Source organism: Macaca mulatta, chromosome 1 (assembly GCF_049350105.2).
Source record: "Macaca mulatta isolate MMU2019108-1 chromosome 1, T2T-MMU8v2.0, whole genome shotgun sequence".
Lineage (NCBI taxonomy): Eukaryota > Metazoa > Chordata > Mammalia > Primates > Cercopithecidae > Macaca > Macaca mulatta.
In genome coordinates this window covers 65,765,929-66,054,286 of record NC_133406.1, presented here as the reverse complement: position 1 = coordinate 66,054,286, position 288,358 = coordinate 65,765,929, and the positions used below count along the sequence as shown (strand labels likewise).

Genomic DNA, 288,358 nt, shown 5'->3' with positions numbered 1-288,358 from the left:
AACAATTTTATTAGCTCTTATTAAAGCTTTGATACATGCACTTCAAAGGAGTGGTGGTTCTCCTTTTCATTTGAAGTTCAGAAATCTTTTCTGGCATTTGGGCTGTCTGGAGGGGCAGTTGCTTTCTGGAGGTCTCAGAGTTGAGACCCTGGAACACATAGAACTTTCAGACAAACCCAATCCTCCCTAGAGTAGTTTCCTTTCCCCATCTGCTTCTACAGAGTTACAGGAGTGAGGAAGTGGGGAGACAATGTGAACAGTGGCTATGGGAGACAAGGCCAAGACCACCATTTGGTGGTCAGGAAAGTCAGCTTAACCCAGGGAATGGGATCAGAATCTCTGAGTTGGAAGCAAGTATGGAGATCTACTGGTCTATCCACTCATTCTGTGCTACAATCTTCTCACCAGCATCTTGATTCTCAGGTGGTCACCTAACCACTGCTTTGAAGCCCACCCAGTGATCAGGAGCTGGCTAACCCAAAAGTTGTCTTATCCACATATAGATACCTCTAACTACTGAAAAAAGAATATTCTTTACGTTGAGTCAGTATCTGCTTCCCTGTCACACCATTCATAGGTTCTGCCCTCTAGAACACAATGGAATTATCCCATTCATCTTCTCCTTGAGATGCTTTCAGATGTCTAGGACAGTTGTTATTACTTCCCCAACTGTTCTTTTTCTAAATGCACTGTTGGCTTTCTCAATCAATCTTCAGTTGACAAGATGTCCAAACACTTTTCAGAGTGGTCTTTGTTGTCTTATTTGTCAATATTTCTCCTAAACATGGAGCCCAGAACTGACTACAGTGCTCTGAGGATCTCCTCTCCAGCAGAGGACAGATTGCTCGGAAGATAAGATCCTCTTAATAGAGATGGATGGATGGATAGATAGAAAAATAGAGTATATAACATTTTTATCTATTAAATTAAAATGTTTATGTATTAAAATTAATATTTTTATCCATTAAAAGTAATGGCAAAAACCACAATTACTTTTGCACCAACCTAATACCATGTTGGCCTGGTAGAGTCTATGGTCAGCTAAATCCACTCAGATATTTATGAAGTGAACTACCCTCAGACCAATTCTTTCTCATCCTCTTTTTGTGAAATCAAGCTTTCTTTCAAACCTAAAACCAAGACTCTGCTTTTATCCTTGTTAAATTTATCTTGTTAGTTTCAATCCATCTTTCCAGATAGCAAGATCTTTTAAAACTTGTTTATATCATTTGTCATATTAGCTGACCTCTGCTTTGTGTCATCACAAATTCAATAAGCATATGGTCAATGTTTCATTCAAGTCATTGATAAATACTTGGAACACAACAGGGATAGGAAAAACAAAATCTGTAAGTTGATACTAAAACAACTTCCTCTTTGTTGATAGCATTCCAGAGATCGACTGTCTTTGAATGGCATTGTCCTAACAACTGCAAATACATACACACAGTCTGTATTTTCTAGGTCATTCTGGAGGATATTAGGAGAAACATTTCATAGGACTTACACTATTGCCATTCTTTATGTCTACACTACCTGCCCTACCATCTCCACCCTCCTTCTGCCAGTCTAGTAAAGATGCCAAAAAGGGAACTGAGATACCTGGGCGCGGGGGCTCACACCTGTAATCCCAGCACTTTGGTAGGCCAAGGAGGGTGGATCATGAGGTCAGGAGTTTGAGACCAACCTGGCCAACATGGTGAAACCCCGTCTCTACTAAAAACACAAAAAATTAGCCAGGCGTTGTGGCATGCGTGGTAACGTGTGCTTGTAATCCCAGTTACTCAGGAGGCTGAGGCAGGAGAATTGTTTGAACCTGGGAGGCAGAGGTTGCAGTGAGCTGAGATCACACCACTGCACTCCAGACCGGGTGACAGAGCAAGACTCTGTCCCCAGTCCCCCCAAAAAAAGACTCTGTATCCCTCTCAAAAAAAAAGAACTGAGGTTAATTGGCATGTCTTGCTTTTAGGAAATCATGGACGCTTCTAGTGATCACCTCTTTCTTTTCTTATGTGTTCATCGACCATCTTCTTAATAACATACTCTAGCATTTTTCCAAGAGTGTACATCAAGATCACGAATCTATACTTTTTACAATTCCCCCTTTGTGAAACTGAGGACAGCATTTGGCTATTAGTCTTCCTTAAGAATTCCAAGGATAGTATAAAGATTACCCAAGAACATAAAATAATGCATTGAATTCAGAGCCCAAATAATTAATAAATACTCATTTTTAAAACATATTCCTTAGCCAAAGAGAGAAGCAGAGCCTAAGCCTCCAAGCATTCTTCTGAACACCTTAAAGATTTATGATCTGGGCCCAACTGGCTATTGGAAGACCTAGGATAAAGGTAGAATCCTGGCTCTATCTCCAACTAGCAATTCGTTTCCCTTGCCTCACTGTTCTCATCTATAAAATTATGGAATCTATTCTAGTTCTAAGTTTTAATGACATAAGAGGTTAGTTGCTAAGTGTGACTAGACAGGTAGCTGGATTAACATACTAGGTCTGATTCCACCACCCCCACCATCACCCCTTTTTGGAGGGTCTATACAGCTGTAAGATTTTCATTTATCTTCTGGGCACAAGCGTGCGCGCGCGCGCACACACACACACACACTAGCATAAGTTGTTTCATAAGTTATTTCTCTTTCTGCTGCATCCATTTGATGAGAATAAAGTCCATTGTTTTAATATTAAATCTATGTTATAATGAATCTTCTCTAGGAACAGCTTGTTTCAGCATCATCTGTCAAGAATGTATTACTAATGCCTTTTAAGACATTCTTTGTAACATGTTACTAGAGTACAGCACTGGACCTAGATAATATTTATTAAATATTAGGAACATTGTCAAATAACTTCACAAGAAAGTAAGGTTTGAGGGGTTTGTGTATATTAACATATATGTATATTTTTAAGAAGAATAATAAAACCCAATGTGAACAGAAATAGCTTGTAATATTCTGTCAAATCCAACATACCCTATTTATGTTTCCTGAGACATTCCAGGGCATATCTGTTTATCCAACCAGGACTGCAATAAGCAAAACACAAGAAAGCTAGAGAGACTTGAAAAAGAAGACAAAGCAGACTGTTCCTCATTTTCTGACATAGAGAAAGTGAAAATAAACATATAGCACCAAAAATGCAATGTAATTGTCTAGTTTTTGGCAATTTTTACTTTAACATAATCCCAGGCTCATACTTAATGAACCTGTGGCTGAAAGATCCTTCAGATTTAACAAGGGATGCCTCAGGACTTCCCTCACCTCATGTCTAGGACCTTCTGCAGCGTATTTTGGGGTGCTCTGAGAGACTGATTATTAAGTTAATTAAACCTCAGATCTGACCCAGACTGACAAGGTCTCTTCTGATCTAACGTACTCATACGTGACATCTGGTTTCTAGTGACAGGCCCACCGACTTTTCCTGCTATAACTTCAGACCTAGCACAATGTGCAACTGACTTTTGTGGGTTGAAGAACCTCACACATTTATAGTCCTATCACACATGTATTTATGTATGTGTGTGATACACATACACACACATAAACAGCACTACCAAAAGGCTGCTGTCAAAGAGAAGATTGACAGAGAGGCTAGAATTTAATCCAAAGGATCAGGAAGACCTGCCTCTATCCCATTACAAAGAAAACAGGAATATGTATCCTACACTCACTATCCTCTCCTAGATCTAGGCAGACAGAACTAAACGGTGGTTCTCAATGCTTAGATCTGTTAAGAATCAACTGTAGGGCATTTTCAGATATCTAACGAAAACTTAGACCTACCCTCTTGGTGGGACTTAATTCCTAAGCATCTTAATTTGAAAAAACACTGACGTAAATGCACAGTAGATTTTATAGGGGTCCTGCATCCCCTCACCATGGCTCCAGACACCTTTGATAAATACCTGAGGAATATTTAATATGCAAAACATTTCATTATACTGAAAGCCAATATGATGGAGGGATGGGGTATGTATGCTCTAAAGCAAAGCCCCTTGGATTTAAATACTATCACAGTCACTTTCAAGCATCTCTATACATCTGTTTTCTCTGCCGTGAAATGGGGTTACTAATAGTACTATTGTAGAGACCAAATGAGTCAGTCTCCATAAAGGATAGGGAATGAGGCTTGCTTAATGGTGAGTGTTCAAAAAATGTAAAATTCTTTTTATTCTTATTTTTGAGATGGAGTCTTGCTTGCTCTGTCACCCAGGCTGGAATGCAATGGCACAATCTTGGCTCACTGCAACCTCTGCCTCCCGAGTTTAAGCAATTCTCCTGCCTCAGCCTCCCAGGTAGCTGAGATTACAGGTGTGCAACACGACCCTTGGCTAATTTTTGTATTTTCAGTAGAGACAGTGTTTCACCATATTGGCGAGGCTGGTCTTGAACTCCTGACCTCGTGATCTGCCCACCTTGGCCTCCCAAAGTGCTAGGATTACAGTTGTGAGCCACTGCCCCCAGCCCTTTTTATTCTTTTAACATGTATGTTAATACATACAACCCCTTAGTTTGTAGGATCTGGGCTGGTTGATTCTGCCCAACCTGTGTTTTCTGTTGAGACCGTAGCTAGCTTGACAATGCACTACCTTGTATTTGATTTTCTTCCTACCCTGTCTCAGTTCCTTTTTACTTCAATCATACTTTGCTGGGATTGCCCCTTCCATATACACACAGGAAAGCACTTGCAGTAAGTTTTACCACAAGATCTATTTTCCACAGAAGCGATAAAGACTCTAGGATCACCAAGGCAGTAACCAGATAAACCGGCCAACCATTATTATGCATTTGAATAGGAAACATTAATATCTGTGTTTGAAATCTAACCAATTATCAGAGGCGATGAGCAGCAATTTGCCTTCGACTTGAAGGTTAAACTGGAGACCAGTCTAGAGGACAGGCTCCACCTCCCGCCTCCTTGCCCCACAGCCCCAGTGAAAATTGCCAGCAGAAAAGTGTAGTTCAAGATTAAGAATGCCTTCTCTCTGATGCAACCCTGGAAGTGCCACGTAAGGGTGAGGCTGCTTTCAGGGAAGCCCCTGGGACCGGAGGCAGAAGCCTGCCCTGTGAACCGAGTCTGTACTGCAAGAAATAAGAAGCTCCATGAATTGGCGGCTTACTGGAGTCCCCAAGGATTACTCCTAGGTCATGGGATTCGAGGTCCACCAAGGAGAAAAAAATAATACACGGAAAATGGGAGTCTTTGCGTAGCTGAACTTCTTGATCCAAGGTTAACATGAAGCGGATTGTTTCTACTCTCCACTCAGTGCAGGACAAAAGCTATTGGTGTAGGTCCTACCTACCTGTCCTGAAATTGGCTCAGGAACTGGAGTAGGCCCTTCACTAGACGAATCTATCTGAGGAAGGGAGAAGTAGCAAAAGGGACAGAGACCCCTAGATCAAGTTTGCACCATGAAATTCCCTGATGCTCTAGAATATGTTTCTGCAACCCAAACGGTTGCCTAAAGCCCTCTTCATGGTAAAACACTAAATATGTGGGATTTCTGAATAAAAATACAGGTAAGGGCTGTGGTTTCCAGAGTTTTGTCTAATGTTCAACCCCACCGTCCTCTGGGTAGAAGCAGCAGAATGCGGATGGGAGCAAACACCAGCAGCGAGGATTATTTTTCTTTCCACCTCCTCAGTTTGCCTTGGGCGATTTATTCTCATTGCATCTTCCTGCTTGTCCTAGACCAGCCTTACCCTGGCTCACGCCCACACAGGAAGAAAATAAAGAGCCCAGGTATTAAGGCCAAGGACTGCCTCGGCAACTGGAGTCCTTATTACTAGTGCCACGCATCTGTGTCTCTGCTTCTCCTTCCTGGTTCTTTTATCTCTGAACTTTAGTACATTCACTGGTTTCTGGGATTTGAAATTGTCTTCTTCTTTGTATTTTTTGTGTCTTAGTTCTTTTCTACGTGACTGGCTGTGGCCCTCGGCTTTCCCCCTGCTGTCTTTTGTCAGGAATCACCTGACTGTGTCTGATTCATCTGATTTAACAACTTTCTCCTACCAGGTATCAGCACCTGAATTGCCACTCTGACCCTGGGCTCCTCAAAGCACACATGTGTGCATACACACACACACTCCAGAATGATAAATGACCCATTTTGTGAAAGAGTTTTTCTTTTATTTCTTTTATTTTCTTGTATGTATGTATGTATGTATGTATGTATGTATGTATGTATTTATTTATTTATTTATTTTGAAACGGAGTCTCGCTCTGTCGCCAGGCTGGAGTACAGTGGCGCGATCTCGGCTCACTGCAATCTCCACCTCCTGGGTTCAAGCAATTCTCTGCCTCAGCCTCCCAAATAGCTGGGATTACAGGCACCTGCCACCTCACCCAGCTAATTTTTTTGTATTTTTAGTAGAGAAGGGATTTCACCATCTTGGCCAGGCTGGTCTTGAACTCCTGACCTCATGATCCACCCACCTCTGCCTCCCAAAGTGCTGGGTTGACAGGCATGAGCCACCGCCCCAGCTGTGACAGAGTTTTTAAAAAGACAAAAATCATCTAATTCTGTTCATGAGTTTTCAAGCTAGATCTATGATCCCCATCACAGCATGAGTTGCAGAGATGGCCGCGCTATACCCAGGGCTCTTCAGCACATAGGTTCTTTGGTGAGAGAAGTCCTAAGCAGCGCTCCCTGTCCCTGCTGATGTCCAGCGGATTTATCCCCAGCTCCCTCGACTCTGTTACCCAAACATCAGGAGCCCAGAAGCCTCACTTTGCCATCCACAGTAAAGGAAATGAGAAATGACACTGGGAGGTGGGTGAAATCAGAGAGGGGAAAGTAAATTCAAGCTGTCTCAAGTCTCCATTTGCACTAGACCCCCATCCCTTCCCCTGCATCTAAGCCCAACCACTGCTGCAGGTGGATTCTCACTGATGAGGCAAAAAGTTGTTTCTAGAGCCACCAAATTCACATTACTTAAGCAAGATCGAGCTGTTTAAAATTTCAGTGTTGTCCACCAAAAAAATAATAATAGGAAGTTGTATAGAGTGGAATATGCTGACAGCAATAATGTTTCTGTAATAATTCATGTATAGTAGATGATGTTCTGGAAGTCAGCCCAGCAGGCTAATGCAGATTGGGTATGCTGTCCTACTGATGGCCAAATGATGGATTGGCATTTCTGCTCCACCATGAAATCGGCTGGCAAATGAACTGGAGGTGGTTCCAAAGGAGGGAAATGAAAGAGGAAAGCGGGAATAAAGGGTAGTATGTGGTACTGCACAGGGAAGTTGAAGTAGAAAGATCAAAGAAAGCATGTTCAAGCTCAGTTTCTAATCTAAGCCAGCTCCCATCTTGATATTATGCTATAATTTTAAAAAGCTGACCATGCAATAAAGGGGGTGATATTTACCTATTCCCTGTATCTTCCACTTTGGAAACAGATCTCCCTCCCAAAGAAATCATCTGCTTCTTTCCAATTGTTCTGCCAATAAGATCCATACAACCAAGTAGCTCTCCCCCTGGTGCACACAGAACTGAGTGTTTATCTGCACCTGTCCCCATTGGTAGATGGGCCATTGGCTCCCCATGTCAATGATTAAGCCTATCTATTTCCTCAGGTTGAATTCACCCTGCCATCCAGGTTGCTTTAGGGCCTTCTTTGCTCATAAGTCAGAAAAGGAAAATTTACTTCAGAATTACAATCTACAGAGCATAATTAGATAAGAAAATATGCCGCCCCATAACTATGTAATGCATAACAAAGCAAAATGGAAATAAGTTTATAAATGCTACATGGTAACTCTCCTGAATTTAATGTGGATCATTGAAAGACCAGATTTTCCAAGTAGATATCTTCAGTATTTTGTGATTTAAGGGAAGGAATCAAAAAGAGAGAGAATTACAAAGGGCCTACCAGGCGCCAAACACAGGACTATGTACTTATTACATATATTTTCTCACTCGATTTTCATAACTTGTTAAACTCGGTAGTGTTACTTTAAATAGGTTACTAGTTAAATGCATTGCTCAATGTGGTCTCCATTAGCCACACGTGACTGTTCTGCACCTGAAACGTGACTAGGCCAAATCGAAATGTGTTGGAAGTGACCAAATACACCACAGATCTTGAAGAGCATTCATGAAAAAAGAATGTAGAATGTAAAATATGTTACTGATAACTTTTGTAAGGGTGGCACACAAAAAGATATTTTGGAAGTAAGGGTCAAGTAAAATAAATATATGATTAAAATCATTTTCACCTTTTGTTGTTGTGGTGGTGGTGGTGGTGTTTGTTTTAATGTGGCCTGGGTTCAAGTCCCCACTTACTCTAAGCATGTTAATTTCACGATCTCTTCTTCATTTGAGAGAAAGTGGGAGAAGCAGAGAAACAGCTTAACTGCTTATGAGCTATTTCTCTTTGGGTAAGTTATTTAACTGCTCCAGTCTTTAGTTTTCTCATCTGTAAAAGGGGCTTAAAAATAAATAACTTATAAGATTTCGGTGATAATTAAATAAAGTGATGTATATGAAGCAATTATTACCTTGCCTGGGATATGGTATGCATTCAATAAACTTGCATTGTTATTTTTGCCTGTCAAAAGAAGTGGTTTAATCAGATGTTGGTTAGTCGCTCTTCAAATCTGCTATTAAATAATTTCATGCCTATTATCACAGAGGTGGTCATTGAAAAACAAATTATGGATACAGAGGAAGATTTGCAATAATTATTAATACTGGCTGCTCTGGTGATATATTTATCTGCATATATCCAAAACATTCTCTGGGGTTGTTTAAGACCTTTTGGAATGGAAGTATGAGGACATCCCAACTCAGATCCAGTTCCAGCTGCTCTCTACTCCATACCCGGACCATACCACCTGCCACCGGCACCATTCACATCCAATCCTGAAGCTAAGAATCTTCCCCAGAAACTTAACTGACCACATCTTCTGGGTGCCCAGGGCCCAGAGATAAGTGTGCTGGGGAATCAGTGGTGAGGACCTCGACATTCATGGTACCTTAGCTGGTGGAAACTTCTGGGGCAACACTCAAACGTTTGGCTGAAGAAAATCTGGCCATGTAAATAAAGCTAAACAGAGGGCATCTTCTTTTCCTGTTAAAAGGTGTTATTAGCTTTCCTTTCATTACCCTCTTATGATTCTTAGGAATAAATATTAAATCTTTAACATTGTCTGCATGACCTGATGTGATCTGCCTGGGCCCGCATCACCAGCTGTATTCTCATCTCCCTCTCTCCCTCACTCTGCTCCAGGCAAGTTGGTCTTAATTCAGTCCCTCCAATGATCCCAAGGTCTTTCCTGCCCCAGAGCTCTTGCATGTGCTGTTTCCACTTGCTCCAAACTTTGCCTGGCTTTCTCCTACTTATTCTTCAGGTCTCTGCTTACCTGTCATTTCTGCAGAAAGATTTTCTTCATCTTTTACTTTCATATCACCCTGATTTTTCCCTCATGCCATTTATGGCCCTGATCAAAATTTCACTGTTTCTTTTTCTCTCAAAATCACAACTCTCTTATTCTTTGCTGCATCTCCAGCACCTTGCACATAATATATATGCAATCATATTTGTTGAATCAATGCATGCATAGATAAATAGACAGACATTGGCTGTCCAAAATAGAATTCACTATGTATCTCCCTTTCCATCATTGTGTTTTCTGATTCCCTTTCTTTTTCACCCCAGACCCTCATGTCTGGAATTCCTTCTCTTTGATGATTCTTTAGCAGGCCCTGCACTCACCCAGCAGGTTGAAATGGATGGATTATTCTCAGACCTGACGATGCAGCTGAGGGAAGAGATGCACAGGGCTCACCATGCCCAAGCATACACTGCAAATTATAACACTGTCAAATATTTCTAGAATTTGAAATATGCCAAGCAGTGAATTAGGAAAATGGTATATATTATATTCTTATCCTTGACACCAGTCCTATGAGATAAGAACTTTAGCTGTCCCCCATTTTGCAGATGAGCAAATTAATATCTATATTAGGCACTGTGTCTGAAGCTATACAGCAGCTAAGGACTGACAGCATTAAAACAAACTTGGCCTGATTCCAACACTCATGCACCTCATCTGGAGTATTCCACCTTTCTCAGCCTCAGGCACCAGCTTTCCCAGTTGAGTGTTTTCTGATCCTAGCCCTACCCTATTCCTAAGCTCTGTTCCTAAGGTGCATTACCTTAATGGTGATTTCCAAAACAACTCCAAATTTCAGACAGAAGTTATTTTATTCTCGACACAATGATATTATGGATTGACCAGCTTTTTCTGTTTAGTTTTCACATCTAGCATTTCTTTAACTAGATTTCTATAACCCTCTTTCTCTCTTTGGTTTAACCAACATCAACTTTACCAAAGTTATTGTGCCTCTTGAACTTAATGGGGGAGAAAGGGAGGAAAGAAATAGTATTACTGTATTTAGTCTCTTATGTGTCAGTCACTGCTATAAGCATTTCACATATGTCATTTCATTCAATTGCCTAACCCATTAAGTGGTTATTAGAATCCCCTTAATATATAAGATAGGCTCGTACCTGTAATCTTAGCACTTTGGGAGGCAGAGGCAGGCGGATCGCTTGAGCCCAGGAGTTTGAGGCCTGCCTGGGCAACATGACAAAACCTTGTCTTACAAAAAATACAAAAATTAGCCGGGCATAGTGGCATGTCCCTGTAGTTCCAGCTACTTGGGAGGCTGAGGCAGGAGGATCGCTTGAGACTGGAAGGTCAAGGCTGCAGTAAGCTAAGACTGCGCCACTGCACTCCAGCCTTGTTGACAGAGTCTCAAAAAAACATTGCCTCAAAAAAGAAAAAGAAAAGGAAAGGAAACGAAAGAAAAAGTACCACATAACATAGAGCCTTAGAGAAGTTAAATAATGTGCCCAAGATCACACAGTTACTATGTGGTAGACTGAAAATTTCACACATATTTTTCTTTGATTCCAAAGTCATGCTTTTATCCTTTATACACATTGTATCCATAACCCCCAATCTTTCTGCTTTGTCTAGTGAGCCTCGCATTCCATTTCTCAGTCTTCTGTTTATTTTCCTTTTCCTGTTCTTATGTAGGTTCTCCCATCAGGCATCTCCATCTGGACAGTGGGTTCTATTTCTATCTCCCACTCTTTACCAAAAAAAAAGACTTGTTTCCCCCTTTTCTTTCTTGAGCAGTGGTTTGCCCCTTGTAAATTTATGTGTATATGTATGTTTATTCTATTTACATTTACAGAGCAACTACATTTGCATATCTTTTCCACAGTCACATTTCACAGAATGTTAACCAAGGCAAAAGTCCTAAGCATGGGGCTAAAGGGGCATTTTATTTAGGAGCTGGTCTTGTTCGAATGCAAATACATTGTCACATATCATCCCATTAACAAAAAGTAGGGCCCTAAGGAGGTGGGACATGAGACAGACCAGGTTTGATAGGATAAGTAGCAACGATGTACAAGGCATGGTTTGTGATAGGAAGCCCATGGATGGGCGGGAAGCACAGCTACGGGAGGTGGAGGTAGACTGCAAACAACAAAAGAGCTTTGGGAGCCCCGGGACACTGAAAGAAAAGGGTGCCAAATGAGGTAATGAGCATACTGCTTGAAAAAATGAATAGTGAACTGCAACTTCTTGTTCAAATACCATTACCATTACTTATCTTTCTTAAAAAAAAAATGTACAAGGGAATTGGAAGAAGATACAACTGGAATGGGATCCTCATGGGAGATGTCATTGATCACAGAGGACCTGGGTCACTCACTGAATCTAATCAAGTTGCCAATCAAGAGGACGTCTAAGGAGTGTCATGGATCTACCACAAGCAGACATAACTGCTTGGTTTTCTCATGCCACTTAGGCCTGCATCTACCCTGATTAGGTGAACATACAAGAGGGGTCTGTTCATATTAGGGAGGATGCCAGGGAAGATCTACTTCATGGAGTCTGTATCCTCCAAGTGAATGCTAGCTTTCAAGATGTTTCTCCTGGGAGTCACCAGATCCTTTCTGTCTTAGGTAAAGCCTGTGGGCTTCAAGTTATAAACAAGACAACCAAATTTACTTGTAACTATCATGATTTGAGTTTAGGATCAAGTTCTGTGTTTGACATATGTGAGAGAAGTTTTTAGAGGCAAATTTGGAGGCATTGATGGGTTATATGTGCATATATGGTCCAGGCATGAATACCTGGCAGCTCTTGATAAGAGTCATGACTATATCCAGTTTACAGCCCCACAAAAGGACCCTTTCGGCCCTCTTCCTGGAACTGCCTGATGTAAAAAGACACACTCTGGTCTGAGCCATTCCTGTGAATACTGTTGCAGTCCCCATTGAGTGGATGCTATTTGTGCCTGACTAGATTCCTTTGAGTGTAGATGCAGCCACCCCTACTGCAGAGGATTTGCCTGACATCATTAACCCACAGCTCCTTTCTTTGCAGAACTGCCTGTGATGAAGCAGGAGCCTCCTTGATTCTGAGGCCACCCTCTCCCACCCGCTCCAGAGGTACAAAAGGCCAGCACCTTGTCTCCAGGTATGTCACGGGAAACACCCACTACCTCTCCAGCCCCACTGACCCCTCCCAACTCCACCCAGCTCCACCTCTGTGAGCTGAGTAGTGTGACCTGTACTATGCGCTAAGCAGAGACACTCACAGAGGACCCCAGAGGAGACTTGCTTTTCTCCTTTGGAAAGGAGGAAAATAAGGGTGCAGCCTTTGGAAAGGAGGAAAGCAAGATAGCTTTGATCCCATCAAGACTGTGTTCTCTGTTGGATGAAATGAGCCTACTCATGAGTTCATCTTCACAGTTCAGAAATGAATCTTTAACTGACAAAACCACTGCTATTCTTCATGCTCCTGGACAATCTGCAGAGAAGAGCAGAGTGCCCATGTCTGTGTGTCTGTGTGGTAGAGAAGTCAAGCCCAGCCTGAATCTCTTGTGCCCATCACTAAACTGTCCTGACATCTCCTTTAAGGATTCCCTCCTCCGTAGCAGCTGGGACAAGGGCAGTGAATTGTTCCTTTCCATTAACTGGTATTCCCCTGGACATTCTTCTATGAGACAGATGATAAAAACAGACTAAGGCAGAAAATCTGGAAAGGACATCCTGGCCACCATCAGAAGTACAGTCACTGAGGGGCCAGGTGCTCAGTAAGTAACACCTCTTGCTTCTCCTCTCAAGTCCAGGAAAAAGAAGACTCAGAACACAGAGAGACAGAGATCAAAATATTAGCTTCATCTGTGATATGCTCCACAGCATATTGGGCCTTCCCCCCAAATGGTTTGATAACACTTCGTCCATGAACTATACATCTTATGGACCTAGTAAGAGGCTATGCAGGTCAACCTCTGGCTTCTTGTGAAGCTTCCCACTCAGTGGAGAGCAGAAAGGAATGTGTTGTCTCTAGAAGCAGGCAGGTCCAAAAGTGAGAGAGAAAAGGCTGAGTTCAGCATTCACCCAAATTCACTCATGAAAGAAATTACTGCTTCTCCCCTGGGGAGGAAAGATGGACAGATGGAGACAGTGTTACTCTCTCAGTGCTTTTGAATTTGTTTTATTATTACTAAGTTTCCCCAGGGTGGGCATTTGAAAATGCAGTGGAGCAGGGTGCAGCCAGCATTTAGTGGGCAAGACCGAGGAAGGCTAACCATCCTGCAGTATGAAGGACTGTGCCACATGACAAAGAATGGTTCCACCCCAAATGTCAATAACAACCCCTTGAGAAACAGAAGTGCCTCTACATGGAAACACAAGACAAAGAGCAGGGAAGCTCCCCGCACCTTCACACACAAACACACACACACTTGATTACCTATAGATTACAAAGCACAAGACACTCAGCAGAGTTAACCACAGAGAAGCAACACCAGTTTCACAACCTTCAAAAACCCAGGGAACACAGACTCCTGTAGAGCAAGCCATTGTTCCATGCACTTCATTGAGCTCCTAACTCTGGAATTAGATCAGAGGACAGGTGGCCTGTAGACTTTCCTGAGAGGAACACAAAATAGAAGAGCCAGCTTGGTGAGCTAAGGGTCATATGGGCTGAAAGCTGCAGTTAGCAACCTGGGAGTTTCCGCCTCCCTTTCTTTCTTCCCCTTTCTCTTTTCCTTTTCTTGAGGACTGTGGCTCTTCTCTGCAAGGGTAATTACTCTTTTACCTGTCATTGTGCCCAGGACTTCCTCTGTCAGGACCAATGGTGTCAAAGGAGAATTTCTACTAATGGTAGACTCGCATCTTCACCCCCTTGTTTTTGTTTTCTGCCTTCACAAAAGGCCAGTATTCCCTTGGTGTTGTCCTTTAGAGGATGAGAGGCCTTAGGCAATATCCCCAGAATCTTTACTCACTCATCTGATTCTGCACATATTACTATGTCTGGCCATATTAACCAGGTTATAAAAATGTCAAGTAGGAGTCTGAAGCTGAGAATTAATGAGTGTGATCGGGAAACTACTCAAATAAACATGCTTATTATTGCAACTTGGAGAGGGATGCAACCACATGCAGAGAGAGCTCCCGCACATCATTTTCGCCTTCATTTCCTAATCTTACCTACTTTTATTTCATGCCACGTGAAAAATGAACGGGGAACTACTTGCTATTTTTGATGCCTTTTCTGTTTAAGTATTCTTCCGCTACCTGCTGCTTCAATGAGAAGTGGCATTGTGTACTTAGAACACCAGTTCCATCCATTCACACCGGCCAGGTCAGCCAGGAAGACAAAATCAACAACTGTGGCCTGGGAGAAATGGAGGTGCCAGCTCCTCATGGAAATGGGGAATGGATCTCATGAAGTCAGCCAGCAGACCTAGCACAGCCTTTCCCAATTTCTTAGCGACTGAATGAGACGCTGGCAAATGAAAATGTGTAGCTAAAAAGAATTATGGGGACCAATTGGTTTTAGATATTTATTTGCATAACTAGTGTAGAGAGCCTTTCTCAAATGGTCCTCTAAGCCTGGCCCTTGTGTTTTATAATGAGCACATTTCATAATATCTGGCCCTTAAACATCTTAAGATCATTTGCTACTCAAGACAAGATTGTGTAAATATTCCATTGCAATCTCTAATAATAGTCACGGTGACAGCTAACTATACTGTCCATTTAAGATGTGCCTGGCAGTGTTCTGAGCTCTTTAGAGACATTGTTTCATTTAATCCTCCCAGGAGTGCATCCATTATGCAGATGAGGAGATGGAGGCACAGAGCAGATTGGTAATGTGGTAGTAAGTGGCAGAGCAAGGATTCAAACTTGGACAGACCAACTTTGGAGCCCTGATACTTAATTAAAATGTCACGCTCCCCCTTGCACATACATTCATCAAGATTCTGTTAAAAACAAGCTTAGGCTTGTTTATAACATTAGGGCACTTCTAGAGAAACTAGTACAGCTGTCCCTATCTCCAATGCCTTTACAGTCATCCCTGCTTATCTGAAGGGGATAGATTCTAAGACCCCCCAGTGGATGCCCAAAACCATAGATAGTACCAAACACTATATATATATATATATATATATATATATATATATATATATAGTGTGCATAGTGTATATATATGTGTGTGTATATATACTATATATAGTACATTATATCAAATATAATATAATGTACTATATATATACACTATGCACACTATATATATATATGCACAAATTTATTTTTCCTTCTTCAGAATTTCATGGATAGATTTGTTCTTACCATAGACCTTAGCAACCTCAGCACACAATTTTTTTTTCTTTCCTCATCAAAAACTTTCACCTTTTCACTTAAAAGAAGCACATTAAGGCTTTTCATTGGCATATCCAAATTGCCAGCATCACTACTCTTGCACTTTGAGACCATTATTAAATAAAATAAAAGCTACCTGAACACAAGCACTGTGATACCATGACAATCAATCTGATAACCCAGAGGGCACTAAGTGACTAACAGGCGAGAAGTGTGTACAGGGTGGATATGCTGGACAGAGGAATGATCCCCAGCCTTGAAGCAGGACAGCGAGAGAGTTCATCACACTGCTCAGTATGGTGCCAATTTAAAACTCTTGAATTGTTTATTTCTGGAATTTTGCATGTAATACTTTTGGACTATAGTTGATCTCGAGTAACAGAAACTGTGGAAAACAAAACCTCAAATCAAATAAGGGGACACTATTGTATAAGTTGGCAGGTAACATCTATGTAAAAATTCAGCAAAGTGAAGTGAGGCCTGTGGATTGTAGAGTGTGACAGCAGCCTAAAGTTGTTTTTTTAAAAACACTTCGCTAAAAAAAAAAAAAAAAAAAAAAAAAAAAAAAAAAAAAAAAAAGTCCTTAGGTCGAATTCTACCAGCTGGGCTGTCAATATGGGATTCCTGTTTCCAGTCCAAAATTTTACAGACAGTGAAACTATAGCTCATAGAGGGAAAGGGGTTTGCACAAGGTCACACATACGCAGTGACAGAAGCGGACCTCAGGGCTCATGGGCCAGCACCTTTCTGCCTGTAACACACTAAAACCCATCTCTACCTCTACTTTTCCAGACCCTTTCCCTCCCCCTAGTCCCATCTCTCTTATGCACAAGTGGTGAGACTTTTATTCTATTTGCAAAGTAAACAGAGCTGAGGTACAGATTACTCTCAAGCATCGAAGCTTTTATCCAATATAAACAGAATCAGGGGCCAGGCGCGGTGGCTCAAGCCTGTAATCCCAGCACTTTGGGAGGCCGAGACGGGCGGATCACGAGGTCAGGAGATCGAGACCATCCTGGCTAACACGGTGAAACCCCGTCTCTACTAAAAATTACAAAAAAAAAACTAGCCGGGCGAGGTGGCGGGTGCCTGTAGTCCCAGCTACTCGGGAGGCTGAGGCAGGAGAATGGCGTGAACCCGGGAGGCGGAGCTTGCAGTGAGCCGAGATCTGGCCACTGCACTCCAGCCTGGGTGACAGAGCAAGACTCCGTCTCAAAAAAAAAAAAAAAACACAGAATCAGGATAACTTGTTCCCTCTCACTCCTCTGTCACACATACACACAGGCTCTGTGCCAGCACGCACATTATTAGCAGAAGGCAAATAGAACTCAGGCATCCTGGCCAAACTGAGAAGCACCATATAACTCCAACACATGCAAAGAGTGGTACTGGAGATTTCCTCCTTCCTTTTCTCTCTCTGCTGACGCTCCAGCAGAAATAAAGACTGGATTGTTATGTTTGAGGTATCTCACAGAGCAAAGAACAGTGGGCCAGGAGACAAGATATCTGGGTTATTTCCTAACCTCTCTGGGTCTTCGTTGACTAATTTGCAGTGATGTGAGGATTAAATGGGTTAAGAAAAAATAAAGATCTCAAATATGTTACATTTATGTCCCCATTCTTGGCCTTCTGACAGTTTTTCAACTAATCAAAGAGAATACACACACAGGTGTGTGTGTGCACACAGCCTATTGTACATTCATATGTATGAAAAATAATACACATGGTTGGGAAGTTACTTTTTACAACAATAGAGCTACCATTATTCTTCTTAGAATTAACTCATCCTTGAGATGATATTCGGGACTCTAACAAATTTATTGTAACGGCAAGGATAGCAAATCTTCATTTTATGAGTGTAGATTGAGTTGATCTTTAATAACAGCCACAAGTTTTTCAGAACCATGGGAAACAGAGATGGGAAACAAGCCTGGGACATTGGTTTTGAGTATGGGGAGGCAGAAGGCAGTGTATTAAAAAGGGCTCAAGATTCTCAGTCAGAAGATCTTGATTGATTCTCTGCTCAACCAATTACTGGTACTGAGATTTTAGGTAAGTCTATAACCTCTCTCAGTCTCTATTTCCTCATCTGTAAAATGGGAATGATAATTTGTTTGCAGGATTTTTATGATAAAAAGATAATGTCTGTAAAAGAGTTCTCTGGGCCATACATTTTAAATTGCAACTGTAAAAAATTTTTTTGCAAAAGATGTGGAGAGACTAGTAATTTAAATCTGAAGGCAGTTTCTATACAGGAACTTAAAAATCTTTAATCAATAGGGGCAAGAATAATAACATGTCTCCTTATTGTAGAGTTTAGAAGGAGATAACTTTAAATGACCATACTCATATCTATACATTTCATTCATTCATTCATTCACTCATTCAACAAATGTCCTCTGAGTACCTAGAGGTACCTGGTAGCCAAAGGCTACCAGACTCAGGGAATACTGAGTCAAATGCAGTATAGCCCCTTTCCTTTAAAAGCTTACAATGGATCATGACTGCACATTTCACATTGACTTTTCCCATGTCTCATTACTTGATAGTTAGATCTGTTATAACCAAATGACAACTGCAGAGCAACTGCAGAGGTCGCTGAGGCTAGGTGCCTCCCATGTGTCCACAAAATGCTTTTAAAAAACATTAAGTGCTCTAATAATGAATGCCAAAAAAAAGAATGAACAAGTGAGAGGGTGAATGAAGACCACAGAGATGGCAGAATGAAGAGCACAAAGAGAAAGTTTAAGAAAGGAAGTGAAGGTGGAACCAGGTTAAAGTGCAGCCCACAGTTCGTGAGGATCCCCCTCCCTCACTGACTCACTGACCCACTCACTGACTCTCCTCCCTTCCCTGGTGCTGTAATCCATACGGAAGCAGGCAATAGCAGTTTTCAAGAGCGGTGTCGTCCCGTATAGAGGAGCCACCATTTAAAAATTTTCCTTTAGACCCAATCTGACTTTATTTCAGATGTTCCTGCATCAGCAACTGTGACTTGCTATAGCCTAGAGGTCATGCAGAAGGCCTGCATGGCCACAGTCCTGTCAGTAGCTTTCTTTGAGCCAGTTTCCTCATCTATGAAATAAAGGACTTGAGCCAAATGACCACCCAGGTCCATTTTAGCTCTGAGATTCTGTGATACTCTGCCATATAGGAGAGCCCTATGGTGACCTGAAGGAGTTAATTCATCTTGCAGATGTTTCAAACTTTGCATCAGCATAGGCGAGACACAGAATATAGGAAGCCTCACTCCCCACCCCCTTCTCCAGAAGACAAAGTCGCCCATCATTTGCTTTAATCTGTTTTCTTAATTTTCTTCCTAAGGAAAGTCACAGCTCCAATCAGCCCTCTAATCAATGGCTGCAGTACTCCTGCACAAATGAGCTAGATTTATTAAAGGAGTCCTCTCTTCAATGGAAATGGGCTCCCTGCTGGGGCTGCAAATACAGCTAAGATTGACTGCTCCCAGAATAGGTAAAAATGTAAAGAAAATGAGAGCAGACAACTGATAGGGAATATGGCACCCAAGGCCTCTGAATGACCACCCCACCTCCATGACCGTGAATTGATGGCCACCAGTGGCAGCTGGCATATATGCATCCCATATACACTGACCCTGGGCAGAGTAACCAGTAGCATTTCACCAGCAAGCATCCTCTGTTACTTTTCTACATACCCTAGAAAAAGAAGCTCACCTCAAAAGAGAGTAAAGGAGAGACTCTTCCGAGTGGACAGCCTCACAGAAGCCAAGAGTTTGTAGGCTGTCAGAGCCTGAAAGAACCCTTGGGCCGGGTGCAGTGGCTCATGCCTGTAATCGCAGCACTTTCGGAGGCCAAGACGGGTGGATCACCTGAGATCAGGAGTTCAAGACAAGCCTGGCCAAGATGGTGAAACCTCGTCTTTAGTAAAAATACAAAAATTAGCCGGGTGTGGTGGTGGGCACCAGTAATCTCAGCTACTAGAGAGGCTGAGGCAGAGATAAACCCAGGAAGTGGATGGAGGTTGCAGTGAGCTGAGATCGTGCCACTGCACTCCAGCCTAGGCAACAGAGTGAGACTCCCTCTCAAAAAAAAAAAAAAAAAAAAAAAAAAAAAAAGAACCCTTGAAGATGGTACACAGCTATGAAATGAAGGGGTGCTCTGTGAAAGGACCCTGATATTTTGACTGACTGATGGTCAGAAGCAGAGGAAATTAATATTTCAAAGCTGTAAGGAATTATTCATATTAGATAAAATTAGATATTTACATATTCATATTTGGGGCTGAGAGATCCTTGTTGATAGGGAGTAGATACTGTATTAAACATTTAGTTCTACTGCACAGGGAAAAAGTCAATGGGGAGATGCTTGGCACAAAGAAATTTTAACATGTTTTACAAAATAATGTCAAACTCTGCCTTTACTGTGTTTCTGGAAACTACTACTGTGTTTCCTTGGGGGTCATGGGGTGGTCAATTTGTTTCCCCTTTGAAACCTCAGCGTAGAATATGAATGAAGGGACTCCTGTGGCAGGGAGGTGCATGGCCCCATTAACATAAGGGCAATGGGGGAGAGAGAGAGAGGAGAAGAAAGGGACAGAGCAAGCCACAAGAGTCTTGTTTTAGAAATAATAGAAGCTAAGTGATCTAGTATCCTGTTTTAAATATTCTATTCCCAGTTATAATTTTCTTCTGTTACCCTTAAACCTTAGTTTCATTCAATGTGTCAGCATGAGAGATACCAGTCTGGGAAAAAAACAAAACAAAACAGAACAGTTACAGGAAGGTAGGATGATCAGCTATCCAGAGCAAGGTGGAGGTGGAGATGATGAAGATCAACCAAGATGGATTTGTGGAAAATGTAAACATTCCTAGAGACAAACCGCCCACGTGCGCGCACACACACACACACACACACACACACAGAGAGCCTTGGAGAGGAGAACTTGGTAGACGGCTTGACTTTCTGCAGTTTGGTGGAAAAGAGGGCTGATGTTGATTCTGAGTAATAAAGGGAAGGCTGGAGAATGCAGGGTCACCTCATTCCTATAAGGGACCTTGATGGAGGATCCAGATGGGGGCATTAAGTCACTTGTCCAAGGTAATGTAGCTAGTTACTGACAGAGCTGACCAAATTCAGACAGAGGCCTTGTGATCCTTAATGCTGAGCTCTTTGTAACCCTAGACTCAGCCACACCTTTCTCCACCTTACAAAGCCCAGCCAAGTTTGAAGTCACTGGTACTCACCCCCTGGAGAGGAAGAGGAGGGAGAAAGATGGGAGAAAGGAGAAGGAAGAGGAAATGGAAAGGACTAATTCAGTGTTGAGATGTATATTTTCTAGAGTTATTCCAGTCACTCATCTTCTTCTTGATCCATTCTGTTTTTGAGACTTGAAGCCTGTTGGAGTTGGAAGGCCCCTTAGAGATCAGTTAATTCCCTGGCTTTACAGATGAGAAAAACTTCTTGGAGGAAGTAACTTGCCTGAAATTTCTGGCAACTAACCATCAAAGTGTGTTTGAAAGCTGGTCTGGTACACAGCTATGAAATGAAGACAGCAAAGACAAAATGCAAAAGGTGAATAAGGAAGAGGAATTACCCCCACAAGAAGCTTGTAGCTCCAGAGGAGGCTGGGGTGTGAGTTTGGAATTAACTGTTGTATGTCTTCCCATCCTCCACTCTCCACAAGTCTTCTCTAACAACGTTAGCATTCTTACTCTTTCCTTCCTTAAGCCTCTAAAATAAAATGAGAAAATGGGACTCTCCATCCCATTGTCTTGTACTGTCCTAATTTACCTTATGTAAGGCTTATTCCCCAAAACTACCAGCTCCTTCAGGGTAGGAACAAATTCCAGGGATTGTACCATACCATACGCTTCTCTTTAATGAAACGCCCAGCCCAATTTGGAATAAGCAATTCATACTCAATAAATACCTGTTGGGAGGTTAATCTTTGAGAAAACTGCAAAACTTTTCATAGTGCAAATTCTTACAGGGAAATAATTAAGGTGAGAAAGTGAGACTCAGTTTTCTAATCTGAACAACGGGGCAAAATAGATTCAATGATATCTTGCCATCATTCCTTCTTATCTGAGACCTGTCATTTGTGGCCAAAATTTAGCTACATAACGAGATACATTCTCATACCTTTCTCCCTTTCCCTGCCATCCCCTGTTCTTTCATCCCACACACAACCTTACAAAAGCCTTGCCATACAGCAGAGCTCAGGACACCCTGAAGCCTTGCAGGCCTCCAGCAGTGACACAGGCAGAAATTTGCCCAGAGCTTGTGAAGGGTGGCTGCTTTTTACTGCCTTCATATTGGTTCTATTGAAAATTTGTGACGGAAAGTGAGGATGGGGGTTCTGAGTGCATTTGCAGTGGTGGGAGCTGTCAGAGAACTGAGCTTGCTTTGCCTCCTGGGATGGAGGACAGGCAGAGGCTGGGCTACAAGTCAGTGATAGTCACAACCAGAAAACATTTCTCAGGCAGGCAGGAGAGAAGATGAATGTGTCAGTTGCTCACTCTCCCCAATATCTCCTTCCCGCAATCTACCAGTTAATTTCCCTCTTTATGTCCATGTAGTAATAAAATTTTACTCATAATATAAAATACCACCCTGAAGTCCTAAGGTAACTATGAGACCTATAAAACTATTTTTGGAAAGCTTGGATTTTAAACTGTCTCTTCTCCTTATCTCAAAACCCTCCGGGTTGAAGAGGGAGGAAGGAAGGACCCACTCAGACAGCCTTCTTCATCAGCTTGGGAGATGGTGACAAAAGACAGGAAAGGTACAAGTATGCTCCTGCCTAGCATACCCATTACAAAGCCTTTTGCTTGGCATTATTCAGCCACTTAACCTTTTCCACTTGAAAAGCAGATTCGGAATTTATTCTTTGTCAAGCCAGGCTATAGCTCCACAGCCCTACCAGGGAGAAAATTCATCCATTGCCCATCCTTTCATTCGGGAAAATCTAGGTGCAGCTAAAAACAGGCTCCTCTCTGGTCCCCATCTGACCTTCACTCGTAAAAGCCACTTGCTTTCAAGGTGAGCAAGTTCTTGTCTTGGAACCAATTAAATATACATACCACCATGACTGGAGAGTTCTTAAAAAGATGTGCACAGGGAGTACCAAGAAAGAAGATTCACTTCAGGATGAATTATTGATCCAGATTCCTCTCAAACACTTACATGGGTACAAAGGTCTGGTGCTCCCAGCCAGGGGAGATTGCATCTTGTGTGGTCTTCACAGGGTTAAGAAAGATAACCTCTTTGCTCTAAATCCTATTTATTTGGTGGATAGGAAATGTGTTTACATCTCTGTGTGTCTCCTTTTGTTTGGTTTTCCAAGAAAGCCTGAATCAGCAGATTTCAGAAGAAAGCCAAAAGATCTGACAGGCTTAGAGAAGTGATGTGTGCCACGCAAAAAAATATTAATTGAAAAAAAAAGACCCACTTTTCACTTATATAGCAGTTTTTACCCCAGTCTCTAAATAGGTCATAGATATTAATTAAATGTTGTCATGCATCACTTGTCACCTTCATTTTATTAACCCAAGTGGAAAAATCAAGTTTGATTACTGTTGAAGTGGGGAAACTGAGGCAATGTGGAAGGACTGATAAAATAGTCAATGAAGAAGTAAAGGGAGCTGTCACCTTTATCTGAACCACTCCAATCTCATTCATCTCCTGAGAACTGCCATGGAAATGCCAAACAGAATACAGTTCACTCTAATCCAGGCACCCTCACTCTCATCAGTCGCTATTTCCTGCTTACGCAGAGCTGATTGAGCTGTCTCCTTACAGGTCAGCTTAGTGGCTATTACTGGAGTATTAGTTTTCTATGGCAGTGTAACAAATGACCACAAACCTATAAGCTTACAACAACACACATTTATTGTTTCACAGTTTCTGTGGGTCAAGAGTTCAAGCGTGACCTAACTGGGTCTTCTGCTCACGGTCTTATGAGGCTGCAGTCAAGGTGTTGATCAGGCTGTGTCCTCATCTGGAGCCTCAGCCGAGAAAGAGTCTGCTCCCTGTTCAAGTAGTTTTGAAAGCATTCTGTTCCTTGCAGCTGCTTTGTGCTGGCATTCAGCCATAGTTCTTAAAGGCGGCTCACAATTCCTTGCCACATGGGCTTCACCAACATGGGCACTTACCTCAGCACGTCAGCAAAGAGAATATCTGAGAGTCTGACATCAAGACAGAGTCTTATGTAACATAATGCAATCGCACAATGTGATCTGAGATTCCAAAGAAAATAGCCCGTCCATTTCGCTGTATTCTATTGGTTAGAAGCAAGTTGTGGGTCCTGCCCATGCTGGAGGTTAGGGGAATGACAAACAAGTGTGAGTACCAGGAGGCAGGAACACAGGGGCTACTCAACAGTCTGTCTGCCACATGCAGGAATTTGGAAATAGAAACTCTTTAATACTCTTAAGCTTTGCGGTAAGCTTTGGAGAAAAAAATGTAAGGATTTGGTCAGATTAGTTGATATTATCTATCTTGCAGAAAACACAAAGACTCAACAGAACACTGAACCCATACAAAATAGGTGTTTAATAAAGATATCGGGGAGCCGCAGTAGTTTAGTTCATTAATTGAGATCTACAGGATTAATACACTCAACTAGTAGCCAGAAAATATACTAAAATAGCCACCTTCACATCCCATTTTTTAGTTTCAGGAAAAAGGATGTATAAACAAGAGAAATTCAGTTCAATTCGATGAAGATTTATTGAATGCCTACTTTTTGCTCTCATCATCCAAAAGGTGGATAGACACAGGACACTTACAGACTGGAGGAGTGTTTTTCAAAGTGTGGTCCTCAGCTGGATCAGTGTTACCTACAGACTGTGTGACAAAAGGCAAGCGTCTGGGGGCTATCGATCTCAGACCTATTGAATCAAACTCTCTGAGTGCATAATCCAGTAATCTGCATTGTAACAAGAACCAGGGGGATCTCATTCACACTGAAGTTTGAGAAACAGGGGTGGAGCGTCACTTGCAACACTTTAATAATATGACCCACCTGAAGCCCTGTTAGGTTACAGATCCTGATTCAGCAGATCTGGAGTAGGGCCTGAGATTCTGCTTCTCTCACAAGCTACTGGATGATGTCATTGGTGCTGGTCCTCAGAGCCCATCTCGCATAGCAAGAGTAAAAAATAAGAAAGACTGGAAGGACCCAACAGCAAAAGGATCTCCTTACCCAAAGTGACTGTGAATTATGGAATGGAAAGTAATTTAAATATTTTAAGTGAAAATCCCTGAAAACTTTCCAAAGCCAGATGGGGATTGCTCTTTTTTGTTGTTTGTTTGTTTTTTCACATGGCATCTTGTGTTGGGAAGAAAGGAAAGTGATGTTTAGGCCTGTGGAGAGAAAAGGCTTGGGTCAGAACATTGAGTGATGCCTCGGGGTTAGATATGAAGTTAGTAGGTACATGGTTAGAGAAATAAAGACACACAGAGGAAGAAGTAAGGGTCCAGGAGAGTGTCTGGGGAGGCTAGAGCTTGGTCAGAGCTAGCTAAAATATCCTGGATAGGGAGAAACGCTCCTTTTAGCAGGACCTCTGGGAGAGATGGGGCACAGAGCATGCTGGTACAGGATCAGCCAGAGGGAGGGAGAAAAAAGAAAACATGAGATGGGAATATTAACAATTGTAGAGCAGAATCAACCAAGAGCTTCTGACCAAATGCACAGAGCTTAGAGAACAAATGGCACTTCCTAGGAGAAGCCTGAGGATAGCAGTCAAGTTAATAAGGGAGATGGCCACCAATTTAGTTTCTCACCAGAAAGAAACCAACAGCAATACATCTTGAAGGCAAGGGTTTGGTTCTGAGCTAGAGAGTGAGAGCAGGGAAAATGTCTGGGAGGTCCAGGGTGGCTAGTTAATATTTTAAACTCGAGTCAAACTATTTGACTATGGGAAAAACATCATTTTAGAAGGCCTGAGGCAGTGTGATCTGGAGGAGAAACTGTGGAACTAGGAATCAGGAGATCTGGCTTCTCCTTCCAATTCATTTATTCATTCATTACAAATTTATTGAGTATCTACCTGATTATACACCCTGTGCTAAGTTCTGGAGAATTTAAAATAACAATAAGATAACAAAAATGATATAACAATAATGTTAATGATAATAACCTATCAAGCAGTTAATTTGTAATAAGTACAGCCCACATTTACTCTTATATTTATTGGATACATTAAATATCAGAAGGGTCTACTGAGGTGAGTAGTGCTTTTATACCCATTTTTTAGATGTGGGAGCTAAGGTGGAGAAATAAAAAGACACTTTATTTTCTGCTGTAATGGAACTTACACTCTAACAGTCATGCCCCTGATCGATAGAATGACTAATGGTGACTTTTCAGACTGTTTCCTCTCCTACAGCCATGGCAGTAATAACTAAAAATGTTAAGAGCTGACTCTAAGTCATAATCCTCATGACAAGCTTATGAGATAATTACTACTATCATTCCCATTTTACAGATGAGGAAACTAAGATTCAAAGAGACTAAAGGGATTTAGACCCAGGGAGTATGCCTTCAGACTGAGATATAAACAACTGAAAATCAGGAGACTGAACTGGTTAATCTCTGAGCTCACATCTCTCTGGAATGTCCTCTGACATTCCTGTGCATTCTCTAAATCTCATATAATTTATAGCTTAGTTTTATATCTGAACCAGCTATGTATGCTAACAGACTACAAGGGACAGGTTGAAGAAAAGGCCACAACCCAAGCTCCAGTTGTGGTACAGAAAAAATCCATTTGGCCTCGGTGTGCAGTGGCAGTGAAAAGCAGATTCTAGCTCTCTCATCTGTGGCTGATGGTGCAGGATGGGCTGTGCCCCCATGTGGGCCCAGACCGAGCACTGTATGAAGATTTTCTATGCAACTCAGAGACCTCAAGGTGCAGGGAATAACTGACACTTTGTGAGCACAGGGATTTTTTTCACTACAGATCCAGAAACCTTTCCTGATCAAGATGAACAGGAAAGAATTTAAATTGAGGTCCTGAACTAAAAGGAGAATAACATTAATCATGCTCATTACCGGAGTCAGAAGCAAATTCATTTTTTCCACAAGGAGTATTATCAAGCAGGAAATCAGGTCCCCAGGTGAGGTAAATGGCAAGATGCCAGAGAGGAATGGCAGAGGTGCCGGGTTAGACACCAGGGTGGGGCATCTCCAGATCCTGTAGAACTTCCTAAGATAAAAAGTCTTCCTAGACCATGAGCGACCTTTTGGCTTATAGAATTGGATGATCCAAAATTTGAGAGCTTCAACTTATCCAGAGTCAAAGTGGCTCAATCATTCATCCAACAAAAATTTAGTGAATGCCTACTAAGCTCCAAGCCCAAAGAATTTAGTCAAGAACCAACAAAAATTGGCCCTGCCTTTAGCAAGCTTATTTCTAGTTACAGAAAATAATTAAAGACCCTGTTAACTATAGATAAAATAATAATTAGGCACAACAGTTTTTGATGGTGATACATGTTATGAAGGGCACATGTAGGATGCTTTGATAGAGAGTGGCAGGGAGGGCACAATCTTAAATACGGTGGTGAGGAACAAGCTCTATTATGAGACAACTTTGGATCTGAGACCTGAAGGATGAAAAGGAATCCATGTACCAAGCAGGGGGAAGACAGTGCTAGAAAGAGCGAGAAGTATAAAGGCCTCTGAAATGGGAGCAAGTGTGGCCTGTCTGAAGACCCAACAGGAGGCCGTGATGGTTGATGTGTGATTGGGGAGCCTGTGGGATAAGATGTGTCAGAGAAGAGGCCAGGGCAGGACCAGATCACACAGGGCTTTTTGAGCCATGCTGAAGAGGTAGGCTCTATTCTAAGAGCATGCAAAGCATTTTAAGCAGAGGAGTGACCTGATTTGCTTTATGAAAAAGATCCCTCTGCTGCAGTGTAGAGAATGAATTGTAGGGATCCAGAACAGTGGCAAGGAGACCAATTAGAAGATGATTGAAGTTGTCCAAGTGGGAGATGATGATGACTTGCATTAAGGTGGAGGCAGGGGGCATGAAAAAAGTGGAGGGATTGAAGAGCTATTCTGGAAGTGGAACTTATAGGTCTTGCTGATGGATTAGGCATGGGGATGAGTACAATGGCGTATATGTGCCTTTATACCATAATTTTTCTGTACTTGAAGCTCTCCTCTGTAAATCCAGTTCAGCTGCATAGAATAGAGATGTCCCCATGTATGAAGCACAAGTGACCAGTCTGAGCTTCTCCCACTCCTCTCTCTGCAGATGACCATGCCCAAAGGTAAACCTCAGGAGGGAGGAGAGGGAGCCAAGAGCCTCAACGATCTACCACCTGGACCTGCGGCCTCCTAGCATAATCAACTTTTTGGCTTGCTTCAACAAGACAGTAAAACCTACAGGAATCCAATGACGCAAAGTGTTGAAGACGGAACACTGGAAGATGGCCATGCCAGTCATTTTAGATTGAGCTCATCCCATCAGTGAAGAATGGGCAAGAAGATCGGGAGAAGCAAGCCAGGTGCAGGGGCTCACGCCTGTAATCCCAGTGTTTTGGGAGGCCAAGGCAGGTGTATCACCTGAGCTCAGGAGTTCGAGACCAGCCTGGGTAACATGGTGAAATCCTGTCTCTACTGAAAACACAAAAAATTATCTGGGCTTGGTGGCACACACCTGTAGTCCTAGCTACTTGGGAGGCTGAGGTGGGAGGATTGCTTAAGCCTAGGAGGCAGAGATTACAGTGAGCCAAGATTGTACCACTGCACTCCAGCCTGGGCGACAGAGTCAGATCCTGTCTCAAAAAAAAAAAAAAAAAAAAAAATCTGGATGAGCATGCTGTGTGTGTGTGTGCACGTGTGTGCACAGTGAAGCTGAGGTTACAGTTGGGAAAGACAGATAGCAGAGGTAGGCTTGCTATTGTCGTTAGTTAGAAAGAGTACTCCTTGGCAACACTGGCTGAAGAGTAAAAAAAATAAATGCATCCAAATCCTAGAGAGTTGAACTTGTGTTGATCTGAAGTACAAATTTGCAAGTGTGGAAGTGGTTAAAAAAAAAAATTGACCAAAACATTATTCTATAACCGCAGCTCACCTCGCCCCCAGTACCACAAGCCGCCTCTCCACGCAGCCCCCTCTGGCTAGACCCTGGCATGTAGAAGCCGGGTTACTGCTTCACAGAGGTCAGGTCCTGGGCCAGAGGAAATCTGTGGAAATGCTGCCCCTCTATGCCCTAGTCAAAGCCAATTAGCCTAGGTAGGGGAGTGTAGGTCTTTTAAAACCTTTCTTTTAAAAAAATATATAAACCCAGAGCAAGGCTTTAGTGATCTGCAGTGGGAAACCAGGGAAAATGGAGTAGAATCTTAGATGGGAGAAAAAAACAACAGCATCACTGAGAAGAGAATGGAAGTGTGCATTTGGTTTGGCCTGTGATAAAAGGGAGAAAGCCAGGAAGAAGGAGTGGTGCCCCTCTGACCCTTCAGACAGGGGCTCCTTCCCTCCAAGCCTTTAAAATCTCCGTGTTTTGACAATTACTTAACCCCTTGGGACTCCATTGCTTTGTAAGGAAAGATGGAAAGGGAAAACATATAATAAAATCTTACTTAACCTGGAGACTAGGGCTGGCCCAAATGACCAAGAGGTCCTTTCAAGCTCTGGGGCCTATGATTCTATACAGGAGGCAGTACCACACCTGATGGAGAATGCAGGATGGACCCTGAGTTTATACAGCTCTGCTGTGTCCCAGGTGAGTGGCCCTGGACGAGTTACTTACCTTCTCTGTATCTTAATTTCCTAATTTGTAAAGTGCAGATTATGATAGGGTTATTATGAGGAATGAATAGGTTAATATAGGTAAGTTACTTAGAACAGTGCCTGGTGCTTGGTTATTGCTCCATAAGTATTAGATATGTTTTCTCTGAAAACCAATCTTCTGTGCCAATCGCCCTATTATTTTGGCTCCAAGGAATTCATTTCAAGGATCCTAAGGCTATCAGGATGTCTATTCTCCTGACTTTATGGAAACTTTGTCTAAACTACCCCAAAGAGATAGAAATTGGTGCCACATACTATAGTTTGGGGAAGCACCCTGAAGTGTCTGGTTTCCATGGCTACCCTCACAGCTGGTGGGCTTGAATGATGTGACGAGGAGGTCCCCTTTGACTAAGAAAACTTGTGGATGCCACAGCCACCTTAAATGAAGCCAACATCAAAAACCGTTTGGGCAAAAGATTACCAATGATGGGTTTTGTTCAAGCATCAAAAGCTACTTAAAGGGCTTACTCTAGCCCTGGTCCCCCAGTCAATATTCCAGAGACTCGGGAAGCAGAATAATCTCTTCCCAAGTTTGTTTTACTTCATAAAGCCAAAGATTCATTAATTAACCATTAGCCTCATTAAAAAGACGAGACACTACTTCACAAAGCACTAGGGATCCACAGTTCTCAGAGCCAGGAGTGGAGGCTGTCGGGGGAGGCAGGAAGAGAACAGATACTTCATGACCTGGCTTGGGAAGCTGAAGACTGCCTAAAAGTCTGCCCTTCCTTAGTGCAGTTGTGAATGTTTCTCAAAAATGTGAATAATAAATGACATGTAGGCGAGTCCATTATTTAGCAAACTCAGAGGTCTTCAGGAGCAACCTCCATCTTAACTCATTCCAGAAGAGACAAACAGCTTTGCAAATGCCTGTCCCTATTAATAGAAAACTGAGGTCCAAAGACATAGAACTTGTCCGAGGTTGTATGCACTAGAAAGGCTTGAAACAGAACTCCACTGTGCGACTCCCAGCTGCTCGGGCAGGCTCTTAAAATTAGTTTTTAAACAAGGAGGGGCAAAGGTGACTTCCCACAGAATCTTCTGGTTAACTCCCTTGCTTGACCCAAAGCAGCAACAATGTTTTGGAAGGAGTAGGGAAACCAGCCCCTAGCTGGTCTTCCTGCCTCTGATCCCTTCTTCTCAAATTCAGTACTGATCCCAGAGTGCTTTTTCTAAAAGTCAAGTCTGCTCATGTCACTCCCCTGGTCAAATCCTTAAGTGACTCCTCATTGACTTCAGGATGAAATCCAAAGGCCTAACAATAAGGCCATTCATCTGCAGGCTCCTGCCTCCCTCCCCAGCTTCGATCCCTGCCCCCCCCAACACACTCCATACTCCACCTGTAAGAAGTTGCCCACTTGTCCCCAGTAGCCATACTCTCTCTTTCTCTTTTCTCTGAAGTGCTAAAAATGCTACACACTGCCCATCCATCCCTTTCAGCCTTCAACTTCAATTCCTCCCTAGCTCAGATATCACCTCCTCCAGGGTGCCTTCCCTCACCTTCACTCTGAATGAGGGTCTCCTATCAGTGCTCTCCAAGGACACCTTCTAATCAGGATGTTTCACCACCTTTCACGCTATCGATCTGTCAGGCTGCTCGTGAGCACCCCTTGGGCAGAGGCTGGAAATGGTCATGTCTATATCCCCAGCCCCTAGTACACAGCCTGCTGAATATATAGAGCTATCAAATGCCTCTCCCTTACCTAATGTAGGTCCCATTTATCTTTAATAATTTTATATACATAACTACTTGCATGTCTATTTTATTAAACCCTAAGAAAAAACAGAGGATCAGAACTAGTTGTATAATTACTCTGAATGTGATTATCACCTGATTTATCAAAGAAAAAGAGTGGCATTAATAACACAAATTAACAGATGATCCGAAAGTCATTTCTAGCTGGCCTTGGATGTGGCATAGGTATGAATATGTGTATGAGGAGGCAAGGGGCATGTACAGTTATGTGTGAGGTTTACTCCTATAATTTAACCTTTATTTTTGCTGATATTTTATACGTGCCTGTTCTAAGAAAGCACTCTCACTAATGAAAAGAGTGAAGGGGAGAAAATGACAAGAAGTTGAAAGAAATGGGTCTAGTCTATGTCTGACCATAAACACACAATCCACCAAACAGATGGCTCACAAGCCTGCACCCCAGGAATTTAACAACAATCTATCAGTGTCCGTAATCCTTTCATAACAATAACTCTAACATTTAATTTGCATGTTAGAGTTTACAAAGCACTTTAACATTGCTTATTTGTTTCTCACAAAATGCAGAAAAGTATGAAGAATATTTTATCTTGCTTTTTTAATATTTAAAATATGTAATAAGCAATAATATTTCCACAAACAATATAAAAATGGAAAGTTTGACAAAAACTTGTGCCTATGTATGTTGTGATCTTCTCGGATTCCATCTACTTCATCTCACATCCCATAATACCGTGCTGAAGGAACTTATTTTATTTCCTTTGTATGTTTCTTAAAAGCATTTTTTTATTTTAGTTTTTAAACTTTATGAAATGAGCATCATGCAACCAACATGAGATAATTGGGCCTTACTTTTTGAAAAAAGTAGTTTATTGCTAAGTTCCATCCATAATGTTGTTTGATTTACATGCTAGGTAATATCATAATATTACCAACTGACAGTTTACTCACCTACTTCTCCCTCACTGGGTACTTGAGTTGTTGCATTTTTTTGCTATTGAACAGTGCTGCTATGAACATTCTTGTATATGCATCCTGGTAGACATGAGAAGGAGTATCCCTTGCATTTTAACCTAACAGTGCAGTTGCTAAGGGACAGGAAGAATGAATCCTTAACTTTTAAAATAATATCAACCTGTTTCCTAGAATGGTTGTACCAAATTGCATGTCTGCCAGCAGAGTATGGAAGTACCCATCACTCTGTATTCTGTCCACCGATAGTGTTGACACAAATGACTAAGAGTAAGAAACATAGGTCTCAAACTCGCATCATTTGAGCCAAATTAGCTCATCTGTCTTACAGAGTATTTTATTAGCTTTTTAAAATTTTGCATTTGAAAGCCTTTAAATGGACAGACACTCTTCAGTCTACCATAGGCCCCACTATTCCCTAATGTCTTGTGCTTGGGCCAATCCACACATTTATGTTATCTGCCTGGCCCTTGTAGGCATTAGAGTTGGAGGTTTCTGTGATTCATAAAGTCTATGAATTTAGACTTAGAGAAGAATACTGGTTCTAAACAAAAGTGCTTTCTAAAAGAATGCAGGCGGAACCCAGTTGAATGCCCTGCAGATTTTTGACAATCAATCCTAAACAATGAAAGTGTGGATATTCTTCACACAATAAAGTGAATTATAATCTAAAGAGTTAGTGGAATTTGAGTTCAAATGATGGGTACAATTGGTATCGTACTTGAAAATAAATACTTGTTGAAGGTATCTACTGCCACAGGTAATCCTCTCACCAATCCTTAGATATATGTATTATTATCCCCATTTTATAGGCAAGGAAAATAATGAACTGAATTAAAAACCCATGCACAGTACACTACAGCACAGTACACTATGGCTCCTCTCTGTTAGAGCACTGACCAGTTTTATGGGAAGCACCTGATTTAATCCCCAAAGCTCTGCAAGTGGTGATAGCAAGTGGTGACAGCAAATGGTTTTAGCACTTACTCTTGCTATTTTGTAGATAAAGAAACTGAGCCGGGCATGGTGGCTCACACCTATAATCCAAGCACTTTGGGAGGCTGAGGCAGGTGGATCACCTGAGGTCAGGAGTTCAAGACCAGACTGGCAAACATGGTCCCTGTCTCTACTAAAAATACAAAAAAGTAGCCGGGCATGGTGGTGGGTGCCTGTAGTCCCAGTCACTTGGGAGGCTGAGGCAGGAGAATCACTTGAACCTGGGAGGTGGAGGTTGCAGTGAGCCGAGATTGTGCCATTGCACTCCAGCCTGGGTGACAGAGGATAACTCCAAAAAAAAAAAAGAGGAAGAAAGAAAAAGAAAGAAAGAAAGAAAGAAAGAAAGAAAGAAAGAAAGAAAGAAAGAAAGAAAGAAAGAAAGAAAGAAAGAAAGAAAGAAAAGAAAGAAAGAAAGAAAGAAAGAAAGAAAGAAAAGAAAGAAAGAAAGAAAGAAAGAAGAAAGAGAGAGGTAGAGAAAGAAAGAAAGAAAGAAAGAAAGAAAGAGAGAGAGAGAGAGAAAGAGAAAGAAAGAAAGAAGAAAGAGAGAGGTAGAGAAAGAAAGAAAGAAAGAAAGAAAGAAAGAAAGAAAGAAAGAAAGAAAGAAAGAAAGAAAGAAAGAAAGAAAGAAAAGAGAAAGAAAGGAGGGAGGGAGGGAGGGAGGGAGGGAGGGAGGGAGGGAGGGAAGGAAGGAAGGAAGGAAGGAAGGAAGGAAGGAAGGAAGGAAGGAAGGAAGGAAGGAAGGAAGGAAGGAAACTGAGGTTCCGAGAAATTAAGGGACTTTACCCAAGGCCAGTTAGTGAAAGCACTAAGATATGAACATAACCTCCTCACACTAACACCTACTTCTTAGTCCATGCTGACCAAGGATCCAATAGAAGGGATAGTTTTGGAAATAGAAAGTCAGTGAGGTTCACACCAAAAGGCCCCAAGAGGACTCATTGCAGGCTGATAGAATTTATTCTTCCTGGACAGAATCCCAAGTTTCTTTACAAGCAGGCACAGAAGATGATGGTCCCAGAAGAGCATGTTTTGGAAAAGAGAAAAGAGTTTTACCTCTATTGATTTAGTAACTGAATACCTCCACAGATATCGGGGCTGCACTTTGAGTGTGATTGTCTCCTTTGGAAGCCTGTTAAAACAGGAGGCACACACCAGAGCTTAGAGTTTTGCTAATTTTTCTGGAAAGAAGAGCAATGTTAGAAAAGCAATCTTCCAGAGAAAAGTGACATCTTTCCTAGAAATAATGACAGAGAGTAGGAACCCCTTCCATGAAGTTTTAATGTGATGCCCTTCTCCTTCTCATAGTAGGTTTGGAAGGTTACAAGAATGAACTGATCACCTTGGAGAATAGATTAGACTTTGAAGTTTTTCAGTTTAGGTTGACTTCCTTCCAAGCTGAGTCTTACTGAGGGCTCCATTGTAGACACCAGGAGGACCCTCCAACTTCAGAAAAATCCCCCAGAGGAGCCACCACTGAATCATTTACCAATAACAATCCTGATTTCATATCTGTTGTGAGAAAGATCCAAAAGGATGGGGATGCCATCAGCACAAGCTGCTCCTAACTTTCACAGAAGCTGCCTCTGCCCTGGACTTAACTCTGTGAAGTCGTGGGTGAGGACCACTTGCCTTCCTTCAGTGACAGAACTGGACACAGAAGAGACAAAGATGAATAAGATAGACCATGTGCTCAAAAATCTCACAGTCTAGTAGAGAAGGCATATTTAGAAACAGGAAGAAACCAGAGTACTATGTGCAATGATAGAAGCGTGCAGTCAGTCCTATAGAAGAAGGAGAGAGTGATTAATACTCTCAGTGGTGGAGAAAAACACACAGAAAAGGAAGCATAGGAGCGGAGTTTTGAGGATGAGCGTAAAGCTCAGTTCTATCTATGCGATCTCAAACATGTTTCTGAAACTCTTTGTCTTGGGCTATCTATTTTCTTGGGCTATCCAAAGAAGCAGAGTAGTTATCTCCCGTGTGGCAGAGAATTAACACTTTCATTTGTCGCGCTGAGATTAGGTAGCCCTGAGACTAAAAAGCAAATCTATCACCTTGAAAGGCATCCCTACAGCACGCATCCTTTTCCTACAGTACATGAGGGAGAGAGATCTGCTCCCAAGCTTTCTCCACCTATCTGGATATGTTTCATACCTGTGGAGACAGAGGATGAACTGATAACCTCTAGCAATAGCATCCTTTTATCTTTCTCCCTATTGTTCAGCAATAATAGCAGCCTCTTCTATTGTCTCGGAATTCACAATTTCACACTAGCACCTCTATGTCTTGTGACCATCAGACAGCCAGATGTGACTGCCTCTCAGCTCTCCTCTCCAGATAAACCACAGGTTAATTTTGTTCCAAAACAGTGGAGGAGAAAAGTGGGGGGAAATAATTGGCATCACCCTCTCCCAGGCAATTTTAGCATTCCCACTACTTCGGTCCCCCTCCCTCCCATTGAAGTCAAACAAAGCAAACCATTCCATCGTGATCTGTCCCTTTTCCCTGCACTATATAAAGCTAGCTACAGATGGCATGGAAGGATTGATGCTCCAAAACTCCCCAGTGCCCACTCCCTTCCATCAAGCTGGTTCCTAAATCTGTGGATGCAGCAGACTTCAGAGGAGGAAGCGGCGTGATCGCGCAGCATGGGCCTTGGCACGCTGGAGTCTGGGCTGTGCCAGGGCCATGATGCCCGAGTCTCACCCGCTCTGATGCAGCACTCAGAATGGCATCTGGTTGCCCCACTGCCCACATGATGAGAGCCTGGTGCTGAAAGCCAAGTTTCTCTCTTTAGTGCACCCTGGATTGTAGGTAAAGAAGTTCATGATAAAGTGGGGAGAAAGGAAAAATGAAAATGATCAGGGGAAAAGTAGTTGAGAAGCTTGGAGGAAACAATCATGAATAGATCCTTCTCTGCTAGTTTATTTTCCTGTGTACAACTTCCAGCAGAGGAACACGGAAAGTGTAATAAAGATTATTTGAGGTCTCTTTCCCTTGGGAGTTTTTGTACTGCTGGCAGTACTTTTCAGTACTCCTTCCCCCAGACATCCTAGATTTCATTCCAGACCCCTTCACAACCAAAACCATACACATTTATCGATATTTATTATGTGCCAAGTCCTGGATGAAATGCATTATACTCATTTTCTTATTTAATCCTCAGGAAAAAACTGAAAACTGCATCATTTTCCCCATTATTCAAAAGAGAAAACAGAGACGTTAAAGAAGTTGCCAAGATAGCACAGCTCTTAAATGGTGGAGCCAAACCAGGTGTATATAATTTTAAATCCTTTATCCCTAAAGAATCTCTTCAACCTCAACTAGCTGTCATAACAGAGCCAAAAAGCATTACCTGAAGCTCTCTACCCCGAAGATATTTACATTTTAATAGCCTGTCTCTTAACGAGGCTTCAATGAGCAAAGAAATGAATTGCTTGTAATGCTATTTGGGGCACTGTAATAGGTCACAGAAGAAGCACATGGGGTCAGGGGCGTCTCAAATAACAGTGTCTATCTCAACTCCATAGAATGAAGCCAGGCTCTTCTGAAGGAATGTTGAAGCTACTGCTTTGCATTTATTTCAACAGAAACTGCTTATTCGGGGTTAGAACCAAGAAAAATGTTGTTTGGATGTAAGAAAGGCTTCTCAGTGAGGGAGCATGTGGAAGTTTGGTAGATGACTGTAATACCCATACACACACACACACACACACACACACACTTGTCACTCTCCAGCCTGGGAGGGGTTCAGTCCTGCCTGGTCACAGAGAAATGAAGAAGGTGATTTGCTAAGAAAACTCTTGGCTCAACTTGGAATCCTTAACCTTGACTTGGAGGATCTCATTTTATTTCCCAAGACTTTCTTAGAGACCCAGATGTAGTTGATGCTTTCTGTCCTTAAAACAACATTAGACGAGCAAAGCTGGAGACTTCCAACACATTGTTTGAAAAGAAAAACATTTTCCCAGACTTGGGAAAGAATGAATTGTCCAACCAACAATGTCTAGGGATTCATTTGCCACCCTCTTCTAGGCTTCCAGATCTCTCTGCAGGGAGTCTCCAATTACAACCCAAGTTGACTTTGTGTCTTCCTGGATCAACCGTTATAGGAAATCATTTCCCAACAAGCTACAAAACACAACTCCTTGAAAGCAAACAGCAGACCCAAATGTTTTTATTTGTCTTTGTCTCTCCTCTCCTGCTGTGTAGAGAGAGCTCATCTCCAGCAGAGGAAGAGACAAATGGTGCCGACCTGCTCCACTCCTGGGACTGGCAGAGGCTAGGACACCATTCTTTTCTCTGAGTGGTGCTCCTTCTCTCCTCTTCCTTTCCTCCCAGAAGGCATCTGAGACTGCCCTAGCTGAGAGGGAGAGGAGAGAAGACAACAGCTACAAGAGGACAGTTCAGGTAACATTCTATCATTCAGGATCCTGCCATAGCAGATAAGGCATGAACAAAGATTTAAACATAGCTTCAACTCAATCATCCCTGACACAGAATTGCAGAAGAGTTAGATGCATATAAGTCTGGCTGCCCCAGGGTTGCCTTTCTATGTCTTCTTCAGCATTTTAGCACAGGCAAGAAGCCCTGAATAGTCTACTTTTATCCCATCAACAACAGATGCTCTGTGATTAATGCTTTCACAATTAGCTATTATATTCGTGACACAAGGTGTGTTTTTGTCCAAGGGGAATTTGCATTTAAGAAAGGAAGCTTAACCATTAAAAACAAGGCTATGAAAATACTTTTTTTAAAGAAAGAAAGGATGCTCAAACCAGGCAATACATAGCCTCAGAGGAAAAGCCAAAGTCCCCATTACAATGTCCTACAGGACACTTTGCAATTTGCCACCCCCACCTCTCTGACCTCATTTCTGCCTGGTGGCCCCTTGTCTTCCACTCACCCCACTCTGACCAAAATGGCCCTCTTACTGCATCTTCCATCTTAGGGTATTTGGCCTGGCTATTCTTTTTGACTAGAATAATATTTCTCCAGAAATCTCAGCTCATTCCCTGATTATATCAGGTCTTGCTCCAATACTACCATTCACAGAGGTCTCCTTCCCCAAGCACCAAATGGAAATAGAACCTGCCCTCATGCTCTCCATAAAACCCCTTTGCCCTGTACTTGTTATTTCTTTCACAGCACTTTGCATTTTATAACATAATGTATAATTTGCTTGTTTATTAGGTTTACTGTTTGTTTTCCTTTATCTTCACACCCTGCTAGAAAGTAAAACCTATGAGAGCAAGGATTTTTGAGTTATTTCATCACTGATAAATCTCGAATGTCTAGGCTAATGTCTGTCACGTAATAGTCGTTCAAGAAATATTGGCTGAATGTATGTTGAAGGAAAGGAACACACACTTCTAGTGGAGAAATTTCAAATACTCTCTAGAACCTGCCTATCCACCCCTACCTGTGTCCTAGGTGGTCAGGTCCACCCCAACATGTACAGAGCAGACCCCTATGCCTCTTGTATTTGCCACAGTCTTGGTGCTTAATCCACTTGGATCTATTTTCCTTTGCATGTTTCACGCTCTGCACCACAATTTGAAGTAAGTCCCTCCAGTTTTTTACCACCTAGTTCATGTCCCATTCTAGATTTAAGATGCCCATAACCCCTCCATTTGCTTCTTTTTTTTTTTCCCCGTTTGCTTCTTTACTTGCTGATAATTCAGGCTCTCCTTCCCACTCTCTCTCTGGTCTCCTGGGGCTGCATGTCACCTAGTTCTACTTGGATACCAGGCTCCCCTGCCTGGCAACAGCCCCCACAGGCACCCTGCATGGCTCACAGAGGCCCTTCTAGGGGAACGTGGACCCTACGAGGAAGTCAAGCCCCTGAATAATTCCCTGTTATCGATAATACCTGAACACATTTATATCAATAGCAATAAGCTCTCAGTTCCATCAGGAAACAAGTCTAATAAAGAGTATGACACACAATTATGCCTTGCTTTCTTCTGAATGTCAGAACTAACCTTGAATTTGTACATCAATATGACAAGAGCAAAACATGTAAAAACCGGAAGCCACAATGATGACAAACTGTCCCCAAATTGCACATGTGTTTTACAGAAAATTTCTCCTGGTCTAACTCTTTCTGAAAATAAAAATCAAATGATACTTTACTTTTCAACAGCCATTCAATCTCCAAGCTGAGCAGCCATTTTTTAAACTGTCAACAGCCATACTGCCAACTTTATAGCATGGAAACTCTGAGCTCTCCAGCCCAGTTGGGGCTGATGTGTATGTGTGCCACTGAGCTCTCCACTGGCCCATTACATCTGTGAAATTTCAGCGTCCACATTAATCACAAACCCCTCCCACCCATCCCCACCATTCCCCACTGTGTAGGACCTACCTGTTTTTAACTTCCTAGCTTTCTTCTTTGCCCTCCCTTCCCACAGTATAAAAATAATACCTAACATGTGCATGTCACTTTCTAGATTCCAGAGTACATTTACATCCGTAACCTAATTTTGCCCCCGTATCAACACGGTATATAGGGTATTATTGTCCACAGTTTCTGAAAGTGGAGACTGAAGTTCTGAAAATATAAGAGACTTGTGCAAGGCTACACAGCTGGTATGCAGTAAGCTGGGTTCAAACCCGGGTGCGAACTCAGTCCCCAGCACTCTTCAGCTCTCCAGTTGACATTTCTGTGGTTAAACTATTTTTATGCTGCCAACATGCTTTTCCTCATTGTAACTCTGTATCAATGCCATTCCATTTGTGGATGTGCTGTGCATTTATCTGGGGTTCAGACACCAAGTGCACATTCTCTGCACAGTCTCTCCTTCCTCCTTTGTGCTATTGATTCGCACTTTGACTATTTCACTTAATAAATTGTTTCACAGTTACTTGCTTATGCATCTCTCTCCTCCTGAAGTTTCCTCCAGAACCAGAATCATGTCTTACTCAGCTCTGTTATTCCAGATTTTAGCACAGTGCTTGATATGGAAGTTTGCAATAAATATATGTGATTTTCAAGATGTTGAATGAATGACAGTTGTGCCCAAGAGAAGAGGGAACATCCCACAGAGACCGGGTCCTGGCTCACTTGCACTATCACAGCCACACAGGCTCCCCCAGAGCTCAGCAGAAAGAAGCGTATGGAGTGGTTACTGCTCAAGGGAGGCACCTCACTTCTGAATCTAAAGTCCTGAGGATCCCACAGTACTGCTACTGCAAGAGCCTTTGGGGAAACTCCACACAGAGAAGAGGATGGTGGATAGGGTTGATAGGGATTGTAGCACAGGAATGGAGGGAAGGAGGACTGTCGAGAGGGCCGGGGAGGGAGGAGAGATGGCAGGAGCAGCATCAGCTACATCTCCAGCCATGCCCTTAACGTGGTAGATTCCGAGAAGTTGCTATGCTAAGAGTGACTTACACTGAGGCCTCTAGAAGGAGGGCAACAGCTGTGCCAAGGAAAGGCGTATATTTCAATGGGGAATTGTTTTCTCTGTACACAAAAGCCCAGTTGCAGTTGGTTTTACTTCCATAAAGCCTCACTCCAAATCCATCTTCCAGTTGGGGCCTCTTTCCTACACATACACACAGACACAAGTTCAAACATCTATCACAGTGCTGTGACCTGGGTCTTTCTCAGTCATCTGTACAGATCAGTTAAATTGAAGTCACGTATTAAGGTCTCCTGTGCATCCAGCAATGCTCTAGGGATGCAAACCTGAATGAATATGACTTCTGCCTGCATGCAGCTCTGTCAGGTGGATCCCATAAATCCATATAGAAGTTAGGGAGGGACCGGGCATGGTGGCTCACGCCTGTAATCCCAGCACTTTGGGAGGCCGAGGCGGGCAGAGATCACTTGAGGTCAAGAGTCCAAGACCAGCCTGGCCAACGTGTTGAAACCCTGTCTCTACTGAAAATACAAAAAATAGCTGGGTGTGGTGGCAGGTGCCTGTAATCCCAGTGACACAAGAGGCTGAGGTAGGAGGATCACTTGAACACAGGAGGTGGAGGTTGCAGTGAGCCAAGATTACGCCATTGCACTCCAGCCTGGGTGACAGAGAAAGGCTCTGTCTCAAAAAAAAAAAAAAAAAAGTTAGGGAGGCAGTAAAAAGTGCTAACATAAAGATGTTTTGGGATGAAGGGAAGGGAGATTAATTCCACCTGGAGGTAATATATACGATTATATTACCTAGTTAATTACATTCGAATTCTCCTCCAGCCCGAAATCTCTGGGTTACTAGACTTGGGTGACGCTGGGGCAGAAACTGGAAGTCAGTAGAAATAAGATTTTGTTGTTCTTGATTCTGGGTTATTGGAGACTAGAGAGTGTTTCCATGACAAAATAAATAATCTGATAGTTACAGGAAACATATTCTTTAAAATGTAAAAATTGTGGTTTGATAAGTACTTTGGGAGATCTAAGAAAAAAGCATTTCAAATTGAGACATGCCCCTAAAAAACTCTTTGGCATGTGGTCACCTTCACAATGCCCCTTCTAAAGGAAAAGACAGTACCCATAATCCAGGATAAGTCAATTAACGCAAATCACCAACTGCAGCTATCACTAACCTACGGTCTACGTGTAAGAAGAATTCGTCAGCACTCCTCCGCTGAGCCTCCTGGTGACTGTCAGCTGCTAAGCCAGGCACTCTGAGGTCTCAGCATCTGAAGGCAAGAAGCAGACTCAGAAGCTGATCAAGTTAAAAAGAGAATTACACACTGATCTCCTAGAAAGCTGACCCTGATGGATTCATTCATCTTCTTTTGTACAATGTAGACCAAGATAAAATAACAACTTCTGTTGCTACCTCAGTACATGTATGTACACACACGGTCAATCTCTCTCTCTCTCTCTCTGTGTGTGTGTGTGTGTGTGTGTGTGTGTGTGTGTGTCACACACACGCACGCATGAGAGAGAGAGAGAGAGAGAGAGAGAGAGATGTAGAAGCAGGCTCCGTTTGGTTATAGCTCCTAGGAGGGATGCAAAATGCAGCCAAATTTGCATAGGATGCCAGACAAGCCCTCCGGCCCCTGAAACTTCACACCTGTCTCCTGCCAGTACCCAAAGTGCCATCTGCTTTCCCGGGAAAGCCAGACACAAGGCCCCATCTTTATGACTTTGGTAGAGGATGAGAAAACCTGGCATGGGGAGGCTTAATTGCTCAAAACTAACTCCATGGTACATAACATACAGTTACATGAAGTTCAGAAGAAAAAGCCTTGGCAGTATTTTTTGCAAACATTCGGAATAATGGTTGGGGCATGCAAAAGGGAAACTATTTAAGGACTCAACCTAGTCCCAAATTATTTCCACTGCCAACAACTCTACGAGTGAGTTTTGTGTGTGACAGAGAGTTCCACAAAAAAGAAGCATAAGGCGTCCAGGCAGGATTGTATGTTTTCATCTACTCCACCCTGAATTTGAGATGCTCTCCTAAAGATTTTTCTACCATCTCACATAAATAATTGTATCCATTTGTGCTATTTTTAAAATACAATTATATCCCCAGGTATTAGAGCAGGGCAAAAGGAAGTTTTCTCTCTCAAGTCCATTCAACAGTGGCCGAGCAGAGCCCAGCAGCATGAAACGGTGATTTGAGAGAAGCCAGATAGTTCTCAGGATGGGTTCAGCACAGGCCTGTCTGGAGGCAGAAGGATAGACTAAAGCAGAGTTTGTCCATAGTGGCACTACTGACATTTGGGCTGGATAATTCTTTGCTGAGAGAGGCTGTCCCATGCACTGTAGGACTGAAAGATACTTTGCAGCATTCTAGCCTCTACCCACAAGATCCCTGTAGGTAGAGATTCCATCCCCCTTCCCAAGTTGTGACAATTAAAAATGTCTCCAGACATTGCAAATGCCCCTGATGGGCAAAAATAACCCCGGGAACTGCTGTACCAGATGATCTCTGGAAGCCTTATCAAAGGTCATTATTGGGGTATGTGGGTCGCAGAGAGGTTCTGATAGCACAGCATTTATCACAGAGAATTCTGTTCACTGGTTTATGAGTCTTTATCTCCCATTTGATGGTAGTTTTGAGGACAGGAACAATTTCCATCCAAGCACAGCTGTCTCTCTAGCACAAGGCCGAGTGCCTGGCATGGGGCTGAATGAATGACAGGCTGGATCCAGGGATCCCAGTCTTGTCTCCCAGCCCCGTACTCCTTGTGCCAAGTGCTATGTCTTTGTGTTGGATGTGGGGGAGGAATAGGGGGGATCTTCAGAAAACTAATAAAATAAATGACTAAATAAATGGAACCTCTTGTCTAAAGAACACGGAGATAAGATAAATCATTTTGAGTCCTGGAAAAATTATCTCTACCATCCTGCCCCCATTTCTCCATTCAGCCAGAAAACACTTTATCTTGTGAAATTTTTCATCCACTAGACAAACATTAAGCATTTCTTTCTTCTTCTCCTCCTCCTTCTTTTTAATATTCCTCTCTCCACAAAGGTGGGTTGGCTCTCAACTCATTGGAATAAAAGCTCCATAGCCTCAGTGCACATAAGGTTGTGGGGTTGGCAGGGATTCAGGATCCACAGAAGGATAAAGAAACCTGATACTCATTCTTCAAGTAATTAGAGTTGGTAAAATAAACTGTGTGCATTTCATTAAGGGAATGGATCCATCAGGCTCAGGACAGGGCAGGAATCCCATGCTCACAGCACCAGCCTTTTGTCTCAAATTAACCCCTGGCTGATAAAAAAGGTTCCTGTGGAGTCACTGGGAGAACATTCTTGTATCCCATCCCCATTCCTTCCTGTCTGTCAGTCTCCGAATCCACATAGTTTTTCTCAGCTGTCTGAAGCCCTGCAGACACTACAGCTCTCTTCCTATACATGACATATGTTCTCCAACTCCCCCAACAAGTTCCTGCATGGAATGCTCCCTCCCTCAGCAACTTGCTGTAATTTGCAAACATATATCCAGGAACCTACTCTCAGTCAAAAGAACATGACTTTTCCAGGCTTGCCAGTAGCCAGGATGGTGTTGCACTGAGACAGCCACACTTTTGATCAGCCTTGTGACAAGTAGCAACATAGATTAGATGATTGATTAGACATCAACAGAATAATATGTGATTACGAAATAAATTCTCTTTGGAAAGTAAGAAGGTCTTTCCTAAATTCAAATGATCATTCTTCGCTATATTAGCACCTTCTTTTAAAAGCCTGAGACAACTGAACCAAACTCAGCTTTCAAAAAGCCAAGAATGTCTTTGAAATTTCATTCTACGTTCCTGGATTAACTGATGCTGCCTCTCTATCAGAGCTCTCTATCCTCCCTTCCCTTTTTGCAGACTTCAAATCAGCCTCAGTTTTCTCCAATTACCCTTTTGCTTCTCCTAGAAGATACTCTGAAAATTTTTTGCATATTTGATGGATAAGATGGAAAGGACGGTAGGTGAGGAAATACAGCAGCTAAGATGACAAGCCAGCTCTCCACTGACCACACAGGCACACCTCAAGCAAGGGACAGGAAGACAGAAGAATGAATGCAACAGGACTGCTAAGAAGTAAAGAGAGTCTTCAGCTATGCAAGAATAGCAGCTAGAAATGGATAAACTGAAGAAGAGTATATGGAAGGAGGAGCTGTTTTGTCCAGAGAGCAGCCTGGTAGTTTTCCCTTTTCAAATGCTTGGCTTGCAGGGCTCTGATGTTTCCTGGCATGGTTGTGTCCAATCATGACAGAGACAAGGGAAACAGCCAAGGCTACAGTATCAGGGAATGAGGGGACTTCCCTGACAACAAGGGCTGGGAAACATGGCTTTCACCACTTTTGAGGGTCTTCGGGATTAGGAGAGGCAGTCTTCTATCCAGGGAAAACAATACAGAGCTATCCTGGATGAATTCTGAGTAGCATTTCTAACTCTAGAAAACTTGCACATCTAGGGGCATATACCAGGGCAGAATGTAGCACTGGAGTAGGGCTGGGATGGGGACAGGGTAGTGCTAGCAGGAAACTGCTCAGCTCCTCAACCCAGCCTGGTTCTCCTCTGGCTTCAGATGAGTGGCTGGTATACTTCCCTATAGTCCTGGCAGATATATTCCATGGTGTTTTATTTCTCATTGTCTTATTGATGATAGTGTGTGTGTATGTGTGTGCACACGTGTGTTTCCTTGGCCATTTGCCCCACAGGAAGGTTTCCAGAGATATTTCCGTGAGCACAGATGCTTCAGTGGTGACAGGGAGCAGGCAGAGACAGCTTTGGAGGATTGGGACGAGGTCTGTTCGTGCCTGTGCCTTCTCTCCTCCATGAACTCAGCTACTTGGCATCCATGACGTCTCTCACTTTCAGCTCACTGGAGAGTCTGAGGGCGGCTCCTGTTCCCTGCTGTCCTTTGCACACTCCCCTCCCTTCTCCCTCCTCACCCCCTTCTATTCCCTGATCTCCATCCCCCCTCTGGTTTCTTCAATTTCAATGAGTTTATTGGCATGACGAATGTTGCCAAAGCCAATAACACTGAGTCTCAGTGTCTGGGGATGGATTTCACAGTGGGAAGGGGGCGACGGGGGCCTCGGACCGCATTCCCACTGTGGGTTTCTGCCTCAGTCTGAGGTGGTGGCAGGCTGCCAGAGACCTTGTTCACTTGGGTTTCCAGTCTCAGCTGAACCCACCAGCCTTGTCTCCAGACAGGGAGAATATTCTTACGATGGCAGAGGTCATGTCTGGAGCCTCGGGTCTAGGAGAGGAGGGGCTTTAAGCTTATATTTTCAAGGAACAGTCTATAAATAAATTCCACACTGCCCTATACTAACTATGTTGTTAAAACTCCAGCCTCCCACTGACACTGCACATTCCCAGACCAGGTCCAGGGTGATAAGACAGGTGGCTCTCAGCCCAGGAGTTCACACAGAATTTGAAAGTGTCTTTGAGGGGTCTTCTAAACAAGTAAGAGTCACCTTTTTCCATTTTTTCCATACAAACACACACGCACAGAATACAAGAACAATTTAGAGAATCTGAGCTAGGCAAGAAAAAATGGGTTTTATTACAGCTAGAGCCTCAAACATCCATTTCAAATGAGATCTAGCTAAGGAAGTCTTCTTTCTAATGAATGAATTTTCTCAAGCTCCCATTTTCCCTCCCTCTCTCCCTCTTTCTCCCTCACTCCCACCTCCTCATTTTCTCAGACAACACACACACACACACACACACACACACACACACACACCCCTTGTCAGCACAGCAGACTTTTCCCTCCAGGGTGCCTCAGCTGATGGAAATTTCTATTTGCAATGAAAATCAACTTTGGAAAACGTCACAGCAAGGGACTTTTTTTCCTGGCTGCCCCAAGATTGATCTGGTCCATAGGATGCCCCAGATCATTGCATTCGGTAATTTCATTCTGCTTATGATCTATTTCTTATACGATCAATATGATAAATGCACCGGAGAGCAAAGTGGGTTACGGCCCGACGCTGGTGAAGTGTAGAGGAGAAAGGAGCGCTGGGCTGCTGTGCTGTGTGTCTCATGAAGCAGAAAAGCAATTCAGTCAGACTAAAGGCTACAGACAAGGAGGCATATTCTCCTGATAAATGCAAATGATGTGACTACATTTCCCCCAGCACAAATGGGATGGGGAGGTACAAGAGGAGACCAGGCCTGCTGTCTGTATCAGAGCATTCTCCTAGGAACCCACAGGACATCTGCACACAGCACATTGGAGTGATGAGAGCAGGATATGGGAGGGAAGAACGAGAGTTTGCTTAAATAATCAGTACTAATGGCAAGCTCCCTCTTCCTGACTCCACTGCGATTCTGAACCTTGTTGTTTTTAAATCACAGTACGAGAGAACCAGGCATCCAGTGAGTGGAGAACCACAGGGAAATATCGGACTGTGCACTGACCCATGAGCACCCCATCATCTTCTCTGAGCATCAGAGCTCCCTTGGCTACAGGTCTTGTTAGGTAACAATCAGTTTCACTGTCTGTATTGTGATTTTGTGCCAGGGCCTTCTGTTTTCCCACATGAGCCCACATGTCTTGGTGTCCTTGGGCCAGCCATGGAATTCTCTGCCTTAAAGCTGAATCATCTGTAAATGGGGGTCAATTACATCTCTGCCACTGCTGCTGCTGCTGCTGCTAGAAAGTAATCTTACGAGGAAAAAAATGAAATAATGTAAATAACTTCTAAAAGTATATAATGTGCTGAAAGTATGAGGTATTAGCTGTGGTAGGCATCATGAAGCTCTAAAAGGAGAAGAAGAGGTCGCTGTCCTTAGTTTAGAAATTAACAGAAAACGTGGGTCAGATGCTTGAAAAGGAGAAGCAAGACAAGTCAACACAGAGGGAAGGGTTCCGGACTCGGAGAGGCCAGCCCTGAGTTGTAACCAGGGATCTACCACTCCCTCAATGCACAAGTTGTACAAGTTCCTTCCCCACTCTGGGCCTCAGTTTCCCCAAAGGAACATAAGGCAGTTGAGTAATCTATTAAGGCCACCTCTGGCTCTGGCTTTTTGTGAAACTATAATAAATTGAGCCCTAATGTGGATTCAGATGTTAACGAGTGATCTGGGCTCCAGAAGGAGATGAAATAGAGCAAGATTTTAGAAGAGGGGCAGGAAATATTGGTAGGACATCCCAAATGTAGAAATCAACCTTGCTAAGTCCCCAGTTTGGAGTGAGCAAGTCCCAATCAAACATGTTCAAAGAGGAACCTAGAGAAACGTAGTAAGGAGAAGGGTGAGGAGGCAGGGAAGGTGCCTTTGGCTCAGAGCCCTTGTCCAGGATGAGAGAAGATGGGAAAGAAGGAGTGGACATTGTCATCAGGCTGGGTGGGATCTTCATATCACATTCAGAGGAGCCTGACTGCTGGCCCCACATCCTTCCATCTGCCTCAAGCAGACTGCAGCCTTAGGGGCCCCTTCTCAGTGGTGGGGGTGGTTGGGGAGGTACTCTGTCACTGCACACTGCCATTGCTTGTGTCCTTTCGGGAAATTAAAATTGAAGTTGCTCAGTTCTGCCAATGCTTGATCCCTTCCAGACACTTTCCGCTCCTGCTGCAGAAAGCTTGAGGATGGCCGGGAAAGATGGGAGAGGAGGGAATGCCATGGGTGGAACTGTCATGGTGAGATGGATCCCAGCAACTCTGCATTGGTGATTCTCCGCATGGAAACCTAGCATGTGGACCTCTAGTCTGTGGAGAGGGGCAGACAGAAGGCCCCTTCTTCTATTTTCTCAGTGAGATGGCAGAGGCTGTGATGAGACTGTCATTGGGAATATTGATTACATGGCTACTGCTCCAAGGACAGGACTGGGAACTCTGATTCAGCTGAGAGCCAAGTCATTCATGGCTCAGGTGGAAGTGGTCAGGAGAACAGCTCACCTGGACATTTCTAATTTGCAAAGGGACCAAGGAAATTGTGTTCTGACTGGGTGCAGTGGCTCCTGCCTGTAATCCAGTACTTTGGGAGGCTTAGGTTGGTGGAACCCTTAAGGTCAGGAGTTGAAGACCAGCTTGGCCAGCATGGTGAAATTTTGTCTTTACTAAGAATACAAAAATTAGTCAGGCATCATGGTGCATGCTTATAATCCCAGCTACTCAGGAGAATCCCAGGAGAATTGCTGAACCTGGGAGGTGGAGGTTGCAGTGAGCCAAAATCAGGCCACTGCATTCCAGCCTGGACAACAGAGTGAGACTGTGAGAAGGAAGGAAGGAAGGAAGGAAGGAAGGAAGGAAGGAAGGAAGGAAGGAAGGAAGGAAGGAAGGAAGGAAGGAAGGAAGGAAGGAAGGAAGGAAGGAGAGAAAGAGAGAAAGAGAGAAAGAGAGAAAGAGAGAGAGAGAGAGAGAGGGAGGGAGGGAGGGAAGAGGAAGGAAAGGAAAGGAAAGGAAAGAAAAGAGAAGAAAAGAAAAGAAATTGTGTTTTTAGTATACACTGGGTTTACCAAAGGTGTATCTTAGGCTGTATTCAAAATCGCCATTCATTCATTCGTTCAGTATATTTTCAGTCACTGGGAAAAGGAATTCCAAAGCACTGATGTACTGCATGCCTTCTCTGCAGCTGAAATGACTGAGGCTTGCCCAGGATCAGACAGATGGTAATTAGGAGAGCCATGAGTCTAGACCAGCATGGAAGGTTGAAGGCTTTTTGAAGGAGATAGGGGCCTGGGTCGGTGGAGGGCCACATTCAGCTGCTGAGCCAAATGCAGCTGTTAGAAAATTATGACAAGAAATAAAACTTTTAAAAATGGGCACTGCTTATTTTAGTCAAAGTTTTCTCATTTCATCTCCACCCAAATTTCTCAGCAAGTGTAAAGTTCAAAAGAGACTGCAGAATAGTGTCAAGGATCAAAGGACAAGGCCTACCCTCTTTGACCTTCATGAAATGAGTTGTCTAGACAGAGCACATCAGCTTCCTTATTAGTGACTGAGGATCATCAGCAAAGTAAAACAAACAAAAAAAAAGTTATTGACTTGCAATCCAAACAGAGGAATATTCTTCCCCACCCTCTCCCACTGAGTTCGTTTTCTATTGACTTTACTTAAGCTTCTCTAGGTTCTTGGCCTTGAAGATGTTTCTGATTTGCTCTCTGCCAGCATCCTGGGATGCTCTTCTTTTGTTAGTAATGAGTTCAATTCACATGAAAAGCCAGAGCCTGCTTCTGAGGCATTTGGGTAAGTCCCAAGCTGCACTTCTGCCAGTGCCACTGCCTGAGAATTCTTATCAAGCCCCTGGACAATTTAGACTCTGCTCACTCCAGAATATTCTCAGTGCTCCAGAATAAGGCAAACACCAAAAATCAATAGGAATTTTCCAGTGGGAAGATTTCCAAAGTCACCAAAGATTTGAATTACCTTTCCATAATTGGAAAAGTCCACCAAATAGCAGAGAAATGATCTCTTTCTTTTTCCCCTGGCTTGCCAATCGAAACAGGGTCTGCTCCTAATCCAAAGAATATCATGAGACCTATTCCCAATGAGCTCAACCCCAGTAATTGAAAGCAGCCCTGTATAGCCTTTGGTCTTGGGTATTTTCATCATAGGACTGTTAGCGCCAAGACATACACTTTGCCAAGGAAAACTTTCCTTTGAAACCTCTATCTTATCCAAACAGAGAGTTGGAATTGACTCTTGGCAGCTCCATAGATAGTTTTGAGTTATGAAAAATAATACATATGTGTCTGCCAACCTATAAGATTGTCCCCAATCTGGAAAAAGTAGCCTTGTACATGGACCCATCTTTCCTTCCAATAAACTGATAAAAACCAATGCACCTGTTACAACTTCAGAGCCTGCTATGTTGGCCTTTAAAGCCACCTGTCCAGTTCCTCTGGATGTGACCCCAAGCTGTTTCTACCAAAGAGATGTGTGTAGCAAAAGAACAGGAGATGTTAGAATGAAAGGGAAGAGCTGGCATGTAGAGAACTTCAGTTGCATTCTTCAAGGAGAGGCATTCACGTTTCAGCTCTTGGCAAGATTGCAGTTTGGGGAAGGTTTGGTCCAGCGTGGAGGAGCTGTAGTGTTAGAAAACAAGGCATTTCCAGGCACTGTCTACCTCCTGGGGGAGTGGAGTGGGTCTTTGTAAAGACAATCATGTTTATATCGAGAAGCCGATGAAAACATTTTGCAAATGTCCAAACCAAGTATGTGACCTGGAAAATGGAGGTATCCAGTCTACGTGCAGCCTTTTGCAGGGCAGAGGCTTGGTAAGGAAGAAGACAGCCTTTCTTGAGGAATGGCAGGCCCTGTGACTTGTCTGCCAATCTACAGAGCCCAAGGCTCCCTGTGCTGCGTCATCCTGGGTTACTGATTTCTCTCCTAGTTGTCTTTGTAGCTCCTCAAGGTAAAGTTTTGCCGCACCACACTCTCAGGACACTCAGTTTCGTGGGGGAGAAAATCTACTTAGAATCATAGAATCGCATAATTAGACATGACCTTAAAGCCCATTTAGTCAGATCACCCATCTCATGCTAGAATGCCTACAAAACAGAGCATACCGCCAATGACAAGACCATCACTACCAAGTGCACCACATGAGAAGCAGGACTGCACAGGACCAGATGACCCCAAGTAGCAGCCACAAATATCAAAGCAGATAAACCAACTTTGCCAGTTCAGGGGATAAGTGTTGTGGTTAAGATCATGGGCTTACACTGTGTGGAGTTAGACTTCTTGGGTTCAAACTCTAGCTTCACCATTTACTCCTAGATGACCTTGGACAAGTTACTTGATTTGTGTGTGACTCAGTTCTTCATATGTGAAATAAGAGTAATGCTGTAATACCTACTTCATTTGGTATCTATGAGATTAAAATGAGATAATATAAATAAAGCACCTAGAATAGTGCTTGAAATGTCTATCCTACGTAATCAACTGAGATCCTCCTTAATTTTGTTTAAAAAATACTATACGTAATTTTAAATATGTACAAAAGCAAAAATAATATACTGATTTCTCACATATCAAAATAGTATAATGAATGCCTCCCTTAGCTTCAACAATGATTAGTGTGTGGTCATTCTTGCTTTGGCTACACCCCACCCACTTTACCCACACTCCTGATTGTTTTGAAGCAAATCATATTTAAACTTTCAGTATTTCAGCATGTATCTCAAGAAAGGGATTCTTTAAAAAATAGTAACCACAATAGCAATATCACATTCAACAAAAATATAAAAATAATTATATCATACTAAATATCAATGATTGTTTTATCTCTCTCTCTCTCATTTTATTTATAAAATTAGGTCATTTGTTGTACAGGGTTTCCGACAGCCTATATTTTCCTGATTGCACATCGTTTAACATGTCCCTCTCTCCCCCGTATTTCCCGTAAATTTGTCGTTAGATCTGCCAGCTTGATTGATTCAAGCTCAATAATTTGATAAGGCTACTTCATAGGTCATGGTATTTCTATCAGGAGGGTCATAGATCTGGTCATTTCTTTTGTATGTGCATGCATGTGATGTCACACAATATCAATGATCATTGCCTAGATTTATAAACTCATTGTTGGGTTGCCAAACAAAATATAGAATATCCAGTTGCATTTGAATTTCAGATAAACAATGAATGATCGTTTAGAATAAGTATAGGGGCCTTCAAAAATTAATGGAAAATGTGTATTATGAAAAACCAATGCAAGGATTTCAAAAACCTTTTGCATCAAAATACACTTACTCTAATCTATTATAACATGTCTGAACAGAAGCTAGTTTGATGAACCAAGAAAGATAAGACATCAGTTTAAAAAGAGCTCCCATCAGAGCAACATGAATTCTGCTAAAATTGAGGCAAGAACCATCAAATTTATGGGGAAGCTTGAAAAAACAGTGAAATCTTTGCTGTTTTATGGAATCTTTATGGTGACAATGCCCCAAAGAAACCAGCAGCTTACAAATGAATAACTTGTCTTGAGAAGGGATGGGACAATTTTGAATTTGAAGCCTACAGCAGCAGACTATCCACATAAAGTTTTGAGGATAAAATTAATCTTGTTCATGCCCTAATTGAAGAGGACCAATGATTAACAGCACAAACAATAGTCAACACGATACATACCTCAATTGGTTCAGCTTACGCAATTCTAACCAAAAAATTAAAGTTGAGAAAACTGACCATTGATGAGTGTCAAAATCATTGCACCCAGATTAGCTGCAAACAAATGCAGAGCTTTCAAAGGAAATTGAAAAGCTCAGTGGATCTTGATCCCCCTCATTGCTTCAAAGCATTTCTTTGAAGAGTCTTAACTAGAGATAAAACATGGCTTTACCAGTACAATCCTGAAGACAAAGGACACTCAAAACAATGGCTACCAAGAGGTGGAAGTGGTCCAGTCAAAGCAAAGGTGGACTGGTCAAGAGCAAAGGCCGTGGCAACAGTTTTTTGGGATGATGAAGACATTTTGTGTGTTGCTTTCCAGAAGGCCAAAGAACAATTGCATCAGATTATTATGAGAGTGTTTTGAGAAAGTTAGACAAAACTTTAGCAGAAAAACTCACTCTCACTTCACCAAGTCCTTCTCAATCACAATATTCCTGCTCCTTCCTCTCATCAAAGGCAGTTTTGTGAGAGTTTTGATGGAAAATCATTATGTATCCACCTTATAGTCCTGATTTGTCTCATTCTGACTTCCTTTTGTTTCTTAATGTTAAAAAGATCTTTAAATGGCACCCATTTTCTTTAGTTAATAATGTAAAAAGACTGCATTGACATGGTTAAATTTACAGGGCCCTCAGTTATTTAGGGATGGACTAAATGGCTGGTATCATCACTAACAAAAGTGTATTAAACTTGACGAGGCTTATGTTGAGAAATAAAGTTTCTATTTTTTATTTTTATGTTTAATTCCATTTTCCATGAACTTTGTTAAAGTCCTCTGGTATATTCCAAATATTTCATGAGACATATAATAAGCAATTATGTGTTGTTTATCTGAAATTCATATTTAAGCAAGGGGCCTAATGTTTTTATTTTTTATATCTGGCAAGCCTAATTAGGGGGGCTTGCAAAATTGTCACATTTTAATTCCATTATTCCTTATTTGTTTGTTATTGAAATATTTTTATAAAGAGCAACTTCCCTTCATCTACTTGATTGTCCCAAGATATAGATTGTATAAGAAAATCAAAATAAATGCTTGATTTTTTCTCCTTTTACTTAGTTTTTAAAATAATGGAAGTTTTTCAATGATTAGTAGAGATATAATTATTAACTCATAAAGTGAACATATTTGTTGTGAATTTCAATCCTTTACAGTTATTATCCTTTCTTATGCTCAAATTATTTCATGTTTGATCAATAAGAATCTATTCAAGTACATTCCTGAGTCCTTTTGACATGACAGTAGTGTTTGATACTTACTCTGTTTTCTGGTATAACAAGACTTTCCAGACTTGTATATTTCCTTCCATGAATCTGGACTCAGACATTTATTCAAGAAACTCTGGTTCCTTTTAAGAGAAAATGGTATTTAGAAAACATAGTCTGGGAGTCAGAGGTGTTCAGTACTACTAGGTTGCTCATTATTTTTGTTCTTTTTGGTAGACAGAACCCGTAAACATGTATTTTTTTTTAAATAATGTAGATCTCAAGTTCATAATGATACTTCCAGTGTAAATACAGAACCAGGTTTTCTTCACTTCATCAATCCCACATCTGTATCTTTCTCCCATAAGAAAAAAATCCCAGCCAGGCATGGTGGCTCACGCCTGTAATCCCAGAACTTTGGGAGGCCGAGACAGGCAGATCACCTGAGGTCAGGAGTTCGAGACCAGCCTGGCCAACATGGAGAAACCCTGTCTCTACTGAAAATACAAAATCAGGCAGGAGTGGTGATGCGTGACTGTAATCCCAGTTACTCGGGAGGCTGAGGCAGGAGAATCGCTTGAACCACAGAGATGGAGGTTGCAGTGAGCCAAGATCATGCCACTACACTCCAGCCTGGTGACTGAGCAAGGCTCCATCTCAAAAAAAAAGAAAAAGAAAAAGAAAAAAAAATCCCCGTTCTCTATGACAATCATATGATCACTCATATACAGCACATACACGTAAAACAATATGCATACCTAACATACTTTGCAGACACTATAACTTCAGAATAGCCATACCAACACTACCACCAACAATATGATTACTAAGACTAGCTTAAGATTTTGTTTTGTTTTGTTGTTATTGTTGTTGTTGTTCTTAAGGTATACCCCACTAAGGACATAAAAAATACACTTATTTTTTTACAGTACTTGAAATACTTCCCTGGGATGATTATGCTGTAACTGCAAATACATTTAAGTACTTTATTTTTGCTTTCATTTTACTTTCTAAATTTTTAGGAATTGCTTTTTTGTCTTTGTTACAGAATTATGTAAAAATATTTGCATAGCTTCAAAAGCAAATCTATAAAACATGGCATATTTAAAGTCTAATCTCTATCCTGGTCTCTATTCTTTCTCTCTTTCTGAGGGTAAACTTGTTATTTTTATGGTTTATCCTTCATTGTTGTGTTCTTCCACACATTAAACAAATTCAGAGATATGTTTGTATCCTTCTGACTCTTTGAGGTTCAGTTCCAATGTTGCTCCTCTGAGGCATCACCACCATGAATGGAGTACTCATCAAACAAATTACAGTCAGAGGTGTACCCTGCCTGACAATATACTGGAACAGACACACTAATTGTTCATAGTTACCCTCTGTTCTGGTTGTCCACTCCTCTGTTGTAGTTATTGGCGCCTGAGTTTTACCCGATTACAATTCATTGCATTCATACCTGCCTCCTCTGGTAGCAAAAATTGCCAGGATTTCCTAGAAAGCCAAGACCAGACTAACCCTTACACAGTTTTTACATTCCACATAGCCACAGCCTCGATGAAAATTTGCTAAATTAAATGCATAAATCAGTGTCTCTCAGCCCTGGATAAGCATCCAAATTACCTTTACAGCTTTTTCAGATTTGTTAAAAGTACAGGTTGCCAAATTATACCCAAAACTCAGTAAATCTTCCAAAGTGATCAACAAGAATCTGAATTAAATAATAAAGTATGCTTCTATTATGCAGCCAGTTTGAGCCATTGATCAAAAGCATAGCCACTCAGCATAAACGTACTGATAGAGCACAGGCGCTTGCAGTGGATGATTCTAAATAGATTCTCCCCTCTGCTGCTTGTGATGGTGCAATTCTGCTAGCACAGCCCAAAGGAAAATTTAGCTTGTCATTTTATTTATCCCAATGGTTTTCTTTGGAGAAAACTTAAGAACTGTGGAGGGTGTGGTTTCTGCTTTTGAAAGAGAGTTGGTGGCATATAAAGGTTAACTACATTTTCCAGGTTACACAGTTGGTCAAACTTGGGATGAACCCAGCTTTGTGACCCTCTGGCCCAGAGCTCTGTCCACCATTAGAGAAGCAGCTGCTTCCCTTTCCCAATCCTAAGATCACCCTGGAGCAGAGATGACACCAATCTTCTGATCTCCCTAAGGGCACTTTCTCCACCCACAGGCAGGACTTCAGAGCCAGAAGGAAACTTGGGGATTTTCCTGAATCCCTAAGGTAAGAAAAGTGTGGCCTGACTCAGAAAGACAGTTAAAGGCAGCAATAGGACTAAACTCAAAGTCATCTGCCTCCCTGACCAGTCAGGCTTTTCACTTCCTGTGCTGCAGCAGTGACAGTCTCACCTATTCTTGTGCCATCAGAACTGATAGTCAGTGCACTGAAGCCTTGTGGTAAGAATGAAGCCAAGTTAGAGTTGCTGGCATCTAATCGCAGCAAAACAGCCTAATATCACATTTCTGCAGCTATGCAGAAGGCAAGAATCAGACTCAACTCCACTTGCCTAAGCTTTAGTGACAATGGCCATTCCCAGACCTGGGTCCAGGACATTACACCCAGTGCAAGCTGAAAAGAGAGTGGGGAGTAGGCTAAGAAAGGCTTATCTCCTCCTACAATAACAACTTTAAATGAGCTCTCTCATTTGATTTTTCTTGATCATCCATCTAGCAGTGAAAAGAGGCAGTGGGTGGATGGGACGGCTGGGGGTAGGGGTCCCCAGGAGTAGCAGCACAGTCGGCTTCCTCCAAGTCTGCCTTTTCACTTTTATCCCCAGGACTCGATAGGCTAGAGATCCTTTAATTGGTGTCCTGGTGGAAAGAGATGGCAGTTGGGTTCTATAGAAATAAGGCTTAAGTTTTTCTTCCATTGTGCAGGTCCACATAATCCTCACCATTCCCTGTGCCCTTGTCCACAGTTTGAACCAAAGGCAAAAACTGGAGGTGGTCCTCTTGGTACATCTGGCTGTTTTGGAAAGCTCCAGGGAGGGAGTCATCATGGTAATCAAATGCATCAATTAAACCCAACAGACCCTTTTAATCATAGGCACTGTGCACACGTGTGCACGCACACACACGTGCGCACACATACACACACACACACACACACACACACACACAATTGCCTGTCTCAGTGCACTCTCTGGGGCTCACTCTGGTCTCCCTGGCTGCCACGGTATGAAGCAGGGCAAAAACACTATCCAGGTCACAAGGCCAAGGTTATGTGGGAGGAAGGAAACTCAAGAGGGTGGGCAACCATGCTGGTGAACTTGAATGTGTGCCAAAGAAGGGGACTGAAAGGCTTTGAAGGCAAAGAGTCCTCTAGGGATGCTAATCATGAGTATTTTATTGTGATAATGCTGGGTCTTTTTCTCTCACTGGGATGCACACAAAACTGTGATGGGGAACAGGAGCCTCCCAGCTGCTCACTGTATTGCCATCAGAAAAGAGGTCAGTGGTAGAGAAAAGCCAAAAGGCTTTTGGAGAAATCATTGCTTTCACTGGATGAAAGTTCACAAGAAAAACTTAGCCTAGAATTTAAGAATCTTCTTGCTAAGAGCACTGTAAAACTATGATAGTATTCAAGGTTATTGGTAATATATTCTAGACCCTTTAAAAGTTATAAGGTGGTGAATGTCCTATTATCGGATGGATCCAAGGAAATAAAGAATGACGACTTGCTGAGTTGATGTAGGAGATATTCTTACAGAGTGTGGAGTGGAGCTGAATCGTGTTTTCCGAAAAGTTACATGTGTTCAAATCTAACTCCTGGTACCCCAGCATGTGACTTTATTTGGAAATATGGTCTTTGCAGACATAACCAAGTTAAGATGAGGTTATACTGGATTTGAGTGAGCCCTAAATCCAACGACCGGTGTCTTTATGAGAAGACCATGTGAACACACACACACATGCACACACACATGGAAGATGGCCACGACCATGTGAGGACAAAGGCAACAATTGGAATGAGACAGCTCCAGGCAAGGAATGCCAAGGATTGTGGACAACCAGCAGAAGCTGGAAGAGGCAAGGCAGGATTTCTCCCTAGAAATTTCAAAAGAAGCCTGGACCTGCTGAAACCCTGATTTCTGACTTCTGGCCTCCAGCACTATGACAGCAAAAACTATTGTTTTAACTTACCCAGTTTGTGGTCATTTGTTATGCAACCTCGGAAACTAAAACTAAGGGTAAGACTAAATGGCCTGGAGGCTTTTTCCAACTATGAAAAGCCATAGTCCTAAATTGGTGGGGGTTTCTTTGCTGGGAGTTTACAGAGAAACATCTTTTTAGACTGCTCCCCACACTGTCCTATCATGACAGAGAGAAGTGTGACTATGAACGAGAGAAAGGGAGGAATGAAAGCCATTGTAGGCCCTTCAGGCAGAGCCCCAACCGGACCCTCCCTTCCTCAAGAAGGGTGCTGGTTCTCTCCACCTGTGCTGCCTTCTCCTACCCCCATGAAGAATAATTGCATACTTTATGCTGGCTCCTGAGGCAGAAACCAGACCCCAGTTCCCAGGGTTGTCAAGTGGCATTCCTGACTCAGGAGCTCCATCCAATTCCAAACAATTAGATAATTTAATCAACATTGCAGAAGGCACACACTAATGCCATTAGAGGCAAGATCTCCCAGGGCAGTCTGGGAGGAGCAGAAGGGGAGACAAAGCAGAGTGGGCTCAGCCTCAAGGTCACTGTGTCCTCCTCCACTGAGTTTCTGAGAGGGATGGTTCTCAGGCAATGCTGTTGTTCCCGGGGGTGGAGAGCAGTGACCCCTTCTCTAGAAACCAGGGGCCAAAACCAAGATGGAATCTGCACAAGGACAAGAAATCATCCAGAGACTTGTAGAAGAAGCCCTGCATCTTCATGAATGCTGCATGGGGCTAGGAATCAATAGATCTTGTTTCAACCCTTGATCCATCATATATCAGCTCCATCACCTTGCACAAGGCACTTACTCTCCTAAGCCCCAGTTTCCACATTTAAAAATAGAGACAATTGGCCTGGCACAGTGGCTCATGCTTGTAATCCCAGCACTTTGGAAGGTCGAGGTGGGAGGATCACGAGGTCAAGAGATTGAGACCATACTGGCCAACATGGTGAAACCCCATCTCTACTAAAAATGCAAAAAGTAGCTGTAGCTGGGCGTGGTGGTGTGCGCCTGTAATCCCAGCTACTCGGGAGGCTGAGGCAGGAGAATTGCTTGAACCACAGAGCTGGAGGTTACAGTGAGCCAAGATCATGCCACTGCATTCCAGCCTGGCAACAGAGTGAAGCTCCGTCTCAAAAAAAAAAAAAAAAAAAAAGAAAAGAAAAGAAAAAAAAGAAAATAGAAACAATTACACTGCTTTCTAAGATTTGCAGAGTAAGGGAAAGGAACACGTCATTTTTTGTTAGGATTGGGAGTCAGAGGTTGTGTTCTAGCAATCATTGTGCATTGTTTCAGGTCAGGGCCAAAACTGGAACCAAGGATTTAATAACTATTATGAGCAAATATATGGAAATTACAATAGTGCCTATGGCGGGAACCAAAACTGTGACTACCTACCTTAATGTGTTGGCCTGAAAACCAAAATGTATCAGGATGCCATGCTTCTTGCTTTCCAGAGGAGGAAAATAAGGCTGTCTGATTTCCCAAAGTCACACCACCAGTTAGTGACAGAACAATGACTGTCACAGAGAAATTGGCCTGTAAGTAGCAGTTTTTCTTGTGCCAGATACTGTGGTTTACAAGCCTCTCATTTAATTCTCATAACAACTCTATGATGTTCACATTCTTTTCCCATTTTACCATTGAGGAGATTGACATTAGATAGAGGTTAAGTAACTTTGCTGAAACCACAGTGGAATGAGCCCTGGAGCCAGGAATCAAACCCACTCTGAAATCTGTGCTCTTAGCAGCAGCAATGGAACCTGGCAGTCTTCTTAGTATATATCTACTTGCTTCTAACGTACAAGAAAACTTTGCCAATGACAACTTGCTATACACATGACTGCATTCATTATTAGTACAAACTGTGAAATGCAATGATGACATTAAGAGAACTTAGCATTCATTGGACTTTAAAGCTTATCAAAAGCACAGAGGTGATTCATAGGTCCTGGGATGAGCTAGATATAGAAACCACAGAGCAATTTGGCACATTCCTTTATCACAGGGTCTTTTCTGAGCTCATCAGTCAAAAGGAAAGAGAAGATAGTACCTTGTTTAAACAGGGCCAGAGGTGTTAGTGGCTTTCCCTGATGGTAGAAGTTGTAGTGGTGAAATTCAAGCCATATATAAAGTCCCAGAGGAGATTTTTGGCATCCTGACATTCCCTGTGGTCAGCTTCTGTATATGAAAGAGGGATCCAGATTAGTGGAGCAGAACTGGATGGGTCCCAGTGTCAGCCTTAGAGAGAAACAGAGATCGTGGGTGCTTTCCATCCCAGGCCCACAGGGGTCCCAGCATCAGGACAAAGATCTTCCAAAGTGTCACTCCATAATGCTGTGCCAGTCTTGACAGACAGGAGAAAAGTTGGGGTGGCAATGGGTATAGGGAATTAATACAAAAGTTGGCAATGGCTACAGGGAATTAATACAAAACTTTCACTTCAGATGGAAGGTGCAAGAGAAACATAAGTCATAGCCCCTGCCTTTAAGGAATTTGCAATCTAGTGGGGAAGATGAAGGTGAAGTGCCCAAGTGGGGCACGGGGGCTCACGCCTGTAATCCTAGTACTTTGGGAGGCTGAGGTGGGCGGATCATAAGGTCAGGAGTTCGTGACCAGCCTGGCCAATATGGTGAAACCCCATCTCTACTAAAAACACAAAAATTAGCCAAGCATAGTGGTGGGCACCTGTGGTCCCAGCTGCTAGGGAGGCTGAGACAGGAGAATCGCTTGAACCTGGGAGGCGGAGGTTGCAGTGAGCCTAGATGGTACCACTGCACTCCAGCATGGGTGACAGAGTGAGACTCTGTCTCAAAAAAAAAAAAGAAAGAAAGAAAGTTAGGTGCCCAAGTTAAGCACACTGATTAGCAAAAGGAGAGGTCAGAGGGAATTGCAGTGAGAATGCAGCATAGCAGAAGAGAAAGAATGCTGGACTTGAAATTAAAACACCTGGGTTCCAGTAACTTATCTGCCATTTCCTGGACATGTGATCTACAAGTCACTTATCCTCTCTGAGTATCCTTGCTTCTCTCATTTCTGAAATGAGTTTCTTTTAAAATAGCAGATACCACTAGTGAAAATATTTCAGCATATATTTATTAAATGACTTACCTGTTACAAGTTCACAATGAAAAGAAACTAGTGTACAAATCCTTAAAACTCTGTATGAACAGAAAGTGTCAAGGCATCTTAAAAGGCATGGATCTTGAGAAGGTCTTAAAGATTGTTCAGGCATCGGATGACCGTGGGAAGTGAGGTAGGGGAATGCCACATTCCACACTGCAGGATTAACATGGGCGTAGGTTCCGGGGAGCGAAATGAACTTAGTATCTTCAAGGAACCACTACCCCCCGGGTGGTAGGGAGGGGGCTGTCAGAAATAAGATTGAGCACAGAGGGTAGCGCAAGATTATGAAAAACTTTGAAAGATGGCCTTTAGCCCTCTGATATTATGGTTATGGGGTGTAATTTTTATTCAAGGGGAAGAAAAAAATGCATGCTTCTCACCCAAACATCAGGACATTCTGTTCTTCTGTGATTGTGCTTCGTGAAAATGTTCTCCTGCAAAAAAGAAAGAAAAAGAATGATTAAGGGAAAAACATATTAGAGCCACATTCATTTCAGCTCCACTGAAAGCACAGCAGGAGAAAGTAGCTGTGTTTGCCAAACTCCAGAAAGAGACACAATTGATGGGGGGTGGGGAGAGGGGAGGGTGAGGCAGGGAGTGGGAGATGAGGAGGAGCAGTTCTGCGTTGTTTTATTCCCCCAAGAAGATATTGTAAATAATGGAGAGGTATCGTACATGGAAGGGGAAATTACTCTGACAGGGCCCTTTTAGCGAGGAAAATGGAACTAAATACACGTTCCATTATTCCTGATCTTTCATTCAACTCTCCATTTACATGGGGGCTTCCCGGAGCTGATGTTTCGCTTTTGCCGTCATAAGTAGTCATTGACTGTAGCCGATCATTTCGAAATAACGGCCTGCAACTCTTCCACTGTCGTGATTAACACAGAGTAATAATTATTAACCACACTGTAACTGCAGAGGAGAGGGGGGACGGCTGCCAGGTTGCCCTGCTTTTCTGAAGCCAGGAAAGTTCCCTGTCATTCCACCAGGGGGGGGTGATGTCCTGGAGAGACCACAGAAGGCTTTCTGCTGGCTTCTCCAGGAGACCAGGAGCTGAGGCTCCCGCACCCTGGGCAATCGCCAAGGCTGGGATTGCTGTCATATCAGGACCTTGTGCAACAATGCAAAAGTAGGAATTCCACAAGAAAAAGCTTGAGGGATGGGGGAAGAAGAGAGAAGGTAAAGAGACACCACAGGATTGTCCTATGCCCTTGGCCTTCGAAACATCAGGAAATATTGTCAGCTGAATGGATTGAAGGGGCTATAGCCACCCGTGACTCAGAAAGATTCGTAACACCAGAGCCCTGAACGGGAGCGTTTATCAAAGGCAGGCAGAGAGAGAAATCATCCGACTTGAGACAATTCAAAGGCAAAATCCTATTTCTCAGCTCTGTCCCTGGATTGCACTCCCTCGTTGATTTTTTAGGCAGTGAGTTTCTCAGGCATTAAAAGAAGCCTTTTTTTTTTCTTTGGCATCAACATCCTTCCTCCATTCTCCAAGGAGAGAGTTGGAAGGGCGGCAGCATGACAGGCTGGCAGTTGTGCTGGGGAGTAGAGGGTGCATCAAAGCTAATTCCTGCTTTTTACAGGTGGGGAAACCAAGGCCAGAGGAGGGAAGGTGACCTATAGGACGTCACACTGCCAGGGAGTGCAGAGTCAGGAATCAAACCCAGGTCTCCCGAAACCCAAGGTGGAATTTTTTTAGTTCTGTTTTTTTTTTGTTATTGTTGTTATTAATGGAGACAGCAGCCTTCGTCCTATCAGCATTGATTCCGAGTCAAAAGAAACCATTCCAGAAAATCAGTGCTGTAGCCCCAGAGAGAAAGAGGAGGAAAGCCAGAAGGCAATGATGGAGAAAGAGAACTGCTTTTGCTGATCTTTCTTTTCCGTCCCATACAGCACTCATAATCCCCGGCAAGAGAGTATTTCACAAAAGAATCACAATGAACTTAATATTAAATTGACTAAGAGGGGAAACCGAAACATGGACCTTTCTTTCTAGGAATTCGAAACTCAGAATATGGAAAACATTGTTAATGTAGCTATTAATTGTTTCATGATGTCAGCGCTGATGCAGTTGATTCCTGCCTGCCCAGAGCTCGTGCCACTCCTGGATTTTTCTTTTCAGATGCTAGTAATTCACGCCCTGTCCTAAATTTATAGCATGGGGGCAGGCACTGTGGTTTGCACCTGGATGCCAGGATATTTGATTTGCTTAAGCAGGTGTTTGTTTATTTTTGCATGGAGTGATGGACTTCACTCTGCCAGCCTCCTTCCCAGAGTAAGGTCCCACCCACCCCTGCAAGGCCTAGACCAGCCTTCACCTGTCTGGCTTGAGGCCTCCCAGACCCCCCCAGCCTGCTGCTCGGCATTGCCTTACAGTAGACCAGAGACAGGCCCCCAGAGCAGGGACTGGCTTTTCAAACCAGCCCCTGTTCATCACTCTTGTCACACTCAGGGCTACAGTCCCAGGGAGAACCTGGCACCATGTTAGGTACTCCAGATACGAGTCAGGAAAGAGAAGTTGGAGGCTGGGGGCTTAATGGGCTGTCCCTGAAGAGCTTGCAGTCAGAAGCAGGAAGAAATTCTTCTGCTATCATTCTTGTCTTTCTTTCTCCCCTAATTAGGAGGAACTGTGAGTTCAATTCTGTTGGGGTTTGTAGGGCACAGATGCAATCAAGGCGAAGTCAGACACTGGCTTTTTGCTCACCCGGCTCCCCGTGGATTACCACAAAGACCGACTGGCATGTTCTCTCTAAGGGGTGGGGGTGACACGCGTTGCACCCAATTATCCCATTATTTTGAAAGGCAGGCGTGGCCACATATGTGGTGTTGTACAGGGCAGAGGTGACAGAAGCTAGTAGAGATTTGCATGTATTGGCAACTTCTTTCCTACAGGCCAATTCCCATTGTTAAACACACACCCAGTATAGAATAGAGGAGAATTGAGCTCATTAGTATGATTGTTTATAAAAATCATGAAAACAATTACAACAACATGCTCTCCTTTGTAAGAGAAAACGACACTCCTGACCCTCGGCAGAACTAAAGCTCTGCGATGCTTTGCCTGATTCATGATGAGTCTGGGGGCATTCTCCTATGGCAGGGGCTCCAGGTCCTTGGCCGGGGAAATGCTAAGAAGCAGGATGAGGCCTGTTGCTTCCCACTTACTGGCATTCGAACTCCCACATTGATGGGCCCCCACACTTTCATCACTTTCTCCTCTTCAGAAAAGGGCAAAATTAGAGAAAACGGGTGCCAGATCAGCCTGCATTCACATTCTGACCATACCACACACTACCTATGTGACCTTAGGACCATCAGTTGACTTCTTGATCATCAGTTTCAGCATCTGTAAAATGGGATGATAAACCAGGCATGCTGGCTCACACCTGTAATCCCAGGGCTTTTGGAGAACGAAGCAAGAGGATCATTGAGCCCAAGAGTTTGAGCCTGCAGTGAGCTATGACCACACCACTGCACTCCAGCCTGGGCAACAAAGCAAGACACTGACTCAAAAAAAAAGGAAGGTGGGTGATAATAGCTACTTAATTACCTTGTAAGATTAGAGTCGTGAGGATTAGGATTAGCACAGAGTAGGAATTCAATATATTTTAACTTTTACCATTTTATTTTGATAATTATGGGCAACTGAAGAAAAGGTATTGTTTTGTCTCAATGAAGAAGCTGGGACAAAATAATTACTTCCTATCAGTTCTGTGAATTTCTGATCTCAAAACAAATAAATGGCACTGATTTTATCCAGTCTTATCCCCACCCCAGAAAGCCCTGGCAGGCCTGCCCAGGAGATATTGAGCCCTCAGAAAGCCTTAGCAACCCAACTATAGTTCTGGCAGCAACTGTCCTCTGAACCAGGTTGGGCATCAAAGACAGGAGGTCAGTGACTCAGCACAGGCAAGGACTTCCTGGCCAGTGAGGGCTGCTGAGCAGGGGTGGACCCTAAAAGCACATTCGCATAATACATCTCAGCCCATGAGGAATGGGGCCATGCTAATTCTTATGCAATCACAGCGTGTTCTCCAAGGCACCTCAGCCACCCCTCTCTTCTCTTGCTGCCTGAGAGGGTGTGGGTGTGTACGTGGGCTGCTTAGTAATGAGGACCAACTCCAACATGGGTGTGCTTTGTGATTCCATAGTGGAAGGCTGGTGGACAGAATCTCTTTTTCTCTGCAGCATTTTTGAGTGGAAGAATAGGAGAGAAGGAAGGACCTCGTGGTGATGGACAACAGTGGCCCCATAAGCAAAGGGATATTTCTGGTGAGCCCAGCTGTTTTTCCTAGAAAACCAACCAAGAGAAGAACTGCAGTTGTACAGTTGGGAAATAGGTTTGCCTCCGGATGGAACTTTCAGGTTTTAAGAAAACATTCCCATGCATTTGTATAATGCTTTCTGGCTACTGAAGCTCTTTCCTAGTCAGCATCTTGTAAGACACGAAATGCAAGGGACATTATTCCACTTTATAAAGGAGGAAACCAAGGCACCAAGAGATTTAGTTTCTCCTTTGGGGGGATTCTTTTAGAAAAAAATAAGAGAGGAAGGCCCTTTTCCTGACCCTTAGTGCTAGGAATAGAGTAAGAGAAAAGTCCTGAGCCTCAGCCTTCACCTTCCATGCCTGGAGTCCAGTTGTCCACACTTCCCTCCCCCACCCCTCCCCTGAAGCCTTCTGACCTTGCAAATGCCAGAGCCTTGCAAACTGTTCCAGGGACCTATTTAAGTAGGTTTGGGACTGTAGTTGCCTGGGCTTCACAGAGAATATTCTTCTCCCAGAGCAACACACTAGATGGATGGAGGAGGGGAGGGAGGGTTAGGGAAAGAGGACGAGGTATACAGGGACATAAGCTCTGCTCGTGGGAGGTTTAGTGAGAAAGGAGTGAAATCCTGCCTTGTTTGATTTGGAGCCTTAACAGGCTTGCTACTGTTTAAAGTACACAGGAAAGTGGGATTTGTGAAGGGAGGAGAGGGGAGGGGAGGGGAGGGTGACGTCTTTATGAATGGTACTGAGAACCCCGGAGCAGGTGCCCTGTTCCTGTGTCCTGGGCTGCCGGCCCCGTTGCCTGGGCTGAGACCCACCACTCTGGCATCCCGCAGTCTCTCTATTCCATTCACAGGACTTGGCCCACACACTCCAGTCTGGCCTGTCAGACCAATCCCTTTGTTCCTAACAATGTAAGGGATAAGGGGAGGCTGCTCTGCTGCTGGGGTTGCCTGACAGCATCTGCTGGATGAAGGTGAGGTGCCTGGTAGGGAGACAGAAGGAACCACATTCCTGCCTGTCTATAGTGGCAAGCCCGGGCTCAGGGCAAGTGAAAGATGACATGCATCTTAGAGCAGAGACCAGTCAGCTTGGTGGTGGCATCAGTAGTCTCAACTTTGGGAGCCAGATACAAACTGGGCAACAGCCAGTGCACCATCCAAACATTGCCCTCTGACACTGGCAAGCAGGAGCTCCCTTGGCTCCCAAGCACAGGTCCAGGCACACATCCTCCTGAGACCACCTCCCAGCCAACTCAAGGCACCATAAATATATGCATGCACACACTTGCAGGCAGCATTCCCATGCTAAACACTGATAGCTTGCCACCCCCCACCTCTAAGGGGAACAGACTTGATGCTGAAAGCCTGCCAAAGTGTGGCTGGCTTCCAGTACCAAAAATACCTCCTGTGATCCGAGGGGCTACTGTACTGGCATCTATTTGTGGGGCTGGAGCTGCTGCTGTGACAGAAAGGACTTCCCCTGGGGATGGGCTAGCTGCCCATTTGGGCCTGTACTCCCCAAAGCCTAAGAGCTTGCTTTCCAGGGCCAAGGCCTGCTCCCAGCCTGGGAAATGCAGGTGGGAGCAGCTTAGCCAAACCTGTCTTCCACAGGAGAAATATTCATTCTTCACAGGAAACATTCTGTGGCATTCCAGAATGCTGGTGCCCTGGCCTCTCCTACTTCTCTCATTCTCTTGCTTAAGTAATCCATCGAGTTTCTTAGTTTTCTTCTTTGACAAGCAAAGAAGAGGCCTCAGGCCTGGAACAAGAATGCAGAAGTGACAAATGACTTTCAAGGTGAGGTTCCAGGAATGTCTTGACTAGGGAAGGTAGGTAGGTTGGGGTGAATGGAGAACCCTGTTGAGTGTGCTACAATTTTCCAAAGATGAGAATTTGGCATAAGATAAACATTTCCCCATTCATTATTTTGTTCATTCATTTGATAAATATTTGTTAAATATCTGCAGCCTGCTCACAAATGTGTTGCACTATGTCTATCCTTCCAGATGGAAATGAGGATAAACTACAAGGCCTTGACAGAGGACTGGTCAGTCCCCAGGGGCTGTGGATCTGACATCAGATGGACAGAATGAAGAGGAATATAGTGAAGGCCAGAAACATACAAGAAAACCAGAAACCTCAGAAAGAGAAGGATCTGAGGGTATAGAATCTGTAGGGTTATTGCCATGCTTTCTTTAAAAATATGTGCCAAAGTAGTAATTATGAACTATGTATAGTTCTATTAAAGGAAGAAATTTAGAAAATTTGCTCTTCATAAATATTTGCATAATAAATGAATGAATACCCAGATCAAAGGGAGAAGGTGAATGAGCAGATGTAAAGACTAGAGGTTCAGGTATACCACTGTTGTCTCAGACGATGTCAAATCTAAATACGAACCCAAGGTTTTGTTTTTTTTTTTTAATTTCTCAGAGCATGTTATTATAATTAGATGTTTAGCTAATAAGATCCATACTTATTCTAGCCTATTAGGACTAAATATAACAACAATCTTTCCATTTCGATGATACTATTAATTCTTCCAACACTCTTACATATATCTATTTTAACTCCCCCAGCTGTCTGGAGAGTGAAGACAGAAATTCCCATCTTACAGATGGACAAACCATGGCCTAGAGAAGTTAGAGGTGCTTCATCAAGGGTACCTCCCAGTAGATCAAGTTAGCGCTTTTTCCATTGCTATGCTGACCACAGGCTCTTCCATAGTCTCACAGGACTCAGATCTTAGACCCTGTTCAGTGGTAATGTGGAATCTGGATGGCATCGTGCCACCCTGTCAGCCGCAATGTGTTCTCCCCCCTGTGTTCCCTCTTTCTCTCCCTTTATTCAGGAAACAGAGCGGAGGCGTGGGGGTAAAAGATGGGGTGAGTGGAGGAGTCTGTTTCATTTTATGCTTCCTTGCTCTTCATTCTAGGATTTATTTCTGGACCACAGGAGTGGGGCTGGAGGGGTGTATGAGAAAATTATTTAAATTGTATCATAATCTTCCCAAGATGTGATTAAATTGAGGCATGGGGAAGAGAGGTGACCTCTTCCAGAGTTAGACAGCACTTGATTTAGAACCAGAGGGCCCTAATTTTCAGCTTGGAGCTTTATCAATTAGATGTCTCCAATCCTACCACTGCTGGTCTTAGGTGTAGCTGGCCAGACTCCATGAACAAATGGGGGAAGTGTTCCAAAATCTTCTAGCATCTTCTTCAAATCATCTTTCTTAAGAAATTGTGGTTTAGATTCTGTCTACCCAGAGATAAAGGGATCGACTAGACTGTCTGCATGGGGAGACAAGATCTACTTATAAAAATAAATAAATAATAATACAGGGTAAATATGATAATTTATTGGTGTGTTACCAACAATAAATGCTCTTAAAGAAGTTTGAAGGAAAGAACAAGTATGGATCAGGCAACACAGCTTAGACAGATTCTTTGTGGCTCCACAGGACAAAACTAGCAGGAACCAGTGAAAGTTACAGGATCGCAAATTTCAGCTAATTACAATGAAGGACTTTTGAAGAATTAGCTGATTTCTGCAGATACTGGAGGAAAGCCTGGATCCCCCAGTCCTGTATTGAATGAACGATTGTTCGAGATGACTGGTTAGTCTAGATTTCCTTTCCTTCTTCCTCTCTTTCTCTCTCTCTCTTTTTTCTGGCTCCCTTTCTTCATCCCTCCCTCCCTGCCTTTCTTCTGCCCCTACTGCTCTAAGAATTTCGTGCAATTGCTTTTAGGTTTTCTGTAGTGATTTATATTGTTTTTTCGATTTATACCACTGAGGACTGTGGCCACGAGAGGGCAGTAGAGGAAGCTTAACAGAGTACTTGGACAGGAGTAAACTCGTGTGAGCTCTAATCGCCAGCAGGGACTACGCAGACCCTGCGAACTCGCTGGGGTCCAGCTTGCAGGCCCCTTCCGAAAAGCAGTGTTTAGAAGCTGCAGAGTTACTGAGACTGTGTAGCAAGGCATCAGTGGCCTTGAGGGCACCGAGGCATTGTCGTCCAGAATCCTGAAACCTCTCACCTTAGGTTATTAAAATAAGTTATCTTATCGCCACCCCTCTGATTCCCCTGGCAAAAAGATTCTCTGAATTGGATATAGAAAGCTCTTCTCCGGTCCCCAATGCCCTCATCCAAGTCGGGACTTCTCAGATGCCCAGGATCCCTATCAGGGCTGGAAGCCTGAGATTCAATTCAGAGCAAGGTTCATCTTCTCGTTGCAATAATAATAACAACTTCAAGCCTTATTTGACAGCTTGCTGGCTTTTTTTTTTTTTTTTTTTTTAATTTACAAGAAGAGGAAATTTGCTCCCACAAATTCCAAGACTCTAGTCTCAACCCCATCAGACAAGCCCCGTTCCTCCCCGCTCACCCCTCACTCAAAGATCAAGAGGGAGGTGTGCAGGATGTGCGCGGTGACAGGTGATGCGAATGGCGGGGGAGTCCCTGTCCCTACTGCCCTCACCCACTCTTCCTGTGTCCTGAGCTCCCCGCTAACCCCAACGCTCGACCTTCTATCTCCACCGGGGGCTAAACCAGCTGGGTTCGCAAGGCCCTACTCGAATTCCCGGGCCCTGGTAGCATTTTCCTTGCCCCCTTGGCTACTTAAGGTGGCCAATGGGTCCGGGCTGAGCTGGGCGCAGGACAGGCAGCGGAGCGGCCTCCGGATGCCAAACCTGCTTCTCCTTTGTTGACAGCTTGCGGAGGAGGAAGTCCGCGCGGGCGGGGGAGGGGGCACGGGGCTGGCTGTGGCGGGCGGTGCCAGCAGCGGGCGCGGCCCCAGCTCGGGCGGCCGCGGCCGGCGGGGAGGGGGTTAACGCGCGCGGCCTCTATGATAATGAGCTGCATGGTAAAATAGGGAGGCCGGCGCTCAGGGCTCCGCCGCCGCCGCCGCCGCCGCCACCGCGGGAGCCAGAGCTGCCGGGCTGAGAGGCATCCGCGCCAGACTGGAGCGGGAGGGCAGCGGAGCGCAGTTGCTGAGAATTTTTCAGCCGAGAGGGCGAGCGATCCGGAGAGAGACCCCGCGAGCTTGGGAACGGTAGGCAGCGCGAGGGCCGCAGCCGGCGGAGCAAACCTCGAAATAGATCTGGAAAGCCAGGCTCCCGGAGGAAATGGGACTGTGAACGAACCGGAGAGCAAGAAGGGAAGGAAGCGCCGGGATTGCTGATGTCAGAGGAGCCCGGAAAGTCGCGCTGGAAAAATCTGAAGACAGCCGGGGCTCTGCTTCTTCCCCACGAGAGACACCGCCGGCCACCCCCACACGCCCCCTCGGCGCCTCCAGGTGCCCCCAGCGAGCCGGCGACAGCGCCCAGCCGGGCTGCTGCGGGGCGACGGAGGACTGAGGGGCGCGCGGAGCGGAGACCGCGGGGCGACTTCAGGAATACAGATAAGTGGCTGGTGGCTTGACGTGGATTTTAATGAATTTGGACTCCATGTGGATTTGGTCTTCTCCCTGATTCGGAGCTGCGGGCAGGGAGAGGGGCCTCGCGCCGCCCTCAGCAGCCGGCGGCCGAGGCAGACCGAGCAGGGACGGAAGGACAGACCGACGTCGCCGAGCTGGGTAAGCGGCGGCTGGGCCGGACGCTCGGAGTCGGCAGCGCCTTCAGCCTTCTCCCCACAGGCGCGCACACCCGTGGCGGCTTCTCCCGCACCCGCCTCTTTGGGGCCCCGGCCCCAGGCAACCGGGCTTGGCCGCGGCGGGCGAGTCCCCGTGTGGGCTCGGCCACTTTCGCGGGCCGGAGCGCGGCGTGCGCGCGATCTCAGGCTCACTGGAGCCGGTGCCTCCCGCCCAGGGCTTCCCGGCCGGCAGCCAGCAGGCTTCCCGGCCGCGGGCTGAAGGCGGCAGCAGCGCTCCGCGGCGCGCCTCCACCGCGCACCTGCCGGCGCTCTGCGGCTTTGGGGAGCTCGGGGCGGCAAGGCTGTCCCGAGAGCTGGAGCCCAAAGAGGGCCTCGGTGGCACCAGCGAGACAACCCAAAGCCACAGTGGCCAGCGATCGATTTGGGGGCGTTCACTCCAGTGCCAGAGTCCCTGGTGGCCGCCGGCTGTCCCTTCAGATCCGGGACTGGAGATCAGGGGAAGGGGAAAACATCATTTGCGCGGGTTCCATAAGGCTCAGGGAGAGATTCCCAGGCACTGAATGGGTCTGAGTGTTTCATCTCCCAGGACTCCCTTTGCAGTGTATCGCCCAGCAGGGGTCCAGCCCCATAGTTTGAGGACCACGCGAGTGCTGGGGGTTGAAATGGGAGTTTGCTTAGGGTCCCAGAGGCTCCTTATGAACCATTTGAGAATATTTCCTTCCATGTGCTCTTTCTTGCCCCACCCCACAAGTTAGGTAGGGATCCTGGAAAATTCTAGCCCTTTTTATCCATCCCACAGGTAGTCTCTATAATACCAATCATGGTCTAGATGCCCAGAGAGTCACCAGAAACTACCATTCTAGGTCCCCGAAAAAGTGTCCACCTGTTTGGAATGACCCTTGCCCTAGTGGGACCTACCTAATCAAACTCAGCTCTGCTCAGGAGGGATAGAAATAATGGGGGAGAGGAAGTTGGATAAGAGATTTGAGGTTCTAGGTCAGCAAGGGTCTAGAAATGAGAGCCCCAGGAGGTGGGCAATGGAAATATGAACAGGATTCCTGTAGGAATCTAAGATGTTAGAGTGACAGTGGCACATCATAGAAGGTACACAAGGGACATGAAGGCAGGATCAGTTTGAGGGGATTGGGACTGCCAATCACAGCTTGAGGCAGTCACTTGGGGGCCCATTGGCTTGGAGGAACCCACAGAAATTTGGGGTCACATTCATTTCCTTCCATTCACGTGCCCAGTGGACAAGGCTTATGAGCGGCAGGCCAAGATGAATATCTTGGCTGGCCTGGGCTGGACACTTTGAGAGCACGAGTCAGGTTTAGCTCTCCCCTCTCCCCACACAATAGCAGTCTCCCTCCTTTGCTGGGCTTCTTTCCTAGACATTGAAACCTCACTGTTCCCTCTGGGTTGACTTTGGATTCTGGGGCCTTCTACTGAGTGACAGAGCCCCAGGAAGAGATAACCTTGGCTGGAGGAATTCAGCTATTCCTAACTGAAATGCACAACTTTTATGCAATGACCCCAGAAAGCTCCCAGAGTTTCTTGCAGCCCTCTCCCCTCTGACCTCCAGGCAAGAAAAGAGAAGAATTCATTAATTTCCCTCTCTCTTCACAGAGAACCATTTGAACTAATTACCTGGGATCTCTCCTCGGTGGTGTCCTGGGGGCTGAAGGGGCAGTGAGGAGAAAGGGTAGGGAACCAAGGAAACAGAGTGGAATCTGTGGAAATACCCTAGCGAGGTTGTTTTTCATTCCCCTTCTTCCACCCAGCATCACCACCAACCCCTCCTCATCCCGGAACTTGCCCCTGCTGCCACCAGCCAGCATTACCTAAAGGAGTTATTTCCCTCCACTCTGCAGCTGATCCTCTTCAGGGACCCGCTGATAAAGGGAGGGCAATGCAGACTGCCCTCTCTGCTCCCTCACTGTCCTCAGCAAATTGCATTAGGATGGGGGCAAATTGGCTTGCAAAGCAGTTAAATGGAAATGACATTTGGAGTGATGTGCAGGGAAGATGCTGAAGAGCAGCAGTGGTAAAGTACCAGGAGATCTCCTCTACCCAGGGACCATGAGTCTGCCAAGGAAATCCCAGCTGGTCCTTCTTTTTGACAGGGCATAAGGACAGGGGTCCCTTGAAGCCTGGAGCAGGACGGGGGGCTGGCTAGCTTTTCAGCCCAAGTCTAAATGAAGAGTATGGCAGTGTCTTACGTCCATCACCCAAAACCATGCCATTACAAGGTTGGTGGCCCCCCTTTCAGAGCTGGTCTGAATACCTACCTCTGTCTTCAGAGCACCAGGGGAGCATTTACCCTGCAACTCTCTTGACCATCAAAAGCTGCAGATGCGGTGAATGTAAAAGTTCATTCACCATCTGTTTTACTGAAGTCTGCACTTAAAATGAGGTTAAAAAGAAAGCACTCAAAGAACAGCTACCTGTTTCCTATTTACAAATACTTCTGATTACTCAGCTAATCTTTATTTCATGGGCAGGTTATAAGAAAACACAGGAGCAGGAGGCGAAACCAGTGACATGGTTAAATATACAAGGCAGCAGCTGACAGCAGCCTAAACTCACCACTTTAGGTGCTATGAAATATTTATGGTGCTGGAGTTGTCACTGTTTGGGGGTTTAATAGTTTCTATCCTACCTCATCTTCTATGATTGCCTCCCTAAGATATAGGGTTTGGTGTGGGGGAGGCAATTCCTGTCTCCAACAGCACCTCCCCACCACCACCAGCTGTCTCCCTGCATTGCCACACAGCTGTCTCCGCACACACGAACTGAGGCACAATATACTTCTGTCCATCATGGCAAATGGAGAGGCAAGGAGCGCCTAGCCGGCCCCCCACCCCCCAACCCCATTCTGATCATAAAGAGACTGCAGCATTGTGTTACAGTCTGTTAACTAGAAATAATTCAGGACTGTCCATAGGGAAACTGGTAGAAACAGGCTCTGAGGTGCTGGGAGTTTTACAGCTCATGTGCATTCCCCCCTCAGCCCCAGTCACCACCGCCCCACCCAGGGACAGTCTGTTATCAATTCATTATATGTGAATATTCTATTTCTACCCTTCACATATGTTCAGTTCAAACAATGATGAATGGAACCGGTTCCCTTAACAGTTTTTTCACTTCGTTACAAAGATTTCATGCCTGATTAGAGTAAATGAGGGGTGGGTGTGCATCCACTTCTTTTTTGGTCATTTCTAAAGGTGAGCCCTGTGGAGACAGAGAGAAAGGCAGTTCTTCCCAGGGTCAAACAGCTGGTCCCAAGGCGCGAGGGAGGGATGGCTGGTAAGAAGAGCATACCCCCGTCCTCCTGGGCTTAGCCCTCAGGCTCTCCTGGGCCTCATTCCCTAGCATTTAGGCATATGGAACCTCTTTATCTAGCTCCACACTGCTCCATCTGGAATTGGAGGGCAGAAATAGAGGCGAGAAAGTTCTTTGTTGGGGAGCAGGGTCCCTGCTGGGTAAGAGTGTAAGGGGAGATGAGGAAGGAAGGGTGCAGAGCTGAAAGAAATGGCTGAGGCCTGAGCAGTGCAAAAGTTCTCTGCTCCTACAGTTGGTTAACCATTAACCGCCTTCCCTGCCCCAGTTCTGTCTCCCTCTTGGGTGAAAGAATATCTCTGGGAAACTCAGAGGACCAGCAGGTGTTCCCCCATCTCCCCCCTTCTCACCCCAGCTTAACATTCGCTCTGTCTCCACTGTCCTGCCACAGCCCCAGGCTCAGCCTCTGACTCCTACTCACCTCTTCCTCACCTTCTTCCCCTGCCCTAGCATACTCTTCCTACCCACTGCCAGTTGTCCTTTTACCCAGGCATTGCCAGTTGTTTGCAGGGCAGGGTGTGTGTCAGAGACTGGGAAGCAGGCAGGGAGGTGGGGAGAAGCTATTGAAGGGAGCGACTGGCTTCACACAGGATTTGGAGCAGGAGCTCTGAGCTCAGGTTATAGACAGCTCTATAACCACTAGGATTTTCCTAAAGCTTCTCACTGTGGATCTGGCTTGTGGGTGGCTGTTTTGGCCCTTTGAGGTGAGTCCATGTGGTCCAAGTCCTTCCCAAGGCATTCCTAGCAAGTCAGACCTGGAATCCTGAACGTCAGAGGAAACCAGCAGGTGGATGGAAGATGTAGATCAAGATACAGGAGCAAAGGCACATGTGGAAAGACAGAAGTCAAGATATGGGCACAGGCGCAGATAAATGGAGAGAGGGAGGGAGACAGCAAGGGAAGATAAAGACAGAGAGACTGACAGTGTGAATGGGGGCAGACAGAGCTCAGAGCGAACATAAAGAGAAAGTGGGAAAGAGAGCCTTGCAGGCAGAAGGGGGTTTTCTGAATCTTCCCGGGCCAGGGAGGCTCTTGGCTGAACTGGGAAGCCGAAGTAGCGGGTTATCTCCACTAGAGGGGACTCTTGAAAGCCAGGCTTGGCCCAAAACAGTGGCTTTTGTGTGTGTGTGTGTGGTTTTTTTTTTAGAAGAAAAAAAAATATTAATAGATGAGATATATTCGAAACTTCCAGCTGTCACTTCCCAGAGACCACAACTGGTAGGGTCCTATTGCCAGGGAGACCTTTGGGCCTCTGTCTGTTTGCAGAGGATGAGAAGGCGCCTGCAGCATTAAGCAGGGGTGCATGGGTTGTGAGCAGCTCCGGAGAGGCCTGCCCCAACAGGTCACGTCTAGGGGTGGGTGGCAGGGAGGGAGTGCATTCTCAACTTAATAGGCAGTCCAATCTGCTGGCTGGCCCCCCAAAAGGCCCTTGCCAGTTCTTATCAGCAACAGAAGTTTCTGGCCTATCCCCGAAGGGCCTTTACATGCCTTCCCATCTCTCAACTCCCTAAATGCAGATTTTTGAGACTCTCAGGTGGTAGCAAAACTGCTCCTGAGACTTTTTTTTTTTTTAAGACCTTTCAGGAACTGAATGCATGTCAACCTTGTATCGCTGATTTAATCTTTTTCTTCATATTCTCTGTGGGAGTCTTTCTCTGAATTAGAATTCCCCCTTTCATTTCAGCAGAGGACAATATTGAGAGACAGTGGAGTCCAGAGGCTTTTCTCATCTAAGGAGATAATAACTGCCTAAAAGGGGCATGGAAAAATATTGAAGTTTTGGGATGGGCAGGAGGCCAGAGCTTAGCAGCGTCTCTTCCGATCTGATAGCATCCCCTGATAGTTCATCTTGGTTTGCTTTAGCTCAGATGTACCTGGAGGTCAGGGCAGGGGGAAGGGAGGATAGAGAAAAGAAAGAAGAAAAACAAGATAAATGTATCGTGTTATGAAAGTTTAATTCTGCTTTTCTTTGGCTAAAATTACTCTGAGAGTGAGAGATAAAAGGCAGTGGAGTTGCCCTTGGAAAGTTCAAGTTGTCTTTCAGAGGGAAGAGGAGGAGGGATCCCAGGGCTCTGAGTGAAGAGCTGGTGAATGAGCTTGTCTCCTCTGTGCCTCCCAACACACACACATTCTCTCCGAGGCTTTGAGAAGACAGAAGCTTCTGACAGAGGAACCCTAGGCCCTCCCAGCCCTCTTGGAGGAGTTGTTCTCCCAGGCTTTCTCTTGTTCTATCTAAACAGCCTCCCTCTCAACTGCAGTATAGAGGGAGAGAAGAAGGAGAGATTCTTGCCCTTTGTACTAAACCAACAGGATGACACTGAAAGCGGGAATTGGAATTCATTTCAGTTTAAATAAATAGGGATCCATCATCTCTGTGGTGCCAAGAATGTGGTACCTCCCTCCTAATACAAGGATGAAAAAGTAATAGATCCTACCTTCAGGGCATTTACAGTACATTAAGGGAGTGAAGGAAGAAATTGCATAAGCCAAGTACCCCCCAAATACCTGTAGTAAAAGGCAGAATGGCATTAACAATGTGTACTAGGGGGTCAGAGGAAGTGAGAGCAGACAGCTCCTCAAAGCCTTTGCTTTAAGTCATGGGAGATGAAGATTTCCAGGAGAGACTCAGAGGTGCTGGAGAACGTCACAGTTTCCTGTGAAGAATGATGACTATTTAATGCCCTTGTGGGCTCCAGCCTCTCACAGCTACCCCTACTTACCCGATTTTTCCCTCATTCTTCTCTGAGGATTTTAAATGGACAGCATTGGAGTTGTTTTCTATTAGTCAACATCCTAGAGCAAGGACTCCAGGGTGCACACTCCCAAGGGTTTTCATGTTGTATTCTATGCAAATTGCATCCCTTTCTGGTACTTCTGGAGCTGGCGTGTAGAGGCCAGTGTGGTGCCTCAGGAAATAATATTACTCATCCACATTCACATTTAAGTGTCCAGAATCCTGCTATTATGCACCTACTCTTATCTGAATGAGGTTATTAAATGGAAGGACCTGAGAGGGAAAATTTGGATTTTATCCCTACACCCTGGCTGGGCAGGGGAGTCTGTCCACTCCTCGGGCTCCCTCTGCCATGTGCTTGCTATCTGGAGAAGGAGCCATTCTCTTTTAAGCTTTCTGTCCATTAAGAGGGTAGAGGGATACTAATGGAGAAAGGTTAGAAGGATGAAGATTTCAACTCAAAGAGAAGGTAGCCATTCTCTTTTAAGCTTTCTGTCCACAAAGAGGGCAGAGGGATACTAATGGAGAAAGGTTAGAAGGACGAAGATTTCAACTCAAGGATAGTCTCTAAACCTATAAAGGAAGGTCATGTTCTCCCTGCACCTTGTCTGAGGCTGGGGGAGCCACATCAGTGATGCTGTCAGGGAACAGACCCCTGCACTGGGAAGCGCAGAGCCAGGGCCATACTTAGGCTTCAAGAGGCCTGTGAAACCTTGGAGATTCTGTATCTTCAAGAATGATGTGGGTACATGTTGGTTTGTATTTCTGAAGAGAAGGAGTTCTTGCCCCCTCCACAATGTAAAGAACCACTAGATCCCAGTCTCTAGAACCTTTCCTAGCCGTCGTTTCCGCTTCTGCTCTGGTGGTGGAATGGGGCTTTGGATGAGGAGTTGTAACCCCAGTGCCTCTGAGTGGTAGAAAACTCAGTAAGTGAACAAGAGCATGCCAGGGACAGCTCAGAATGTCAGGGGAGCCTATGGATTGTGATTGCTCTGTGATTATGGGCAGGTCTTTTTACCTTTGAGCAGGGATTAGAGGGAGTGGCCGGCCAGGCAGCGTGCTCCACCCTTTAAGGGAGAGAGGGTGGAAGGTTCAGGAGCAGAGGAAAGGGTGAGTAGAAAAGCCCTGCCTTGCGGTGTAGAGGCAGGAGGACCAGCAGGCAGACAGAAGTGGCGAGAGGGGATGTTGCCGCTTTGAAGTGGTTTCCTGCTTCATAAAAGCGAAAGGCCTCGGCCGGGCTGGGTAAATATTACGTTGGCCTCTGACCTCCCACCTCCCCTGACTGCCCCCCTGGTTTCCCATTTTTTTCTCCTGAGGAACAAAAATACCTGAAGGAGAAGAGCCAATTTTTTGAATTTCACTGAGAATGGGGTTCTTAGCGGGAGCCCAGCCCAAGCCGGACAGGAAGACCCAGGCTCCTTCCCTGTCCACAGACAGGAGGCCCCGCGTGAGTCAGCAAAGCTCTCGTTCCAGGTCTCTGCTCCGTGTTTTTGGGCAGTGGTGTTTTCCAGGAGCAGGGCTGGCTGGGGATTGCACAGTGCCCTGACGACACTGACGCCCCACCCTCACTCCTGCTGCCTGAAACTTTCTAACAAGTCCCACCACTCTCTGTGAGATTAAAACCCAGGCTACCACGTTTTCTGTAAGACAAACACCCCACCCCTCTGAGGTTTATCTGTAAATGAACAAAATTCGAGTCTACCACCCCACTCGGAGTGACCCCCCAGGGGGTCAAGTTCTTCAGCTTTCTTGACCCACAGACTGAGAGAGAAAGATCTGAACTGCATGGGGAGCTGGAAGCCACTCCCAGCGCCCTCCTGCAGGAGGTTTAGGCCGCACTGAGATGGTTGAGAGCAGATGGTCAGGAAGAGCCCGGTGTCAAAGAGTCAAACAGGAACTAAGTGCCTGCCTTCACACTTGTAGCCCTTCCCGCTTCCTAAAGATTTCTCACCTGTTGACCAGTGCTTACCCTCCATTTGTTCCCTGGTCCCAGGAAGGAGATAAGAGGTTAGTTATGCTCTAGCGGAATTGGCTCCTGCCCCTTACCCAGCACCTTGGTTTCTCTGGCTGTATAATGGAGTGAATACTCAAGCACCCTCACTTGTCTTTGTTTCTGGAGTCAGGCCCAGGAAGAGGGTGTTAGGTAAGTTGGAAAAATGACAAGTACTGGAAACAGGGAAAATTATTCTAAATTTTGGAACAGGTATAAAAAGCAAAACCAGGGTTATTTTCCCCCTCTCTCTCCAAATTTGTTTGGAATTTTCTGAGAAAAATAAGATTTCATTTAAAGAAAATCTGTATGCTAAAGTATAAAGGGCTGACTACTTGGTGGAGATGGGAAATAGAGAAGAAAGTCAACAGTGACCCTGCAAGGAGACTACCTTCAGGGCTTGTGGTCAACACTTAACCAGTGGGATTGGAATTTGAATTCTGACTGTGCCGCCCTTGGATTTTTAGTGCCTTCAGAGCTCTAAGAGTGGACACGAGTGACACTGTCATAGGATTGGTAGGTTGGCATTGCTATGGGAGTCAACCCTTCATGAAAGAAGAAAAGGCAGAGCTCATGGGCGTCTGGCTGCTTGGCTGCAACAGGGCTTGCATCTCTCCTGCAGAGAGAGCTCCTGGGGCAGGGACATGGATGGAGCAGACGCATCACAAAGAGCGTTAGCAGGAGTGGAGTCCAGGAGCCCAAACTGGACCCTGGGGCTCAAGGATCATGTCCTTGGTAGTACTGATCATCGGTCAAAACATAGCAGGATGTCTGGGGAGAAGCATCAGCTGTCTTCTAGTAGGCCAAGAAGCTCCCCAAGCACCACAAGGAGACTTGTCCCTGTTGGAAGTGCAGAGTGCGGGATGGGGCCTGTGAGAGGAGAGTCCTAAACATCCCACAGCACTGTCCAAGAGCCTGCTTCAGAAAATGGGGGCAGCAAGATGCCTTGATTTCCTTTCTAAATATTATTTTTTAAGAAAGAGTTTGAATTGCAGAATAAATAGGTGTTTGGTGTAGAATACTTGGGAAATGTTTTTGAGCGTTTAATAGTAGCTTTTACCCAGGCCCTCATAGTGGATGTTAAACCCAAGTCCAAACTGGGTAAGTGCATTGCCCTGAGTCACACAGCAAGCTGCCATTCACTGCCCTCCAATTGCTAGGAGGTTTGTTTGCCCCAGCCTCACCCACCACACTCTCTTGATCTGCCCACTTAGCTACCTTTGCTCTCCAGTCTCTTGTCCCTGCACTGTGCCCAGTGACCTCCCCCATCTCTCTCTTCCTTGGTTTTGAGCAGACAGGCATCTCACGATGACGCAGTATTCCCTGTGAGAACTGACCTCTCCTCTTCTCTACCCATCTGCCGGCCCTCAGCACACACCACAGCCCTTCCATGGTGCTGGGCAGTGTGGTGTCAAAAAACTCCCCCTTTTGAATAGCTCCAACCAGCTTTCCTCCATCCACAGTAAGCCTTGATATTTGCACAGTCAATGGCTCTGGCAAGGCCAAGCTGCCCCTCCCTCCCCGAGAGGCACTGTGGGCACTGTTTGTGTTTCAGTCTCTATAGACTCAGCATTCACAACTTGAAGAGGCTGAGACAATGACCCAAGCAGCTGCCTGCAGACTGTGCTGGCTGGGAGGCGCAGAGAGCTCCAGTCTCACAAGGCTGCGAGGGAATGAGAGGCAGGGAGGGTCGGCCCAGACTGGATTTGCACATCATGCACCTGGGAGCATTCTCGGGCAGCTGTGGCTGACCTGAAGGGAATGAGGGGTGCTGGGATCCAGAGAACCTTGTCTAGGCCACCCAGTTGACGTCCACTGCATGCCCCCAGCTTCCTTGGCCAAGTTTTCCACCAACTGTGCAGTCCCTGGGGGCCTGGAAGAAAAAGCAGGGCCCTGGGGAAGCAGCCATGTCTGGCCTGGGGATGGGAAGAGGCAACATTTGTCTGCATAGAGAAAAACAGGAAGCTTCACCTGGGAGAAGAAAGGTACATTCCTTGCAAGAAATTTTAAAGTTGGTGCAGCATAATTTCATTTGACTGAACAAGTGTTTATAGAATATCCATATACTAAGTATGGTAGCAGGGAGATAAGTCACTGTCCAGGTTCTTGAGGAGGTTTCAACCTGGAAGAGAGGGTATGCACTCAAATCATTGTCCTACAAGTCACAAATAAGTATTGCAAAAAGACAGAAAGAGCAAGATTAGTCAGAGCTATCCCAGCCTGGAAAAGGCTATCTAGGGAGGGAATGGGCTTTACAACATTTAGGGAATTCAAGCAGAGGCTAGAAGATGGCCAGGTCTCAAGAAGAGATTCCTGCATAGAGCAGAGGTATCATAGCTGATAGCTGAGGGCCCCACCCATCCTAAATTGTCTAAGCTTGAGTTTCCCTGTTTGCTGCTCAGTAAATCCAAATTCGGTGGAGGAAAAGGCTCTGTTATGAAGTGGAGTGTCAGGTCCATACAGTTGAATTACAAAGTAAGTAAAGTTGGTTCTCACACCTTCAGGCCCATGGCAGTCTCCTCTGAGCAGGGTGCCAGGAAGGCTAGGCTGGGATTAGCCCTGGTCTCCTCTGGAGCCAGAATTCTCCTAATCGTGTTAAAATTAACACTCCCTCTACAAGCAGGAGCAGACCCCTCTGAACCGAGATTTGGTCAATTCTCTGCTTGCACAGCTCTAACTTCTAATCATTGTCATAAACAGGATGGAAGCAGCTGCTCACTCCAGTCTATTATCAGCTTGGTTGGAGACAGAGAAATTTAAATGACAGTAAGATGCTTAGCAAAGAAACGAAAGTCAGTGTTAGAAATAAAGAAAACAAGACAGCTTGTTTCATCGAAATAGAAGGGTTATTAAACAGCCCTGAATTAATCAGTGATCTGCCACTGTCGGGAATTGAAGAGCAGCAAGGCCAGGGCTGAGAGCTGGGAGGAGATGGGTAAGGAGAGGAGTCTAAGGCAGATAAGAGGCTCCTGCTTTCTTGGGCTGGCTGTAGGGACTGTAGAGGTGGTTGGTCTTCAGAGGGGTTGCTGGCAGTTAGCATTCTTTCCCACAATAAAGGGCCGGCTGGGGAGAGGGAGACTGGCACAGTGGTCTCTCCTTACAGATTTGTGCTTTTGGATCCTTTCCATCTGCCACCACCTGTGCAAGCCCCTGGCCATGTCCAGGCCTCAGCCCCTCCCCAGCCTTCCTTCCCTCCCGCCAGAACTGGGCAAGAGCCAAATGGCATTCAGTGGATGGCCAGCAGCTCCCAGCCCCAGAAATTTTCCTCTAATCATTCACAGGGGGTCCCCAAGAATTCAACTCTGAGTCACAGCTCCTTAGACCCCACCTCCATTCGCAAAGAGTAGTAACAGGATATCCTCAACTATGGGCAGAGTATTGCTTATGTGCAGGCAGAGAGTGTCCTCTTGAGTAAGTGATCTCTTCCAAGATATATCAGTTGGTGACATCTGCAACACCAGGCAGCAGAGAAGCCAAGTGACATGTTTAACTCCAAGACCCCCAAGTCCAAGTCCCATTTTCACATCTGGTGCCTTTGCCAAAATATTCAACCTCAAATACACCTAAGTCCTCTCACCTGTAAACTGGTGATGCAGATGCTGCTCTCAACCTCACCGGCTTGAGTAAGGGGTACTTTAGTGGGATGATGCATGTGAAATTTTTAGGAAATTGTAAAATCACTGCACAAATACATGTTCATATTACAGTGGGGTCCCTTGCAGACTCAGAACCAAACGTCAGAAGAAAGGTTTTCCAGAGGGCATGGAATGCATCTGGGAGGAGAGCAGACAGACGTGCTCACACCTTCGCAGGGGTGTGGAGGGGAGGGCGGGTGGCCAGGCACATCTGCGAGCACATGTGCCTTCATCCAATGTGGAACATGTTGGATCTTGAGTCAATCACTCCAGGAGCATTTTCTTTGCTCCTTGACCTCCACATTCTTTCCCCTCACCCCTCCCTCCCGCTTCCCTCCTGGGTCCCTCCTGGCTGTTTACCCTTTTCCCGGCTTCTCTCTCACACCCCATTCATCATCCAGGGCCAGATTCTCACTCAGGGAGCTCTTTTCATCTCCTGCCCTAGGTCCTCCCTCCCCGGCCTGCCATTCCCACCCTGCTCCCTGTCAGCACATTCCTCTCCTTGTCTCAGCCTCTCTGAAAACTGCACCCTTCGCTCTCCTTCACAGCGGGCTGAGGGATCCGAGAGGGGTCTGGGGCTGGGCTGATAGCGCCTCGAGGGTCTCAAATGTCTACTTCCTGTGCTCCTTCACCAAGGAGCTGATGCCACTCAAGGTGCTTAAGTGTCCTTCAGGCCAAGTGTCTGGACCTCTTGGCACAGAAAAGACCTTTAAGTGGTCAAACCTCTTCCCAGAGTTCCAGCCACCCCTCAGTTTCCGCATGCCCCTTTAATCCAGCTCCATGGCACTCCCCTTGCTTGGTGTGTATGAGTGTGAGAATGCCTGTTATTTAGGAGAGGCTGTCTGACAGCTAAGGATCTCTACTGCAAGAGCTGGGAGTCTCAGACAAAGAGAGAAAAATAATAGAAACTGCAGGTGGGAAGATACAGGGTAGGGACATACCCTGCTTAAGAAGCTTCCTCCTGAAAAGGAGTTAGAGCTTTTTTATTGGAAGGCTGGCTGTTGGTTCAGAAAAGCACTAGAGAGAAAGAGAGGCAGGGAAAGACAAGGAAGGAAGAGGAACTTCAGCCTGTGTACCAAGGCGGACCTGTATGGGAAGGGCCCAGAGAATGCGGGGCCCCAGCCAAAGGAGCTGGTATCTCAGCATCTTCTCCTCCTCCTCAGGACCAGTTTTCCTCTTTCCTCCTCTACGCCCTTCTGTGCTGCCACAGGTGGCTGGACAAACCAGCAAGAGCAACACACAAGTTGTCCTAAATCAGCTGAGGGCCATGAGAGGAGGGGTGGCCTGGAAGTCATGGGACCACTGATAGAACTGGTGGGAATGGCTACTCAAGACCTCAGGTTAGCATGGAGAGAAGGTGGGACTAGCAGCACCCTGTTTGTTTCTTCCAAGAGGACTGAGTCTCGGCAGGCAGGTGCTGGGTCACCACATTCTACTGCACAATGATCACTGCTCTCTTGAGCTAAAACAGAACCCTCAGAGTTTGTCACCATCATACAAGGCAGCCCAGGAGATGATGTCCTTGTACAGTGTTTCTCCAAAAACAGAAACAAGAGTAACTGGTGTTTACTTAAAGCACTAGAGTTTACAAAACAATTTCACATCCATTATCTCATTGATTCTCACCACAGCCCTGTGAGGTGTCATTTTACAGCTGAGGAAAGTGAGGCTCCAAAAGGTTAAATAACATGTTCAAGGTCACTGAATTCGGAAGTGACAGAATGAGGCTTGAGCCCAGGTCCCTCTCCAAAGGCCAAGGTCTTTTCTTTGCACCATCCAGCACTGTGAGCTTGACCTCCTTGTTGAAGACCCTGTTCTGGAACCTTCCAAAGGGACTTCCCCCACCCCACTCTGTTGATCACTTTATATTGTGAATTTTTCATTTTTTATTATTTTATGCTTCTTATGTGATCCATGATATTATATGGTTAGCGACTCTGGAGTGCTCTTGCAAAGACTCTTCCTGCACAGGTCTGGATTATACATTCTTCAAAGACAGAGCTGGTATTTTCCCATTCTTCTCCATCTTTCTTCCCACCTCACCCATCTAGCCTCACCCAGTGTGTTCAAGACAAATAATAGCCAGGATCCTTCCTAAATCATTCACCTCCTTCTTCACTACCTGCTGAAGATCAGTCATGACAGATCCCTGAGCCAAGTGTATTAGTCCAAATCATTTCTTGAGGCCGACTAGCAGGGACAGTGTCCATTGAGGGAAAGCAAATGAGCACCTGGGTCCCGCCTCTCGCTGCTCTCGACAATTCAGGCTGAGCACAATATGGAGTGAAAGTTATCATGCTAGCCCTGCACGGATACCAAGAAGCATGAGATACTGTTCTTGCCTTCAAAGGGCTTCTAATTCAATGGGGAGATAGGAAATAGTCACATAAAAAAGACAGCCAATGCTGCAATGTAGTGTGTGCTAGAATCAGTGTGTGCCCAAACCAGCAGTTTTTAATCGAGTTTAGAGGAGAGAAAAGAGATTGGAGGTGGAGAGGCCCTAGAGGGTTTATGAGGCTTTGAAGGATGGGCTGGGTATGGATAGGCAAAGAAGGGAGTGGAAACAAGCATTCCAGGGCAGGTTGTTTTGGGGACTCAACAGACCAGCCAGTTTGTTGGGAGAGGAGTCACTCTGGGAGAGGTGGGCAGTGAGGTTCGAGAAAGAAGAGCCAGCTGGGGAAGGACTTGAACTTGGGTGCTTAGCAGTGCTGAGTCTATCTGGGCAACAGCAAGGAGCCATAGAAGGTGTTTCCATAGGTGAATTTCACACTTTGGCCATGTGCGTGGCAAAGTTAGACAGTGGGTCTGAGGCGCAAGAAATGAGGCAGCACAAGGCACAAATTGCAGATATGTGGCTGGATCTTGGCTGCCAATGGGTTTCACCAGGGTCCGTCTCAGAGGAAGGCCTGGATGGTGACAATGTGACTGTCTTAGAAGCATTATTTTCAGGGAGGCAGCATGGGGATTCCTGGTGAAGAGCCCTGCCTTTTGAACTTTTGGGAACCCTAGCTTCTGGAAATGAGCAGTGCTAAAAAGTGCACATCATCTGGCACTAATGGTCACTGTGTCTGAGACAGAGATGAAGCATCACGGATTGGGAGTCATCCTTGTCCCTAGAGAGCTTCAGTGGCCAGCCATGTGAGGCCACTGGAAGTAGAAAGGAAAGTCTGCAAAAGAAAGCAGGAAGTTCTCTCACCTGGGTCTTCTGGGAGCCATTAACATTTTTCTTCAAGAAGAAAAAGATGTGGACAGCTTCAAAGGAGAGTATGTGGGATTTTAGGGTCAGTTGAGATGAATGCCTAGTGCTTTGTTCTGGTTTTTTCTTACTCCATCATTGTTCCTCCTTTTCCCTCCCAGTAGTGTAAATTAGATCAGTGTCATTATTTTTGAAAACGTTATGTTTAATGGCAGCATAATATGCCATTATATGGAGTAACTGTAATTTATTTAGCCTTTTAGTTGAGTACTTTTTAAGCTTGCTCTCCTGCCCCATCTCAGCCTCAAAGAGTCCCTGGCTCTCCCTTGTACAGTGAAGATTACATGAGAGACATTTCCAGGCTGTTTGAAAATATCATTTGGAATTGCTCTGAAAGGTGGCTGCCGAGCTAGCAAGCCTCTTGCCACCCCTGGATTCCACCTGGTGCGTGATAACCATGACTCCTGTGTGCCCTACCCCAGCACTGCCTGGTTACCAAAATAAAGGATCAGCTCAGCGTAGACATAAATGGAACTGTGGAGCCCCAAGTTTTGACCTTTAACATAAAGTACTTGCCAAATCTTACTAAACATTCTGGTGAGTTCTTCCAGACCAGTGATAAGAAGGTTTGGCTGAAAAATAAGCCTTAAGAATCTAGGCAGTGTAGAGTAGTAGGGAAAGCATGGGCCTCAGCAATCTTGGCTTCCTAGCTGATACTCGTCAAGTTAGGCTTCCTGAGATTCCATTTCTTCATCTGTGAAATGGGGATAGTCATGCCCATCTTGCAAGGTAATCACACAACTATGGATAGCATATACAGGGCATGTAGCATAGTGTGCCATGTAGCAGGTGGTTAATAAAGGATAATAATAGTAACTTCTCTTCATTGTTTTCTTCCAGAAAATAAATGAAAGTTGCTAGTAATTTGCTACTTGTGGTCATTAGAGTATGAGGTCTCCTAACGTGAATCTTGACTTGGCTTAGCAAAGCCATATGCCTACTTTTATTTCCTTTTCCTGCCTTTGGAAGGAGCCCGAGAATTCCTTTTTCTGTCCTTTAATCCCGTAATGTCTACCAGAACAGCAACTCAACTGATAAGGTGGTTTAAATAGGGTCCTGTTAGAATCAGGGAAGAGGTGGGATGACCTTCCTTGGACTCCCTTAGCACAGAAGGCAGGAGTGCTCCCACGGCCTGCTTCTCATAGCATCAGAACTCTGCTAATTTGGAGAAATTTTTTCTGACCCAGTGGGGAGGTGGCCATGGCAAAAGAGGGCTCCTTCCTGACCCTCCCCCAAAGGGGGTTGAAGAGGACAGAGCCTAAGGAAGGGGGAGCAGGGGATGGGGTGGCAGGGAGGGCAGCTGCTTGAAATTGATTGCCCTTGTAGTTTAGTTTATACCATGTGGCTCTCTCAGCTCTGCCCGGGTGGCGACCTTTAGATAATAAAGGGAATTCTGGGAGATTTCTGACAGGCCCATGACATATGGGGCAGGTCTGCAGGGTCAGGCGGTGTATCTCCCTGCTCCCGGCCCCAGGGTAATGAATCTTGTTTTGACTTTGCAAAGCCAGCTCAGCCAGTGTCCCAGAAAGAAACAGAGCCCCCGCCAGCCCCTCAGATGAGTGCACATCTTGGAACCCTTCATAATTCAGGGATACAACTCCAAACTTTTATAGCCTGTGAGTGGAGAGGACAAACACTGCCTGTTTTGCTAAGGCCCTGGGAGAGCTGGTGTGGTTTCCAGGGCTCGATCAGAGCCTACTGGGAGACCTGGGGAAAAATAAAACCACAGAAATCTCTCCCTGACGTTAAAAGCAGTGGTCCCAGGACAGGGCCTGTGCCTGGAGGAGGAGCCGGGGTGGGAGAAGGGGAGATCTCTCCTTGGGGTCTGGTAAGTGGTAGATTCACTCTTCTGGGTAGGAAAAGCAAAAAGAAAAAAGAAAAAAAAAAGGGTAGGGTCCACCCTGCAGGAAAAGCAGAAATCAGCACATCCTAATTCTCATCCCCAAGTTCTCAGGGGCAGAGCAAGTGAGTTCTCTGGGCTACTGTTTTCTGGGCTGGGTGAAGGCAGCAGGAGTCAGCAGCTCCTGACTGTTGATACCCCCCCCATCTCTGCAAATCTGCATGTGCATGCACACCCACACCCCTCTTCTTTAAAAGAACAATTCCTGAACCATGAAGTTTGATTGCCTTTCTCCTCCCTGCTGTATTAGTTTGCCAGGGTTGCTGTAACAAAGTATCACAGACCAGGTGGCTTAAGCAACAGAAATTCATTTTCTCCAGGTTCGGAAACTGGGAAGTCAGAGATGAGGATATGAGGATGTCGGCAGAGTTGATTCCTTCTGATGGCTGTGAGGGAAGGAGCTGTTCCAGCCCTCTCTTCTGAGCTCGTAGATGGTCAGATGAGGATGTGGATGTCTCTTTACATCAGCTGGCCTCTGTGGGTGTCTGTCTCAGGCTCCACATTTCCCCCTTTTTATAAGGACACCAGATCATACTGAATTAGAACCTACCCTAGTGACCTCATCTTAACCTGATTACCTCTATAGAGACCCTGTCTCAGGGACGGGTGCTGTGGCTCACGCCTGTAATCCCAGCACTTTGGGAGGCCAAGGCTAGAGGATCGCTTGAGCCCAGGAGTTCAAGACCAGCCTGGCCAGCATGGTGAAACCTCATCTCTACAAAAAAAAAAAAAAAAAAATTAAAAATTAACCAGGCATAGCCATGTGCCTGTGGCCCCACAGATCCCTGTGGTTCCTAACACTGATGTGGGAGGATGGTTTGAGTCTGGGAGGTGGAGGCTGCAGGGAGCTGAGATCGCGCCACTGCACTCCAGCCTGGGAGACAGAGCGAGACCCCGTCTAAAAAACCCAAACCAAAACAATAGTAACAAAATATGCTGTCTCAAATAAGAACACATTTTTAGGTACTTAGGGTTAGGCTTCAACACAGGAATTTTCAGGGGACACAATTCAGCCTTTAACTCAATCCCCTGCTTTCTTGCTAATACCCAGCCCCTGTACTTGTGCCTCGTTACCCTGCCTCTGTCCCCCATTGCAGAGATGGATGGTCCCTCACTGTCACGCACGTATGTAAGATCCAAGGGCCTTGTCCAAAGCTGAGAGCCACACACAGCTCCCTTCTCACAGTCCCTGCTGCCTCACCGCCTCAAGTATGGGTTCTTTCCTCTTTACTGATTGGGACTGTGAGAGCGTGCCCAAATTTCCATCTCTTACTCCTTGGTTATTGGAGTGTGGACGTAGTTTATCCCACCTGTGAAAGGAATCGCGTCTATGAAGACAAACAGGAGATCCACCTTCTTATAGTAAGAGAGGGTGACTGGATAGAAATTGTCACCCAAATTTGTCTTGACACCTCCTCGAGGGGCCATACTGCCATCTGTGTCACCTTCTCGGAGAAGGCTGCCAAGGGTGCATGCAGGCAGAGATCTGTTTTCCTCCACTCTCTCCTCTCACCTTCCTTCTCCACTCTGGGGCACGGTATAGCCACTTCGCTTCACATAACCGCACAGAGTCTAGGGAAAAAATGACATTCGATTAATGAAGCAAATGCAGCTGGTACAGAAGTGACATCTAAATTGTTCCTTTGGTCCCGTTATTTTCCGTAGGAAATTCTTTCTCTCCTCACCCCCCTCCCCCTTTTCCCTTTAAATCGCGTGCATAAAATACGCTAATAACAATCTTCAGTGTCTGTGCATGAGTGACAGCTGAAATAAGAAAAAGACTAATCGTACCTCCTGCAGCCCTGTCACATGGAGATTAAATGAGTCTCTCCCCACCCTCTCCCTGTTCCCCATCCCCTCGCCCCCACTCTCTCCTCTCTTGGTTCTCAATGAGAATCATGGGCATTTGAATAATAATATTATAGACGCCATCAGGGTGACAGTGGGGAAAAAATCAGCTCAAACCCATGATTATTCCTTCACTCTAATAATTATTTAAATACCAGATAACTCCTTTCACTCTAATTGAGGCCTTTCAGCCGTCGGCATTACCCAGGGCTTTCGCGTTCGCCCTCTCGCTCACCTTGTGCTACCCAACGTGCCTGGACTACCTCTAAGGTCGGTGTTAGGCAGAGCGACACTTAGAATGCTTGCACATACAGCTGCACAAGGATATGAAGACAAGTCCTTGAGTAGCATTCCACCCACAGGGACAAGATGGGGCCTCAGACTCTCACATTTAGACAATTTTATTCTCATAGAAATTTTGAACCAAAAGGAGCCTTCTGAGACCATTGGGACCAATTCCCTGCCTCTAGGTAAACTTATTCCTAGGCAGCTTCCAGGAAAATTCGACATCAGAAAATTTCACAATCTCCTTGGCAGGATGCTCTTGAGATCCTCTCTAGACAGAATGTCCCCCTTAATATCTAACTTTAGTCCCTTCTGCTGTAGCTCTAACTCTTTGGGAAGAAGGAGCTTTCTGTGCATAGACTAAATCTGACCTGTCCACGGGGTTGTGGCACAGGACACCATAGCTCCCAAGTTGCAGCCTAGGTGATGGTCCTCAGTGTGACATTTGCCTGGGCCTGCCTGGGCCTAGAGGAGGACAGAAGCAATCATTCTCCCCAAGGGGGAAAGGAGCCATTCAGTCATGTGTCTTTCATTCGTTCTGCCCCTTAATCTGCCCCTCTTTGAATCTGCCCTGAGCACCACCTCGTTGTCCAGGCCCAATGCCACACTCACTTCTGCATATCATGGGGCTACCATCAAAGGCATCTACTTTCCCCAAAACAGGACAGCCTGAAGGCAAAATGTAACTAACTCCCAGGACCCTTCCACCTGCAACAGAGGAAGCGCCTGTCTTTTTGTCACGAGGTCTGGGTTGTGACTGCAGCCTGTTTCTGACTCATTTTGAGTCAGCCTGGTCAATTTGTTTCCTTTCTGTGGGCTGTGGTGTCTTTCATATTAAAAAAAAAAAAAAAAAAACTAGTGAGTTGGAATAATCTTATAATCTCCCTCAGCATTCATCCAAAGTTCCTGCTTTAAAGGCACTACTCATTAGAAGGAAGAGCTGAAGGAGAAGACGGACTCCTCTCCACCATGGGAAAGGAAGGAGGCTAAGTGACTTCCATGAACAGCTGCTAACTTCCCTGAATTCACAGCCCTCATTTTCATGCTCATCTTTTCCCTACCACCATCTGGCTCCTCAGGGTGCGTGAGCCCCCTAGTAGGTGCAGCAGTAATAGTAGGCACCCTTTGCTGTTATTGTTATGAAAACTATCAGCTCCAGGATGGTGCTGGAGGTGATGATGATGTTGATGACAGGGTTGTTAGGAATGAAGTTAGTGGCAATGGTGGAGCTACAGATGGGCCCACAGGTATGAGACCTACTAACATGAACTTTGACTCAATTTAGCAAAATCGTATTTCGAATCTAAATTCTCTTTCCACCAGCTCCTTTTGCTATAAGGGGAAGCCAAGTGGAAACATAGAGGCATGTGCACCCAGATCTCCTGAAAGGAGCAACAGGAGAGGGTAGCAGGGAGGAGAGAATCCTCCGCTGAGCTGAACTGGAAACGCCTGGTTGTCATTTCTTCCCTGCTTTGCCACTGACGCCTGCAGCAGCTGATCAGGAAGGTATCAGATGCCTTCACTAGCTGTCACTAACACCTGCCTCCTGAATCCTGATCGGGGAGATGGTGTCATCAGGCCCTCCACATAAAATATTCAGTGGCACTTGCTTCCCAAAGAGGCAAGCGTGGCCTCTCCTTGGCATCAGGAACACTCCGAGTTACATGTCCTGGGAGACTCTGTTGTTTGGGCAAGAGTCCCAGAGCAGCATTCCCTGGCTTGAGACTTGGAGTAGGAGAGAGGGAAACTGGTAGAACAGAGACTAGGCAACTTTTGGCTCTTGAGAATGCATGTGACAAGTGACTTCATGCACTAGACAGAGAGGGATGTGACAGAAAGAAGAAAGCATCATTATTAAGAGAAAACTCCTGAGGTTGACACTAGCAGAAAATTGGGGATAGGAGGAAGTGCTACTGGGTATGCAAAGTCATAGGCATGTTTGTTTACCAGTGTCTACCAAACTGAGGATGGGAAATTCATTCTAAGACAGATGGGATGGATGGAGGTGAGGAGCTGGAAATAATGACAAATAAATTGCTAATAACAAAGGCTAATGTATCTTGAACACTTAAGATGGCCAGGAACTGTTCTAAGTGCTTGATATGTATTAACTGATTTCATTGTAATAATACTATGAGGTAGCTACTAGTACTAACCCAATTTTATATGGATAGTTAGATAACATCATAGAATGGCTAAGTACCTTGACCAAGTATACACAGCTATAGGCTCCATTTGTATCCAGGCACCTAAGTTCAGAGCTCATGCATTTAACTATTATATCACACTGCCTCTCACCAGAGGCACAAAGGTGGGCTCCCTCCCTCCTTACTCAGAATGTGGATAGGAAGCCTGATCTTTGCCCACTGGGCTCTGCTTGGAACAGCTACTTAGTCACATCAATTTGGCATAGAAAGATGAAGGCTCTCAACGTGCCCTTGAAGTCAGCTGTCTTTATGAAGGCCACACTCCCAAGGTGGGGTGCAAACCTCCTTTCACTGCAGGAGACTGTGCCTCCTCTTGACTCCAGTGTCCAATGACAGCTGTTCCCAGGTGGGCGGTCCCTGAGCCCTGTGAGATGAATTCACTTGACTGGTTACCAGGAGCGGCTTATCCCAAAGCAGATGCTGATTGAGGGTGAGAGGAAAATAGCCCAGCTGGAGTGGTCTGTTTAGAACTCCTGGGCTGAAAAATAAAAAATTAAAAATTAAAAAAGCTCCTGGCCTAATCAACATCTCCAGGTTGGAGTGAAATACCTCAGTTGCTATTGGAATCACAGACTCTGGGAACTGAAGGAACCAAGCTTCAAGGTAGCATTTTATCTGAAAAAAGAAATCTTATAGGTTGACTCATTCAAGTACCTTTTGTTTTAAGATCAAAAAATAGGCTCATGGAAATGCGAGACTGGTCTAAAGTGAGTGACACTATAATTCATGAGTCACACAGGCAGAATGTGAACCCAGGGTTCCTGAGACTCCCACCTTTCTTCCTGCCCTGTGACCTCATGCCTTATAGACATCAGGAAAGTTTTTTCATTCTCAGTCTAACTCTCAGGATCCTGTGTTTCCACCAGCCTTCCTGCAGTCTGCAGAGAGGCTACATTGGGACTTGTGCAGTAGTATGATGAGAAGATCACCTTGGATCTATTTCTTTCCGCTTGCCACATACTTCCAGACTTCCCAGCTCTGTCACTGGGTCGGGGAGGCCTAGAGATCAAAGGCCCACCCACAATGTTCATCTCATTGTGAATGGGACAGGAAGAATATAAGCAAAAAGAGAAGTCAAGAGCTATGGCGGGATTTCTGAAGTGCCATCTCCTGTGGAGTCTTCAAAGATAATAACAGGCCAGGTGCGGGGGCTCACACCTGTAATCTGAGCACTTTGGGAGGCCGAGGTGGGTGGATCATGAGGTCAGGAGATTGAGAGCAGTGTGACCAACATGGTGAAACCCTGTCTCTACTAAACACACACACACACACACACACACACACACAAAATTAGCCAGGCATGGTAGCGCATGCCTGTAGTCCCATCTACTCTGGAGGCTGAGGCAGGAGAATCTCTTGAACCAGGGAGGCGGAGGCCTCAATAAGCCGAGATCACGCCACTGCACTCCAGCCTGGGCGATAGAGCAAGACTCCGTCTCAATAGTAATAATAATAATAATAAAAACTAACACAAGTTAAGTGCTCACTGTCTGCCTGCAACCATGCTAAGAGGTTGGTCTCTATATTGTCTCATTTACTGTCATGACAACTTGAAAGGTACATACTGTAGTTATTCCCATTCTACCAGAAAGGGACATGAGACTTAACTTGCCCCGAATCCCAAATTTGTTGCCGAATTCTGTCTAACAACAACATAAGCCACTCACTATTCAAACTGTGTCTTGGGAGGGTACCAAGCAGGGAGGTGAGGTGGCTAATCTTAACTGTATACCATGTCCTTCCATGTTCTCTCTGCTACCAGGACCCCCTTCCCTCCCTCGCGGCTCCTCGAGGAGGAACCGCTCTCCACCTGGAACCCAAAGAGCTTTTCTTCCCAGAGACAAGGGTGTGCAGAGAATAGCCTCTTGCAATTCCCCGTCCAGCTGGAGAATTTAAGGATTCTGTTATTTCCTTTCCACAGCTCCTCTTCAGGAATTCACGTCCTGCTACCGGCCTCAGGACATAGCTAAAAATAACCTCTGGTTTCCAAACTGAAAGCTCTGTCTGTTGGGAGGCTTTGCCGGTGTGCGCCTGGGGCCGGAAGGGCTGTGTCAGAGTAACTGAGGTCAGCCTGAATCGCATGCTTCTGTTGCTTTCCCCTTTCCAAGGAAGCCCAGGGCCTCATGAGTCACCCCGAACACTCCAGGGGAGTCAGGTTGGAGGAGGGAGTCACGTGGGACCTACTGTGGCACCATGGTGGCTGCCAGGCCGAGGATGCAGAACTGAACAAGAGTAAGGGTCATTCCTAAAGAAACTCTAGGGGATTCTCTAAGTGGTGCCTGTTCTAATTATAACCCCATCCAGCCAGAATGGGGAGTTGAGGGAGAAAGGCCTCTCCTAAGCTGCCTTGGAGCAAATTCTCTATCCTTCGGGTGTTCCCATCCCTGCCTCCTTATGTGCCCAGAGTTCTGTCTGGACTTGCCTGAGAAGGTTGCTGGATGATCTGTCCAGATGAGAAAAGCTTTCTCTGCGTGACAGCTTGCTGCCTTCTCCTCCTGGTGCCACAGTCACTTCCCACTGTCCCTCTCCATAAGTCAGGACAGTACCGTGATAGTGATGGAACAGGCCCTGCTCTCTGACCTCCAGGTCCTGCTCACTGACCTCCAGGCTGTCCTCTCTGACTTCCTGCCCCTGGCCCAGCCTGCCCCTGGCTACAGGCTGTCTTCAGGAGCCCCACCTTGCCTCTCTGGGCAGCTTCCTTGGAACAGGGAAGAGTAAGCACCAAGGCTCTGGAAGTGGAGGAGCCTTAAAGCCTAGGAGTCAGGAGGCAGGGGGAAATGTAAAGGAGTCAGGGCTAGAGACTGGGCTTTGAGCATGGCCCACTACGGCCCACGGGTGATTTCATGGATGCTGAAACAGTCAGGAAGCCCCAGCAGTGCCTGAAATGAGACTGAACCTCACTTCACCCTTTGCTGCTCGTCACATTCTCCCAAACCTGGTACCCCTACCCCAGGTGGCTGAAGCTGAACTCAGCTAGCCAGTACTCTCTAGCAAGGAGACTGGTTCTCTATGTGTCCTGGCTCCCCATGTGCTCTGCCTGCAGAGAGGCAGAGGTTGAAGCAATTTCCCGAGGACCTGGCTGCCTGGCAGCAGCTGGGTGTCTACCTCGAGAAGGATGGGGGGATCTCAGGAGATCTGCCTATCACCCAAGGGCTTTTCAGGCTCCGGAATGGCACATGTGGGAATCCCAGTCTTGTTGGCTACAACATATTTCCCTTTCCTGACAAGTTCTAACAGCTAGTGATCCGGGTTCTTCTTGCTAGAGAAGAAAGGGCTGAGGTCAGAGAGGGGCACTCTCACTCAGGGTGACCAGCTCCTCGCCTCTCTGTGGACAACAGAGCATGAGAAAGTAAAGAGATGCAGTGGAGTGAGGTGATCAAAGTCTAAAATAGGAAGGAATTTTGTGTGCAATATCAGACTCTGGGAGCAGTTGACCTGGAGAGCCTGGGGGAGGGCCTGCCTAACAAGCTTTCAAAAAACAGGAGCGATTTCCACTGGACTGGGATAAGACGTGCCGGTTGAGTGGGGAAGACTGGCTTTAGTCCTGACATCGGATTGACTGTCTGGGTGAACTTCAACAGCCTTTTAACCTCTCTGAGAGATGAAAACGATGGCTTCAGAGGCCAGAAATAGAGATGCTTTGTAAAATAAAATTTTTTAAAAAAGCAAGTATTCTATAGCGTAAAGGCTAGGGACCAAAATAGATAACAGGATTCCCTGAACATCCCTAAGAGGGAGAAAGTATGTTAAAAATAGAAAAACCAAAATTCAGAAGAAAGAGACTCACAGAGCTAAACCAGGATGGGGACCCTGGGTCAGGCCAGCCACTTCGCTCCTCCTGGAACTTATTTTTGGTCTGACCACTCTGCCTTGTGTTTTGCAGAATCATGTGAGGGCCAACCAGGGAAGGTGGAGCAGATGAGCACACACAGGAGCCGTCTCCTCACCGCCGTCCCTCTCAGCATGGAACAGAGGCGGCCCTGGTCCCGGGCCCCGGAGGTGGACAGTCGCTCTGTGGTCCTGCTCTCAGTGGTCTGGGTGCTGCTGGCCCCCACAGCAGCTGGCATGCCTCAGTTCAGCACCTTCCACTCTGAGAATCGTGACTGGACCTTCAACCACTTGACCGTCCACCGAGGGACGGGGGCCGTCTATGTGGGGGCCATCAACCGGGTCTACAAGCTGACGGGCAACCTGACCATCCAGGTGGCTCATAAGACAGGGCCAGAAGAGGACAACAAGTCTTGTTACCCGCCCCTCATCGTGCAGCCCTGCAGCGAAGTGCTCACCCTCACCAACAATGTCAACAAGCTGCTCATCATTGACTACTCTGAGAACCGTCTGCTGGCCTGTGGGAGCCTCTACCAGGGGGTCTGCAAGCTGCTGCGGCTGGATGACCTCTTCATCCTGGTGGAGCCGTCCCACAAGAAGGAGCACTACCTGTCCAGCGTCAACAAGACGGGCACCATGTATGGGGTGATTGTGCGCTCCGAGGGTGAGGACGGCAAGCTCTTCATCGGCACGGCCGTTGATGGGAAGCAGGATTACTTCCCGACCCTGTCCAGCCGGAAGCTGCCCCGAGACCCTGAGTCCTCAGCCATGCTCGACTATGAGCTACACAGCGATTTTGTCTCCTCTCTCATCAAGATTCCTTCAGACACCCTGGCTCTGGTCTCCCACTTTGACATCTTCTACATCTATGGCTTTGCTAGTGGGGGCTTTGTCTACTTTCTCACTGTCCAGCCCGAGACCCCCGAGGGTGTGGCCATCAACTCTGCTGGAGACCTCTTCTACACCTCACGCATCGTGCGGCTCTGCAAGGATGACCCCAAGTTCCATTCATATGTGTCCCTGCCCTTCGGCTGCACCCGGGCCGGGGTGGAATACCGCCTCCTGCAGGCTGCTTACCTGGCCAAGCCTGGGGACTCGCTGGCCCAGGCCTTCAATATCACCAGCCAGGACGATGTACTCTTCGCCATCTTCTCCAAAGGGCAGAAGCAGTATCACCACCCGCCCGATGACTCTGCCCTGTGTGTCTTCCCCATCCGGGCCATCAACTTGCAGATCAAGGAGCGCCTGCAGTCCTGCTACCAGGGCGAGGGCAACCTGGAGCTCAACTGGCTGCTGGGGAAGGACGTCCAGTGCACCAAGGCGGTAAGGAGGCACGCACCTCGCTCTGCTCCTGCTCTGTGACACAGGTTCCAACCTTCCTGTCCATGCCCTGGGGCACACCTGCTCCCACACCACCACGGGCCTGAAATGAAAGAGGTTTTCAGACTCAGGTTATCAGGTGGTAACCAATAACGCAGGGTCTTACGTACACCAGATACTTGGGATATGTGTGTTGATTTGTTATCATTTCAAATACATGTATTGAGTGCCTACATCACACCAGCTGCTACTGTAAATGCTGCAGGCTTCGGCTATGAACCATACAGCCCTACAAAGCTCACTGCCCTCAGGGAGATAACGTGCCAGCTGGGTGAGACAAATGAACACATAATATATGTTAGTTTGCCAAATGGGGATAATGGCTGTAGAGAAAAATAAACAGGGAAGGGGAAGAGGCAGTAGCTGACAGGACTGACTCACTGAGAAAGTGGTGTCTAAGCAAAGACTGAGGATGAGAAGAAAGGGAGTCATGCAGGTGTCCAGAGAAAGCATTCCACAGAGAGAGAAAGGGTGAGGAGAATGTGCAAAGAATTCAGGGCATGCCTGGAGTGTCTGAGGAACAGTAAGGAGGCCACTGCAGCCAGATCAGAGTATGTGAGAGAAAGAGCAGCAGGTGATGGGGTCCATCAGAAGTAATGGGGGCCAGGTCATGTACACACAGAGCCATAGACCATTGTGGTTCCTAGTGAGGGAGTCAAGTGGAGATTGGAAATCTAAGTCAGAGGAGAGGGAAAGGAGTCTGGCTTGACCAATTGATGGAAAACTGGAGAAGAATCAAGAGTGTGGACAAAGGCAAAAGAGGAGGGGATGAAAAGCTGAGAATCCAGATCTGAGGAAAGCGGAGACAAGAAAATCAATGGCAAGCACTGCCCTGTCAGAGGCTCATGGTGCTGTCATCAAAGTATTCACGATCCACTCTTCCTTCCATCATTTATCCAGCCATCCAACCATCCATTCATTTATCCACCCATCCCTCCTCCATCCATCCCCTTTCCTTCCCTCCTTTTATTCTCCTATCCATCTATCCCTCCCTCCTCCTTAGCTCTCTCCCCCATGCATCTCTCTATCCATCTATCCATCCTTCCATCCATCCATCCATCCATCCATTCAGCCATTTACCCATCCCTCCATTCATCTGCCCCTGATCCTTCCCTTCATTCTTTCCTGCATCCCTTCATCCATCTATCTCTTTATCCACTCATCCTTCTTTTTTTCTCCCTTAATCTATGCCTCTATCTTTATCTATCCATCATCCATTTGTCTATCTAGCCCTCCATCTATCCATTCATCCCTCTCTTTATTCATCCACCATCATCCATCTACCCATCCCTCCATTCATTTACAAATAGTATTGAAGATCTTCTGAATGCCTGGCACTGTACTAGGCACTGGGGATGCAAACATAAAAAGACATGATTGGCTGGGCGCGGTGGCTCACACCTGTAATCCCAGCACTTTGGGAGGCTAAGGCGGGCAGATTGCTTGAGCTCAGGAGTTTGATACCAGCCTAGGAAACATGAAAAAACTCCATCTCTACAAAAAATCCAAAAATTAGCCCGGTGTGGTGATGTGCACCTGTAGTCCCAGCTACTCTGGAAGCCTGAGCATGGGAGGTGGAGGTTGCAGTGAGCCTAGATCGTGCTACTATACTCCAACCTGGGTGACAGAGTAAGACCCTGTCTCAGAAAAAAAAAAGAAAAAAAAAGAAAGACATGGTCACTACTCTCACAGATCTTATAATCTAGTAGGGGAGAGAGACACACACAGAGAGAGAGAGAGAGAGAGAGAGACAGCTGGCAACATAATGTAGCGGCTAAGAGTTTGAGCTTCTGAGACAAAAGCCAGACTTCAAATTCCATCTGCGTTTCTTCCTCCCTTCTTCAGAAGCACCTTATCATCTCTATGTTCTCATCTGTGAGATGGGAATGATAATGCCTAGCTCATGGGATGATCAGATGAGATAATACATGGAGAGATTTGCACCATGCCTGGAAATGTTAGGTTTATCATTACACAGGGAGTTAACAGGGAGTGTGAGAAGTGCAAAAGTAGGTTTCTTATACACAGTGCTGAGGGCTCTGGATCTGCAGCCTAGAAAAAAATATATGAGACCAAGGGGCCCATATGGCTACTGAGTACTCTAAATTGAAGGTGCCTGCCATTGGGACCAAACACTAGTACTTGAAGCAAGAAAACATCATTCCAAGGCTACACTTCTATTCCTGTCATCATTTGCTTGGTGTGGTAGAAGAGTCATGGTTAAGGCTTTGAAGTAAAACAGATGGGGATTAAAAATCAGTCCTACCACTTACTACTTGTGTGACTTTGGCAAGTTATGTACCTGATCTGAGTTGTAAGTTTTTCGTCTTTAAAATAGAGATAATATTATCTTCTTTTGATGGTTAGTATGAGGATCAAATGGAAAATTTATGTAAAGTGCTTAGCACAATACCTGGAACATAATAAGCATTCAATAAATGGGCAGCTATGATTATTAATATTAATCACAGTAGTAAAGAGCCAGATATTTTCTGAGTTATCTTACTGTTGTAAAATGAGGAAGCTGGACTAGATAGTGTCTAGTTTTTTGTTTGTTTGTTTGTTTTTACACCAAAATTATATGGCCACTGGCCTTAACTAATAGGGAGAAGTGGAGAGGAAATGTAACCCTCTGTAAGGGTTAAACGCTTGCAGAGTCCAGCCTAGTTCCCATAACCCAGTGGGGGCCTTGTCAGGAGGAAACTGCTGATTCCTGCCTGCTTCTGAGCAAGAGGAAAGAGGAAGATGACACTCTTCTCTGCTCCAGCGCAGAGAGACAAGCCTGGGCTAGTTACAAAAGGACAGGAAAGGCACTGGGAGAGAGGTGACAGTGAATGGGGCTGGGACCTTACAGTGGAGAGCCCCTTGCCTCCACCCCTTCAGCACCACACCCTTCTGGTGCAGGGGCTGCAAGAGGAATGGCCCCTTAAAGATCCCGACAGTCCAAAGGACCAAGACCCGGGGACCCAGAAATATTTTGGTGGCCTTAGAGGGGAATAAGGATAAATGAAAGAAGCTGTGGTCCCAGAGCTTGATTTTAACATGACTCTGGAATAACATGGAAATCTCAGATCAAAAATTTGAGCTCTGATCCCAGAAAAGGGAGAAAGAAGGGGGCTATCACTCATTGAATAGCAGCTATGTCCTAAAGGTTAAGCTTGGCAATTTAAGTGTTATCTCACTTGTTCCTCACAATGACCCCATAAAGCAAGAGTTATCACCCCCATTTTACAGATAAAAAAAACAAAGGCTCACAAAGACTAAGCAAGTTGCTCAGATCTCCACAGCTATAAGTGATAAAGTGGGGATTTGAATTTAGTTGGTCCATATTACTTCTTAGTCCAGGCTCTTTCTATGTAGCCCTTCTGTTTCCAAGGAAAGCCATACACCAAGCTCTCAACCATTGGAGCAAAAGTAAAGGCACATCAGGTGTTTGGAAATATCTGACAATATATTGAAAAAGAACTTGAAGAGAAAAGAAATTCTAGCCAATCCTAATGGCTTAGGCTGAGAATAAATTTTTTTTTTTAATAGTTCTGGAGATTCTAGAATCAATAAGATGGTAGCAAAATCCAGAATTACTAGGTTTTTGCTTCTGTGTCATTTCTCAAATGTTGACTTGGGCTATGCCTGTGCCCAGACTCTGTGGCCTTACCAGCCCTGCAGAAAGTGGGAAAGAAATGGAAGCCATGAAATTAAGGACTTCTAGAGCTCAAAGGAAGCTTGACAATTACCTGGTTCAATACTTTTACTTTACAGATGAGAAAACTGAGGCTGAGACAGGGTACATGACATATGAAGGTCACACAGCTGGTTTCAGTAGAGAAAGGACTAAAATCTGGATCACTTTCTTCTTAGCCAGAGCAGTAGCTGCCTGGAGTGTAGGGATGAGATGAGGAAGAGAAGTACAAAATGTAAAATGTGTAGCTGATAACCCTGACCAGCCTTTCTAGGGAGCTAGAATTCCCATGGTTGGCTCCAGTGATGTGCTGGTAAATATTAAATAACTGGCTCTATGCAGGCAGGGGAGGGAAAGGAAAGCTCTGGTTTGTAGCCCCTGCCAATTGCCATGGTATAAATACACCTATCCTGGCTGATTTCAAGGATCATGGGATGTCACTTAATGCACAGTTATCCCCTGTGAGCTGGCTTCAGCACACCACAGCTTCACTCCCTTCCAGAGAAACTCATTCCTTCTGCTCTGTGAGGCTCCATATTATCCCACGTTCAAAAGTCATCTTAACCTAAAAATTTGTTTTCTTTCCTGAAGAATATACACACACGAGTGCAGCACCATCATTCCTACCAGTAGCAGGAGCAGCAGCTCTCTACAAAACACTACGGAACCACAAAAAATGAGCCTCTGCTCCCTTTGGGTCTGAGAAGAGAAAGGAAGGGAAGTCCTTGGTTTAAAAAAAAAAAAAAAATCACATGCCATAACTTATAAACCAATTATTCCAAAGAAATGAGGCTGTCAACGAGTGATGATGTGTCAGCCTGCTCTTCCCTGGTGAGGGTGAGAGGAGGCTGAAGGGAGCAGGGGGGCAGGCTGCTCTGCTGCTTTCTATGATTCCTACGACAGCCATTTCCTTCCTCCTCTGGGATCCCTTCGCAGACCCAGAAGGAACAGCTGCCACAGGACGTGGGGCTCTTTCTGGCCCAGAGCCTGCAGCCTTTGCCACAGGATTCCACATTGTGCCATTAACTGGGGCATGTCAGAGCATCCATGCTGGCCCAGCCCCGTGCTGAGCACTGTGTACAGAATGCAAACCCCTCAGCAGCCCCTGCCTCAGGAAGCATTACAGTCTTTGTCTTTCATTCTTTTTTAGATGAGAGACCTAAGATCTTGAGATCTTAGAAATCATCAATTTAACGTTACCTTCAACAGCCCTACAGGAGGACCCTACTGGTCCAAGTTTTCACAACCCGTTAGTGGCAGAACAGGGAATAGAATCAAGATCTTCCTACTTTCTTTCCAGCAATTCTTTTTTTTTTTTTTTTTTTTTTTTGAGACGGAGTCTGTTGCCCAGGTTGGAGTGCAGTGGCACGATCTCAGCTCACTGCAACCTCCGCCTCCCGGGTTTCACGAAATTCTCCTGCCTCACCCTCCCGAATAGCTGGGATTATAGGCACACACCACCACGCCCGGCTAATTTTTTGTATTTTTGGTAGAGACAGGGTTTCACTATGTTGGCCAGACTGGTCTCAAACTCCTGACCTCATGATCTACCTGCCTCAGCCTCCTAAAGTGCTGGGATTACAGGCGTGAGCCACCGTGCCTGGCCACAGTTTTTTTTTTTCACTTGCTCAAGGTGATCTTTCAAATGTGCTCCGGTCACTCCTGACAGACACATTATGGAGCCACACCACCACTCTCCTTAAAGGCTGGAAATACAAAGGACACCACCTCCAGAATTCTCTCTTAATTATATTTACCCAAACATTGTTGAAGATCTATAATGCACAATAGTGGAAATAGCTGGACAACTTAACACAAATCTTTTGCATGCATTATTTCATTTGTTCCTTCACAGTTCTATCAGAAAGGTGGGCAGGTATTATTCCAAAGGAAGAAACTGAGGCATATGTAGATTAACTTTTCCAAAGTGTAAGGTACTGTCCAATATTGTTATGACACTTCTGATCTCTTTCCAGTATGGAAAGATAGTAGGGAGCTAGAATTCCCATGGTTGGCTCCAGTGAGGTGCTGGTAAATATTAAACAACTGGATAGTTGAATGGCCTAAAATTTCTTATGCCCAAAGGGAGACCCTACAGCCCAAGAAACAAACAAGAAACCCTCTCTGGGCTGGTAGAAGTCCTGTAATGTTGCCTTTAGACTGATTATCCACTGAAGGAACTCTTGTCTGAAATAGAAAGATCCCCACAGAATGCCATGGTCCTGAGGGACATTAAAATAAATAGAAAGTGAGTTCAGGCACTTAGCTTGACAAATTGATCCTGGTTCTCCTGGCAGAAAGGTAGATGCAGGTGACTCCAGGTGAGTGGAAGGTTGCTGCCTGTTCCTTCGTCTGGCTTCATGAGAACCAACATGGAATTTGTGGGTAAGCTGGTGAGAAGATTTTGTCTGCAGCATGTGTTAGGGCCCCTGAACTCCCACGTCTGCCTCTCTGAGGCCTGGCGTCCTAAGACTGGAAGTTGGGGATATGGGTTGTGTAGAGACTCCACCAGGCCTCCACTGTTACTCACCCCAATTCCTTCCCCTTTCCTCCAGCCTGTCCCCATCGACGATAACTTCTGTGGACTGGACATCAATCAGCCACTGGGAGGCTCGACTCCAGTGGAGGGCCTGACCCTGTACACCACCAGCCGGGACCGCATGACCTCTGTGGCCTCCTACGTTTACAACGGCTACAGCGTGGTTTTTGTGGGGACTAAGAGTGGCAAGCTGAAAAAGGTAAGAGTCTAGGAGCTTAGATGCCCCAATGCCATTCAGCTCCTCCGTAGAAAGTCCCTCTTGGAAGGTAGCTATTGGTGGAGATTTAACTACAGGCAACTTTATTTTCTTGGGGAACGAAGGTGAAATGGGGAGGTAAGAAGGGGTTAATTTTGTGACTTAGCTTCTAACTACTTCCTCCAGCCATCAGTCATTGGGTATGTAAGGAATGCAAGCATGTTTCAATATTTCCCAAACTTTAAGAAAAAACTTTAAGAAGGTACATACATCTGCAAAAGCAAAAAAAAAAAAAAAAAAAACAAATTGCTCTTCATTCCCAAATCAAGCAAAACTAAGTTTTTGGTTACGTACATTATAAATCTCCAACATCACAAACCCCTCCCTAGGAACTGTCAAGTTGATTATACTGGTCTTTGTTGAATTCAGAGAAGTTGGTTGAAGCAGATTACTGGTCCCAATTCTAAGACCTGGGGCAAACGGTGGGTGCTGCTCTCTGATGGTATATGATGCCTGAAGAAAACGCCATTCTCCAGTCTTTCCTTTTCCTGCAATCACAGTCTCTTCCCTTCCCAGCTCCCCACCCAGATGTGAGCTGCCAGGTGGAAGTAGACATTTTACCTTGTGCCTCCTTGGGCACTTCTGCCAGCTGGAGGGCACAGGCTGTCTGGGGCTGGCAGCATGGGAGGCCTCTTGTGCAGCAAGCTGAAGCCAACAGCTTGTGCCTGCTTGTCTAGTGCCTAGGGTGCAGAGAGGGTGCACAATCTGGTTCATTATATGGGATTAGAGCAGCCACATTCTTTCCGGTCTCAGCTAATCCCCTTTTCCCATGCTTACCCTCCTGCCACCTTTCCCTGGTCCCAGCACCTGTGGATCAAGGAACATGCAAGACCTCACTGCCTCTCACCCTTTGATGTTGACATCACCCTGGAGCTCTTTCCTTATAATCCATTTAGAGCCTTGGGAGGGATGCGGTTTGGAAATGTGGAAGGAGGGTAACCTGGAGTGAGCCCAAGGAAGAATTTCCATGTTCTGCTTGTTCTGAATTACTGCCAGGGGAGGTGAGAAGAACTGGTCTGGGTTCACCTAGCAGTGCTAAACCCTCCAGGCTTCTTCTGGTTCCCATGATACCAAAGACATTTAACCATTTCCTCACTTGCTGTAGAGGTTCCTACATGTTCCTCTTTTGTGCCCTCCACTCTGCCTGGGACTAGAGACCCTAGGTTGGCTTTTCGGCACATGGAAGAGAGAAAGAATGTGGTCCTTGTGTTTCCTTTTTCAAAGTGGGAAGGGAAGGAGTTGCTCTGTGAAATTCTGCTAAGATTTAAAAGTGGCTTCTACCAGGAAGCAGTTTGGCTTGGAACCCTGAGGCTAGTTACTTCCCTGCTCAGCCAGGGTCACCACATCCAGTTGGACAAATTGTGCCTGGCCTAGGGGGATTGTGTTAAGGAGCCTAGTGGGAGTTGAAATCCAGCCTGAGCTCTCCCTGTCACATGATGTACCCTGTGGTATAAACATCTGCCCAGTGGGCCTTCTCTTACTAAGTCATCTGCCCATAGGGACCACCTTTTCCTAAATGGCACACAGGCTCTCTAAGGGCCAGCAGAAGCCACACAGGCTGGTGTGAGCACCTTTCCCCCACCTTCAGTCACTGCTCCAGGTCATGTGTGTCATTCTGTCTCCTTGATTCTCTTCAAAGTTCCATGAAAGGCAGGGGTCATGCTTTTTGGACTGTTCCCTTCTTCCCCTTTAATCACCTCACCAAGTGTTCACTCATGGGATAGGCTTCAAAACTGCTTTGAAAAATAGAACCATTCTTTAAGGAACCTTAGAGAGTGCCTGGCCCAATACTCTCATTATTTGACAGGGAAACTGAGGTCCAGAGAAGAAAATTGACTTGCCCAAGCATAGAGATCTAAGACAAGTTGCTTCTTGCCTTGACACCCAATTTGGCACCATTTTTACTTAAAGAAGCAGCTCTAGAGCCCAGGGAGGGAGACTGAGAACGATCTTCAGGTCCAGGCTTGCTACAGAGGTCAGCTAGGGGCTAGTGCGTTCACTCTCTTCAGATCTAGATGTGAATTAAGGAATCAGTGTATAATGAATGGATGGATGAGAAGTGAATAAAGGAAAAGGGACCCAACCAGACACAAAGGGACCTTGAGTTGCCTTTCCCATATCTCCATGCATCGCGCACGGCACACACGAGGGGCTGCTTGGCATCTTTCCAAGTCACACACCTGAGTTGGCCAAGTTCTCCTGGCCTTATTGAAACCCTGACGGACAAGTTGCTGTGGAGACAAGTCAGCAGGTTCAAGGGCAAAGCTGGGGGCGTGGTTACCCACAGCTTGTTCTGACCTGTGAGTTGGCTGCTTCTTCTCACTCTTTGCTTGGCCTTTCTTTGGCAGTTTCTATGAGCTCATGACACCCCTCCTTCCTCCTCTGTGCAGCTCACCCTTCTCTCCCACCCACGCTGCTTTGAGGTACTTGACATTCATATCCAGGCCCCTGCTGGCCTCCCATCTACCAGCTTACTTGTTCCCACCCCTCTCCAGAGAAATAACCCATGAAGAATTTATGGAATGTCCCCAGGAAACCCTACTATGGTCCAGGCCCCATAGCTCTTTCAACACAGGAAGGAAAATAAAGAAAAAAATAGCTAAGAGTTTGGAAAGGGAAGGGAAGGCGGGTGCGTCAGAACTACTCACTTCTCCCGGCGTCTGTCAGGCTGTCCAGCCCTCATCTACTGTGGCCTGTAGAAACAGGACGTCCCTGTATATGGAAGTTTAGAGGAAGCAGAGACTTGCTAGAAGCGATAGGACCACAGGGCACTCTTATGTGCTGTGTCACATAGCTGCTTATACACTGCTGCCTGCAAGATGCATAGAGAGCACCCTAGACAAGACCACTGCCTTCTGAGCTACAAACAAGTGGAAGGCACAGACAGAATAAGGTTAAGTCCCCAAAACCTGTATGTGAGGATGGGTGCGGTGGCTCACGCCTGTAATCCCAGCACTTTGGGAGGCCAAGGCAGGTGGATCAGCTGTGGTCAGGAGCTCGAGACCAGCCTGGCCAACATGGTGAAACCTCGTCTCTACTAAAAATACAAAAATTAGCTGGGCATGGTGGCACCTGCCTGTAGTCCCACCCCCTCGGGAGGCTGAGAGGGGAGAATCACTTGAACCCAGGAGATGGAGGTTACAGTGAGCCAAGATCATGCTACTGCACTCCAGCCTGGGCAACAGAGTGAGACTCCATCTCAAAAACAAAACAAAACAAAACAACAACAACAAAAAAACAGGAGTTTGAGACCAGACTGACCAATGTGGTGAAATCCTGTCTCTACTAAAACTCTGAAAATTAGCTGGGCGTGGTGGCACACACCTGTAATCCCAGCTACTCAGGAGGCTGAGGCAGGAGAATTGCTTGAACCTGGGAGGTGGAGGTTGCAGTGAGCCTAGACCGTGCCACTGTACTCTAGCCTGGGTGACAGGGCAAGACTCTGTCCCCCCTCTCCCCCTAAAAAAACTATATGTGCAATGTTTGCATAAGCTAAGGGTCAGTGCATCACAGGTGATAAGAAGACATGCAAAGATTCACCATAAGGGTGGAATAATTCAAACAAAACAGCAACTGTAGTGTGATCAGTCTGCAAGGCTTTACTGAAAAGGAAGATTACCAGGGTCTGCTTATAGACTAGATGAGACAGATGAAGTGATGAGTTGAGGGAGAGAAGGGCATGCTAGACCTTGGGTGCCACACTGAGAAGGTACAAAGCACATGCAATGAAGGTCCAACATGCAGAGGAGTTTGGAAGACTTGGACAGATAAGAGGGGAGGAAGAGCCCCTGTGAGACTTTAAGCCCTAAGGAGATCAAGCGAAAAGGATCTTGGGATTTTAGTGAACCGTGAGGTTGACATGAGCCAACTGTGTGATATATTGCTTTAACAAAGTTAGTCTTCATCATGATAATAGAAGAACAGCTTCTGTGTCATGAGACATAGTGACTCCACTTTACCTTGAAGATAACATCACAAGAGGGTGTTAAGCAAACTCAAGTGCCAGATAAATAAGAGCTGAACGGATGTGGGAATCATGCTATGTGAAGGGGAAAAGAGTGAATAAAGCAGGACATAGAACAGCTGTCTTTAGATAACATAATTTACTGAGCACTTATTATATGTCACATGCTATTGAAGAGCTTTATATCTGTTAACTCATTTACTCTTTTACTCTATGAGGTAGGTGCTATCACCTCCATTTTAAAGATGAGGAAATGGAGGCCAAGAAAGATTAAAAAATAATAATAAAGCCACACAGTAAATAAAATGGCAGAGCTAGGACTAGAACTGTGATTATCTGGTTTTACAATCTGCCGGCTTATCCATTAAGCTATGGAAGATGAATTAGGCTTATTCAGTGTGACCCCAGAGGAAAGAATAGGGCCATTGGGTAGGCGTTACAGCACAGCAACTTTCCCCTTCATATAAGGAAAATGTTTTTTACGGCCAGACTGTCCCAGGATAGAAAGAGCTGACTCAGGAGGGAATGAGGTCCTAGTCAGTGGAAATATGCAAGCAGAGACTGGATGGTCACCAACCAGGGGTGCTGCCAAGGGGACCCCTGCATCAGATCTCACGGTCTTTTCAATGATGCTGCCACTATTTCTCTGGCTCTGTCAGCAAAGCATGTGATGAAGGAGTATGGGCTGAGGCAGAGAAGAGGAGCAGAAAAAGGAAGACCAAGGACCCCTGGGTGTGGACTTTGGAATGAGGCTGGTTTTGAGCCTGCCCTCAGAGTAGCAGAAAGCCCCTCAGGGTCAGGTGGGAGGGGCTCGGCACAGACATGGCAAAGCCTGGCCAGGATGATGAGGACAGGCAGTCCTGGGGCCAGATGTAGGGGAGGGAAAAGCAGGTTATCCTGGGGCCCGGGTCCAGTTCCTCATGACAGCATCCCTCCTGGTTAAGAATAGGCAGTGAGAGTCCAGATGATACAGACTGAGTGCGAACACCAAAGCAGATGGAGGAAGAGTGGCAACAGGAACTGGAAACTCATTTTACATGATTTTCCAGGTTTCAGGGCAGAGACAGGTGGCAAATCAAGCTCATGTCATGGGGCAAAAGAGGGAGGATGTCAAGCTGAGCAAGTGAAAGATGCCAGGACAATGGAAGGAAGGACTATCTTGGGTTCAGGGTGAAGTTCCTTTGGTTTCTTCCTTCCATTTGCAGCTGCTAAACTGCCACCTCAGCCCAGGTTTCACATCCCTGCAGGGCTCCTCACAGAAGCTGGAGGGTAGTGTTTTTCTGGGGCTCTCTAGCCTCTCAGTCCCAGGGACCTTAAACAACAGCAGATGCTGCTGGCTCTCTTCTTCATCCCCATCAGAAACCTCTTTTGCTGCTCAAGCATTGTTACATGTCCTTTACCCTGTCCCTTCAACCACTGTGCATGGCACCCTCCTAGACCCCACAGCATCTGGCAAGGGAGCAGCTGCTAAGGTGTCTGCCTCCCTTGAGATTCATAGATCCTTGAGGGCAGGGACCTTCCTTTTCACGTTCATCACCCCATCCCCACTGCCAGATACACATTAGGTGCTCATGAAAGTGATCTCAAATGTATTGGGTGCCTGTTCTATGCTAGACATCTATTTGTACTAATTGAAATAGAATCAGACACCAACAGTGACTCCTGTTGATGTGGCTGGTTGCAAAGAGGAAGGTATGATGTGTTGGGTAGGTCGGTGCCGGGAGGAGGAGGGTTGGCATGGCAGTGGCATGAGAAGTAAAGGAAACAGGACAACTTCTGGTGGGTAACAGGAAAGGAGTTTGTTTTCTGGTTAACAACATCTGGAAGAGGGTGGGGTGGTAATCTCAGAAATGTTGGCTAGAAGAAGGGGACAGCATTTACACTGTTGCCTGGAGGGCCCCAGAATATTACAGACAGCCATCTGCTTCACCTGGATCAGATGCAGGCTTGTGTATAGCAGGGAAGCAGGCAAGAATGCCCAGGGAGCCACTGCTTCCTCCACCAGTCTCTGTCTGTATGACTCCTGGGATGTTTTTGCAAATCCCCAGAGACTTTCCAAGCTCTGGGGAGGGCCCCAGCCTATTCTGGCACTACCTTCTTTCCCATTAGCTAATGGTGGCCGATGAAATGCCTGTGAAATTCTTAAAGGAAAATTCTTTCTGCCTCTCCCTAAGGGACATACCAACCCAAGGTCTCCAGTCCCTGGCCCACAGGAAGCCCTGACGTCCCAATTCTATTCTTCTCTTTGTAATCACACAAACGATTTACTAAGCAAAGCCAGGAAAACTGTGAGCTTCTTGCAGTAGCAGCTTAGGCGTTGGAAAGAATCCATCAGGAGCACCAAAGTATTAACTCTCCTCAGCCCTGGGGTTAGTACTCGGTTATTCGATAACACTGACTGTTTATAAGATACGTTTCCATGGTTCTTTTCATCTTCCTCAAATATTTCAACTGAGGGTACTGATCGCCACTGCATTTTTACCCCATTTTACAGATGTAGGAAACTGAGCTGCAGCAATACTAAATGTCTTGCCCAAGGTTATATGCTCACCCCCACCCTCCAATGCCAATATTGACATTGGCGTTTAGACTTTCTCCCCAAACACACTAACCTGTTACTTGGCTCCTCTCGTGGGGTGGAGTTGCCTTGGCGGACGGAAGGCCAAGTTGGATGAAAAGCTGAGAAACATGCCTTTCTCTCTGTGCCAGCCCCACCAAACAATAGCCACTCATTCCTCTGAGTGGAAATGATTCACTTGTCTCTCTGTATGAACCCTTGATTGAGTAAACAGCCGGAGCTGCAGGTCCACATCTAAGAGACTTAGTGGCTCTCCTGGGACCTGAGACCGCCCATCCGATACCCTAACTCTCCCAGGTGTCTCAGCAATGCTGGACCCTGGGGTGGTGGGGAGTAGAGACCCTCTCCCCTTCCTCAGAGCCTGCACGGAAGGGGTGGGGTGGTGGTTCAGGGAGCTCACCACCACATCCCTAGTAATGAGTTTGGCTCCCTGCCCGGGCTCCTGCCGCCAAGCTTGCTGTTTGTTTTGTTGTTTTATAGGCCTCTTGGGTCCCCAGAACTGGTCTTCTGAAAGCTGGGAAAGGCTGCATTTGGTTGGCACAAGAAAGGGGCATATTTACAGAATGCCCCACTCCCACCCCCCTCGACACACACACTCCGGCCAGCACATCTCCTTGCTTGACCATGGCAGGTGTAGACAGGCGATGTCGGCTCTACCCAGAGCCCCAGCAGACCCCAGGGAAGGAGGTCCTGATCTCCCAGAGTCATTCTGAAAGGGGAGAAACTAAAGACTCTTTATTTTTTGTACTTTTTTGTGTAGTTTCTAATATACTTCAATCTTGGACGATTCTTGTATGAGGCATCAGGCTGTGTATTCAGCTGGCTGTTTTGCAGTCTTAACAGTGAGCTCCTGCAGCTCAGGGCTTTATTGCAGAGCAGGTGAAACACAGAAAACTGTGTTTTGGGGACAGGGGGGATGGGCGTAATGATTCAAGCTTGCAGAATCCAGGTGACCTAAATAGGCTAGGCAAAATTTTCAAGAGGCCAAGGTGCTGGTGTTTACAGAGGTCCTGTCTTTAGGAAAATACAGACTCTTCTATGCCATTAATCCTTGCCTGTCTGTGGATTTGGAACATGGACATAGATCTCTGAGTTGGAAGGGACTTACAAAGACCACCTGGTCCACTCTCCTACCTTCAAGTAGGGACCAATTTGCATAACAAAGAGTATAGGGGCTTAGGAGAGATCCAGTCCTGACTCCATCCTACTAGCTGTGTGACCTCTGAGCTTTAATTTCCTCAATGTAAAATGAGGACAAGTCTGGTACCTGCATCATAAGATTACAGTAAGGATTAAATGACATAATTCATTATTGACCTGATATTTATTGAATATGTACTGTGTGCCAGGAGCTTGGTATAAAGCAGTAGAAAACAAAACTGTCAAAAATGCCTGCCCTGCTCAGGTATGGTGGCTCACACCTGTAATCCCAGCACTTTGGGAGGCTGAGGCGATCTCATCACCTGAGGTCAGGAGTTCGAGACCATCCTGGCCAACATGGTGAAACTCCATCTCTACTAAAAATACAAAAATTATCTCGACATGGTGGTGTGTGCCTGTAATCTCAGCTACTCAGGAGGCTGAGGTGGGGGAATCGCTTGAACTTAGGAGGCAGAGGTTGCAGTGAGCCCAGATTGCGTCACTGCACTCCAGGCTGGGGGACAGAGAGAGACTCCATCTCAAAAAGAAAAAAAAAAAAAATGCTTGCCCTGATGGAAATTATATCTTAATGTGGGAAGTCAGACAAACTAACATAAGTAAGCATAATATATAGTATGTTTAGTGGGTGATAAGTGCTAAGGAAAAAATAGATTACAAAGAAATAATTCATGGAAAGGATAGAGTGCAGAGCTTGGGCACATGGGCATATGTGCACTTAAATATTGCTACAATTGTGGCTTAACTTGTGAACCTCTACTTTTTTTTTTCCTGTGGAGTGGGGTAGTAATAAACACTTTGCATATTTGTTGTAAGGATTAAATAAAATCATGTGTAAAAAGTGCTTAATGTAGTGCTTGGCCTGAAAGTGCTTTCTATTATTACTGCTATCTTTGAGGCTTCCCCCAAACCCCACTTCTTCCCTGGCTCCTTGGGGTAGTGAAGCTGTCAGATCAGGCTCCTTTTCAGCGACATGTTTGCAAGGTCAGATGGAGGAAGAGAATCCTGTCCCCTACTCCTAGCCCTGAGTCATGGGAAAAAATACTTAGAAAACGGGACCAGCTGAGCCGAACTAATCTAATCCTGCTGGACTTTGGCATCCAGTTGCATTAGTCACCAGTGAGAGGTTTCACAGTCTCATATCACCAAACAATATGTACTGACCCCCTCCCCAGGGTGGGGCTGAAGGAAGTGTCAGTTGCCCAGTTGCAGTTTCGCAGAATTAACTAAAACAGGCCCATTCTCCCCCTTTGCATGTCTCCACACCAACCACAATATCCTGTGCTGCACAGCTCTGCCTTGGATGAACTGTGTGACCTGAGGGGACCTCAGTTTACTCATCTGGGTCACCCATGCCTGCCTGGCAAGATTGCTATGCCTATCAGACATGGAGGATAGATAACATCTAACACAGATCTTGACGTAGTAGATGCTTAATAAATGGCAGTCATTGCTGCTACCATCTCTGTTACTGCTAGAGTGACTCCTCCTGCTAGTATTACTACTACCACTCCTGTACTATTACCATGTTTTTCTGCCACAGTCCCAAATTCTCTTTGATTCTATTAGTTCATTAATCCCATCTAATTTTCAGATGATCAAGAAGGATTGGAGGCCAGGCGCCGTGGCTCACGCCTGTAATCCCAGCACTTTGGGAGGCCAAGGCAGGCAGATTGCCTGAGGTCAGGAGTTCGAGACCAGCCTGGCCAGCATGGTGAAACCTCATCTATACTAAAAACACAAAAACAAATTAGCCAGGCCTGGTGGTGGGCGCCTGTAATCCCAGCTACTTGGGAAGCTGAGGCAGGAGAATCGCTTGAACCCGGGAAGTGGAGGTTGTAGGGAGCCGAGATCATGCCACTGCAAACCAGCTTAGGTCACAGAGCAAGACCGGTCTCAAAAAAAAGAAAAGAAGGATTGGGATATTTCATTACTCTGTTGCAGATGGTGATTCTGAAATTCAGAGATTATGGACTAACTTGGGGTTGACTTGTAAATCAAGGGAAGATGTGGAAGTTGGAACCAGAATGACAAATACTTCAGGGTGGAGATGGGCCCAGCATATACCTAAGTCACTTGTGTAGCCCAAGATGATCAAGCTAAGAGCTTATGGCTACTTTAACATCTCTTTCCTTCTTGCTAACATGTGCCCCTCTGTCCAGGGAAGCAGGAAATATATGGAGATGAATGTGGTGAAAATGAATCTGGAGCTCTGGCCTTCTGAGTCTCTTCCTGTGGTTCTACCCTTCTCCTGGCCTCAGCCTCCAGAAGGGTTTCTAGCTCCAAGGCAGGAAAGAGGTTCAGGAGCTGGTGCCATTGGGTTGTCCCAATCAGCCATCCCTGTCCTGGTTTCTATGGCAAAGGTTGAGTGTCCCCAGCTAATCTGGAAGGAGAAATGGCATCAACAGGCTTTAATAACAAATCTGGAATTCCCACGCTTGACAATTCAGGGGAAGAGGCTGAGGAATTGGGGTTAAGGCCCCCAGAGGATAAGATTGACACTATCAAGCAAGATCAAGAGTCTTCCCTTGAATGTGTATCATAGACTTCGTAGCCGGAGGGGACCTCAGGAAACTGATCTGGTCACTGACTTTGGACAAGTAAGATGTGTATTGTTCTATTTTATGAATGAGAAAGCTGAGGCCTAGAAAGGTGGAGTGATCTGCGGAAACTCACCCAGGTTCTTCCCGCAGAGGCAAGAACAGAACCCAGGTTTTTGAATTCCAATTTTTGGGCCCTTCTCGATATTATTTTAAAGGACATTTTCTTTTCTTTTCTTTTTCTTTTCTTTTTTTTTTTTTTTTTTTTTTTTTTGAGACAGAGTCTTGCTCTGTCGCCAGGCTGGAGCGTGGCATGATCTTGGTTCACTACAACCTCTGACTGCCTCATTCAAGCGATTCTCCTGACTCAGCCTCCCAAGTAGCTCGGATTACAGGCACGCGCTACCACGCCCAGTTAATTTTTGTATTTTTAGTAGAACGGGGTTTCACCATGTTGGCCAGGACGGTCTTGATCTCCTGACCTCTTTTGGCCTCCCAAAGTGCTGGGATTACAGGCATGAGCCACTGCGCCCGGCCTGAAGAACATTCTGCGCAGAACATCAGACTGACCTCGGCCTCTTTAGCATGCAGGCATTTTCTATGCAGAGCTTAAAATTGATCTAGGGATTTTTTCCCTGGAACAAGAGTCCAGCTGAGCTTCGCGTACCAGGCCTGACCATACAACCTTGATCTATGGTGACCGGCAACCCTGAGCCCTCACTCCACATGGTAAGTCTTGGGAATCTTACCAGAACCTGCCCAGCAGGGAGACCTACTTAACTTCTTGCCTCAGAGCTAAGAAGTTTTGACAAATCAGAAGAACACTGAATTGGGACCCTCAAGTCTTACATGTTAGTCCTCTCTCTAGGAATGCCACATTTTTGGATGGGGATAGGCATAAGGGATCCACTATAAATTAAGCACTTACTGTATGCTAAGCCCTGGGCTAAGTGTTTTGTTTTGTTTCAGTTAAACCTCATTAACCCTGGAAATTGTAAAAATCATTAGTCTTATTTCCATTTACATATAACAAGCTGAGGCTCAACAAAATAAGTAACTTGGCAGAGTCACACTGCTACTAATTGGAGAGCTGGGATTTGAATCCAGAGCTCTCTGACTCCAGATCTGTGCTTTTAACCACTAGCTTTTTAGCATTCAATTGAACTTCTCTACGCTTCTATTCGTCCACTCATAGCCTACCACTTGCCTGATGGAGAGCTGCAAGAAGATGCATGAGAGGAGGGGGAAGGGCCACCTCTTTGCACTCTTTTGAGTGAAGGTGCCCTGGAAACTCGGGACATGGCAGCTGTCACCTTGGCACACGCTGTCTTGCTTGTGTCCCTCTCCTCAGGCCTCCTCCTCCACCTCCCCACCCCTCTCAGCCTGGGTCACAATGCACAGGGTGGCAGCCTTTTGTGCCACACACAGTCCCCAGCTGACTCCCCTTTCTCCAGGCATCACTGTTTGCCATGAGCTTTCTGAAGGAGACACAAAGGAGTGTTGCTGACAAGGCCAAAAGCTGCTGGGTAAAGCGTGGGGCCAGGGCCCATCACCCATGCATCCCTCGGAGCCCCCGGGCTCTTCTTCAAAGACATTGTCTGGGATCTTTTGTGTGCCAGTCATACCCATTCAGAGCTGGCCAGGCAAAGGTTTCAGTGGGGAGAAGGAGAACACTGAGAAATGGAGTCATTTTGATCTGGCAAAATTGGAAGAGACATTAATGCAATAGTTAACAGCAGACCACTGCTGGGGGGATGGGCCCAAATGCTTGTTCTCTGTTTATGGGGCTTATGCAATTCCATCAATATTGATGCCTGATGCCTTTGATTCTGACACTAATCATTGCTATGAATTAAATTTGCAGCCATATAATTAGGATTGCTATTAATAGGGCCCTGAGCTAAGCACTCCAATGCGGAGTGTCTTTTTCTTGATAGAAAATGGCATCCTTGGAACTCTGCTAATGGGGCGCACCTGGGATTTGCCAAGAATGATGTGAAAATTATACATTCTATATTTGTATTGGGTCTTTTACTGAAATACCAGCAAGCAAAGGTGAGGCTGGAGGGAGGGTTCTCTCCTACCCAGTGCTGTGGGCAGCAATTAGGTGTCTCTGCTGCTCTTTAAAGTCTTTAGGAAAGAATATGCCAGAGCCAATATTGGTCACTCATGGCCAAGCTTCAGACAGCTCATAGCCAGGAAGTTCTGCTTTATGTCTAATCTAATGGGAGTCAGTTTAGGCTAAGACACTAGCCAACTAAGGAAAGAGGGATTTTCCTCATACCCTAAACTTGTTTGAAAGAGGCTGAGCCAAACTCCTATTGATGGGCCCAGTTGGGCCTCATTTCTAGGTGGATGATTGGGCAAGACCCCTACTGACAACTGATTTCAAGGGTCCCCATCCAGAGAGCTCCCTGGGCCACAGAGAACCCGTTCACTTCACACACAAGGATTAGCTCTCTTTCATGTTGAGATTCTTTTCCAGGTAAATTTGCAGCACATTTAGTCACTGGGAAACCCAGTATTTTCCTGCAATTAGCCCCCAGTTCAGCTTCGGTGACTGTCAATGCCCCATTCACCCTCAGCCTGAGTAATCACGTGTCATCGTGCCCAAGGGTTATCTAACCCTTTTCCAACAATGGCACATGTGGTGACCTCCCTTTATCACTTAGAATAATAATTTGTACCAGTTGGCACAAGGGATGCATTAGTCCCTGCTCTTTTGATCTTCAGACTGAAAATAATTTTTCTTCTAAACCATCATTTATCGATTTTTTTTCTTTCATAGTTTTATATCATTGAGAGAAGACAATGGTTTGAGTTCAAGTCCTAACTCTACTGTTTACTAAGTACGTGACCTTGGCCAAGTTATTTAACCTCTTGGCAATTCAGAGTTGAGAGTTCTTGTCTTTAAAACGGGGATAATACTACCTACTTCAGAAAGATTATAATAAGGTTCAATAAGCTTCTAAATCTCTTAGCACAGGTCTAGTACACCTAATAAGATTCCCTGCCCTCCCTTTTTTCTTTCTCCTCACATATACCCAGATACAGAGGAGAAAAGAGATAGCTTTCTTTTCCAACATCTACCCCGGCCCTTGCCACCCATTTTCTGAGTACCACTTTATTTTCCACCCATTCTCAGGGACAACACACATAAAATTAATTTCTCCAAAGCAAATGGCGCAGTGGAATCCGAATTCCAAATGCCTCCAGTCTTTTTCTCCCCACGCACTGCAAGGGTGAACAGGAGCTTCTTGCCCCCACTGCCATGGTTTCTGCTGTTACTCTTTCTTCTCAGTTAACCCAGGGTCTTAGGTGGACTGAGTTCATTCTCCTGTTCAATTCTCAGGACCCTACCACAAACTCACAGGTGTTCAGCACCTCCATGATAGGGAGAAAGGAGAAAGAGCATCTCAGCACCACCCAAAACCAAGGCTACTTGAACACAGGATTTGCATTCACTTCTGTCCTCTGCCCCAAAAATACACTGTACATTTACCCACTTTGTGTAAGTGCGTGCTTAAAGTCAAGTGTGTGGCTAGAAAGCAATTGGCTAATGGTCAATATTAGCAGAGAACAATTTTTTTTTTTTTTTTTTTACATAAAACCCTAGGAAACAGTGTATTCGGTTGAGTCCTCAAGTACCTGAATTTTTTATTAATTACCAAACAGGTATTTTACTTTTCAAAACTGAAGTTGGGCAGGGATGGGATTCCTGTTGGGTGATTGTTGGTGTTGGTGTTGTTTTGGTTCCTACTAAATAGAAAACATTAATCAGTTCCTTCAATATTGGAAATGTGCCTGCTGTTGGGCAAGTTCATGGTTACTCATAGATGCATTCAGTCATATGCCCAACATAACTATACTCGCTCCCTTCAGTTATCTTGTCGCTAGCAAGATCTTGTATGGTACAACCAAACCCCAAAATTAGACTCCCCCATGAGGCCATATAATGTACCCACCACCTCCCTTGTACCTTCAGTCTTTCCAATAGTCTAATGGCTGCCCTTCTTGAAGCTGTAAAATGTTTGGTAATTTCAGTCTCAGACAGATTGGTGGTATCCCCAGAGGAATGGTCATAGACAGAGAAGTGAAGGAAAAAATATGCCCAACCTCCCCCCACCATCAAATCAAAGAAATAAAAAAACTGTCTCCTTGGTGCCTCCCCAGTATTTATGTCTGAGCTCAGCAGACACCCCTGAGCTGCAGCCTGTCTGTGTATTAGCATTAGTCCATTACACTTTTTATGATGCATGTTACCCACCCCTAACTCCCCCAGAGGAACATTTTATGACTGTCCTTTTCATTTCTGGATAAAGCTTCACAGAATGGCAGATGCCTGAATCTCCCCACTCTTTGGGGAGCTATTTGTAGGCAGCCTGTCCCAGGCCATAAACAATGGGAGATAAACCACAGCCACTGACATTAAATGCAGCCAAGGCCATGGAGGTGCAAAAAGTAGGGGGCGGGATAAGCTTGGTGGAGTCTTGTACAAGCACAGTGCCTGGTGGGTCTGTGGGTCTCCCCTACTCACAGAAGGAGAGTCAAGAGACTGGGGCTGAAGAGGTTGCCACCCTCCCAGATCTCCACAAAAGCTCAAGGGAAATCTTACCGCTCTCCCTCATGCCTGTCTCTCCCAGTGAAGCCATGCATCCCTTAACTGTGATCAGAACCAGTCAACTTTCCAATCAGAAGGAGAAGGTTCACTTTGGCATCATTTTCTACTGCCAGCTCATGCTGCTACCTAGATTACTACATGCCACTCATCTCCCACAGATACTTCTAGATCTTGGAGCAACTACTTGGAAGTTTCTCTGCCTTCTCCCACTCACTCTTCTTGTGACACCCACTCCTACCTCTTCCTCCTCCACTCTCCAATGCTCTTCTTCTCCCTTGTTGCCAAGTTCGAGTCTTACCAATCCATCACCACTACTTCTGGGTGATTAAAACTTCAGCGTGGACTCTGGTGGCCATGGTGGTGATACTTATTTATAGCACCTTTTGAGCTGTACCCACAAGCAAGTCACATAGGACACTGCAGGAAACAGCACCTTGAGCCGGCTTTGCTCCAGAAAAGATGCCCTTGGGAAAATAAAAACAAATTCTGAATGAATACTATAACAGTGGAGATTTCTGATTCTTCCTACACACACGAAACAGCAATTGAAAGCAAAGAAGGAGATGGAAGGGCTGGGAGATGGAGAAGGACAGCAGCAAAGCCCTGAATAGTTAGTGCGTGACGGGGTTTTGTTTCTCATCTGCCCCATCTTGGTGGCAGGATGTATAGATAGGATAGAGGTAATGGTGTTCTTTTTCTTTTCCTTAGTTGGTTTTGGACTCCACATCAGATGGAGACATGTAGATGAAAGTGGTGTGCATTTAAAATGTATGTACACATCAGACTGCTGGAGATAGTAGCTATTATACTGCGTGTATTTTTTTTTTTTCAGTAAGCTGTTAAATTATTTATTGGGCACTGAGCTTTAATCTCATAAACCTGCCTTCAGGCCTCAGGCACCGGCAGCCTGAGCACTGCATAAACCACATACGTCGGGCGGGCTGCATGGAGCACTCCGGTGACTCTAGGTAGTGATTGTTCATTTTCACTCAGCCTTTTCCCTCAGATCAGCTCATTAACAGCAGGCAGACCCTATGAAGAGCCTTCTAGTTTTCCCATCACTGTGAACTTGGAAATTGATTTGCATCTAGTAGCAGACAGGGGCCCCCAACCTGAGCACAAAGTACCAGGGGAACTGTGGCAAGAGGCTGTTCTCACAGTCTCTTTCCTTGGCTGAGGGATCGGCCTAAAAAGATGGAGTAAATGACTCCAGGATTACAAACCATTGCTGGATTGTCCAGAGCTATGCGCCCTAAGCTATGAACCCCCTTAACTTCCCACTCCCAGAACTCATGGGTGACTGATCCTGGACAAGTGTTTTTTATTTAAAAATTTAAAAATAAATTTTAAATAAAATTTTTAGTTATTTATTTTACATTAAAAAATTTTTTTAGAGACAGGTCCCACTCTGTCACTCCAGCCGCAGTACAGTTGTGCAATCATAGCTCACTACAGCCTCCATCTCTTGTGCTTAAGCAGTCCTCCTGACTTGGCCTCCTAAAGTGCTGGGATTACAGGTGTGAGCCACTGTGCCCAGCCCAGATAAATTTTTTATATTTTGGGCATCAATTTGCCTTTTCTAAGTGAAAAAGATATTTATTATCCTCCCTGGTTTCAAGGCCTGAGAGCAACTCTCTTGGTACGAATCTCCTTGTCAGTCTCTTAAATGCCAAGATAATAGTAACCTCCTTAAACTTAGTCATTGGTTTCAGTTCTAGAAAGAGCTTTCGTAAGTATATATATATTGCCCGTTTTGATCTCATCTTGTCATCCTAACAGCCCCATGGGCTGCGATATTGTGGGTGAAGAAACTGGCCAGAGTGGTCAAGTGATTTGTCACTATCACCCAGTAATGACGCTGAGATTAGAACCTGGATGTCCATCCTTTGTCCACACTAATCATTGCCTAGATGTGTGAACTAAGTAGCATTACACGAGTATGGAAACTGAGGCACAAATCATCTCTGGCACCAAGGGGCCCTAGGGCTATGAGGGAGTAATGTTAACACCAATGCCCTTGTCATGGAAATGTGAGCACAAAAAGGGTTGTGCTTTCCAAACCCTGGGCCTCTGCTGTCTTTGAGCAAACTAAGCAATGCCAGGACTGTCTGGGTTTCATCATTCACTGTGCTGCAGCAGCCAAAACCTTATGACCCTCCTTTACAAAGTCAGTAAGAAGAGGATATTGCAGTAGTTGGATGCACAGGGTTTTTCATCTATGTTCCAGGATTCAGGGGCTCCATGATCTACCAGAAAAATGTTTTACAAACATTTGTATATTTAGTTTTTTGTGTAGCAGGCCCATTGCTTACATTAGAATTTCAAAGTTGTTTATGACCCTAAAATATTAAGACCCTTTGTCTAATTTTTTTTTTTTTCTGAGATGGAGCTTTGCTCTTGTTGCCCAGGCTGGAGTACAACAGCACAACCTCGGCTCACTGAACCCTCCACCTCCCAGGTTCAAGCAATTCTCCTGCCTGAGCCTCCTGAGTAGCTGGGACTACAGGTGTGGACCACCACATCTGGCTAATTTTTGTATTTTTAATAGAGACAGCGTTTCTCCTTGTTGGCTAGGCTGATCTCGAACTCCTAACCTCAGGTGATCCACCTGCCTTGGCCTCCCAAAGTGCTGGGATTACAGGCGTGAGCCGCTGCACCCAGCCTGTCTAATGGTTTTTAAAAAGTGTGCCTTTGAGCTCTCGGTGGCCACTCCCAACTCCCAACTCCACCCTCCTTCAATCAAAGTGTCTTACTTTCATCTATTTCATCTATTTCTTCTAGTAGAGTTAGGAGTATGGTTTCTTTGTTGTGTAAGAAAAAGGTTCAAATGGCAGATGATGACATTTTAGGCCTGCTTGATCATCACATGTTATGTACCCTGGGTAATAGGCATATGTGCACCACAGTCACCACCTGCCATATGTACACACACACACACACACACACACGCATGCACACCATCCCCAAACCCGGTATCCATGGCAGCAGGACAAGACAACCCTGGAAGAATTCAGATCAGGGCCCAGAGGTGAGCCAGAGGAGCCAGCGGGCCCAGGCCAGGAGAATTGATCAGGGCACATGGAAAGAGTGGACTCTTGAAGGTTACATCTAGGAGACAAAGTCAGGGTCATGGTCTTGGTCGTGACACCAAATCAGGCAGCACGGGCTGAGAGAGGAGGCTAAAGAGGTAGCTCCAAATCAGTATTGAGAGAACCAAATCAGGCCAGAAGATAGGAGTCCCATCAGCTGGGTGGATCTTAATGCCACCATGAGGCAAGGGGAGGGAGTCCATTCAGGGAGGATAAGAATCGCCTCGTGGATCCCTGACCCTGACATGTCTCCATGCTTGTTCTCACCTCGGGACTTTGTGTGCAGTGTTCTCAGACTAGGAACCCCTCGCCCTGCCCCATGCCCAGCTAACACCTCCTCATCTTCCACGTGCTGATACACCACCTCCTCTGGGAAGCCCCCATGTGCTTCATAGCACCCCAATTATGTGGCTATCAGAGCAGGAGAGCACCGTGGTTAAGAAGAGTCCAGGCCCTGGAGCCAAAGTATCTGTGTTTGACTCTTAATTCTCTCCCTAATATTTGTGCGACATAGTGACAATAACCTCATCTCTCTGTGCCTGTTTCTTCATTTGCAAACTGGAAATAATAGTAATTTCTGCCTCCCAGGCTCATTGTGAGGGACATGTAAATGAGTCAATACATGTAAAGCACATAGATAAGTGTCTAAAATAGAGTATGCACTCAGGAAACTGTAATATTACTATTGTATGTACTGTTATAATTGTCCTTTTTCTTTTCTCTCTCCCTTCCCTCAGTACACACAGTGATTTTAGGATAAGGGCTGCATTAATTATCTCTCTACCTACAGTACCAGCTAATGTAAAAGACATTCAATAAATGTTTCAAAAGAAGAAACGGAGACAAGAAAAGTGGGGAGGGGGAAGAAATCCTAGGACAGGAGCCATCTCTCTGCCCCAATTTTGAGGCACCTTCTTGATGTGAGTCAAAGGCGCTTGCAGATATGTGCTATGTTTCTGAGTGAGGTAGGACCTCGGGGATTCCTATCAATGTTTGTTGCTGGCCATGGGCAAAGAACAAGGTTCTTGGGGAGTGCACATGATTCAGGCAGTCACATCTCATACACAGAAATTCAAGCCAGCAGTGCTGCAGCTGAACCCTTTTGGGACTGCCCTTTTCCAGAGGGAAAAATCCTTTAGCCTCACTTAGCTCATAGCCTCCCTCACCTGTTAGTGCCCCATCTGCAAATCCCAGCAGATGCCAGGTCTGCACTGAAAGTCAACTACAGAGGATTCCATCAACCTTCTGGGGTCCAGGACTGAGTAGACTGTACTCCTCCTGCCACCAAAGTTTCGAAGATGCAGAGCAATGCCCGTTATTAGTGTGTTCATTCATACAATTATTTACTCACTCATTCAAAAAAATGACTATTACATATGGGCCTACTATGTGCTGTCAAACATATTACTTGTTGCGAATATCTGCATTAATTTCATCAAGCCAGTGGTTTCCAACTGGAGGTGATTTTGCAGACATTTGGCAGTATCTGGTGGTATGTTTTGATTGCCATGTCTTGGGCAGAGAGAGCTGTTGGCATCTAGTGAATAAAGGCCAGGGATACTGCTAAACATCCTACAATGGACAGGACTTCCTCCCCACAGTGAAGAATTATCTGGTCCACAATGTCAGTAGTACTGAGGTTGAGAAACCCTGATCAAGGCAACCAGCATTTCTGGAGTGTCAACTATGTGCTAACCACTGTGCTAAGCACTATTCATTTGATCTTTCTAACAGCCCTGCAACATAGGTACTATATTTTTTGAGATGAGAAAACTAAGACTCAGGGAGATTAAATCATTTTCCCATTTATTCACATAATATGTAGTTATTAAACAACTCAGTATGCAGTGGATTTGAAAAGCAAACCCAGGTCTTCTAGCCTCAAAGTCTACTCGTCTACAAAAGCATGCTAGCTCTCTGCACAAGGTCAGAAAGGAGAAAACATGAAAGAAGTAAGTGATGAAGAAGCATGAGTTTTGGGAGGAAAATGTTGTTCATAACTGCCACTGGAACGAAAAAAAAATCCCTTTTCTGCCTCCTTCTCTCCCAGTCTCTCATCTATACTCACATACACACACATACACAATCGAACAAAATCCTTGAGGCCCCAGTTTGCCTTCAGGTTTACTTTGGTGTGGTTGGTAATTTTAGCTTGAGATTCCACCCTCCATCCCCCAGCCCAAAATGTTTCTCATCTTACACATACAACCACACTTTTGGCTGGGAAGAGGGTGGAGATATTTCTCCTGCTCCTGAAATGCCTTGATAAAGATCTTCTCTCTGCCAACCTCCAGCTTCTCCTCGTGCTGATTTAGTGCCTGCTGTAGGAGGTGTGGGATTTTATTTGTAGCTCCTGACTGGCGGGCTGTTGGATAGGAGCTGTGTGTGTAGCGGGAAGAATATGGACTTTGGCATCAGACTATCTTGGTTCAAATCCTATCATCTAAGGGGATGATATTGGGTAAATCCGTTAGCCTTATTGAGCTTTGGTTTCTTCATTTGCAAAATGAGAATGATGATACCTACCTTGCAGGGTTGCTCCAAAAGTTAAATGAGGTCAGTTGTGTTCATCTTTTAGTGCAGTACTTGGCAAACAGGGAATACTCAGGAAATGCTAGCCAGTATGCTCATCCTTCTGCCTCAGCCCCAGGTTCGCTTTTTTTTTTTTTTTTTTCGTCTTTATCTCTTCTCAGGATCTCAAAGAGAAGGGTAGGAGGAGTCAGGGTTCCCTTCTGGTGGGCCTGCTGGACCATGCTTCCCTCCCTATTCTGGGCCTCCTTTGGGGCCCTGTGTATAGCTCAGCCCAGGCCCTTGAATCAACCACAAGATCACTATCTTTGCTCTGCCTCTGTTTAGAGTCAGGTAACACAGACCACAGCTGCCGCCACCTCCCCAGGCAGGATCATGTGAGTGAGACTTATCACCATAAGACTCTCCCACTTCATCCCTAACTCAGCAGAGATCCACAACGTGGCTGGAAGCATTAAGCAGTGGTACTCGTTCACCCTGTTAAAAATGTAGCCCGAAATCCTTCAGGATATTGAGGCTGGGAGGGATCCCCAAGATGCCTTGCCCTTGTGATTGTCCTCATGACTGTCTTTTTGCCCTTTTCTTTGCGCTTCTCATAGAGAATGTTTTGGGATGGATAGAGGCAGAAGGGAAACTCATTCATAGAGAACCTGCCATGCACCAGGACCTTTCCATCCTAAGGTGGCTTATCCCTTTTCCTGGGCACACTACATCCAGCCCACCTGGGACTGGAGTACATAAGCATTGCTCTACAGAAGAAGAGGAGCTTCCACAACCCTCTGCCATCTTATCTTTGGTGACTTCTGGAACCACAGGGTCCGGAAAATCCAATTTTACACATTGCGGTATGCAGTATACTTTCACATTTCTCCTCTCATTTAGTTCTCATAGCAGCTTGAGAGGTGGGGATTCATAGCTCCATTTTTTTTCTTTTTTCTTTTTTTTTTTTTTTTTTGAGATAGAGTTTCATTCTTGATGCCCAGGCTGGAGTGCAGTGGTGCCATCTCAGTTTACTGCAACCTGTCTCTCCCAGGTTCAAGCAAGTCTCCTGCCTCAGCCTCCTGAGTAGCTGGGATTACAGGCACCCACCACTATGCCCAGCTGATTTTTGCATTTTTAGTAGAGATGGGATTTCGACATGTTGGTCAGGCTGGTCTTGAACTCCTGACCTCGGGTGATCCTCCCGCCTCAGCCTCCCAAAGTGCTGGGATTACAGGCATGTGCCACTGCCCCCGGCCCGTATCTCCATTTCGCAAATGGATTGAACTGAGATTCCCATGGATTATTCAGTCAGTAAGCAGTGGATCCTTGGCATAAATCCCTAGTTTTGTGGCTCAAAGTTCACAGTCTCCATGAGGGCTCCATACTCTTGTTGTGTCTTTTCCTCTATCCTACCTAAGACAGGCATTCAGTCTATCTTGCTAGAACCTCTGTGACATGTAATCTCTGTAGGTTTTGGGCTACAGGAGGTGTAAAGGACAATAGAACATGGGTTCTTTCCTCAGGTGCCTAGTTGAAGGCATGAGATAAGCTTGCCTCCTTTGTACTTCCCCTCAAGACAGGATCTGGGAGCTCCATTCTCATAAAGATTCGGGTGCGCGGCACTGGTGGTGGTGCAATGTGGAGCTGGGGAAAAGAAGCCCATAAATCAGGCAGGCTGAGCTCAGTCCCAACTCTACAGCCACTGGCCTTGGGGAAATCACCCAAGTTCTCTTATCCCTAAAATGGAGACATTGATCATTTCACTTCCTCCTTCACAGGATCGTGGGGCAGATTTAGCGAGATGATACGTGTGAAAGCAATAGTAACTGCATACCACTGCACAAATGTAAGGGTTAGTGCTGCCTTCTCTCTGCTACCTGACCCATCTGATAAGCAGCATCAGAAAGAACCTGACACCTGCAGGTTATATCCCTCAAGTACATGGCCTGGTAATGCTCTGAAGGTGGAGAAAATGCTTGCCAGGGACTTTTACAAGATCTTGGTCATTGTGCTAACAGTAAGGGAAACAACAGTTCAGACCGGACAGAGTACCTTGCAGACATCTTCACATAGCACTGGCTGGTTTGCTGTCTCTAAAAGATTTTTTAGCTTGTGAGAGTTTCAGGTTTGCTTTCATGAGTCAGCTTTAGGGAACTAAGCTAAAAGCACAGAGCAGAAAAGATTTCAGAGCTCGAGTGTTCAGGTGGTGGTCTTTGGAACGCATCTGTTGTTAAGGCTGTTGCTCCTGCTTCCCTCCCTTCCAAATCCAGCCTCCCTATGGTCTCTCTGTCTCTCTCACATACTACAGAACCAAGATCAGCCTCTCTGGGCTGTGTAACAAAAACCATCTTTCTCTTGCTGGTCCATGACACACCCCTGCCAGTCTGGGAGCTATTACCTTTTCCAGATGTGGAATAATTGCAGGGCTAATCACCCCTGGAGACTGCTGGGACCCTTCTCTAAGGGTCTCCAGGTCCTTTCATTTAATCCTCATGACAGTCACTAACAATAAAGAAGAAAGTGGTAGATGCTGAGTGAGGAGCTAAGATATTTGTCCAGAGACACAGCAAGCTGCATGTAATTCTGGTTCAAAATTCTTAGGTCTGCAAAAAAACTGAAAAATGTCTCTTGTCCCTCCCCCTACCTTCCTACAGGAAGGATTTTGTACAGAATAACATTGCAATTCCCAGGACAGCCCTTCATTCCTTAGCTACTTCTCTACAGATGTGGGGCCACCTACTCTCTCCCCATCCCATTTTCTCCATCACCGCCTCCTGCCTCCAAGCCTACCTTTCTGAAAGATGTTCTTGACACTGTCATTAAACAGCTGCCAGCAACACCTGCTGGCATTCTCTGTTGCAAAGATAACAACCCAACTTTAAAAAGAGAGAATACAAAACAAGAAAGGCTACGGGAGGTGTAGTTGTGGGTTTTGGTTTTATTGTGTTTTTTTTCTGTTTATTTTTTGCCAAATTACATTTGTACATTTCTCTGTTGATTCTCTTATTCCTTTGCATTTTCTATTCTCTATTTATGAACCCCCTCTTCCAACCCCCACTTTGAAAATCAAGAAAAGGAAACGTGTTTCAGGATTAAATATGGTGTCAACATGTAGCTAGGATCTGAATACCTCAAAGAAAAGTCACAGGGGTTGTCTCCACCTACTCAAGCCTTTAATGGTGAAGAAACAAAGATGGATAAAAAAAAAAGATGGAGGGGCCAGCATTTTCCTCCTACCCTCCTGGGCCTCCTTCCAACAAATGCTGATGCAAGGTGACGAAGATAGCGTTCTCAGAATCTGTACCTAGTGATAACTCCCTCAGAAAGTCATGGGAATGCTTTCCCCACCTGTGCGTGTACACTGGTGTTTCTTCAGTTTATCCAGGGAGTCATTGCAGGGAGGGCTACATCTTGTCTGCTGCCCCAGCGGTTGCTAAGTCTTGATAGACACCACTTCTATCTGCCCCGCCCTCCTGCCCACCCACAGAGATGTGGCCCATTCTGAAACCACCAGCACCTCTTCCTTGCCACACCTGTCTCTAAGTGCCACTGGATCCCACTGCACAGCTAATTCCCTTTTGCGACCAGCTGGAGGAACACAAAGCTTATTATTCTTTTAAGACAATAGCTCAAAAGCGATAGGCTTTTTTTTTTTTTTTTTTTTTTTTTTTTTCTTTCAGAGACCAACAAGGAATAAAGGGGCAGCTTCAGGAAATCAAGTTGTGTTTTGTGTTGCCAGGGGGTTGGGGGCTGGCGAGGGCAGGAGGGGTTGGGTTACTGGAAGCAAGATTCAAGGGAGCTTTGCAGAGGTCAACCCCAAGCAGTGTTTGTGGGAACCATCAAACTGATGACTCTGCTGATTTTCTATAGTGTCATGGAAAAGGATTGTAGGGAATTCTTGCCAAGTCTTTAGAAGAAAAGATATATATAGCTAAAGACATGTATATTTATAGAGAGATATATGGATATATTTATGCCAGTCATGCCAGTGAGCTCTGCAACGAGAAGGAGGGGCCTCTTGAGAAGAGCAGGGCACCGGGATCTCCCTGCAGCACTTTCTGGCCCTTGGGAGAAGGAAATAAGAACATCATCGAAGGTACCTAAATCTGTGGCCTTAATCCCAAGGGGCCCTACCTCCTGGACTGAGAGGGCCTCCTTAACAAGGCCAAGCCAGGAGTTTTCCTTTGAACGGTTCAGTCAAATCCCTGCAGCCTAGAAGACACCTTAGAAGGAAATCTTTCTGGGAGTCTTTGATCCCTGAGGAACCTAATGTTCAGAGAAGAGTGTGAGAGGCAGGGATTCCCTATGGGCCAATGCCAGAGGTAGGGAGGGGGCTGATGGGAGGGCTGAGCGCTCCATGCCTAAAAGAAGGGAAGAATGGCCCAAAATTCACTTTTGCTTCCACCTGTGGGCAAAAAGCTTAATTGGACTGTTGGGCTTGGAAGGGCCCAGACCCTGCTTTTAGAGGAACTGGGAGGATTGCCTATTTAGCTGGGACCATCTGTCGGCCCTCCGCTTAAGCCTGGGGGAACAGCTGAGGCTTACTGAGAAATTGGGCTAAAGATTCTTTCCAGAAATCTCCCTGGAACTGCATGAGGCGTGTGTGCGTGCGTGTGTGTGTGTGTGTGTGTGTGTGTGTGTGTGTGTGTGTGTGTACTCTTTGTGATTTCTCTGCACCAGCGGATCTCTTGATGTGAGTGAAGCAGTGCAGGCTCAAGGGTGAGCTGGGCGGGAGGCTTTGCTGGGTGTGCCCAATATCTGGCTTTAACATCTCTCATTCCATCTCCATCATGTCAACAACTTTCAAGATTGACTGAAGCATAACTGCTTGCCTCATCCCCAGCCTGTGTGCCCCTTCCATCCCTGCCTACACCCACCCCAGTAGAGGCCCTGGGGTGTGATGAGTAAGTCAGGCTAATGACACTACACCCACCTTATCTAGGGCTGGCCTTGGTATCCTTTCCTTGGTTTTTTTAAGCAGGGGGCGGAGATGGGAGGCAGAATATGATTGCAAAACCCGTTTGGCTGTAGCTACCACCTGAATTCCTCCTTTGCTAGAGACAGCCTCCCCCTTCCTCCCCAGGCAAGTTGAATTGCTTAGGACTGGCAAAGAGACTCAGAATCTAAAGAAAACCTTCAGGTTGGCAGAATAAACATTCTTACCCGTCCCTTCCCTCCTCCCTGTCTCAACCCACCCCACATCTATCCTCAGGGCCAGTTAGCCCTCATTCCTAAGGAGCAGGCTATCATGTGAACATCTGGAGAAATCAAGAATGAAAGTTACACTTGAGTAAAAACTTCCTAGAACAGCACTGTCCAAGATAACATTCTGTGATGAGAAAAAACTTTTGTATCTGTGCTGTCCAATACAATCACCATTAGCTACATGTGGCTATTGAGAGAGTGACACATATTAGTGTGCCTGAAAAGCTGAATTTCTTATTTTACTTAATTTTAATTAATATAAGTATACATAGCTACCTGTGGCTAGTGACTATTATACTGGACGGTGCAGTTCCAGAATATGAAGTAGAAATAACTTAGAAGTCTAGGGTACCATGAAATCCTAAAGGAATAGTCTCCATCTCTCAGTCCCAGTTGAAAAGGGGGCAGTTTTGTAAGATGCTACGGTGCAATTTCTTTTTCATCTGCCCCAGAATAAACCAAATTCCCAGCTTAAAGCATCAGACAGGACTCTCTCGGTGATCTCTTTCCCAGGTAAAAGAAACCGAGGGGTGGATAAGCAGGAGTGGGGCCCAGCACCGCCCCCCACCCTCGAAGAACCCCCACCCCCTGGCACCTGGCTCTGGCTTCTCGTCCACAGCAGGGACCCCAGCGGGGACGCCATGCAGAATGGTGCTGCAACTGCGGACATCTGGTTTTCCTCCCGTCTTTGCCCCTTCATTTCTTTTCTGTCAGCAACGACTCCTGGCTGTGGATAGTCAGTGGAGTCAACGAGGCCCTGCAGACCTCCTTTCCGGCTCCCTCTACTCCCCAGTCCCCTGCTGAGGAAGGTTAAGGGGGAAAGCGAAAAAAAAGAGACAGGAAGGCAGACTGAGGGTGAAATGAAATGTTAGTGACATTCAAGAAAGTGACTTCATGGGGCTCTCACTGCCCTCCCTCCAGATTCAGGATGAACCTTGTCTGGTTTATAAGCCATCAGTGGCTTCTCCTGTCTGAGTTGCCAAACTCTTGTGCCCCCACCCTCCATGGCTCACAGCAACACATGTGCCTCCTCCCATATCATGGCAGGTCCATCTGTGACCTTTGTTCTTCTGACCTCTCCCCTAGACGAGGGGGGAGTGCCAGAAGAACTTTCCCTCCCTATTCCAGACTGAATACATTCAACCTGCCTCTCTGTACAGCCTTCCCCAGTCCCTGTGGGTAAACAGGAGGAAGAGAGGAAAGGCTATCTTTCTTGACAAGGAGGTTGGCAGCCCCAGCTAGATTCCACATGGGAAGAAGCGGTTCCTTTTTCTGATCTTGGCTCCTTGCCTTTTACTGTCCCCCACCCCTAGCCAGGGATGTGACCACCCTGTGAAGCTGCATTAATTCACCGGGTTACTCAGCAGCCAGATTCTCTTCCGGGAGAGGCTGAGCTGCCCATCCTAGGAATGGGCTAGAACCCAGCAGTGCTGGATGCAGACTCCCCACACAGCTCTGCCCAGCTGAAAGGCTGCTCTTCAAGCCCCTTTTCTTACTCAGAACTGCAGAGGAAAGCAGGAGAGCCCTTGTTTTGCTACAAACCAGCAGAGTGATGGCAAATACGCCTCAGTTTTCCTATCTGCAAAATGAGGAGACGGCCTCATAAGGCCCTTCCAGAGTTCCATTCTATGAGTGCAATGTCCCAACATCGCCACTTGTGTGGGCAGAGCAGGATGCTTTCAGTAGCTATGGAACTGCCATCAAATTCTCTTGCAGTTTTTTGGTGGTTCTGATTTCTTTTTCTTTTCTTTTTTTTTTTTTTTTTTTGACACAAAGTATCTGTCATCCAGGCTGGAGTGCAGTGGCGTGATCTAGGCTCACCGCAACCTCTACCTCCCGGGTGCAAGCAATTCTCCTGCCTCAGCCTCCTGAGTAGCTGGGATTACAGGCAGGCGCCACCACACCTGGCTAATTTTTGTATTTTTAGTAGAGATAGGGTTTCACCATGTTGGTCAGGCTGGTCTTGAACTCCTGACCTCGTGATCCACCCACCTCAGCCTCCCGAAGTGCTGGGATTACAGGCATGAACCACCGCACCCGGCTTCTGATTTCTTAAGGAAGAGAGATGAGCTCATTGCTCATCTCCTTCTACTGGTTTGATTCATTGTGTTTCGAGTGCTAAGCTCTGGAGCTGAGCTGAGCTGAGCTAGACTGAACAGACAATGGTGGAAGAGACGGGAGAGGTACTAAGTCAATTTGTCTTTGTTTGTAAAGCAGCTAGAGCAGGGAGGAGTTGAAATGAGATAACAGAAAGAACTTCCTAAATGGGACAGGGTCTCAGGGGAGTGTATGTAACATTTCCTTTCCTAGCAAAATTTCAAAATAAGAAAGTTGGAGGAGAACATTTGCCTCCCAGAGCTATTTTTCAGGACATGATTTAAAATTACAGCTTCTCCTATCTCTCTGCATTCCGCCACTTCCCCATCCCTGGACCCCATCCCTCCCTTCACAGTGAACTCGGGCCCACAAGGGCCTGGTCTACAGATGGCGGAAAGAGGTGGGCGGTTTTGCCAGAGAGCAGGGGCGAGATTCCCTCCCAGCCCCTCTCTGACTTCTGACCTCTGCACCTTTCTTGCTAGTGATCCCTAAATTACTGAGCTGTCTAACCCTCTCTAGGGAGGAGGGAAGCAAACAGGGCTGACGGGAGGTGGAGCAGAGAAAGTATGAGGTGGAGGTCAGGGGTCTTTTCACAGTGTGTTTTGGCAAAGGAAGCCTGTGGAGCTGCCAGTGGGATTGGACTTTCATCTCCTGAGCTGGCCCCCTCACTGGGAAAGCAAAAGCTGTCACTGGAGCTGTGATTTGGAGCATGTGCTCTGGGGGACTGGGCTGTACCCCTCAGGGTCTGGGCCCCTGAAGGAAAGACCAGAGAACAGACAGGGCCTTCCCTGCACCCTCCTGCCACCATCCTCCTCAGCCTTAGGAGGCGACAGCAGTGCCTGGGAAGGGGCTTGCTCAGAAGGAAAAGGCTTGGTCTGGCCTGCCTGGGTTGGGAAGTGGTGGATGGGATGGTCCTCAGGGAACCAGACAGCATGAAGCTTCTCTGATGCTTCTTATAGCGCTCAGTGTGTTCCAATCACTCCAGAGAACCTCCCACATGCATTTGTCTCCCAGCCCAGCAAATTAAAATCTGAAAGGAAGGAAGAGGTCACAGGCTCAGAGCCTGGACCCTAGAGGTTCCTCGCTGAGTGAGCATGGGAAGGCTTGGAAGGCTGGAGTTTGGGGTCACAGAGGAGCCGGGCTCCACCATCCCCTCTCAAACTTGGGCAGGGGGAGACCCCAGAAGCTTGACATGGCCAGGGCCAATAGCGGTTCCTCCCTTTCCCTCCTACCCCCATTTCCCTTATCACAGTCCTTTTTACCCCTCCTGGGGTATCTTCCATCCCAATTCCCCTCGATTGCTTTCAGGTGTGGGGCAATGGCAGCGAATACTCACGAGGGGCAGAAACTTCAGACAAAATCTCTGAAGACTCACCCGTGTCTCCACGCTTCTTCCACCCCTTGCTAGCTGTGTTGAGTTAACCACTGTGACTCTCAGTTTCCTCATCTGTCAAACGGTGTAAATAATAGTGCCTTTCTAGGATGGATGTCAGTGTTGTTTGGATTCAACATAAAGCAGATTCAGAGGGTGTAACACAGTGCCTGATACATGCAGGTTAAGCATGAGCTCTTGTGTTTTTGTTTCCCAGGTTTCTTCTCTGTTGGTGGCTCTTTAGCGAATAGCGACAGTCCATACCCAGGCAGCCACAGCCACAGCCACTGCCACTGCCACAGCCAAGGCTCAGACTATGTGATGAACTGTTTTCTCTGTCTTCTGCCCCTGCTCCCAGCCATTCCGGCAGAGGTGCCCACTCAGGCCTCCCACTGGAGCCCCTCTCCCACCGCTTGAATGCAGAGGCGTTTCTTCTGCTGACAGCCTGAAGACAGGCCATTTTTCTTCTCCTCCCATATAATGGCCTTTACTCCCCTACCACTCCACCCCCCTTTCCCAGCCTTAATGACTTTAACATACACACAGTTCTTTAAAAAAAAAAAAAAAAATACAAGCCCCCAGTGAGCTGCTCTAAACCGCCTGTTGTGGAGGAGAAACAACCCAAGCACATGTTCACAAGTCACTGCATGTGATGACAGGGGGCCTTGTGCTAATTTCCTCGCGTTTGAAGCCCCAGGGTGGGGGCGGGGTGGGAGGCAGCCAGAGGAGAGAGACCCAGGGCTTGGGTATTTGCTTGTTCCTTTGATCCTCCTAGAAAATGCTGTAGCATTTAGGGAAGTATTTCATCCTGGGAAATCTTGAAGAAGTGTAAGAAAGATGCCTTTAGGCAGGGGTTGAGGGTGGCAGGGGATACTGTAGAGGGAGGATGCTACCAGATGACCTTTTCTGTCCTTGAGATTCTGAATCCCTGCTCTGGCTTCCCTGGGCCGTGGGAGAGAGGACAGGATCTCCAAGGGGAGGCTCCAGCTCAAGGTATTTATGGATTTGCTGAAGTCTCCTACCCTAACACTCACACAGTTTCTGCCTCCAGTTTCTCTTTGTGGCTTATCTGAGAGAGGCTAATAGAGCCTCCAGGGCCCTCATCTGCCCCCCGCTGTGGATAGCATCTAGGATAAGCCTCTTCCTCTGATCTTGACCTCTAGGACTGATGTGTAGTCTATGAACCAAGGGATGGTCTGGTGGGGGAGTAGGGGAGTGAGTGCTGCCTGCCTCTTGGCAGACCACTGTGCTAGGAGGGAGGAGGTGCCTGACCACAGGACAGGTCCGGCAGAAGGGAGGGAGGACAAAGAGCCAAGAGCCCTGTTTGCACCCCCTAGCATGGAAATGGAGCTGGCTGGGAGCCAGGTTTTCCTCTAAATCAGAAGCAAATGCACCAAAGCTGCAACCTTACCCCTTGACCGAGGACGGGAAAGTGCCTGTCTGACCTCAAGTTATTGGTGCTATTATCATCATTATTGGTAATATCACCATCATCATCCTGTAATTTACCAGCTTCAATGGCGAGGACGCTTCGGCCTCCTCTGGGCTTTCATGTTAAGAGAAAATGAGTTGTGGCAGCCTCCCCGCCTCCCTCCTCCCCATAACCACCCACAGGGCCTCTGCCCCTGTCCTCATCACCAGAGACTCTCTGTAGCCCAGGCCCAGCATTCTGTCGTGCTTGTGGGGATGCCGTGTGTCAGGGCTTACATGCTAGGGCAACGGGGAAGGCCCCTTTGCATGGTAGCATGTGTCCCTCCTCTTTAAACCAAGAAAAAGACTTCAACCCATACCCTAAACTAGTGGTTCTCAAACTTAAGCTTGCATCCGAATCACCTGCAGAACTTATTAAAATGCAGATCACTGGGTCCCACTCCCAGCGTTTCTGATGTAATGGATCTGAGATGCAGCCTGAGAATTTGCATTTCCCAAATGCTGATTTTGCAAGTTCCCAGTTGATGTTGATGCTGTTGATCTGAGTACTACATTTTGCAAACCACTGCCCTAAGGGTGAGTTATTGGAACTCTCCTTCTCCTTGCATCCTCCTGGAGACAGGTGTTTACATTTTCCCTCATTCGATACCTTCCAAATTGGGTTCCCAACAAGGAGGCCAAGGGCCCAGGTGCAGTGTGAGTGCTGCTAGCTCTCACACATAGGAACCCCTTGGAGAGAAGGCAGAGGCAGGCAACACCCCCGCCCCTACCCCTGAAGATTTATTCTTTCATTTGGTATTTCAGGCCTTCCTCAAGGGGGTGCTGGGGCCAGCCTGACTCATTGTGTAAACGTTTTTTAGGAACACTGGGCCGCAGCCAAGCTCTCCTCCCTCAGTTAGGCCCACCCTCATTCTTCCCCACCTGTTCCTCTAGCTGAGCTTCAGGCTCAGCAGAAAGTGACAATGTCCCTGTGCACACTCTCCCCACGCCCAGTAGGGAACAGGCACCTGGCTGCACATTGTGTACATTAATTTTCAAAGCAAGCCTTCTCATAACTCTTTGCCATAGCTTTCTCCTCTCCTCTGCTCCAAAGAGCTCAGGAATTCTGCAAAAACAGTGCCATGGGAGCATGACCTTTGCTCTTTTTTTTCTCCTCTCAGTAGGATAAAGAGGAAAGAAGGTAGGAATGAACACTTATTGTGCTCCTATGGAATGACAGAGGCTGTGCTAAATGCATTGCACATCATCTTCTATTACCAGGAGTGTTTTCTGCCTAATGTTTGTTCAAGTCCTCAGGGTAAGCCCCCTGTTTTGCAATAAGAGGTTTGAAATCTCCAGGTATACACTATACACAGATAACAAGAGATGGGCAAAGTCTAGTCCAGTGATTCTCAAACATGAGAGTGCATCAGAATCACCTGACTGCTTGTTAAAACACAAATTGCTGGGTCCCACCCCCAGAGTTTCTGATTCATTAGTACTGGGCTGGGGCAGGGCCCAAGAATTTGCATTGCTAACAAGCTCTTAGGTGGGGCAGATGCTTCTGCTCTGGGGACCACAGGTTAAGAACCACTTATCTAGTTCTACAGCCCATTGGTTAGACTTTTGCTGGCTGTTATTTTATGTTTAACTCATCAGAACTGTATTTCCACCTCTAGACCAGATTGTACTCTTTCTAAGGTCCCTTGAGGTCACTAAGGAAAAATGTGATCAGCTTGCTAATTCCATGTTGTTTATTCATTTATTCAAAAGATAATAATCATTATAGTAAACACTCATTTAGTGCTTACTAAGTGCCACTGTCCTAGAGCTTTGCATGTATTAACTCTTTTAATCCTCCTAAATAATCCTGAGGTATCTGTAATTATTATCCCCATTTACAAATGAAGCAACAGAGACACAGAAATGAGAAGGTTACACAGCTGATCCGAGGTGGAGCAGGGATTCAAACCAGGCAGTCTAGTTCCAGAATTTGTTTTGCTAATCAGTCCTCTGCTTGGTGAGTATCTGTTTTGAGTTAGGCACTGTGCTGGATTCTGAATGCATCAGGTAGGAAAAAAGCAAAAAGGTGAATAAGTCACAGCCTTTCCTTTAACAATTAACAGTGTTTAACAGTTACAGCCTTTCCTTGTATGAACAATTGGAACATCATAGAATAGTACCAAGACAGAAATCTGTATCCAGTACTGAGGCCCCTAAAGCAGGCAGAATGAATAACTAGGTCTGGGAGAGTCGGCAAAGGCATCAAAGAAAAGTGTGCATGGGGCTTGGTTTGCAATGCAAGGAGTTTTGAGCTGTGAAAGAGGCAAAAGGCCATTCCCCAGCAGCAGCCAAAGCAGTCTGTGCAAAGACACCGTGGTGAACTGGGCACAGCAGGTTCAGGGGACTATGAGTGGTTCAGTGCTAGAGGAGCCCAGGACTCAAGGAGGAAGGGAGTAGGGCAGAAAGGAAAAGCAGCTGACAGGCAGGCTATGGCTACGTTGTCAGCACTCAAGAGTCTGGACTTTGGTTATCAAGGGGAAACCATTTAAGGTCTTTGGAGCAAGCGAGGGACGTAATCAGATGTGTCATTTTGAAAGATAACTCCAGGTTTTAGCTTTTAGTTCAGCATGGGCTACATGAACAGACACAGCAGGAGCTGGCCTTCCCTCGCATCCTCAGTCACTTACATCTCCCTGGGTAAAATCACCCTCTTTCCCTGGCACTTTCTGTCTACCTGGACAGCATCCCCTTATTGTCTGTTTCTCACTGTGGGACTTTTTCTAGTTGATCTTTTCCATTCTTCTCAAGGCTTTTCCAACCTGTACCCACCTAACTCTGACCTTGTCACTCATTAATTTTGCATCCTAGTTTTCATGACCCCGAGATATCTGTAGCAATGTTGTTTGTAGCCTGGAAACCCATGCTTAGGTTGGCCACGGCTCCTTGCTCTGGTAGGTAAGGGCAGATGTGGATTCATGCATAATTTGAGGAGTAAAGAAGGGGCGACAGCCTCTTCCTACCCATGCCCGTGGAAATGAATGAGTCTAGAGTTAGTTGCAGTGCTTACCTGTCTCACTCAGCTCTTGTCATCTCATTGGAAAGGCTGATGGGAACCAGTACTAGAAGCGCCATCCCGGGACCTTTATTTTTTCATCTGTGAAATGGCAACAATTCCTTACCTGTTTATTCCACAGTTATTGTGACCTTAACTCAAACCTGACTTTGAAAGCCTATTGTAAACTGTAAAGCACCAGACAACTATGAGAGAGAAGGAGGGTACGTAAGGCTGGTTGGTTCCAACAGAAACAGAATTGAGCCATCCATCAATTCACTTCAGACAAAACCCCAAGATACCACGCAATGGGAAGCTGGCCGGTGTCCAACCCTATAACCATCCCAGTGAGTCCCTAGGCACCTTTTAACTATGTTTTGAACCATACTGTCCTCTGTCTCTGGCTGTTAGGTCTTCTTAGGCACTCTCTTAGGAAGACTGCCTTTCTCCAGCCTGACCTCTGCCCACCAGGGCTTCAGGTTGTTGCTCCCAGCCCCCTCTGGGGCTATGGATGACCTTTCCAGATTTCCAGCCCATTCCCCTGGGGAGCAGTGATTCCTATTGTAGAGACAGCTGGCCCCAGGACTCCAGCTCAGGCTTCTCAACAAAGGACTGGACCAAGAAAGAGAACATAGTTCCAATCAGACTGCCTAGACTGTCACAGGACACAAGCATAGTTTAGTCTCCTCTACCCCTATAGGATCCTTTGGAGGCCATTTTACATTCTTCTTCTTCCTCCAGGCCAGGTAGCTTCTATCTCTTCTTACTTTAATGCTGGAGCCTTTGTGTCCTTGTTCAGAGGACGTACCAGCCCTGGAGGGATACAGTGGGGGAACAAGAAGGGACCTCCCCCGGGAAGGAAGGACTCTTGCCAAGTGACTGGCTGTATTCCATACTGGAGGCCACATTTCACTGTCGGGTGCTCAGCTAGGATGAGTGGACCCAGTTGGAATGTAGGAAGACTCACACTTTGTTCTTATCACATCCCTGCCCTCTTCCCCTCCACCCTTCAGCCTTCTTTCTCATCCTCCCTTAGTGGAGCTCCCAAGTGCTCTTCAGGTACAGGGTCTCCAGGTGTTCCAGTTCACTCATCATATACCTTTTCCCCCGAAAAGATTCCCAGCAGGATCAGCCAGTCTGCTCACTGCTGTTGAGTTCTGGGTACGGGAGCTCCCACAGAGCTGCTAGTGTGCAAAGTCCTAAAAACAGCTGGCTCCCAGCTGTCCCAGCTCCCCCAAAGGCAGCAAATGGCCAGGGCTGGACAGAGAGTTCCCAGCACCAGGGAGGTATCAGATCAGCATGGGCCAAATCCAATTTCCCTTGCGTTCCAGAGGCATTGAGGGAGACCAGGAAACACCAGCTCATTTCCTCGGGGAATTTCTCTTATATCCACCACTGTTGTCACTTTGCAGTCGTGAACTTGAGGATATACAGGTGGGTGGACGTGAGGAGGAGAGAAGGCCTAAGGGCTAGTGTGGAGCAGGGGGTGCATTGTGGGGTTTGAGTTTCAGAACTGAAAGCAGAGGAACTGGGCTGGGCCTTGAGCAGAAGTGCCTGGTGACCCCTGTGGCCCTGGTGCATGGACCAGCCTATAGGGGGCATGGGAGCTCCTCCGGCTTCCCACTCTGATGGCTTAGGTCAGCAGCCTTCACCTGCCTCTTCTGCCCTTCCCGCTGTCCTCCCCTCAGTTTGTCTTCTACCTCTCCTGCACACCTCCAGCCCGCCTCCTCCATATGGTCTCCACATCTGGCTGATGACCATCCAGAGAGTTTTACAATGCCTTCTTCACTCTCTCCACAGCCCTTACCTCCTCCCACCCCCACCCGCAGCGTCTCCTTCTGACTCTGCCTTCTGTGTTCCTCCCTGCCTCCCCCAGGTGCCTCTGCAAGAATAGAACAAGGAGGCAGGCTTTCCAAAGAGTTAGCCCTTCTCTCTCCAGCCGCCAACCCTACACACAACTGTTGGCTGCCAGGCCTTAGCAAGTCCCCACTCCTCTCTTTTCCATACTTGAAGCCCCTCACTGACAGGAGCTGAGGTCTGCCAGTGGGCAGGACCCCTCCATGACCAGGCAAGTGGCCTAGACACATTTGCAAAACCCAGTCACATCATGACTCAGAGATTCTGCCTCTGATCCAAATACCCTTCTCAGAGGGGACTTGGCATAAGGGAGAAAACCCACATATTCCAACTTCTCTTTTTTTCAAAGCGCTATCTCAGTGGGCTCCTAATTCTGTCTCCAGCATATGTGCTTCTGTGTGAGTGGGGGTGCTCACATGCACCACATCTCAGCATCCTGGTACCCGCGTGGCATTCCCAGGAGGGACAGAGGAAATGAAAGTCGAGCAAGCAGCAGCAGATGTTGCTGGAGTTCTTCTTCCTGGCTTGGTGCTGCTCATCCTTCTGCAGGTCAGGCTGGTAATGAGAGGATTAATTTTAGTTCCCCTCCTTCTTGGCCCCAATATGGCTGGCTAATGCTAGTTCAGCTGGTAACATTTTCATTGGCAAATCCTCCACCCACCCTTGAGACAGGCTCAGCATGCACAGCCCCAGAACCAGATCTGCTGGGAACAGGAGCCTTGGCCCTTATTCTTGGACAGATGTGACAGCTTGGTAGCAAATAACCGATCCTTTGTCCCCTTGCTGGTAGAGTGGAAAGAACACTGGACTGGACTGCAGGTGAATCCTGCTTGGCCGTGTGCTAGCTGTGTGATCCTGAGAACTTCACTTGGATTCTCTGAGCTCCAATTTTCTCAGTTCTTAATGAACATAATAACATGGGATGCACAGGGCTTGTTGTGAGGATTAAATAAGATAATATATTCATATGTAGTAAGCACTAGGCAAATGCTAGATTAAGTCTGAAATCTAAACCGGGCTCACAGTGCAGGAAAATAGAACCGCAGACTTTTTAAGAGACCTTCAAAGACTCACTAATCCAACATCCTTGATGTAGCAGTAAAGGCATTAATACTAGTGGCTGTAATACTAATAAACACATATGATGTTTTCTGTGCCATCTACTGGTCCAAGTACTTATATATATATATATACACACACACACACACACACACACATATATATACTCTTGATCTTGCACCAACAGGATTCGAAATGAGGAAATTTTACAAATGAGGGCATTTGGCTTATAGAGGCTGAGAGCCTTGCTCTCATTAGTGGTAAAGCCAGGAGTCCAATCTAGCAATACTGGTTGTAGATTTTGCTCTTAATCACTACCCAACACCGCCTCTCAGATATGCCAGTGAGGCAGTTCCAGCCTAGAGGGCATAACTTGCTCACAGTCACCTCGCTGTTAATCTTCTCCCTCTTAGGCCTGGGCTCTTTCGGTGACATTGAGCTGATTAGTTATATTCCTTGGGAGCTGCTAGAAGGACCCATTTTCTGCAGCCAGCCAGCCCTCCCCAGAGTATCCCAGTTACCCCTTTCTTCTCTAATGCTGCCTGAAAGTGTCCCCTGAACACCAAAAACAGCTTCGTGCAGGCTCCTGCAGGGACTCTCAGGTAAGGCCTGAGCACTGTCAGCCCTTCCTTCTGCCAAGATGGATAGCACTATCGAAGGACATGATGAGATCAGCTCCCTCAGCCCTCCAGAATCTGTTAGAAAGAGAAGGCAGCTTCCTTGGGATAGTTGCCACCCAAGAACTCAGAAGCCAAGCTTTCCAGCGGTGAGATAAGTGTCAGGGCATGTGCTCGGCTCAGCCTGCCCAGAGCTGAGATCAGACCCTTGTGACCCCAAGGTGTCATCTGCGGATGTGGGCAGTGCTGTGGGCACAACTAGCAGGCAGAGGAAATGGAAGAGGAGGGGGCAGCGATAACTTGGAAGTACTCAGGAATTGTTTCTAAAAGCAATGTCAGAGTAGAGACCTAGAAACTGAGGGAAGAACTGAACACATTTTTCAGAAAGCAAAATCCAGGGATCCCTGGCCTTTCACAATATGACCCCACTAACCTTTCCAATTCCACAGTACTTCCTCCAACCCAAAACGTTACCTCTGCAAATAACAGAGCCCCAAACAGTGGTTTTCGCACAGGTCTGCAAACAATATGTGCATCTTTCCTTCGGAGCCACTCTTCAGGCTGCTATTATGTTAGTGCAAAAGTCATTGTGGTTTTTGCCTGTTTTCCCCCAGCTCTTTATTTTGACACTGCTTTGCGCTTATCTCACTGCACAACATTGGTGCAGAAGTAATTGTGGGTTTTGACTTTTTTTTTTAATGGCAAAACCCACAATTACTTCTGCACCAGTCTAATAACTGCTAAGATGTACTGAGCACCTACTATGTGCCCCAGGCACTATGCATCATGTGCATTTTCTTAAATTAATTCTCACCACATAATCCTATTAGGGTAGGAGCTATTATTATCATCTTTAAAAAAAAAATACTTTCTTTTTGTACAGGGTCTCACTGTCACCCAGGCTGGAATGCAGTGACGCAATCGTGGCTCACTGCCGCCTAGATCTTGTGGGCTCAAGCGATGCTCTTACCTCAGCTTCCCAAGTAGCTGGGACTAGAGGCATATGCCACATCATGCCTGGCTAACTTTAAAAATGTATTTATTGTAGAAACAGGGTCTCACTCTGTTACCCAGACTGGTGTCAAACTCCTGGCCTCAAGCCATCCTCCCGCCTTGGCCTCCCAAAGTGTTGGGATGAGGCATGAGCCATCTTGCCAGGCCTATTACCAACATTTAATAGTTAAAGAGATCAAAGGTTAGCAAGTAGGTTATGTAACTTAGGCAAGTTTCTTAAACTCCTAGTGCCCCCATTTTCCTTCTGCTACAATGGGGGACTAAGAATTTTATTTTGAGGATTAAATGTATTTTGAGAATTAAATGATAGAGTACATATCAAACCTTTAAAATGTATCTGGGCTATAGTAAGCATTTAGTAAAAGTTTACTGTTATTATTATCATTACTGCATTAACCATCTCCTCTGATTGAAAGTACTCCAGTCCTTCCCCGGCATGCTCAAATCCTACTAGTCCTTCAGATTCAAGCAGTGACAGTGCCAACATGGCACCCTGCACTACCACCACACTGCTCTTCTTTGATAAGGACAACTTGCCTCTTCCCAAGTCTGTCAAATGCTAAGGAAGCTTACCTACTTACCTTTAATCTATGTCCCCTGGTTCAGATTGCAGCCCATCACGAGATGGTACCACTCATTACAGCCTGTGTTGGGAATAACACCCACTCCAGGAAGTCTTTCTTCCTCAGCCCCCATTGATATCCCTGAATTCCCGTAAGACCATCCTCTATAATATTCAGCATTTGCTCACTGGCATTACTTCTTGTTATTTTTCTTCCTCTGTCTTGCCCTCTTCAATGGATTATAGGATTCTTGAGAGCAAGGACTGTATTTTATTTTATTTTATTTTATTTTATTTTATTTTATTTTATTTTATTTTATTTCTGTTTATACTGCTAGGATATTTATCACTCCGGAGGCACTTAAACCACTTGTTGGTTCATGCGTCAACTAATAATGGTTAATTGTTCATTAAAAACAATGGAGATTATAGGGTAAAAGGCGATTTTTGACAGTACTTATTCCTACTTCAAAGGCCAGAATAACACTGGGGTCACGAAATCATACCATGAAACCTATTGGGCTTTGACCACATCAGATTCATTCCATTTTCTTGTGCTTGGTTGAACTAGCTCCTTATGAACATGCCCACAGACAGCTCTTGCCTGCTAGCCAGGCTCATGCCCTGGCTCTGGCAGGCATCCAGCCCCACAGGGCCTCCTGCTCCCCTGCCTCTGTGGGTGGCTGTGCCTCTCCTCCTGGCCGTGGTTCAGATCCACCCACCCCTGCTTCCCCCTGCCTGTCAATCACCAGTCTCTGGAGATGGTCCCCAAGGCCCATGCTAGTTCTCCCCAGCCTCCAGTCACAAATGACTGCTTCAAGGCAGGCTGGTCTTTGTTTAATGCTCCTTTCATTTGACTTTGGGCTAAAGAGGAAGATAAATGACACTCTGTCTCTTTAAGGTAAAAGAGAGGCATTAAAAAAGGCCTATTTTTTTTTTTTTTTTTTTTTTTGCCTTTTAAGAAAAAAAATCCTCCAAGTTATTAGGGGAAAGAAAATCATTTGACTTAAGCAGCCTCTGGCAGTCTGGTGATGCTGAGAACAATATACCTGTCAGCATCTATCAGGTTTGGAAAACAAAGCCATCTGCATATGGGGAAATGAAGGGGGGCTGGGGAGTGAGAAGAGGTGGTGAATATCTAATGAGGTATGCACAGAGCACCCCACTCCTAGCTGGGAAAGTTCTTGGAGATCCTGATGTCTGTGGTTGTCAGTGACTAGAAAAGTCTAGACATTTAGGGAGGGAGCATTAAGTCTGGACTTTGAGACTTTTTCTTAATAGTCAATACAGATTTTAGAGTTCATCCAATCTAAGCCATCTTTTTTTTTTTTTTCTTTTTGTAAACTCAAGACTGTAGAAGAGAAGTGACTTGCCCAAGGCTATACTTGATTTGCACCATAATCAGGGCTAGAATCCAGGTTCCCTGGCTTTCTGGGTTTGGTTATCCTGTCTTCTGACAGAAGCCCCTTTTCTCACCTGTTGAACACGCTGTTTCTTGTCTTCTTCCTGTCCCCCAAATTCTGCCCCAATCTTTCTTTCATTCCAGAATCTCTCCCTGTGGACCCCAATGTGACTTTCCAATCCTAGTCTTCTGACTTCCTGGTGCTCCAGCCCTTTGTCCACTTGCCCACCAGGCATACCTTCTAGGACAGGGGCTCTGTTTATTCCCAAACAGGTCCACGTACACCCAAAATAGACTTTTGGGTGCAGCAGTAACTTGCCTCAGGGCTAGGTCCCAGCAACATCAAGTCTGCCATGGAAGACAGAGAAATATCTGTGACAAGTTAAAGTTCTGCCCACAGACAAGGCTGATGGTCCAGACTTGCTGATCGTGTGTGACCTGTCTGAACTCTCCCTGTGTCTTGTCATCACTCCGTTAATCTGCACTTGTTTGTCAGTTTTTGAATGTGTGCCCTGTCAACTCCTGCCTACTCTTGACTCCCAAAGGTCAGCCTCAGAGCCTCTTTTTCCCTTGAGCTCTCTCTGGGGCACATGGAGGAGCTCAGTGCGGGGAGGAGTCTGCCCTTACCCCAGCCCAGCTGTTTCATGTTCAATAACTTGGTCTGAGAGCATCCACAGGCCAGAGTGAGGACAATCAAGATCCTCTCTAGGGAGTTCATGACAAAGAGTGCAAGCCAGGTGGGTGATCAGCTTGGCCTTATAGAAAATCATTGAAGGGCAGGGTATCCTTTGAAATGAATATGGGGATGGAATTGAGAGTCCATGATCCTGGAGGAGCCTGGTATTCTGACTCCCAGAGGTCCCGCTTCTTGTGCCTGCTGAGAAGTCCCGTTTCTCTGGCCTCATGTCCTGATTGAAATTGGGTCTCACTGGGGTAGCATGACCTGGCCACAAATGGCTCATTAGAACTGTGTTGAGCCATCAATCTCTCAGGAGCAGTACCTCTCATTCTTAAAACACACACACACACACACACACACACACACACACACTCTTTATCTTCTTTTTGTCTTTATTTTCCCTTTTAGAGACTCCGTAGTCTCTTAGGGCCTGCTGAAAGCAGCAGATAGAACCTTTGAGTCAGACACCTGAGTTTATATCCCAGGCTAGCTGTGTGCCTTGGGCAAGGCACTTACTCTCTGAGCCTATTTGTTCTTCTGCAAAGTGGGGGCAATAGACTTCCCCACCGACGTTATTATACGAATTGAATAAGAGATGAAATATCATTCATTTATTCAGTAAATATTTCCTGAGCACCTCCTATGTGTTGGTCACTCTCCTAGATGTTAGGGATATATCAGTGAACAAAACAGATCAGCGCCTGTTACATTCTAGTGCCCTGTTTTAAATTGGAATGTGTGTGTTTTAACTGAAATCTGAGGGAAGGATTTACATCCTTATACTCCATTCCTCATCTCTGGACAGAATACCTCTACTTGCTATCCAGATGTGGCTATATGTGAAGAGGAGAAAAGAGAGGGAGAGAAACATGAACATTTAAGGAGGACGACTTCTCCTAAATTACACCTTTTAGTCCTCACCGATGGTGTAGGTGTCACTGTCCCCACTTTTCATATAAGTAGATGAAAGCCCCAGAAGCTTACGGAACTTGCCCAAGGTTTCACAGCCCATGAGTAGCAAAACCAGGATTTGAACCACAGCCTTCTGACTCTAACGACCTGCCTTTGGATTCCATCAAGCTGCTCCACATAGCACATTCACTTTGTCACTCATCTCAGTATTAATAACTCTGGTCCCCCAAGCCAGAGAGCAATTCTGTAATGGATTTGGGTCGGGTGGGGTGGGGAGTGGCAAATGGGGGGCCAGCACGCAGGTGCTTGTGTTTGTGTCTGCTGAGTCTGTGTATGTGTGTGGGGTTTCAACGACAGGGATCTCAGTAGGGAATTGGTATTTGGGCTGCTAAATAACCACAATTTGTATTAAGCAGAAACATAGTCATTATGCACCACGTGCGGGCTGCTGCTGCTCACTCCCATTAGGGAAAAGCGCAGCTGATGGCACTTTGGCCTGTGGTCTGGTGAAAAGCTTCCACCAGGGGTCCTGAGATGGCCTTCTGGGGACAGGATATTGGGAGGAGGTGGTAGGGAGTAAGAAGAGCAGGGTGCTAGGGCATATGCACCTCAGTTTCAGGAGACGTGCTCCTCGCCTCCTACCTCTATGGGCCTCTCATCAGTAAGGCCATTCTGGTTCTCATTAACACAAGTAAATACGCATCCCAGCACTGGGCAGGGGACACATGTGTTGATATTTAATTATATAGTATGCGCTGAGCATATTATGGCTCCTCCAGGGAATGGCAGCTGCAGACAATGAGGTGCAATGGAGTACATTCAAAACTACTTAGTTAATTAATGCATTAGCGGCCCACTTTGCTGTGAGGGGGTGTGGGAGAGAGGGCAGAGATTTTCCTGGTGTTCTTTTCTCCCTTCCTGTTCCTCTCTTCCTCTCAGCCTTTTCTTCCAGAAACTATAAAATCGCCATAGTCAGGGGAGTCCTCATTAGGAACTGTGGTCCAAAACTTACTGAGAGAATAAGGTTAAAATTCAGCACTGAGATAAGTGAAGATTGGAAATCATACATGGATTTCCTTTGCCTAGTTGATGCTTATCCCCAGCGACCTAGAGATGCTGGCAGTCAGCTAACTGACATTCCAACGTAGCCCCAAGCTCTGCTCTCTATTTTGGGAACTCCCTTTCTCGTTCAGTAGCCCCAGGTGCAGACTCAGGTGTGGAGTTGCAGCAACACACAGAATTCCATTGTGCTGGGAGCTTTGTGGTTTGACGTGAGGAAGAAGGAGTGCTATGCCTGACCCAGGTGAAGTGTGAGGAACCAAAACCAGAGGTTTAGAATCCATCTATTTAGAAAGAGACCCTTCCCTTCTAGGTTTCTTTCAATATGTGTTCCCCCCTCTCCTCCCACTCCACACGCCACCTTTAATTTTTACATCAATGCATGAAATCCTCATTCTGTGTTCTTTGCAGTTTTCATTGTTATAAACTTTGTACATTTGTTAATTTTCCTTCCTCACCCTGGAACCCTGGGACTTTATCTCTCATTCTTTTGAACTCAGAGGCATTTTCCAAACTGCTCCATGTGCATTTGTCATTAAGCCTCATAGTTACCTATATTGCTGCCTCTCAAAACAAGCTGCTAAGATCAAGGACTAGATCATACTCAGCATTCTGTGCATAGCACCATACTTTGCACAGGAGGCATTCAAGCTGTATTTGAATGCCTTCCTTATTGGATCTTCAGGAAGTACCTGCAGGTCAATGATCACGTCTTTTTGTCTTTTGGGATCCCTGCTGCCAGCTCAGCGGGCTGAGCCTGCTGAGGGTTCAAGCAATGCAGACCAGTTGGCTGCCTTAGGTCCAAGCCAGCCTAATGTCTGCTCTTAGGGCAGTCACCTAAGCCAGAAATCTCTCGGAGAGAAGGTGTTTTAGCAAATCTGTGACCAGGAATAAACTCCCGTCACTGATTTCTGATGTTATCGAGATTTTTTTCCCTTTTTCAACATCTCACTATTTGTGGTTGATTCCTTTCTATGTTGTGTGTTTAATGTGACAAACATAATCTGCCCATATCATTTCTTTGTAGAGGTGGGATGGTGGGGAAGGAGAGGTTCCCTTTTCAGAGTTCTCTCTCCTTGGGCTGTTAGAGATGGGGTCTGCCCATGGGAAGTAACTGTCAGTTCATCTGTGTGGAAGAAAGAGCCCTCAGCTGTAGTAGGAAGTCAAACCTTAGGGGGGGACATTTCTGAGCAGGAGAGAGGAGTACAGTAAGCACTGAATCAGTTTGCCAATGGGAGTTGTAGAACATTTGTTCTCTCTGATCAAAAAATGAGACCCAGATGTCCTGGCCCATGTGGGAGAGGATGAAGTCACCTGAGGCTTGAGACCGCTCTCAGTCCTCGGACTCCGTAGTTCTGAGGTGAGGCAGGAACGCCAAGCTGAGGTGAGGCAGACTGCTCAAGCTGCCTTCTGGTCCTGAGGGAGTGGAGACCAAGGACCCCAAGACCAGCCTAGGGTTCGACCAGCCCCAGACCACGTAGGGGCAGCTGGGCTTGTGGGGTTTTAAGACAGATGAAGTTGAAAGAGGCTGTTGAGGAGAACTGCCCCATTGGTGTTTTCCTGATGGGAAGGTTAAGGAGAACAAAATCGTGGAGAGAATGGAGGATGCAGGAGGAGCCCTGGAGAGGACATCAGAAAGCCCTTACTGAAGTCCACACTGCCACTTCCTAGATGTGTGACTTTGGGCAAGTCTCGTAAACTCTCAAAGCCTTGTTTCCCCAAATATAAAACCGGGGTAATTATCCTCACCTCATAGGCATGCTGTGAGGCCTCAGCGAGGTGTTCTATGTAGGAACACTCGGACGCAGTACAAACATTCTCTAAACACCGGGTACTATTACTTCCTCCCATCTGAGACTTAGTTCCTTTTCCTGGGTAAGAGAACGTAAGCTATAAGATGAATGAGGGCTTGGGTGCCCCCACTAGAGATCTGCTGGCATGCCAAGGATGCCCAAGCCTCAGGCTGAGAAGGAGGGAGGCCAGGTGACTGCCATGGTCCTCATTCGCTACATGGCTCCCCAGGCCTTAGAAAAGAGGCAACATTAATCCCTCCATCTCCACAGACCTTTGCCAATCATTGCAGCAAATTCAAATGGAAGGCAGAAGAGAAGCGGAGGGTCCAGCAGCTTTGGTTCCATCCCTGACTTCCCGCCCCAGAGGCCTCTCATCACTGCAATTCCCCTGGCAAGGCCCCCACCTAAGCCTCTTTGCTAACAGAGTATTTTTAACCTGCCACCTCCTTGCAGCTTTGCCGATCTGCAGACAAGGGTCCCAGTGAGATAAGAGAATCCATTAGTGCCGCTAGAGTCAGGCAGTGCCTGCTAAGTACGTCCTTAGGAGCTCCCTCCTCTGCCCCCAGGGAGCCACTGCCGGACTGACACCCAGGGATCTGAAGGCGAGGCGGGCTGGGTTTGGCGCCTGCGTGAAGGGAGCTCCAGCTTCTTCACTCAGCCCAGCCTCTAAAACAGAGTTTTATTCTCTTTCTTAGGTGTTTTCAAAGATGGTCCCTGCCCTGTCTTTTTAAGGAGCCAAATTATTCCACTTCTAAGGGTATCAGATACCTTCATCTTCCCTTTTCCCTCCAAATTCAGTGGGGATTTGGAAAGAAAGTATCTCTTAGAAGGTGTCTGGAACTGGCCCTCGATGGAAGACACCACCAAAAAGCAACTGGTACTAAACCTCCCTGTGAGAGGGAAGGGAAGGAAGGCTCACCTCTGCTCTTACCTTTTGCATTAGGGCATGGGGAGCAAAGAACTGCCAAGTCCTGAACAGGGTTCAGGGAGTGGGGGCAGAGCTCTTGTTTCTCATCTTGCGCCTCTGCAGGTAGATGTTGGTGGTGAATGGGGCAGAGGAGGGTTTGGGGGAACAAAGAAGAGGCAGAGGTGGATTGGGCTGGGAGGGGCTTGCCCAGGAAGGGGAATCACAGATCTCTTCCTCTGCAGCCTGCAGGGTTAAAGGTGTCCCCTAACCAAATGCTCTCTAATGGGGCACACACACGCCAGCCCCTTCCTTCTAAGGTCAATTTCCATGCTAAATTGTTCATTATTGCCATGCGGCAACACTGTTTGGAAGCATCAGAACCTGTAAGTGTGGGCAAAGTGGACAGGCGAACACATGAATACATCTGCCTTCCTGTGCTCCATGGGGAGAAGCGGCCCCTTTGTGGGAGGCAGTGATGAGATCCCATCATGCTGACGCCCAAGAGTGGGAGAAGGGCATCCGACCCAGAGGCAGAGCTCATCAATTCATTTAGCAAGGGTTTATGGAGCATCGACGTGCCAGGCACTGTGTTCAGCACTGGCGACACCGAACTCAACAAAACACAGGATGGCTGGGAGAAAGGACACCAGCAAGTGGTTGCACAAATAACTGTTTATTACATGGCTGGCCAGTGTTGTAGAGATGTCCAAAGTCCAATAAGCATCATGGAAAGCTGTAACTAGGGAACCAGAACTACTGGGAGAAAAGGGATCAGGAAAAGGTTCCTGGGGAAGAAAGCTTTGTCAGCCTCGCTGTCTCATCCCTAATATGCAAGTTTAGAGCTCCCTACCCCATGCCCCTTGGGGCAGCCCATCCACGTTTCCCACCAGCCATCCCAGGCACAGGTCAGCTCTCTGACTCCCCTACTGCTCCCTCTCCCTCATTTCCCACATTGAGTTTGTTGTCAAATCTTGTCTGTTCATCTTTTCCCTCACCTGCCCTCCTTTCCACCTCCCCGCCCCAGCCTAGGCTGAGACTTTTTTATTATCTGTTCTTGAACTTGTGCTGGCTCCTGCCCTGCCTTCTCTAAGTTAGCTTTCACATTTTTTATATCATTTAATGGCTCTCTGCAGCTTGTAGGTAGGGTATAACTGAGTCTCTTGAGCAAGGTCTTGGCATCCCTCCACCAGAAACACTTCATCCCTCCCTACATCCCTTCCCCATGCCACTTCTGCCACACTCACACCCTGTTCTTCCAGCTTTGTCAATCCCTCCCTCTTCCCTAAGTGCCCCCGTGCCTTGGCTCAAGCTGTCCCTGCCATGCCTCCCTACTCTCTGCCTGAGGAAGTGCCCTGTCCTTTCAGGCTTAAGTTATATCACACCTCCTCAGTGAAGCCTTCCTGATTTGCCCCTCTGTAATCCCACGTTTCTTATCATTGGTTACGGCACTTAGCAGAGTCAGCCATGTCTGTGAGTTGCTTATATTTCTTGGTTAAAGGCAGTGTGCACAGGGCTGAATGTTACAGACTTTGGAGTGGGATTATTTGAGCTCAAAACCTGGCTCTGTTCTTACTAGGAGTATAACTTTGCACAAGTTACTTAACCTCTCAGTGCCTTACTTTCTTCATCAGGCATACAGAGATAACAGTAGGACCTACCTCATAGAGCTGTTGTAGGCATTTAATGTCTTCAAACAGGTAAAGCACACGGAACAGTACCTGTTTGCTGTTGTGTTTATTTCATAGTTTATCTGCCTTCCTTGCCTGATTGTGAACTCCTGGAGGTCAAGAAGCATGCAGGATTCATTTTTGTACTCCCCTAAAAAGATTCTGCTTCTCACCATAATCTCCTCAAAGAGAGAGGCACAAAGGGCCAAAGCTAGAAAGGACTTCAGAGCTCACCTTGAGTAAATGCTAACTTTACATATCAGTCAACTGAGGCCCAATAAACTGAAGGACTTACCCAAATCACACAGCTAGAAACAGCTCTCAAAACCTAGCAGTCAGGAATGTAATACCCAGGTCTAGCTCACTTCTCTCCTGCTCCCATACAAATGCTATTTCCATCTCCTCTTCAGAGAAGAACAGATGGTTAGTGTCATCTCCAGTCTTTCCTTGGCATATCACTGAGCCACATTTTCCAATCATCCTCAGCCTTCTGCCCTGCCTGCTAATGGATGTCAGCTGTCCCGAGCCCTTTGGCCTTTCTTAATGAGGCAGGTTTTTCTACCTTCCCATCAGGGTGCTGTGGTTCTACACATGGTGCTGCGTGTTCTTTAAACAGAGAGCTCTAAGGAGCTACAAGCAGGATTTGCACTTGGCCTCAATGGAGACTCCAGGATGAAGAAGGGGAGAGATCAAGTCGAGGCACACACAGGCTGGCTCCTGCTCCCCGTCTCCTCCCAGCACCTACCCTGCCAGGCACCCAGGCCACATTCAGACTCCTCCTTTTACTGTGGATTCGATACAATCTGGAAAATGCATTAAACATGACACAGAGTAGTTGACGCGTAATTAATAAAGTACAGATTTTGGCTGGAAGCCTCAACTTAAAATAGCACCATGACTGTGAAGAAAGGGAGGGCAGGGGAGAGAGGCTGGAGATGCATGCGATGAGAACCAAGACCGTTACCTCTGAGAGTAACAGGACCACTTTTCCCTCCAAAGCACCCTGAAATTAGGGAGGGAGGAGAAAGATAACAATTTTTTATATTATTATTAATGAGATGAAGCTGAGGCTCGGAGAAGCTAAATGTCCTGCCCAAGGACACTTGTGCACCACAGGACAGAGCCTTTGCCACTCATCCATGCCCTCAGGTGGTCAGAGTCCACCATTTGCGTATTAGTGAATTACTCTCTCATGAAGTTGCACATTTCAGGACTGTTTTTAATTTGAGAGATGTTTTAATGGCATTTTGAGACTGACTGTTCCCTCACTGATTCTCCTGAGAGGCTGGAGGGAGCTTCGCATTTTCTTTGAAGAAGCAAAAAATAAAATAAAGCCTTTTCTTCTGCAAGCACATTCAGAGAGCCCTTTGCTACAGTTAACCAGCCTTCTGGTGTAAGGGGAGAGGTGAGAAGGGGCTTGAGGAAGGAGAAGGAGAGGGTAGAAAAGGCTTCTGTGGTTCATTCAAATGCTTGGGCCTCAGGGGCATTCTCTATTGAAGCTGGATCCCTGCTGCTTTCTGCCAGAGATTCCAGACTGGTTTTCTGAAGCAAAATGCAAATTTCAGCCCAACTAATCAACCCTGATAAGACAGCATCACCTCCAGCCTGCCAGTCATTAAAAAGGACCCAAGGCAGACCTGGGAGACTAGGAGCAGCAGCTCTGGGTGGAGGAGGCTGAAATGGAATGTTCTGGAAACTCCAGAAGCAAATCACCAGAAAGCAGAATTTTGATAACAAAGGGGAAACCGAGGCAGGAAATCCTGATGTGATTCCCTCATGCCACTTGCAGTAATTCCTTCCTAGCTCTACAAGGTAGAAATGAACTTGATCCTTTTAAAACAGCAGTGGAGAGATGAGGACGTGTAAAAGTCGATTATATTACAAGGCCCAGTGGGCCCTCTCTGAGAATAATTAATCTATGAATTATGTGACATAGGAAAACAGCACTGGTTTCTGTGGCATGATCTGTGTTGCATTTGTTTCTGTGCCCCAAAGCATAAATGCTATCCTTAACACATAGTAGGTCCTCAAAAATGTTTATGGCAAGATTCAGGAGACCGAAACCAAATCTGTGCTCTAAACCTCCCAGAGCCTTGGTATATCTGTCCACAGAATGGGGATAAAGAAAGCTTGTCTTTCTTCCAGCCTGTTAGGCAGATTGAATGAGATGATGCTGCCCGTGTGGAAGCCACGCAGCAATAAGATGCAGTTGGGCTATCAGATATCTGACTGCCTTGTTCTACCTAGTTCTGTGTTCTCCTTTCTTCCCTCCCATGCCTGGGTCAGGGCCAGCTAGACTGATCTGGCAATCAGAGGGGCACAAGGAGTATCTCCACCCCCGTGGCTCCCCTTACAAGCACACTGTTCTCAAATATTCAGAACTTGAACCCAGAACCTTATACAGCTACCCTTCCCAGGGGGAAATAGTTCAGGGCTCCAGAGCTAGAGGCCCAACTGTCAGCTAAATTCCCCACACTAACCCTTTCTACTTCTGGGCGGCGGGGGGTTGTACTAATGAAGGGAAGAAGGGACACAGAAAAAACATGCTATCTATCTCTAGTAGCAGGAGTGAGGGAGGCTCTGGTGGGAGAGACGGGTTGGGTTTCACTGGCATTCCATAGCAGGCCTTCCGCGTGCTGCTGAATCAGAGCTGAGGGAGCTGCCGAGACCAGAGGAGCCTTACAGTCGACTGTGGGCAAACCTGATAGCCCATCTGGAATCCATCCATGGCCTGGCTCCCTCCCCCATGTCCTGAGCTCACTGCAGAAGCCATGGTGGGGGAGCAGGGCCAGGCGCCTCAACCAGCAGGCTGGACAAATCCCCCAAGTGCCAGCCCACCAGCCCCTGCTGCCCCCTCCCTGGCTCTGGAAGCACAGGTTCTCCCTCCCACACACCAGCCCCTCGATTCAGTTACTGCCCCTTCCTCTCTGAGAACCAGAGTGAATAATCTTATGGCTTTGAGTAACACAGAGAGGAGGAAGCAGCATCAGAGATCCGGCCCTCCTGAGGTTATTTAGAGGCCTGATAATACCAGCTCCAGTCCATGTCAGCAAGAAGTGCAGGTGGGCGTCACGGTAGCACCAGACTTTCAGATCTTCACAGAGGAGTTGACCAGCCCTTGACTGTCAGAGTCCTAAATGCCCTTGGATGGCTGGTGTCCCCAGTCTCCTATGACTCTAACATCCTAAATGCCCAAACTCTCAAGACAGGAAGAGCAGGAGCTGGAGGACATGGGATTGTGCGAAGAGCAGGCGCAACCATCTTCCCGGCAGCCATCTTCCTGGAGCCTGGTACTCGAGCATCCGCTCCGCAGAGGTTTGCTTGGTGATTTTGAGCTTTCACCAGGACTCAGTTCCTCTTCTGTGGGAAGATACTTCCCCCCACAGGATGATCATGAAGATCAAAAAAGAAAAATTAGGTGGTACAAACAAACAAAATATCGTTACCTTCAGCCTACCCTCAGCCCAGCAGATGACAATGCGGTGCCTATTATATGGACAAAGGACAGCACTGGCTGGGAGAATCCATGCCCAGCTCTGAGGAGCCTTCCCTAGAGCCTCTAGGGAAGGGGTTTCCCCATTTTCCTGGCATTTCTCCCACTCCCTGGTTGATTGGAGTCATGGTGGTTTTGTTGTCACCTGCCATATTTTAGTAACATTTGACCATCGTCCAGCTAGCCTGTGGGGGTGGATGCCTATACGGCTCTGCCTCCCTCTCCCATGCAGAGAAGCACAGTCCTCCCTGGGAGAACAAAGGAATGTGCTTCCTGGGAATACTCCTTGCCCCGTGTGCTGGAGATAGAGCCCACCGCAGGGCTCCGCCACAGGGAGGATCCTGAAAGCCAAGAAAAGCGACCCATTTGTTGGAGAAACTGACAGGGTCAGAGGCAGCTCAGACCACCTGTAGGGAATCAGGCCCTTTTGCCCACCACAAATCTCTTTTAACAACAAACTTTGAGAACAGCCTGTTTTCCCAGTGCAGCTTCCTGCATAGTGTTTGCCTAATCTGTCTGTCCAAAATCCCTCTCCAAACAGGAGGTTTCCTGCCCAGCACTGGCAATCAGAGAGCTAATTATCTGGGATTAGAGATGGAGTTGTGGGTGGGGGGGGGTTCCTTTTAATTACAGGAAAAAATTAGTCCAACTAATGTTGGCAAGGCCACTGGGATTAGAATGGAAGTCCAGGTTTGGGCACAGGTCAGTTTGGGAGGTGGTAGAGTTCCCGTGCTCCGGGGCTGTTGTCTTCTGCCCTTAACTGCCTCTGCAGTCTGGGGCAGACAGGGGGAAATGCAGGTCTCTGAAGAGCTTTTCTCTTGGGGATCTTGGGGAGGTCATGTGTATGTGTGAGAGTGGAGAAAGACACAGGGAGAAAGGAGCAGAGGCAGCACAGAGAAAGAAACAGTGTATGTAGAGATTTGGGGATTGATGGGAGAGAGACAAGGAAGGGAAGGAGAAAGAGAGAGGCAGGTGGGACTTAAGAGGAGACTTTAAGTAAAAACAGACAGAGGGACACATGTTTCGAGGACCACCATTTCTCTCCTCACACTCACTGTGGGCTAGCATTTTTGTGACTGTCTCTTTCAACGGAGGAAGAAGAGAAAGGCATCAGAAGCTGTACCTAGGCTTCTGTCCTCCCTCCTTCCTACCTTCCTTCTTTCCCACTTCCCACCCTCCTTCCTCTAGTGTCCAGCACACTGGCCTGGTTTCACAGCACACGGTGCAGGTGAGGAATGCTTTGGCCTGGCTGGGGACAAGGATGGCATGGAGAGCTTGGACTCCGCTGGGCTCCCAGTGATCTTGAGTCTCCTCTGTGGCCTGAAGATGGGGCTTTCTGCCAAACGGTCTTGCCTTCTCTCCTACGAGAAGAATCTCTTGGCCAGAAAAGCGTTCATTCATTATTTATTCATTCTTCCATTTTACAAATAATTACAGCGCCTTATTATGGGCCAGACCCATAGGAGTCTGGATTTTTATTAGTGCAGTGGAATACAAATCAACCACTGGCTTTCTGTTTTGAGTGGTATCTCCCCACCTCACCCCTGTCATCCAGCCCCTCACTTACAACATCCTGAGAGTAGCCTAGAGCCTCACTCAGAAACATCCACTGGCCAACTCCTCCTTGAAGAGGCAAAGGATATAAGCACAGAGTAAAAAGACCCGAGAATATTTTGAGGCAGTTTACAACAGGTACAGATTCATAGGGTACAAAGAAAAGACCTGAGCATAATTAATTGCATGTATTCATATCTCACTTCTTTCCAAAGAAGGAATTAAGATGACTTACAACAAAAGATTTGGCCAACATGGAATGATAACTGTCTTAGAACTAGAAAGGCCAAGCCACAAAGGGAGTAGAAACACATGTTACCAAGAAGGTCAACATAGGCACCAGGACCCAGCATGAGATTTGGCCTGAGTGTCCCAGCAGCCGAGTCATAAAGGGAAATGAAATGAGCTAGAAATCTTTACACTTTGAGAGAAGGCAGTGTTCCTACTTTTTAGGACAATTCCAAGACATTACATTCTGTAAGTGATTTATCGTGTGAGACCATGTACAGACATCAGGACAAGAGTTTGACATCCAAATCAGATGCTTCTTTTATATGGCAATTTCTTGTATTAGCTCCCGACAAAGTGCCCAGGCTGTGACTTCCATGCAACAAGCGGCATTCAGTGCGTTATTCTCATGGAGTAACAAACACTAAAAAATAAGTTCCTGAGGCTGTGAAGGAAAGGGAAGCTTGCTGGTTAGGCTTTTGTGGTCCAAGTTTGCAGCTTTCTGGAGCTCTCACTTGATTCAGGGATAGAATGCAATTTTTAAGCACCCTGTCATGCTTGGCACTCTGCTAAAAGTTGAATAAAATGAACTACACAGATTCAACTTCTACATCTGGGAATTTATAATTTATGTTGGCACTTAGATGAGGCTCAGACAGCAGAATAAGAGCATTAAAATGACAGACAGTAAGATGTTAACATTATACACAAGACAAAGGTGAGTGTATTTTAGGGAAGTAAATGGATTAATAAAAGATTTTATAATCAAACTGACTCAAGTTTGCATGCCTTTCTACTACTGACTGGCTGTGTGGCCTAAGGCAGTTACTTAACCTCTCTGAGTCTCAGTTTCTTCATCAGTGAAATTGGTTTTGGGTTTCATCAGTGAAATGGGTTTTGTAAATGATTTGCATGTAAATCATTTACATAAGGTGCCTGGTGTCCTGTCCAATTCGTCATATGTGCTCAATAGGTGTAGCTATGCTTACACTCTAGGATTGTTAAATAAGGATGAGTTCCTAGTGGGGATAGAGGAGCAAGAGTTTTCTGATCCTCTCCAGGGAAGCTGAAGACTCATTGCCTCTGTTGACGAGCACCCCCAAAGCCGTTTACTTCCTAATAGTCGGGATGTCTAAGGCTGAACAGGAAATATTCCAGCATAGGTCATCTCAGGTACCAGAGAAACCTCTCCCTTTGGTCTGTTTCTATCACAACTTAACTGGGAAACCCATAACCCTCCTTTCTCTCACCCTGCTTTCCCTACTTAGGAAACACCCAGGACTTAGACTTTGCTGCCCCAGGGTCATTATTTAGACCATCCTTCCTCACCAGCCACACAGGCTCTCCATTCCTTAAGAATCGGGTACTCCTTCACTGCACTTCACAGGGAGGTCCTGGTGTCAGGCAGAATGAAGGGCATTAACTCCCACCTCTCCTGGAGGGATCCCTTTGTCCAGATTGGTTGTCAGCCAGCCCCAGGCAGCCTCCAGGCTATAGCAAGAGGGGGTGAAGATGGGAAGCCATGTGACGCTCCCCTGCACACCCCACCACACCCCCCTGACAGCTGGAGCCCAGCATCCCATGAGCCAGAGCTGGGCAGGGAGGGTGGGGCAGATCCAGTGCAGCCAGGTGTTGGGCCAGGAGTCAGGCAGGCCCCAGGCGGGTCCTCCAGGCACACCCCCTTGGTCTCGCCCTCCCCATCCTCACCCCCGCTTCTTTGCAGCTTCTCTGATACTTTCCAACTTACTGCCAAATTGTCAAAAGCTATGAGAGGCAAAGTGCTGTTCAGTTAATGATTCCAGTCCCCGGAGAGGTGGAGCACTCTTTTAAGAGAAAAAAAATTCTAGAAGAGTGGGGGTATGGGAGGGGCAGAACGAGGGATGCTTTAGTACTTTACACAAAAGCCAGGCTATAGCTCCTTTCAGTGCTTTTTAAGGAGCATATTAGCAGTGGGTAGGTTTGCCCCGAGCTGCCTTCTCTCTGTGGGTGAAGGACTGGAGCCTCCCCCTTGCTTTTCTCTATTTCACAAAGTGAAAAGGGTCTGAGACAGAAGGCTGCCATCCTTTCGGCTCAGTGGCCGCGGCCCTCTGTGTCCCCAGCACTGGTCCTGTGGAGACCCTAGTCAAACGACTCCTCCTTGCTCTGAGAGAGGCTGCCTTCAAAAGCAGGCTGGAACTGCCACCATGCAAGGGGCTCCCGCTCCACGCACCTGCTGCCCTTCTGCTGCCGCCCCCTCCTCCTCCCCGGAATCCTGCTCCCTTGGAAAGGACAGAGGAGGAGGTATCAGTTTCCCCCATGTCCCCCTGAAGAATTTCCTCCCTGCCCAATTTTCCTCCTCAGTCTGGTCCCACCCAAGTCTATGAATCAGAGATAAATCAATCCAAAATCCCTCTCCTTCATGCTTTCCTTTCCATTTTCCCAAATGCTTTCACGTTCCTTATCTCATTTGTTCCTGCCCCTGCCTTGTCACGCTGCATGTTGTGTTACCAGTTTTGTAGATGAGGAAAGGGAGAATTAACTCCCTTGACTGAGTGCCCCTGTGTGGCCTCCACCCCAGAGAGCTAGACATCAGCCTTCACTGGACAATCAACGTCTATCAGAAGGGAAGATGGAAGTGCAGGGCTTGGAAGATCTAGAAAGGAAATCAGAAAAATCTATGAAGAGACTGCCCAAGGTGACACTTGTACAATCTCTAACTTCCATTGTCTCTTGCTCTGATCTGGCTTGGAGAGGGGAGAATTTTTTTAAGGTTATTTTTGTTTTGAGTTGGTCCTAGTGTAGCTCCCTCGGTTTAGTCCTCGGTCACCCACCCACATCCTCTGCAGCCGATGCCACTTTTTGGGCGCGGTGATGTGGCTGCCCAGGCCCAAGAGCACATGACATCCTAGGTAGTGCCAACTTCTCAGGGGCCAGGAGGATTTGGGGAGGCCTGAGGAGAAGAATAGAGGCTGTACTTTGCCTACTGTTGAGCACACTGGATAGTCTGAGAATGCTCAGAGTAGAGGCAGCACAAAGTTCCTTCCTCACAGGGCCAAGCCTTGCGTCTGTCCTTCCCACTCTGCAGTGAGATCCGGGCACCTGCTGTACTGTACCCAGCATCAGCAGAGTCTTCACGCTGGCACTCTGCCCAGCAGCTGTGGGGCGTTAGCACAAAAAGGGGGTGGGCATCGAGGACAAGCAGGTGTCCAGCCAAAGAGAACAAGGTGACCGGGGAGGGTCTTGGAGCAGTGATGGCGAGGAGCAAAGAGAGTCCATGGCAGAACAAGCGGATCGAGACAATCCTTACTCGCCACCCCACCCCCACCCCACCTTGATTAGAGTGATCTGGCCCCAGAAGAATAGCAATGAATTAATTAGAGGCCTGTTTTCATGAAGCAGCTCATTATTAAAGCCCCTCTCCTGGGAGTGGAGATGGGAAAAGGTGTGAAGATGACAGCTATTCAAACAGAATCTTTTAAAACAGCTAGACCCTCCTCCAGCTGTCTGTTCTGCCCTTGGGCTCTGCCAAGCAGTCAGACAGACCAGAGCACACAGGGTACCCCTGGGCTGGCTGCCGGGGACTACAGGGGATGGAGGCTTTCTGGCCTGACTTCCCTTCCCTCCCTTCTCCTCTTACCCTGCTCCTCAGACCCCAATGCTGACCTCACCTTTGTGACCTCAGTCCTTGCTTTTCACCTGTCTGAGCCAGCAGGGCTTCCGCTTAGTGGCTCTGGAGTTCTTTTCATAGCAGTACCTTGAGTGTTTATATTACTGTCCTCCTAAGAGCTGTCACCAGTCCACTGGGGAGCCAGAAAAGATCATTTCAACAGAAACAAATGTGGATAGTGTGTTTACACGCCAGGTTCCGGAAGATTTCGGGTGGGTGGGATGGCATGGAGCAAGATTTCCTCTTTCTCTGCTCGTTTTTCTCTAGTGATGGAAAAACAGAGGCCTAGAAAAATGAAGACCCAACAGAGTTCAGATCCTGGCTCTTTTGCCTACCAACTTTGTGACCTTGGGAAAGTTACTTCACCCTACTATGCCTCAGTTTCCTCATCTCAGCCTTAGGGATAATAGTAGTGCCTACCCCATTAGGTTGTTGTGAGGATTAAATGAGAAAATGTGCATAAAGTCTTTAGCATGACATCGAACAATAATAGGGGTTCAACCAATGTGAGCCGTGAGTAAAGTTTGACTCCTGCCCAGTCTCAGCAACAGGGATTCCTTCATTCCATCAGCCTGTGGTACTGAGAGCCTACTGTGTGCAGGGCAGTACCAAGTGTAGTAAGCCATATGAAGCTGTACAAAGCATGGTTTCTTCTCCAGGAGCCTTTTTTTTTCTTTTTTACTATACTTTAAGTTCTAGGGTACATGTGCACAAAGTGCAGGTTTGTTACGTATGTATACAGGTGCCATGTTGGCATGCTGCACCCATTGATTGTCATTTACATTAGGTATATCTCCTAATGCTATCCCTCCCCCCTCCCCCACCCCACAACATGCCCTGGTGTGTGATGTTCCCCTTCCTGTGTCCAAGTGTTATTGTTCAATTCCCACCCCACCTATGAGTGAGAACATGCGGTGTTTGGTTTTCTGTTCTTGCGATAGTTTGCTGAGAATGATGGTTTCCAGCTGCATCCATGTCCCTACAAAGGACATGAACTCATCCTTTTTTATGGCTGCATAGTATTCCACGCTGCATATGTTTACAAGTAACTGTGCCAAGAGACATTCTAGGTGCTATGGGAATTCCAAGGAAGGATTGGTGCAGGCTTCATGGAGTAAGTGGCATTTGGATAAGGCCTTGAAGGGTGGTTAGAATCTAGGAGGTAGAATAAATTGTCAAGCAAAGGCATGAAGACCAAAAAGCTGGGGATGCAAATTGGAAAATGGTGAGAAGACCGTGTTAGCTAGACCCCTGAATGACAAACTGAGGAGTATGAATTCTTCTAAATTATTAAAGGGGACAATTGAAGGTGGGGTGTGTGTGTGTGTGTGTGTGTGTGTGTATGCATGAATACGTGCCATGATTTACTTTTTTTCAGTATTCCAAAAGTAGTGTATGTTCATCATAAAAAAAAAATTAGGAGACTGAGATAAGCAAGATAAAGAAAATTACAAACACCTGAAATTTAAGGATTTTGCATACAGAAAAGGCAGGATCAAACAAGTGTTTTAAGAAGATTAATCTGGCAGTGTTCAGTAGAATAGATTAGAACAAGAATATGCTGGAGGCAGGGAGATTTCTCAGGTTATTGCAGTAGCCCAGATAAGAGGCAATAAAGACTCAGCCCCAGCTCACTAGCAATGGGAAGAGAGATTCAATGGCATGGATGTAGGCTGCATTTCTCTCGGTTACCATGGGTTTTCTGCACCATGGCGGGCACATGCCACATGTGTGTGTGTTTTTAATGACTTCTTTTAAAATCTCTGGGAGTCTCCTGCATTTAGGCACAAGCCCAGTGTCAGATAATGGTGCTCAGCGCTCTCGACCTCCCTTCCCATCCCTACAGCTGGAAATGCCATCCTCAGTGTTAATCAAAGCAAAGATTACTGTTCCAGATTATAAAATGCAAGGCAATCTCAGGCCATAGAAAAGAATGAATTAATTAAAGAGAGTAATAACCCTCTTAAACACCCCATCCTTTGCTCCTTTCTCCAGACTGCAGGTGGCCTTCTTTGTCACAGCAGAGGAGACGGCTATATGATCTATTTTGTTCGCCAGGACTTATCTCCAGAGGCACCCAGTGCTTTTTAAATGTAGTTTTTAGTCCTAATGTAGTCATTGTCCTACTGTTTAACTTAGAGAAAGCCTAGGCTCTGGAGGGAGGCAGAATAAAAGAGTTCAGGCTTTGGAATCAGACAGACTCAGCTTCAAGTTTCGCTCTGCCACTTTCTAGCTGTGTGATCCTGCAATAGGCACTTAACATGTCTTTTTCTATAAAATGGGGATGCCTACCTCAGTGTTTGAAGAGTATTCATGTTTATATCCCTAACTTTTTGCACATGGGTTGACATAGAATAGATGCTCAATAAATGTGTTGAACTAAATTTATAAAGAGAGAGAAGCTATTTGAAAGCACCATGTATATCCAGTCCCAGGAAGTGCTAGTTTCCTATTCCTGCCCATTTTTGAGGAGTGAGACGGGCATTTCCAAGGTAGTTAACCTGTCGATACGCCTAATTCCGCCAGTTCTCACCACACCCTATTCCAGAGCTTGGTGAGAAAGGCTGCCCTGCACTCCCCATGGACTTGAAAGAGTGGCTGTAAATCATTCCAGTTCAAAAAGCCTAAGAGGTTCAATTCTATACTGAAACAACCAGGGCATCTCTAGGAAAGGAACCCGTGTGCAGTGTCTTGAATGGAGATTCCGAGTGCCCACACTACTAGAACTTGGGGTAAACAAGTGTTCAGATTTGGCAGAAGTTCCTCATTATTCTTTATTAATTCCTCCTACCACCCCTCCAGCTACACACCCCCAACTCTATGTGCTCCATGTGAATTATTGCTTTGCTTCTGCATGATTTGATTTCATCTGAGGCTGCTTAATGCTTCGGCTGTCTCCGCTGTGTTTATCTTATTGTTTCCCAGAACAATCAAATGCTTCCTCTGCCCCTGGCAGCTTTGTCTTGTTCCTAGAGCCTCCTGACCTGCCCAGGCCTAGAGTTGGAGCGGTGTTTAAAGGTGGGGTTGGACTAAGGCCTGAGCCCCGTGTTCCTGAAACACCCAATGTAATTCACCTCTCATAAGCTCTTGTCCTGGCCCTTGGAGTTCAAAATTCTCCAAAAGTAGAACCCAGAGGTCTGGATTCTTTTTGCTTCTAGCTCTTTGTGTCACTCCCTCCTTAGTGACAAAGGGAGAGACCCCAGGGATGGGGTGCTGGTGCCTTTGTGAGTGTAGTTTTTCATTAACTGTAGGAAGGCATGGAGCAGAGGCCACTCCTCTTAGTTCTATGAGCAGCATGGATCAGTGATGGCTTGGCCATCCTCATCCACACTTATCTGATGAGGGAGCAGAGACGCCCCAATTTAGAAACAGAAAACTGGTCTCTGGAGCTCCTCACCAGCCAATCTCCCCACCCTAACCTTTGAACACAGACCTTACTCATAGTAAATGCTCAATAAATAGTCATTACATCTACAGTCTTTACTAGTCAGGCTATTAATTCTCATACTGTCCCAAGATGCAAAAGTCCAGAGAACAAGTGAGTCCTCTGGGGCCTCCTCCCCACATTCCAGGAGAAAGATCTCCATGGCCTGGCCCCCTGAAATCCAGGACTCTCTAGCCCCCATGCACCCTGCTATTAGCTCCACCCACCCCTAGTTGAATGTCTAGGGCAGACTCTTAACATGCACAGAAATAGAAATAATTGTACATGGAAATGTCAATCTCCAGTGTCAACCGAAGATTGGCCGACAACTCATTGGGGACCAGTCCTAGAAGCACTGTGTGTGTGCATGTGCGTGTGTGTGCGTTTGTGTGTGTGTGTGTGTGTGTGTGTGTGTGTGTAAGGGTGGGCGCAGCAGAAATTCTCAAAGCTTAGAACATCTTAACAACCTCCTTCCCCTTCATGGACAAGAGAGACCCTCGTCCCTGTTTCCCTTCTTCTTCTCCTCTGCTAGCTCAGTGCAAACCACAGGCCAAGTTTTCCAGGCTCCTGCGTCCCCCTCCAATTAGCCAAGCATTTAGGGCCAGGCTCCTTGCTGTCCTCCAGGGAGCCTGAGCCTGCTGAGTTGTGACTCTGCAAGCTTAGTTAATGTTTTCACAGCTCGGAGGGTGGGGCCAGCAACAGGCACCCTGGACTGCCACCGCTGCCGTTTCTGCTGTTGAATGTGTATGTGAGAGCGTGTGTGTGTATGTGTATGTGAGTGTGTGAATGTATGTGCAGGATAGAGGGAGGAAGAGTCTCAGAGACAGAACTTACCAAAGACTTAAATCTATAAATAATTCGGGTCATGAAGCTCTACAAAAATAACCTTCAGCTCGAATCTTCTCTCGTAGCACCAAATGCTCAACTGCAAATACACTGTCTCATTAGCTCACTCCCAGGGTCAGCCTCAGCAGCACCAGGCTCTCTCCACCTTTCACCTCCTTAAAGGGCTGAACACACACACACACAATATACATACACCACACTTATACACACATACTGCATACACACACCACATACAACGCATATACACCATACTCATACAACAGACTTACACACACCACACATACATACATATACAACACATACTATACTCATACACACTCACAACACATACACACCACATTTATATACACGACAGACTTATACACACATACCACATACACACACACCACATACATACACATACAACACATACACACCATACTCATGCACACAACAGACTTATACACACCACACACATATATATCGCACATACAACACACATCATATACATATAACAGACTCATGCACACACAGCACATACACATCATACACATACACACAACAGACTCACACACACACCACATATGTACACACACCACACATGCCACACACATACACATTCACATGCCACATATATGTTAATATATGCCACAAAAGCGTAGAGTCCTCAGGTGAACAGAGGTAGAAGCAAGTGATAAAGGCCTTTCCTGAAGTGAATTTGAAGACATCAGATGCTGAGACCTGCTGAGAGTGATGTTGAGTCCTCAATAACTCTGTGTCAAGTCTCCAAATGCTCAGGTCTGAGAGACCAAGTTTCTAAGAAATCTGAACTCAGATGTAACAATCTGAACTCAGATGTAACAAGAACAGCTTTATATTTATATTACACTGTACATTTTCCAAAGAACTCACATTTCCACTCATGCATTTTGTCTTAGGCCTCACCGCCTCCAGGAAGTACCCCCTCAGGGCCTCCTTCAGGCCAGGTGAGATGCTGCTCTGCCCCCTATGCTGGTCTCCATGCAAACCTCTTCTCACAAGGGGTGACCCCTGTGTTCGTGAAGACCAGTTAAATTGTCCATTTCCCCATCCCCGGGCTTCCTGAGGGGATCCTTACCCTTTATCACGTATCTGCAGCTCCTAACACAGGCCTGGCTCATGGTAGGCACATAATAGATGAATACTGGACAGTACTGACATTCATAGCTAATAACTCATTTTACTTTCACAATATCTTTTTTGAGCTAAGGACCGTTACATCCCACCATTATGGGACAGCTACAGAAACTATTACATAAACAAGTGAAATGACTTGCCTGAAGTCACACAGCCAATTGAAGAAAAACTTAGGATTAAATCCCAGCCCTCCAGACATGATCCAGTGCCTCCCTCTGTGTGCTGATGCCTTTCAAACCAATCTCTTTGCTACTAAGAAACCCAAGAAGAAGATTCCCAATTCTACTGCTCATCCATAGCTCTTGCAAAACAAACAAACAAACAAAAACTATTAGTGCTACTACTACTAATAATAATAACGTGATATTAGAGTACCAAATTGCAAGTAAGGGCTCCATAAATTAGGGCTAACTGGAGAAGAAATCGAAGCACAAGAAAAGGAGTTTAAAGGGGGCTGCAGGTAAGCGAGTTAATTGGATATGCTGATTGGAATTGGATATTCAAGAAAAGAGGCTGACATTAATTTCTGTCCAGACATAGCTGTAATTTAAAGGAAAGGTACTAATAGGGTTACTATTTCATTCTCATTTCAACTGGAGGACTGGACACTAAATCTCTGCTGGATTTTACCTCACACACTCCTGCCCCAAAGCCAGCCCTGATAAACTGAGTTTTATGCCCCAGGTAAGGCCCCCCAAAATTAGGTTCTGAGTTTACTGTTGTCCCCAAGAAATAGGAGATTGTCCCACTTTGAACTTGGGATCCTAAAGGGGGAAGAGCGGATGAGGGGGAAATGTGGACTTTTAGATGACCCATCTACTTTGTTGAGTGGCAAGGGCAGCTATGTTTGCCCCATATTAGCCCCTCTTCAGAGAATTCAGGCTCCAGCTGTGAATCTTAGTTATGCCACTCTCCAGCTGTGTGATCTTGGGAGGGTCGCCTAACACTCCTGTGCCTCTGAGTTTTTATCTATAAAATGGGATTAAAAATAGTATTTACCTCAGGAATGCTTGGAAGTGTTAAATGAGATCATTTTTGTTAAGTACTGTGACAGCACGTAGCGCTGTGGTAGCTATTATTAAATTCTTTAGGTGAAAAGAACCTTTCAAAATCCAAGTCTATCCTACTGCCTTCAGGCCGGGCCAAATTTAACCATGAAGCAAAAGGGGTTATCCTGGGTTTAAAACCCTCCTGAGGAGATTACAGTCTCCTATAGTCACCCATTCTATAGTAAAGTCTCCGGTTCTTACTAGAGCTAGACTAAATGTCCTTATGTCAGTTTAGTGGCTCACACCTGTAATCCTAGCACTTTGCGGGGCTGAGGTGGGAGCATCACTTGAGCTCAAGAGTTTGAGACCAGCCTGGGCAACATAGCGAGACCCTGTCTCCCTTCAAGAAATTAAAAAGTAGCCAGTTGTGGTGGTGGACACGTGTAGTCCCAGCTACTTGGGTGGCTGAGTAGGAGGATCGCTTGATCTCAGGAGCTCAAGGCCTCAGTGAGCCATTATTGCGCTACTGCACTCAGCCTGGGTGGCACAGAGTGAGACCCTGTCTCAAAACAAATAAGTAGTTTAGGCACATTTTGAGTAAAGACTGTCACTCTCTTGTGTACCTTGTGCTACCTGGCTGCTGAGCCTTGTCCAAGCAAAATAGCCTGCATTGGCCGGGCGTGGTGGCTCAAGCCTGTAATCCCAGCACTTTGGGAGGCCAAGACGGGCGGATCACGAGGTCAGGAGATCGAGACCATCCTGGCTAACATGGTGAAACCCCGTCTCTACTAAAAAAAATACAAAAAACTAGCCGGGTGAGGTGGCGGCGCCTGTAGTCTCAGCTACTCCGGAGGCTGAGGCAGGAGAATGGCATGAACCCGGGAGGCGGAGCTTGCAGTGAGCTGAGATCTGGCCACTGCACTCCAGCCTGGGTGACAGAGCGCGACTCCGTCTCAAAAAAAAAAAAAAAAAAAAAGCCTGCATTTCCACCGAGGTCAAGTCTTCCCAGAAGAGGAAGTAGATCCCAAATAGAAAAACACACTCCAGTGACTCATTTCACCTCTCCCTGTCACCTCCCTCCTCTGCCCCATCTCCAGTATCCTCCGCTGCTTGGTTGGATTTTGGGAACTGTGCAGCTTGGTGTTGGATTGCATATAACGGATGGTTCAATTTATTGCTGTCACTTTGTGAGACACCATAGAATAGACTTAATTAGTTGGCTTTTAAAATCCCACTCTTGTTTTGGGACTCCTTGACCCTCCCCTCACCACTGGCCATCCTGTTTCTGGCAAAGACAGAGGACAGCTTTGAAACCCAAAATTTCCTGTCCAAGACAGAGACATGCGAAGAATCACAGACTTGAACTGCATTAGCAGCCTTCTTCCTAGTCACTTCCAAGGCGTTCTCCCCATCAGCCATGTGCTTTCCTCTGGACCCCACCAGCTGGGGCTGGTTTGAGTCCCAGTTCCACCATGGATTGGAAGCTTTGAATGGAAGAGTTTCAACAAGATTAGCTCCAGTAATTTTTATAAGTCTATGATTCTCCTGTGATAGGTACCCAGCAGATTGCTTCTTCTAGTTATTCAGAGAGGAACACTGAGACTCAAAGAGGTAACTCACCTAACAGTGTTCCATTAGGCAAAAATCAAGCCCCAGGGAAGAATAGAGTCAGAATGGAAACCCAGGATGCCTGAGGCCCAGACTTATACCCTGCACTCATTGGTGTGTTGCCTTAAGGGAGCAAAGGGGATCAATGGAGGGGAAAGATCTCTGCTGCCCAGGGGATCTGCTGCCTCCTCTCTGCCAGCCCCTGCCCCACCTTTTTCTCCTTGACCTGGCCCCTACTTTCCATCTTCTCTGACACCCTGTAAGTATCTTGAAAGCTGACTCAATCTTGGGGCAGAGAGCATGGATCGGGGGGTGAGTCGGGGAAGTCACAGACTTCTTGGCCAATATCACCTTTCTCCCCAGGGATTTAGACTGAATGAAGTAGGATAGCTTAGTTCAGGTTCAGTACCAACAACATTTTCTGTTCTGGTTTGGTTTTAGCTCTGACATTTGAGACTTTATGTAGGTTTGATTCTGGCTTCAACTGGTTTATTAAAAGATTGGGGTTGCAGACAGGGAAAAAAATGAAAACCTTCAGATTAGGTCTCTGATTCAGTAAAACATTAATGGTTGGGATTGGTCCTGACCGAATGCAGCAGAGTATGTGATGATAAGTTGTTTTTGGTTCAGTTCCAGCTCTAATCTTGCCACGGGTACCATCTGGTCCCAGGGACCACAGAGGAAGGGCCATCGCCATGGCATTCATTCTCTCTTCTGACTTGGTGTGCAGGCCTTGCTGAATCCACACAAGGGTTCAGGCTCTGGGAGAGGGTAGAGACCAACATGTAGGAAAAGGCAGATGAAGAATATTGAAGTGCCGTTAGCATGAAAATAGCGGACTATTCCAGCCAGTAGAGGGTTAACTGGCCTTCTGGGGCAGGAGATCCCAGACCAGGCCTGAGGGAGGGGCCTGGCTCTGCAGCTCCTGGGACCCAGCCCTGCAGCTGCTGGGACACAGTCAGCACCTTGAGGAGACTTAAATCTCCCTGGAGAGGAGTAGCTGTCACAGGGAGGGTGGGAGAAGCACTGACACACTTTCTCTTTAGAGGAGGGGCACAGTTCAGACTAAGGCAAGAAGCAGGGGCTGAAACCCCCATTTTATGGAGGCAGAAAACTGAGACCAGGCCAACCAGAAGTCATGACAATCACGTCTGCCCTCTACCTCCTGCAACAGCCCAAGAACTTTTGTGACTAAAAGCTATGATATTTCTGTAAGAGTCTTATGGAAATGTGGGTCTGTCTATCTAAGGGAGAATGTCAAGGGGAACCATTTTAATTGTGGGGCACTTTCCCAGACAGAGACCCTTGTTCCTCCTTCTGCTTGAATCTCCTAATCAGAGTTGCTCCAGGTTCGAGGGTGGTGGCCTCAGCCCTGTAACACCACTGCTGACTCTTACAGTCCCCTTGACCCTATGAAAATGAAACAAATGGTCTTCTAACAACATTTCCAGAAGGAGGGGCTTTACTGATAGATGACAAGGCAATAGCCTTGAACAGCAGGAAGCCCATTCACTAGGTAGAAAGAGGGCAAGAGTGGAGCTTAGGGGAAAGTCCCACAAGGGGAGTGATGAGGGATGGGAATGGCTGAGAAGAGTTTATTTGGTTCTATTGAGGTTACCTCCTCAAGTTCAGGCCCAGAAGCCTCCAAGTCACCGAACAAAGCAGGTGAGGAGGAGAACATGGTGTCCTTGCCTCTGGACCCTGACCTACCATTTTCATCCCTGGGGTATAGGCACAAGGGCCTCAGGCAAGAATCTGCTGTTTCTACCACCGGGGACTCCTGGGCCAGAGCTTCCCACCTCATGATGGACTCATGGTCTGTTTCCCACGCACCTCGAGTCCATCCCAACCCGACAGGTACAGACCAGTCCCTGGCTCAGGCCCCTCAAGTATGCAGATTCTTAGGACAGTAGAGAAATAGGAATGAAAGCTCTTCTCCCACTCCGCTAGCTCTGCAATCAATAATGCTGTTGGCCTTCCCCACTTGGCCAGTAAGAACTGAAAACACATCCATCCATCCATGCTTGTGTACTTGTTGTGGCATCAGGCATTGAACTTGGCACTTGGGATGAATAAGTCATGGTGCCTTGACCTGAGGAGCTCTCAGTGTGGTGGGAAGAAATAGGCAGAGGGAGAAGATGGTGAAGGGCACAAGAGATAATCCAAAGGGTGTAAGGGAGAAGAAGCCTTAATCTTAAAATCTTCCAGAAAAAAATGTCTTTTGACCTCACTTTGATTCAGCCCTAAGGAGTCTAGGATATGCTGTCAGTTGGTGCACAGTTCATGTTCTTTCAACAAGCATTTCACAAGCATTCCCTTTTATCCATCGCCGGCTGTGTTCCCAGCCACATGCTAGTCCTCAGAGGGTTATAAGATAAATAGAAAAGATATCCCTGCCTTCAAAATGTTGACAGCACTTACACACATCTGAAGCAATTAGAGAACAATTCGAGTAGGTAGTCAATACATGTTAGCTAGTACGTATACAATGAACAAATCAATTGATTATAATCCTAGGACAAAATGTCTGGCCAAAAAAAAAAAAAAAGGCATCAAAGTGGGAGCAATTAATTAGCCATTACAGAGGATGGGGAAGGCTTCGTGGAGGAGGTGGGGCTTGAGCTAGAGATGGACAGTGAAAACAGGCTGGGGTCATGAATATTGGTCAGCAGTCAGCTACTATGCTGGAAGAAAAAAACTAGAAAAACTGGAGGTGGGGCACATTCAGACCAAGGGCTCCCTGCCACCAACTTTTTGTATGACCTTAGGGACCTCTTTCCTTTGAGGTCAGCATTCAGTATAGGGGCCTAGATAGTACTTCTCAAACCCTTATAATAACATCATCAGCATCAGCTGGGGAATTTATTAGAAATGTACATTCTCAGCCCTCATGCCCACTGAGTCAGAAATCCTGGGGGTGGGCTTTGAAGTACATTCTACCAAACCCTCCAGGTGATTCTGAGGACATACCAGTGTGAGAACTGCAGGACTACCTCACTGCTCCTCGACCCTGGCTGCTCATTAAATTCACCCGGGGAGCTTTTAAGTCAAAGAAGATTCCTGGGCCCCACCCACAGAGATTGTGATTAATGGATGTAGCCCTGGCATTCATATTTTTTAAGGTTCCCCAGATGATTCTAATGTGCAGCCAGGGCTGAGAAGCACTGGACTAGATGACATCTCAGTCCTTTCTGACTTATTTTCCTAGGATGGGCTCGGAGAAGCTAAGCCAGGATTCCTGGCTCCCCACATCTCACAGGGTGGATTTGTGGACAGTCAGGGCATATGTTTGGGGGCTGAAAGACCCTCGTGGGATCCAAAAATCTTTAATCTCTTAATGAGCAGCTTTTTTGGTGATTTATATAAATTGTTCACCATTCCTTCATACTTGTCTGAGGCTAAGATACTGTGAACAGATGTTGACTTTCCCACCCCAGCCACCATGAAGGAGTGTGCATCAGCACACACTCACTTACATACACATACAATACACAGTGCTATAAATAGATGTACATGCACACAAGAATAACTGCATAGGGATATTCAAAATCATTCCCAAGGGTGTATATGCACACACAAATAAATCCACTGTCAGAAATCCCAGGCCCAGAACACTGAGACTGCTTGGGAAAGGATTCCTTTTGGTGGAAATTGGGCTATTTAAAAGAAGTGGCACTTCAGTCTATGGAGTAGTGATTGGGGGCTAGCAATGGTCTTCTGTAAGCTACCTGCTCTGGGCAGGGGCAGGTAGCCCACAGGGAGATACTGAGGGCAGATGCTGAGGACATCCTTGTTTCTCATACAGATTCGGGCCGATGGTCCCCCCCATGGTGGGGTCCAGTACGAGATGGTCTCTGTGCTCAAGGACGGAAGCCCCATCCTCCGGGACATGGCCTTCTCCATTGATCAGCGCTACCTGTACGTCATGTCTGAGAGACAGGTAAGTGCTAACAGCCATCTCTCCTTTCTAAACTCCAAGAAACTGCTGATAATCTGTCACCTTTGTTCAGAAACTGTTCAGTCCAAGAAGAGAGACCTCTGGGCTTGCAGCACAGGGGTCCTGAGAGAGGCAGAGTCCCTGTAGGCTTTTGCAGGGAGCTAGAGAGAAGCAGCCGGGGGCCAGCCACTTCCCGGAGGCTTCACTCTAGGCCACAGCCCCTGTCTCAGCAAGTGATGAACAGCTCTGCAAGAACAGGCCAGACTGCATGGAGCAGCTTGGTGTGATTAGGAGGTAGATTTACTGCTCTCAGGCCCACAGAGTCTGCGGCTCAAGGGAGCCAAAGAGGTGTAAATAATCCAGGCCTCCAGGCTGGGCCCACTCCTGGGAGAGGCAGACCCAAGATAGGGCCCCAGAAGGAAATAAAAATCTTGGCGTGAGTCTTAGACTAGTGCAGAGTATAAGCTGGCCAGCTCTGGGAAGCTGAAACCAGGCCTATGGAGGTGAGAAATAGACTTACTTCCACCCTCGGTAGGGAAACAACTGAGCAAGTCTTCCACCCTCTGGGATGGATGGAGGCTGTATCTCCTGTGAATATGTGTGAGTAGAGAGAAGGCAAATGCAGAGAGAGCCATGGTGAAGGGAAAGAGAAGCAGGGAAGGCAGGGGATTCATGAGATCATTAGAGACCGACCCAGAAAGCTAAGCAAAGACCTTAGCCAAGCCTGGCACATTCCATTCACTCGGTCAGTGGGTTAATAGTTGTTCAGCAGCAGCAGGGGTCTTGTCATTTTTCTTAACAGGGCAAGTGAAATAAAAGTCAAAGAAATGAGGAAAAGGATTGCCAGTCTGTCCCAGCCGCTGAGGACACTGACTTTGGTAGAGCTGAAAGCCCAGAGAGCTTTCACCAGTTGCTTCCCAGCTCATGTCATTCTCAGAGAATTCTGCAAGAGTTCCAATTCTGCAAGTTGATCAAACTTACCCTTTCCAGAGCTCTCCTTACCTCCTTTCTTTTCAAATGTAAGGAGTCTGAATCAGGGGATGAGGGATGAGCAGAAGAAGTAAGGAAGAGACAAGTGTGCACGCGACAGCATTAAGGGAAGCAGTGATGCAGTTCTGACTTGAAAATTAGTTCTTGAGGACAGATGACGTAAATCATATGATAATTGCATGCAAATTACATCCAGATCCTCTTGAATCCACCTGTCTTTTTCATCTTCTTTCATGTGGCCTCTGCAGTTGAAGTATAAACAGGTCCAGATGGGAATTTCGTGGATCTGCAGACAGCTTTGCCTAACCTAGAGTGGATAAGACAGTCTTGGAAATAAACACTGACCTATGATTCCAATGAAACCGTCAGTGGGCCTAAAAAGAACTATTCCTGGGCACATATTTATCGGGAACAAAGTGCTGGGAATCATCAAAATGAATGAGACTTAGTCACTACCTTAAGTTGATTGCAATCTAACAAGAGAGAGACAGGTACTCAAATAGCCCAATAACATAAGATTGAATTCTATACATGCTTTTTTATCCTGTTCTTCTTTAAGGGAAAATATTATTTGTTTAGTAAAAATGGTGGATACTTGTGATACAAATTCAAGCAATGCATACAGAAAAGAAAACAGCAGCAGTTCACCAAATCTCACTACCCAAAATATAACACCATGTTAACATTTGGTGAGCACCATTCCAGGCACTTACGCAGAAATAGATACAGATAAAAGGACAGATGGGTAGATGATGACCTATATAGGTGGATAAAACGATGGGCAGAGATTGAATAGACGCACATTTTATACAGTATTTTTAAGAGGCACTGTGGGTAGCAGAGGACCAGGCAGGTAGCTCTGGGTAAGAGCTTTCTTAGATTCTCTGAGCCCAGCAAAGTGGGAAAGAAGAAGTGACCAATGAGACCTTAGTGGGACAGAGAAGGTACCAAGGCATACATTTTAGCTGCATATCTTTTTATCCAATGAAACGCTTTCTGAAAATCCATCCGAAATGTAACCAAAGAAGAGGGGCTGGGTCAAGGCTGGAGGCGGATGAGTGGGTTTCAGAGAATATAGTCACCTCCTAGATCCATATCTGACACCATATCTGAGAGCATCAGCCTGGCCACACCAAGTGTCCACGTAGCTTATCTGTAAATACCCCTCCTCTGTCCCACCTTCTGCTTCAGGTACCCAGTTCTTGTTACAATCTGCACCAAACAGAGGGATTTAGCAGTAGCCAGCCACAATGAGCAGAGATAGGAAGAACTTAACGTTTCATACCATGAGCTGTCTCTGGTCAAGTGAGATATTAGTAGGGGGAGCTCCCTGTACCAGATGGAGCTGTGATTAGGAGGCAAAGTCTAAGGGGGAATTGTGGTGGAACTCTGAGACCTGTCACCTGGAGAGCCATAAATTATGTAGAAATAGGTAGCCAGGTGACTTCACCAGGGGCTGAGTCCAAAGATGAAAGCCAAGAACAGCTCAGGAGGCCCATCTGTCTGAGGCTGGCTGTGAGTTAAGTACTCACAGACAGCTCAGATGTCTTCAAGGAAGCAGTTGACTGTGTGGCAGGAGAAAAATCTGTAAAAATGAAGCCAGATGTCCTGGGTTCTAGTCCAGCTTGTGCTATCACTGATAGTAGAATCCTCTGACAGCTTCAGCTCCTCTTTTATAGCTGAGAGGAGTTGCATCAGATAACAGGCTTGTCTCTGAAGTCCACGGGTCTGATTTGGACTTCATTTCACCATTCTCTATCTGAGTGGCCTTGCACAAGTCACTTAACCTCAGTGTTCTCACACAAGGTCAGTGTGAGGCTCAACTGAGACAACAAATGGGGAATTTCTTTTTATACTGCCTCACATGCCGCATTTTATATGGCCCCTTCTAACTCTCATGCCTCATGACCCCATTTCTCAGGAGTATGAAGATGGTGTGTGATGAGGAGGGGGTAGGGGGACATGACACAGCCAGTCATCCTCAGCCTGAGCCAGGAGATCTGTGTTCTAGGCCTGGCCCCACCTCTGACTTCAAGGGTGACCTGGGCCCTCAAATTCTCAGGGTCTCAGTTTCCTCATCTTTAAAGATGGAGATTATAAATCTAACTCTAAAGTCTCTTTCAGATCTTACAGAAATTTGTTTAAGGGCCTAGGACTGGGACTCTGCTCTGTCTCTCTCCAGAAGATGACACCAAAAGCATAAGAGATGGGCGTGAGACTAACCCAAAAGCACAGTGTTCTCTTTTTCAATTTATAATTTTAAAATTTTTTTATTTTGTTTTGTTTTGTTTTGTTTTTGAGACAGAGTCTCACTATCGCTCTGTCACCCAGGATGCAGTACAGTGGCGTGACCTCAGCTCACTGCAACCTCCGCCTCCCGGGTTAAAGTGATTCTCCTGCCTCAACCTCCTGAGTAGCTGGGATTACAGGTGCGTGCCACCACACCTGGCTAATTTTTGTATTTTTAGTACAGATGAAGTTTTGCCATGTTGGCCAGGCTGCTCTAACTCCTGACCTCAAGTGATCCACTCGCCTCGGCCTCCCAAAGTGCTGGGATTACAGGCGTGAACCACCATGCCCAGCCAATTTAAAAATTTTTTGTAGAAATAGAGATGGTGTTTCACCATGTTGCCCAGGCTAGTCTTGAACTCCTGGGCTCAAGCGAAAAGTCCACCTCAGCCTCCCAAAGTCCTGGGATTACAAGCGTGCGCCACCGTGCCCAGTCAATACAATGTTCTTAAGGAGAGATTTATGAGGCCATGTGTGCTCATATGAGCATCTTTCCTGAAGGGTGAACACTGTAGAGAAAGCTGGAATGCTGGTTTGGTTATGGATATGTACAGATGCTCTTCAACTTACGATGGGGTTGCCTCCCAGTCAAGCCACTATAGGTTGAAAATATTGTAAGTCAAATACATGTTTAATACACCTAACCTACCAAGCATCATAGCTTAGCCTCACCTACCTTAAACATGCTCAGAACACTTACCTTCACCTACAATTGGGCAAAATCATCTAACACAAAGCCAACTTTATAATTAAGTGTTGAAAATCTCATGTAATGAATTGAAGATTGTACTGAAGGTGAAGGAGAGAGTGGTTGCATGGGTACTTGAAGTACAATTTCTATTAAATGTGCATTGCTTTCACACCACTGTAAAGTCAAAAAATCATAAGTTGAATCATCGTAAATTGGGACTGTCTATATTCCTACTTGGAGGCAGCAACTTAAGACTTTCGAGTTCTCTAAAAGTCCTAAGACCTTTTAAGACATCATGGGAATGAGTTTTTCATCATTTCACTTTAAAACAAATCTCTGGGCAACCTGTCTTCCACTCTGCCCCCAACCCTTGCCTCTCTGTTCCCCCGCCCCTCCTCCAAACACGACACATGTCATATTCTTGGGGCCGTGACAGTGGAACACATGGTGAGAGTAAAACCAAGTTTCTGGTCTTACATTCTGCCTAGAGAGGTTTTCATCTCCCCACAGAGCTAGAACAATCCAATATAGCACTCATGTGTTCTCTCTCATTCTCAATTAATTAATTAAATGTAATTAAGCAATAGGACTAGTAAGTGTTGGGTCGTTAGTGTCACTGCCTAACAAGTCAATGTTAATGTACTGTTAATAGATCTAAGACCGGCCAGTCCCAGGGGAAAATTTGGGAACTGATTCCCCAATCCTGTTAATTGCCCAGGTGCTCCACTGAGAGGATGCCTGGCTCTTTCCTAGAAAGTCTGCCCCAGCTTCACTGACAGCGAATCAGCAGACGTTATGGGCATGCATACAAGTTGCTCCCATATCCTCAGTGTCTAATGGAAGTCAGACAGCGAGTCCAGGGGAAATCAGGCTATGAGCCAAGTGAAAAACCAAGCAACAAGATGAAAAGAAACTTGATAGCCCCAGTTTTCACCCAACTTGTCAGGCTGGCCACTCCTAGAAAAGGAGTATAACTCTATACACAGGGTGGATGGGAAAAGAGTATAGGGATGGAAGCAATTATTCTATTTTATACTTTAATTAGTTTGAATTAGCAGAGGGAATAGAGGCATAAAATGATCCAGCGAAGGGTGAAATGGAAAAAGGGAGTCACAGTGGAGAATGGCTCCGTACAGACTGGAAAGGGCCTCGGGAACAGCAGAAAGGATGGTGATGGGTGTGTGTGTGTTTGGAGTGGGTGGTGGGGCATGGGATTCTGTTCTCTTATTTCAAGGCCTGGAGAGGCAAAATAGCATAGATGTTAAGAGCCAGCCCATAGGAGTTAGGCCAACCTCCATTCCACAGACACTTACTAAGTACATGGTTTTGATAACGTTATTCAACTTCTCTAAACCTCAATTTTTTCATCTGTGTAATGGGCCTAATGCAATTGTTGTGAGGATTGAGAGAATGTATATAAATCACCTAGTGTCGTGTCTGACACATAGTGTTTTCAATAAGTAGTGGTAATTATTATTACTAGCATTATTCTTAGAACTTCTTTGGAACTTCAGAAAGGGCTAGAAACATCTCCACCACAAATTATGGCTGGCACAGAATTCCCGTTTTCAGGCAGTGGCCTGCAACTGCCATTCCTCCTGCTTCCTCCCAAGCACTGCCTCAGAAGCCTCTGGTCCGGCCAAATGACAGCACTGGGCTAAGTCTCTCATAATCTGGTATTTATTTTAAAAATCCAGGAATGTGCAGGGCAGACTAAACAGTCCTGCTCCCCTCAGTACACAGGCAGGCAGCCCCAGGCCGATGTGTGAGGCCCAAAGGCCAGGATAGCAGGCATCTGTGGGGAGAAGGGAGGGGGACCCTGTGAGCCTGGGGCTGCATGCGTGGACAACGGGCCAGAAAGGGAATACCTATGGGGCCTTTCATTTCTGGTTTCTCCAAGTAAGTAACAAAGTCTCATGCTCATTGTGAAAGATGGGTCTGTCCCTCTCCAGGTAGTGAACATTCAGACCCCAATTCCAAATGTCCTAGATGTGCTAGTAGTTGGCACACTGTTCTGGTTATTTATTGCTTTGTAACAAACCACCCCCACATTTGGGGATATTTGTAAAAAACATGTCATTATGCTCAAAGACTGTGTAAGTCAGGAATTCAGATAGGGTGCACCGAAGATGGCTCATCTGTATTCTATAATATCTGCAGCCTCTGCTGGGATGACACGAATGGCTGGAGCTGACTAGAAGGACAAGGGGCTAGAATCATCTGGAAGCTTCTCCTCCTACATGTCTGGAAAGTGGAAGCTGGGATCAGCTGGGACTATTGACCTTAGTGCCTTAGACAAGCCCCTGCCATGTGTGTTGGGCTTCCTGACAGCAGGTGGCCCCCAAGACAGTCAGAATTCTTGCTCATGGCAGCTCAGGACTCCAAGAGTGAGTACTCCCTACAAGAAGGCAGAAATTGCATTGCCTTTTTGTGACTTGGCTTTGGCAGTCACACACTCAGTCTACCTGCCTCTTCCCTCTGCTGCCCACCACCCATGTGATTCTGATGCGTGTGGCCCATGAGCACACATTAAGAACATGATTCCCCGGCTACCAAGGTCATGGAATCACAGAGCATCAGAGCTGGTAAGGACTGTAGAGAGCACCCATTCTGACCCCAGAGGAGAAAAACAAGGCCCAGAGAGCACCCTGTTTAGCTGTCCCATCAGCATTGTGCAACACCCAACGCTCAGCTGGAGTCATCAGAGCTGGATTGATTTCTTCAAACATACGGGGAAGCACAGACAGCTTTAAAGCTTGCTGTTGATTTGCTGAAGGCTGTGTAAGTCCTAAGTGAGGTCTATCAAATGCCTATGGGCCCTGAAAATGCTTTCAGGAAGGGTTTGCAGGAATCCATCAGTAGCAGGATCACACTGCCTGGAAATTGCCCCATCAAGGGGATGCTGCTTATAAATAGCTCTCCAGGCAGTCTTCCTGTGGCAATATTGTCTCATCTTGCACAAGAGCAGGCCTCTCAGTGACTTACCTTCAGTATGCAGGGGAATGGGACCTCATCCCCATGGATTACAGGAAACTGGCTTTTTAACCACATCTGTTTAACGTAATTTAAGAGAGTTGAGGCAAGGAGACTGTCAGCCTGGAGTTTTCGGAAACAAAAATTATTTGGAAAGATTGTAAAGCCACCCTTTCCTGAAGGTCTTAAATGCAGGAGAGACCCCCCACGACCCCCCCAAGAAATTCTCTGCATTGTTTGAAGACCCTATGCAATGTCTGGGGAGAGATGGAAGGACAGGCCAGACCCTTAGCATGCCATCCACCAATGTCCAGCAGCTGCACCAGAAAACTAATTGTGATTTCCTCAGTTTGGAGGAGGCCCTGTCAACTACTAACCTGAATCTAGAGCCAAAAGTAAGAATCCTTTTCAGAGGTGCTATTGTGATCCATGGGGCAGTAAGTGTTCTACCTGTAGCCAAAGCTACTGAACTGTCAAGTCCCTAAGGCACCTAAAGACCTTGGAGAAGGGAAAGAAAACACGTGGGGAGCCATGCTTCCAGATGTCCCCTGCTCATTTATTTTGACATCTCAGACTATTATTTTGATTGTGCACATTTGTTTAGTCCAGGCGATAAGGCTTCCCAGGGCGCAGGCAGAGCATGCCAAGGTATATTTTTACAAGGCGGGCAAAGTCTCAGTAACAGGAGACCTCCCTTCTGCCTGGGCTGGGAGGCCTTGGCTGAGCCTCTGGGGAAGAGGGAAAGTGAGGGGGCAGGGAGGAGAGTTGAGCCTGAGGGACTTTGGGGAGAATTACAGAGTTTGCGGATTAGGAAAGTGAGGATAAGCGAATTGCTGCTGCACTTTTGTTTTAAAATGTGTCACTTTCAATCCAAGCCTTTGATGCACATGTGTTTCTGGTTAAGGATGCAGGATCCCAGTGTGGCCCAGGAGCTGAGCACTCACATCAGTGCCTTTCCCAAAAAAAAGGACGGAATCCTGCCTCCCCCGGGGCTGCCGGTGCAGGCAACAATGACCACCTCAAACCCGGGTTTTGATTTTTTCCTCTTTCTTTCCCCCATTTCAAATGTCAAGGAACAAAGAAGCTGACAGGGAGCTGATTCTCTGGCTATTAATATTCTCATCGGAGCATTTTTTTTAAATAAATATTTTCACATGAGGGAAAGGCAATGCAAACCCACCCTATTAATCAGACACTTGGCTTGCTGTATTTAAGAGAGAAAACTCCAGCCTCTTATTTTGAAATCCTTTGGTTTGGAAAGAAATGATTGAATACAATGCCCAGGCTGGGAGAAGTGGTGCCAAAAACCTCATTTCTCTAAATGGGCAGGGGGTTGGAGACTCTTTCTCTAATCCTTGACGAGGGATTTGATTTTTCTTTCTAGATAGGTGCTGCTGAAGGCTGACACTGACTGCCCAGAATGATGTTCCTATGAGCGGGAGATGGGAAGTTACAATGTCTCACCAGAAGGAAACTTACCCTCCCCCATTCTTTTAAATATGGGGAAACTGATGCCTCCAAAGAGGACAGTCATTTGCCTAGGTCATCATCTGAATTACCAGAAGAATCAGGGTAAATCCTGAGTAACCTGGTCTAGCCCAGCATCCTTTCCCAACTTGACAACAGTTTCACTCAGCACAGGCAAGAGCGAACACTGACTGTGTTTAAAACTTTTAATTAGCAAAATTAAAACGACCTAGGCCCAAGAGAGTTCCTGAAGATGTTCCGATGGGTCAAATTAAAATAAGGAAAGATTTGCATATTGTTTGCATATGCAGACTCATTCATTCAATAGACCATTAAGTGTTGACCATGTCTAATGCATAGAGCTGTCCACTGACAAGTCATTTGCATATGTAGATATAGATAGGGCTGTCTTTCTAAGTAATATTCCAGCAAAAGTCTCCTTCTAAATAGGGCTGCCAGAAAGATAAGTACCTTCTTGATTTCTTTCCGCTGTTTTCAATGCAACAGTAGCACTATCATGTATGTTTTTGTATAGCAAAAAATAAAATAGAATCCCTGCCCTCAAGGTGGTCAAATTCTGGAGGGGCGCAATAATGTATAGATAAATCACAAGATATGGTTATTTATTTGTACATCAGAGCAATGCTGTAGAATGTGTTTATGTAAACGCATACCACCAGGAAGGGACCTGTCCTGGTTCCCTCCATAATTGGGTCACTCAGGGGACTCACCCTCTCCCTAACATAAGAATCCACAGCTGGTTTATCCAGAGATTCTCTAGTGAAGAGCAGCCCTTTATTTTACAAAAAAAGGAGATGAGAGGTCTGAGGGGGCAGTGACTCCGGAGAAGAAAGGGTGTACCAAGCTGCACATGGAGGAGCAGACAATGATTGACTATCAGTAGTTTCCTCACAGCCAGGGGGAGCAGCCAGCCTGGGTTCAAGTCCTGGCTCTACCGCTTACTGCCGTGTGACCTTGGGCAAGTTGCTTCACCTTTCTGTGCTTCAGTTACCTCACCTGTAAAATGGGCATAATTATGGCGTCTGTTTGAAGATTAAATTAAATTAATTAATGCATAAAAAAGCACTCTGAAAAGTACCAGGAACACACTACCTGCTTAGTAAATGGTAGTAGTAGTAATTATATTTTTACGGTTGTGCCCCCATACATCGTCATTAGGCCAAGCCCTGCAGATCATGCTTTGCAAACAGCCACACCTAAAAAAAAGCTGAACCACCCTGCCTTGCCTCTCAGCCCTACCTTATTTAAGCTGTGTTGAAATCTAACTAATATTTTTGCCATGTTTTTCTTATTTTAGTTTACAAACATGATCTCAGCTAATACACCAGTCCCATGAGATAAGTATTATTGTCCTTGCCTTTTTAAACAGATAACAAAACTGAAATTCAAGTTGACTAAGTAATTTGCCCAGGGCCACCAAGCTGTCCAACAGCGGGGCTGGGACTCCACCCCACACCTCTGAAGCCAAATCCACACCTCTTCAGCTTCCTGAGACAGCGCCCCCTGGCTGCCCTGTGGCTGCAGAAGGCTCCTCCCCTCCTGTTCTCCCCACACCCGGCTCCCAGTTAGGAAAAGGGTTCAGAGGCGGCTTTCTGGGCTCCAGGAGACCAGCACAGACTCGGTAACTCCTCACTTGACACCTTCAAGGAGATTGGAGTAGTGCACTGTTTTGTTTAAAAAACCAATAAAGGAAAGCAAGCACTGCCCCAGGCCCTACGTGGACAGTCAGAGGAAATGCCTCTGCAGGTGGTCAGAGTGCAGGGAGAAAAAGCACCACTCCCCAGGAAGTTACTGTGGAGTTTATCCTGTGCAGCCGGCCAAGCGCCTCACAAGCATGATCTCCCCTCCTCACAACAACCTGGGAAGACAGGTATTATCTCCCCCATTTAGCAAATGAGGAAGGCCAGGTGCAGCAACGTTGAGGGATCTGAACTAGGTGTTTCTATGACTTTTAGGAGGCAGAGCCAGGAGTGAAGAGCCTGTCTGTGTGGCTGCAAAGCTCCCGCACTGCTCGCCCTCCCCCAGCACCAGGAGAGCCCATGCAGAGACCCCAGAGGGAGACATCATGACTCCCCTGCATATTTTTCTACCCCCATCCAAAGCTTGTCAGTCTGGCAAAGGAAAAACCTTTGCAAGGAGGGCAGCTGTAGAACACATGGGAGGCATTGAAGCCCTGATTCAGCTTCTCTGGTGCTATTTCTAGTGTGAACCGTGCAAACTCGTATCAGCTCATTCACTGGCCCTAAGTAAGAGGTTCTCAGGCTCAAGAAAGCATCCTCTATTCGCCATCTTAAGTCTTATCCAGCCAGACACAGGCGGTGGGGCCGGAATGACACCCCAGAGCTCTGCAGCCTGCTTTTCAGCTCCTTCCAGGAGCGCTCCCTTGTGCTCCCTGCGTTGAGTTTCAGTAATTGAATGTGTTTTATTTAGACCATAACATTTAGTGCCACTTTGGATTTCCAATTAGGCTTCAATCAGATGCCGAGAGTCTGATTCGTTTTGTTGTTTTGATCAACACGAAAGATGGCAACATCAGAGGAGCCGTCATGAAAAGTTATTTCCTTCCACTGATGACTAGGACAGTTTCTGTAGTGTGAAGACACAGGTTCAGAGGTGTCAAGAGAGGCACCATGCATCAGGGAGAGGGGCGGAGGCAAAGGGGAAGTCAGTGAACCCCTAGAGATAAGAGCAATTGGAAGTCCTGGGGTACGTGGCCGGGACTTGACAAGGCCCCCCTGTATATGTGGGCCAGGGCCCTGGGTGCCCCTGAGGGAGGGGAAAGGTGTTGGTCTCCACCCCAGCAGGTTTCTCACTCAAATGGTTTAGGCCTGGCAGCCCCTCTCAGGCCTTTTATCCAGGGAGCTCTTTGTGAACACAGCGTTCCCATGAGGTGGGAAGCTATAACCACCACCGTTGATTTCTTTAGGGAAGGCCTCTGAACTCCTCAGCCAGAAGTGACCAGCTGTACTCATTTACACGAATATGTGGGGGCTTTTTCTCACCACCTGTGAGTTCTGGCCAGCCACTCGCACATGCTGCCTGTCAGATAAGGTTTCTCAATGGGGTTGATCCTAGGGACAAAATTTGGAATCCAACTTTGAACTGCCAGGGAGTCTATTGTGGGAGGGAGGTGGCAGGATGGCAGAGGGGTGATGGGACAGTGGCCGGGGAGTGGTAGGTAAGAGTCTGCCTGTGCCAATCATCAGGAGTCACTCACCATGCATCTGAGTCAAGGCCAACTGGAGCCTCCTTTTCCCCATTGATAAAATGTGTTTGAATGCCCCTTGCGGCCATGACATTGGGTGCATTCTTTCTGGCCATGAATGTGTATGGAATGGAGGCTGCATGCACAGCGCTTGGAGGCTGACCTGGGTTCGAGTATGCATGTGCTTGTGAGAACAGACGTTGGTGGAGTTGGTGAGTGAGATGAGAGCAAACATTACTGTGTATTCTGGCGGTGATAGTGTCTACACTATGTTAGTGTTAGTGTCTACACTATGTTAGTGTTAGGCTCTTTCATATACCATTGCATGTACCCACTGGGGGAAATGTGTGTTCGAGCCCTTCTCCTCCCAGTTTTATGCTGTTTTTAGAGCCCAGCTTGGCTGCATTTCCAGCTGGCCCTTTGATCTTTCTGTAGCAGGCCAGCTCAGGGACTCAGCATTTCCGCGGCAATCTCCACTTCATAGAGTGCATGCCTTGTGGTTAAGTTCCCCGAGCCTTTGCCACTGTGCCTCAAGTTACCTCCCTCACCTCACCTTGTTCACCCCAGTTATTATGGTCCCCACTTTGCAAACAGGTTGGGGGTTTGAAACTCCCACCAGGTGGAGAGAAGACTGACTGTGTAATCAGCTGTTGGTGGCTTAGCAAACAGTGTGGGTTCAGCCTCTGTCCCTCAACTAATATTTAATTACAAGAAAGAGGTGGGAAGAGATGTGAGCCAGGTAGAAGGAAAACAGGAGGGGGAAAAATGAACTGAGATGAAAAAAATGTTCTAGCCACTTAGCCATTAAATAGCTCATCAAACAGCCTTTGAGGACCTACTGTGTTCACAGCAAAGAGCTTATCCTTGCACTATCACACATACATATGGAAAACAGACAAGTAAGTAGTGAGTTACAGTACGGTATGCAGAGTGCTGGGATTACGGGAGAGGGTGCCACCCAGTATAGCCTGTGAGTCAGGGAAGGCTTCCTGGAGGAGGTGATGCTCTAGGTGAATCGTGAGAGGGGAGGGGCTCACCCAGTGGAATAAAAAAGCAAATAAGTATTGTTCAAGTTAAGGAAAGCTTGGAAGTGTGAGAGAGTTTGGTATATTCAAGGAATATTTCCCAAAACTTGATACTGGCAGAGCTGAAGGCAAGGATTAGGAGGCATCCATCCTCACAGAATGCAGGCGAGCAGCCTTCAGGTGGGCTCAATCCACCCACCTTTCCTAAGAGGGATTCCCCCAGCCCTGGCTGCTACAACATAGAATTGGTAGGAAGCCATCATGCACCCAGCCCCTGGTGCTCTCTGTGGCAAGCTCACCAGCGGGTCCTCTGGACATGCCCTGGTTCTAAGTAACGTCATCAAGAAAAAAGATGCTAGCTCTGGCAGAGCTCCAGTGCTAAAGCCTGTTGTGACCTTGCCAATCCCCTCCCCTCAGGACAGCCATTTCTCTGACTGTACAGCAAGGAAGACCTCTGCCCATCCCCGGTTCGTGGGAAGAGGATAAAGGAAATGAGGTAGTGCACCCATTTCAGGCATTCATTGTATCATTTCTGCAACATTTATTACAGGCAGAGACCTTGCTGTCTGGGCTGCTTCTGTCTCCCCAAGAGATACCACAGTGTTTGGTACTTAGTAGTACTCAAGAAACACTTGGGCTGGGCACAGTGGCTCACGCCTGTAATCCCAGCACTTTGGGAGACCGAGGCAGGTGGATCACGAGGTCAGGAGATCGAGACCATCCTGGCTAACACGGTGAACTGCTGTCTCTACTAAAAATACAAAAAATTAGCTGGGCATGGTGGCGGGCGCCTGTAATCCCAGCTACTCGGGAGGCTGAGGCAGGGGAATGGCGTGAACCCGGGAGGCAGAGCTTGCAGTGAGCCAAGATTGCTCCACTGCACTCCATCCCGGGGGACAGAGCGAGACTCCGTGCCCCCACCCCCAGAAAAGAAACACTTGTTGGAGCTTAGGAAGAAAGAGAGGAGGTGAAAAAAAGAAACAAAGGAAAATATCTATGAAAAGGAGGCATTCTAGTTTACTGTAAGGCCTCATCTTGGGAGGCAATTAGAACTGTATTCAAATCTTGGCTCTATCACTCTTTGATATGGCCTGGTGTATCCTCTCTAAGCGTTGGTCTTGTCTTCTGTAAACTAGGGATAACAATAATACCTACCTGATAGGACTGCTGAGAAAGTGAAATCCCTATACAATGCCTGGGACAGAGTGAGAGCCAAACCCTCGGACATGGCTCTAGCTAAGCCCTGTGTTTCTCCCTGCCTCCATGGTAATCTCCCTCTTTCGCTACCATGGAGTCCCCTACAACTAACATGTTGCCCATTTTTCATCCTTAAGTCATCTGCCAGTTGCGTCTATTTCTAGCCTCTGTCTTATGAGACAAGAATAAGGAAGGAAAACAGATAACTGTGGAGGCTCATTTGCCAGTTGTCAGCTCCTACCATCAGCTGAGCTCTCTTGTCTGCTTCTCCCTGGGTGCCTGGAAAAATCATTGTGACCTTTTATTTACTGGTTGATCTAGTCAGCTCTTGGCTCCGGAACTCTCTGCCCGCCCCTCAGGCTCCCCCCAGCTCTCCCAGCCCTCCATCAGCCAGTGTGGGTTCCCTGCCTCCCAGGCAGAATCATGCTGCAGGACAGGCAGGCTGTGCTGGGCCCTCGGAGCCTCCCTGTCTTCATGATCAGATTCCTAAAAACCTGTGGGCACAGAGAGGAGGGGCAGTCAGAGCTATTGATCTTCCCTACTCGCTGCTCCCACCAGAGGGGATTTCTGCTGCAGATCCTCTCCTGCAGGCCTCTTCTTCCCACCGCATTTTACTGAGCAGCTAAACTGAGCTTGAGGCTAGTGAGTGGCTGCCCCGGAGTTACTCCGTAAGTCAGCAGCATACTCTCTCGGCCCCTCATCCAACTTTTTGAGCTTTACCAGGTTCTTTTCATCCATGTCCCTTCAACCTCTTCTACTCCCTACATCAGCTCCCAGCCTGGCTGGCTGGCCATGGCCAGCAGCTATTTCTGCTTTTCTTTCTCTTTCTCCCTGGGCCCAGCCGTGCATTTCTCTGCAGCTCCTCTGAACCAACTGGACTGAGGTGTGCACCTCGGGAAGTGAAGGGTGGCTGTTGGGAATAGGGACAATTGTAGTGGTGACAAGGAGACAGAGGAGGCTAACAAGTGTGTGCTGACAAGAAGACATGTCACATTGGTCCCTGGAAGGCCAGGAATGAGCCAGGCAGACCCAAACTATGTCTGGATTGGTTGCAGGAGTTAATGGTGTATACATCATAAATGTGACCTTTTGTTTACTGGTTGTGAGTAAATAAAAGGAGTGTGTGTAGGTATGTGTGTGTGTGTGTACATGCACACATATGTGTTTCATACCCAAATCAGCTTCTGGAAAAACAATCATCCAAGGTAGAGTATGGCTTTCTCACTTCATTTTCTTCAGGCCATCTCCTTGGGCTTCCCAAAGTTTTCATCGCCAGTAGTGGAATTAGGAAGCCTTATGCCTCCCTCAAATTTGGAGAAAGGAGTTTTAAAAGCCTCTTGTGCAAGTCAGCTCCCTGCTTTCCAAGCTCTCTTCTTGGCCCTTGCTGTCAGCATCAATTTTCTGCAGGGAGTGATTTAACCTTCATTTATTCATTAATTCCTTTTTCCTCTTAACTTCATTAGGTAAGATTTATAAAGGTGCTGAATTGGAAAGGTCACCTGTCCCTGGGCCCAGGACGCAGTGTGCCTGCCTCTCTTCTTGTGTGCTTCCTTTCAGGAGTGCTCCTGAGGTAGGTAGGCGAGGAGAGTAGCAGAAGAGAGAGTGAGAGCAGAGCCTGTGCTCCAGGAAGGCAGGGCAGGCAGGCGGATACTATAGGCTCTGAACACGCTTCCAAATTGCCTGCTTACTGTTGGGAGGCAGGATGGCATGGTGGCGAGGAGAGGCTCTGTGTTAGGCACATCTGGAATCCTGGCGCTACCCTTCCTAAGCATCAGCCTTCCCCAAGTTACCTGTCCTCATTAAGCTTTCAGTTTCCTCTTAGAAAAACTGTCAATAATGCTAGAATCTACTCCATCAGGTTCTTGCAAGGATTAAATGAGATGCTTCATGAGCACAGTGCCTAGAACACAGCAAACATTCAACAAACAAATTGAAAATCTTTTTAAAAAGATCTTCAGTTTTCCAAGACAAGCCTTGGTAGCACTGGGCAGTCAGTCATTGGATCATGGACCACTAAAGGCTAGTGTGCAGGGAATCTATTTGATTCCTCCCCCAAGCAAGCTAAGCCCACATATTCAGTAACTGACCGTACCTCCAGAACCACAGGAAAAGCGTGTGGTTTCCTCATGGGGGAGCCAGAAAGAACCAAACCACCCCGTGGGGCCAAGGTTGCTCCCAGGGTCTAACAGATTTCTGCAGAGTTAGGGTAAGCTAGCCTCCTGTTCACTGCTGTCACCCTCTGAAGCCCACCCAGCAATCATTCACAGTCGTAGACCTTTTATCAATCCCTGAGGCCTGCTGGGCTCAGCTGCTAATCATCTCATCTTAAGGTGCTGTCTCTCTCATTGCCAGTCTCCCTGGAAGGAGGGGATGCACTACAGACTAAAGAGCATGCAGGCATTTTGAACTTGTCCAAAGGTCAGAATATCTGCCTGCTGCCATCTCCGTGTTGTCTTTCCTCCTGTGACCACAACAGAACTCAAAACCATCTCAATCCACCCCAATCGCAGTGAATTCAGTCCTCTGAACTTCTCTAACTCTTACGGCAAAACTGCCTGTCTGGATCTATCTATGTGGTGTCTTCCCCCGTCAGTCTTTAAACTACTCCGGGAGCAGACACAGGCTGGAAGCAGCCCACCCCTCCCAGGGCCATGTGTGCAGCCAGAACTCAATCAGGTGTTTGAGAAAATAATTTTAATAGAAAAGCACAGAGGAAAGCGGGCAGGCAAACCTGTTTTGTGTGCCAAGCTGAGAATATTGGGTTTGAATATGATCACAGAGGATTACAAGAATTAATTTTATTTTATCTAATATGCTTCGAATTGGGCTTCTGGAATTCAACATGCAAATAATATGCTCCTAGTGCAAATTGGAGCATGCCCAGATTAATGGAGAAAATTCTCGTCACCTCGCTTTTCTCAGAATGCGATTTCCCTCACCTGGGATCACCTATTTGTTTGCCAAGGATGAACCAAGGGGTAAATTCTGATGGAGGAAGGAATCTGAGGGCTGGGTCAGTCTGACCAGTGCCTCCCCATGGCAGGTGGAATGAAGAGAGACACTGAGCAGTGCATGACGGCCCTTCACAGAGTATGGGGACCTCAGGGCAGTAGCCATGGGAAGTCCAAACTGCTCCTCTGGTCCCAGACCAGCCTTCACTGCTATACAGATCACTTCAAATGCACTGTATTAGTTCCTACTATCCTCACCTCCCAGATTTAATGACATTCTTGGGCTTCGTTAATAAACAATGCCTGACCTTTTTAGAGTGGCAACCATTATATTATTTCATGAAATATGGCCCTACACAAAAGGCCATTTGGTGTAGTTATTGTTACAGTATGAAGTGAATTTGGGTCTAACAATGAATTTGGTTCTGAGACTTTCACAGTATCCATTGAGAAAACTGGAGATACTAGTCACTGAATAGCCTAAATAGAAAGTGAGCAGTGTTTATACCTGCATGTCATGGCTCTACGTCATTCTCTGAGTTTCTGCCCTCATTCTCTAGCTGTGGCCGATACGACTACCACCATGCCTGGCCACTAAGGACGCTGTGACACCAGCTTGGCCTAGCTGTGGACAATTTCCTCTCCCTATAATTCAAGCTAAATCAATATTTGAATGTATAGGAAAGAAAGAAGGCCTCACATGTATAGGAAATTTATTTTCTCAACCCTCTTTAGTTGGGCTTGCCTAAAACATAGGGCATCCCTGGTTCTTTTTTTTTTGTCAGAGTTTTGCTGTTGTTGCCCAGGCTGGAGTGCAGTCACATGATCTCGCCTCACTGCAACCTCTGCCTCCCAGGTTCAAGGGATTCTCCTGCCTCAGCCTCCCGTGTAGCTGGGATTACAGGTGCCCGCCACCACGCCCAGCTAATTTTTGTATTTTTGGTAGAGACGAGGTTTCACCATTTTGGCCAGGTTGGCCTTGAACTCCTGACCTCAGGTGATCTGCCTGCTTCAGCCTCCCAAAGTGCTGGGATTACAGACGTGAGCCACCGTGCCTGGCCCGGTTCTACTTTTTAAAACAATTTTTATTTAAGGTTCGGGAGTACATATGCAGGTTTGTTATTTAGGTAAACTTGGATCATGGGAATTTGTTGTACAGATTATTTCATCACCCAGGTACTAAGCCTAATACCCAATAGTTATTTTTTCTGCTCCTCTCCCCCTTCCGTCCCTCCACCCTCAAGCAGGCCCCAGTGTCTGTTGTTCCCTTCTTTGTGTTCATGAGTTCCCTTCATTTAGCTCCCACCTATAAGTGAGAACATGTGGTACTTGGCTTTCTAGTCTGACAACCACTGGATTGGTTCTACTTTTTATGAAGTTCAGTTTCTTTACCAGTGGCCCTAGACTAACATCTAGTGGCCATGGGGTAATGTTGGTAGACATCAGTGTAGAGTGAAGCTGCACACACAACTTGGGCTTTAAATAGTTTCTCTCTCTGGGGTCAACTAGGTGGAATAGATACCTGGCCATTCCCGTAACTCTCCAAGTAGCTTCCCTTAGAGACACATCTCCCTTCAGTTATAGAAGAAAGGTGGTTTATGTTTTTCTAAGTCCAATAACTAGCTGCGTCCTTTTCAATCCAGATTAGAAGCTCCTCCAACCTCAGGAACTGCATTTGGCCCAGGGGTACTGCTTCCTGCTTCCCTGTATCCTAAGGCTACAGTCTTAACATATAAAATTACTTTAAACACAATGACAGATAACCATTAGAGGAGAGTCATTCTTTTACATTGTAAAAATCGAACTGGGAATTGTCACTTTTAAGAGGTAAGAGAGAGACTTATGGACAGACTACCAAGACGCCCTTATTTGTCTCTTAACATTAAATCTAAATCATAAAAACCATAGACAAGAGACTCTTACACTTGGAGCTATTTCATTTTCTTTTTTTCATGAGAGGTGTATGGAGGGTGCAAAAGGCCCACACTCAAAAATATCATTTTACTGTGCTTCGGTTTCCCCGATGGTAAAAATGAAAGAATCCAGCTGCCTGATCTCTTAAGACTGTATATTAATGACTAAACTGGATCAGTGGGATTTCTTGGGGTGAACAGTTGGACAGTTTCCATCATGATACTTGCTTATGTGGGAGGATATTAAGCTCTTTCACCTTCTTGCTCTGAATTAAGAAATTTAGGAAGTTACTAATATAGGCTACAATATGGATGAACCTTGAAAACATTATGCCAAGTCAAGAAGCTAGTCACAAAGGATCACGTGTTGTATGATTCCATCGCTGTGAAATGCCCAGAATAGGCGAATCCTTACAGACAGAAAGTCGATTGGTGTTGCCTGGGACTGGAGCAGACAGGAGGGAATGGGACTGACTACTAATGGGTATGGGGTTTCTTCTGGGGGATGATGAAAGTATTCTGAAATGGATTGCACTAATGGTTGTACAGTTCCTGAATATTCAAAACACAATTGAATTGCGCAATCTAGGTTGGTGAATTTTATGGTATGTTAATTATCTCATTAAAGCTCTTATATTAAAAATCTTGGGAAGATCATGTCCTAATTTTATGGCTACTCCAGCACCTCTCCTTCTCCTGCCAACCACCACCCAAAGAGGAAGTGGACACTGCACCATGGATGATGTCAATCTGTGCATCTGAGGGCTCGCCATCCTTATTCTCTGTTCCTCTTCCCTTCTCCCTGTTTTCTTCCCCCTGCTGTGTTCTCCTACTCTTTCCTATTCCCTCTATCTCCCTTCTCCTTTTTCCCTTATTTTCCTACTGATCTCACCATCCAATGGGTGCATCTCGTGGGCTTTCCTTAACCCTAGGAAACTTCCTTAAGCCTAGGAAGCTGAAAGGGGCGTGGAAGAGGGAACAAGAGATAGTGAAATTTAACAATCATCATAATAATAAAGTGTTAATATTATTATAAATTATTATTATAGCTGTCCAGGACTTAATTTAATCTTCACAACATTCCTATTAGGGAGATAATCATCCACATTTTATAGATGAAGAAGTTTTTATGGATAAAGATGAAGAAATAGACTAACATGGCTAAGAAAACCCAGCCAGTTAGAGGCAAAAACAGAATGCAAACCAGGGTCTGTCTGGCCTTGGAGCCTATTCTCCAAAGCATGATAAGGACCTTAAATATGAGGCTGGGACTGGTTATTTATTGATGAATTATAATAGAAGTAATTTGATGGGGTTCCAAACTGCAGTATCTAGGATCTCATCTGTTGGTCTGATATTTATGGCCGTTTATGGGTGATATCTGCGTGGCTCTTCCATTCATTATGGTTTTCATTAAGACTCTAATCCTGTTTAGAAGTCTGTTTGTCATTTTTAACTCTCCTGTTTAATCTTGGGCAGCCCTAATCTTTTTTCACTACCAGCCAGAGGAAGACAGCTCCTGATGGCTCTTTTCTTCTCACAATTGTGTGCAGGTGGGGGTGTGAGGGGAGATGAGTGTAGTGGGCCTGCCTGTCCATGACTGTGTGAGACACGAATGTGTGTGTGGAGTATCCATGTGAGCTGTGGTGTGAGCATGTGTGAAGTTCGTGCATGGTGTCACTGTATTGGTGGTTGTGCACTGTGAGTGTGTGGTATGGATGTGTGTTTGTGTTCATGAGTGTGTGTATATGAGTATGGGTATGGGTTTGTGGGGTAATGGAGTACATATGTGTGTGTGTCGGGGCCTACCATTCATGGTATTTGTATTAGTCTGTTCTCATGCTGCTACAAAGAAATGCTCTAGACTGGGTAATTTATAAAGAAAGGAGGTTTAATTGACTCACAGTTCCACATGACTGGGGAGGCCTCAGGAAACTTACAATCATGGTGGAAGGCACCTCTTCACGGGGCGGCAGGAGAGAGAATGAGTGCCAGCAGGGGGAATGCCAGATGCTTATAAAACCATGAGTTCTCATGAGAACCCACTCATTATTATGAGAACAGCATGAGGGAAACTGCCCGTATGATTCAATGACCTCTACCTGGTCCTGCCCTTGATTACAATTCAAGGTGAGGTATGGGTGGGGACACAGAGCCAAACCATATCAGTATTCTTTTTTCAGAAGCATGAGAATTCTTGAATGGAAACCTAACCATCTGTTCCTAAAACACAGAGACCATTCTTGCCTCACATCTGACCTTCCCTGTTGTATAAATCCTCCTGGGGTAAGAAGGTTTTAGGGAATCTGGAAAGGGATAGAGATTGACCAGGCCCCCTCCCCTAAGACATTCTCGGAGCCGGAGAGGATTCTTCAGTCCAGCTCTCAGTCATGGTGGACCTTACTTAGGTTTCCCTGGGGATGGAAATCTCCTTCCTAGAAGCATTGTTTTACAGAGAAATTCTTCCATTGGGCTCTTCATCCTTGAGGGAGGCTTAGATTTGTTTGACTTTTTCAGTTATCAAGTGTCTACTCCTAAGGAATGAGTAACAAAGGAAATCTACATGGGTGACATCCCATATTGTGTCCTTCACTGTCCCCAAAGCACACCCAAATCTCATTCTCTCTGCTTTGGCTTATGGCGTTTTCATGCCCAGGCCACTTTTCACCCTGCCCCTTTTCAAGTCTTGCCTCCATGGAGCTTTGCCTACTCTCAGACCCAAAGGTGATTCCCATCTCTCTGCACCCTCTGACCTCCTCTCACAGACATTATAAGAGGGTCCACAATATATAGTACTTAAAAATATTCTAGCTCTGGGTCCGCCAGGCCAGAACTCTAGGAGACCCACCAGCTACATTTCAACTCCCTACTTCCCTAGGAACTTGGGCATCAAGGCTGAAATGATGGCTCAGAAAATGCACCACATAAAGGCACCTGGCTGAGGGGCAAGTAGGGGCTGAAACGAAGTCCTCATTCATCTTACCAAGCCATGTACCTAGAGGGGGCACTTCTTTCAAATCACACCAAAGTACCGTACTGGCAAGTGGTAGTTCTGAAAGGGAGTCTCAGAGAGTTCAATTTTCTTGTCTGAGGGCCTATAGTAGCAGCCAGAGGAATGCTTAATGAAGAACCCAAAGAGTGCTGCCTGCCCCTCCCCGTGTGTCAAAGATGAAGTCTGGCCTCCAGTCTGTCTTCAGAAAGCTTCACCCCCTCCCTGATGAATCCCACCCCACTCTAATCACCACTTAACTCCACATGCCCTTGTCTGGCTCCAGCTTAATTTTCACATCTCAGTATCTGCCTTTTAAGAGTCCTAAATCTTTTTTTCACATCTTTGTTATGTCCTTCCAACTAGTTAGCAAGCTCTAGGAGGGCAGAGAGCATGTTTTCATTTCCTTTGCTTTTGGCCACCCTTGTGACATCCATCAGAAAACTCTGCACCCAGCTGGGGCTAAATCAGTATTGTTGACACACTGAGTCACCAGCCAAAGGTGCAGAGACACCAAAGCCCCATGCTTAGAGCTAGGAACTGGGCCAGTGACCCCTGTCCCCAAAAGCCAGCTCAGCCAGTCGTCTCAGGGGACACAAATCCATCCACTCACCTCCCTCCAATTCTGGACCTCATTACCCAAAGAAATGTCCCTAAGGATTAGAAAGCTCCAGAGGCCAGATGCAGTGGCTCATGCCTGTAATCCCAGCACTTTGGGAGGCCAAGGCAGGTGGATCACTTGAGATCAGGAGTTTGACACCAGCCTGGCCAACATGGTGAAACCTCTTCTCCACTAAAAATACAAAAATTAAATTAGCTGGGCATGGTGGTGCATGCTTGTATTCCTAGCTGCTTGGGAGGCTGAGGCAAGAGAATTGCTTGAACGCAGGAGGCGGAGGCTGCAGTGAGCTGAGACTGCGTCACTGCACTCTAGCCTGGGTGACAGAGCAAGACACTGTCTCAATAAAATAAAATAAAATAAAATAAAATAAAATAAAATAAGAAAGAAAAACAGAAAGTTCTGGAGAAACTCAGCCAATCTCGTGGTCTCTTTCTGTGGTGACATAAAGTGCTGGACAGCAAGAGGAAGAAGTGGCCCTAGCCCTTCACCAGACTCACCTTTCCTTATCACTTAGTGAAGGATTGATTCAATTTCTTGTGTTCAGGAGCTTTGGAGGGACTAGAGCTTCACCCCTCCCTGAAGGTGTGTTTGCTTTGGATCAGGGACAGGCCTGTTTGCGGACAGAGCATCCAGAGACCTTTTGCTGGGTCTGTGATATAGTGGCTTTGTCGCTCTCCTAGACAACAATGTATATGGCATGCCTGGCCGGTGGCATCAGGGAATGTATCTCCTGCCACTTCTTCCTGGTGACCTCCAATCCTGAGCCCCTGGCTGACCTCCTCCACTTTCACCTTTCAGCCTCATACTCCTGTGCCGCCTCAGCACACTCTCCTGTTCTAAAAAAAAAAGCATTCAGGCAGTCACTAAATAGCAGTATTGATGCCCCATCCCCACATGCCCTGGAATGATAATGCATCACCCGCGGTGCGTATCCAGACGGAGCCAGATTACGCTCAGGTGGTTAAAAGTCCAGGTCTAATTAGAGTTCCAGGGAATCAAGCCATTGTATTATTAATGATTCTCCGGCAATGTTCTGATTAAAACAGTAATTTTAATAAGCACAGCTCGATGCTAAGTGTTCACTGAGCACCTAATTACATCAGTTATAACTCCAAAATTATTTAAAATTCCGCTTTTTTTCACCAGACCCGGCATGCACCAAATAAAATAGAGACTCAGACAACTCAGTGATTATTTGCTCCAATTAATTTCCTAAGCACCTGTTTAAAAAAAAAAAAAATATATATATATATATATATATATATATATATCTTTGTCTCTCTTCTATCTCCCCCAAGTTCCTCCCACTCCTGTGACCCCCAGAAGCTCGATGACATTGGTTACATTTGAGGCAGCCATATAGGGAGGTCAGGAATAGAAAGCTGTGAGGAAGGTAGATTTGCACAGTCCCCACACTAACCTCCAGGTGAGGGGAGGCTGCAAAGTGCTAATCCCCATTGACTGCCCAGGCAGGACAAGACCCTGGGGTGGGGGAGGCAGAAGCACCCAGAGAGGGCTACTAACCCAGAGCCAGTTCCTGACTGCAGCCTTATCTTCAGCAGACCAGCTTCAGCTGTCACATTTAACCATCACACTTGCATCTCCTGGAAGAGGGTGGCCAGTGGGTCAAGGGGCTTCCCTGTGTGGCTGTTCTCAAATTCTTCTGGCCACTTTCGTTGCAAAAGAGACTGCCTGACCTAGTCACTCCCTGGAAGGACACCAGGATTTCAGGAAAAATGGTCTGCTGAACCATCTGAGGGGTGGTGTCCGCAATTTTCTTTTTTTAAACAATTTTATCAGTAAGTTATCCATCTGTACCCAATAAGCCTGATAGTGAACAATGCGGTGCTGAAACTGTCACTTTTTGTGACCCTCATGACAATATGCTAGTGAGGAACAGTAGTCCTTAACATCATCGCGCCCAACCCACGTGCTGGGAGATACCATCACAAGGCAGCTTTCTGCTGTCTCCCACTGTCTCTTCAAGATGTTTATCATGAGTAAAGTTTTGCCTGGATCTCAGGCAGGTGGCATAGCTTCTCTGCATACTTGTAGATAATGAAAGCCCTTTTGTCACTCCAGTCTCAAACACAGCCTCAAATCGGAATGATAATGTCCAGTTCCAGACCAGACTTAAACTGTGGACTGACGTGCAGATTATTTTCCTCCCCTTGCCTAAGCCTGCTGCACGGTCTCCAGTTACTTCTCTCTCTCTCTTTCCCGTTTGCTTTCCCTTAAGTGGATCCACTTTGTAGAAAGGAGAGGGGTCAGAGGGGTTCTTTCTCACATGAACTGGAACTGGCAGCAGATAGCCTCTGTTCTCAGGCCTGGTAGATATTTCTGACTCTTACAGGGCTGGGTTCTTCCTGGGCCTTCAAAACTACCCCCTCCTGAACCATTCCATGGCTGCGGCTCTCATCAAGTGGGTGGTGCTTTCTCTTGACCGGACACTGTCCTCTCGGCTCTGATTTTCCAGTTCTCGCCATACAGATGTTCACAGTGGGGTCTCAGCACCACCTCCAGGGGGTCTTTTGGACGAATTGTAAAATGCTCCAGGCCAGCCCTCCCTCCTAAGGTGTTCACGTCTGCTGCAAGGGAAGTACTTGCCCATCCTTAGCCTGCCACCGATGTGGGGGTGGGGTGGGAGCAGTGACCTCCCAAGTTGCTGCTTCGCTCTGCCTCCTGCGGGCTCACCAGCCTACCTTCTGGGTTTCCTCCTGCATCTTCCTATCCACTTCCAGGTGGTCCTGTTGAAGGGTGGTTAGGTTTCAGCCTTCCAAGGACTCCCTCCAAAAAACTCACACAATCTCTTCTTTTTTATTCCTTCAACCTTTTTTTATTTGAGACAGAGTCTTGCTCTGTCACCCAGGCTGGAGTGCAGTAGTGTGATCCCAGCTCACTGCAACCTCCACCTCCCAGGTTCAAGCTATTATCCTGCCTCAGCCTCCTGAGTAGCTGAGACCACAGGTGCACACCACCATGCCCGGCTAATTTTTGTATTTTTGTAGAAACAGGGTTTCACCATATTGGCCAGGCTGGTCTCGAACTCCTGACCTCAAATGATCCTGCCCAGCTCAGCCTCCCAAAGTTCTGAGATTACAGGCATGAGCCACTGCGCCTGGCCCCTTTCATCCATTTTGCTGCATTCATCTGGGTCGGGGACCCAGGGTCAGAGGCGGAAGAATCATGAACTTGGATCTTGAGAATCTACTCTGAAAAATTGTGTGGCAGTCTCCCACTTTACCTTAGAACACAGCATTATTATATCATGGTGTCTTCATGGATGCCTTAATTTTAACATCCAGTAATATTTAACAAATGTGAAAACTGAGGCCCAGAGAGGTTAAGGGACTTGCCTGGTACAGTTGAGTATGTGGTGAGGCTGAGCCATGTTCTTCTGACCTTAACAGCTATGTCCTTTCCATGACACCAAAAGCCTCTGCTGTGTTATAAACATTGACTATTAAAAAATTTTAAAAGCCCTCAAGTCACCTAATGGATCCTCGCAGAATACCAGGGGGTCTCAACCACACCTAGAGAACCTTAGCATAGTGCATTTGATTAAGGAGCTTAAAATAAAACCTGGATCATTGGGCAAGTATAATTAGCTTCTCAGCAGGTATTTATAGACCTATTTTGTACAAGAAACTGAAGTGGAAGCATACAGAGATATCTCATAAGAAGAAATAAAAAGCAGAGCCCTATAAGTAATCTAAAAAGATACCTACCTAAGAAGAGTATAAAAAGTGCATTAGAGTCATGCCAATTGGGCAGGTAGTCAGATTCTCAGTTCAGAGAGAGAAGTAACAAAGGTTGATCAAGGAAGGCTTCCAGGAGGAGGGAGGGCCCAGGGGTTTGCACATGAGCAGGAGAAGGGAGCACATTTGGATTAGTGGGAATGTATGAGCAGAGGCATGGAGGCAGGACTGCACAAAGCATGAGGGAAGGCCAGGCTGGCAGTTGACATTGACCAAAGGGGTTGGGAGTGGAAACATCAGCCTGGGTGAGGAGCAGAATTTAGAAGGCTGAAATGTCACACTGAGGTGTTTGGGCTATAAACTTCATGAGATAGGCAGAGTTTTCTTGTTGTTTCTGGATTTTATTTTCATTGTTGGGTTTCTTTAGCTGAAATTATCAGTACAAAACACTGCTCTTGAAAGCCTTCCCTGATTTGTACTTCCCTTTTGCTCCAATAGCTTTTACCACGTCTCAATCATATTGCCAATATTTCATTATAGTTTGGGAGGTTTGTCTGTCTTCCTGACAACACTATGAGTACTTTGGGATCAAGGTCATATCTGTTCATTCTGTGAACTTAATGTCTACACAGACTATATTTTAGGTGTTTAATACATATTTATTAATAATAAGTATCAGCTATCAGCAAGGCACAGGGCTCAGCATTTTCTAACCCATGCCATCCTTCATGTCTCGGAGGCAGTATAGTGTCAAAGTAGAGAACATGGGCTCTGTAGCCAGCCTGCCTGAGTGTGAGTCCCAGCTGTACAACTTACTGAACACATGACTTTAAACAACTTCACTGAGACTATCTGTGCCTCAGTTTCTTCTTTAGCTGCAGACAAGTTTTATATAACTTATATATATAGCTAGTCCGGTGGATGGATGGATGGATGGATGGATGGATGAACTCATAGTGGATAGACTAATGATTGAGTAAATGAATGAATAAACAAGCAAATGCACAAAGTATATGTGCCAGATGTATTTCAACCACATTCAGGTCTACTTGGTGATAAATCAAATATACCAGAATGCAAATTCACAAGACCATGCCAATCAACCCACACTGACTAACCCCTGGGTACAAAGCACTGAGGCCATGTGGCCATTGCTGCCTCCATGGAATGGTCTTGGTCCAATTGACCAGGCTATAAAGCTTCCCAGAGCGACACAGAGGCATGGAATCCAGCAAAGCCTAGGAGCTTTCCTGCCTCTCATATCACCACCTTGCCAGGGTTGAATGCATGAATGGCAGGAAAGAATAAATGAGCTCTATACAGAACGGAAATTAAAATGTTCCAATGTAAGTATAGGAGACTTAGGCAGAGATTTAACACATATTCTTATCCTCCATCTCCCTCCCCGTCCCTCTATCCCTCCTTCCCTCTCTCACTCTCTCTCTCTTTCACACACATACACACACACTCATCTACTCACTCACTGCATCCTAGGAAGCTGTGATGGGCAAGACAATTCTCTATAGTTCTACCCAAGGGAACCAGTCACTCAGCATACCAAGAAAAGTCAGAGAGAATACTATTACGGGGTCTGATGTGTCAGGGAGGACAAGATGCCCAAGTTTCGGATGGTTAGAAAGGAAAGCTGAGAGACAGTGGAGAAGATGCATTCCATGGTCTTCTCATTCTCATTCTCATTCCATGAATGAGGTTTGCTGAAAACCAAAATTCTGTTTTACAGCATGAGGTTCCAGTGGCTTCTTACCTACTCAGAGTCATACAACAGTTCAGGCAGAGAGGTAGAGGCTGGTCTCAGTTCCAGCGCCTATGGATGATGCTGAGCTAGCTCCCTGCTTCCTTGTGTACACAGCTGTTGACCTGGTGCAGTGAAGAAGGCCTTGAGCAGTCAGGCTTCGCCAAATCTGGTTCTATGTCATACCATTTGATGACACTGTCCTCCCTATGTAAAGATGACCTGGGAACATCAACATGGGGTTCCTTTATAACTGGGGAAACAGATTCTAAGGGAAGTGTCAAGGATGGAAGATTAGAAAATAAGGAGTCCCTAAGAACCCACATGTATTATCAATAACCACAAATGCCAACAGCAGAGCAGGAAGTGTTGCTGGGGACCAAGAGGCAAAAACTGGAGCTCTGTTGGGAGGCAGTGCCAGGGACTTTGCCAAAGGGAGCTAATTTTTATGGTCTCTTTCAGGAGCAGTGATGCCCTAAAGGCCCCACTTTCCCTGTTATAAAAGGATTCTCCCAAACATAAATTCTGAATCCTCATCTCAGACAACTCTAAAGGTGGCTTCGACCTTCTATTCAACAACAGCAAAGATGCTCTTACCCCAGCTGTCTGACCAGCTTCTTGGGCTCCTTCCCCTGATGATTTCCACTCCAAACCTCACCTTCTATGCTTAAAAAGGCCATAGGTACTTTAGATTTTAAAATGCATTTGGGGCTGGGCACAGTGGCTCACACCTGTAATTCCAACACTTTGAGAGGCTCTGGCGAGCAGATCGCTTGAGCCCAGGGGTTCAAGACCAGCCTGAGCCACATGGCAAGACCCCATCTCTATGAAAAATTTAAACAATTAGCCAGGCGTGGTGGCACATGACATGCCTCTGGTCTCAGCTACTCAGGAGGCTGAGGTGGGAGGACTGCATGAACCTGGGAGCCTGAGGCTGCAGTGAGCCAAGATCATACCACTGCACTCCAGACTGGGCAAAAGAGCAAAACCGCGTCTCAAAAAAAAAAAAAAAAAAAAAAAAAAAAAAGAGAGAGAGAGCATTTGGGATTAACTGGAGTTCCAAACCCCTTCTTTCATGCTCTCTTAGAGACTGGAAGGCAGGGGAAGTAGAAATCAAATGGGCAAAGCCCTGAGGTGGGGGCCTGTTAGGCAGATGCCCGGTTCTTGGATGAAGTCAAGCTCTGTGGTAAGGCTAGACTTGGGCTCTGTGTGTCCAGGGGCCTCACTGGAACAATGTCTGGGCAAACAACCATTGTGGAATGAATGAGTAGGAATGAATGGGTAAGGGGCATCCCTGCCTTGTCACCCCACCCCATGCCATCATCACCTTTCCCCTTCCTGGGGTAGGGCAGTCAATGTGGGCCCTATAAGGAGCTTTGTAGGACCTGGCTAATCCCGGGCATCTGGTCCCCAGATGAGAGGTCTGTTTTAGTTATTTCTTAGGCCCCAGTTCCCAAATCCTCCTCATCCCCCATTTCCTATCCCAGCTGCTTTTTCTAACTGAATAAGTCCACTGTTGTCATGGAGACAACATAGTATCAGCATCTCTGTTTTTTTGTAGGTCCTTCCAAAAGCCAGAACTTCCTAGAAAGTGTTCTACTTCTACCTCCCTAGTATTTCTGGCACGGAGTCTTCTCTGATAAAATATGGTGTGGTGTTTAGAATATCTGCCTTGTCGATAAGATTTTCTACCTTCTTTATAGTTTTACCTTGCCCAAGTTTTACCTTTATCCTTAGCAAGCTAAGCTTAATTTGACTTCTTTCAGCCAAGGATCCTGAGTTTCAGCACACTTCCAACATTGAGATTATTTAATAAAGACAGCAGTTCCAGGGGCTGGATGGCTCTTCATGCAAAGGGCAGACATAATTCTCCCCATGTCATAGATAAGCAGTCTCAGCTCAAAGAGGCTTGGTGGCTTGTGTAAGGTCACCCATCATAGAAGCACAAAGCCAGGGCCCTCTGCAGCTTTTCCATGCAAACACTGCCACCTTCAGTGGGGTCTGCATCTAGAGACTAAGCATGGTAACTACCACTATTGAGCACCAGCTGTGTGCAAGTCTGTATGTACAGACATCATGTAAGCCTCAGAACAACCTTGTGAAATTGATATCAATGTTGTCACCATTTTACAGAGAAGGAAACTAAAGCTCAAGGAAGTCCAACATCTTACTTAGTGTCATGCGGCTGATAAGCATAGAAGCTGGATTTGAAACTGAGGGCTGTCCCTTTCAAAGTGCAAAACCAGTACAAAACATGGCCTCTACCTGAAAACAGGTTTCAGGAACAGTCACTGCCCCAGCACTCATCCAAGGGTTTAATTCCACTGTATGGGGCCAGAAGTTTCTTTTCATATTGTTCTCTCCCCTTTGACTCCTGCAGGACCTCTACTGAGTTTTTATGAATGAGGAGAAAAAAAAAATGTCATTGAAAAGTTCAACCAACTTTGGACTCCTCTCTCTGAGTGATAGATAGGTTTAATTACTCCGAATTACTCAACCACTCTACTCTTCTCCCCCAAGTCATTAAAAATAGATTTTCTCTTTGAACTGCACTCCGCCCTCAGGTCTCCAGATAGTCAGGAGTTCTTAGGAGACAGCCCCGGGGTCAGCTTCTGGTCAGAAGGTTGTGTGTTGCTTTAGTTGCAATCACAGTCTCCGGAAACTCCAGCTGATTTTCTGGGGTTCTTGTGCCTCATTTTTCTTAATGATGTTGATCATGTGACTTTCACAGCCCAGAGGACAGGCAGGAGGCAAGGTTGGTATTTACTTTATAAGAATTTAAGGGGATCTGGATGCATGACTATTGATTTTTAAAGAAATGGATCTAACACTGAGAACAAACAATAATGAGTTCTTCACATTAATTACTGTGAAGCTGATTCATAGGAAAAACCGAACTGAAAGTGTGGGCTCGGAGGTGTTCTGCTTCCTGATGAGCCCCAGAGAATGGTGGGACAGGTATTGTCTTTATTTCAAAATAAGGAAATGAGGGCTTGAAGCATAACCGGAGTGCTCATGGCCACACAGCTGATCACTGGCAAGACCGGGACAGAAAACTCTCCTGTGGCCACTACCCAAGCTGTGCTAACAGAGGGCTCGGTGACATTCTGTAGGAGCCTCAGATGGAAAATGTGGAGCCTGCTCACAGCCTCTTCCCTTATTGTTCTGGTCCTAGTAGGCTTAAAAAAAGAAGTCCAGCCGGGTGTAATGACTCACGCCTGTAATTCCAACATTTTAAGAGGAAGAGGCAGGAGAGCCCTTGAGCCCAGGAGTTTGTGATTAGCCTGGGAAACACAGGGAGACTCTGTCTCTCAAAAAAAAAAAAAAAAAATTAATTAGCCACGTATGGTGGCACACACCTGTAGTCCCAGCTACTCAGGAGGGCTGAGGCAAGAGAATCCGTTGAGCCGGGGAGGTAGAAACTGCAGTGAACTGTGATTGCACCACTGTACTCCCGCCTGGGTGACAGAACAAGACTTTTTCACTTAAAAAAAAAATCCAGTAGGGAATCTTTCACCCTCCCCGATCTATGTCCCTCTTCGCCTTCTGGTGTCACCTCTCTTGCTGTCTGGCTCCTGATTCACCCAGCTGAATCATTGTTAGAAAACAGAGGGGAGTAAAATGAGCTAAGAGACTTGCAGCGGTCAGGCGGGTGAACATAATTGCAGCGTCCAGCAGCTTGCCTAGGAAGCAGAAAGATGTTCTTTCTAGGAAGAAGGATGGCCCCAGTGGCTGCTTTCGGGGCAGCTCCAGGAGAATGGGCCTTCCCTCTATAGTCTTTGCCTCTGTCTGTCTGGACCCCGCTGCATCGGTGTGGGAATTAGACAAGTTTAGACTCCAATTTTGTTTATGTTACCCTACAAAGTATATGACCTTACGTGCGTTACTTGAGACTCAGTGTTCTGATAGGTAAAATGGGACTAAGAATACCTCCCTGGAAAGGTTGGTGTAAGGATTAAATGAGGTAATCTGTGTGACATGCCTGGCATGCAGTAAATACTGGATACATGCAGCTGTTGTTATTATTGTTCCTGCTGCTTCAATCCATTCAACAAGCTCGGTCCACTGCCCAGCTCAGGGCAAGGTGGGGCCAGCCAGGAGCCTGCCAGCTGTCAGGAGACCTCAGTGCCCATCACTTCCCCCAGAACCTTAGGCAGCAGATCCAAAAGGACATGATTTCCTTGCTGCCCCGCTCACCTGCTTCTAGCAGGGGAGATTGAGATTAAGGTGTTGCTTCAGGCATCCAGTAGACATCAGCTGTTTCCTGCTGAAGGATAGAAAGAGGTGTGGGAATTTTTCACTGGAGACTTGCTGAGCCAAAGGGGATGGAGGAAGAGGCATGTCAGGAGGGAGGGGGCCTGGATTTTCCCCAGAGGGCCTACCTTGGCCTCTATGCCTGAGAGAATCAGGTCAGGGGCAGGGGCAGGGTTAGACCTCCCCAAACATTGGCCCACATTTCTCTCCCTGTGAGGACTCTGAATGAGTGTCAAGGGAAGAATAGCACGCTAGGCTGCCAGGCAGAAAACCCACAGAAAATCAACATCTCCATGTTAATTGCACCCATTTACAGAAGGGCTTACAAGATTTGGTGCAAGCCTGTGAAGAAGAAAAACTCCACCCACCCATTTATTCCATCAGTTAACAGCTACTGGGTACTAGGAGCTGTGGGGTGAAGAGAAGCAGAAGCCTCACCTGCCCTCAGGTTCCTTCAAGCCTCCTGATCCCCGCTCTGCTCTTGCCTCGGATCTCACAGTGGACTCCTGGGCCACCTTCTCCCTCCTCATCCCTCAGAAAGAGCCCTTGCAGTATATCTGAGAAGAGCAAACGGTCGGTCCCATCGTGGGCCGTGGAGGGTTCTCCTCCACTTGGCCACTTTGGCACTCACTGCAAGTGAGGACTTAAGTGCCCTTCGGGGGCCTTAATTACCCGGTGGATCCAGTGGAAATCATAACACATAAAAATACCTGTCCTCTCTTCCTCTCTGGGGAGTTGCACAGAGCAAATGAGATAATGTGTGTGAAAGCATTTCAAAAATGCCAAAACCCTCTGCCAGGATTGCTGCGACTGCGTTATTGACCTCTGCCCATACAGCAGCCCCAGCGAGGGTCTCTCTTCAATCCACCATCAGCTATGTGTGTAAATAAGTGTCAGATCTTTTCTTGAAAACAGGTTTGGATTGGGGAAAAGAGACGAAAGTGGCTCTGAGACCCTACAAACCTGAAGGGGTGAAGGGGTGGGCCTGCAGGGAGGGACCACCAAGAGGAGGTACAAAGGAAAGGAGAGAGGCCCAGGGAGCCAGCTCCATCAGCTTCAGCTGCTGTGTGCTCTGCCCTGAGCCCTGGGGACCAGGAGGCTGTTGATGAGACCAACTGGTGCTCCATTTGGGCATCTGTGCCACCTCCCACCCCTGCCACCTGGCTCCCAGCCACTGAGAAGGCCTCTGTTTCTTCCCTTGTGTCAGGAGCAGGGGACACGTGTGAGGACAGGTGTACCATCTGGCAGGGGCGAAAGCAGATTCCAGGGAAGAAGGGGATTAAATTCTCAATCTCGGAGGGGCCCACCAGCCTGGGGAACAATTTTCCCTTGTTCCTTTCATCCCTCTGTGTCTCTCTTGCATGATTGCAAAGGAATCCTGCAGGTCGCTTGAACACTGAGTGCTCTTGCCGAGCCCCCTGAGGCGAGCTGCCACTCTCTGTCCTCTGAGCCATGACGGTCCTGGTTCTACTTCTATTGTGGCATCTGTCCCACCATATTGAGATTATCTGTTTCCTTGGTTTTGTTCTCAACTGAACCATGGTCTCCAAGAGGGGAGAGAATGTAGCCCTGATGCCTAACAGAGGGTTGAGCACAATGTAAGTGCTCAGTAGATGTTTAAGGACTAAATGGGCCTCTGGCATGATCCACTGTCAGAATCATATGAGGTTTTTTGCTTTCACCTCAGGTGTTTCTCCATAAGAGCCATGTAAGTGCTCAGAACCGTGTGGGTCCTTCCACGTGTCCATAGAGGGTGGCAGAGGTGCAGTGTTGATTCTCTGTTCCCGAGCTCACTTGGCAAAGGGCGCTTGTTCTTATGCCTACCATTGGGAAACTCCTCTGTGGAAAGGGTGATGTGTCGTCTTGCTCCTGATGGGAGTAACTGCCCAGGGGCTCTGTCCAGGATGACTCACTCTCAGGGCCTCTGAGGCCTTCCTGGCCTTACCTTGGATGGTCCAAACACTACACGTCTGCCATGCTTTTCGAGGCCTTCAGGAAAAAGCCTGGGTCCAGCGGCTTCTCTCAGTGTCTTGTCCCCACTGCCTCTAATTATCTGATAATGTGTCTGGCTGTACTAGGCCTGACACTCTGTGGGCTACTCGTGTGCTGAATTAAGAAAGTTGGTCGGGGAAAGAAAACTGCCCCACACTCTGCACCCCCTGCCAAGTCCTTCCCACATGTGTCTTCAGCCCCGCTGAATCAGGCCAAGGCAGGCACCAGAGACGCGGGGCCCCGGGACCAGGAGAGCCAAGAACACAGTGTGAGTCACCTTTAATTAAGAGTATTTCTTAAGTAAATGACTTAATAGAACAGTTATATTCATCAAAGGCGTAATTACAAGCCATAAGATCAGGCAGAAAAGAATGTCCAGCATGAGGGTGGAATCCGGTTTGAAGCAGTACAACGGGTCCCAGGGAGAAGGCCACAGGGGGACAGGAGAAGGGCACCCTCCCATTGTATAATTATATCGTCACACTCATCCACCAGCCCAGCCACCCCCAGATCCCAGCACTCAGAGTGGAGGGGGTCAGGGAGCCTCAGGCATAATTAAAATGCAATAATAATAAACAAATGCTAATTAAAGTGTCATAGAGTGTCCCATTAAACTCTGAGTCAGCCCCGACAGAGGACACTCGACATGGTGGACACTCTCCAGGAGAAAGCTCCCTTTCTTTCTTGAGCTTCTGAAGACATCTCCCTCCCCACCCCACCCAGCCCTAGAGCAAGTGCCGGACGCCATTGGGGTGCACAGTGAAGTGGCTCCTGACTGCAGAGGTTTGAACTTGGTCCTTTATGGACTTCATAGTCGCAGAATGATTAGAACCAATTTCTCACTGGGCATAAAGTAGTCCCCAGAGTACTGTTGCCTTCCCCTACACCCCTAAAATCCCTCTAATTCCTCCCATAGCCCCAAGGAAGAGTGATATTCTGTTTCTTCCTGGCCCCAGGACCTAACATGTAAAAAGACCCACTCGGGGAGCTGGAGTCATGTATATCAGTGGTTGACCTGCGTAAGAATTGGCTGGAGAGTTGTTAAGACCCATTTCCTGGGCCCCTTCCCCAGTGTTTCTGATTTAGTGGACCCTGGATTTTCATGTTCAGTAATGTCATAGGTGACACCAATGGTGCTGGTTTGAGAACCATACACTAAGGGCCATTGCTCCTTGAGAGCCCCAGGCCTGCCTCATGGAGGACATTGTTTTGGCCAAGGCTAGAAGGCTCGGAGGCATTACATATTCCAGCTCTGTGTTCTTTGCAGTTCTTCCCATGGTCACCCAGACCCACATATCCAGACCTGAACCATCCCTCCCTTGCCCTCACCAAAGGTGTCTGAAGGTGCTTTCCAATGTCTGCTTATTTGGATCTTTCCACCTGGAATGCTCTTCATCTGACTAAATATTCTTCACTTTTTAAGGCCCAGACACAAACTGTGTATACTCCATTTAGGGCAGCACTGTCAGATAGAAATAAAGTTCTAACCACAGGCATGAACTACATGTGTAATGTTAACTTTTCTAGCAGCCACATTTCAAAAAGGAAGACGAACAGGTGAAATTATTAAGACATTTAACTCAAGATAGGCAAAATATCTAACACGTCAATAAAAAATTATTGATGTAATTTTTTCCCTTCTTTCTTTTCCTCAGTAAATCTTCCAAATCCAGTGTGTATTGTAGACTTACAGCACATCTTAATTTGTCCTAGCTACATTTCAAGCTCAATAGCCACATGAAGCTAGTGGCTATTGTATTGGGCAGCACAGATGCCGGCAGTGTTTTCTCCTTGCTCTGAATTCCCTCAGCCCTCTTTGAATACTTCTCTTAGAACATGTATCGCTTTCTTCTTTTTATTGCTTGCCTGTTTGCAACTTGAAGGTGCTAGTTGCGTTTTAATGCTGTTGTTGTTTTTATTCTGAAGTGCCTAGCACTGGCCTGGATAGAGGACATGATCAATGAATATTGGCTGACAAATGAATATAGAAGCACATGAATATAAGAGACAGAGAAGGCTCCTGGGAACATCTGACTTTGAAGGTCTCCTCCCGGTCACTGTGACATTTCTTTCCTCTGGTTTGTGTGTGGCTATTACATCTTAGAGGAGAGAGTAATTCAAGTTTTAGACCAACCCCCCACCCCCGCCAACTAAGTTTCCTGTTTCACTTTGCTCTTCAACTCAGTGCATTAAAAAAAAAAAAAAAAAAAAATCACCAGGAGGGCCCAGGAAACAGGAAAAATAGTTGTGCTATTGGTTTCATGTTTGGAGAAGAACAGAGTTTCACTATCTCCGTGGCACTTGGCGTGAAAGTGGGCTTTGTTGCTAGAGACACTGCTCCCATTCAGGGCCCCTTTTCCCAGCTGCTGAGGGCTGGGCTGTGTTTTGACAGACGGGCCGAATGCAATGCAGACAGTTGTTTTAATTTGCAGCCAGATGCAGACATCACTCACAAGGAGCCCAAAACCCAAGAAAAGGACGCTAGGCACTGGACCGCCTCTCTCAGGCCTCAGAGAGTGGTTTGGAGGGGGCCAGCGGAAGCCTCCCAGGCACCCTGGGTCTCTGATATCCCAGAGGGCTGATAGTCACCAGGCTCAGGAGAGGCACATTAGAAGGTCTCCTGCAGATACCTGTCTGAAAGGTGTTTCTTGTAGGCATTGTGGGCCATGAGGCAGGGTTCAAGGGTTGTTCTTTAAGGCGGTGTGAAATCAATTGGTGGTGGTGGTAGCTGCATGTTATCTTTTAACTGTAAGATTGTACAGGACAAAAATCATCAACAGTCTCAAGGAGGAGTTAGGGAAACTGTGGGAAATAGAAAGCTGGAATGTCAGAATTCGCAGGGACTAATGTAGCCTTCCTCTGAGGGCAGAAATCCTTTCTTCCAGCCTTTGGGATGAATGTCATGTTGACTGCTTATGCATCCCTGTGACAGGCGTTCCTTTGGAAAGCCAGGCGGTTGCATGATGTTGAGCTTTTCTGAGCTTTTCACCCATGAGTCCTACTGCAGCCATACTGCTGCCCTTCGAACACTGGAAAACAGCCTACATGACTACCTTGAGACTCTTCAATGGACTAAATAAACATCCCAGGTTCATCTGCTCTACCTCAGACACCACTTCTCTGTCCCACCCCATCCTGGTCACCCTCAGGGAAGGATCTCTGGTTGAGCCCCTCCTAGGGCAGATTGTGGAGACCTGAACTCCGAACTCCCCAGTGTGGGGTGGCTTCTCTCGACCCTGATGCTGTGTGTGTATTTATGCAGCCCATGGTCAAATTAGCTTCTTTCATTATCACATCACCCTGTCAGGTCATATCAGATAGTTGAGTTGACTTTGAGTCAACTCAAACCCTCAGGTCTATTACACTTGAACTATTTCAAATCAGCTATCCTCCATCTTACACTTAGAGTACCAGGTTTTTTTAAAGCTGAAGTGCAAGATTTTATACTCATCTCCCTGCATTTCATGTTTTTATTATTAAAGGGAGGTTAGAGATGTTTAAAGCTGATCATGTCACTGACTTACAGAAAAGCCTCGTAGTATGGAATGTTAAGCGTGATGATGTAGGAAGGATGGGTGGGGACACCCAAGAGAAGAAAGGCAGGCTCATCTCTCTCCCCTCCCACCCACTCTACATCCTACACTTAAGTTTATGCTGAACTTGTCCGTGATTGCTTTTGCTCATCACAATCCTTCAGCTTGGCATGTCTTTCCAGGTCTCTGCATCTGACCCCCCCACCCTTACCCTTCAAGGCACCCCTACCCCACTGGTCACCTCTTCTCTAAGTTCCCCAAACCTTCAGCACTCACAGCAATCCCACACAACAAAAACTCAGCACAATGTAGAGCAAGTCTCGGTTTGTAATTAACAACTCCCACTGGACTGTAGGGTTCTGGGAGGGCAGAATCTGTGTGCTGTTCGCTATCGTTTCCCTATTGCTTAGCACCAGAGCTCCACAGCGTTGACATCTGATAAACATTTGCTGAGTGAATAGTGTTAGGATCCGTCCTGAACCTCTCAGGAGGATGGCGTGAAGTTGTCTCCATCATATCCTTTGTCTCCCTGCCAGAGGCAGAACACTGTGCTGCTGGACCACAGGTTATGCTTTTACTTTTTACACATCTGGTAGGTGGGGGACCTCTATGCCCTAACAAATAAGAACCCATTCCCAGCCCAGCAAATGCTTTTGCAGCCCAGCAGCCTCCTGCCCCAGCCAGCAACAGATACCTAGGATGTATCAACTGGAACACTTCAGTCCTCTGACCCCCCTTGCCTGGTCTTTCTTGTCACCCCTGCTGTGCAGGTGGGGGTGAGTAATATCCAGACAGGCCCAGCTCAAGTCCCTGCAGGGCCCCAGCAGAAGACCAGGAGGAGTGTACACGGGCTGTACTCTCTGCGGGGGTAGGATCTTGATCTGCAAATTCCCACTTTCCAGGCAAGACAGAATCAGGCAGCTCTTTTCTGTGGATGTTCCCATTTAGCCAGACTTTTCAAAGGATAGGAGATTTACTAGAGAAACTGAATGCAGACATCAGAGAATGGGATAATTGGATCCAGGTGGTATATTTGGTTGGCTGTAAAGAGTCTGTGCCATACTATGAATATTATTTGATGGGAAAAGTTTCTCCTTTCCCTTTTTGAATGTTTTCTGTGTAGGCAGGATGTCTCAGCCCAAGCCCAGCTGAAAGCTCTTCAGAGATGAGTTTGTGCCACTCAATAGCCTTTCCACAGAGTTAACCATTTTGAGTACTTGCTGCTGGCTTGCCCAGCTCTCGGGAGGATGCTAGTGTCAGGCAGAAACAGATGGAGCCTTTGCTGCTACCTCTAGCGAAGACAAGAAGTCTTAGGCCTGCAACTCAGAGATACTTTCAGCTTAGACCACCTGCCTTATGCAGGTAAAGAGATTGGGGACATTGAGGCCATGGCCTGCTGCCCAGTGTTACCTCTTTAGGGGAGTTGACAGTGCAAGTGTGAATAGACGCAGGACTCTGTGACACACACCTGCTAGTCGTCACAGCCTAACCTCACCGTGCCCTCTTTCCTCTCTCTGCCAGGTCACCAGGGTCCCCGTGGAGTCATGTGAGCAGTATACAACTTGTGGGGAGTGCCTGAGCTCTGGGGACCCTCACTGTGGCTGGTGTGCCCTCCACAACATGTAAGTTTGGGGTATCCTGGAAAAGGGTTTGGCATGCAGAAGACCTGGGCTTTCCTGGAATGATGGGATAATGACAGCATTTTGCAGAGAGAGGAATTGTCCTCTTCAGAGCAGTGATTCTAATCGTGGCTTCAGTGTTGAGAATGGGAAGAGGCAAAGAGGCCACGGGTGGGCCTTCTTTCTAAGTGCAGAGCCTTTGCCTCTCTTCTTTCATTTTACTTCCAAATTCAGCCCTTCAGCTGCTCCGAAGCGAGCTGCTTATATCCTTGTGTCTTTGAAAGAACTCACAAGGGAAACTGTAGTCTTTAGGTTTCCCCAAAACCTCCACAGTGTAGCCTGAAATAGGTGCCCCTCTGTGCCAAGAGTGTGCAGATGGTGATGCACTGGCATTGGGAAGCTTAGACTCCAGCTAGCTGCTGTGTGACCCTGGATGGGTCCTCTGACAACTCCAGGCCTCTGTTTCTCCATTGCTGTTTAGGAAAAATGCCTGTTTCACAGGTGAATTGTGAAGACTAAATGAAGTAATAAATGCTTTGGTAATAAGGAAGCCCAGAAGAGGCTACACAAATCAGAATAATTATCATGGACCCTGTACCCTTGGGAGGACCCTTCTGGCCTCATTATTTCATGATTCCAAGAAGTTTGCATCTCACTTCAACTGGCTTCATCATCTGCCATTGAATACGAACTGAATATAAATGCTAAATCACACTTAAACTTTCTAATTTGAAGAGCCCCAGGGGAAGAGAAAGGGTGAAAACCCCGAAAGACAGGAGCTGGCTAGGAATTCTGTTGCCCAATGGAGTTGGAAACTCCAGGGCTCTGTGCCAGCCAGCAAAGCATCTCCATGAAATGAGCTGGGTTTGGGGTGGAGGCGGAGGCAGAGGGCCAGAGTTCAGGGTCCTGCACAATAGCTCTTGGCTTCCAGCCTCTGCAGCAGGTGTTGGGAGGGCTCTGGAGGGAGGGAGGGAGGCTGGCGCCTCACAGATGCAAAATCTGGACTGGATTTGAGCCCATGAATACTGGGTTCCCTGCTTGGGATTAGGAGGTAAGAGATTCCTCATAAAGTTTTGCAGAAATGCTCTTAGCAGACCTGGATGGTGTGCCTCCATTTAGGTCGGACAAGTGGTAGATGCTCATGTTGTGCCCCAGGAATGGCAAAAGCAGGTAAATTTTGGTTCCCTGCAGTGAGGCTGACCCACCAACCAGCAGGCAGGGTCTTTCCTCGAAAGAATTTCTTTCTCCAAAGGACCTGACAGCCTTCTGCCAGCTCTGTGCGAAGGGCCCTGGGCGGCCTGCCCTCTAGCTCTGCAGTGGTCATGTCTGGTGGTACCTCCTACTCCCCATGCCTCCCCCACTCTGTCCTCCCAGCTTCAGTGCCTGTGGCACTTCTCCCATGTCGAACACACCAAAATGATAGATCGGGGATTATCATTTATTCAACAGCAAGGACGTCTGCTTTCCCCGACTTGAACAAGTGCCTATAGATCTATCGACAATGCCTGGGCCTCCCCAGTGCCACAAACCACCCCGTCTTCCTCGTGGTGCAGGTCAGCTGTGACTGCTGGAATGAGCCACATCAGGATAGTCCCAGGTTTCCTCTGTTCCCTCAACTCCTTAACTCTTCAGAGAGTCCTCGCTACCTACCAGGGCACTCGTCTCTCGGCTACTCTGCCCCAAGAGCTCATGGAGAACAAGATTTTTGCTGTTTATACCCAGAGGTTTCTTTGCATCTGGTCATTCTCTTCTCCACCAGACCCTCCTGCAGCGCTCTCCCGCCTGCGAGCAGCAGCCTGGTATCGGGCATGAGGAGATGGGGGAAGCTGCAGCTCCTGGGTCCCCACGGAGGCCTCTTTAACGGAGGCCGAGGGCTGAGGAGCCTCTGAGGGGGTGGGGGGATTTGAAGCCTTCCTGTCTCTTCTGTATGCCTTGCTCTTGCAAGTGTGTTATTGTCTCCAAGGCTATTTATCTCTGTTAGGGCTGTTGCCATAAATAGTATGATAAAAAAGAGCCATTTCAGTGAGTCAATGAGATAAAGGCTCCAGTCAAGAGCTCACTTTAGAGCTATCTTAAGGATTCACTTAAACCTCAATAATTCTTTTCTTTGACAGCATTCATATTTAGATCCATTATGTGCCTGAAAAGGAAGAGGGGAGGAGTTTGGGGGGAGTTAGGGTGCGAATCACTGCTTGATTGTGGAATCGCTAGTGTCCCTATGGCTATTTGATTTGGATACACTGGCACCAGCCATGGAGCGGGTTTCCATGTGGCAAGGCAGGCAGCAACCTGAAGCTCCCGAGTGCTGGTGTCACCTGCCCACCTGCCACTGTGGGCAGGGGGAGCCTAGAGCCCGAGATGAAGATGTTGGGAGAAACAGCCAAACAAGTTTTCTGACAGGCAGCCCTGGCTGCAGTGCCTTGTCTGGCATTATTTCGTGACACAAATATTTATTTAAAATATACCATGTGACAGGTAGAATATCCCAATGAATAAAACATGGCCACTGCCTTCAAATAGCCATTAATCCACCCACAAGATCATCTGCAGACTGTCCCACACTGCCAAGACCCTCTCCTATTTTCTTAAAAATTTCTCTGGAGGAGAATGAGAATATGAATCATTATCAGCATCATTAATATTAATAATATAAGGGCTAACACTGTCATGGCACCTACTATGTGCCAGGCCCTTTTCTAAGCACTAACTGCTTACACCAACCCTGTGAAATAGGTATTGTCATCATCCTCATCCTTTTTTTTTTATTTGAGATAAGGTCTCACTGTGTCACCCAGGTGAGAGTGCAGTGGTGTAATCACAGCTCACTACAGCCTCAACCTCCTGTGCTCAAGCAACCTTCCCATCTCAGCCTCTTGAGTAGCTGAGACTACAGGCCTGTGCCACCACACCCAGCTAATTTTTTTTTTTTTTTTTTAGAATGAGGTTCCACTATGTTGCCCAGGCTGGTCTTGAACTCATAGGCTCAAGCAATCCTCCTCACTTTAACCTCCCAAAGTGCTGGGATTACACATGTGAGCCACAGTGCCTGGCCAATCCTTATTTTTTTTACAGTTGAGGAAACTGAGGCAGAGAGAGATTAAGTAGCTTGTCCAAGGGGTCACAGCTAGTAGGTAACAGGTCTGGGGTTGGAACCCGGGCTCTTTGGCCCCAAAGTTCATTTGCTTTTCCATGGCTGTACTGCTTTTCAGGTCCTGCAGGCTGCCCTCACTCTTTGGTCTCAGCATCCCACAGTACTGTAAAGAGTCATTCTAGGGCCGGCTGCAGTGGCTCACACCTGTAATCTCAGCACTTTGGGAGGCCGAGGAGGGTGAATCACGCGGTCAGGAGTTCGAGATCATCCTGGCCAAGATGGTGAAACCCTGTCTCTACTAAAAATACAAAAATTAGCTGGGCATGGTGGCGTGCGCCTGTAATTCCAAGTACTAGGGACACTGAGGCTGGAGAATTGCCTGAACCTGGGAGGCGGAGGTTGCAGTTAGCTGAGATCCTGCCACTGCACTCCAGCCTGGGCAACAGAGCAAGACTCTGTCTCAAAAAAAAAAAAATCATTCTGAGGCAGGAAAACAAGGTCTGGAGGCAGGGAACGTAAGGCTGATTCACACTTCAGCTCTGACGCAAAATATCCTCTCCATAGACGTACACTGGCTGTAAATGACTTTGTAACTTTCCTTCATCCTTTTCATTTACATAAGACATACTCCAAGTAGAGGGTATTTAAACTCCCCAAAACTCGGTAACAGGGCCTTTGAGCCCCTATGCTCAGGCCCACTCCCACACCGTGGAGTGGACTTTCATTTTCAATAAATCCCTTCATTCCTTCCTTGCTTTGTTTGTGTGTTTCGTCCAATTCTTTGTTCAAGATGTCAAGAACCTGAACACCCTCCACCGTTAACAATTGTTTACGTCAAAACTGCATCTCTTATGTTGGGGATTAATCCTCTTCCCTCTCGGTCTGTCCTTAACTGCAACAGAGACTGTCTGGGAGTCACCAAAGCCCTCTGGACTACAGTAAAAGTCTTCTTGAGAAGATAGGACACAGGCCTCAGGGCAGCAAACCCCCATCCTGCCCAGGGGACAATGGAGCCAAACAGATGGGTCCCAGAGGCCTGACCTCTTGTGAATCTGTGTTTATGGCAGGTGCTCCCGCAGGGACAAATGCCAACAGGCCTGGGAACCCAATCGATTTGCTGCCAGCATCAGCCAGTGTGTGAGCCTCGCAGTGCATCCCAGCAGCATCTCAGTATCTGAGCACAGTCGGTTGGTAAGTAACTCATCCAGGGGCATGGGGAGAGGGAGCACAGTGCATGCACCTGTGTGGGTGTGCTCCATTAACGCTTGCACAAGTATCTGTAAATTGATCAGACTTTAAATCCAGTAAGGAGACTTTATGTTTATAGCAAATGTATGGCAATGCCTATTGTAAAGGACATAGTCATTCTCCAGTTTCCCTGCAAATTCATTACCCATTGATCTATTTGGTAAATCTAGATTTTGCATTTAGTAACAACCGTCTGCAACATAATGCAATCCAATACCAAATAACGCATTCTTTAGTATCTGCTGTATTTACAATTCTCCACTTGCTGCACTCTTAAAGAAATCTGCAAGTTGTGTGTGTGTGTGTGTGTGTGTGAGAGAGAGAGAGAGAGAGACAGAAAGAGAGAGGAAAGAATAAGAGCAAGAAAGTGACTGCCTCAATTCGAAGTCAGTGTATGCTTAAAGAGAATATTAAAGAGAATAAAATAGCCCTTAACTATCTGTCAAGGTACAACCCAAAATATTTGATGTCCTCAGGCCCTGCATTATTATTTCATTCTGAAGGTTTTATGAGCATTCACAAATGTTAATTAGTTAATGAACCTTCCAAGATTTCAGTTCATTCATCCCCACCAGGAGCTTTTGGCTCCAAGGGAGCTGAGGAAACAAACAGGGGAGTTTGTACCTAAGTCTCTTGGCCCCATGGAAACGAAACTGGGGCAGAGATTCAGCAGCAGACAAATGTATGGAAAGGCTAGGTGAGGCCCACTGAGACTGAGAAACCCACTGCAAATAAACAGCACTGGGTGTTGATAGGAAGACAGAGGGAAACCTACAGGCTGGGTGCAGTGGCTCACACCTATAATCCTAGCGCTTTGGGAGGCTGAGGTGGGAGGGTTGCTTGAGCCCAGGAGCTCAAGACCAGCCTGGAGAACATAGTGAGACCCTGTCCTTACTAACAATTAAAAAAATAAAACAAAGGGAAACCTACCTACTCCATCATGGTCCTCAACTTGGAGGCCACCGAGATGTCATCACCATGAACCCTGTGGGCACACCTCATGGGCAAAAGAAGCCAGTCACCTTTCTTACCTACTCAGATACCACTTAGATACTGTATTGTGGTAATTTGAGTACAAACTCATTTAAAAGTGCAATGGATTTAGAGCAGCATTTTGCCATTGAATATTTTCTCATCAGCAGATTCCTCAGAGAGTCTGTGATAATTTTCACTATTAAAAGGAGGATCTTCAAATTCATAAAAGCTGAAAACCACTGGCCTAGATGATTGGAACCCATAGGTAATAGCAGATGTCAAGCAGTTGGTGGCCACTTCTCTGATCCCCTGAGCTCGTTATGAACCTACTGGTCCATTCCAAGGGAGCTGCTAGAGAACAGAGAGCCCACATGGAACAGAGAAGCAGAAACTCTAGGGAACCCGCAACCTTTAGAAGCAGCCTCTTAATGAATGACAGCCAGGGTGAGGAGCTAGCTATCTTCCGCCAACCTAGTGAGCTCCTGGTAAACCTCCAGGTTGGTGATATTTACTCCCATGAGCCATGCATCGCTAAGGCCTTGTTTGTGAAGGGCTTGGTTCATGACTTGCTTTCAAGTTTGCGTGGTGCCTTGCAATTAGTTTTCATGTCAAAATGAACAGAGGCTTAGATGGATTTTGGTACCTTTCCCTCTAGCACCCCCACCCGTAGGGCTTTCTGATGCTAGAGAAGATGGAAAAATTAATTAATAATATTATTAATAAAAACCATTGACCCTGCACACATTGAATAATTAAGGACTGTAACTTCAGTGTTCAAAGCTGTAAGACCACCTAGACCAACATCCTTCTTTTATAGATGAGGTCAGTGGAGATCAGTGAGCAAAGTGGGTCATAGCAGGGCTGGGCCTGGAGCCCAGGTCTCCTGAGGTCTGTCTTTGGCATCATCTCTTTGCTCCTCCCACAGCTCAGCCTGGTAGTGAGTGATGCTCCTGATCTATCTGCGGGTATCGCTTGTGCCTTTGGGAACCTGACGGAGGTGGAGGGGCAGGTGTCAGGGAGCCAGGTCATCTGCATCTCACCTGGGCCCAAGGATGTCCCTGTCATCCCGCTGGATCAAGGTAAGAAGTATCTGCCATGAGAGCCACAAATGAGGGGCTTCTCTATACTGAGGAAGCTGGGGTCACAAGAACCAGGCACACAGTCTTCTTATACCAGATACTAATATTGGCTTAGACAACTTGTTTAAGTTTGAAAGCAAACTGTCATTCCCCAAAGTGAATTTCAGGAAGGAAAACCCTTGCTCTGCTTTCAGTTAAGGCTACACAGAACACAGCATCTTTCCAGATAGCCCGTCCTTCCCAGGAATGGAGTGGCTTCCCTCAGTAGTTTTTTTAGTGGATCTCTCCACAGAACTGGGGGCTCAGACCTAATATTTCTGAAATCCTTTCAGTAATGGAGCATGGCTGACCAACGTAAGGGGCTCCGTGGAATTCTGCTTCTTCCTCCCTGCAGGCAAAGGAAGTCTGGGTCTGAGGGGTGGGCTGGTATTTACCCAAAGAGAGTCCCTTGGGAGGAGAAGAGATGATTCAGGCAGGTTCCACATAGTATCTGCATCCTAAGAGAGCCCTGTGGTGGCTTCATGGCTTACATTTTATTTTTGTGGCTGTCCACTGGGTCCCCACGTTGTTACCCAACCCCGTCCTTTTTTGTTTGTTTTTCCAGACTGGTTTGGGCTGGAGCTACAGCTGAGGTCCAAGGAGACAGGGAAGATATTTGTCAGCACCGAGTTCAAGTTTTACAACTGCAGTGCCCACCAACTGTAAGTCCTTATTAGAAAGGGTCTTGCTTTGGATCTGGATGTGGGTCTGGGGTTTCTCCCCCTTGATGCTAAGCTCCTTTAGAACAGGAACCATGTTGTAGTCACCTCACAGTTTCCCCATGGGGCCTGACACTTTGTTTGGACAGAATACTATACATAAATATTACCATATTAAACCAAATGGTATTTACTCTCTATAGTCTCTGAATCCTTGGACGCCACCCCAACACAACTAACCCCCAACTCTCAGGCCATGATAGTAAAAAGAGAGTCATAGAACAGGAACCATAAAAAAAAATTCTTCATTTTCCATCAGTTGGTGGTGACTTTGAAGGTAGAGGCTGACAGTGAGTAGAGTCACTCACAACCTGATGAAGAGGGATTCTGAGATAGGGACTCGGCTATGCACACAGTCACCCACAGAGGAGGAACAGGGAAGGGGGAAAGTAGCCTCTCTCAGCACATGATAAAAAGACCTCGATGGGGAGGTAGAGCAGAGACCTTCACTCCATCATTTTTTAAATACATCCTTCAAAATTTTTCAGAGGAAGGGAAACCAGACAGGCCAAACCACAGCCTTCAGTGTGGCTTGACTTTGGTTCTACTGACCTCACCAGCCATTCCAGCAGCTGAATGTCTGCCAATTGGTGCCCACACGCTATAAGACTCCACAACTGTGTTATAAGCTGGGAACATTTCACAAGGAAAAAGCAGAAATGGAGGGAGTGAAACCCCTATTTAGTTTCTGCTGATCCTCTCTGGTAGAGAAACTGAGACCCTTTCCACAGAAGCTGGGAACTCATACACCATTTGGTTTAGAAAGAAGGAAGCACAGGCCTCTGTAATAGAGCCACATAAGGGTCATAGGACCAAAAACCCTGGACATTCAGCAAGGGGAAAGGTCAATGAACAGCTCCATATCAGAGGAGGCAGTGATTCGCAATGTTTACAGACTCATCTTTCCTATTGCCCAGGGCAGGAACCACTTGGGATCCACATCATAGTCAGGACTTCAGGGGTATCCAGTCTGTAGGGTCCAAGCTATGGGCATGATGGACTCAGCAATCAAGATGGGGAGAGGGTCTGTTTGCAGCTAAACCCTAAAGGAATCTTTAGTCATTAGAAGAGGCAAATAAGCTAGTCCTCCTTATTCTCCATTTTTCTGAATTTGATTTTCATAATTAGAATAATCTTCTGGAGTTCTTTGGTCTCTACATTAGTCAAGGAAGGAGCCCCATTGGGACAAATAAATAGATGTACTGAGAAAGACAGAACAAGTTATTGAAAAGGCCTGGCAGGAACCAGGGAGGCCAGAAAGGGACTGAAGCTGAAATAGACAAAGTTGCCCTCTAACCACTGCATTTGAATCCCAGCAAACCCTGCTTTGGGAATGGCAAGCATCTTGGCAACAGAACCTCTTACCTCCTTCTCAAACTCCAACATGGTGGTGATGGAATCTATTATTTGTGAGAGCAATCTTATCTCCATGGCAACCCAGTATGATGTCACCACTTTCAAATATGTATTGCTATGGCAACACAGATGCTGTCACAGGCAGCAAGTTTTAACAGAAAAAAAAAAAAAGCAGGTCTCCTTGACAGCAAAGATTCCATTTTAATGCCAAACACTGTCTCTCTTGCCCTTCTTTACTGGAATTCAGTTAAAATTCATGGAATCAAGTATAGTCCCCTCCTTTCAATAATTTACTTTAATAAAAGTAAACTGAGACCCACAGAAAGATTAGTGCTACAATAAAGGTCACAAAGATAGCCAGTGGAAGAGCCACATGTAGCTAGAGCCCCAATAACCATCCTCCCGAGGCCTTTGATCCATTTTCATTATTTATTTGCTGAATCGTAAGATGTTACCAAGAACCAGCCTATCTGAGAGTACATGAGATAGCATGAAGCTTAGAAGCTAAAAAAGTCTGGGCAATGGAGAATGGGATAAAAATGCTCTGCATGGGAAGATGAAGTGTAAATGGGCTAACAAACCTAACATACTATGGCCTGTGAGCCGGTGACCCCTGGATCAAGCCCCAACCACTTAAATGTAATCAGAGCCCCACCAGGTGGCGCCAGACTGCAGACCTGGTCCTGTCCATTCCAGATTGGCCTAGTTGTGCAAGACTAGAGTAGGGGGACTGCAAGGAGGAGCAAGACTAACCCCACCTGCAAAACTCATTTCCATTACAATGACCTGATCACACACAGAGAGCCAAAAGAATATACACAGTCTCCAGGTGAAACTGGAAGTAAAGAAGTGCTCACCCTGGCAAGAAAACCACATACCACACACATATCCTATTGTTCCGTGCCTGGGGGAGTGGGACAGAGTTACCACTTAATACTGTTTGCTCCCCCAAGCCCAATAACACAGATGATATGAACCAATCGTTAACATCAAATGTTGTTTAAGAGGTTGAAATAATAGGTAATTTAAGCACTTGACAATAATACTCACATTTAGCATGGCACTTTTCAAAATCATTTTCTATACATTATCTCATTTGACACCAAACAGCCCTGTGGCACAGTCAGGAATGTTTTATTACAGGCAGATGAAGATGCTCCAACTCAGAGGGTGAAGTGACTTACTCAGTGTGACCCCAGTGTCAGCGGCAGAGGCAAGTCTATAATCAGATCTGCCGAACTCCTTTCCCTGTGCTCTGTCGGCTACCCTGTCTTTACAAACAGTGAAATATTGGGAAATGTTTAGCCACCAGCATTCAGAAGAAAACCTAGTTTGCAGCATTGCCAAATTCTGTGGCGCAACTATTTCCACCATGGCCGATTTCAAACTACTACCATGATATCTACCAGCTTGCAAAATTCCTGAAAATGTGAATAAAAAGTTCTCATGAGCTTATACAAGCACACCCCTGCTTTGTAAAAGTTATACTATACTATTATCTGGTCTCATTTTCTTTCCAATTTTCTGTTCCCACGAATATGATGGATGGAGAATCCACAATTCTCGAGGCTAAAGGATGGCCCACCAGTCCTCCCTCCTGAGAATGAGACTAGGATTTAAACACAGGTTAACAGACTTCTATCATGACACATGCCACCTTCCCTCTTTGTTCTCTTCTTTGCCTCTCACCATCTCTGTCCTTGCAGGTGCCTGTCCTGTGTCAACAGCGCCTTCCGCTGCCACTGGTGCAAGTACCGCAACCTCTGCACTCATGACCCTACCACCTGCTCCTTCCAGGAGGGCCGGATCAATATTTCAGAGGTAAGAAGGGCTCACCCTAACATGGCAGTGTTCCCAGTGAGTCTGAGTGGCCCCTCCCTCCTTAGATGGTCAGTCCAATGGCTTGGCCATTTTCTTGCCCTGGTCCATCTTGGCCATCTTGCCAGAAATTCTACATGCTAGAAAGCCTGTTATTATAAAGCTGAAAAAAGTAGCAGCAAATGACCCCAGAGGCAGAGGCTATATCTACTAGACTCCTAAGACTCTATGCATTCAAAAGCGCAAAGGTAACTGGGGGTTGAGACTGAAAGCTTAGAGGAAACATATTCAACCAAACAGACTCCCTGGTCTAGAAGAGTGTAGTGAATGGCATTTATTCTTTGAGTCTAGCCCTTTGCTTGGCTGCAGACATAGTCTAGTTCAATAGAACATTCACTCCCAACCATTCTTTCATGCCAACTTCTCTTCCAACTCTAAAATTCAGTGATTCTTTGACTCTGATGTATAACTGGGTGGGTGGCCTTGTAGAAAGTGAGAAAAATTCAGCTAGTGAAAAGAACCAGGCATTGCTAAAAGTCCTGTTTTATTATAGTCGAAGCTCCGTCCCTAAAGCCTGACACACCTTTGTGAGCAACACAGTGAAATATCAAATTTCTTATCTTTCTAATGGATACTCCATTCAATGATTATTCACTGATGTCAACTTTCTTACATATTCATAGCATGTCTCAGGACAGTGAAGCCTGGTTGCTCAGTCTCCCTTTCTTGTGTCAAATGCTTTTCGTACCCCGGGGTGGCCAGTTGGGTTTGAACAACTATAGAGACCTTACGTAGTCGCCCAAATGCATGTGTGCATATATGCATATTCCTCTCTTACTCTATATTTTAGAAAATCCAAAAATGGTAATAAGTGAAAATGTAGCATTTTTATATACTACTGTAGTCTTTCTTTTTTTTTTTTTTTTGATTCGAATTCTCACTGTGTCGCCAGGCTGGAGTGCAATGGCGTGATCTCAGCTCACTGCAATCACTGCCTCCCGGGTTCAAGCGATTCTCCTGCCTCAGCCACCTGAGTAGCTGGGACTACAGGGGCACACCACCATGCCCAGCAAATTTTTGTATTTTTAGTAGAGACAGGGTTTCACCATGTTGGCCAGGATGGTCTCGATCTCTTGACCTCATGATCCACCTGCCTTGGGCTCTGAAAGTGTTGGGGTTACAGGTGTAAGCCACCGCACCCGGCCTACTATAGCCTTTCTATACACATCTTCCTCTTGCGCTAGACTACAAGCTCCTTGAAGGCAAGGACTACATCTTATCTTTAAATCTTCAGTGTCTTATTTAGCAAATGTTTGTAGAATGCATACATGCATGAAAGAATGGATGAACCAATGACATCTCTATTTGAATCCCATTGATGGCAATTGTGTCAATTTGTCTAAGATTTCAAGTAATGGAGTCTCGTGTCTTCTAATCTTGATAGCAGTGCTGGTTGCTTCCATGGCTAAGCATAAGAAAATCGACTCTGAAATGTTTCTCAAACACATACCCCCTCGAACTCTTCTTCGTTTATGAAACAACAGGTGTTATGTTCAGTCAGAAAAATGGAATTTGCCTGTCTCGAAAGGGAAAAACATAGGCGCCACAGGTGGCTTTTCAAACAGACCCATCCACGGGTGCCTCAGCGTGACGAAACTAGGCATCTAGTGCCCTGAGAACCTTTCAGAAAAGCATTTTCCTCTAGCCAGTTGGTATGCTTTGATGCAGCTGCCCTAAAAACTGTACACCAGCCTTCCTGGACACTGGAGATTAATTCTAGCCCTGGAATTCTGCAAGGGTGTGAAACTGCTCTCACTCAGAGAAAAGGGCAGAACTGCAGGGAGGGGTGGGAGTGGGCACCACAGCTTGGGAGCCAATGGAAGAATGGCTTAGAGGGGCAGACCTAGCCAGGAACAGCAGTGCCACCATGGGAGGCCTGCGCAGGGGTGAAGTCTGGGCAGTGAGAGTGTGAGACATAGTCTCAGAAACTAACCTTGACATGGACCACTTTGAAAGTTCCTTAATAAAATAGATTGAGGTGGCCCCCAGGATACAGAGAGATTGGGTGAAGTACAAATCTAGACAAGAAAGAGCAGCTGCTCCACTTTCTCCTGAGGCTGCCCGCCTCAGGCCAAGAGAAACCCAAAGCCAAGCCTGAAAGCGACCTGCAGCTGGAGCAAGGGCACGAGAGTGTCACTCAAAGCAAGATAAATAAACTCTGCTGGGGTGTGTGTGGCGGCCAGAGAGCTGAGCCCCTGCAGGCTAATTGGAAGCAGGCCCGGCCTTCCTCACACCGTTCAGAAGTCACTGAAATACAGCTCCCTGTCAGCCATGGATGAGAGATTCAACATTCCAGGGCTGGGCCAAGAGAAACTGTTGCCTCCCTGCAACTCAGGATTAAATTAATAACAAAAGGGACCTGCGGGCAAACTCAGAGACTCCCCACCTCCTTTTGTTTCATTTTCTCTCCTTGATGTCTGTGTCTTAGGGTTGGGGAAGAGCAGTCCCCTTTGTCTCCCTTCATCTCCCCATTGCCTTGAGTAGGAATGGTGGATGGCTGCTCTCTCTCTTATGCTCCCGTGCATTGGTCCCTGGCATGGCCCCAGGAATTGACTGTCCGGAGGGCTGTGAGGGAAGCCCAGACTCCATCCAGCTCCCAACTTTGCTCAGGAAAGGAAACAGGATGCAGATTCTCAGCGAGGTTGCCAGGGCCACTTCCGGGGCTTCCTAAAATACTGCTTTAGCTCTTAACCACAACCGGCCACATGTTCCTTTTCAGCAAACAGCAGCCAGGCCCCACTCTTTTCTGTCCAAAGTTCTGCTTTAGGAGAACCTTATCCCTGAAAATTTGAGGAACAGCAAAGATGCACGTGCCCAACTTGGGTAGGGTGTCCCTTACTCTCTCAGGCATCCCAGCTGATATTTTCATGTAGTTTGCGGAACTAGAATCCCCTAGATTTCCAGCTAACTGGAAATCCCTTAGCTGTCTCTTTAGGGGTTCCTAGAATATCTATTTTAGAATTCCAGTAAGCCTCCCTTCCCAACTTTGAATCAAAATCTTATGTCTGTCTGCTTCCTAGAAACAATATATAACTGATTAGCTCCATTGATTAATATAGCAACATTAATGTATCACACATTTATAATTTCTTCACATGTGCCAGAAGTTCTCAAAGTGTGCTTAGGGACCAGCAGCAGCAGCATCACCTGGGAACTCATAGAAATTCAAAATCTTGGGACACATCCCAGATGAGGCTAAAGATTGAGAACCACTGACATTTGGAATTTCAATGGATTCTCACAACAGCCCTGCAATTTCATGTAATTTATATTTGACATCTGTAGTAGCCAGAAAGCTAAAAATGTCGGGATTTTGCCCAAGGCTACAGAGAACTCAGGCATCCAAAAAAGCTGAGTACGGTATGCTTTCTACAGAAAATCAGGGCCTGTGAGCTTGTTTGTTTCCATGGTCACAGCCACACTTGCTGGCCTGACTTCAACCTGGTCCTTCGCTATTGGTCATTAGGGTTCAGGCTATGGATGAGCCAGCACAAATCCATCTCCACAGATGGAGAAACTGCCCATAGAAGATGGGTCAGTGGTGCCATTTCCAGATAAAAAGACAGCCAGCATGTGAGGTAAATCTGCCCACATCTTTCCAGAAGCCTGATGGACCAATTCCATCCTTAGGCTTGACAATGAAGAACAGCTGTGCTAGAGCAAATGCAAGTCAAAAATAAAAATATTAGTACTTATTATATATGCAGCATATATATATAATTTAACCTTAAGTACTCTATGAAGTGGATATTATAGATGAATAGACTGAGGTTTAAATAAGTTAAACAGCTTTCCTATGATCATCAAATAAATGCAGAAATTAGGATTCAGAGACAATTTTTCAAACTTGAATAAGTTAAAGTCCACTGATTCTGCATTCACACACACACGCGTGCACACACACACACGACGAATAGACAGTAATATTAACAATTGTTAATCCAGCATATTACCACTTACAACACACATTGATATTCCTCCTTCACGCAATCTAGGTTTGTCAGATATTATTGGCACCATTTTATAGATGAGGAAATTGACTTTCAATTAAACCATCTGTGAAGTTCTCTTAAGGTAATGAGTCAGACCTTTCCAGCACTCAGAGCCCAGCAGATCTCTGACGGGGCCCCCCCAGATCTCTTCCTCCCTGGGCCAGATCAGGCTGTGACATGGTGTTAGCAAGCGGGTGTGCACGGGAAGATGTATGCCTTTCAGCTTTTAAAGCTCATCTCCCTCCATGGCTAAACCAGGCCTAGTGAGATGTAGATACATAAATATCTCCTTTATGCCCTGTCCCGGGGAAAGATAGAACCAAATAAATCCGATTAGCTTCCCAGGATGCTGGCTGCTCTCTCTTTGAAGTCCAGTGGGTGAAGATAATGCCATTTCCACATGGGAGAAGTTGTCTCAAAAGGCTAAAGGGTCCCCAGCACAGAAAGCTGGCAGAGCACAGCTAAACGGGTGGGCAGTGTGAGCCCAAGACTCGTAGGGCTCCTACACCAAGGTCCCTGCTCTCCCTGCACCTGTTTCCTCTTCCCCAGCCTACCTCCACCCCTGGGATATTCCCACAAGTTTAAGTCTTGGTTTAAACTAAGATTGCTGCTGAGGAGGTGATTCTGACTCCAGTTGGCCTAGAGACAGAAGAGAACGAAGATGACCCAAAGAGATCACTCAGAAGGCTGTGAGGATCCGAGGTAGCAATCAGTATTTTAAGAATGTGAACAACAGTCTTAACATTCTGCAGGAAAAGCATCTTAGGATGATTTGCTTTCTTGTTCATAAGACAGGTACTATATGTGTACGTACACATGTGTGTGCTTGTGTGTGTATATACCCACAGAAGCAAACAGGTTGGAAGGGGCCTCATTGTATCTAATTAAACCCTTCACCATCCTCAAGCCCCACAGATATTGAAGTTTCAACAACTTGGCTATTTTATGGGATGCCAGTCTCCTCCACCCACTTTCAGCCCTTACCACTGCAATTTCCACCCAAGATTCACAGATCTTTCATGAATATACTCACCAGAATCATCTCACAACCCGAAAGCTCTGTGTCTACCTGTTTCTCAAGATGAAGAAAGCGTACCTGGGGCACCAACCACTTCTTTCCTTTGCCTTAGAGAATAGAAGGGAAAAAATCCTATTCTGTCTGACCTGAGAGTAATCGCCAAATAAAGAAACAAAGCATAAGACTTTCTTTTTCTACGAGGGCAATCTTGGGGCCTAGTTCAGCATTTGGGAAGACCTTAATTGTTATCCTTAAATTTCATTCTAAAAAATCTGAAACAGCAGACCATGGGAAATGTCCTAAAATTCTAGAATCCCTTAAAAAAAACCTCATATAATAGTACTCATAAAGTCTACTCATGATTCTCCAACCTCCAGGCTGGACTGGACTTAGCCAAGCCGAAAAGGTGAAAGTGTGTGTGTGTTACATATAGGTAACATTTGTGTTATATATAGGTATTACACAGAACATCTATATAAAAGTATACGTTTTTTTGGTCCAAGTTAAAAGGATTCAACAATCTTTTTTTTTACTAACCCCAGACATCATACTTCCAAAAGCACATCTTTAAGATCCTGCTACTGAAATCTGAATTTGTTGTCTAAGCTCATTAGAGATGAAAAACAACTGCTCATCATTTACAATTCATCAGCTGGTTTGGAGTAAGAAAATTTCTCTCTCTCTTACTCTCTCTCTCTGTCTCTCTCTCTCTCTCTCTCACACACACACACACACACACACACACACACACACACAGGGAGAGAGAGAGAGAGAGAGAGACCATTATACCTCAGCCTTATTTCCAACTTAAATTCTAACATTAGATTTGATGGAGATTTTTTAGCTGCTAACAGGAAGTGTTATCTCCTTTTCCATGAGATGCCTGGGCTTCCCTAAAGTGGTGCTCATCTTTTTTTTTTTTTGGCTATAAATATATGAAAGAGTCTGTCAAGAGTGCCTGCAGGGAATGAAAGTAAAAGTGCAGTAAAGAGCAAGTTTATGAGTTGGCAGCTTGAGTGACTGGCTCCTAAACAGGGACCCATCTGTTCTGGGATTGCCTTATGATTCTCTCTCGTGGAGGCCCTGCCTGCCTGGAGTCCTCACATGCAGGTGGCCAGCTGACAAAGGATGACACCAGTAAGCCTGCAGGTGTGTCCAGACCCTCTTAGGTAGGTTTCTGTGCAGAATTTCCCCCGGATCGAGTTCTTCATAAATTGTCCTTAGTAAATGCAGACATGCCACTTTAGAAATCACGTGACTCCAAAACCTATGACTATTTCCAACTCCGGCTTTTGAGAACCGAATGCCTTCTCAAGTCTCTTCAAGTCCAGAAGGCAGGCTTTACCTCATCTCTAAAGAATCTACAAAGTTGGAGCTTAAAAAAAAGATTTTTTCACAGGTCGCTTTATTTTATTTTCCATTTACCCTCCCACAAGCAATGACCAAGTGTCCATTACATGTCGAGCACTGGCAGAAAGATTGGGGAGATGGCGGTGAGTAAGATGCAGCCTAATCCTCAAGAAGCTCACAGCCCAGTGAGGAAAGCAAATCAAGAAATTGTAATTCTGTGGGTCAAAAGCAATCATGGGTGAATATTCATAACCCATCCTGAAGCCATTGCGGGGACAGGGTCAGGGACGGCCTTGCAGAGAAGAAACTGGGCCGAGTTCGAAGGCTGATTAAGAGGTAATCAATTATTCATTCTCAGAGAAGGTGATGATTAAAAAAACAAAAAAGTAAAAGAAGAGGTAATCAACTGAAAGAGGGGTTGAAGTCAGGCAGCAGCAGGAGGAAGACAGGCAGGAGTGAGTGTTTCTGATAGATGGAAAAGCGTGTTCAAAGGGCCAGAGGCAGATCCTGTAAGGGAGACGGAATCTCAGAGTTAACCGTACATTCAGTATGGCTGGACTATTATGTGCAAGAACCACAGAGTTCAGAGGGAGGTAGGCAGGGGCCAGATGCTGAATGGCTTGCAAGTGGGGCCCAGAGAAAAGAGGCAACAGCCTGAGCCACACCGTGACAAGAGGCGGCCCCAAGAGATTCCCTGTGTGAGGCTGTGCCGGCATTGTACAAGGCTTCTTAATTATTGCATTTGCCATTAGGAGGACAATATTTTTGTCATTGAACACGTCCTACACCTTGTAGGAAGTCCAGCAATCTTAGCCCCTGGCATCAATACCAGTAACACTCTCTGCAGGCCCTGTAGCAGCATCAGCCCCCAGACATTCCCAGAAGTTCCCCCTAAGAACGACTGCCCAGGAGAAGGGGACAGAGAAAGGGAAGCCTTCTGTGAGAATTTCGCTAGTGATTCCCCGTGGAGGTGGTTCCCACATCATCACTGCCAGGGGCTACTGGGCTCATCTTCCCGAGGAGAGAAGGAGAAAGAGGAGATTGGCACAGTGGGGTGGCCCTTTGACCTCTGGTGGAGAATCGGCATCTAGTCATGGAACTCCAGAAAATCAATCTGTCTTTCTCACTGTCTCTCTCTCATGGTCCTTCCCAAAGCCCCTCCCTACCAAGACTTTCTCTTTGGTTTTGTTTTCCAAAACAACATGGCATTCATGCAGGGCCTGGTAATGAAATGAGATTTAAAAAAAGAAAAAAAAAAAAAAAAAAAAAAAAAAAAACCAGAGCAAGTGTTTAGAGTATTGCTGGGAGGGCTTGATCCACCTCCTGGAAAGCCCAGCTCAGTCGGTGCCGGGAAGCTGAAGCTGCTGATAACGGACGCCCCAGGCATTGGACAATGCAAGGGGCCGAGTATCTGGAGCCGGGAAACGAGATGAAACCCAGAGGTAGGGGTGCCAGGTTGGGGACAGGGACACGTGGAGGCTCTTTTATCCAGTGTCTCAGGAGATAAAATCCACAGCCTGCCACACTGTGCTTGAAAATTAATTCCTGCATTGTAACACACACAGCAGATACAGGACAACTTGTGGGATGGGGATGACAATATCAAAGCCCAGGAGCTAAGAGCGATTCCATTTTCCCTGCCCACTCCACGGGCCTTACATGAGGTGATGTTCTGCTCTTGGGCAGCCCGCCTGATACAAGAGGGGCCTGCCTGGCCCAGGCATGTAGTACAGCATGAACAGGGGACCGATGGAGCCTCTTCGTGTGTTCCCCCAGGACTGTCCCCAGCTGGTGCCCACGGAGGAGATCTTGATTCCAGTCGGGGAGGTAAAGCCAATCACCCTGAAGGCGCGAAACCTGCCCCAGCCGCAGTCCGGCCAGCGAGGCTACGAGTGTGTCCTCAACATACAAGGGGCCATCCACCGGGTCCCTGCCCTGCGCTTCAACAGCTCCAGCGTTCAGTGCCAGAACAGCTCGGTAAGAGAACTCAGGCTGGGCCCTGCCTGGAGGAGGGCTTCCTCTCACACTCGTGCTGGGGCCTCAGTGTGGCCAGCCCTGGCTTCCAGAGCCTTCAAGGTTCACAGGGTAAGCCCACATCCCCAGGGTCGCAGGAGCCAGCCAGCACCCTAGCCGCTGAGCCAGAGCAGAGCAGGTGTCTGGTGCCAGAGGAGACAGTTTCATGAGGACCCTCATGGCAGACACTGAGATCTTTGTGCCCTTTCTGAAGTTGACTTTTTAAATTTTAATTTTTTTTATTTTTAATTTTTGTGGGTACACAGTAGGTGTATGCATTTATGGGCTACATGAGATGTTTGATACAGGCGTGCATTGTCAAATAATCACATCATGGACCTTTCTGAAGTTGAAAGAGCACCTCTTTTTGTCTTCAGTGAAACTTGAGCCAGAGCAAGTCAACTCCACCCCACACCCCATTCCTATCCCTGTTCAGGGAGTGAATCACCGGGAGAGTGCTCCGCAGGCGAAAGCTGGAGAAGAGAGGAACAGGAAGTGCGATGGGAAGAGGGGAGGTGGGAGGAGGGGGAAGGAGGAAGCAGTGAATTTCAAGAGCAGCAAGGGTTAAACCAATCCTGAATGGTAGACAGAGAGCATGAGGTGTTTAATTATAATACTAACCCCAAGAAGATCTTTTTGTCTGCCAGCTCCCTGTCTCCCACTGTGGGGGGTCAGCTGGAGATGCGGGAGAGGAGGAAGTGACAAAGGTGTTGAGGGAAGCTAATTCGCCTGGGAGAGATAAAGGGAATCTGGGCCTCTTATCAGGGAGCTGTCAGATTCCCAGGTCACAGGCGCTTGATAGAATTTGTAATCGGCAGAAGGCCGCCAAGCGCAAGGGGAAGGCAGATGAGAAAGAAACGGGACACAACAAAGGGAGGCAGGGGCAGGGGAGGGCGGGAGCAGAAGGCTGACAGTGACATGCCCTTCAGAGCTGAAGAGTGGGGGATCGGGGAGATGCCCCGAGGTCTCCTTCACAGGGTGCCAGGACTGGCCACCCAGGGGTGTTATTTCTGAAGTGTGTGAAGGGCATACATGTCTTCTGTGGGATCAGCACAAGAGAGAAAGTCATAAACTCCTGGCCACAGCTAGAGGACTTTAGTGGTAGGGCTGATGAGATGTGTGCCCAGAAAGCTGTGGGCGCTTCTCCCTAGTGGACCGTTGGCTAAAATAAGGCTCGTGTGGAAATAGAGGGCCACCGCAGGGATTGGCCGGGTGACTGCTTGATGAGACTCTCGGCCTTACAAGAGTAGTAAGAGGGCATTACCTCTGCCTCCGGAGACATATGGACTTTCTATGGAGACACGTGAAAAGAGGCACAGCAGATCCAGTGCAAGACAGAAAGTGGCAACACCAGGGGACGGACAGTTTGGGACAGGTCTGCAGGGTGGTCGGAGAGGACTCCTGGGGAAAGTAGAGCTGAACTGGGCTGGAAGAATACGGTGGGCTAAAAGGTTGGAGGTTGTAAGGAGAGGGTTGCATTCCTTATGAGACAGGAACTCAACAAAGACGGAGACGGGCTTAAGAAGATGTGTTTGGAGAACAGTAGATTCAAAGCTTTCCACAGGAGAGTTGTGGAGGAGAAGGCTGGAGGAGTCGGTTTGCATTTGATTATGCGGGGAACTGAATGCCAACCCAGGAGGCTTGGGTGGGATTCTATTGGCATTAGTGACTGGGATCCAGGGAAAGGGCATCATGGGAATAATCTGAGCGGCACGCAGGGTTTCCCTGCATCCCTGACCCCTGTGATAGAGAGTCGCGTGAGCCCCGTGCCTCTGCCCGTCTCCCTACAGTACCAGTATGATGGCATGGACATCAGCAACCTGGCCGTGGATTTCGCTGTGGTGTGGAATGGCAATTTTATCATTGACAACCCTCAGGACCTGAAAGGTAAGCGGCTACTTCCAGGTAGAAGTTTGATCTTTTCACGACCCGGGAAAGACTGGGGCCGGAGGGATCAGAGCCAGCCAGCCGCTGTGCCATGAATAATACACTCCCTCTGTCAGCGGAACCTTTCAGAGGATCCTAAAGCAACATTTGGAGCCATCAAAGGAGTCCTGTTGGGAGCCCTGTTTTATTACAACCAGAGCATCCGCCGGGCGGCTGCCGGCCCATCCACGTTATTCTTTGGCTCATGCAGGCTTTGAAGTGTCTGTGGAACCTGACCTAGGAGAACAGCAGGCAGGAACGTCCGGCCAGTTTCCCTGGAAATGGAGATATTGTTTCCAATCAGGCTCTTGTTCCCCTGTCCTTGGCCCTGGTCATGATCACTGCACAAAGAAGGTTTATAAGGCTGCCCTCCTGTTCCTGAGGTGGGCGGGAGAGAGCCGCATGCAGAGTCCAGCTCACATCTGGAGCAAAGAAGTTCAGGAAGGGGATCTGGCTGAAGAAGGAGGGGTGCTCCATGAGACTGACCCTTACTCATTGTCCTATAAACCCATGTCAAGCTCCTCCCATGTGCCAGTTAGGCCCGACACTCAGTGCAGCAAATACCAAGATTCCACCCTGCTCTCAAGAATGATAAAAGTGACTCCAATATGATGAGCACTCATGATGGGTAGGCACTCACTAAGTAATTTATTAGAAATTATTTTCCTTAAGCATCACAATAACTCTGAGAGGTATGTACTATTATTATTCTCATTTTTTAGATGAGGAAACTGAGACCCAAAGAGATTAAGAAATGGGCCAAGAGTCAGATAGTAAGAGCTGAGATTGGAAGCAAGACAGTCTAATTTCAGAGCTTGCAAACTGAGCCACATCACTGTGAGGATCTGCTGCTTAGGCCACTGTGGGATTTAAACTCCTTCCCCTCTGGAATACATTCCTATCCCCCACCCTTCTCCTACCCTCAGCCCCATGTCTCACCACATTTCAAGTAGCTAGGGTTGTCACAAGCCTCTGCTTCCACCTGCGGAGTCAGCCAATGGAGATGGGGTAGTCGGCAAGGCCATAGCAGGGGCTGCAAGTTTTTCAGCATCTTTAGGGCTGTAGCTCCCTGTCCCAAATGCTGCCATTAAAATCAAGGCTACTTAGACTGGGAGAAAGGAACTGAGCCAGGAGGATTATTTTTTTCTATTTCTCCTCATACCCAGGCCAAACTTTCTCACTGTTAAGACATAGGAGACACTTTCCCTGCTGGGAATCTGGGCTCAGATCCCAGAGGTTGCCTTAGCACCTGGAGCTTAGAGAGCAGCCACATCCAAGCTGTTGCATCAGAAACTCTGCTTGTGACTCTCACAATGTTGAAGAAGCTCTGAGAGTGCACAGACAGTGTTGTCTTCACATTCGTATCGCCTCCACCCGCCAGCCTGAGTGTCACTGCAGGCTGCGCATTGGGCTGGATGGAGAGGACCACACTGTTTAAAAACTTAGGTTCTAGAATCCAGCAAAGCGAGGTTCACCTGCTGGCTCTTTCACTTACAGCTGTGTGAACTCAGATGAATGGCTGTTCCCCTTTACATGAGCTCATGGGTATGGACCATGTGGTACATATTTATAGATGCTCAGTGTGTACTCATTCATTTTAAGATTCCCATTTCCTTTCCTCTACCTTACAAAGCGATAAGCATGAGGGTATTTAAATATAGGCCCTGCAGCTGGGACTAAAGGATACTGGACACAGCAGAGGAACAGGATGAAGACCTATGGGAAGAATGTTAAAATTACACTTTCCCTGGGGCATGTATCTCACTTCCAGCAATGGCATACCACCTGGTCCTGAAAGCTTATATGTGCTTGTCCAAAAGAGTGGAAAAATGAGTTTTACGTGTTTTGCTTTTGGAGAATTCTACTTTTAACTCGAAATCTCAGCAGGCAAGGAGCTAAGACCAGGTTCCTGAACCTGAAGCACAGTTCCACTAATTCGCTGGTTATACTAGCACTTATAAGTCAGCAGGAGACAAAAGCAAAGACAAAGGGTTTGCACACTCCAAATGTTACCATTTAAGTAGCCAGTTTGCCTTCTCTGGGGACATATTCTCAATTCATAAGGGCTGTGAACAGACTGTGTCACCCTCTTTTTTTTTTTTTTTTTTAATCAGCAATTCTTCCCCCATTGCTAGCCACCTGGCCTTTCCTTAACCCCAAGCTGACTCCTCTCTCAAACCCATGCAATTTCCAGTTTGCCAGACAAGACTCCTCTCTTCTCAAGACCTACCATTTAGCAGCATAGCAAGTGGGAGTTTGAAGATTCCAGTTTGGGTCACTAATCTTACTAAGCTCTAAGAGTCATTATCTCTCTCTGAGCCTCATTTTTCCTTCGATGGAGGAAAGCAGCCCTTACTTCCTGCATGAGGACCATATGTGAGAGTGTGAGAGTAAGAGAAAAGGCAGCATAAGAATATAGCACAAGTTCAAAGAAAAGATAATAAACATGTATAGGGCATCAGATATGTTACAGGCACTGTGCTAAACACTTAATATGCAGTATCTTATTCCAACCTCACAAAAAAACAATGATTATCTTCATGTTAGAGATTAGGTAAGTGAGGTTCAAGGAAGTGAAATCCTTTGTCACATTGCTAGGAAGTAGTGAAGCCGCAATTAAAGCCCTAATCTGATTCCATCTAGAGCCAGAATTCTTAAATAATATTATGCTTCCTAGTGCCCTTAAGTGACTGGTAAGAGGCTCAATTTATTAATTCCCCATCAGTCATTCTTGCAATGATAATGATGATCAGTGGTGTTATCCATGGTGAGGAAGAGTTTCTATCACACCTGCAAGAGTAGGGCATATTGTGAGCAGCCCTTTCTGGTTTCATCTGTGACCACCTGCTCTCTTTGCAGTCCATCTCTACAAGTGTGCAGCCCAGCGGGAGAGCTGCGGCCTCTGCCTCAAGGCCGACCGGAAGTTTGAGTGTGGCTGGTGCAGCGGCGAGCGCAGGTGCACCCTCCACCAGCACTGTACCAGCCCCTCCAGCCCCTGGCTCGACTGGTCCAGCCACAATGTCAAGTGCTCCAACCCTCAAATCACCGAGGTAAGTCCTCCAAGTCCCTAGAGTAGGAAGGGGCAGCCAAGAGCTGACCCCAAGACAGTGGGAGAGGAGTGCAAATTGAGACTCTGTGGACAAATTCTTGGCGTAGAGTGAGTTTAATGTGGGGGGTGTAGGAAACCTCTTATGTGTGTCTCGATGGCCCCTGTCTAGGTATAAGAGGTAAGCGTATGGAAGCGCATCCTCATGCCTGCGCATGAATGTACAAGTGCATTGGTGTGCACGTGCACACGACAAGGGAGGCAGAGCCAGCCCAGTCTCCCTGCCAGGCTGGCTGAGCCAAGTGAGGAGGAGAAATTGGCTCCATGGTGGGTGAACATTTCAGAAAACAGGTTTAGCTTTTCTCAGCAGAAATGTGATTTCAGGAGCCGCAATTAGCTCAGAGTTGCAAAGCTGAGAACGGAAGAGGAGAGTAAAGGCAAGCACTGCATTAGCCACCGTGCCATTTCCCAGGATTTACTCCCTGTCCCAATTTTTTCATGCATTTTAATGGAAAGAAAAGGAAGTTAATTATCCTGGGGAAAAAATGATGTTTCCAAAATAGCAAATTTCAAAGGAAGATGAATAGATAATGTGGATGAAAATGCAATTGCTTGGGTTTCAAATGGCCTGGGAGAGGAGTCGCTGTATTTAACTCTGGTTGTGTTCTGTGCTCCCTTTTCACTGCTCCCTAGTATATAACTGTCACTCATACTTTGAAACTAACTGCACCTTCCTGATGGTGACTAGGAATAAAGGCCCAGGCAGGTACCCAGTGGTCTGCATGTTTAAGAAAGGAGGGAGGGGCTGCTCCTTTTCTGCGTCTTCCCTGAGCTGCTGCACCATCCTTTTCCCTGCTTCGTTTTCCCTGCTGACCAGGGAAAGCAACTCTTGTCCTCACCTATATCACAGAATATTGGGAAACTTCTAGAACATCTCCATGATCATATCAAAACCACAGATCAGTTTTAAAAGAAACCCTTAAGATGGAATGGGTGCTGCTAACCTACAGATAGGTTATTTGAAGAGGTAGAAATTATTTATTTAATGTGTGTAAATTACATTTAATCCTCACAACAACTATGGGAAATAAGTATTCTCACCCCCATTGTACAGATGAAGAAAATGAGGCTCAGAGAAATTGAGTGACATGCTCAAGTTTATACAGCTGATAAGTGGCAGAGCCAGTATTTGAACTCATATTTAATTATAAAACCATTTTTAAATTCTTCACAATATTCCCAAGTACATTAAAGAAGAAGACGTGCTTCCCCTTCCTTAACCTTTCCTGGACCAGATAGATGCAATCCATCCACAAGGCAGCATATCCCAGACAGTGCAGGGCTGTCAGTGGGAGAGTGCTTACTGCTTCCAGGCCCTCATTCATCCATGCAGAGAGGAGTTAGGAGAGCACACACACTGCCTTTCAAAGACAGAGCTACTTCAATCCCATTTTATTCTTGATTGTGACCAGGGATGGTGCCTCCTGACTTTCTCCTGTGTCTTTAGGTCTCTGGAGGAGAAAGTTTGCAGGGGCTGCTGGCGGTGCCCCAGCCTCTGCCCTCAGACAGCTAGCTTCCTGAGCTGCTCAGGGCTCCGTGCCTTCTCCCTGATTCGAGTGATTTCCGGCCACTGCTGGCCTGAGAACTTGCACTGTTCCGTAATTCTTGCTGCTGCAGTTGTCAGTCTCTACATCTGTGGGCACCCGTGGTGTGGGGGAGCTTAAATTAGGCAGAGACTTGCTTCCATCAGCACCACCCGCCTCTGCCAGCCCCAGCAGCTGCACCATCCACTCCCCGACTGGCTGGGGCCCCTTTCCAGCCCCAAGGCAAGCTTCTCACTGGGAAACCTCTGCCTCAGCTGCCCCTGCTCGCTGACTGGGGGCTGATGGGCTGCTCTGTTCACAGAGGACACCCAAGCTACACGAGGCTAATTAACCCCCTGAGGTAATTAGGCTGTAATTGATTTTCCCAGTGAACATATCAGCAGGCATCAGAGGCCCCAATCTCCTGCTGGTGCTTTTCAAGTCAAGGCTGTTGAGAAAGGAAGGAGCATCTTTGGAGAGAGACAAATCCATGCTGTGTCCCAAGCCACTCGGGGCACCTCACTCTGAACAGGACATGGGGGAGGGAGCATCCAGGCCTGGAATGTTGTATTCATGATTATCTGGAATATTTTCTTTCATTTCTTTATTTTCATTTCGATATTTTTTCCTTTTCATTTTCTCCTACCCCCACCCCATCCTCCTTTCCTTGTAAAAGTCATTGTCTCTTTCTTTAACTTTTCATTCTTGAAATAATTTTAGACTTATAAAAAGGTACAAAAATAGTACAAAGAACTTTCATATACCCTTCACCCATATTTCCAAAGTTAACATCTTACATAACCACAGTATAATTATCAAAATCAGGAAATCAGCATGGATACAATAATATCATCTAATATACATGCCTTATTAACATTCTGCTAATTGTCCCACCGATGTCCTTTTTCTGGTCTAGGATCCAATCCAGGATACCATGTGACATTCTATTGTCATGTCTCCTTTGTCCTTTAATCCTCAGTCCTTTTTTGTCTTTTATGACCTTGATACTGTTGAGAAGCACAGGCTAGTTATTTTGTAGAATGTCCCTCAATTTGGATTTGTCTAATGTTTCCTCATGATCAAATTCAGGTTATGTATTTCTTTGGCAAGAAGTACCAAAAATTACCTGTACGGGACCTATCAAAAGGGCACCTGCGGCAACTCAAAGGGGATCTCAGAGGCCGAATCTGGGCAATTTGAGCAAGAACATAAAAAATGATAGCTGTGGATTTCACCAATAGAATAAGAATCTGTGGTTCTTCCTGATAAAAAGAAACAAACAACTAAATAAATAATGGGGGGACAGCTACGATGGCTCATGCCTGTAATCCCAGTTCTTTGGGAGGCAGAAGCTGAGAGGACTGCTTGAAGCCAGGAGTTCAAGAGCAGCCTGGGCAACACAGCAGAATCCTGATCTCTAAAAAATAATAATAATAGTTTTAAATTTTGCAGGATGTGGTGGTGCATACCTGTAGTGCTAGCTACTCGGGAGACTAGGGTGGGAGGATCACTTGATTCCAGAAGTCTGAGGCTAGAGTGAACTATGGTCATGCCATTGCACTCCAGCCTGGGCAACAGAGAGAAACCCTGTCTTTTTTTTAACTTTTTTTTTTTTTTTTTGAGACAGGGCCTCGCTCTGTTACCCAGGCTGGAGTGCAGTGGCACAATCGACTCACTGCAACCTCCAGCTCCCGGGTTCAAACAATTCTCTTTCTTCGTCCTGCTGAGTAGATGGGACAACAGACATGCACCACCATGCCTGGCTAATTTTTGTATTTTTAGAAGAGGCGGGGTTTGCCATGTTGGCCAGGCTGGTCTCAAACTCCTGACCTCAAGTGATCCGCCCACCTTGGCCTCCCAAAGTGCTGGGATTACAGGCGTGAGTCACCACGCCCGGCCAAGACCCTGTCTCTAAATAAATAAATAGACAGAAAAACTCTTCTTTACACTAGAATTCCAACTAAAAAATGTAGAAGGAATTACAGAAATAGAAACCACCATTTGGCAAAGTACACAGTAATAATTGTTTCAGGCAAAGAATGGTCAATGAACACTAAAATTAGTAGATGAAAGTGTGATGAGAAATAGGATATTTACATAACCTTAAGCTACCTTCCCATAAGATACTTATTAATTATAACAAGAACAATAGTAACTGGGCAGTGAAGAAACGTGGTAGACCTCACCTAAACCAATTGATCAAAGTAAACAAAGCCAGTAATGGGAAAAATCAACCTCATGTACCTTTCAATAGAATGCTCTGAGAAGGACACAATCTCATCTCTATGGTGTTTTCAGCAAGAATATGTAATTTGCTAAAAGTAACCTTTAAGGAGATTTTCTTTTCTTTTCTTTACTTTTATTTTCTTTTCTGAGATGGAGTGTCACTCTGTCACCCAGGCTGGAGTGCAGTGGTGTGATCTTGGCTCACTGCAACCTCTGCCTCCCAGGTTCAAGGGATTCTCCTGCCTCAGCCTCCCGAGTAGCTAGGACTGCAGGCACGTGCCACCACACCCAGCTAATTTTTGTATTTTTAGTAGAGACATGGTTTCACTGTGTTGGCCAGGCTGGTCTCAAACTCCTGACCTCAAGTGATCTGCCCGCCTCGACTTAAGTGCTGGATTTATAGGCATGCACCACCGTGCCTGGCCAACTCATTTTCTTTACTTCAGCTTTCTTGGCTAATCCCTTTGCACTGGCATAGATGTTTTCCCCAAACCTCTGAATCATCGGACTTCCATGAGGCCCATACCCTTTGATGTAGACCTCCTTGTCCTCAGCCTTCATCTTCAGAACGGGTGCCCTCCTTAGTGCAGCCACTCTGTGCAGTAAATAGAAGCCACTTACTACAAAGATCCTTCTTGAAGGATGAAAAGAGAAGGATTCTAAGATGGCCTGTGATGGCAGTTTGGGGTGGCAGAATCTCCACCTGGAAATAAGTGGAAGCTGGAATGGATGCTGTCCTTCCTGGGACAACAGAGAAATAAATGAGATGATCTCAAAGGAGTTCTATGTTAGAAAAAGAAGTGGGTGCACACATAGTTAGATAAACAGCTGTGTTCTTCCTTAACCCCTCCTTACCCCATCTTCTCCATGGCAACCAGGCCCACCCCGAGGGACTCATCTTTTATGGCAGCTTCATGTAGAACAAGTTGTACAGGCTATTGAATTTCACAGTTTGCATAAACTTCAGGTTAGGACCCCCTCAGGACTCACCGTCTGCTCCTTCTCAGCGAGTTCGTGGTGTGATAATGATGCTGTCCCCCGTGGGAGGCCTCCTGAGCTGCTCCCATTTCCAGCTGTCATCATGGGTGTCTGTGCACGTGTCACCTGTTCAACCCTAGAAACAGGAGACATGCAGAGGACTGGAAAGCCCATGAGATGCCTGGCCCGCCACGTTTCCGTTTCCCCAGCTTGTGCTTCAGGACCTGCTGGGACCTCAAAGAGGAGGGTGTTAGGAGCCACCCACTGGAAAGGAAGGCCCAGAGAAAAACATTTCTTAAGGAGCCATGAGTAGGCAGGATCCAGCAGTAAAGGAAGAGACTGAATATTTTCTCAGAAAGATAAACTCAGGGCGGGTAAAGGGATTTTGGAGCTCACATAACAGAGGTCTTCTTCACTCCAAGCGAGTATATCAGTTTCCCAGGGCTGCCTTAACAAAGAAACACAAACAGGTGGCTTAAACAACCTGAATGTATTTGGAGGCCTGAACTTCAAGATCAAGGTGTCAGCAGTGTGGGTTCCTTCTGAGCTCTGTGAGGGGGAATCTGCTGCAGGCCTCCTTCCTGGCTTCTGGTGGTTGCTGGAATCTTTGCCATTCCTTGGCTTGTAGAAGCATCAACCTGACCTCTGCCTTCATGTCCACACGGCATTCTATCTCTGTGTGTGTATCTGTCTCCCTAGTTTTTTTTTTTTCTTTTTTTAATAAATGCCCTGCCATATTGGATTAGTGACCACCCTAATTATCTCATTTTAATATGATTACTTCTTTAAAGACCCTATATCCAAAGAAGGTGCCATTCTAAGGTACTGAATTAGGTCTTTACCATATGAATTTTGAGGAGACAAGAGTCAAACCATAAGAGTGAGCATTCTGATCAGAGGGGGGAGATGCCACCATTCCAAATACATTAATTCACTCATTAAATGAATATTTAATTAATGACAACTGTATGCCATGAACTGTGCTGGGCTTGGAAGTTGTCTGTCGCATGTTTACATGAGTCCTGGTTAGGGAGATTAGGTTATGCAGCCTCTTCCAATGTAGCCCCAGCCTATCCTTGAACATTGGCTACCTGGAAGAGGCTGGAAACTGACTGCCCTGCAGGGCACTGTGCTTCCTCCAAAAGGCCTGGGGCAGACTTCTAACCTCCACCCTCTGCAGTTGTGTCCTGTGTAGAAGGAGGACTGAAGCAGGGATACAGGTCTCCTGCTAATGAGGACACTAACCTCAGGCAAGGAACATGAGCCGACCAGCCAACATTCTAATTCTGGGAGTCTTCATGACAATTGCTTCTCTTTAACAAGACTCTCCCATTTGCCAGGCTCTGAGCCTACTCCTCCAAACAACCCTGCAAGATGGCTATGATTATCTCCACTTAAGAGTTGGGGAAACAGTGCTTAGAGAAATAAAGAATTAGCCCAGTGTCACACCCATATCTGGTTAGCAGCAGAGCAGAAGGCAGACTTCCTCCACCACACCGTGGTGAGGGGGATGGGGGGCTGTTCCTTGGCTATACATTTCCCCACCTCATCCCACCCCAAGTGTAACAAAAATGTCTGTGTCCAGAATCAGAATCCTCTTGGAACTTACCAAGAGATGCCAGACAAATTGGGAATATTGGTTACCCTTTGTACTGAGCCTTAAAGTAACCTTCACCTAACTGTCTTCCTAAACATAATGAGGTCCACACTTACTCCTATGAGTGGGAGGAAAAACAACAAGAAGGGGATATTGGGGTGCATGTGAACTTGGGGCAGTCACTTCTTGCCTTTCAGGGGGAAGCATTATTCTAACCCCTACCCCAGTTATTTCTTGAAGCTATCACATTCAGTTGGGTTTGTTGTTGTTGTTGTTGTTGTTGTTGTTTTTGCTATGCCCACCAATGAGATGGCCACTAAGCTAAAGTGAAATCTGGATTCCCTGGCCTGGCAGCTCTGACCTCTCAATCATCTCAGCCTGATGGGAGAGGCCAGACAATGGGGCCCAGGTGGTTCACACTTGCAGGCAAGAACAGATCAGGGTGAAGCCAAGGCAAAGCAGGCTTAAGATTCAGGAGATGAACACCAGAGTTGGTGTGACCAGGAGCCCACCACCCTTAAGATGTGAAAGAACATTCCTGTGTGTTCCCAAAGTCACCTGGCACGTTGCACCATACGGCCACACTGATGCCAGGCAGTGGGGGTGTTAGGTTTACAGCTGTTTCTCCATTGACCACCATGTAGCTTTTACTTTATGAATTTTTCAACCTCAGTAACTTCTCCATCACCTCCATAGTCCATGCTTAGGGAATATAAATTCTCTTTAACATTATCTTACATATCTTAGGTACATGTAACTGAGAAAGAAAATCAATTATAGAAAACCATGTACACTGGCCTCCAAAACCAAGCTCAAATAATTGTTGATAACTTAATAGTTTGAGATGATCCATCACTCCTGCTGGCTCCTGTTCTCCACTTGCACAAATAATTTAAAGTAGATTGGTTTTGCCTGGATTATCTCAGATGCAAATGCATTTGTGAAACTGTTGGGGAAACTGGGACATTTACAAGTATTTATCTGCAAGGCTGCACCAAATCTCTGCAGGAAAGGCCAAAAGCCACCTGCCCAGGGCCAGAGTGACTCACTGCAAAGTTCCCCACAAATAAATAAATAAGTCAGCCAGCTTTCCTGAGAAACAAGCCGGCACTCTGATCTTTCGTTCATTTATTTGCAGGCCTCATTAATATAACATCACTGCAACAAACAGCTAACGGGGAATGGTGTCAGGATGAATAATGGAGTTACTCTGCTGAGATAACAATTAGGTTTTGAATGTACTATCAGCTAAGACAGAGCCAGCAAGGATTCACGCCGGGCAGGAGAGCTGGCACCGCCAATGTCATAGATTCCTACAGAGCTCGTCAGCTGGGCTCTAGTCTACTGTGAAGAGTGCACACACGGGCACACACACACACATACACTCCAAGTGGAAAAGAATACCACAATTCGCTTTCTCAGACCCAGCATCCAGGTGTCTTTAGGAGCCAGGAAGGAATGAAAACGTGCAGCCACAAAGTTGGCATTGCTGCCCTCTTAAGTCAAATGAGTGAGAGGATTAGGAAAGAGAGGAGAAGCTGTCAACGCATCCTCGACTTGTCCTCACTGGTTTGTCCTGATTAGGGGGCTCCTCAGGGCAGAACCCTCCTGAAATCCCAATCTTAGACACAAAAGCTTTTAATACAGAGTATGAACATCCGCTGAGGATGCTGACGGGGCTGAGGCCATTCTGGAGTGGCTTCTTCGGCACCTCTTCTCCTTCTGGGAGGCTCTGACATTAGTTTCTCCTGTCTCCTTTTACAAATCCAGTGGGCGGGCACTGCCCACCTGCTGGAAACCATGGTGAGAGCTGCGCAGGCCCATCAGAGGGGCAGCCAATGCCACGCTGGGCAACGTCCACACCAACCACCTCTCCTTCTCGAGTCAGCCTGTCTGCCCCTGCCCTGAGTTCCCATCAAGAACAGGACCCAGAGGCTCCACCTGCATAGGATGCTCGTGAAAACAAAGCTACTTTTCCTTTGGACCTCAGCTAACCCAGCTTCCACCTGGATTTCTTCAACATAAAATAGTCATGAGAAAAATCATAGCCAACTTTCACGGAATACTTACCTTGCACTTAGCTCAGCACCTCACATATGTCATCTCATTTCCACCTCAAAACAACTGTTATGAAATAGAAGTTAGTATTGTCATTAGACCCATTTCATAGATGAGGACACTGAAGCACTATGAGGTCTGATAACTTTCTTTTTCTGCTTTTTTTTTTTTTTTTTTTTTGAGATGGAGTCTCACTCTGTTGCCCAGGCTGGAGTGCAGCGGCGCAATCTTGGTTCACTGCAAGCTCTGCCACCTGGGTTCACGCCATTCTCCTGCCTCAGCCTCCCAAGTAGCTGGGACTATAGGCGCCCGCCACCATGCCCAGCTAATTTTTTTGTATTTTTAGTAGAGATGGGGTTTCACCATGTTAGTCAGGATGGTCTCGATCTGCTGACCTCGTGATCCACCCGCCTCGGCCTCCCAAAGTGCTGGGATTACAGGCGTGAGCCACTGCGCCCGGCCAAGGTCTGATAACTTTCTTGAAGTGACATTGAGAGTAAGTTTTAGAACTGGAATTTGACCTGCAGCTACTTGACTCAAGAGCCCCTATGTTTGACCCGTGTACTATACTATCCTTCATCTCTTTCCTGAGCTCACTTGGACAAATACAACTGTCAATCTGCAGAGCCAGAGGAGAGAAAGGAGCTGGCACCAAGCTCTTCCTCAAGCCTGCTGCAGAGATGGGAAGAAAGTCAGTAGTCCCCAGTCCCGGCATTGTTTGGGGAGACTGGACATTCACAGGGAGAGACAAAGGGGCAAGGCCAAGAGGGGAGTGTGGATATTGCCTGGCTGAGGTCAGAGAGGAGTGGGGATGGATGCTGAGAAGTTCAGGGAGCCAGAGAGAGCAGGAGTAAAGGCAGTGACCAGCAAGGCCAACTCCAGAGCTCCTTGGAAAGCAGCAAGGCATGGCCTTAACCGTGTCTTAAGTCCTCGCCATGCACTTCTTGATCTGTGCATCTTAAGCCTGCTGCCGAGATGGGAAGAAAGGGAAAGGGGCTGGAGTGCCTAAGCAGACAGAAGCGAAGAGCAGGCCAGGGCATGCGTTCTTATGGTGGGTGACCAAGGATAGGGGTCTCCCCGGGGCAGTGCTGTGGGAAGGCAAAAAGCAGCAGTTAGATAAACCTGGCTGGGCTCTGCCACTCACTGTGGAACCTTAAACAAGTTACTTAACCTCTCTGGGACACTATTTCTCATCTGAAAAATGGGAACGATGATAACACCTCATAGCTTGTTTTGAGCCCTTAGTGGGATAACATATGTAAAGCCCCTGGCATAAGTCCTTACTCATTATAAGCACTTAAAGAATGTGAAAGCAGCAGCCATCGTTCTCAGAATCTTCAATACCTTGGAGCTGAAGCCCTGCTTCTGGCTTCTTTCTCGCCATCTCTATGAGCCCAGTGACACAACCAGAGGAAGATAGGGTGTCTAGAATGGGAGCTGAGCTTTGTGAAGCTCCCACCAAGCTCCTCTGCCCCGACAAGCCCCTACTCTGAAGTTGGCCCCAACCCTGCCCCAACAAGGCTCTGCCTGAGGCTGAACCTGGGAACAGCCCACCTGAGCACTCACTCCCCAGGCTGCCAAGCCCCTGGGCCTTCCAGCGCCTCCCCGGTGCAGCCCTTCGCATCTCCCCAGCTGTAATTAATCGGCTGCATCTGCTCTTGCCCTTGGGCTGCTTTGTGGCACAGTTCCCTCCAAACTGTTCAATTAGTGGCTGCAAGAATGAGGTCGGGTGCAGCATCACGGCGGCTGCTTTCCAGGTCATGGCACCCACGGAGGAAAACAAACATGACAGGGTCTGGCAGGAACACAGATTTAGCTGGGGTGCCCTGGCACTCTCCAGGGTTCAGTTGGGCTGTGCTGCTGTCCAGGTGGGGTCTGAGCAGGTGGAGAAGTGACTCCCTAAACCAGAGGTTTCTGGAAGTTTTGAGAGGGCCTCAGCAGAAGATAGGAATCTCCTGCTTAGTCCCCTGCCATCGTCATATGTGCTGTGACCTAGGCATGCCTGCCTGATCCCACATCCTGCTGGCCTAGTCTTCCTGGCTTAACATATACAGATCAAGAAGTGCATGGCCAGGACTTAAACTAGCCACCTTTATACCTGGGCGTGGTCACTGACTGCTCCTGGGGCAGGGTTTAGCGCTGCTAGCCTGAGCTCTCTACCCCAAAGTGTTTCCCTTATTTTCCCTCTGAATCCTGCAAACAATAGACACACTTTTTATTCTACAGTCAATAGATATCAGTGATCTTAAAGCCAAGTAATAACACAACTTAAAGTCCCATTAAGGTGCAAATACATTTTTTGTACTTGTTGTATACAAATACAGAAAGGGAGGAGGGAACAGCTGAGTGAAAGGTGCCTAAAATGGGGGAAAGAACCCCTGGGAGGAAAACACAAAAGAACATGGGAAAGATACCAAATGTTTATCCTGCACTGGGTTTTGCCCACGGCCAGCCTGGTTAATGGCGTGTGTGACAAGCAAAGGAAGTCATCTTCGCAGGCCCTCCTTACTGCTCATCAATCAATCAGGCCTTTGCTGAAGCCACAACCCGAGTCTGGGTCACTACACTCTCAAAAGATGCATAGAAATCCGAGGGTCCAGAGAAAAGCATCCAAAATGATCAAAGGGTTTAGAAACCAAGATCGTCAGTGAAAAGGCTGGAAGAACTGCAGAAGCAAAGGCCAGGGGTGACTTAATTGCTGTCTTCAGTAGCTGAAAGATGTTTGATGAGGAGGCAGCTGTTCAGTCCTCCATTCGATGAGGAATCAAACCAGAAATTGGCTTAAATTAAAGCAAGGGAGATTGCAGGAAGAGCTGTTTAATGATCCCGATGTTAAAATACTACATCACTCTCAGGCAACAGTTACGTACCTCCACTCCTCCAGTCATCATTAAAGAACACAGTCTGTTGTAGTATCTGGTTGAGACCAGCATTTCCTTTTAACAGGGAATTGGGGATATTTATTGACAGTTACTCTGTTCCAGGCAGTGTGCTAAGGATTAGTTTGCTAAGAAAATCTAGATAGTCCCTTGTCCCAAGATAGTTATTGTCTTATTGAGGGAATAAGTAGTTACAGTGTAGTGTGGCAATCGTGGTCCTGGAGGTGTTCATAGAGGGAAGTGGGAGGGTAGAAGAAGGGGCTACTAAATCTGCTAAAGGAGTCAGGGGAGGCCTCCCTGAGGGGGCGTCTTTTGAGTAGAGACTTGAGGCTGGGTAGGCATTTGTCAGTGGGCATGCTTGACCAGCACAGGGAACAGCATGTCAAATGCATAGAGGCTTTATACCCTATAGCTGTGGGGGCCCCTGAGCTTTCCCAGCGAGCACACGTACAGTCATGCATCACTTAACCATGGGGATGCATTCTGAGAAATGTGTCATTAGACAATTTCATCCTTGTGTGAACATCATGGCGGGTACTTACATAAACCTAGATGGTGTACCCTACTACACACCTAGGCTGCAAACCCGTACTGCATGTGACTGGTCCTGAACACCACAGGCGATTGTAACACAATGGTAAGTACTTGCGTATCTAAACATAAAAATGGGCTGGTAAAAATATGATGTAAAAGATTAAAAATGGTACACCATATTTAGGGCATTTACCATTTCCAGCTTGCAGGACTGGAAGTTGCTCTGGGTGAGTTCTGTGAGTGGTGAGTAAATGTGAAGGCCTAGGACATTACTGTACACTACCATAAACTGTAAAGACAGTATGCACTTAGGCTATACTAAATTAATTTAAAAATTGTTTTCTTCTTCAGTTGTAAATTAACTTTAGTTACTACAAAAAAAATTTTTTTTTTTTTTGAGACGGAGTTCACTGTTGTTGCCCCGGCTGGAGTGCAGTGGCACTATCTCGGCTCACTGAAATCTCCACCTCCCGGTTCAAGCGATTCTCCTGCCTCAGTCTGCCGAGTAGCTGGGATTACAGGCATGCACCACCATGCCCAGCTAATTTTGTAAAGTAAATTAACTAATTTTTAGTAAAGACGGGGTTTCCCCACGTTGGTCAGGCTGGTCTCAAACTCTTGACCTCAGGTGATCCGCCCACCTTGGCCTCCGAAAGTGCTGGCATGAGCCACGGCGCCCGGCCGGTTACTATAACTTTTTACTTTATAGACTTAACTTTTTAACCTTTTGACTCTTTTGTAACAACACTTAGCTTAAAACACACACATTGTATAGCCGTACAAAAATATTTTCTTTCTTTATATCCTTATTCTGTAAGATTTTTTTCTAGTTTTGAAATTCACTTTTTAACTTTTTAAGATTATTTTGTTAAAGACTAAGACGCAAAGACACAGATCATCCTAGGCCTACGCAGGGTCAGGATCATCCATATCACTGTCTTCCACCTCCTTATCTTGTCCCACTGTGAGAACTTCAGGGGCAATAGCACGCAAAGAGCTGCTGTCTCCTATGATGACAATGCCTTCTTCTGGAATCTCTTCTGAAGGTCTTCCCTGAAGTTGTTTTACAGTTAGCTTTTTTTTAATAAGTAGAAGGAATACACTCTAAAATGACAATAAAAAATATAGTAAGTACGTAAACGAATAACCTAGTCATTTAGCATCATTATCAAGTATTATGTGCTGTACATAATTGTATATGCTTCCCTAGGCTTTCCTACAACTTATGACTGCCACAATGCCACTAAGTGGTAGGAATTTTTCAGCTCCATTATAATCTTAAAGGACCATCGTCGTATATATGGTCCATCATTGACCAAAACGTCTATTTGCAGCACAAGACTGTAGTCCGTAAGAGGACAGGGCCAGGACTCTGGGGGGTCCCAAGTGTGAGGGGTGGGCAGAGGAAGGGCACACAGGCAGTGCCAGCACAGCACAGAGGGGAGAGCCTCAGTGACCCCTTTCACCCCAACTCAACAGCAGCAGGCTGCTTCTAGGATGTTCTTTCTCCAGTCCCCTTCTTCTAGCTCTCACTTCTGAGGTCCACATGGGGAGAATTCAGATAGACTTCTAGTCCACAGTATAATATGGGGTGAAAAGCATGGGGCTCAAATGAGTCAGTATCCAAAGATCTTCCCTGCTGATTTGACGTTTCACTTCCCTTCCCCCTCTCTCCACCTCCCCACCACACACACACACACACACACACACACACATACCCCAAACTGTCAAATCATTTGTTTGTGTGGGTGTCTCATTCAGAAGTACTTCCCTGAAAGAATTAATTGAGTTCATTGTGGAATGCTGCACCTACCCCAGAATGGCTGATAGCCAGGGAAAGAAGAAATGGGCAGAAGGGAGGGAGGAAATAATAAAGAACGTCTTGTACAGGGCCAGTGTTCTTCCAAATTTATTTTGGGTGAAAGGATGATGTCTGGCTCTGAATCTGCTTCTGTGCAGGGCACAGAACTCACCAAAGCCAGGGCCCTACTGTGGCGGCATCACCACTCTCTGCCCAAGCTCAGGCTTCGGGCATTCTCCAATAGGCCCATGAGCAGCTCTTTGCACCCTGGGTCACGCCAACATCTGTGATGAGCTCCCTCATCCATGTGTTGTCCTCCATCACCTCTAACCCTGCCAATTCTGACATCCCATGTTTAGTCATCTACAAAGACAGAGGTGCAGGGAAGGAGATTACCAATTATCAAGACCTACTCTCTAAACCAGCATACTAAGAACTCTCCAAATGTTATCTCACTTAATCTTCACATCATCCCTGTGAGGCAAGCATTATTATCTGTTTGTGAATGAGGATATTGAGATTCAAGGTCACATAACTCGTAAGTGTCAGAGCTGGTATTTAAATTCAGGCCTGTCTGATTCCAGAGGTTACTCTCTTCCTTCTGCAGACACTCTCCCAGCATCAGATGGTCTTTCTCCCCTACCTGAGTGTAGCCAGCAGCATAGAGCTATCTGAAACTGACCAAGACATGGATCCGCCTAACATGCTGGCCGTACTTTGGTTTCCCTTCTGTCATTGGGGCACTCCATATGACTCCACCACAGCCTCTCATCCTCACCTCTGTGGGAGATGAGCTCTCCCCTCCCCTGCAGCCTCTCAGCTCCATCCAGATCTGGAAGAACTTGCTTAGAGTCCTGCAAGCAGTAGCTGGGGACTCAGCCAAATTGCCCCTGTATAGATCCATGTAGAAAGGCCAGACGTGGCTTCCAGGAGAGCCAACTTTGTGGAATGCAGACCTGAGTGCCCTGCAATCAAAAGCTGCTTTTAAGAGAGAGCCCTGGGGACATGGTCTCTGTGTGTGTTGGGCAGGGCTGGTGGGGGTCGGGGGATTGGGACCCTGCGGCTTCCTGGTCTGAGGTGGTGTCCTGCAAGATCCTGCTCACTCCCTCTCTGGAGAAGAAATTCTTTGTCACCAAGCCTCCTCTCCCTGGCCATCTTCAAGTACTTGATCCTAAGAAGAAATGCAGAAGGCAGGATGCAGGGTCCTTGCTTCCTGGGCCCACCAGAGATGGCATGGCCCTTAGACTCATTCTCAGCTGCCTGGAAGGCTTCACACAACAGAAGCTGCCTTCTACAGGGTGCCTCTCTCTGTTCCTTTGCACTCTGCACACAGACCTCCACCCTGAGCCACTCTGATTTTTAAGCTGGAGGTGAATGGGTAACATGTCCAAAGGCTCAGAGATTTTTAAAGAGCGTGATGTAGAAAGGAACCACTGAGAGGGTAGGACATGAATGACGTGCTATTGAATGGAAAGTGTGGCAGAAGGGGTAAAAGGGATCAGAATCAGAAAGACCACACCTGCCAGGCCAGCCTTAGGAATTAGGGACTTTGCCTTGGCAATGGCCAGAGCCATGGAAGGTTTTTAGAGCAAGAGACTGGTAACCTGGTCAAGTATGTGTTCATGAAGGTCACCCTGGCAGCTATTGGAAAGTAGATTTACATGCAAACCCTTGGGGTTAGTGTGGGTAGGAGATGATGGAGCCCTGCTGAACACCTACTCTGGAACACATGGGCTCAAAAGACACCTGGGAGTGAGAACCGATAGGGCCTGGCGACTTTCTTTATTATTCGTGGTAGATGAGAGAAAGAAACAGTTGAAGGTGCTTGCAGAATTCCTGGCTGGGTGCATGGTGAGTCCATTAACCTTGAAAGAGGATCTGGGAGGGTAATTGGCTTGGGGGTAGGAGGAGGAAAAATTAAGAGTTCATTTTTAGACATGGCAAAATTTGAGGCGCCTGAGGGACATAATGGGGAAGTGGAGATGCCCAGTAGCAATTGGATATATGGCTGTGGAGCTCAGGAGAGGGGCCTGCACCAACCATATAGATTTGGAAGTCATCAGTAATGGAGGCCTTGGGAATCCACTTGCAAATCAGATAATCACCACTTCATCTATGTTTTGGAAATTCAGGATTTTACGTGTCAGTTTTGCTTTAAGCAAGGAAGCTATAAGCTGTGTCTCCTGTAAGCCCCAGAGCATGATAGTTGCTTCATTGTCCCCTGAACTCCCTTGCCACCTACCCTGGGTGCTGGCAGCATGGTACACAGCATAGAAAGAAGACCTCCATAAAGACCCTACACTCCCCAGGCACTTTCCAAGCCCCGTGGACCTGGTTTAATGACCCACAAGGACACTGATTCTCCTGACTTGGATTCCCCCAGCTGCTAGCTGGAACTACCTATCTCACTTGTATCTTCATGCCAAGATTGTAATACTTGCTAGTAATTTGCCCCCCAAAAAAGTCTTCTTCTCTAAACAATATAAGCTGAATTATGCTTCTGAGCAGCTCTGTGCTAGCAAATAGACCCTACAGCACCCCAATGGCCACAACCATGTGTCTGCCACTGATCCCTGAATGTTGGAAGGGAAGCACTGCGGTGATTTACCAGCAGGAGGAAGCTACCCCGTGGAAGCTGCCAGTGCCGCTGAGGATCCACAATGCAGTCCCCACATGCTACCTGCAAGACAGAAATATTTTTAGGCTTTCCAGAAAGATTTCATTTCACAGTTTTTCTGAAAGGTTGTAATTAACTGCAGCGAGCAAAAGAATGTTTTTTAAGAAATAAAAGTAGGGGAAGGAGAGAGAACCAATCAACACTGTTTTGTCAGTTCCTTTGAGTAGGTGGGTTCATGCCATCCAGGTGGCTAGGGAAGGGGATGGAGGGGCTGGTGAAGCTCATTCCAAGTGGATTAAAAGAGAACCAGGAACTAAAAGCAAATTGTCTCCTATGGATGCTCTCCTGCAGCAGGTAAGGAAGCAGCCCTTTCGGTTTCTCATTAACGAGTATGCATTTCCCAGAGCCTAGGAGTCCCAGGTCCCTGAGGAAACCGTGCCAGGGGAGACTGGAACAGCCAGGATGGATTATTGTTGGATATTTTTAGAGTCCAGGGACAGAAGAGCTATAGTGGCTGTCAGTTCCTCATGCCAGCTCCTTCCTCTCCAAGTTGTCCTTCCTTCTCCCACCCTCACCCCCAGCATACAGAGACACCTCTGAGCCCCCTTGACTATATCTCCCTTGATTCATTTCATGTGTGTTGTTTAGTTTTATTCATAAGGGAGATATTTTATTTTCAGACAAGGGAGTCAGAGCCATAGACAAGGTGACTTGGGTAAAATGAGCCTCCAGATAAGAGTGTTCAGGGCCTGGATGGGACAGAGGAAAGGAGGCAGAACCATCTTTGTCCTACGGAGGATAGACAGGCAGGAGGTCTGAGTTCAAGTCCCGGCTCTGCAGCCAACTTACCAAGAGACTGGGAGTCTGAACAGCATATCAGCCAGGCAGTGAGGGAAGGAAGCATCTTTTCTCTCTCACTATCACTTGGTGGTTGGTGGCTGAATTGGCAGCACAATTCATGGTGCCCACATCACAGGAAGGGAGCAGTGCACCTGCCGAGAAGCAATGAGATAAGAAGGGTCTCCATATCTCTCGACAGCATGTTCACCTGTACTCATCCATCATCTCCACCCCCGGGTACGCTGACCCTGCCACGCCATCAGACACTCCACCAGCACATACAGGGTCATGAGGGAGGCTGTCCAGAAGTGTCTAAAAACAGTTAGGCTATGGCTCTGCCCAGGTATCCTCTTCTGAGAGATTCTAGTGGACCCTCGATCTTCATCAAGTCCCCTTTTTTTTTGCTTCTTCCTTCTTCCATCCTGCCCTCCCTAGGATGTAGTAAAAAGAACACTTGACCTTTTTACAACTGTGTATACAAGTTGTTCAAAACTTTGGATATATCCCTGACTTCTCTGGGTCTCATGCATCTTGCTGTGAAAAGTAAGGATCTTAGAATAAGATACTCTGAGATCCCTTCCAGTTATGAAATTCTATGTTCCTCTGCTATTTAGGATTGAGTTCACTTCTAATTATTTTTCCTGCTTCAGATAACTATTGGCCACAAAGTGTGAACTTACTCACTGGGATCTGTTGGGTCCCAAAGAGCTGCATTTTTCCAAGAGCCTGGTCTGTTCCCAGATAGAACTGTATTATGTCTTGAGAGACCCGGATTCTGCTATTCTGTTTCCAGTGTTTGGGGGCTGAATTAAGGAATGAATAAATAAGCAATCCTTGCTAACAGTAAGCCAGCAAAGATTTGGAACATCCTAAAGTTATTTCTTCTTGGTCCTAGCATGTGTATAGGATGTTTTTTGCAGAACAGTGTCAAATGCACTTTCCATCTTTGACCATCTCCCCTGCAGCCACACCTAAACTCTATTCCCCGCACTCCCACTGCTTTCCCTCTGTATCTGTCTTATCCCTGTATACCCCAAATCAGTGGTATTCATGAACTGCCTTTATCTCATCCTCCTTGACTCTAAGTTTCATAAGGGCAAATTTCCTGTCATATTCATCATTGTACCCCCAACAGGCTCTAGGACACAACAGGGGCAATAATAACACTGTCACGATTACAAAGTCCTCTGGTTTCCAAAGTGCTCCCTAGCACACCTTCTATTTGGTTCTTCCAAGCTCCCTTCGAGGTTGGCAGAAATGATTATACGTCCTTCACAACTAAGAAAACTGAAGTTCAGAGACGTTATGTGACTGATCGTAATCAGGCAACTAGTAAGTTAGAGACACGTCTCAAACCATGGTTTTCTGCCTTGAGTCTAGTATTCTTTCTGATAATTTTTTTAATAAGTAAATGAATGAATGAATGACCTAAAGAACCGAGGAAGCAGTGTAAAACAGAATATGATGTCAAGATCCGAGATAACCTAAAAAGTGGACAAAACACAGTCTCTCACCAGAATTCCTGGTGCCTATAGGTTCTTAAACCTCCCTGGGGAAGGGGGAAGGGCGCTGCTGTTTCTCTCCCTGTGGCCAACCCAAATTTTAATCCCATTTTCCTACTGCAGATTTTGACGGTGTCTGGACCGCCGGAAGGAGGGACACGAGTGACCATCCATGGCGTGAACCTGGGTCTGGACTTCTCCGAGATCGCCCACCATGTGCAGGTGGCTGGGGTGCCCTGCACGCCCCTCCCAGGGGAATACATCATCGCTGAGCAGTGAGTCTGCCCTGGCCGGCCCTTTTCCCATGGGAGCTTCAGAGTGGAGACTGGAGACTCTCCCCTTTCCCTTCCCTGGGCCTTTTCCATGATTCATCTCCCATTACCTTCTCCTCCTATGGACCTGCCCCAGAAGCCTCCCCAGAGCCCCCTCCTCCCTCACCTCCACCCTCAGGCGGTCTCATTCTGTTTGATTCCCTGTTCCCTGGCTCTTATGGCATCAGGGCTCCGGCCCTGACGGTCTCTCATTCAGTCTTTGCCTGCCCACCGGTGTGACTGAGCGTTTCCTCCTAGGTCTCCCCCAGCCCTTCCCCTGCCAGCCCCCATTGGAATGCATCCCGCACGGTGGGCTGCGGGCAACAATTTGTTTGGCGCATGGGGCTCTGACAGCAGCTTAATCCGAGCAGGGCCTCCGCCGGAGCAAATTCATTTATTTCACTAAGGGAAATGTCAGCTGGAAATTAGAAAATAGGCATGTAGTGGCGGACAGGCGAACGGGGCTCCAGGAGTGACATATGTTCCAATTTGGGGTGTTCGTTTGGCAGTGGCAGCCCGCTGTGGAGTTGGTGGGCAGGAGGTGGGCACGGAGCTGGGGGCAGGAGGATGGAAAAGGGGAGGCTACCCCTCCAAAGGAGAAAGCAGGAAGCAGCCACATCATTCTGCGTGATTTATCAGGACAGTTGGGTCAAGCCATTCTGATTCCACTGTGAACACAGCTCTGCAGGGGGTACTGGGAGCATGAGCAAGAGCATGACTTTGGGGCAGGGACTTCCTTCCCTTACTCTCAACCCTCTGCCAGGTCAGGTTGTTTCCTCTGATCCACCACTCCTCCCACCAGAGCCTGCCTTTAGTGGCAACCGTAAAAATGACATCGCTTTATCTTCCATCAGCACTTTGCAGTTAACAGAGCACTTTCTCATCCACTATCTCATTTTTAATTGGTAAGGACTCTGAGAGGTAAATATTGTTATCGTCATTCTGCAAAGCAGCAGAGAGCAAAGGACTCATGAGAAGTGAAGTGACTTTCCCCAGTTCATTCAGGGCATAAGTGGCTGAGGCAGAATTAGACTTCGAGTCTCCTGACCCCTAATGCAGGGCTACTTCCCTTCCATAACAGTGATGGCGCACAACTCCTGGACAGGAGCAGTCCGAAATTCCACGAATCCGTGTGTAGCTCTGAGGCTCAGAGGCCATGATTCTCGCAAGGCCCCGAGAAGGGTCAGAGTCCAAAGGGGTGAATTCCCAGACTCTGAGGGCAGTGTGATGCCTGCCAGCCACAGCAGGGGAGAAGAAAGAGCTGGCCTGATTGCTCAGATCCTTCAGGTCTGATCCTTCAATGACAGCCTTATTCCTGCAAGGAATGAGTCCTGGAGGAAAGGCTGGCTGAGCCGATAGGAAAGAGATGAGGAAGATGGAAAAAGGGAAAGGAAGCAAATAGTGCTTCTGAGCCAAAAAAGAGGTGAAAGCTGTTGTGGCAGGAGCCAGGGCACCCACAGAAGGCCTCCTGGCAGACCATCTTTACAGAGCCCCGCCCCCTGCCAGACTGGGCAAGGTGCTCAGTTACATGACCCCAAATCCACCTCAACCTCAAGGACCTCCCTTGGGCCCCTGGATACCGACCTGTATCCAACTTGGTGAGATGCTACAGGAATCCAAAGGAAAGGGCTAGGGTATGGGGTGAGGGTGGGAGGTAAGGCTTTTAGCTGAGAAGTGCAAATTCCTGGGAAACTGGTCCTCAGAATCATAAGAGGTTTGGAATGAAGCCGTGTTTTAGACCTGCCTCCTCTACTGACCAGCCTCAAGACCTTAGCAAGCTGTTCAATCTCTGTGACCTTCATTAGCCTAATGTGCTGCCCAAATGTAAGGAATTTCAGTTCTATTTATGAAATGAAATGTACTGCACTCACCCCGCACCCAGGGCCATGGGGAAGAAAGTGTCGAGAGAAGCTGCAAGTGAGGCTATGAAAGGAGTGTGGGGAGGGGAATGGTCCCCATGCATTCCTGCAGAGGCTGGTGGTCGCTCCAGAAAACCACCATCTCAGGTATGGGGTAGGCAGGAGGCAGAGAACACACCCCATGCCTCGCTGGATGCAACCCTGGTTTCCAGCCGTGCCAGGCTCGTTACCACTCCCGAGGTTTCAGAGTTTGTTAACATCATTAAAGCCTCCATCCTGGGCAGTGAGCAGCAGGCACAATCATTACAGATGTCTGTGAGAGATGAATTTGGCTAAAAGAGCCTGGTGCAGAGTCCCGGGCGCGGGCAGGATTCGCCAGCACGGTAATGATTCACCATATGCTTTGCCGTGCCATCTATCACTCAGCAATTAGGTTAATGTTGGTTAAAGGGCCCCGCTTAGTCCTGCAATCAGCATCCCACAGGTCTGTGGAGGGCTGGATGATTCAGTCACAGGAAGTTTCCTGGACCATGGGATGCAGGTTGAGGCTGCAGCTCAGCCCCTCCTGGGACAGGGGCTCCACATGGGGCAGATTCCCCTCAGATCCTCAGGCTGCTTCCCTCTCATCTGCTGTACCTGAGAACTCAGCCACTGTGGGGTGGATGTGAGATGTGTGTGTGCTGCTGCCCCAGGGAGCAAGGCACCATCTATGCCAGTCTATGGTAGGTGGTGTAGTATGGGCAAGGGTACTGGGTTGCCTTTCAGGAGACTGGTGCTCAAGCCTTAGCTCAGCTGTGGATGAACCAGGTGACTTTGGGCGAGTTACTTTGCTCCCTGCTCCTCAAACATCTCATCTGGAAAATAGATATTTAGGAATAGATGATTTCTACATTGGCTTTGGTGGTCCTTTGGATGTCCAAACCAGTAAATGGTATGCCCATGGAATCTGCAGCTCCCATTGTAAAGATTACCTGTGGCACTAAGGTGCCTCCGGAAGACCCCTGGCACCAGGAGGAGTCAGATCTTCAGATGTCAACGCTGGACAGCTATTTGGTTCAACTTCCCATTTTATAAGGAGAGAATCTAGGCATCTCCAGCTATTGTCTCCTAACAGTACATAGGGACCCCAGAGCCACCAGGGACACAGGGAGGAGACAGGGAAGGCAAGAGGCCTCAAGAAATCAAACCACAAGAAATCAGCCAATCTTGCTGACTTGCAAGACTTGGAGGAGGTGGTAGTGGGCACACCACTGCCTATGGTTGTCTACAACCAAGAAGGTAGAGGGGACAAGTGGTTAGCTCTTAGAACCTGAGGAACCCAGCTCAGCCTTTCTCACCACCCCCTGCCAACAACCTCACCTCTACCATTGCTGCCATATCCATACTGTCCCTTCCTTGAAAGATGTACAGAGCATCCCACTAAATCTATTGGCAGTAGAGGGGAGTGGTCAGAAGCATGAGCTCTGGAGTCGAGCTGACCCAGATTTGAATCAGGGCTCTGCCACTTACCAGAATTATGGCCATAGATAAGTCACTTAGCATCTCTGAGCCTTAGTTTTATTGCCTGTACAATGGAGATAAGACCCGCTCTGTAGCAGAGCCTGAGGATGGCATGAGATCCTGTCTTGTAGACTGCCTGGCAGAATCAGTAAACTGTAGTTCTTATTATTAAGGTCTAGAATCTGCTTTGGCATAATGCTCCTTCCACAATATAACCCTTTCCACTCCCTGCAGCTGCCCTAGCTTCTTCCTTTAACTCCTTATCTTCCTGAACTCAAATAACAAGTGCCTGCAACAAATACTTTCAAGCCCTTTCCACCCTTGCCTGCAGGCACTGGGTCCCAGGAATGAAAGGGAAGAAGAGTTGAGGTGATTAGAGTTTGTCTGCAATGCTGCCTGATTTTCTTAGGACTCTCCAGTTCTTAGATCTTCCTGCCCAGACCCTTTTCTACAACCCACTGCTAACCACAGGCCTCTGCCCACTCATTCCACACTCATTCCACAGCTGAGAAGGGGGCTCAGCCGATGCCCGAGAAAAGCGACCCATGGCCAGCTCTGATTCCTCCCCAGCACAGCCCCTGGACCCCTGCATCCTGCCTTTCCAACTACAGGTGCCCCTCCTTGGACACTTGGGTGGCATCCACCTCTCAGTCATCATTCTTCTCCTGGGTGCTTGAATATACTGCTTTTCTTTTGAAACATGAGCCCCAAGCAGGAAAATGTCCTAGAAGAGACAGTGTGCCAAGGGCCCATCATTAGCTCCACACAGGGGCAGCTGACCAGGACTGTTCCAGGCCTTCTCCTTTCCTACACAGACCCAGGACCCAGGGAAGAACATTTCCATGCTGCCCATGACCTTCACATGTTCTCTTATTTCTTTTTTCCTTAACTTCAAGCCTGTGATGATTTCTTCCTCCTTTTCTTCTCTAAGATCACTCCAGCAGAGTGTCCGAGGGTGATGACTGAGTAGCAAGCAAACCCTAATTAGAAGAGAGGGAGAGAAACATACCTGCTTCCTCCTACTCTCTTCCCTCCTCTCCCCCGACACTGCCCACAATAGCCAGTTGATCCTCCCCTGGAGCTCCTTGAGCATACTGGGCATCATTTGCAGGATGTCAGGAACCTGAAACAGCAGCAGGTTGCCAGGGCCCAGGAAACAGGATGGGAGAGTCGTTAACCACACGCAGGTAGCAGCATGAAGATAACCACACGGTACCTTAAATTGAGCTTCTCAAATGCTCCCCTAATGGGGTTTCAGGAGACAGTTATGTGTAAAATATTAATTGATCATCACTATCATGTTTACTCGGGTTCATAATTAATTGATTGATTCATAGAGAAAGGGAAAAGAGACTATTCTTCCATATGAATTCAGTACTTTCTTGTTGAATCTAATATGCTAAACATAATAAGACAGTTATTGCATGTTAAGTAAATATTTGCCAGGAGTGAAAGTAGTTATTTGGGATTAACTGTTATGAAGGAGATGGAGATCAGTGGCGTGCCGTGTGTGTGAGCATGCAGCGTATTTGTTTAATGCAAGTTTTATTACATCGAAATGAAATCTCTGTTTAGTTACCTTCCTTCCTAGAGAAGCTGTTGAGATAAGCATCGCTCGGTTAAACACGGATCTTCCCCACCGTGCCAGGATAATGCTGGGGATTAGTAGAGATGGGGTCTGTTTTTCTGACTTCCCACTAAGCAAACTTACTAGCAGCACCAGACTGCTCTGAACCTCCGAAATGATGTTGGGAGGAAAGGAAAAATCCTTCCCTCTGTTCCCAAGGTCTTTTTTGCTAAACTGTCAGGGCCCTCTCCCATCCAGCCGAGGCCCGAACATTCCAGGCAAGAGTTTCCCCAAGTCCGTGATTCCTTCATCTCTCCCCATCCTCAGCTGCCCACCCTTTCTAGAAGGCTACCGTGGCTAAAGCAACCAGTATCTAAATGTGCTTGTGTAACTGCTCTCAGGCGCCAGGGAAGTCATCACTAGGGGTATTGATCTGGGCAGCTCAAGAGACAGGGCTGCACACCTCTTCCCTCCAGCTCTCCCGTTAGTGTGAGACTTGACTTTCACTCAAGGCCGTGTCACTGCCTCTTCTACCGGGTGCACTCAGCCCTTGATGAAGTGAAAGACCAGTGTCACCTGCTGGCCTAATGAACTCGTCCAGCTCCCACCCCTTTGCAGGACTCCACCCCTCCCATTCTGCAGGGAGCTCCTTCTTTGAGCTCTCACTGTCTCACCAGATTATCTCTCCCCTTTTAAAAACTCACTACAGGAAGCAAACCACAATTGAATTGGCTTGGTAAACACGCCCTCACCCACTCCTTTAGGGAGCGTAGCAATGTTGGCTTGTTACATAGGAGAAAACGTCAGCTAGATTGCTGCCCTTAGATCACTCTGTTGGACATTCCCTTTATTCCACAAATTCTGGGTCCCTACCCAATGCTAGGCACCGCACTCGGCATGGGGAACCACAGAATTAGGCAGCAGAGCATATCAGAGGCACATAGGGCTGTAGAGATGATCCAGTTCAACCTTCACACCATACAGATGAGACCAAAACCCAGAGAGGGAAAGCACTGTACCCAAGGTCACACAGCAAGATGGATGACCAAGCTCTCTTGGTCTGGCATTACTGCAAGACTGTGATGACTCATTTGCCGTGACTGGGAGAGCAAGCGGGCAGGGATGCCAGCCCTTGCCCAGCCCCTCACCAGAAGGTTTGCCTTCTCCCCAGGATTGTCTGTGAGATGGGCCATGCCCTCGTGGGAACCACCTCCGGGCCGGTGCGCCTGTGCATTGGCGAGTGTAAGCCAGAGTTCATGACCAAGTCCCATCAGCAGTACACCTTCGTGGTGAGTACTGGGTCCAGGGCCGGGTGCCTGTGCCCAGGGAGGGCACTCACATGCTCCAGACTCCTCCCAGGAAGCCCCCACTCCCCTCTACCAACAAGCTTCTTGCAGACCAAGAAGGAGAAAAGGGACCCTCCAGATAAGGCAGCTTCTGGTCTTGCTACTTTCAGAGCCTGTCTTTCCAGGATGAGATGGGCCTGTGATTAACAAAGCTGTGGAGTCTTAGGAGTCCCAGAGGGCCACAGGTCAGCATTCTAAATAAGGCAAAATCCAGCCTTTCTTAGAAAGTGGATCCTAGACTGGGGGCGGGGAGGGACTGCCTCTTGTCCCACCAATGTAATATCTTAGTCTAATTCTAGCCTAATGAGGATGCATAGCCTGAGGGACCTAATTAAATAAGTCTATATTTATCCACATGCTTTGTTTTCTGCCAAGGATATTTTAAGTGGGAGTTTAGAAGAGTCACTGAAATCTGGCAGGGATGTGTATCTGTGCACAGGACCACCAGAGTCACTCTGTATGCTACTATAGTTACACGCACACATTCACACACTCACACTTGAAAACATCTCTTTATGTGCAGGCAACAGGTAGTCGAATTGCAAAGACGTTTTTCTGTGATGGCGCTCTATTCATACTGAATCAATAACTTGCTTCTGGGGCCCTGGAGCCAAGCGGGGCTATATTCATACTGAATCAATAACCTGGCTTCTTCAGCCCTGAAGTCTCTTTTCTGACACTTACCTACATTGCTACATGGAGTACTTCATTAAAAGGCATTAACACTAGCAGATGGGGTCAAACCAGCCTTGCTGAGAGTTTTAAAAAATCTTTAGAGCACAAAATTCTATTCTCTGTAAAGCATTTTACTGCTTGTTTCAGGTTTTCTAGCCTCTGCCTTCTTATCTTGGCATCTCCACCTTTTTCTCATACTCTTCTCTCTCAGATTGGAGAGTACCTTGCCCTATCTGCAGCCAACCTACTCCATCTCTTACCCAAGGCAAGGCAGGGGCAGTGGGCATTTGTGTTAGAAGCAAAGGCAGGAGAACTAGCTGGGGAGAATGTCAGCACTCTGACAATCCGGAGAAAGTCAGAGCTGAGAGGGGCTTTAGAGATAATCTAGCCTACCATCCTCACTTGACAGAGGAGTAAAGAATGATCTGAAAACTTGCCTCAGGATGCACAGCGGATGAATGGCTGGTGCAAACTAGAATTCATGCCTGTATAGTTGCTCAGTTAAATGCATTTTCCAATTCACTCCACTCCACTGCCCTCCAGGCAGAAGCAATTCTTTTCTGATTTAGGTCAGCCGCCTGATGCATTTTAGGCTAGACATTTCTTTGAAGCTTCAGGCTGAATTTTACTACTTAGTGAGCTTAGTAGAAAGCCCTAGCCAGTGATGCACCATCCTCCTGATGAGGGTCTGAGACGCCATCTTAACATTTACTGACAGCTTTCTGCACCAGGTGCCCTGCTGTGCCCTTCTTATGCTTAGGGAAGGACAGAAGGGCATGTGCATGGGCCATTAATGGAGGACTTTAGCCTCTCGGTGGCCCAACCCAGGCAGGGATGCTTTATTCAGCCCTATCGATTTTGTGCCCAAAAAATCAGTACAGGCTCTAGATAGAAAAGCATTTTCAAATTGTTCTCAATTTGTAAACTAATTGATAGATTAGTCAGTGTCACCTCTGCTTTCCCTTCATTGTTATGAGCATGAGACTCTGGGGAGTTAATTAATTTCAGCACGTGGCTCTTCTGCCTTCCTGGACATGCCCAGAGATGATTCTTAGAAAGGTTCTCACCTCTGGGGTAAGCAGAGTGAGCATTTAGGATTGAAAAGGACAGGACAAGTACCACCATGCCTAGAATGAAAACAGTCTCTCCCATCTTTAGATCTAACCGTGGTCCATCCTTTTGGACAAAACCTAAGCTGTAGTCATTTCTCTGCTTCTTTCCAAAGAACCCTTCTGTGCTGTCACTCAACCCAATCCGAGGTCCGGAGTCCGGAGGCACTATGGTAACCATCACCGGCCATTACCTTGGGGCTGGGAGCAGTGTGGCAGTCTACCTGGGCAACCAGACCTGCGAGTTCTACGGGTGAGATGAACTTGAAGGCCCACCAGAAGACTGCACATCTGGGACACGTGCTGTACACATGTTACTGTGCATGTTCATTCATAGGCCTGCCCCATCACCTCCATATTATTTGCTACACCTAGACCCAAATACCATACCAGTCACTGTGAGAAATAAATGCCACTTGTCAGTTTATATCCCATATATGAAAGGGGCTGGATACTTCTAAAAATAATGAGAAGTGAGGGCCATGAGAACACCAGATGAAGGAGGCTCCTAGGAGCTCCCCAGTCACCGCTAGGATCAAGCATTCATTAAGTCCTCACTATGGTGACTTGAGAAACAGAGATTGCATAGCCACAGCTCTTAGAAAGCACAGACTTATGTTCAGGGCATCCTCTGTACATAAAAAATTGAACACCTACCATTTGCCAGCACTCCCCTAGCCCTGAAGATGTAGAGAATTCTGAAAGAATCCATGGATAAGAACCCAGTTTGCCCAGGATTATCTACTTGATAATCCTTCTTGATTATCTACTTGATAATCCTTCTTGATTATCTACTTGATTATCGCCTTCTTGGACTGGATATTCCACAAGGGCAAGGACTCTGCATTCACTGCTATATACAGTAGGTGCTCAGTGAATATTTGTTGACTGCCTGACCAGATTCTAAGCACTGGCTAAATAGTTATATTCTAGAAAAATCCAGAAAAGAGGCATTCCCCAAAGTCGATGAAACCCTATCCCTGCCCCTCATTTTCTTTCTTTTTTTTTTTTTTTTTTTGAGACGGAGTTTTGCTCTTGTTGCCCAGACTGGAGTGCAATGGCATGATCTCGGCTCACCGCAACCTCCGCCTCCCAGGTTCAAGCAGTTCTCCTGCCTCAACCTCCCGAGTAGCTGGGATTACAGGCATGCACCACCATGCCTGGCTAATTTTGTATTTTTAGTAGAGATGGGGTTTCTCCATGTTAAGGCTGGTCTCGAACTCCTGACCTCAGGTGATCCAACCACCTCGGCCTCCCAAAGTGCTGGGATTACAGGCGTGAGCCACCATGCCCGGAAGCCCCTCATTTTCTAACCCCCTTCTCCAATTTGCTACCTCCCAATCCACTGGAGCACTGATCTACACTGAAGCGGGATGTGTTCCATCGTATAGAATATAAAAGGATGAGAGAACACTTCTGTGGCCGTACCCCCAGACCAAGGAAATCCCCTTGTCGAGCCGGTAGGCACCTCTTGTTGCCCATGCCTTTCTTCTCAACCCTCCTTCTGTCTCCCTGTCAGGAGGTCAATGAGTGAGATCGTGTGTGTCTCACCCCCATCATCCAATGGCCTTGGCCCAGTCCCTGTTTCTGTGAGTGTCGACCGAGCCCGTGTGGATAACAACCTGCAGTTTGAGTACATAGATGACCCTCGGGTCCAGCGCATCGAGCCAGAGTGGAGCATTGCCAGGTGAGGCAGAAGGTGGGAGGGATGCACCTGGAAGCCACCCAGCATGATCCCTGCAGCCCAAGTCTGGCTCATGAGAGGGTTTGCTAAGGTGGAGGTTCACCATGCCAGACTTGAGGGGGTTTTTACCTAACCCAGCCTCTGCCTGTTTCCAGTGGCCACACACCCCTGACCATCACAGGCTTCAACCTGGATGTCATCCAGGAGCCAAGGATCCGAGTCAAATTCAACGGCAAAGAATCTGTCAATGTGAGTAACTGTTGGTCCGCCCCAGCCTTTGGTAAACACAGCTCTGTGTTGATGTTTTGCAATGGGATGAGCTCTGGGTTAGGCACTGGAGCCCCTGAATATCCAAGACGAAAGCTGGCTTAAGATTCTGAGCCTGGAATCATGGTCCAAATACCTGAACATCACAATTTTTTTTTTTTTTTTAAGACATGGCCTCACCCTGTCACCTAGGCTGGAGTGCAGTGGTGCAACCACAGCTCACTGCAGCCTCGACCTCCTGGGCTCAAGAGATCCTCCCGCCTCAACCTCCTGAGTAGCTGGGACCACAAGCGCCTCCTTGACTAGTTTATTATTATTTTTATTTTAGAGACGAGGTCTCTTTTGCCCAACCTGGTCTCAAACTCCTGGGCTCAAGTGATCCTCCTGCCTTGGCCTCCCAAAGTGCTGGGATTATAGGCATGGGCCACCATATTCAGCCCTACAATTATTTTTATAGTATAATGACAGCACAATTTCTTGTCAGAAGGTGATATAGTGAGTGTATCAAAGTACTGGCTTCTGAGTTTATGCTACAGCACAAAAGGACTCCTGTTTTATGACAGGTTGACTTTGAGGTCTGACAAAAACCCATGTTGGGAGTGGTTGGAGAAATTCTGGCTCCAGATTCAGACAAGTCTGGAGAGGAAGCAGGGCTCTGCCATCTATTAGCTGTACAAGCATGGTCAAGTCATTTAACCTCCGGATCCTCCACCCCTCAGCTATGAATGGTGACAAGCAGACCTGCCCCAGCTTCATAACCTGCCAGCCCGTGGCTGGCATGAGGTTGGCAGTTGATAAATGCTAGTCACTGCATCAGATAACTCCACCCCGCTTGCTAAGATGATCAGTTTGGACATTTTATATTAGTCTTCCATGCAGAGCCATGTAATTTTTGTAATTTTTAAAAAGTTGTCTGTATCACAGGGATAGAATGTCTGGTACGTTGTAAATTTTTTAATCATTTTTCTAGGCTCCATCTCACTCTTTCAGACAATATTTTTTGAAACATGATTGTATTCATAATTATATTATAGCAGATGCTACTATGGCCATTATTTTTTATAGAAATTACTTATATTACTGCTTTGACCTTCAGGGGCTTGACTAGGCTAAGATGGAGATGGAGAAGATGGTGTTGTCTCCCCTCTTACCCCTGACGCATTTCCAGGGTATTGAGGCTTCCATAAGAAACATGGAGATACATAAAATGACAGAGTGCTAGAAGGTTAGATATGGAAAGTCTCAGGGATCATCTGCTGCAACCCCTTCATTGTGCAGCAGAGGAAACTAAGGCCAGAAATGTTAAATGACGTGCCCCCAATCATAAAGGTGACTGGTGGAAGAGCCAAGGTGGATCCCAAACATCCAGACTCTTCGTAACTAGGCCACATGAAATGCTGGTGGGCTTGACATTACCATCCTTCCTGAGATGTAGGGGCACTTGTACCACACCTTCGGTATCCACCACGGTCACTCCTTTTTGGGCTAAGTGAGCGCATGCCTCCTTCTACCAGGTGTAAAACTTGATCCATTGGTAAAAGAGCCTAGGCCCCCATTCCATTTCCAGACTGAAGCTTAGGGTCCCCAGAAGCTCACTGGTAACTCCAGGGTCTAGGGTGAGGTATGGGAACAAGAATGGTAAACTCACACCCAGGAAGGATTAAAACAAAAAAAAGCAAGCAAATTAGATACACGTTTTAAAATATAGGTTTTGTTATTATTCAGGGATGGCAAGACCAGAATATAATTTGTTCTACTCATAGATCAGATCCCAAGAGAAAAGGGCAACCCATGCCCCAGGGGTCACAGGGGGAAGCACTGGGGTTGATCTGCCTGGAGGTGGAGGGAGAAACCATGGCAAGAGTCTTTTTGTGGTTTCTGCAGGAAGGAACAGGCACAGCAGGGTAAGCAAGTTTAGGATCAGCTAGTTTGAGTCATTTTAGCACGCTCGGGCCCAGAGCTGTCCCTAGATGTTTGGTGCCTGGTCCTGGAATGATTAGGGCATGAGGATAGTATGGAAAGGGGCAGTTGAGCTGTGTGGTCTAGATTGGTTTCTGTATATGAAAGGCAGGCTCACAGGCAAGTTATTTGCTATCTCTAGGATTTTGCCCTGGGAGGGACATTCCCTCCCCAGTCAGCAAGGCCCCAGATGTCAAAGCATCGGCATACAGAAAATAAAAGACATAATTAATACAGTCTAGAGATAATTTTGGAGGTGAGTACGTGACCTCCAAAGGCTTCAGCCTTAGTCCTCAGGAAGCCATGGAAGAGAAGCCTGGGCTGGGAAGCCCCTCTCCTTCCCCACACCTGACGCCTGTGGCCGAAGGCTCAGGTCCCAATCCCCCTGCCCCTTCACCAGGACTCATTTACAGCCCTGGGCTGGAATGTTCTCAGTGCTTCCTCCAGCCCCATGCACCATGATCTCAATGTTCCAAGGACTTAAGAAGCAGTTCTGCCCTCTGGGGAGCTGGGGGCTCTCAGCTTCAGTGGTGACCTGCCTGGTATCTACAGGCTGGCAGACCCGGAGGGAAAAATGCAGGAATGTAGCTTTCTGTCAACTGGCTCCAGAATGGGAGGCTCAGAACCCCTGCCCTGTGCTTCCGCTTTCGGGAATGGTAGGAGAGAGGTAGGCACTTTGCCCCTGAAGCCCTGCCTGGTTGGGCCCCATCTCATCCTCAGCACACCTGGGCCTACCCCTCGCCTTTGGGATTTGAAGCTGCCCCAGTGGATAGCTAGGAGGGCCAGAGTGAAGCCGCCAAAGCCAGAGGAATGTTTGGCAAACAAAGTGCCAATGCAGCGTGGGGCAGGAAGTGTACAGAGGCCTGTTGCTTGGGAATGATTTGCTTATTCGTTGAGGAGCCTGGTCTAGGGAAGCTAGACTAGGACCAGCAGAGAGGAAGATGTTGGTGGTGAGGCTTACCAAAGCTCGGTGTCTTCTTGCAGAACCTAGGAATTGGGACCCCCTGGCTCAGCTGTACCCATTTCACCAAACCCCTCGACCTCCGCATGCCTCATTGCACCCTGCTGGAACATGAAAGGAGCATTAGGTTCATAAGGGGCTGCTGAATTGCACCACAGAAAGGGCAGGAATGTGTCCTCACTCCCACTACAGCATAAAGGCCACAGTGAGCCGTTTTGTTTAAACTCTTAAATTCCCTCTGGAAAGGAAGGGTTAAGACTTGGACTTGAAGCTCTGACATAATCTCTATGCAGTGTCAGCTATTTTTGCAGTTTCACACAGTCTTGGTTTCTGAACATGAAGCTTGTGTGTGTGTATTGGCCAGACGCACAACATGTGTGGACCTGCCAGGACAGCGTGTGCTTAAGCAGCCTGAGTTCTCAGAGATGCCCTGGCTGTTGCTGGGACGCCGCTGCTCCCAAAGCTGAAACCGAGCTGTTCCGGGTGGGAGCCAGGCAGAGAGGCAGTAGGAGTCTGGGTTTTTCTTCCCAAGCCCCACGTGGGCGCTTTAGTGGTTTCTGCAGTCTGACTGCTGTCTTGGGCAGCCCCAGAACCAGACCTCCACAGGAGAGAATGGCACAGCTCATGCTAAGGAGGGACTGGACCAGCCCAGCCACGATTTTAATTGGCACCAGAGTCCTCCAAGAGAAAAAGGATATCATGAACTCTGTGTCAAAACCAAGCTTCTGTCCCAGTGCAGAGTTAGGGGGCCCTTGGTTAGAGAAGAGAGAGAGGTCCTGCATAAAACATTTAAAGAGGGCTGGACACAGTGGCTCAGGCCTGTAATCCTGGCACTTTGGGAGGCCGAAGCGGCTGGATCACCAGAGGTTAGGAGTTCAGGACCAGCCTGGCAAACATGGTGAAACCCCGTCTCTACTAAAAATACAAAAATTAGCTGGGCGTGGTGGCACATGCCTGTAATCCCAACTACCCAGGAAGCTGAGGCAGGAGAATTGCTGGAATCCAGGAGGCGGAGGCTGCAGTGAACCGAGATTGCGCCACTGCATTCCAGCCTGGGTAACAGAGCAAGACTCCATCTCAAAAAACAAAACAAAACAAAACAAAACAAAACAAAAAACATTTAGAGAGTTGTAGAATCCTATTTTTCATCAGTATTCAATCAACATTAACTGAACACCTACTACATACTGGGCAAAGTGCTCATCTCATACCACTTCCTGCTCCACACTCCACACACACACACACACACACACACACACACACAATGCTATTCTGTCCTACTTTTTTCTCAAACATCCCATGCTCCCTTGTCCCCAGGCCTTTTGGTGCTGTTCCCTCTGCCTGGAACTTGTTCCCCTCCCCCTCCCTCTCCTTATCTAGGTAAGTCCTACTCATTCTTCGGATTAAATTTCATTCATTTCTTCCATGGGAAAACTTCCATGAGTCACTCCTACCCTGCTTCAGGCCATGCACACCCACGTGTGTCCATACATGCATACACACATACACACACTCATGCACACACACAGACACTCCTAGAGTAGCTGGTCCTTCCCTACCAAGGCGTTTATTTTTCACATCCCTGCATGCATCCAACAGTGCCATGTGTCCCCCATGCCCCAGGCCCTCTTCCAGGACTAGACTGTAATGCTTGTTTGTTTCCCCTCCAGACTGTGACTATTTCACTCTATAGCCCCCACCTCCTAGCACAGCGCCAGCACAAACTATAAACTAGATGCCCAAATAGTGTTGGTGAATGAATTAATGAAGAAGCTAAAATGCCCCCCACTCCCCCAAAATTTCACTGCCCTTTCCTGGAGGGCTTTCCCATGGAATGGAGACAAGCAAGTAAACCCAGTAACAAGACACAAAAACAGGGAGAGGGTTGGAGAACGGCTGCAGGCCCCTGGGCTCTGTCTGCCAGGCACTCAGTGTGTGAATGCTGTGCTCTGGATCTCTTAGGTGTGTAAAGTCGTGAACACAACCACCCTCACCTGCCTGGCACCCTCTCTGACCACGGACTACCGCCCTGGCCTGGACACTGTAGAACGGCCAGATGAGTTCGGATTTGTCTTTAACAATGTCCAATCCTTGCTGATTTACAACGACACCAAGTTTATCTACTACCCCAACCCGACCTTTGAACTGCTCAGCCCTACTGGAGTCTTGGATCAAAAGCCGGGATCGCCCATCATTCTTAAGGTATGAATGCCCACCAAAGAGGACCAGGGGCAGCGATGCCAGAGAGCACCCCGCATGCTCCTGGCCTTTCTTTCTTTCTGGCTCTCCTTTCTATGCTATCGAACCTGCAAAGCTGTCTCCTTCCTATAGAAGGAGCTCATGGATAGATATCGACCCATCAAGCCATATCCAGGCTTCTCAAGAAGTACTTTAGAATATTTCTGTTTGTTCTTGTGAGCTTTGGGAAGCAGAGGTACTGCAATGACTTGGGAGTAACTGTTTCCTTTTCCATCCACTCTATGACCACAGACACCTGCACACACATTTCAAGAGGTCACAGTCCCTGGCACTGTCCATCCAAGTGATTTGTTGCCACACTACTTTCATGAAATCCCATGTATCCTCCCCCAAATTTTCTCTTATTTAGTGTTTGTCTCCCCTGTATTTTTCCCACTCTCTTCTTCATTTTCGTTCTCTCCTGCCTCTGTTTTCTCTCTTTCTCTCTAGATCATGGCTGTTAGAAGTCCCCTCCACAAAAACTTGCCAAGGAGTCATTTCCTGGTTTTTGCACTGCTGCCCTTCCCCATCTCCTTAATCTCTTTTTAAGTAGGCAATTAACTTGTGCATGCATGTGTCAATTATGCCTATAAAGACTGCTATTCTCTACAGGGCAAAAACCTCTGCCCTCCTGCCTCTGGAGGGGCCAAACTCAACTACACTGTGTTCATCGGAGAGACCCCTTGCGCTGTCACTGTATCGGAGACCCAGCTTCTCTGCGAGCCTCCCAACCTCACTGGGCAGCACAAGGTCATGGTGAGTGAGCCCCTCCTCTGTAGTGCCTCCTCCCCGCCTCGTGGTGCATGTGTGATCTGTCCTAAGGAAAGGCTCTCTTCTGCCTCGTTGTCTGACTCACCCCCTCCATATCTCCTCATCTCTGTGTCCTACATCAAAATGGATATAAGCTGAGAACACAAGAAAAGAAAGGCAGATGCCAAGGCAGGAAGTTGCTTTTTATCCAGATCTGCACTGTGTGGTTGTGGTCTGTCATGTCCTTCCTCGCACTGTAAGGATCTGCTGGCATGCCAGGGCTCTACACCTTGTGCATCCGTGTGCGTCTGTGTGTGTACAATGCACAGGTTCACGTGGGCGGGATGGTGTTCTCGCCTGGCTCGGTGAGTGTCATCTCAGACAGCTTGCTGACCCTGCCAGCCATCGTCAGCATCGCGGCCGGCGGCAGCCTCCTCCTCATCATCGTCATCATCGTCCTCATTGCCTACAAGCGCAAGTCTCGAGAAAATGACCTCACTCTCAAGCGGCTGCAAATGCAGATGGACAACCTGGAGTCCCGCGTGGCCCTGGAGTGCAAGGAAGGTTAGTGGAAGCACACCCTCATTTGCTGGGTCCCTCTTTCTCCACCTGCCTTATTGCCCTTCTCCCTGCAGACAACTCCCATCTTTACTCCCATTGTTGCCAGCCATGCCTTTGCATTCCACTTTCACCTCTGTTTTCCCAGAACTTCTCTTGCCCATAGGGCCAGAGATGTCCAATGAAGAATGCCCACTGCATGAGGACCCAGGTCCGACTACATTGTTCTAGTCTCTTCTTCGCCCTGACTCATCCCACAATCTGGCCAACACCTTCTCCCTCTCAGGGCCTCAATGTCCCCACAGTCAGAGCCCCCAGGCTCCGTAGCCTCAGACTCTAGATTCCCCACGGGAGTGTCCAGCTCCTGTTTTTTGCACACTATCTTCGCAGCACGTGAGAGCAATGGCAGGAAAGGCAGAAGAGCACCTGCCTCATCTCCCCCAGGGTTTGTTTTCCATCAGTGCTGCAGGCTGAGCGCTCTGAAGGCCGCCACTTGGTGTCCTTGGCTGTGGACGTGTGTGGGAGTGCACTTTGTGTTTTCTCCTGTGTACCACGCAACCACAGCCTCGAGGTGACGAGTGTACCTGGCGTCCTCTCAGGCTGAGGACCTGGCAGGCTCTCAGGGTAAACAGCTCAATTAGGAATGAAAACATTTCTCCTTTTGCTGCAAATGTCAAGATCAGAAACAAGCCCTCTGCTGGATGACAGGGAAGAGCTGGGCTGGGAAATAGGACAGGTGGAGCCAAGGCTCTTCCTGGCAACAGGGCTGGTGAGTTTGGGAGAGGAAGGAGCCAGGAAGACAGGTGTGCCACCACCAAAGTGAGGCTTCTGAAGCCCTTCCCGTCCCAAACTCGGCTCTGAGCTGAGCATCTCATGACCAGGCCTCCCCTAGGCTTTTGCATCTTGATTTATTGTCTTGCTTGGAAAAGGGCAGCACTTTGCCTGTTCTGGTCTTTGCTGGACCCCCTCAGCCATGGTCTCTCACCTGCCTCCAGCACCTCCGGGATCTTTACTAAACAGCCCAATCATAATATTCTTTTTTCCTTGTTGTAACTACACTTGTAATATGTAAAGAGAAAATTCAAAATTATAGATAAGTACAGAGGAGAAAATAACATAAAAATCACCCATTTCCCCACCACCTAAAAAAGATAGGCTGGAAGTAGCCCCGCCCTCTGGAGACACACCCCCATAATCCTCAGAGTTTCTACACCCTAGGTCCTCCCCTCCTCCTTTGCAAACTTCTTCTCCCTCTTTCTCCTCTCCCGACTGGGGCTTCCCCACGAGCCTGTCTGTGTGCTTATTCTCATAGCTTTTGCTGAGCTCCAGACGGATATCAATGAGCTGACCAGTGACCTGGACCGCTCGGGAATCCCTTACCTGGACTATCGTACCTACGCTATGCGAGTCCTGTTCCCGGGCATCGAGGACCACCCCGTCCTGCGGGAGCTGGAGGTAATGCCTGCCTCTTGGGCCCAGCCACCCATGCAGACCCAGTGTATCCTAGGAAATCCAGATGAGACCCAGCAGCACAGAGTAAGGTTAACAGTGAAGAGGGGTCAGTAGTTTGTAACAACATCTCAGCAACAGAGCTATCAGGAAAGTTACGGCCAAGGGGGCACCCAGGCTCACTGGGATGGTTCCAGGGTAAAGCTCATTGTCATTTTTTAATTAATGACTGAAATAACTAACTAAGATACTGCCTTATTCTAAAATGGATTTAAGATGGCTTAAAGAAAGACACAGGATTCTATGAGGTTTGTTTCTTCATTTGTTGGTTTGTTTTACTAAAGATAATAAATCAGGCAGAGGAGATTAAGGGGAGACTAATAAACTGAGAAGTTTGAGGGAGTGTCTCCTATTCTATCCTTGGGAAAATCAGGCAGCCTCCCCTCTGAGAGCTCCGCGTGGAGCCCAGCCTCCCCGGCCCAGTGCAAGGTCAGAGCAGACAGCTGTTCCTACATCATCGCAGGCGGGCGGAATAGGGTTGGGGTGGTGATAGGCCTCAAAGATAGGGTCCTACAGCTAGCGTCATTGCCGGCAGGCCCTCAGTGAGATCCTCGGGTAAGAGGCCCGATGCCTGTTCTCTAAGGGCATCGTCTCCACCACGCCCCACCCCAGGTACAAGGAAATGGGCAGCAGCACGTGGAGAAGGCCCTGAAGCTCTTTGCCCAGCTCATCAACAACAAGGTGTTCCTGCTGACCTTCATCCGCACCCTGGAGCTGCAGCGTAGTTTCTCCATGCGCGACCGGGGCAACGTGGCTTCGCTCATCATGACCGGCCTGCAGGGCCGCCTGGAGTACGCCACCGATGTCCTCAAGCAGCTACTCTCTGACCTCATCGATAAGAACCTGGAGAACAAGAACCACCCCAAGCTGCTACTCCGGAGGTCTGGCCTGCAGCAGTGGGTGGAGAGGGTGGCAGGAGTCTGAACGGGGACAGAGTACCTCATTATAGCAGGCCCCACGAGCAGCATGAGAAGGCCCATTCCCCAGAAGGGTCACCCATTCAGAGCAGCCTGTGTCCTCACGTCTCTGCAGGGCAGAATCTGACTTTCCTTCAGCCCAGGGAGACTACAGAGTCTGAAGTTGCCCAAGCATGATGGACAAGCTCAGACCTTTGCTTGGATCTCAGCTGGAGTCCCAGCTCTGCCTCCTGCTAGCTCTGTGATTTCTAGCCAGTGTTGTAACCTCTCTGTTGTTTAGTTTCCACCTAGACAAAATGAGAAAAATAATTCCTATCTCACGGTCTCTTCCTCCCCGTGTCTCTAGAGCTGTGCTGTCCAGCACAGCAACCCCTAGCCACAGGTAGCTGCTACAAATTAAAATGAAATAGACTGTAAAATCCAGCTCCTCCATTGCCCTAGCACCTAGCCGCATTCTAAGTGTTTGGTCGCCACATTGCAGCTAGTGGCCACCATACTGGACCGCACAGATAGAGAACATTCGCATTATCGCAGGAGGTTCTATTGCGTAGCACTGAGCTCGGGATTTGGACAGCCTGGAAGGCTGTGCCTTCTGAGCTCAGCTTCCTGGATCTGAATCACAGCATCCACTACACATGCCCGCTGCAGTTTTCCTGGTAGGGGAGAGGGTTAGAGACCTCAACATCCCCTGAGCCCAACCTCCCTAGAGGCCGTGGGGAGCCAGGCACAGCTTTGGAGTCCTCTGGGCAGCAGGGGCTGGAGGGTTCCACCTCCGTTCACCACCCCTCCTCTTTAGCCTTCCTATAGCAAGGTCTCAGGCTTCCAGACCCCACGTGGGCTGAGGAGGGAGGAAGAATGGCTTTGTTTTATGAGTACTGAGCCCCCATCCTGCCAATCTGAGCATTAGAAACTCTCATTAAGAACTGTTGTATTTAAATTAGAGCTAATCTCAGGCACAATGCAGGGAGAGGGTGCTGGGAGGAGCCAGGGGAGAAAGCTACAATTTTTTCTGCCACTGTCACTCTCTCCCAGGCCCAGATTGCAGAGCAGCCCTGGCAAATGCCTGGGATTTACTGCAACAACAGGGTATAATTTCTACCACGTGCAGGGAGTTAAAATACCCCTCCGGCATCCTCTTCACTGAGGGTCTGTCACAGTCACTTTGTTCCTTCCCAAATCCCCAGATCTGTAGCCCTGGGACGGGAAGGGGAGGGGGGCCAGTGCTTACATGAGCAAATACCCTGTTGGCAAAACACTTAAGCATTGCTCTCTACCTGAGGGCTGGGATCCAAGACCCCACATGACAGCAATAATGACAGCTAATGCATAGTGCTTAGCAGGTGCCAGGCACTTTTCTTAGCACTTTACAAATACAAATAGTAACTCATTCAACCTTGACAACAACCATCGCGGGTGGATGTTATTACGACTGTCTCCATTTAGAGACGTGACTACAGAAACCAGAGAGGTTAAATGACCTGCCCAAGGTCACACAGCCAGTGTATGGCAGAATCAGGATTTGAACCCAAGGAAGTCTAACCCTGAGTGTTTTTGGAGGGGAAGGGACCAGGTACCTTCCAGATAGGCAAAACAGGGTACTCATGCAGGCAAGAAAGCCCCGAAGGACCGGGAAACTCTCTAGTTATCACCCTAAGACCAGAAGTGAGTTGGGAGAACCGGTTCTTTATAGCCCCATGGGATAGTGAGGTGCCTTTATCCACAAACCTTGTCTCAGATGCAGCCAAAGCAGTTCAGAGCACCACGGACCATCAGGGCTGAAAAGGCCAACCTCTCCATTTTCATAGGAAATTGAGGCCCAGAAAGAAGCCACCCTTACCCCCAGGTCACAGTCTAGTTACTGGGCGAGCTGGGCTGCGTCCCAGGTGTCCTGACGCCCCACCTTGCGTTCTCGCATGCTCTGTTGTTCTCTTGGGAGACCTCGCGACAAGCCCAGGCCCCACACGGAGACCCCTCTGTGAAGGACTGCCCCTTACCCTTTCTTCCTTCCCCAGGACAGAGTCTGTGGCTGAAAAGATGCTGACCAATTGGTTCGCCTTCCTCCTGCACAAGTTCCTAAAGGTGAGACAGGGAGTGAGATGGGGCCTAGAGTCCGGGGCAGATGGTGCTGCTGCTCAGATCCTGGCCACAGGGCTGCATGGGGACCCCCTCCCTCAGGAGCAGGAACCTGGACTGGGTGTGCTAAAGCCCCTCCTTCCACTGGCCTCGCTCCGAGAGAGGAAAGGGAAAACGTGCAAACCTGCACTTCCTGCCCTGCCTGTGCCCACAGGAGTGCGCGGGGGAGCCACTCTTCATGCTGTACTGCGCCATCAAGCAGCAGATGGAGAAGGGCCCTATTGACGCCATCACGGGCGAGGCCCGCTACTCCCTGAGTGAGGACAAGCTCATCCGGCAGCAGATCGAGTACAAGACCCTGGTGAGGAAGCCAGAAGCTCCGGGCCTGCATGTGTATCTTCTGCTCCTGCCCCTTACTCTGCCTTCTGTCCATAAAAGCAGTCTAGGGGGTCAATAAAGAGGATGGGAGGCTGGTCTAGGGTGAGTCCAAAGGGCAGCTACGTGTACCAAGAGCAAGGCAGGCAGGCCCACCCCCCAATCCCATCTCATTTGGTAAGCCCTAAAAAGCACTCCATGCCTCTGTTTACCCTAGACAATATTGGGGGAGAAAAAAGTTCATCCATCATTAGGTATTGGGTAATTGGCATTATGAGAAAGATGTATGTTGGTTCCTAACATAGAGGCTTTGGGGAAGTGCACCACTAGTCTCTGATACATCTAGAACCATCTCTAAACACCGAGGGTGCCTCATTCCAGAACTATAGTCTCTCCTAAGCCATCCAGGAGCTAGAAAGTAGAGTCCTGGTGCTTTGAGAATGAAGAAGTGGACACAATGACTCAGGCTGTCATTTGGCAGGTGTTACGAAGGTGAGGGAAACTGAGTCACAGACCAGAAAAGTACCCTTATTCCCCCTATAAAGAGAGTGAACTTTGGAAAAAGAAGATTCTGAGGTCCTGACCCTCTCCCTCAAACTACTCCTTCAGCTCCTGTCCTGCTCACCCTCTGTCCCCCACTTGTAGATCCTGAACTGCGTCAACCCTGACAACGAGAACAGCCCAGAGATCCCAGTGAAGGTGTTAAACTGTGACACCATCACACAAGTCAAGGAGAAGATTCTTGATGCCGTGTATAAGAATGTGCCCTATTCCCAGCGGCCGAGGGCGGTGGACATGGACTTGGGTAGGAAGCCTGGACTCGGAGTGTGAGGGCAGGGGTTGAGGGATGAAAGAAGGGAAGCTGCCCTGCACACAACTCTTGCAGGGGCATGCCTGTGTCCTGGCCAGATGAGGCCCATGTGAAATGCTTCCCGCTTTGGGCACTGCCTGTTCAGATGTGGCTGTCTCTGAGGAGACCCACGTGTTTCCTCTGCTGCCTGGGCCCAGGGAGCCCTAGATGTCTCTAGCCTCTGTTATTGGTACCAGCTTGAGGGGGCCAGGCTGCCAGGTCCCTAGAGAAGGTGCAATCGGGAGACACTGGCTCACAGCCCTCATCCCTCTCACGTTGCTCCGTGCACCACCCCCTCCTCCCAGAGTGGCGCCAAGGCCGGATCGCCCGGGTCGTGCTGCAAGATGAGGACATCACCACCAAGATTGAGGGTGACTGGAAGCGGCTCAACACACTGATGCATTATCAGGTGAGAGGGGGTGTCTCTTCCCCTCTTCAGCTTCCCAGAATATTCCCTTCCCGCTAAGCCTTGCTCTAAGGCCTCAAAAGTCTGAAAAAGATTTTCCTCTCCCTGCTTTCTTCCTCCTACTGGAGCATAGAACAGGGATTCTCAGCCATGGCTGCCCATTGGAATTACTGAGGGAACTGATAAAAAACATGAGTGACCAGACTCCACCCTCAGAAACATATTTAATGGGCCTGGGGTAAGGTCTAGGCATTTCTATTCTGTGTACCTCTACATTTGCAAAAAAAAAACCAAAAAAACAAAAAAACAACTGTATATTGCAAAGCCCTCCACATTACCTGGCCCTCTCTCTTTAGCATCTTACTAACGCAGCCCACACCTCTGACTTACAGTGGAGCAGGGAGTTGGATAGACTTCTCTTGAGGTCTTACATTCTTCCTCTTAGTAGCTAGTTTCCTTGGGAAAATTACCCAGGCTTTCTTTTCTCTCACCTGTAAAATGGGGCTCCTGGTGAACCCTGCCCCGTACAGTTGTATGGAATAGATACAAGATAGAAGGTGAGGTGTTTAGCACACAGGCAGACACATTGAATGAGCAATCAAAAAAAAAAAAAAAATCCCTGCAAAAGAACACAAGATCAAGGAGGTATCTACTCCCGCGTCTTCTCCCCTCCCATGGTAACCACTCCCAGCTGGGGGGTCTCTGTAAGATTAAGCACAGGTAGACAGGTTGGGATTCAGAAAAAATACTAAAATAGAAACTGGAAATAAGAGACACCAAGGGAAATTAAACCAACCAGAGGAAGCGCCTCAGGCTGCAAGACCCATGGGATCGTCTGATTAATAACATCCTCCCATGTCCCTGTCTCGGAAAGAAAGATTTGCAGAGGGGCTGGCAGGCTGGGCTCTCAGGCACTGAGCTGCCAACCACCAGGCACTGGAGCTGGCAGGAGCCTCCACGGGCACAGAGGAAGCTAGGGCACAGGGGATCCCCAAAAATGCTCTTCTCCAGGCTCCATCCCCCTGACTCACCTGCACCCCCCATCCTGACACCCTGCCTGGACCCCCGCCCAGAGGACATGAGTGTGGTGTAGTGAGAAGAGGCTTTAGAAGCTGTATTTAACCCCTGCTTCCCCACTCATTGGTGTCGTGACTTTAATCTCTCTGCACCTGGGGCTCCTCATCTATAAAATGGAGATAACAACCCTTACTTGTGAAAGTGTGAGGTGCCCAGGATTGTACTTACAGATAAGGTAGCTGCCATCACTCCCTGTTAATTCTGTACACATACACACATGCCCAACCACCACCACTTCATATGGTGCTTAATGTATCCGGTAGAACAATTGTAATGAACCAATTAAAGTTGAATAAGAAAGTGCAAAAGAAAACAGCATGATGCTCCCAAATCATGAGTTTCTAAAGGGCAGGAGTGGGGTCTTTCTGCTTCTGCCTCTGATACCCTAATGCTTGTTACTGGGCTTTCCAACCTGCGGCTCCCAATCAGAAGAAGGAACTATTCTGTTCTTTTGGTGCTGATCATACAAAGCACTTTCAATTCCCTGATGTCATTTATCATTCATGTATGCATTCATTCCTCAAATATTTACTGAGCTTTTGCTGAGTGCAAGTCACTTCCCACATGCTAGCCCTGAGTGACAGGGGACAGCAGGGAGTATTCCCCCCTTTGGGAGACTGTGATGATGATGATGCTCATAATAGCACCACTAATACCAACATTTACTGCATGCTTACTGGATACCAGGCACTGCTCTCAGCCTTTCTGTGTTTTAACTTCTTTAATTCTCACCACAAACGACATGCAATTATTATCCCCACTGACCACTAAGGCTCAGAGAGGTTAAGTCCTGGAGCAGGTAGGCAGCAGAGTCAAGGTCAGACCCAGCCGGTCATCTTGACCATGGATTTGCACCACTTGTTGGTTAAGACAGAGAAAAACCAAGGACAAGAGAGGTTTAGTGATTAGACCTGCAATTGAGTTGAACTGTGGTCATTTGAGTCACCTTGTGAATCTTTCATTAGGTGACAAGAAACTATAAATGATAATGTAATCTGTTCTCCCTGGGAGTGTAAACTCTTGCCCCTGCCAAGCTTTCTGGGTATCATTTCTGGGCTGTCAGTTATAAGGAGAATTCCTGAAAGACAGAGGTAGAGACTGCCCCCCTCCCTGCCCTGGTGCTGATGGTACCAACAGCTGACAAGTCCAGGGAGCTATTCTAGCTGGGAAGTAATGGAGTCTTGGCACCTTCCAAGCACAGGACCTTGGAGCTTTATACCATCAAGTCAATGCACTGCCCTCTTGTTACCCTCCCTGGAGTCAAAGGTCCTTGGAGCCTCTGCAGAAGAAAATCTGCATAATCTTAATTAACAAAGAGATGTTAAAAAACTTCCCAGGCTTCCGCAGATTTATAGGTAGGGTAAAATTAAACACTACCACTAAAACCCGCTATCAGGGAATCTCGTTAGCACTAATGTTCATTTATAGTTTGACTTCCCCACATTTAATTCTTTTTTGGTGGGAGAGAGGGACTGACAATTTAAGACCCAGAAAGATGGTTTTATGACTGGTGCAGCTATAAATCAAACTTATAAAGTTCATAAAAATTGTTAAAATAAAAAATGGTTTAATAGGAATGTTTTATGGCCCATAACATTATTATAGCTGTTTTATTCCCTCTGCGTTAGGGGTTTAATTGGATCGCCACGATTCTGGGGATTCTCTGTTTTTATTGGATGGAGGGTAATCTTAAATCAAAATGGCCCCAAATGTCTTCAATATGGCTCCTCATTTATCAGCCCTCTCCCTGCAGGCGGGGTGCTGAGCTGGGGCGCCCTCATAGAGGATGGGACAAGACACCATCTTTCTCGCTCAGTCCCCAAGAGTGGCTGCCCTTTTGGTGAAACTATTTGAAGTGATCCAGGCATTATAGGACCCAGGCCAGAAAGAAAGCAGAGCCAAAAGGGAAAATGGGCTTCAGACCAGTGTGACTCTAAATAAAATTCCAAGTTAGAATGTATAATGAAGAGAACATGTGCTCTGGAGCCTGACAGACCTGGCTACAAATATTGGCTCTACCATATATGAATTATGTGACCTTTAAGAGGTTGCTTAGCCTCCCTATGATTCCATTTTTTTTTCATCTGTAAAATGGGAATACTTGTGCGTAGCTCACGAAGTGGATGGGAGACTGGGTCTAGCCCAGTGCTGTCCAGTGGAAATATAATGCAAGCCACATGTGCAAGCCACATGTGTAATTTAAACTTTTTGTATTAGTCACATTAAAAAGGTAAAAATAAAAAGATCAATTAATGTTACATAGTTTATTTAATCTAACTGGTCTAAAATCATTATCATTTCAATATGTAATCAATTTAAAAATTATCAATAAGATAGTTAATATTTGTATTCATACTGTCATTGAAATCCAGCAAGCAATGTATATTTATAGCACATCTCAATTTAGACACAGCTCATCTTAGTTAGGATTAACCACATTTCAAATGCTCAGTCAACACACATGGCAAGTAGCCATTATATTGGGTTGTGCCGCTCTAACCCAATAAAAGCTCAAAAAGCAGCAGTAATGGTTGTTTCTAGTATTCCTGTACTCCTTGCTCTCTACCCTACAGCTATCTTATAACCCTCTAGAAATACTTGACTTCAACTTCCCAAGACACCTGCATTCACCACACTATACCTTTTGCACCCTTTTCAGGTGTCAGACAGGTCGGTGGTGGCTCTGGTCCCCAAACAGACCTCCTCCTACAACATCCCTGCCTCTGCCAGCATCTCCCGGACATCCATCAGCAGATATGGTGAGAACCAGGCGGGCAGACTGGGCAGCTCAGAGCAGAGTCTTCTGCGACCTAGCAGGGCCCACTCGCTACCCCTTCTAACAGCAGGCAGCCCTTGCTCCTGGGCTGTTGGTTTCTGTCCTCCCCAGTCCAGGCATTCCCAGGCAGCCTGCACCCTCAGACCTGTGGGAGCAGGTGGCATCATGTGCCCTTTCTTTGATATCCCTGCCTGGTGGAGGAGTCAGAGTGGCCCAGAACCAGGAAGACACCTGGCTGGGGGTTCATATATCCCAGGTTGCCTGGGCCAGTCCAGTTTATGCCTGTCGTCCTGGCTGAATTATTGAGAGTGCCCCTCCCTTTACTCTTAAAAGTGTCCCAGTTTGATCAATAAATTAGAGGAGTACTGGGGCCCCCAGACCCTCTGGGCAATGAGGTTATGGCACCTCCTTGTCCCTTATTTTATTTGCTCTGGTTTCATGTATGCACTAAGGCCTTGGGCTTCCCAACCAAAAGGCACCGCAGGACTGAACCCAGCAGCACCAAAAAGGGCTCAGGAAATTCCATACCCCAGGCCCCATGCAAGAAGAGACCCTTAACTCCCAAGAGGAGAATTACAACTTACAGCTCTTTAGTATCCAGATTTCCATTAAAGCACTGACGAAAATATCCTATTGACATTTTACCTATTAATTATTCATTGCTGGGAGTGTCCGAGTAGAGGTGACTCCCAAATTCCTGAAGGTCTCTCTAATTCACAAAATTTATAAATCCTCTTCTAAAAAAGCCTTCAGGCTCTTCTGTCCTCATGCCAACCAAGGATCCCTAAAATAACCTACCATATATGAGGTCCCTGCAGCCCCTTTTCAGCTGAAATGAGTTTATTCTGAGTGGATGCAGCAGGCGGGCAGGGATTCTGGGAGGATTCTACAAGCAAGGACGGTGACTCAGTTACTCACAGCCCTCCACCACCCCCTTCTCCTCAGACTCCTCCTTCAGGTACACAGGCAGCCCCGACAGCCTGCGGTCCCGGGCCCCGATGATCACCCCAGACCTGGAAAGTGGGGTCAAGGTGTGGCATCTGGTGAAGAACCATGACCACGGTGACCAGAAGGAGGGTGACCGGGGCAGCAAGATGGTGTCTGAGATCTACCTGACCCGGCTACTGGCCACCAAGGTAACTCCTGCTCTGCCCAGACCGGGGAGCGCTTGTTAGAGGAGCACGTCCCTCCACTCCACAACACAGAAAGGATGTCTAGAGTGTGTCCTTCAAGAGGACCCAGTCAGACAGTCCAGGTACAGCTGGACATGGTGGCTTACGCCTATAATCCCAGCGCTTTGGGAGGTCAAGGCAGAAGGATGACTTGAGCCCAAGAGTATGGGACCAGCCTGGGCAACATATCAAGACCCAATCTCCACTAACAACAAAAAAAGAGAGAGATAGTCCAGTTCCCCGGGCAGGGCTTCCAAACAATCTGGCCACTGCTGTTCTCTACCCTTTGGCAAAAATAGCAAACATATCTTTGCTTTCTGCATACTTCTTGAGGCTACTGTTTCGCTTCAGAGGAGTAGCTCTCTCCCTCTGGACCCCTTAAGCTCTAGGAAGGCACTGGGGTTTCTTGCTGATATTAGTTGGATAGATATGCTGACCTCCATTATCATTGTCCTTTCTATCCCCTTTCTGGCCACAATGGGAGGGAAAGCACAGAGGCCTGGCCCTGCCAGTAATCCAAGGGGAGGCTTCCACTTCCCATCCCATCCCACTCCAGCTACCCCCAAATGTTGATGCAAGCGAGGCTACATCTTCTAGCCTTCCTAGCAGGTAACAAAATAAGCCTGTAAGTATGACAATCAAAGAGCCCATATTTTCCAGGTGGGGCTAGATTTCAAATACTCTCCCCCATGGACCCTCCAACAATGGCACTGAAGTTTTAATACAGTGGCATCCAACTTACAGCTCTCAGATTTGCTCCCAGAGTGGCCCAGAAATATTCCACCAGACCCCATGTCTCCATTTGAGCTTTGCCTGATATGCTCAGCATAACAATAAGAGACCAACAAAGAGATAACAGACAAGGCTAGAGGTTTCTACTGACCCTCAGAGGTGTGCCGTGAGCCTGTAAACTGTGGGAGCCAGGCCAAGTCTTATTCCTGTTCCAGAAACCCTCCAGAGCCCTGTGGATCAGCACTCTGCCTGGGGGTGTTCTTGAGTCTAGACCCTTCACCCGCATTCCACACTCCAGATACCACTTGTCCCAGGCCACCAATATCCTAAGCCTCTTCATACCTTTCTATCAGACTCTCCCGGTCCTGCTGTGCTCCTGCCAGGAGGCACCTGGTCCTCCAGCTTGTTTCTTGGACACAGACTGGCTTACAGCCTGTGTCCCCTCATTCACCCATGGGAAGCCCGGACTCAGGGCACTTCCTGTCTTCCTATCAAAGACCCTGATCCTACACCCTATGTGGAATGTGGAATGTGGCTGCAGGTTGGAGGAGAGATTCTTCCCTAGGATCCACGGCCCACCCAGTTTCTCCCACTTCCCCAGCGAACCAACAGTACCCTTCCCCCGCACCGCCCCACCCCACAACACTGCCGGCACAGCCTCGTGTCCCAGACAAATTTCCAAGGCAGGATGGATCCAAGGCACCATCTGGTATGCCTGTCTGCTACCTGCCATCACCCCCGCTCCATCTCACTCTCCCCAACCCCTCCTCCAGGGCACCCTGCAGAAGTTCGTGGACGACTTGTTTGAGACCTTGTTCAGCACTGTGCACCGGGGCAGCGCTCTCCCCCTGGCCATCAAGTACATGTTTGATTTCCTGGATGAGCAGGCAGACAGGCACAGCATTCATGACACAGATGTGCGGCACACCTGGAAAAGCAACTGGTAAACCCTAGGGGAGCTCGGCAGGAGGTGCAGCCTGGAGAGGCCTGGAGCTACGAGGGATGAGGACCAGGAGACGGGAGGGTGGGAGGGTAGCCTATTCTCGGCTGGGGCTGGGTGATCCGAAGCTCCTGGAACAAATAGTGCACATATGCTCTGCAGAGCCCACACAGTCCCCAGCTGCCTGTGCCAAGTAGGGTCTGCCTGGCTTGAGGCCCAGCACTAGGATGCACCCTTGAGTCCCCCAAGAAGAGCCTCCTCCCCTGGCTGTGAGATCTCTGGTTCTCAGGAGAAGGGAGCTGAGGGAGCCCATGCAAAGAACTGCATTGGAAGCCTGCAGCAGAGCTTCACAGCCAGGCATTGTGGGCCATTCTGAGTGGGGCAGTTCTAAGGCACTTCCTGAGATGGGGAAGCCCTGAATCAAACTGAGACCCCTGGTGAAGTTGGTCAGCACTGGAGAGGGAGTTCACACCTGCTATAGACTTGAGCCCACTGACAGGGAGGATTTCATTGCAAACTTGATCTCTTAAGGCCAAGTGATTATCCTGGCGCCATAGCTTTCAGGAAGCAGCAGGCAGAATGCCCTGTAGGCATGACTCTCTCCCCTAAAGTCACCTCCGCAACCAGACCAGCAGTGGGAGAAGCCCTCAGGCCCCTGGTAGGAGACTTTATCCTCATGGGTTTTGAACCTGGACCACAGACCAAGCTAAAGACTGGCTTTCAGGTCAGACAGGACCCGGCCAAGAGCTGGCATCAAAAGGCTTCCTTTGGGAAAGAGCACGGAGAGGGGAGAGGGGAGGTCCAGGCATTTGGGTTGGGCAGGCAGCCCATGCAGCTGTCTGGAGTCAGCGGTCTCCTCAGAAAACAGAGCCGACACAGATGGGCCCAGGCTGTTATTTGGGAATCAAAAGTCCTAGCAACCAACAAAACACTTTGGAAAAAGCCAACCCCAGTCCCATCTATTCCTTCCTCCTCCCGGGTCTTGTGGTCGCTGAGCCTTCCTCAATCTGCAGCTTTGATCACAGTGGAGTGAAATGGATAAGCTGGGGTGGCCCTAGGGTTAAGAGCCCACAGTCCACTTTGCCAGGACAGGCCTTCCAGATCTGCATTCCCTGGACAGCACATGCCTGTCCCCTTTGCTTTGGAGCATCCCCAGCCCAGTGCTGGGAGAGGGCAATTCAGGGGAAATCAAGAGAAAGTCCAGGGTTATCCCCATCTCTGTATCTTCGGTGTGCTGGCCAGATCCAAGTAATAGAAATGCACTACCCTGGCATCGTGGTGTGGAGAGAGTTTCCTTACCCAGACCTCAATAGCAAATGTCCAGGGAAGGATTACCAGAAACTACCCAAGGCTGCCAGAAGAAGGGGAGGGCAGAAGAGATGAGTCAGCTCTCAGCTGCAGCAACTCCTCCCGGGCTAAAGGAAAGTGAAAGATCCTGTTGTGTTTTGGAGGATAGGCAGAAATCATCATGGAAGAGCCCAAGTCTGGGTAATGCAGATCTTTCCCAAGACCTGGCACTACTGAGACATTTGGGAAAGTTTGGGGCCCATGAGAGTCAAGAGAAGATGAAGAAGGGGAAAGAAGAAGAAGCTGGGGAGCTGGGAACATCATCTCAGGCTGGAGGACAAGCCTGCGACAGGGCCTGTTCCACAGAGGAGTCAAAAGAGTTAAAGCCCAGGAGACTGCTGGAAAAGAAGGCAAAGCTGGGAAAGGAAGTAAAAACAGCAGCTGTTCTGATTTTGAAGGAGAGTAAATGGGCTTATCTGCTTTATGGCCTAAGGAGCAGAGAAAACTCATTCTCCTCTGGTTATAAATTCCCAAGTTGCAGAAGGAAGTCTCCTAACTACTGATCGGTTCCTCTTGGGGTGGGAAAATCTCTGAGCTACAGCGAGTCATTTCCAGGATGCCAACAATGGCCTCCACTTCTCCCTCTGCCCCTGCCCAGATACAAGAATGCCCTGGGGAGAGTCATGAAAGAACTTCCCCCAGGGGAGCCCATTCCTCGGCCCAGCCAGGCCAGGCCAGCCCTGGGAAGTAGCTTGGGCAGCCGGGCTGGGCGGGGAGCGCAGGTGGCGCCCTTTGTGCCCGCTCTGAAGCTGAGCCTGGGGCTGCTGGCTGCCTTCTTCCGGACAATGGCCACGGGCACTGTGAAGGGACTCCAGGAGCCTGGTGGCTTTGTTTGAAGCCCTGAGAAAATGTGCTGTCCTCTGTACTTGGGCTTGCCTAGGGACGCAGAGGCCTTTAGAAAAGTCTCCCAGGAGGGAACGGAACACACCCAGCCCCACCCCTCGGATGTTAGAGATCAGGGTCAGCGTCCCCTTAGGACACAAGGTGCCTCTCCCTCCATTTCTCCCAGGTCAGTAACAGCTTAGGCTAAATTCACCCTGGCTGGACCCATTTTCTTCCATTTTACTCCTTTGCCCCTTCAGGTGGACGATTTGAACTTTGTGGGGGAAGAATATCAGTGGGCAGCAGAAGGGGCATGGCCCGCATGCATTCTCAAGTCTGCTCTGCCTTTCCCCACAGCCTCCCTCTGCGCTTCTGGGTGAACGTGATTAAGAACCCCCAGTTCGTGTTTGACATCCACAAGGGCAGCATCACGGACGCCTGCCTCTCTGTGGTGGCCCAGACCTTCATGGACTCTTGTTCAACGTCGGAGCACCGGCTGGGCAAGGACTCCCCCTCCAACAAGCTGCTCTATGCCAAGGACATCCCCAGCTACAAGAGCTGGGTGGAGAGGTCAGTAGCACCCTCAGGACAGGCCCATGCCCCTATCTCCCTGCCCATTCCCCGCTCTGTAGACATCACTGACCGAGGACTCAGACGATGGTGTCTGTCACCTCTTCAGGACTTCCCGCTCCCCTCCCTTCCCATACCCCCTGCTTCGGGAAGAAGGGCGGCTTTGTGCCCGTGGAAGTCAGATGATTATCATCCTAATTACCATTCATTGAGCATGTGCTAAGCACTCAGCGTTCTAATAAGATTTTGTGTGTATCATCTCATTAAAATGTCCAGCAGAGTTGTGGAGCCGCTATTATTATCCCCATTTTACTGATGAGGAAACTGAGGTACAGAGAGGCTAAATAACTTGCCCTGCGTCACACAGCTAGCAGGTAGCAGAGCTGGGATTTGAACACAAAGAGCCTGGTCAGAGTCTGGGCTTTTAACCACTCTGTTGGGTACCGCAGCCACGAGCTCTCAGCTAGATGGAATCTACTGAAGAAACCCTGGCCTTCAGCCTCAACGTCAGCTTGAAGCAAGAGGCCAGAGGAAGCCACATCAGAAGAGAAATAGGAGGCAGGAGCAACTGGGGACATCAGTGCCCTCGAAGGACCTGGGCCCAGGGTAGCTATAGGTAAATGTTTGCTGAGGCCTCCATCAAGGCGCCTGTCCTGTCTCTGGCAGATACTACGCAGACATTGCCAAGCTCCCAGCCATCAGTGACCAGGACATGAATGCCTACCTCGCCGAGCAGTCCCGCCTGCACGCCGTGGAGTTCAACATGCTGAGTGCCCTCAATGAGATCTACTCCTACGTCAGCAAGTATAGTGAGGAGGTGAGACAGGGCCCCAGCGGGGACAGAAACCAACAGGCAAGGAGCAGGAAGCCTGACTCAGTCCTTAAACAACAATAGATGGCAATGTAGAAAAACATTCAGGGAGTCAGAAGCCCATGAGCTCAAAAATTATCATTCCTTTATGAGGCAACTCAACTCCTGATTCACTGAAGGCTTTATACGCTTCATTGTCTTTCACTCATTGTTAACACAATAAATAACACTTTTAATCATTTGTTTTCCAGTTCAAAGTATTGTATAATTAATTTCATTCTCTCTTAATGAATCAAACTATTGTTTGCACTCGGGCGGATCCTGTCAGTTACATTTCGGATAGACAGGTGGACTCTAATACGAATACAAGTTGAATAGGACAGCTTTGGAAAATTCACAAAGCTTCTCTAGCATTGAACTTGAAAGTAGTAGTAGTAGTAGCAGCAATAACTAACACTTGCATAGTACTTCCCATGCCAGATAATGTTTTAAACATCATGCATACATACATATATATAGGTGTGTGTGCACGTATTCATTCAGTTAATCATTTAAATTATTTAAGGTTACGTGCATGAAGGCAGAATGGAAAGGTAGACAGGGTGAAGAGGGAGGACTCTGGAAAACGGTGTCTTCTATTCTGAGTCCTGAAGTCTTCCTGCCTTTGTTTTTGCTCCTCAGCTCATTGGGGCCCTAGAGCAGGATGAGCAGGCGCGGCGGCAGCGGCTGGCTTATAAGGTGGAGCAGCTCATTAATGCCATGTCCATTGAGAGCTGAGAGGAGGAGCCTCGCATTCCTGGGAAGAGGGACCCGTCCAAGCTGTCACACTGGGAGTCTCAGATGGAAGGACAAGTGATGGGGATCAGGCCCCAGAGCTTGCTGTCCCCTGAGACCCCATCCTGGGGAGAGGGGAGGGCCCCTCTCCCTATGCAAGCCAAGTTTCGTCATAGCCAGTTCCAGCCAGGAGAGACAGTGGGCGTCATCCATCCACAGTGAGAACACCAGAGAACCCGGGGCCGGGAGAAGGTGGTTCTTCAAGCCGAGAGGCACGAGCTGGGGACAGTTCTGCCTCTGTGACTGCTGCTTTGCATGAAAACTCATTTGATGTATATTGGGGAAATAATAAGAACTTTATTTAATTTTTTTTAAGAAAAAGGGAAAAAAACAGAAATAAAACAAAAAGCCGCCCTGTTGATCCCGTCCAACTTTTGTTTAATTCTGATTTCTGTCTCCCTTCCTTCTTTTCCCCCATTCCTCCTTCTTTATATAATGCCCATTTCCAAATGCCAGAAAAAGCAAAGAGATGCTGAGAGACATTGGAGAGAAAATGACTGTCTCCTTTTCCTTGAAATTAAAAAAAAAAAAAAAAAAAAGTGAAGAGGAGAAGAAGAATGAGCACAAGTATGCACCAAACACTTCGCAAAAACGGAGGCCAGTAAAACCTGGAATTATACCGGCAGCCAGGAGAGCATAGGACTTCCAGAACTTCGCAAAAATTGCAAAGCCATCAAGAGCTCACCCTGGCTGACTGGAAACTGAGCTTTACCTACCACATACCTGCATATTCTCATCTTTTGAGGAGATGCGTACCTAGATAGTACCAATGCTTTTTGCTACTGTTTTTTGTTTTGTTTTATTTAATCTTAAACCTCAACAAATGAGGAGCTGGTGTTTGATATGTTTCCTTTCAATTTCCCTAAAGTTACTATGA

The 288,358-nt window shown here is 46.7% G+C and overlaps 1 protein-coding gene across 2 annotated transcripts; it reads left to right on the top strand.

Moving 5' to 3' along the window:
• Window positions 1–70,404: 70,404 nt before the first annotated feature.
• Window positions 70,405–287,840, top strand: PLXNA2 (plexin A2). Of its 2 annotated transcripts, none has more exons than XM_001110951.5 (32): window positions 70,405–71,058; window positions 96,153–97,420; window positions 103,712–103,894; window positions 171,828–171,962; window positions 211,044–211,144; window positions 215,300–215,423; window positions 217,381–217,534; window positions 218,139–218,235; window positions 221,355–221,469; window positions 229,663–229,863; window positions 231,690–231,786; window positions 234,685–234,875; window positions 253,610–253,761; window positions 259,895–260,012; window positions 261,970–262,106; window positions 263,373–263,540; window positions 263,693–263,786; window positions 268,687–268,926; window positions 269,575–269,718; window positions 270,042–270,276; window positions 271,583–271,725; window positions 272,392–272,660; window positions 274,709–274,775; window positions 274,984–275,130; window positions 275,790–275,949; window positions 276,300–276,403; window positions 280,137–280,236; window positions 281,199–281,389; window positions 282,931–283,100; window positions 285,624–285,836; window positions 286,503–286,653; window positions 287,329–287,840. In XM_001110951.5, the coding sequence occupies exons 2-32, from the start codon at window positions 96,188–96,190 to the stop codon at window positions 287,422–287,424; spliced, it is 5,730 nt and encodes a 1,909-aa protein (XP_001110951.4). In that variant the 5' UTR covers window positions 70,405–71,058; window positions 96,153–96,187; the 3' UTR covers window positions 287,425–287,840. The 2 variants fall into 2 exon arrangements, with proteins under 2 accessions (XP_001110951.4, XP_077793191.1); XM_077937065.1 differs by lacking the exon at window positions 70,405–71,058 and adding an exon at window positions 74,983–75,118.
• The last annotated feature ends 518 nt before the right edge of the window (window positions 287,841–288,358 follow it).

What these genes read in the sequence shown, in the direction of transcription:
- PLXNA2 (XM_001110951.5), top strand. Translation starts at nt 96,188, where the DNA reads ATGAGCACACACAGGAGCCGTCTCCTCACCGCCGTCCCTCTCAGCATG. An exon ending in ACGTCCAGTGCACCAAGGCG is followed by an intron (nt 97,421 to 103,711) that starts GTAAGGAGGCAC and finishes CCTTTCCTCCAG; the next exon opens with CCTGTCCCCATCGACGATAA. An exon ending in GACATCCATCAGCAGATATG is followed by an intron (nt 280,237 to 281,198) that starts GTGAGAACCAGG and finishes CCTTCTCCTCAG; the next exon opens with ACTCCTCCTTCAGGTACACA.